We start from the raw sequence: 246,604 nt of genomic DNA, 5'->3' as shown, positions 1-246,604 counted from the left end.
GTGTGAAATATTCAGGGAGAAATGTGAAATTCCCTCATCTGAAAGTCATGTACCACATCTTACAGCTTGGCATGAGGCATAGGAATGTTCCTGGCTCTACCTGCTTTGAAGAGCAAACAAAGGAAAGCTGCAAGCACCACAGTGTCTGGTCTTGGCAGATGCTTTGGAGACCAGCCCATTTTCATGGAAATTAGGTTGTTGCTATTAGTTTATTTTTTTTGTCCGGACCTGAGTGGTTCCTCTGAGTGATTCCTCGATCGCTTTTCCATTTTCATGAAGCAGTTTGTGAATCACATATGTGTAAAATGAAGGAGTTAGCAAATGTTGCTTCCCTTTGATGTATGGTAATCCTGGCTTCTCCTTCTTAACTGCTCCCTGGAATTTTCCATCTTAGCATGAATATTTCAATGAAAGGCAACAAAGGAACCCCCTCACTACCTTGTACTTGTCTAAAGACAACAGGAAGGTTGTGAAAGCTAAAATGAAAACAAAACTGGTTTGCAGCTCAATGGTTGTGTAACCCCCAAGTTAAGAAATGAGAGACCAAAGGGCTGAGAAAGAACATTCAGAGACAAACCCTTCAGGTGAAGGTTAACCAGTCCCTGCTCAGAGAGGTGTGCTGGACTCACTCCTTGGTACAGGTGTGACACTGTGACATTGTAGCAATCTCCTGTGCTGGAAAAGTGGCTTTAAACACAGACATGTTCCATTTGTCTCCATTTGGAGATGTAGCATCAGGATCAAGTGCACCACAACTCAGTTCAATGTTTACATATTTTCCCAACTTTTTCCCTTTATGCTGAATGGCGTTTTGTATCCTTGAGCTATTAGTCTGGTGGTTGGCATAACCCAAAATCTAACAATTTACCTGCCATCAATTGCTCCGGCTTTCTGGGCTCCTTTTTCCTTTTCCTTAACCTAATCTGTTCCTTGGAGCTGATGTAATTAAAATGGCACCACCCTCAGACTGTGGTCTGAGATGACAGATGCTCTTTGGATTTGCTTTTCTTTATACAAACACATTGTTAAGAGTGTCCTAAAGATTAACTTTTTCTTGCCTAAATAGATGCTGGGAATAACTTAGGGGTAGCAAAGCTGTTGCCTACTTTATCCTTCAGTTTGAAAAGAAAGGTATAATATTATTCCAAATTTTTTCATATCTGTAGAAGTGAATTTGAATGAGAAGTCTTCTCTGTTTCCACTTTTTCAGTCTCATTGGTGGTGTGGTGAGAGAACATCTTCCTACAGGATTTCCCTGGTACATTCAGTTCTCTGGATGTGCATTTGAATTTGTGAGATGTCCTCTCTTTCTCTATGACTCCATTTAACCACTGGGAAAAGACAGTTACTGGGTTGGAGAATGCTAGAATGATGTTGTTTACTAGAGGAAACAACCATCATAACAGCCACAGGCATCTCTATCCCTTTGCTGGTTTCAGAGAAATTGGGAAGGAAGGAATATTCCAGAAGATTTCTTGGGCTGAATCAACATCGTGTTTCCAACATGCAATGTCAGTGTCACTCTTGGGGCAGACCCTGGCTTATGAGCAGCACTAAGATCTCAAAATAAGGCCCCAATCCAGCAAATATTTAGAGCTGTCCTTAGGCTTTTATTTGCAAAGTCTTTGCTCTGACATTGTGAGGCACCTGTGAATGTAGCAGACTGCTAGACAGGGAAGTGTTGCTTGGACCTAGAATGGTGTGTGGTTGAAAGCAGAACAGATTGGGAAATCTGAAAATTCAGAGGACCAAGGGAGTGTGTTCTCAGCAGAGCTTCTCACAGAATCTTCCACCACTCCCCCATGGTACCAGCTTATTAAAGAGACCTGAAAAAAAAAAATTCCTAGTTCTTGCCAGCCTGGGTGACTCCTATCAGAGCTATGACAGGTTTATTCCATTTGCAAGTCAGAACAAGTTTCTCCTCTCTTTTGAAGGTACATAATTATCAAGATCATCCTTATTGCTACACCCGTTACCATTGCCTGTAATCTTTGAGTGTTTACACTTTCCTGGCACAGTCCTGATAGGCAAAACAAAGCTTGCATGTGTGATAAGTTTAGTGTAAGAGACTCTTCTCATTAGTCCTGGAAGCCATGAATCAGAGTGATTAAGTGATTTGTCCAAAGCTCAAAGCAGATTTAGTGTTTCTGCACTGCAGTCCTATTAAATCATGAATGTTATCAAATTTGCAATATTACCCAAAAATACTAAGTCCTAATCTTGTAAATGTGGTCTGTTTCTGTTTATACTGGAGGCCTCAGACCTTAACCATTTGTTTCTTCCTTTTTAAAAAAAGAAGTCCTAGTAACTTGAAATTATGGTAGTTTAAATTTTCTTCATACAGAAAAACTGTTGTTTGGTAACAGAAAAGTGCCTAAAATTTTATCTGTTTCCCTCAGTTATTGTCCTTGCTTGGCTAGCTGGGGTAACAGTGAGTGAGCTGCGAGTGAGAGTGCTGGAGAGCTGCTGTGAGAAACTCAGCAGAGGTGAAGACAAATGGTCCAGCAAGAGGATGGAGAATTGGTCCCTGGTGACTCCAGTTCTGGTCCTTGCCTTTGCACATCTGTGTGACTGGCAGGTGAGAGAGAGGCAGATCTTTGAATATGCCAGGAAGCTGTTCAGGATGAGCCTCTGAGCTCTTGGCTTCAAAGTCAGGTCATGCCTTGGAGGAGCTGCTCCTGTTGGGGGAGCACAGAACTGACTGGCCCTCAGTGCTGGCCCTTGGTGACCAAGGCTCTCACCCCTCCTGAACGAGGCTGTTAGAGCTCCTGCCGTGGCTCCAGAGGTTTTCTGGGGAGCAGAACCATCTCAATGTGTAGACCAGGGGGAAGGAGAAAAGGCTGCTCAGGGAGGTGGCTGACACCATCATGGTTGGGAGGACTTTGCTTGGAGCTTCTGCTGTCAGCTGCCTGTGAGATAAGTGTGATTTTTTGCACCACTCCTGCTCTGAAACTCCCCCACAGCTGCAGGGACAGACGCGTGTCTCCTTTGCCACAGGGCCCAGGATGATGCAAAGAGATCTCACCTTCAATGCCTCAGTGCACAGCAGTGCTGCTGGAAGGAGGAAGCATGAACAAGATGAAACTACTCCTGCACCTTTTGGCCTCCCTGCTCGCTTTCTTTGCTTTTCTGGCCATCTTAATCCTCTTCAGAAACTTTATTCTCCAGGAAATAGGTTTTTTTTGCAGGCATTCTCCTGTGAATGCCCCTGCACTTCTGATGGCAAGAGGAATGAGTTCCTCCCCTTTCTAGGAAAGCCTCTTCAGTAGATTCACATTTCAACTTGCCTTCATGAGGCTGCTTGGTGACAAGTGGCACCTTATCCTGCTCTGAGGCTCCCCACCCAAAGTTTTATGCAAATTGTATGTAAACTTACTCTCACCATGAGTGGTAACCATGAGATAGGTCGTGCTTGAATGCCATGTTTTTCGTGGCTGTCCTGGGGCTCACCAGTGCCTAGTGTCCTAGAGGGGTCCCCTGAGGTGTGCACCCAACCTGGAAAATCCCCAGGGGGTAGGGAATGTAGGAGCAGTGGTGACTCATGAAACTTCCTGGCTTCCAGCTTACACTCCCCAAGTCCTCCTGCTGCAGCATCCAGCCCTCCCATGTGGCAGTGGAGTTGTGCTGCCACATCAGCATTATTGTGACTTTTCAGAAAGGAGCTGCCTGCACCCACAGGGAAACGAACCCACAGCAGCCACTCAGTGCAAAGAGCTCTGTATGTGGCTGCTGTTCCAGGCAGAAGTGGCCTGGCTCCCAAAATGAGAATGTGGGGTGCCTGGGTGAGCAGTGCCAGAGAATCCCACAGTCCCTTCCCTCTGGTGCTGGCAGGTGGTGCTGGCCAAGCCCAGCCTGCACCCAGAGCTGACACAGCCAGGGCCACAGCTTCCCACAGGTGCCAAGGTGTTGAAAGCACACATGGACTTGGCCATGCACTATGGACTGAGCTCCCACTGCGTGCACACGGTGCCAGATCCCACTTCCTCTGTGCTCTTTCAGTATTAGCAAGTCAGAGCCTGTGTCTGATGGGTCAGGGACAGGGAAGTCTGATAAGGGCCTTTAGCTCTGGGTACATCTGGTGGGGTCTGCTCCCTTTCTGTGGCTCCTCCTGGGTGGTATTCTGGTATTTTCTTCTTTCTTTCTTTTTTTTCCTCTCTTAAAAGGGAGTTGTACCTACAAACAGTAAGCACCCCTAGGATTACCTCTCTCTTTGCTTTCCCCATGTTTGTATTACCGTGCTGGAGGAGGAGACTGGGGTGTCACCCAGACACATGACTTTTGGGAATGAAGAGTGGTTGGCTGTGATTTGTAGCCTGAGCCCTAAATAATAACACCTGAATCCGTGCTTCATTTGCACCTAGTGGCTTACACAGAGAGATCTGTGCAGGCTTACTTTTGTCTTGCTTTTTCATCCCAGCTTTGGTGCAGCTTTCACATCACTGCATGTAATTACACCAGCACAGAGGGGCTGGAGGGTTTGAAGGGCTGAGGAAGGTTGGCTTTTCCAGTTCCTGTTACAGAGGCAGTAACTTCTGCTATGAGTGAGGGAACAGGCAATTCTCCAGTCACTGTGCATAGCCAGGGTGTCAGGCCACAGGCAGAAGAAAGAAGCAGCTGTGTCAGCTCCCCAGGTATTTGGGGACCTCTGCTCTGGTGCCACCAAAAAAATCACAGGTATTTCTCATGCACTACCCTGAGAAAACCTGGACTGTTTGCACCACCATTTTCTGGAATGGGTTTACATGCCATGCATTCAAACTTTAGTTTGCTTTGTCTCAACTTCCCTGTGCAGGCAATCCCTAAGTAACCACGTTGGCCAAAATTACTTGCCCACTTGAATTTGGATAAGTACATGCTTTCCCAGCTGGCTCATTGTTCTGCTGCTAAATATTGCTCAGATACCCTAGCCACGCCAAGCCCGATTTTTATCTGTGGATTCTGCAAGGCAAGCTGTGCAATGCAAATTATTCCAGTTTATTTGCAGGTCTGTACTGAGGAGGAGATCTCTGGAGCTTGATCCTTCTGTTTCCCAGTGAGTCATTATTGTTATGGAGGTTGTATTGCCACACCACTGTGAGATATGAAACGCTGGGGTTTTGCAGGTCACTTGTCTTTTGTAAAAGAACACAGGGTCACAAAATCTCTGTGTGTGCCTAGCAGGAAACCAGCATTCCAGTGGTGATCACATTGCTACTTGTATGCAAACCATTCTTCCAAAATCTCACCCAAAATCTCTCTCTAGGCAAAGGCGGGGTCCCCTCAAGGCTTCACAGTGCTCAAGTGCTTAAGGAAGGAACTCTGAGTGCAGACAGGGACTGTTAGCATAGCAAAGTCTAAGGACAGGCAGCAGCTTTCTGCAGGCCCTTCTGTCTTAGGGAGCACTTTAAACCTTTGCTTTCACTTAATAACCACAACAACCAAGAAAAGCTGGGGGAATCTTTTGATAATTACATGTTCATTTCATAGTGTGCACATAAATCTGCTTGAAAATTTTATTAATTCTTGCAGTTACATTCCAGTTGCTCTGGTTAGGCGTCCTTTCTAGACAGAGGAGAGAACTTTATCAGCTGCCTCTATGTGAGAGAGTTTGTGGCTTCCTAACACGGAACAAGGCAAGAAGAGGTTAAAAACTCTTCCCCCACATAGTACTCAGCTATCTCTCTGCAGTCAGGCTGGGTGGATTAGCTGCTGTGCCAGGAAAGAATGATGATCCTCCTGCACCCACTCGCCTGTGGGGAGGGCTGACCCAGAAGGGAGCTGTGAGAGGGTGGGGAGTGCTCAGTGAGAGGAGGCACCTCTGCCTTGGGAGCAAATTAGAGCATGTTTGATCACCCAGTGGATCTAGGACATCCCCACCAGCTCAGTTCTGCCTGAGAGGTCTTATGGATTAAATGCATGTCTGCATCCAGAGATCTGAGTGCTTATGGCTGCCTCTTGCTTGCAGTGAGTTTACTCTGAGCTAATACACACTGTCACAGTGACATCTGGGCCTGTTTTGTCACAGGCTTGGGTTTTTGCAAGGAAAGCCCTGAGTTTGCCCTGTTTGCCCCTGCCTTGTGCAGCCTGCCCTGTGCACAGCTGCTGCCGTGGGGATGATGTGGGCACTGATAGGGCACAGCAGGATGTGTGTGGTGCCACAGCTGCAGTGAGCTGGCAGGACAATGGACACAGGTTTGGAGTTTGCCATGGATAATCCATTGCATTGAGTGAGGGGTTTTCAGACTGTTCTGGAGATGCAAACCAGGCCCTTTAAGTGATTTCAGCAGAATGTGGGCCAAGATTTGACTTTAAGTACCTTTCCTTGTATTTAAAACTAGTTTAAAAAACATGCTGGCGATAAACAGAAAAATGTTGCTCACTTTAGCAAATGAAAGAATACAGACTCTTCTATTTTCTCTATTTTTGTGCTTTATTTGACAGTGGTTTTTGACTGACTTCCAGCAAGGCAATAGTGAACCTGACTAGTATTTGTCACCTCCTATGAGCTAAATATAATTTGGATTTTATTTACCTCATAGTATTTCTTTAACAAGATGTGTAACTCATTCTCTGATGTGAGTTTTTCCTCGAAAAAAGAACTCCCCACATTGCTGTCCTGTAAAATCTTTCTGTCTTCTTGCCACATTTAGATCTATATATATCCCTGGTACACAGAGGAGATATCAGCTTGGGAATTGGCACACCAAGGGAAAATAAATGAATTTACAGTAAGGCCTGGTTATTGTTTTTAAAGACCTATTGAAAGGAGAAGACTGTTCTTAATTTTCTCTCATAATCTCATTTCAAGATGTTTAGCTCATAAAGTTCTGTCAGAACCTGGGGCCTGGCCTTTTATCTTTGCTCTCCAGTTGAAAGCCTGGAGGACACTCTGGTTTTTCACTCCTGCCTGTGGTCACGAGGAGAAGCTGTAGCCAATACGGGACAGGATCCTGTGGGCCACCAATTCCTTGACCAGAAGTGAAAAGAGCTCTTAATCCTGCCTTGTTTGCTTTGCACACCACACCCCTGCTTATTGCCTACAATCTAAATTACAGAGGCGGCCAAACTTGCTTCCTGTTCCAAACAATGGCCCTGGCTGACACATCCCCTGTAGTGCACGGAGCAAAGTGCTGGAATGGCCTGGGCTTGGTGGGCTGGGGCTGTGGGCACAGCTGGGCCCTGCAGAAGGGTCACCACCTGCACCCCAGACAGGATGGGGAAAAATTTAGGGGCTGCAGAAAAATGTAGGGGCTGCTGTAGTGTGCTCTGGAAAGAAATTACTTCATGGAAGATAAAGAGGAAAGATGACTGGAAATATGGGGAAAACTTCCTGGAAAGAACAAGTGTGAACAAGATTGTCAAAGGCTTATGAATTTAGTAGGAACTTATGAATTTAGTAGGACTTCCTCTTATGAATTTAGTAGGAACTCCTATTATTAATTTAGTAGGAATTTATTTTGCAAGTGTCCCAGTGTCTCAAGGTCTGAGTCATGCTTTTCTCTGTAAGAAAGATATTATTTTGTTGCAGATAATATTTTAATTTGGTTGTTTTCGTTTGAAGGCTCATACATGGGAATGTAAGTTCTAATTTCCTCAGTTTGTTTTACCTCTTCTAGGTAATGTATGCAACAATCAGAGCTGATGCTACTCATGTTTAACAGCACTATAGGAAGAGTTGTGCTGTGTGGGAGGCCCTCTGCAAACAAAAGATATATAGAAAACTTCCCAGTTATTTCTCAGGAACTGTACTGGATCACAGCCAGATGTCATGGAGAACATAGGTAACAATCCCAGCATTGTCACGTACAGAAATGTTGTGTTCACAGTGTCTGCCTGACAAAGGCCACTCCAAGGTGGCATGGGCACGTTGCTGTCCTCTGAATACCTGGCTACCAATGCTGAAACCTTCTGATTCTGACATTCTGGTATATCATGATGGTATCTGTGGTCTTGGGTGTGTAACAGCTTCCAAAACAGGAATTACCTTCCTCTTGTTTGAAACAGAGAATGTCACAGTGCGTGGACAGGGCCACTGCTGCTTCCCTGTGTTTTCCCATGTGAGGTGCTGCTGGTTCAGTTGTTTACACTGCAGCTGAACTGGGAGAATAGTGAATAGTGCAGAGAAGGGCTGGTGAGTCAGGCCATGATTAAGTGCAGGAAAACAAGCTGTGTGTGCAAAGTGATCTGGGCACCGGAGCTGGAAAATCCATCCGACCCTTCGTGCTGCTGGTTTGAGGATACTCGTGTTATGAAAGTGTTCCTGGGCCATTATTCAGACTTATTTTTCAGGGGATGTTGGCATGTTGGGAAACTTTGCATTTACTTCCATTTTGATGTTCTTTTGTTCTGCATTCTGACTCAGAATAATACTTTTCCCTGTGAGCAGGAATTACAGCTGGAACCAGGGTACAGGACACCAGATACCTTAATCTGGTATCTTAGAAATCTGCCTTACTGATAGCAGTTAGAAATCATTTTCCTGTCTGTACCCACAGTTTCTCAGGGAATCCTGGGCATATCTTGTGAAGGTTCTCTCTCCCTGCTTTTATCCTTGCTGTGGGATCAGATGACGTCTGGCTCCATTGCTTTCTGAGCCTTTGGATAATTTAGTCTTTCCATTTCTCTTCCAGCATGATCTATACGATCCTCCCCTGAGACATTTTAATGTCTGGAATGAACTCCCCCATCTCCTCCAGAGAAGACTGAGGCAGATGATTAACTGTAGCCAAATCTGCCCCTGTTTCTCTCTGAATTATCCCTTACTGTCTCCTCCTTCCTTCCCTTGATTTTAACGAACAACCTCATGAAACATCTGACTTCTTGTTTTTTCTAGGGAAAAATTTTAAACAAAACCACATTCAGACACACAGACACACACACACAAGGCAGACAATGAATGCTCAGAGACAACCAGCAGCATGCTCACAGAGGCAGGCTTATATACAGATACAATGACGTAAATCAACACCCAGAAGCATTTATTAAATTACCCAGATATATACACAGAGGGACAGGCAGATGGGTTAAGGCTGTGTTTTTATTGGTGGATAAATGAAAACATCACTTTAATGCCCACAGGAGAGTATTTTGGAAAAGCAGTGGCAGCAGCAGCAGATTTTAAAGGTGATAATATCTCTTTATTCACTCTTGCAGACTAATTGGCTTGTCCTAGGAAAGGTCAACTACTGCTGCATAGCAAGTGTGAGCCCATTCATAATCAAAAATCACTGTGAAAACAGCATAGCAGTCAATCCCAAAATCATCCCCTGTTTCCAAGCAAGGAATGGTTCCTGGAACTTGCATCCCTAAACTCCCACTTTTAATTGTTCTGGACAGCCATGACTTCCTTTTCTCTTGCTCAAAGATATGAGAGCAAACTGAATCCCTGTGTACAGTCACGGGAAGGATTACTCCCAGAACCCAGAACCCAGCTTCACAGCTCTTAATGTATTAAATGCACTTTTCCCTGAATTCCCATCATTCTCCAGGTATGGAGCATTAGCTCCCACACCCAGTTAAGGAGGCATTTTAGCCATAGATGTAAGTTAACTGAAACTGCTGCATGGATTAAAGTGGACAAATATCTCTCTTTTCAGGTCCACATGCAGGATTTCTCATTAAACACTACTGCTGAGCTAACTGTAATTTCCTGAGATAACCTTGAACCAAGGGATTCACCTGTGTCTTCATTATGGTTGCAGTGAGGTGTAAGTTATTTACTGTGAGGCCTCTAAACATGACAACTCAGCCCCATCATCCCTGCTTACACCTTCCTACCCCTGTGCCAGTCCTGCTAACTTCACCCAACATTTTCTGTGGTTCTTGTTTCTCTGTTTAATTCAGATAGTGTTTAGGACTGTCATGATCTTTGCTCTTGACTGCAGGACAAACAAGAGGCCAAACCCCAGCTGCCTGCACTCACAAACAAGGCCTGGAACACACAGAATGCCTTTATTCTCCTGCTGTTGATAATGATAACCCAACCCTGCTCCACACAGCCCACGTTGCATCCACTCCCTTTGCTCCCATCACCTGTGTGGCTGTGGTAAACAGATGTAAATTGATATCTGCCCTGGTGCAATTTGCTGGTGGAGTTAACCAATCCACAAGATGTTTTGCAGCAACAGCTGTACCACCCCTAATGCTCTCAAGGTCTTAGCAGAGGCTCAAGAGCTGGTGCTGGATAGCTGCTGTTTTCCTGCAATGTCTCATTCTGCATTTTTATCTTAAAGCTTTCTATAGCATTAGTGAAGAGCTTAATCCAAATGTACTCTTTTCAGCTTATCTTTTTCATGTTCTGAAAAAATAGCCGTATATACTGGAAGAAATTTATATATCATAGAAAACACCTCCATTATGCAATGTGGTAGTAGCTCAGAAACTCTGATTTTAATGGTCAGCTTCAGCCTTGGGCACTATTAAAGTTACAGGCATAATTTTTTTCTTTTTTAATGATTTTTTCTTTGCTTATGATGTGTGATACATTCCTTCTATGCATATGGTACAGTGTGTCTATTACTGACCACCTGTTCTTTTCAGAGAATTCTCCTGATTTATCACCTTCTTGCTCTGTTGCATTTCATCTGGGGACTGTCCTAAGCAAATGACTTTATTTTTCTATTTTCTGTTGCCTTTTGTAAGGCCATCAAGGATATTATACTTGCAAGAAATAATCTATGCTCTGCTGATGGGCAGGTAAAAATGACAAGGTAAGTAATGACAAAGTGTTCCTTTAGCTGTATCTGTGAGTCTATAACCATGAAAGATAACCACATGAAATTGATGCACCTCCCTGTCCTTTGTATCTGTTTGCTTACACTTCTTAGCCCAGGGTCTGTGTTAGATGTATTTACAATGTTCTTAGAACAACAAAGCCTCAGCACTGGTTGATGTGCATTATCATCAGATGGGAGGTGACTTTATAGCCCAGCTCATATTAAGGTAAGGAAAGCACTGTGGAAAGGTAGGAGAGTTTCAGCTGCCTTTTGTGTAACATTGTTTTGAAGGGATTGTAACACACAAATTTCATTATAAAAGCATCAATGAAGGATGTTTTGTCTTCTCTTTCTATGGCACCTCTTCACTGGAGAACCTGTGATATTAATCCTGCTAATACTTGATGCTTTTTCCCTATTCTGCTTTTTTTCCTCCCCTTGGTCTTTAAAAAAATAATCCAAGCCTTTCAGCAGTTCATCCACTTCTAATTTCACTTCCCCATTTATTGCTTCAGTGAGAGAAGATACACTTCCCTAATCTGGGGACTACTTTTTTCTTTCTTAGCTGTTCTTCCTCTGTTTTGGGGAAACTTCACTTTATTGTGACAAGCTCAGAGCTCTGCATCATACCCCATACTTCCCTTTGACTTTTTATGCTTGGTTGTCTTACAGTGATGTTTTATGTGTGTCAAGAGCTAATAGAGCATTTTGAACTGATTAGCACCTGCAGCTTGGAATGACTAGTAGGGTGTAATCTATTGATGAAATAGGAAATGTTAGCTGGAGGTGGGAACAGTAATGCAGTGTAATGGAAATGGTGACTTTTCACTGCATCCTGCCAAATGATAATTTTTTATACACATCCTGATGGCAGTAAGCATGAGAGTAAATGGAGATGGCAGCCTGATGAGAGCTCACCTTTTCCAGGGATTTTTTTCATGCCTGGGCATGTGGGTGGCCCTGGAGGAAGGCCATAAGGAAGTTTAGAACTGCTGTAAGTTGGAAGGGTGAAGGTGAAGGATACCTTAGCTGTACTGTCTGTTTGGGAGAAGCAAAGCAAGAAAAGAAATTTCAGGCTCTTTCCTCTCTGTATCTTCTGCTTTATCTCTTTTCTACTGACTAATTGGTTTTATTTGCCTCTTTATTTCTATTTGTCCAATTCAGATTTAGATCTGATATTGTAAGAGTTGGGACTTCCTCTTTCCACTTAAATTAATCCCTTTACCACAGAAACTCTGTTAATTCTGCTTCATTTCAGATACATTTAACCTGCTTTGTATAGTGCTTCATCCCACTAAATCAGATCTGGGAAAAGTCAGACTGGAGTGCTGCTCAGATCAGCAGATGGCAGGCTCCTTCTAGCAATTGGTACCACCAGCTTCATCCTACATCCCCCTACTTCAGAGCATCTGATGATGACAGGCAGAAAAAAAAGTAATTCTGCATCATGCACTCAAGAGTGTGCTTTATGTCAGTGAGGAATCACAGATATATTTGTCCCCAGGGTCTGCACTGCTCACAGTCAGCCCTGTGCTGTAATGTGCATCCACTGGGAAAGCAAGAACCCAGAGACTGAGTAATTTGGAGAAGAGTAGAAATGTGAATGCCAGAGATGTCAGAGAATTGCAAGCTCACAGCAGAGTCTGATTTCCCACTTACTACTCCTCTGTGAGGTGTCTTTCAGAATTACTGTTAGTCTCAGGAGTGGGTAAGGAGAAATTTGGGAAAAAGAAAGAGCTCCTTGCAAATGTAATCTTTATTTTATGCACCTGTGATCAATGGTGCCCTAATCAAGGCCTTCCTTTGCTCAGGGGCAGCTACTTCTTGCAGGGTGGGTTCCTTTAATCTTTATCTATTTAGGTTTAAATGTCGGTCACCCCTTTTGGGAAGCAATTCAGTTGCCCAGAGTTTTATGACTTACTGAATCCTCTTAACACCATCACACTGATTAATTTAAACACACTTCAAATGCAGGACTTCTGGCATTACTGAGACTTCATCTCTTTGATGTTTTAGGTGTTTGCTTGAATGTGTTGTATTCTCCAGTTTCTCTAAAGAGTGGCTTAAAAGTATTTTTTAACAATACAGCATTGTTATGAAAATGAGCTGACTAGTGAGTCCATAGCAGGAATTTGCTCTGAGTCAACAGTGGCAATTTGCAAGCATTGACTAATGAATTCCATAATCCAGGCAGCACCTCTGTGAATAAGGGAAGAAAGCTCCATTATCTCTAATATGCATCAAGGATCCAAACATGAGAGGAGCAGCTGCTGTGTAAGAGTCTAAACGGATATTGAATACAATTTGGGAATTCCTGCTCCTTGTTGCTCTGCTTGGAAAAGCCATAATCTCACATCTTTGAACGACAACTCCCAGGGATGTGCTCAGCAAACAAGGGAAGTGGGTTTTTTTGGTTACAGAAAGCATGACTGTGGTAGGCCCTTACAGCCTCTGACAGAAAATTTCAGTGAGAGACAGTAAAAGGAGATTTCTCTTCTCTTCCCTCTTTGAGAAAAGAGTTTGCCAAGTCATGTATTAATGTTGCAACAATGTCAAAGCAACCAGGAGTAATTAATAGTGTAGTAAGAGATTATGATTCCTTTTTCTTATTTTCTCTTTTAGAACATGCAACAAATCTGCAGAGCCCCTGTGGGGACAGTGGTCAGCACATCCCCTGTTGAGGTATCTAATTGTGTGTATCTGGCCCTTGCCACAGCTGCTCTGTCACAGCTTGACAGGTATCCACTGCATGGGTTTACACTCACACAAGGTGACTTTAGTAAAAATCTTTTTCCTGCAAAGGTTTTGGCATCTCAAGTGTTTTTTCATGAGTGTTCCAAGCCCCTCACCACTGAAACCTGTGCTAGTGGCACTGAGCACTTGACACAAATTGCTGCTTTCTTTTCCTTCAGAATATCACATTTCTTTTGTTTCTAAGGCATGGTTGTAGGTGGGTGTTACTAAGCTGAAGAAGGTATTTCAGGAGACTGCTTCTGGGTTAGCAACCAGAAATGACCTGTGCAGAACACCTGATGGAATTGAGTGTAGATCTCCAAAAGACCAAATGCTGGAAATGCATAAAAAGTAGCATTTTTTTCCTAAGACTAGAATCCCAGGTATTTGCAAATGATTGTGCTAAAGCTCTTTCCTGGCTTTACAGACATACAACTGAGCAGAAGAATATTCTGAATAATATATGTCACAACTGAAATGGTTTTGGAAAAGGGGGAAAAAAAGTCTGTTGCTGACCCAGAAGCCTTATTGCTCTAACCTGGTAGGTTTAGCTCCAGTGGGTGTATCCATGGTGGATATCCCAGGTTTCCAGGCTACAGTGTCTTTCAGGAAGCCATGCTTCTGTTTACAAAGCCTATTATGAAATGGCAGTGAATAATAAAAAGAGGGCAAGATACAAAGAAGTGCAAATGAAAGGGCAGAGTCCAGGAGTAGAGTACAGAACTGGCAGGTGGGTCTGAATTGCCCTTCTGTCAATCTCCTGTCTTCTGGAGAAAATCTTTACCTCTGCCACTTCCTTGCCAGCCCCACGTTTTAGTTTTGGTCCAATTGCCCTGATATTTCTGCAGAGTAGAACAAATCTCTCTCTATCTCCTTCCCTATTTAAATTTGATCTGTACCTAGAGGCCCTGACTTAAAGTAGCTTCTACTTGGTAGTAGTATCAAAAATAATGAATAAACTATTCAATTTTCACTTTCAGAGGTTGTGTTTCCCTTGTAGCAGAGAAATGAAGTATTTCATAGAAAACCTCACAAATTCTTGAATTATTCAAAACTGGTATCATGCCCAGAAGCACCTTATGAGTAGCTAGAAGTATATTTTCACTGATATGCTTTTTATTGTGAATTATTTGCTCAGTGTTTATTATTTAAATGAATGATTGTCTCATAATCACAAGAAATTTCTGGTTTGATTTGCACATTTGGGGGGAAAAAAAACCCACACAGCAATTCCCCAAACACCACCTTGAAATACTGCCAAGCATGTATACCTGAGATGTCTGTTGTGCTGCATGGAGCCAGAAGAGGAAGTCTGGAAGAACAAAAAAGCCAGGATTGCAACTGATCCAACTTCTGTTTGCTATAATTGATAGGAGAGATGAGGAAGGGTGTTAATTTTAACGTGCTCAGCCCTGGGTCACACACTGGCTATTTATTGCAGGTTGGATGGCTGATGTGCATTTTGGTGAGCTGGGCAGCCAGCAGCCTGTTTCAATTTCACCTGTCTAGACAGGGTTTTGGGTTGCCCTGTTCTGGCAGGCAATGTGAGATTTCGTGCCTTGATCTTATCGTGCTGTGCTGAGTTTACTTCAGAGAGAAGAACACCTGCAGCCTGAGAGTGGGGACTCAGGGGGAGCTGCAAATGCACACCATTTGGATCTCAGTCCTTGAGATCCAGGTGTTTCTAGGAGTGGCTTTTGCAGTGTCTCACTTGGGTTTCAGCACTTTGGAATGGTGGATTTCCAGACTTGGATCCTTTCAGGTAACTCGTGGGTCGATCGCTACAGACCAGCCTTTATTTTTCGCTGCTTTCTGTGGAACACAAGTGGAAAACAACTGCTCTAATTTGCCAGGAAATTCACTTAAGGACACCAGACTCTTACATAACGTCCTCCCGTTGTTGAGCAGCTCTCAGAGAGGACAACTGTGGTAGATTCAAAGCAGTGGTTTGAGCAGGTGGCTCATTTGCACAGACTCTCACTGGAATAGTCCCACTGGTTTTATTTCTGAGTGAGGTGCTGGTGCAGGTGAGTGGATGAGAACAGTCCTACTATCAACATGATTATCATTTGTACCAGAACAGTGCCTGGGGTCAAACAAGAACAGGTCTCCCTTGTACCAGGCACCCTATGAACTCCTGGAAACAGACAGTTCCTGCACTGAAAACTTGCATCTAAACAAAGCTGTCCTTTTCTACTTTGGTTGCAAGTATTTTTTATTACGGTTTTTATGGCATCCATATTTATAGGTATGAGTAGATCTGGGTTGGTTTCAGGGTAAATGCCTGTGTCATTCACCCTTGCAGTATATGGTGTACAAAGCTCTGTGGGAACTGCCTGTGATGTTTGCTGCACAATGACCAGTCACTTTGTTTAAGTTCAGGAGGTAGGTGGTTACCAGGACTATGAGATACTGATAATTTGAACCTCTATAAAAGAGATTTTTGTCTTCCTGTTGGTTGTATTATTTATGCCATTAAATGAGTAGCTTTCTTCTAACCTTTGCCAAGTTGCATAATTCTGCATTGTTTTATCAACTGGTACTTGGGAGTACTCTGGATACTTCCTTGCTTTTTATAAATAATTTTGATGCTGACATGCAACAAAAGCCTCCCTCAAATTTGCTAGTAATTGATAGGTTAAAAAACCTTCCTTTCTGAAAGTGTTTAGGCAGCAATTCTCCTGTTAGATGCAAGCCTATTTCAACAGAACAGCGCTGTAACAACACACGTGATGGACACACTCGCTGTAATTGTGGTCCAGCCAGTCATGCATTGTCTTTGACAGCAGCCACTACAAAAGGTTTTATGGCAAAGGCTCCCAAGCCCTTCCAGTAGCAGCTTGCCTGTCCAACAGATAATCCGTGTGTGACTCGTGATGCAAATGGATCAGATGAAAGAGTTTTCTCTGGGGTGGGCTGGTGACACTGCCCGCAACTGCTGGCACCTCTCTTGGCATGGTGACCTATCTGAGAGCTATTGCACGGGGACATGCCACTAGACACAAAGTCAGGGCACACACACACTGGAAAAATCGTCTCACTGCAGAACAAACCCTCTCTCAACCTCCCTCAGTCAGAAGTGAGCTTATGCTTTTCAGTATTTCAAGTATAAAGGTTTATACTTTCTCTGAATATGTTGTAAGCACGATCTAAAACAGCCCTGTAAATTCCTTCTATGTTCTGGACCTTGGTAATACTCATTGTGAGGGGTCCTGCAGTTCAATGGCATCTCCATGTGTTAGATAAAATGTATTTTTTTTAATTGGTCCCAACCTGGTTGTGCAAATGAGGATATTGGAAACAAGATCTGAGTTCTACCACTGAGAAAAAAAGCAAGAACCGATGGTATCATTTCTCTGGGCACAGCATCCATATTGCACACAGCAACCCTCAGCTGTTAAGCCGTTTAGAGGGCTTAGAAGGGAGTTGATTTTTTCAGTGCCTTTTTTTTTCTTTTTGAATATAGGATTGTGCTGCTTTGCCGATGATCAGAGGACACTCCACACCCGCTCAGCACAGAGAAGGTGCTGCTCTCCCCGGGCTTCCCAGGGCTGCTGCACTGGGGAACGCAGCCGTTCCCAGTTTCCCCACAAAGGCAGAGGAAAGGGAATGTCACTGCCAGCAGCCTGGCACGGGCTTCCTTGGCCGTTCTCTGCAGGGGTTGTACAAGAGCTTAACGCTGGAGTGAGGATGCTCAAAACTCACCCTGCGATGATTTGTCACCCTCAAGGAGAGGTGGAGACAACCCCTGCGCCCTGCCCGGCTCCTGCCTGCGGGAAAGGGACACGAACCGCAGAGTCTCCCCCTTCCCGCAGCTTCCACCGGGGCTTCCCCTCAGGATGGAGGGGCCTGGGGTGCCCGCACATCTCCAGCCCTGCCCAGCCTCATGCCCCGCGCTAGGCGAGGTTTAGCTTGGACCTCAGGAGGGATTTCTTCACAAAAAGGGTGACTGGGCATCGGAACGGGCTGCCCAGGGAGCTGCTGGCACCACCGTCCCTGGAGGTGTTCAAGGAAAAGACAGGACACGGCACTCGGTGCCGCGGTGGGGCTGACGAGGCGGCGTTCGCTCGCAGGTCGGAGCCGATGATCTCAGAGGTCTTTTCCAGCCCGAACGATCCCGCGGCTCCGTGAGGGGCGCGGCGCTTCCCGCGCACCTCCCGCGGCCGCCGCTGCCCGGAGCGGCTCCGCGGCCATTGACGTCAGGCAGGGCGGCACGTGACGGCGGCGGGGCCAATCGCGGCGCGCGGAGCCGCTCCGGCAGAGGGGCTGTGTCGGCAGCGCCCGCCGCTCCCGCCGCCTCCTCCTCCTCCTCCTCCTGCCGCGGCGGCGGCGGCGCGCGTGGGGACCCGCACACACAGACACGCACACACAGAGGCAGGCACGCTCACACTCACTCACACCCGCTCCCACGGGCGCGCACACACACACACACACACACATACATACATACATGCACGCGCGCCGCCGCACGCTCCCGCGCACACGCCCCGGGGGAAAGGAAGGAGCCGCTGCCGGACGCCCCGCAGCTCCCATCGCCGCTGCCACCGCCGCCGCCGTCAGGAGCCCCCCGCGCCGCCACCGCCGCCACCACCGCCGGCTTTTGTCCGCCGCCCCCGCGGGAGCCGACCCTCCGCTCGGCCGGCGCCCGCCCGGCAGCATGGACGCGGCGCTGTGACCCGCCGGGGGCGGATTGGGAAGTTTGAATAAGGATTTTATCGCTTCCCTTTCCCCCTTCTCGCCTCGGTGCGGCTCAGTCCCTACCCCCATCTTCCCCGACAGATTTTGTTGTTTTGTTTTTATTTTTTTTTCTTCAGCGTGCATTTTTTTTTTCCATCTACCGCGTGGGGTTGGATTTTTTTTTTTGGTTATAGTTTTTATTTTGAATTTTATTTTCTTTGGTCGTACCCGTCTCTACCCGCCGTAGCGACCGTTCCCCGCGGGCGGCCGAGCGCCACCCCCGACCCGGCCCGCGGGGCTGCCATGGATCGCACCGGCGGCTCCGGCGGGGGCAGCGACCGCAGGCAGCCCGAGGAGAGCAAGCCGCTGCTGGGCGAGATGTCCGCTCCCGAGGGGAATAAAATGGGTGCCGCGCCGTGCCGGAGAGCCCTGCTCCACTGCAACGGCATGAGGTACAAGCTGCTGCAGGAGGGGGACATCCAGGTGTGTGTCATCCGGCACCCCCGGACGTTTCTCAGCAAGATCCTCACCTCCAAGTTCCTGCGGCGGTGGGAGCCGCACCACTTGACCCTGGCGGACAACAGCGTCGCCTCGGCCACGGTAAGAGCCCGCCCGGCTCCGGCGGCCCCGCCGCGGGGCATCCGCGGGGCCCGGGGGATGCCCGAGCCCTCAGTCCCCGGGCGGCCGGGCCGGGCTGGAACCGCCGGTGGGCGAGGGGGGGATCGGCCCCACTGGGTTCCGGAATGCCGGCAAAAATCCTGAAAGGATTTTTTTTTTCTCCTTGTTCGTAAGCCTGTGGATGTTTATTTTTGCAGTTTCGGTGTTGGGGTTTTTTTTGTTATTATTTTCAGAGCAAGGCTACTATTGCTGTTATTATTGTTGTTGAATTTTTTTTTTTGCTTTATTGAAAAAAAAAATTCCTTCCCTCTCAACACGACCCCGACATACAGTCACCATTCCGAGCCCTTTGTATCCGAAACCAAAGTGGGCAGATACCTGCTGGCACCTTGGCCAAGTTAGAGGTGAGGGAGGTGGAGGATGCTTTAAATTCGAGAGCCGAGGCTCGGGTTGTGCGCGGACTTTGCTGTGGTTCAGGCCTGCTCTGGGGGCTCTGCTTTGGCGGTCACATAACCTGCCCGGATACAGGCAATGTGATTGGAAAATATGGAGATTCCTTCAGGGTTTTTCTTCCTGCTGGAAAATGATGCAAGAGAAAAAAATGCGAGGTGGTGATATCAGCCTTACAGAAGATGTACTATAGACGGATACAGTCTTGAAAAATATGATTTATATTTTCATATCCGACTTAAAATTTAATGGCCAATGGTATTTGAATATTTGTGGAGTATATAGAGTGATTACACAGATTTTATCTAATAAGCGATTAGCAAAATATATTTTACACTGATCTTTAATCAGCCGGCACTTGGATTCTGTCTTTTTTTGATTTATATGTAAATGTCTCATTTTTCTCAATGGCTTCATTCTGGCCTTCCTATAGGGCACTGATACGAGAGAGTGGATTGGCTTTTGTGTAGATTTTTGTTAATGGTGAATTTCAATGGATTTCATCCAGCCTGTGCTGTGCTCGGAGGTTGGGTTTTTTCACACCTTGGTACACAGACAGAGTGTGTGTAAATGTCTCTTCTGCATCATGCTCTGCTCTGAAGTATTCAGAGCAGGTTTTCAGTGGGAGCTACTTTAACCTTCAGGTAGGCCAGCTGCCTGTTCTCACAGAGCTCTCCTTTGTGCCACAATGACATCTCTGCTTGCTCTTTCCACCGGGCTCTCGAGGATGTTTCAAAGGGAATATTTTCTTTCTTTGATAGAACTGCTGCTTAAAGGGAGCAGTGAGATTTGGTCGAGCGCTGTTGGAGAAAGCTCCTGAGAGACACAAGCACGAGGAGTTTTTGCAGTTCTTCATTGTGTTGAGATACCATCATTGTGGAGGGGGAGTTGAATATTAGTGGAGATGAGGCATTTTCCTGGCAGTATCCATAGCTGATTATTTCCAAGCCGAGGAGGAGGATAGGGGTAGAGAGAGGCATGATCACGCTTCAGATGTTGTTCTCTGCAATGTGGCAATACCAGGCATGAAGTTGTGTTTTTACAGGACACGTCAAACTCTGCTCGCTGGCAAAGCTGTCACCAGAGAAACCATCTCTGAAAAGATTTCTGAAGTCCTGTGGGGCTGTGCTTTAATTAATGTTGAGGTGTTCTCATTCCTAATTATTTTATGTGTATAAATAGCAAGAAGATACCAAAGCATTGTGCGTAGCATTGCAGGCTCCATTTTGTTGAGCAGTGTTCTTCGTGCTTGGTCTTGTGCCTTATCATTTTTTCCCAGTGCTAACTCACCCTACAAATAGGGTTGATCACAGAAATACCTGTGCTTTATTGTTTCAAGTAGTGTCTTTGGTTTCCAGGGGGTAATTAGGGCACAAGGATAAGATCTGCATTCACTTGTTGCCTGACTATGTGGGTAGGTTTAGCAGGTATCTTTCAGACCTTGGTTCTGTGATACACCTACATTTAATCTTTTTCATTTCGAGCTGGAAATGCATGATTTAAGCAAAATCTCTGGTAGTTTAACACCCACCCCCTACAGAAATGGGGTATAGGCACAGTGCCAAAACCTCCTCAAACTGGAGGTAGATATTTGAATGCAACTAATTTGGTTTTCAAGAGCTGCAGAAAAATATCCATTCTGCCCATTGAGAGTGGCCGTTGGGAGCACTCAACAGCTTTGATAACAAGGTCATTTTTACACATGGGGCTTTCGACAGGCAGGATGCTTTATGAGCAGCCAGTAATTAACCTTCACATCATCCCTTTGCAAATCCTCTGGCATGACGAGTTTTACTGCATTCTGTATAACACGAATAAAATTGAACAGGAAAATAACATCACTTTGTTTTGCATTTGAAAGCAAAAGTTGTAATGACAGCTAAATCCAGATCTGGCAAATTACGTCCCTGAGTACAGAGGATAAGTTATTTGTTGATTCTAGGCACTTTTATGTCCTTTTTATTGTCACTTGAAACATACATTAGAATTAAATTCTCCCCACAAGCTCTTACTTGTCAGTCCCTGGGCTGCAATATAGAAGTTAGCATTAGTTTGTGTATGGATTATTCATCTACAGTTTATTCCATGAATAGACATGGTATGTGCCCATATATATAAGTCTGAATAATGAGACTCAACCTACTTTTTTTTGAGAGATAACCAGTTTTATTGTTTATTTAGCTACAATTTTTGTGCTGACAAGATAGTTTTTGGTAGCAAAAGTGCTATGCAAGAATGCAACTGTTAGGCCATCTTACTTTAGCAAAAGTGACTGGAAAAAAATAATGTTCTCTATAAAGTGCATTTTTTGACATGATGACAAGTGACTGTTTCAATTATAATAAGTCCGTGTTAATAAAATAATGATAATAAAATAAGTGTATTCTGAATTGGCATATACACCCAGTTAACAAATGCAGAAAGGTATTAATTGTGGGCAGTCCCATAACTGTAGGTGTTAGGACTTCATCTGATGTGTGTGTGTTTCCGTTGTTTGTGTCATGTTTTCATTTCTCAAAGAATTGCTTAAATATAGCACAGTGTCACCATTACAGTTTCACTCGCATCATGTCCAGGGTTTCATTCTGGTTAAAGGTTTTTTGGAGAAAGTGAATACAGATCTGTAGCTTCTTTTCTGTTATGTTTTGTTACTGTAAATGCTAAAGTCCCAGTAGGAAATTTTGACACTTAAAAACTTTGTTTGTCAGACAGCAGCTTGCCTGGGGATGAATTTGACTTTCTCCCCCATGGGAGGAATAATGTTTATTTTATAAACACCTACCAAACTCAAGTGTAGCACCCTTACTAATTTTTTTTTTTTCACCAGTGAGATCTGTCCTTGCACAGCTTGAGGGGCAGTGATAGTAAAAACAAATACAGAAACAAAGTGAAATGTAATATTTCTTACTTTTTTTCTCTTTTGGGAGGGGCAGGGTGGGGTCAGGAGTAACCTTTTCTTCAGGAGAAATGTACAATTTGATTTTCAGTAGTTTAAACATAGGTGTCATGACTGTTGTGTCTCTTTCATGTCCCTTTCATTCTTTCTCTCGCACCGGTGGGTTGTGGATGTTGAGGGCAGTGAGTTTTAAAGTCCTGGGCTGCAGGCAGGACTTGTGATACACATGTATGTGCAGCAGACAAGGGAAGAATAAATACGTGATTCATTGTCTCTGCCTAGGGATGACCTCTCTAATTCCCATCTGGGAAGATAAGGCTTTATTGAAACCATGAGGTTACTCATTAATATCCCTCAAGGAGGTGGAAACTTTGGCTTTTCTTGCCCATTTCACATTTCTCGGTTTTGCCTTGGCAGGTGGGTTGGGTGTAATGTAAATGTTTTGTTCAAAGCTGGTGGCAATCCTGAAAAGACTTGAGTTTCTTTTAAACATTTTGCTGTACAGACATGATGTGTGAGGACAATGGTTTATTGACAGGCTGGCTAATTGTAAATGCATTTGAAACAAGAATGTAAGTGGATTAGGGAACTGCATTTGTGTTTTCTTCTAGAGACAAGAACATACCCAGTTAATATTAAATGAGGCAGGGCAGAATGATCTGTTTCAAAGAGGAGAAGTGGAGTAGAAAATTGTCTTCTAATTGTTTTTTAAAATTCAACAATTCTGCTACTGCATTTGTTTCAGCATGCTATTACATGTCTTTCCTTCCTTATTTTGGTAAAGATAGAGCAAAAATTCCTATCAAGCTGGACTCATTGTTTACTTTAGCACAGATTCCCATTAGTTAGAAAAACACACTTTTAAAAATTAAATTTCCCTTTAAAAACAATTAGCTCAAGTGGGAAGTATTATGCAGAGCTCAAAAGTTTCAAAACAATCTCACAAGAAAAATTTTTTAAAGCTTTCCTGAAAAAGGAATATTGTGGTATTATCCAGATTGCAAGTAGAATTAATATGAATTTATAATAATAATGATAAACAATTCAGTAAACCAAGTGCTGTCTTCAAGTCCTGCACTATTGATGAGGCTCTGCAAATGTGACCAGATTGGTGTGTCTGCCATCATTGCATGTATAAATAATATGTATAAATAACAAATTTTAGATTTTTTTAATTTGTTGTAATAATCGAAGGATAAATTAATATTTATGTTGAATATTTTTTATGGTTTACTGTTGCAGATGATGCCTTTCATTTCATGAGAAGTGGTGGCTATACGTTTTGGGTGTACATATATTTGCTTGTTCTGGGTTGCTGCTGTCTCCCAGGTATTTGGCTCAGGTGTATCAGAAAGAGCACTGAGTGCCATAATTTGCATAAAAGCCATGACAATTTAGAATTCTCTGCAAATTGAGAACAAATTGCTCCATGTTATCTGTACTGATGAAATTGAGATTCTCTTTCACAAGTGAAGGCAGGCATGTGCCTGCATTTAACAAACCCCAAATTTTTCTGAAGACCTAGTGATTTAATGGAATATTGCTTTGCTGTGACAAACTTATTTTATGCTGTATTAGTTAGCAGTTCGACATATGAAAACCTAAAATGATATTTCTTTAAAGTTGTTTAATGCCTATCAAACATACCTTTGCATATGTAGTTCCTGCAGTGGTTAAAAAGCATATTTATAAGTCAGTAGTGTTAAGGTATGTGTTTATGTGTCACAGAGCATATATAAAATATGAAAACAGAAGCTATATTCATTGACAGAGTGAGAGCTCTCAGGGCTATTAGTGTTAGCACCCAGCCAGTAAATTTTACATGTTCAGGAACATAAATAAAAAGGATACTCAGAAATACTTGTGCCTCATTTTTCCTTTTGGCTGGGGAGTAAAGCTGTGGTGCTAGTAACTAGGTGGTGGTAATAGTCCCCATGGGAGAGGCTCTAAATTGCCTCTGCTCCTCACTGGGACCTGATCCTGCAGCAAAGCAGGGCCTGCAGGAGCTCACATCCCTCACAGGGCTGGGCCTTTCTGGAGCTCTGAATAATATTGTATATTTTTTGGTAGTGGAACATTATAACTGTGGTTATAGTAGTGATGGGAGGAGTCTGCTGGATCCTCCACGGTGGGGTGAAGCCCTCCTAGGAAGGGATGTGCTGCCCAGAGAGGCTGGGGTGCCCCTGTGTCCCTGGCAGTGTGCAAGGCCGGCTTGGACAGGGCTTGGGACAACCTGGACTTGTGGAAATTGTCCCTGCCCGTGGCAGGGCATGGAACAAGGGCATCCTTAAAGGTCCCTTCCAGCCCAAACCACTTCACGGTTCTGTGAAGCTCAACAAGAATGTTTGGTTTTCAGAGGTGAGAGGTTGAGTCCCATCTGCATCGATGTTCCAGTGTGCAAGGTTGGGTTTGCTTTGTTAGCAGCTGTGGGAGAACAGGCTGAAGGTCTCACCAAAATCATTCACAGGACTGTGTGCACTGAGGGGCCTTTTGGAGGAAAAAGCTGTTAGATTTAGTACATAGAAAGGAGTGATTGTTGGGGAACTGTTCAATTTATTGCATATAATTTGTTGATACTTTTGAAGTTCCTAGGTAACAGATGAGTTTAACATGATACAATATCCTTCTATGTTAATAAGTATGGCTAACCTAATAGGGTTTTAGTCATCTCCTCATATAGGATTTATGAGAAAAGAGACCTACCTCAAATAGTTCAAGCCTTTTGGAGTCTTTAGAAGTAATTAGATTGTGGCTTGCCTGGGTAGATTGTGGCTTGTCTATCGGTGTTTTGAGCAGTGCTAGTTGCATCATTTTGGTTCTGTGTGTTCTCAGGTAACATAGTGCTTGATTCCACAAACAGCCAGGTGTTGGAAGATGATTGATACTTCAGCATGTATAATCCATCCAGAGAGCTTGTGCATGTATGTGCACTCAATAAAATAACTTTTTTTGCACCGTCTGCCAATGCAGTGTCATTGGCAGCAGCGCTGGCTGAGTCAGCCCTGGCCTGTGCCGTTCATTTCTCCATCTGTGCCATACCCTGTCAATCCATCCTTGGTAAATGCTTAACAGTTTGCAGGGTCAGGTTGAGAAAAATCTCTGTGAGCTGGCTGGGGAGCGTTCTCTCTGTCTGAACCTTTTGCAGGTTTGTTGTCTGCCTTTTCACTGGATCAGGCAGGTGATGTGTTTCAGTGCACAGCCCGCCAGACTGCTGAGGAAGAAGAGAGCGGGAAACATGGCAGGCTGGAATCTGTGCCAAAAAAAATGTATTATTAAATCATTGCGTAAAATTTTCCTGTTTTGCACAATATGTAAGAATGCAGGGACAACACCAGGAAAGGGAAAAGACAATTGAAAAGCATGCGTTATAACTGATCACGTCAGTGGTGAATGAAGTTTTAGCTCTTGTGGTTGTGGAGGAAAACACGAAGTCAGAACCAGATGCTAAGTTTAAAGGCCTTTACTTCATAGGCTTAAAAATCAGGAGCATTTAACAATACTCTCTAGGTTTTGGAAGAGGGGGACTCATGTTCCAGGATTTGTGGTGTTACCAGTGCTGCCATTTCCAGTACTTAAAGTGATTTGTTGACTTTGCCCCTTGGGCTGTCCCATGACTGATGGGACAGGGCCAATAGAATGGGAAGTACAAGCAGGTAACCTGCCAGGTGTCCAGGCCATGAGGGTATGGTGAACGCTGTGTTCTTCTACTTTAATCTGAGTTTTTAGTAAGCTTTTAAATAACATTAAGTATTTTTCCTTTTTTGAGAAACTTAATAAAAAGGCATATGTTTTTTCTGGATTTGAGCGCTTCTGCTAGATGTGTGCCATTACTAACTGAGCTTAAGAAACTCGTCAAGTTGCAATTACTTAAATCTGAACTGGAAGTACACTCAGTCACGTACATTCTTGGTCTCGCTCTGCTGAAATCAGGAGGGTAATTTGAGGAGAGGGATTACCATTCATTGCCTGTGCTGTGAATGGCAGGATGTGCTGTTCAGAGAGCCAGGAAGGTTCAGGGAGGGATCACGGTGCAGCTCACTCTTGGCTGCTGGCTGGGGGCATGGCTGACTCTCCTCTCAGCCTTGTCCAGCTCTCAGAGCCCCATTTTCTCCCCCTGCTTGGCAGATCTCAGGGTGCTGAGTGACCTGCAGTGGCTGGAATGGCTCTGCCATGAGCCAGAGGGTTGCTGGAAAATTCCCTCTTTATTCCTGGTTAGAACTGGTGTAGAAGCTGTTGCTCTGTCACCCATTTTATGCCAATGCTGTCCTGGTGGAAACTGAATTTGTGACATTCATCTATGGGGAAAACATCACTCAGAATCCTCCAGCCATCACTGCTGCTCTGTGCCAGCTCTGTCCTGTCTCCCTTCCTCAGACAATAGAGTTTTATTAAGGGAAAAATGCTGCTTGCTGCAAGTAGCTCTCTTTTCCCCCATTTGGTCTCAAACTTTGCTGAAGTGCTGCTGTGGTCTGTGGTTGTGGTTGGAGTTTGCAGGAGGGTGGATCCTCTGCAGGAGCAGCTGCTCCCAGTTCCTGGAAGGGGTAGGAAGATGGTGCTGCTGCCTCTGCTGTTACCTGCTGGATATTTGCACCTGTGGCCATTTTCACTTCTGAGGCCGTGGCAAAGTGAGAGGTTTAAAATGGAGCCAGGCTCTCCCATGTCTGCCCAGAATATCAGCTTGTTTCAGGGGTAAGAGTTCTTGCACTATTCAAAGTATGCTGCAGCTTCCCTAAAGTTTTATTCCTGTGCCTGAAGGATTGCGTGATTTTCTCAATGGAAGAAAAATTTTAAAGGAATAATTGCTTTCATTGATTAAAAGAGTAATTACCAGGACTTCAGAAAAGATGACTGAAAAATGGTTATCTAATGCTTCTTAAACTCCAGATCACTAATTTCTTGATATTAAGAATGGGAATGTTGAATGCTTGGCATTGTCACTAAAGAACTTTTCTTTGTTGGGTTTCTAGTGCTTAAAGAAAGGCTAAATAAAATGAAATACTTTTCTCCTTTTGAAAAATTTAAAGCTCAAACCTTATTAGCACACAGAAATGGATTTAGGTTTTGTAAGATTTTGTTTTCAAAGATGCCACATGAGGTACAGTAAGTGTTGCCTTAGAAGAAAGCTGAGATGAAGCTGAATCAGAGAGCTTTGTTCAGAATACATCATTGTATTCCCAAATACAATTATTTTACATTTATATTTTGCATAATGTCTTTCTTAGACCTAAAGAGAAACTGTATCAGCAGATCAGAATCAGAGATAGCATTTTTTTCTTAGAAATAAGTTCTACGTCTTTTGAAGTGTGTGAATGTCCATGCATATTTTATGGATGAGATTTCTGATGATGTAAACCTAAAGGTAAGGCAAGAATTGTGAAAACAAAAAAGTGGCCTCATTTTTGATTTATGTAGGGACAATTAACATCAACTGAGCAACATTAGGTAATTGCATTTGCAGTGAGACAGTTCTGACAATTTTTAAAAGAACACCTTTTTTTTCCCCTAAAGATACCCCATGGTGTGTTCCCTGCAGTACATTTCAAACAATACTGAGCAGGTATTTCTCAATGGTGAAGCTGTGATATTGCTTTTTTTGTTTCTTCCCAGTGTTTTGGCTGTTTGTTTTGACTATTTGAATATAAGTGTTTGGGATTGGCAGGTGTCTCTTACCATGGCTGGTTCCTGCTGTAGTGGGATTCTGTTGTACCACCAGAGTTTCTTGTTTGCTGTTGTAATAAAACTAGTGAGTATTGTGAGCAGTCTGGTTTTGCTGTCTGGAATAAAACTGAATGACTTTGTTATCCATTTCTAGGGAGGGGCATTATTACCAGTAGAGACTGCTTTAAAAAAAAGAGATTTTGAAACTTGCCAAGCAGATTCTAACTTTTTAATCAAAATACTAAGGGTGTGTTGGTTATTTTCATAAATACGAATGTGTGTTTGACCTGTGAACAAAAAAGAAGGAGGATTATTTTTGGCCTTTGAAACAGGGAGAAAATGGTCTTTGGATGACAGTATATCTTCATTCTAGTAATCTTTGGGTTTCAACCATCTCCAAGTGCTTTATGGTCAGTGTTTTTGTATGTGGGGAAAACAAAGAAATAAATGTAGATCTGACATGTTTGCCACTGTTAGTTCATGTTTACTTTGCAGTTTCTTAGTTGGTGTGTGCATCTGTGGTTCACTCTGGAGGCCCCTCAGGTTGGACACCAAGGACCAGCAGTGCCTTGCCCTAATACTCCTGATAAATCACTGGTGGGAGCTGGAGCAGAAATGATTTTCCTTTCCTTTGTCTGCTAGGCTGCATCTTCCCTCCTGATTTTGATGGCTATTAATTTTGTTAATGGTTGTAAATGTCATTAAAAATGAGTGGAAGCGTGGGAGAGTGAGTGACAGCAGAACGTGGCCCAGAGTGTCGCGCTCTTCTCGCTACCCTTCAATCTTCCTGCACAGAAAATACCTGCCAGGGAGCCAGGTGCCAATCAGTGCAAGTCTCTGCTTTCTGCAGCATGTGTGCTTTGTGTGTTCTCCTAATAGTCACTTCTGACAGCCTACCACTTTGCTCCTGCTACAGAGGCTGTTAAGACTGAATTCAGAAATAAAGAGGAAGTCAGGGAAACCTTGACTGCACTGAAATGTTCAGGATGAGAATGAGCTTGCAGAATTGTTAAAGAAAAGCAGGATGCTGTGATTCCTCTTTGTGGAAAGATTGGCAGTTCTCTCTCCCTTCTCAAACCTTGGATTTACTATACAGACTTCTTGATGTTGAGCTCATAAATTTAGGAATCCCTTGAGAAGATTATGACTGCAGAGGCATCTTAAAACACCGTGTTTCTCTCTGGTACAGCATGAGCTGTAAGAAGGTAGGAAACTGAAAGTAGAACTTTGTGTGGACTCTTAAATAGAGGATCTGTGTGAGATGATGCAGTTCTTCAGCTGTTTTTTCCTGGTGGCCCTGCAGTAGTTGTGGCTGGGGATGTGAGTGGTGTTTGCTGCTGCAGCTCCCAGGGGTGCTTGCACATTGAGAGGTTTCTGGGTGTCGCTGATGGGAGCGTGAGCCTGCCTGCCTCCAAAGGCTCTGGGGATGGCTCTGCTGTTGTGTCATCTGAGCACTTTGCTCAGTAACCTGGCTCTGAGAAAGAGGTGGGAGGAGGGGAACGAAACTGTGAAAGGCCCAGTGGTTCTTGAAGAACAGCATTTACTTTCTCAGCAGAGATTTCCATCTCCTTCCATGGACCGTGTGGAATGAGGTCTGGCTGTGTCCTTGTCTTGCTGCTCAGCAGTGAAATGCATGCCTGTAGTTTGGGTACCTGTTGATTCCTTGTGGAAGATTAATCATGTTCCATGGAGCAGTTGTGTTCCTTATCCACAGGAACGTGGAACAGAGAGGTTTATTTGGGTGTCTGGAGGAAGAGAAAACAACATCATGTCACAGATGTCATTCAGTCATCGTTTAAACCAGAAGACAATCTATGCAATTGCTGTAAACTTCTGCCTTTAGTAAACAGGTTAGAGTGGCACAATTATTGAATTTGAAAAGGAGCTTCAGCTTATTCTTTCAGTGCAGGAACACAGGTAATTCTTCAGATATTCCATACTAAAGGAATAGCCACTCCAGCTGTGTAATGAGGGCTTAAAGGAGTATTCCCTGTCATGTTTGGTATGAAATGCAGCCCCTGTATGGAAGGGAAGAGCACTGATGAAAGATATTATGCAAGTGTAAATTATGCAGCATTACTTTAGTTTTTCTCTCTGTTCCTTGTGTTTCTTTCAGATCCTCCAATTTTTTTCTTTCTTGTTTGTTTTGGTATTTTTGCTTTTCTTTTGTCAATGCTGACTTTTGAGGAAAGATTTTAAATTTTTAACTAAAAATTAGCCTGACATCCAGAGCCATGGAGCAGGCTCATCCTCTCCCAGAGGAGCAAATGGTTGGAGTGGAGTCTTGGCAGTGAAAATCCCATCTGCTTTGCAATCAAATAATGTGGACATTGAAGCAAGCATAAAACTTGTGTTGGCGCACAACTTTGTTACTGAAGGTGAAAGTAGAGACACGGTCAACGTCTTGTCTGAATGAAAACACATTTCCTAAGGTTGGGTAACTAATCTTTTGTGATTGCTGTGAATGAAACAGGAAATAAGGCTGGAAAAGCTTGAAATTAAATGAAATGTGCAGGACCAGACATGCACTTTGGTATTAAATATTGACATACCCCTTCCAGGTAACCACTTTGCCTTTGCAGCCCAGCATTTGCCCTGAAGACTGCAATGTCTTCTTTCTGTGGTGTTTATAGTGAAAAATTTATTGTCACTGGGTGCTGTTTCTAGTGGCTTCTTGACTAACACCAGTTATGCTTCTTTTGGTGTCTCTGCCTCCCTTGATATTAATCTCCTGATTTATTGTAAGTGATTTCAAATGTCCCTGGTGACTTGGGTTGACTAATGTACTTTAAATATGGTGAAATCATATCATCTGTTGTGGGAGTTGATTGTGGATCAGGCTGCTCCCTCGTGCAGACAGACAGCATGGGAAACCACCCAGCCCTTGGTGGTGCTTACCCAAAACCAGGAGCAGGTCCCTGATGCCCTGTGCCTGTGGGCTGGAGTGTAGGTTGGTCAGTTTTAAACCTGGGATGGGTTGGGATTGAGGCAGCACTAATTATCTGCATTATCTATGGTACTCTAGCATAGCCTGAGTGGGCTTGAAGGAGGGAGGGAAAGGAAGGATGTGATGGAAGGAAAGAATTAAAGCAGCTTAGGGGTAGGGGTTGGATGGATGTGTGTGCTCTCTGGGTTGGTGGCTGCAGTGTGCCTGTGACTGGAGCATTTTTGGCTCATCTCCAAGGGATGTTGTGCCCAGGGCAGCTTCTTCACACAGGCTGTGCCAGCCCACAGTGTGTGAGGCCTGAGCCTCTGTACCTTCCCCTTTGAGCAGAGCTGAAAAATGAAGGGAATGTTTACGTTTGGTGGCTTGTGTGTTTCCTAATGCCTCTTCATTTATCATGCCCACTTTAATTGAGATAAAGATGCAGTGCTGTGTGGCATTATCTGGGTTTAACGTCAGCCCTTCGGGAGGTTGTGTCTCTGCTTGTTAGATTTTCTTAGCAGGAATAAGAGAACAAACTTACCCTGTGCATCTTCTTGCTGTACAGTCTGTACCTGGAGATCTTCAGAGTGCTTCTGTCTTGAGACCTTTGTGTCTGATCTAAGGCTCTTGCTGTGCTCAGATTTCACGTTACCCGTTTTGTTATTTTGGAATTGTAAGAAAAACGTGTGCAAACAATGCTCTCTGTTTCCAAACACTGTGAAGTTTCCCCCCTTTGCTTCCTGTTTTTGTAGCCTGTTTGTGAAAAGACCTTGTCTGCTTTGCACTGGAGTTAGGATTAATGTGAATGCATTCTGCATCAGCTACTGTGTGTTCCAGCATGCAGGGGCCCGAGCTGCTCTTCAGCAAGCGTCATTACTCTTTATTTATGGGAAGAATAGATTAAAAAAGACTGGTGCATGTAAAAGTGAAAGCAGAGGCACTGTTAAATTGTGCAGTCATGAGCTTGTTATTTCCCTTCCCCCCAGTATGCAAGCCAGTTAGTAACCTAGTGATCTATACATGAGGCTTTAATTGGATATATGCCCAGAGTGCAGATTAATATGGAAAAGCTATAAAGGCATGGGTTCACAAACTTTATCTGACCACATGAGCACTGTCTGTGTGATCCCATGTGGAATGTGTGAGGGATTCTCAAAACAAAGAAATACCTCAATGTATTTGGGCAGATCTGTGTGTAAACCACGGGATACAAAGGTGATATCTCTGCCTTAAAGTCAATGGATGTTCATTAAATAGGACTTCTGCAGCCTTAGGTGGGGCTTAGGTGCCTCTGTGGTCTCTGTGTTACTTGACTGCTTAAATTTTAGTTTTGATAATTGCTGGAGGTTTCTCTTTACAATTGGATATAATCTTGGCTGCCTCTGGAGATAAGGGGGGGTGTGAATCTCTCTGTAGTGAAATAAAAACAAGCAGATGTCTGACTGCAGCTGGCTAGAGATAAATCATTTCATACAAACTTGCCTGGAGAATATGATTTTACTCTTCTATAAACCTACACTCTAGAGGGAAGGGAGAACCCCCATTAGTCAATGACACCCTCCTGGCCTAAAATTCCAGTGTTTCTAGTTTGCAAATCACATGAAACACAGACTACTAGCTGTATTCAGCAAAGGCTTTCTCAGTTTTGAAAACACTTGTAACACAGATTTTGTGTCTCTTCTGGGGATTTTTTTTTATTTTTAATTAAAATTGCAATATTCCTAAATGTGTAAAACCAGCCACAGTCATGTCCCTGTATTCTCCAAGCTAGTTTAATATTGGTAAAATCTCTTTTAAATTGGCATGGTATTGCTGTAAAGAGTTTGGTGGCTTGGGAGAGCCAATGAAGAGTTGCAGATGAAGCTGATCTTCCTGACCCATCATATCATGGGAAGCAGTAAGGCATTCCACCTATCTCAGAACTCTGTTTTTCCTCTTTACCCTCTTTTGCATGATTGTTTGGCACATTATTCAGTTGCTACCTGAAGGTGATGGGTGGAAATGTTACCTCCTGTAGCGTGAGCCCTAATCAACCTGACGAGTGGGGAGCTGGTGGTAAATATACCCCCATAGTTTCAGAAAATCTGGTAACCTTAATTAAAGTTCTGTGCAAGTAGTTTCAGTGTTTGAGTCCAGCCATTTGCCTGAGGAAGGCAGGGAATAGTCCTGAGCTCTCTGCCTGCAGCAAGAATGTGGGAATTGCAGTGACTCATTCCCAGGGACGCAGCGATGGGAATGAGGCACTGCTGTGGCTGCAGATAATTCCCTGGAAGTCTCCGTTGTGCAGAATGCATTAATTGAAGAGATTCATGAGCTGCTTAATGTCACATCACTTCATTTCCTCATCAGGGAACTGAAAGTCTCATCTGTGTAGGAAAAAACCCAGGATCTCTCTGGTTGTCAGTAAATCTTGACCTTTGTAGAAGGAGTTTGTTTGTGTTGTCCATCATATTTGCCCTGTTGCTGTGTAGCTCGAATTTTCTCTTGCCCTATTACCTATCAGCTGTGGGGACAAAGTCAGCTGTGTAAAAATGTGCATTTCTGAGTGCCCAGAAATGTGAGCAGTGGAGATGAGGAGGGAGCTGCTGGCCTATTCAGTGCAGTGCAGCAGAAGGATGGGTGGCTTTTGCTTGTAGCTGATCACCATCTGCAGCCATTGCATTGGCCACAGCAGCAGGGGCACATCTTTATATGTTTAATAGAGAGAGGGTGTATCATAGGATAGCCCTGCAGAGACCTGGAAATACAATGATTTTGTGTGGTCTGTTCTGGAATGGATGGGTGCTTGTCTCCTGCAGACAGTGATGTGTTCCCAGTGGGTACATCTGATGCCATGTGTGGGCAGCAGAACATAAACACTGCAGCCCACCATCTGCAGATTTAAACTGGAGAAGAGAATGTGCTACACTTAGTCTTGCTGTGTGTGATAGATATCACACAGAATCAGCTGTACTGTGATTCTGGTTTTGCCCAGAATCTGTTTTTCTGATTTTTTTTTGCCCCGTGCCTGTTTTTCTGACTCTTGCCCACTGCAGGCTTAGGTGAGAGCTAGCACAGAGTGGGTCCTGTGGTATTTACCATAGTTTATCATGTGACCTCTTAGGCTGTGCTTCAGACTGAGTTTTCATTAGTTTTATGGCATGGCAAACACTGCACAGAAAAATAGAGTTTGCCACTTACATAGCTACTTGTTAAAAAGAAAGGATGCACTTTTCTTTTGACTAGAAATTAGCCAAAATCAAGAGTACTGCATCTTGGTTGGATTTTTAAATCTTAAGGTTGTATCTTATATCTTTTGATTTGATCGTTGGCCAAGCAGAGCTGGTCAGTGAAAGGAAATGCCCATTTCTGTGGCATTTTGTGCTACTGCTATCTAGGGTTTTGGTAGTATCAGTGAGACCTTAGGGCTGGACTTAAACACTTTCTGTCTCTCTACCATCCAGTTCCACCAGGAGCTCACAGTGGTTTCATTGCATGACTCGAGCTCACACCTACCATGAACAGCCATAACCTGATAGCTGTGCTGTTCATCTGTGCCAGGTACCTTTTATATCCACTAATCACTGAGTTTTCATTCATCTGTGCCTTTGGGAACATTTCAGTACTTTGCCTGGCAGTGTATCTCTGCTCTGAATTGTGTGTGGAAAAATGTCTGCAGCAAATTAAACAAGATGACTTGTGAGTAAAAGATCAAGTCAAAACACTGCAGAGATGAAAATCATTGAGTTGATGAGTACAGTCTATCTGTGACTGGGAAACCTTGAATGATGCCAAGAGGAAGGATTGACCATAGTAGACAAAGTTGCACTTGAGGTTTCTATGACCCAAAAAAAGAAAAATCAGTCTCTTTATTCCTGTAATTTATTATTTCTGTGATCACATAGCTCTAGGTGTTGCAAACAGGTGGAGTCTTAGCAGAAGCCACAAAAGGTTCCCTATCTCAACAAAGTCCAGCCGGAGACTGAATCTCAAAAAATTAAGGTGGAGTGAAGGAGAGAAAAAAAAAAGAAATAATTTTTTTGGCATTATATTTGTGGCTTGGCATGTCTAGATCCTGGGAGCCCATTCCATTGTTTTTACTCATAGCATCTTTCTCTCTTGTTGGGAATCACTGAGAGTGATTTGGCGTCTGTGCCATACTAGTAAAAACAATCCTGACTACTTACAATTAATGAATTGTGTAAGCTGCCAGTGAGAGATTTGAGGGGATGCAATAACAACCATAAAGACAATATGAATTCTACATGACAGCATATATCAGAGAAAGTGCTGCTTTATTGTTCTGACACTGAGTTGGTTTAGTGTGTGGACTTCTAAATAAGTTTTGCTTTAAGAAAGTGTATCAGCAGCTTGAGCTGAAGCCTGTGTCTAGGATGGCTTAGTGTTAAAGCAAAAAGCCATATTGAGGTCCAGCAAGGGAAAAGAGCATATTTTTCAAATGGTGAAGCTTGTTCTTCCAGGAGAGAAAATGGTACTTCTAATTTTTCTTATCAAGAGTTAACCCAAAGCAAGATATTTAAACAAAACAAACTTACTGGACTCATTATTAAAGAGGTGATTTTTTGGGGTGGAAACATTTTTACAGGCTTTTAGGTCCTTCTTTGAACTGTGTCTTTAGAATTTATATGTATGTCTAGCTCAGCTGAGAACTGATAGGACAGTACTTCCTTTGCTTTGATTCTTTTATTCTTTGAGCATTCCTCCTCACATGGAAATCTTACAAAATGCTTCTGTTTCCCTATGGAAGGAGGCCCAGTTTAGGGGAGGGTTGGTGTTCTGGGCAGCATGTCCAAGATAGCTATAGGTGCTAGAGGAAAAGAAAGCAGCCTCAGGAACAATAGGATTTTAAAAAGATGTTTAATTTGTGCCAAGCTAGTGGTATTTTGGTGGGGTTTTTTTTCTTTTTTTTTGGGTTGTCATAGAAATGTGCCAGCCCGTGTCTCTCACAGATGAGCTCACTAAATGAATGGCTGTGCAGGATGAGTCTGGTTTCAATGAAGATGTTTATACTTGAAGAACACAGATGGACTTAAACCACAGCCCAGAATCTAAACACCCCTGAGCTCCTGGGGGAGGGGAGCGATAGGAAATGAAATCTGGATTTTATAGCTCAGGCCTGCATCTGTCCTCCTTGATTTGGCTTTATGAGTTATTATGGGGAAGTAGGAGAAGAATATTATCTGCAGCAAAAAGGGTTTGTTTGTTGTTGGATGATGGGGGAAGATGATTTTGTATTTGGTCCAACTCCATTGGGTTGGAAGGACTTTTCTGCCTTGGTGTTGTTGCATGACCATCACAGCTGGGGTTAATTGGTAGCAGAGATGTTACTCTAAAGTAAAATCTTTAGCAGGTATTTGTTTCTGGTCTTTCTGTACTCCTGTTCTTTCTGTGCTCCTGTACTTTGTCTTTTGAAATGAAATGTTTTGAATGAGAGCTGACAATTCTGTCTCCTGTACTGCATGTGAAATGCTGTGGTACGGGTTTGGTGGGAGTTTAGAAGTTGGTACAAAGGATAGGAGCAACATCAGAGCCATGAAATACCAAAGAATTTACAGATGACACAACTGATAGTCTTCAGTGAGGTGTGTCATTGAGCACTGAACAAATGGGGTGCAGTCATCAGAGTGTGTTGTGCTGAATGGGGCAGTTTTCAGTGGGCAAAAATATCCTTTGCAGGATTTAGTCTCTGAATTGTTTGCTTTGCTTACAAGCATAATTCAGTGAATTCTTTTCACTTCCAAGAAGCCCATTAATTCTTTACTTTCATCTGCATTTGGCACTGTCAGAATGCCTCAGAGGAGCTTGGGTGTAAATGACAATAGCTACAGTATCTCCAGGGTTTTCAGGTATCCCAGTGATTTGTTTATCTGCCTGTCTTGCTTCCCTTGCTTTTCTATTCCTGGAGCTGGGCTGCCGGAAATGATGCACAGTGCTGAATGCAGAATAGTCCTTGCTCTGCCAAGGCATGTACTTGGAAGAATGGGATACCATGTCCTGTTAATTGGTAAAAATAATCAAGAGTATGGAATAAATGAAGTGTTGGCTGATTTAAAAAAAAAAATAAAATTAAAGTGTATCCCTGACAAGTGGTAGGTACTATGTTTTTAGATGAAATCCACCCTTACCAGAAGTTTTCACTATTGGAGAATAATTTAAGGACCTGCCACTCAAACCTGCTTGAGTAATAGTTGGGCCTCAGCTTTGGTCACAGTCCTGAATTCAGCTGTGCACACTGTTCTCTTGGTACTCTGGTTTTGCTTGTTATTTGCTCATAACTGTCCTGCTTGAACTTGCATTGGAAGACAGGTTAGGCTAGAATTACCTTGCCTTTTAAGGAGAATTATTTTTTAAGCTAAAATGGATTCTTCACATGCTACAAGCTTTGGGAAATGCCATTTCTGTGCAGAGAAATTCCTTTTCTGCCAGCCTGAGCCGTGTTTTGTGAGATCTTAAAAGGTCTCAGGATTGTTAAAGACCTTGGTCTGTCAAAAGTCATTCTCAGAGAGGGAAAAGGGAAAAAGGGACTCTGCAGAGAGTGCACATTGTGTGCTGTGGACCCCAGCACCTCACTGGCGTTGCTGTCAGGCAGCTCCACTTGGGGAAAGCTGCAGGTGAGCAAAGTGTTGAATAAAAGCAAAATAGTTGATTTACCTGGCGTTGGGGCTGCAGTGTGGGGGCTCCTGTGCTCCTCCATCCACCAGGCAAAGGGCTGGGGAGCCCTGCCTGCTCCCACTCAGAGATTTATTTCAAGGCTTAATCAATTAGGCAGCATCAATCGGAATTTTGGAGACAAATCCATTTATAAAACCACTTGGCTTTCTGATAAAGCTCTGTGAATAATTTGTGCTGTATTTCTCCTACTACCAAACACTGACAATAGCTGTTTCTTTTCCCAAATGCATCTCCTTCCATTCATTTTTGTAAGGGCCTTCCTGGAAAGGGAGTGCACAACTGATTACATTGCATTTAAGGAACTATGAAGTGATCAGCATGACTGCTGCCAAATACGTGGAATTAAGATGGAAACAATTAAATGACCATTGTAAAATATTTTTTCCAGTTACATCCCAGAACCCAGACCACAAGAAGATTTTTGGGTAATGCCACTGTTTTCAGTGTGCCTTGGACAGGCTAAAACAGTGTCAAAGCAGAAATATTAAATAATCAGAGAGGCTGTGTTTTTATAGGATGCATTTGCTGTCCTACTTGCGTGAGAAGTTTGCAGTGATGCAATAATATTGAAAATTATCACTTTCACTGTAGGAGCATTGATGCACTGCTATTGGGAATTACTGCTTTCACTGCAGGAGTGTTCATTTTTCTTCTGAGGTCATTAAAATAATCTTGTTTTTACTTTTGTAATTGGCCTATTTTGCTCTTCTTGGGGGAGGGGAGGCTTTGGGCTTTTGTTGGTGTTGTTTGGGTTTTTTTTCCCTTTTAATTTGAAACACAGTTTTAACATTTGAATTGTTTGAAACAAAAACAAGAGTAGTCCCAACATGAGCAGTGAATATTTTTAAAGGACTTTATGGCTGTAAGTTTCTAACACAGTCCAGATGTCTCCTATCTCTGCTCTTTCCGTAGCATTTTCTGGCACGGTGTCATTGGGTTTTGAGCTTGGTCCAAGCTGTGTGCCAAGTCCTGAAATAAAGTAAATCAGTGAGTTGTTCTTGGACGTTTCTCCTTAATCCAAACCAACCCAAATCAAACTTCAGCTCTGACCTCAGGACTGCACATTCAAATATTTTCCTTTGCCTCCTCAGTTTCAAAGTAGCAAAAGCAGGAGATTACCACTTTGCAGTATTTAAACAGAGGCTTGTGTGACATCCGTGCAGCTGAAGCAACTGCTTTCCTTGGGCCCTGGTGCCTGTTAAAACACCAGGGATGTTCTCCAGCACTGGGATTCTTCTCTGGGATTCCTTTTGTTGGGTCAGGATGCACTCTGGAGCAGGATTTATTTGGTAGCAACCAAAGGAAATATTCCATGGGGCTCTTCTGCAAATACATCTGCCTAGATGTCTTGGAGAAATTATTGATAGGACAAACCTGGTAGTCCCAAAAACAGCGTCAGGACTAAGTTTTGGGATAAAGGACTTTTGTCTTTCTTTGTGCAAGCACTGGTCTCCTTTGTCTTGAAGCACTCCATTGGAGCTGGACCCCTGTCACTGGATGGGCAACCCTCCTCTTGTCATTGGGCATTCTGATGGCACCACAGCTTAGGTGGGGAGAAAAGTATTATCAAGGTGGTGTTATTTTTAACAAGATTTTATTTGCTGGACCAAGGGAGATTCAATGGTATGTGACACAAATTCTTTGCAGAATATCAGTGGGTTTGAGACCTGCTGGTTGAATTTTTTTCTGACTGGCCAAGTTCAGATAAGTTTAATTAAACTGTATCTGTTGTCCAACCCTTCTTTAGACCAACTTCTACAGAAATTGATATGAAGCTTTCCTTTGGCTTATCGGGCTTTGCAGTGGGCCCTTGAAATGTGTGGTCTGGGTGTTCTGGTGTAGGTGATCGTCCTTGGCACAGACAGTGACCACAGCAGGTGGGATGCCTGAGTCTGGAGGCATTTCAGGCAGTGCTGCCTTTCAGAGGGGAATGGGAGTTTTCAGTGTGCTCTGTGTTGGCCTCAGTTCAGGTTTTTGGGATCCCCACCGCAGTTGTATGTACATATTTGCCTGCTCAGGGAGTACTTTTCTGTAGAGTAAAAGAAAGCTCCTATTTAAACTAGGGGGTAGCATATTGCCTGTTATCAAGGCTGGTAATCAGTTTTGTTTCCCTCTGGTCTTTTAGCCAGTGTGTGTCTTTCTGTCTGGATTCTATATAAACATGAAATGGGGTAACTAATGGATCCTGCCTTGGGGCCAGAGAGCAGAAAATTTACCTTTCAGAAATAGCCAAAACATGAAGCCATGTGCATAAAATTAACTTCAGTTTTCATATTGAATTCTCTCACTTGAGCTGGTTGTTTACCAGCACATTCATGTGCTCTGGTAGCAGTGGGACATGCAATTACCAAGTTGTTATGCAGCAGTGAATACCAGGGGCATCAAGTAAATGAGTTCTTTTGCAGAGAAATGCCATTAAATAAAGATTTCAGCCCTTGTCTTGTAACTCTTTCATTGCTTAACAGAGCTTTGGTGTACAGATGACTGATGCCTCCTGTCAGAGGCCGTGTTTGTGGGTGTTCAGGGATGTTTTGCTCTCTGTGTGGAACACCAGGCAAGGACTGAGCGGTCACCCTGAGCTCCCCTTGCTTGTGCTCTGGCCAGGGCTCTTTCCCCCAAGCCTGGACCTGGTCTGAGCTCCATGGCAGAGTCTCCCAGCTCTGTCTGTTGGCTCCTTGCACAAGGGCTGCACCTGGTTGTTGTATAGAGTGACCTTTCCATCAGGGCTGACCTGCTGAGCTCACTGGCATGGGTTCAGAAAACCCATTTCTGACTCACTCTGGTCTTCTGCTGCTGAATTGTTGTAAAATCTCACCCTTAAACATTGAGGTCTCCACCATACACCCCACATCAGAAACCACCTGGATGTAACAAACTAGATTCCCTTCTTTGTAGTGTCAGGAAGGACCTAAAGCTGCTGTCTGCCCTAGAGGAGCTGGGAGTGAGTTTGCCAGGGCAGGAGGTATTTGTTAGGCTGTGGGAGGTTTTCTTTCTATCAGTGCTACTCAGAGCTTGTCACTGGAAACAGTTCAGCCGAGATGCTGGGAGAAAGGCTGCAGTGGGCACAGCCTCCCTGTGTGTGTTTGCAGATAGATAAAAACTGCTCAGGAGATCTTATGGCTTTCACAAAGGGATGATTTGAGATAAAGCTCTGTCAGGGAGCTATGATAAAGGAACTGAAGCTGAAAATGAAAGAGCTGTTGGGTGATAAGAGGAAACTCCTGTGTTTTGAAAGCTGGACTTCAGCTAGATAAAAATCTTAAAAGTCCTATGCAGATCAGCAGAGTATTGGTCTTGCCCAGGTTTTGCTTAATTTTCTGTCAGCCACCCAGCCTGGAGGAAGCAGTTTTCATGCTTCCCTGGCAGCAAGATTTTTTGAATGTGGGAAACCTGATAGTGTGTCTGCTTAACTACCAGACTTTGGCCTGGTGCCCTTTCTGGTTTCCTTATGGAGTAAGTGCAGTGATGGGAAGAATGTGCTTCTTACACATGTAGTCATCGTGGTGATAGTAAACTGTGACACCGATACCCCGTTAGCCTGCCCTGCCTGCAGAGCCACTGCCACGGGCTGGGGTCACTGGCAGCATAGCAGCAGCTCTGCTGTGGGTTTGGAGTGCAAAACAGAAACTGGAAGTGAAATTTTTATTTTTTTTGGTCTGGTTTGGTTTTTGAGAAACCGTAGAGGTTTGTTCTAAACTGTGAAACGAACGCACGTTAAATCGAATTTGCTCCGTTGAGACTTCAGCAGTGACTGCTAACGTGCAAACAGAAAGTCTTCAATGTGTGCTAGCAGCAGTTTTCTCAAATTAGTCCATTTTAGCTGTACTTAATATGGCCAGGGTCCCATATTGAGTACATAAAATAAAAATATTTAAATAAAAAATAAAATATTTGCTTGGGTGTTTAAAAAGCTCTGCTACAACCATATGAATATCTCTGAGTAGATACAAAAAGACCTTTGTGAATTTTGGCTGATTCTCCTTACAATTTTACATTTGCAAAGTGGCTTTAGTATCATTTTGTGTGATGTTCAGGTCAGTGGAAGGGAATTTAAGTAATGCAAGCAGGAACAGCCACCCTGCAGGAAGCCCCAGCCTGGATGTGACTGATGGCTTGCTGAATTGGATGTGTAAAGCTTGCCAAACAAAAGCAACATGTTTTGAATTATAAAAATGTAAACTGAAAATATTAAGGCAATTAATTTGTCCTGCAGACAAAAGGCTCCTAAGATTATGAGAAAATAGTGTTATTAGTTTATTTGAATTGTAGTGTTTGCATTTTGTTTGTTTTTATTTGGGGTATGTGTTTAGAAAATCAGCTTGCTGAGGATGTTGCTCATTTCAGACTTGGCTTTCTGGCAGTCCCGAGTGGAAATGAAACTGTAGGTGTCGCGCACATTAAAAATGAATTTAAGATCCTGGGAAATCAACAGCCAGGGCTTGTAGATCTTGATGCTGCAAAATCCTGCATACCCTGAAATGCTGCTGGGAGTGGAGTGCTCTGCAGTGGGCAGGGTGGGAGCCAAAAAGCAATCAGGGCAGGTAGATGTGCACTAGGAGGTGATGTGGCAAACACTCATTCCGTCATGTCAGAGTGTCTGTGGTGGGAAATGCTCACAGGATCCGTAGGAGCTGGTGCTGAGCTGCAGCCACACAACTGCAGTGCAGGAGCTGGATAAAATCCTAATTAAAGTGGGGGATGTTTGGATTGGCCACAGTGGCCTTTGGATTAAACTGTAAGACTTTAGGACTTGTACTTGGTGTGAAAGTGATGTGTACTGAGGAGCATGATTTCTAACAGTTGTTATTACTGGAGAGGGCTTTGTTTTTCTGCTGGGAAGTGTAATTTACAAGGAAGAATATTTCTGGAGTATTTTAGAAGCTTTGTATATATTACATGTCAAATGGCACATTGTTTATTGGTAGGGGGTCACACAAAGGGGCATTTCCTAGCACTCATTGTGACTGTCTGGTACAGTTCTGCCACTCCTTGAGTTACCTGTCGTGGACTGTGATCCCAGTGAAGCTGATAAACCATGATGTGGTTTCTCATTATACACTTTTTAATTGGTCAGTATTATCTGTGTATCTTTGGTGGGGAAGTGGAGCCATGTACTGTTATCCAAAACCAAATCCAAAGTCTCTGTCAGATGAAGAAGAACTTCAGAAGTTCAAGTTAAACAAAGAAACTGAATGAATATTAAAAAAAAATGTTTTGAATACAGATATTTCTAACCCTGATACCACTTTCTCTTAAAACAGCAAGCCAGTTGTTATTACAGACACTTTTGGCAATTTAAGGTTTTTCAAATCAAATTGTGTTCAAGTCATACAAAGATTTAAAGAGAAAAGTAACTGATGAGCTGTTCTTAAAGGCATATTCCCTTATGGAAGTGCTCAAGAAATTGGACACCCCCTACATCATTAGGGTTTTTTGAGAAATAATGTTTCTAATACTTGGTGACAGGTTTATATCTTTAGATCCTTGTACAAACATGGAATAAAGCATTTAACTATGTGCTACTGGAAAATAAGGTTTAATGTTCAACTGTAGTGCCTCATTCAGATTTTTCTCTTTTCAGTTTCATTCACCGAGAAATTTCTAATGAAAGGATATTTCTTAAGTTATGAGTGAAGGTGGTTTTGGTCCCCTGTCTGTGTCTTACATGTCATTATTAATCTGTTTTCCCAGTCACATGTAAATGGATAATAAAGGCCAGGAAACCAGGTCAGCATCAGTCCGCATCTCTATTTCCAATGCTGCTAAAACACCTCACTTGTCAGACCTGTGTTTTACTATTTTCTTGTTGCTGCTTGTTTGTAGTGTCTCTATCTTTGAAGGTCAGAGGATTTTAGAAAGCAGGTTTTCAGCTTGTCTGATGAATATGTTGTTAATTTCCATATGGTACCAGACAAGTGTCTCTTCCATTTCATAAGCATTGTTATTGGCAATTTCCTAAAGAGTTGCATTGGTGGGTTTCCATTTCTGCAGGGGAATGACTTGGAAACTCCCTAGTTACAGCTATGGAAAAATTAATAGTGCACCTTCCAATGTCATAGTGAGGCTAAGAAAGCAAGATTTACCTGAAATTACCTGGTTAGGAAGGACCTCCACTGAGAATGAAAACAGAGTAATTCTGGTTGGAAAAGTTCCTTTAACTCATGGGATGAATGTGATGTCAGGTGTGATGTTTTCTCCATTTCACTGAGCCAGATTTTTGTTCTCTTTCTCTGGGTTTTTACAAACAGCAGCAGAGGAGTGAAAATACTGGGACTGGAACCTTCTGAAAACGAATGCATTTTTTCCTCACTAAGAGTTTTACTGCACATGAGGAACTGGCTCTGACCAGAACTGCAGACATTCATTGGTGCTGTATTATTTAAAGAATTGAGGGCATTCATTCTCTTTCACCCTGAGCAGGCTTTTGCTGTACTTGTGGTCATCCTGACCAAATCCTTGTGTCTTTATTTGTGTAGGTTTTTTACTGTATTAGGCCAGCAGCATTCAACAAACAATGTTAACTTTATGTAGCTGTTAAGTACACTGACCTTTAGTATTGGTTTGCACAAGCCATGCACAATGAGAGTCCCACTGAAATACCACGGCTGATTTAAGCAAATTGCTGTCCTGCAATCAAAATATGACATTTCTATTACTGAACAAACGCCTCATCAGCAAGAGCACTGCTATTTCCCACAGCTTGTTCTCTCTTTCTGTCTTTTGATGCTCTTTCAGTCTTGGTTTCCTCACCTGAAAAACAGAAATAAAAGTTGTGTCCTGGGGAGTAACCAGGTTAATATTTGCTGAGCGTGTTGGAGCTCATGGTCCCATGATACGCTGTGCGGGGTCAACGTGACTATTGCTAAATCACACTCCAGTCAGAATTACAGTCATTAATAGCTCTGAGTCTGGGGAAAGAGTCACTGCAAATACTCCAACAGCTACTTTAACTGTTTCCTTTTAAGCAAACAAAACCTCTTGACGTTTCTGCTGAGCAAGTCATAATGGCTTAACTTATTAAAATGCTGCAGAGTGTCTTGTTCCTCACTGGCCACAGTAGCCTTTTTTCTTCTCACTGAACCAACTGATTAGGGAAATTCCACCAAAAATGATGGCAGTTCTTCAGCTCAGTGGATTTAGAGAATGGCTTTCTTGCTGTTACTCAAGTTTGTGTCCTGGGAACGTGCAAGCTACAGCAGTTCAGCAGCAAGAGAAAAGGGGAACCCAGAACCACTGACGCACTTCTCTAATTCTACTTCCCATTCTCAGTGTCTTGGCTTTGGGTTTTCAGCACATGAATCAGCTTTGTGGAGGGGAATGCCTTGTTTTAACAAAAGTTTAACACTCTATTTCCCAGTGGGTTGTTGCAGATATCCTTTGAGGGATCAGGAGCAGGGAGAAGCTGCTTTCTGGGTATATTCAGGCAGTTATTCTGGGGGCTCACAGTTTCACCATGACAAATACTGTAGAAAAACTTGGGGTTCTTTTGGCTTCCAGACCTCCCTGTGCAATATGCATTGAGATGAAGAGTGTGACTACATGTACATTAACATTTTGCAAGGTGAGTGAAAGAAATGGGAGGGGGAATCCACAAGATTCAAAGAGTTCTTGGCTATAAAATTAACATGAAATAACTTTTTAAATACCTTGGATTTGCCATCTGTAAAATGAAAGTAATATCCCTATGCTTAATCTCCTCATAAATAGTGATCAAATAGCAGAAAAAGCACAACCATCACCAGAAAGAAATAGTAGAGCAAAATAAAGTTGGAGAAGATATTAAACTTTTTCTCAGGTATGAACTGGTTAGAAAATCTATAAATTCTTTCATTTGTTTCATTTACAAAACAGAAAGTGTTTTCATAGAGGAGTGAAAATATTGCAAATCAAAATCACTAGGAGAGAGAGCAGAAATGTTCTATATAGTTAAGAAATACTCTCATATAGTTAAAATCTGTGAGAAAGTGTGGGATTATGTTCTCCTCTGTGGACAGCTAAGGAAAGGGCACTGGTTGCCAGCTTGAATGTATATTTGTATGAGTGTGTGCTTGCAGATGTTACAGATGTCAGGAGAGGGAAGTGGGGTTATTCCTTTCATATAACTCATTTTGTGGGTCTTGGCTTTGTGCTTTTTGAAGTCTTGTGAGATATGTGCAAGGTGAAAGGTTTATTAGTCAGAAGATTCAGGAAGTAGATTGAAACTGAAAGATTACCAGTAACCTCATTCACAGCCATCTCTTTCCCACTGACTTAAAAACAAAAAAAACAAGAAGAAAAATCCCCCATCAACCACACCTCCTACTTAGTGTTCTCTGGGATGGACTGCAGTGGGCAGCTCTGTTGAGTTTTGCTTTTGCTCTCAACTGGAGCTGGGATGTTGCTCAGGCCTTTAATTAGAAGGGCACCTCTCCAGATTCAAACTGGGACTAAGATGAGCTTGGAACAGAGGGGTGAATTTTATCTCATTAATCTCAGTAGCTGACCATAACCAGGCCCAAATACATTATTTCTAGGAGCAGTGCTGCCTTCTTTTTAATCCTTTTTCTCTTATTTTGTCCTGTTGTGAGTATTCTGCCTCAATAGGCAAATAAAAACAAGCAGCAACATCAAATGGGGAGTTGCTGGTACTGAGCTGAACATTTACAGCTGAGGCTGGGTTTCTCTCACATGTTGTCAAGGGTTGAAAACTGGGGATTTCATGGTTGGTTTTAAGCCTGTTACACTATACTGTAAACAGAATTATATCCCCCCAAAATTGCCACCCAGTCCCATCACTCTCTCACCTGCTTGATTTGTGCAGCCACGTATTTTGATTAAGCATGTGATCAATCTGCAGATCTTCTATAAAATAATTTTATTTACTGTATGGTTAATTTTTAGCTCTTGGTTCTCAGTTTAAATTGGCAAATTTATGCATCTCATATTCCCTTGTGAATGGGTGGGAGTTGAGGGTGCTCAGCCCTTACAGGAAGCCCTTGGCATTTTGCAGGATTAGACCACAAAGTGCTGTGCTGCTTAGCACAGTGAGTATATTTAGAATCACCCTGAGATATTTCTGGGTGGAAGATTATTTGGGGAAAACTGGGGGAGTTCCTGCTTTTCTGGTGCAGAAAAAAAAATTTAAATAATCCTCATAACTCCAGGCTGTGAAGGTTTTGTTTTAGCAGTGTGCCTGTGATGGGCGTAGCCTGAGAGGGAAGAAATGGTGTTTATCTAAGATGGGAGGCAGTGAATGACAGGACAAAGGTTAGGTGTGTGTTGAAAAGGCTGGGCACTGATTTCCTAAAGATGTTTTTTCCAAGCTGTAGGTATCAGGGAGGAGAGACCTCCCTCTACACAGTTGGAAATGTTTTGATCAAAAATCAGTGAAAAAGATATGTCAGTCTCACTCTTAATCTCCTATGCAGAGATGATAATGCTGTCATCTCTCTCATATTTCTCTGGAAAAAGGTGATGTTGAAGTCTGGCTCAGTGACTTTGCATGGACTTCACCCCATATTTAAGATAATTGCTGCAATACATTTCTGCCTGAGAATAAATTGATTTCTGAATGGCATAATTATTTCTTCACTGCTTACCAAACTGGTCTCTCCAGGCAGTTTGTTTAAAGATCAGATTCTTTACGCTCATGGGGGCACTGCAGGAAGGTTTGTTAATGGAGTGACAAACAATTTTTAAAAATCCCAGATCATGAAACAGATCCTGGTAGCTGCTTGACTGTCAGGTTTAATTAAGCTTCATATTCCCTTAATTTTTAGGAATAATGCATGGTATTAAATGGTAACTTCAGAGGGTTTAAGGTGTCTTTAGAAGTTGTGTCCTCAGCATGGAAAAGTGATGCTTCATTCTTGCAGAAAGCCCCAGTATCCCATGCCCAGTCCCTGCATGTTTCCTTTCAGGCTCGGATAAAAACAAAAGCAAGGGAGAAGCAAGAAGTGGATCTGCTGACAGCTATGACAGAGATCAAATTCCAAACCAGGCCATGGGATTCCTGAGAAGGGGCTACTTGAACAGAACTCTCCTTTGATTAATTGGAGATAGGGTGACACCTTGGACGTCAGAACTGTATTTGAGCTTGGAATCAGATGCAGAGGGTCAAAGAGATGAGATGCTCAAGGGCTGAAATGTGATCCCTGCTGCTTCCCTCCCTCCTTTCTCCCCTTCCTGGCTGTGGTACAAATCTGCCCGTCCTGCTCGTGTGGCTTCCTTGTACGTTCACTCTGCTGACCATGAGTTCAGGAGCTTGCAGCTGAATTTTGGTGCCTTTTCTGCACTGCATGGTCTTCTCTAGCACTGGCAGCCTGGAAATCAAACATTTTAATAACATTGCAGCCCTCTTGGTTCAGGCTTTGGAAACTTCCACCCATTGCCCAACTAGCCTCTGAAAATTTGCTTATTTTGCCTCAAGCATGTTTCTCAACAAGGACAATATTTTTTCAGTGGTTAATCACTTTTCTTTATCTTCTTTGATAGTAGCTCTTCTACTTGTGGGGTTTTGTTTTGTTTTTTGTTTTTTTTTAACAAGTGCAGATATTAAAAATACAACAAAGCAAGGTCTTGAAACTCAAGATTTACTATCTTCAGTGCCTTGTTGGTGGATGCTGTGAAGAAATGCAAGGACATAGCCTAGAATATATGTAAAACTAGCTCAAAAATACAGATTTCCTCAGCAGCAGAGCAATGTCTGATGGATTTTCTCCTGGGCAGATCTCAGGAATGTTGATAGGGGCACTGTGAGATGATGACAGTGCTTTGGCAGGTGTTTTCCCCATGGCTTCTGGGTGGGCTCCTTTTTGAGTGCAGTTTTTGCAAGTTCAAATTAGTAATATCTAAAACATCCTATAGAATTTCTCATAGGCAAACATTGGAAGGCTGGCTGTGGGGGAGCATAAATTACTACATGGTATGTTTTGGAGCAGTGTCCTGGGAGTCTTGGCTATGTTTTTGTTAACAGAATTATAAATACAGTTCTGCCCTAAACTTTGTCAAAATGCTGAGAAGTGATTTATTGAAGTGAATTAGTGCTGCTCCCATTAAATGAGGGGTGCTTGCAGTACATACCAGTGTCCCTGCTTTTAAAGCTTTTTTTTCTTATTTGAGGTGATCCTGCATTAAAAGCTGTCAAAGAGGAACCACCTCTTTGGAAAAAAGAGGCAAGTGGTGTTTGTGTTCTGGCCAGAAGGGCTCTCTGTGGTAGTGCTGTCTTTACCAAAGAAATAATTATGTGAAAACACATGCTAAGAATAACATGGTTGAGGCATTTGATTTACTATCTGAGCATAGTGACCAAAGTTTGAACCCAACATGCAACCGAGAGGCCATTTAAAACAATTATGTACTTTAAATGGGGAGACATAAAAGGCAGCAGAAGTGTAACTTTGCTTGTAGTTTACCTGTGGCCAAAGACCTTTTCACCTCTGTGTGTGCTGTAAATGAGGGATCTCCCACAGGCTTCTCCCAGCCAGTGCCAATCTCTGAAAGCCTGTTCCAAGCCCCCAGGGTTTATCTGCCAGCCTTCATTTCGGTGGGGTTTGACTGAGCAGCAGAGGGATCCGTCCTGCCCCTTGTGTGATGCTCAGCTCCTGCTGCTGCTGTTCTCAGATGTGTCACAGATGGCCAGAGCCCTGGCAGGAGGCTCTGTCTGTGTGTATTCACCATCTCTTCTCGATTATTAACTCTAAAAGCCTGTTTGTTCTTATAGTTTTCACTGGTGATGCCAAACAATAGAAAGTTTTCTGGTCCTGGACTTAGCTGGTTTTCTTTTGCTCTTTTTTTTCCTTTCTTTTCCTTCATGGCTTTTCAGACTGGCCTTAGCATAAGCCTTGAGTGGATGCTCTTTTTGTGGCTTTTTGGATCATTTTTTGTAAAAATGAGCAGAACTGCAGAGTTACCATGGAAGCCATGCAAATGGGATTTTTGGAGCACAAGTCAAAATGACAGGGAGACAGGACTTTTTAAAAATAAAAACCTCTTTTTAGCTGCTCTTGTTTGTTTTAAACACATGTTTTTGTTTACATATATGGTCTCCATAAATAATCCATTTTTGTATGTTCTGTACACTGAACAATCTTATTTTACAGACAATTGAAAGAAATCTAACATTCATTACATGTTTTTTTTGGACTGTTGGGAACATCTCAAAACTGGAGTAGTTTCATAATCCCTCAGCCTCCCACAAAATTATTTTGCTAAAACTTTGGCTCTCTCTAATGTGTGGTGTTCAGGTTTGGCAGCACAGTGGTGCTTTTGTTGCAGATTAAAGTGAGGCAGACCTGCATGCTGGAAATAAGTAATTCAGTTTTCCTGGAGCCTTTGAGATTTTCATACAATCCTGGATAGGGTCACTTGTTTTCAGTGCAGTAAATGAGAATGTTTCAGCAGTTTCTGTTTGTATTCCCTGTATCACAGGGTGAGCCCCACTGTGGTGCAGAACACCAAGGTGCCTCTGCCAGGATTTTTGCAGGCAGTGGGGAAGGTGATGCTGTGCTCAGTTCAAGGGTTGCAGTGAGGTTTCTAAATCCCTTGTAATGGTCAGTCTGATACAATGACCTCCCTAGTGTTTCACTGTTATTTTAATCCTGCTGCTTCTTCCCACTTCATATTTTGGCACCATTGAGCCCAGCTTTTGTCCAGCTGCTCACACTCCCTCCCAGGCCTTGTCTGAATGCACATTCTTTGGTTTTAGGTATTGTATTTATGGTAAGCCATGAGAAAAGTGTGAAGGATGGTGGTGCTGGTGGAAGAATGTACTGCCCTTTTCTTCCCTTCATCTTGGAACAGCAATAGACCTTGAGTGGGTGTCCTCCCTTAATTAGGTGAGGTGTTGTGGTAATTGCACCATTTAGATGTATCCCAGATGAAAATATCACATCACCCAATTTAGAACAGGTCAGGAAACAATATGATGCTGACATTGCATTTTTTCCGCTTGAGTTTTGACGTTGGCTGTTTCCTTCTAGAAGAATCCGTGTCCTGGGATAAGGTTGTTTGTGTCACATAAATAACTGTGTTTCAACTTCTTGGGCAGTTCTCTGATCAGAATAGAAGATAGTCCAGATTATTCCTATTTTACTGGAAAAGCCACACTAACTTCCCATCTCTGTAGGATACAGTTATAATTAGTAAACCAGCCTGTGAACTGAAAACACAGTAGGGTTCTTTTTGTTCATGAGAATTGAACACAAACCTGTTCAATCCTTTTCAGACATGCTGTATTCCTGTATTGTATTGATTTCTGACCAGGTTTTACCTGACATCTCAGAATATGATGCATTGCTATTGGTCTGCATGAAAACTTGACAGGAGGTTGAAAAACAAATGAGCAGCGTTGTCTGGACCCCCATCCCATGTACTGTCTCAGATTTGATTCTCTACCACCCAAATCCTGACTTCTGCATGGGTCTGGCACTCACTGAATTGGGTGGTTTCCTCTTGAATTAGCCTTTTGTACGAGTGATGCTCATACAGGATAGAATTGGATCCCAAAAAGCTCCAACCTTGGTGATTGCTTTTAACTCCAGCTGTGCTCCTCAGGCTCTGAGGGGTCTGGTACAGACACACATGTTCATTATTTCCTGTTTGATTTCATTTTAGATGAACCAGGATTGGGGTATGATTCCAATAAAAAGCTGTGCCAGAGGGGTGAAGGAGGGGCTCTTGAGGTGCACAAGGAAATATCAAGTCCTCAGGACGTAAGAAGAATTACTCACAGTTCCTCAGAAATCGGCAGCAACTCTGTTCACATTTCTTATTAATCAACATTAAGTTAATCAGTTATTAATTCTTCTTGATCATGAAACCTTTGAGTGGGTGTTTACTTTTGTCCCTTGCAGTTGATCTCTAAGGACATAAGTCATGTTTGCATGTCTTATGGTAATAGCTGTGTGTGGCTGAGTGATAGGCCAGGAATTTCTGATTTACAGCTGACCCCGTGCGTAGTTGTCAGAACGGTATTTATTTTCCCTTTCCACCTTTATTTCATCTCCTGTAAAGCAGTATTAATCTTTAACTCTTTGCACAATAGATTATGGAAGTATTACTCACCCCGTGTTGTTGCACTGGGCTTGTCTTCAGTGCAAGAGTCACTAAAATGAGCACACACGTGGAGAGAGGAGTGACTGTGCTGTGAGACATCAGGAGCCATGAGAGGGAACTGCCTGAGCAGAGGCTGCTTCAGCAGGAAGTGGTTGAGGAGTTATTCTGGTGTTACAGGGTGAAGATGAAACCTGAGTTATGGTTTGAGCTCACAAATGCGATAAGGAAAAGTTTTTACAGGTGGAACCTGTAGCATTACTTGTTTTTACTCCACAGAAACTGGCTTGTTCCTGTGTCCAAAAAAGAGACCTTACCTAAAATGTAACAATGCAGTCAGCTGGAATTTCAGGGAGGAAAAGCTAATTAAAAACAGCAACAACAAAAAAGCACCAATTAATAATGCCTTGTATTAAATCCTGACCAATCCTGGTCAGTATTGACATATTCATTTGAAATCTGCCACATCAAACACCAAGCCCCATGCTGGGAGTGGAAATATAAAATCAAAATGATCCTTTTCCAAGAGCTGTCTAAACTCCTTCAGTAGCTGTGGCCTGTTCTTTGAATCTGTGGTACATACACAGTTTCCAGGTTTGTCTCTGGATGGGGTTACTGTAGTTCTGGCCTTGAAAATAATTTTGGAACAGAAGGAGGAGTAAGGACCTTACAGCTGGAGTGTGGTAAAAGTCACTTCAGAGTTGAAAGCTTGCTTTTTGGGCCTTGGTTTTTATTGCCTAGTTCTTTTTTGAATTTTTTTTATTCTAATGCAGTTTATGGGATTTTGTAGTGGAACTATCCTACATGGTATTTCCTTCTCCCAGAAGAGCTGTGAATTGCTGGAGGCTGGAAAATTATTGCAGGGGAAATCAGTGTGTTTGTGTTTGTTTTTCTGAGATGCTTTGCTAGAGGTGCACTGATGGACAGTGCTGGACATTTGAGCTCACCAGTAGGAGTTTCTTTTATTCCCTCTCTGCCAGAGGGCAATTCTAGCAGTGTGGATGCTGGGAAAAATGTCATATAAAAAAAAGGTATTTAGTTTGGTTAGGGTATTCTGATAGACTGAGAGAGGCTGAGTCTGGAGTCTGTGCACGAGGACATTTCTACATGACTAAGTTATTGCAAGGTAAGCAGCAGAGAGAAAGTACAGTTAATTAGTTCCTCCTGTATGATCTCATTTGTACACTGTTAAGAACTTTATAAAAGGTAGGAAATGGGACAGAGCAAAGCTTGGACCAGAAGCTCCATGTTTAAACTTTAAAAACCTGGCTTTACAGCTGTGCAGGGCTTGCTTTTGTTCTTTTCATCCCTGTCTGGTTGAGGGCAACCTACATTGTGTTTGTTTGCTTTTCTTTTTATCTTGTTTTATTTATATTTATTTGGAACACTAAAATGTTGCCACAGAATAGTTTAAAAATGAAAAGTGGGATGGTTTGCGGTGAAAATAATATTACTTGTGCCTCTGAGTTAAATTTCTTGGTTAAGCCAAAATTCTCCTGCAGGATAAGAACAAGAAACAAACAAACAAACAAATCCTTGGTTAAGTGCTGTGGTTGTACAGGAAGGAGAAAGGAGAATTACAGGGAGGTACTGGCTCATAACTCAAAATTCACTTGTAACTTGGAGATTTTTCTGCTAGTAAAACAGTGGCCAAGCTTTTGATCCAGATGGAGTCCTGACAGTAATTACTTGTACGTGTGCTGCAGTCATGGCTGCTGCTCTCACAGCTATTCTTGAAGAGACTTGGGTGGTTTTGTGTTAGATATCCCTTCCTGCTCCCTCTGCTTTCTAGGCACAGCACAACACTATTTTGTGGGAGTATTGATCTCTGCTGGCATTGATACTGCCTGTCTGGTGTATCTCAGAACCCAGTAAAGTTGGGGTTTATTTTTGTGCTTCTTTCAGAATTTTTTTTCTTTTTCTTATTTTAGCTTTATTTTAGCTTCCCCTCTAACTACCCAGAAAATGTTAAAAAAATCAAGTGAATGAACTGATTTCACAGGAAAAAAAAGAGTGTGTTCTCACATCTTTGTAGCTCAGGCTGCATCTGATGCAGGTTTTTCTCTCTGGAAATACCTCTTATTCTCATGAGCACCTTTTGGTGAGAGGTGACTGTGCTGTGACCAGGTGACAAAGCCTGGCCTGCTGCTGGGTGTATTTTATAGGGAGCTGTGTGCCTGGAAGTTAAATACTGCACACTTGTATCACCTCTGTCCTGTTATGAATATGTCCCCAGGTATTTGTGCCATCTAAAAATTCAAATAGCGCATCAGATAATCACGGTTCCGCAGCAGTTATCTCTATTCTTGGAGGACTTAGATCAGAGGCCAAAGAACAAAGTGGTGATGGAGGTTCAAATATCACTTCTGGGGTGCAAGACTGAGTCCAGACGGGACTGAGGATGTCAGCTGGATTTTCTGTGGGCAGGGGCTGTGCTGTGGTGAAATAGGGCGGTGACCTCATCGTGACGCCTTTCACCTGCCCATATCTGCTCAAGTTCACCTTTGAAACAAGTCACCAGTCTGAATTGTGTTGTGACAGACCAGAGTGCAAACAGGCTTTGTCAGTCTGTGTTCCACAGGGATGCCAGGCTCCTCCTGGCCAAAGTGATTGTTTAACAGCTTCTCTCTGATTTTGTCACAACGTGGCACAGGTCGAACACAGCAGAGTTAATAAGTAGTTCAGCAGCTGAGGAGACCTGAAGAAGCATCCATGTGACAAGTGTGGCAAGTGTTTCAGATGCCCTCTGTGCCCAGTGATACCAGCAGAGCTTGTCCTAATGGAGAGGGTATCGGGATCTTGCTTTAGACTGAGTGGGTGAATATTTGGGCCAGGAGCTGCTAAGCTCAAAGGTGGAGATGCAGCACTGCCAGCCAGAGAAAGTGAAAGAAGAGCAGTAGTTAGGAAAAAAAAATATTCCAGAAACAGAGTTGAGAGCTCTTCCCTTTCCTCCCTCTTTCTTGCCATCAGAGAAGAAACGTGGAGGAGTTCATGCAACCATGGGGCAAAATGCACTTTGAAAAACCTGTCACTAATTTTAAAAGTATTTAATTTAATGCTGTGCTGAGTAATGTGCTGAAATTGACCCGTTTTGATTGGAACCACAAAATACCAGAGTTATAGGTGGACCTGTAAAAAACTGGTTGTGTTGTAGATGTTCAAGTGATGCCAAACTGTATTGCCACTGAAATTGGTTGTGGAAGTTCCTTTAAATTTCATTGATCATCCTGACACATAAAATTTTATGAGGGTATCGGAACTGCCACACTCCATGCAGTTTCCCATATTCTGCTTGTGCTCTGCCTTCCTGTAACGCACCCTTCAGCTTGTGGCCTGCAAGGTCTTTTACCACCTTGAACTCAAAACACGATATTTGAGTTAATTTTACAGCTGAGGTTAAAATACACAGAACTCTGCATTCATTGCCAGTTTATCTTGATAATCATAAACAGTAAAATGTGTGCAAATGTGTGCCCTCTGACAGCTCTTTATATGTATGTCTGAGGTTTATGCCTGTAAGTGCTGCCACTGAAATCAGGCACATCCTTTTTAATAACTTGGGTTCTCATTGCTTTGGGTTGATTTGCCCAGCATGACCACTGGAATGTTTTATTCTTTGGCTTCTTTACATTGTAGGCTTGTAGTGGATATCAGATTTCTGATATTTGGGTACTGTGGAGACAGAACTTTCTTCTATTACAACATATTTAGTCTTTTATTGTTGGATATAAAAATGTGAAACTGATAATTGCAGTAGCAATTGATCTTACAGTTCAAATTTAAAATAAGAGATCTTGAAAATACTCCTAATCTCTCCCTCTTCCTATATATCTTTCTTTTGGGAAGATATTTTTAAGTATCATATCTGATTTATGCTGTGGAGAGGTTACTTGTTTTAAATCTGTTCACTGAACTGAGTTTATGGAGTTATGTGCCAGCAGAAATTGAAACTCTGGTTTACTGCTGCTGTGGTATTTGCAGCTAATTGAATTGTGGATAGTAAGAAATGAGTAGCTCAGCTTGACTTCTTGGCACTGCAGAATTTTTACCCTGGTTAGTAATTTTGAAGACTTGCTTTCAAACAATGGTTGAATGGGCGCCTTCACAAAATTGTGTGGGTAGTGATGTCAGAAAAATTTACCAGCTGCATGTTACCCAAAAGCCTAAAATCTTCTGCCTGAGAAATGTGAGGAGAATGAGAATGAGAACTGATCTATGGGCTTTGTAAGAATGCCAGTTAGCAGAAACTGAAGGAAATACTCACTTGACTTCTTGCTAACAAAAAGCTAATGGTAGAAAATGGAGTGACTAGATTGATTTTTAATAGTTCCATAAATCTTGACCAGTGCATTATATTCCATGAAAGAGATATTTGAAATTATTTGCCTTGCCATAATGTTCTATAAATTTGAGTAAGTATACTAGCAGTTAGTTAACACAAATAAAATAGATGATATAAGAGTCTGGTCTAAAAGTAAAAGCATTGCCAGAGGAAAAAGAGAAGAATAAGGAAAAATTGCAGGTAAATATATTTAAAGGCACTAGGAGCTATTATCTTCAAACTTCATTAACTGCTTCCTTTTTTCCCCTATTTAGAAGTATGTTACCTGAAGGGTAATTTGTTTCATGCTCATCTAACATTAATGTTATTAATTTTTAATTAATCTAACAGTGGCATTGTCCATCTGTCAGTGCAAACCTAATCTGTTAAACAGATAAAATCAACATGTCTACAAGTTCATTGTAGGTTGGCAGGCAATGGTTGCATGTGTGCATTCAGGGCTCTCTATTAAATAATGCAAAGACTTTATACAAATACACAAGTGCAGGGGCTTTTGAAACAAAATGTGGTAATACAGAACAACTGATAAAGTGTCCTAACTTGTGGTTCTAGTGTGCTAAAGCTGGTGATCTTCTTGGCCAAAAGCTGAAGTTGTTCTCCCACAAACATCCTTTTTTTTGGTGAAGTGAAGCCCTTGGGACATGCTGATGAAGAACACTGCAGAATGCTTGATGTTTCTCAAATTTGGCCTCTATTTTGACATCCTTATTTGGAAACCTCATCTCCTCCATGTGCACCACCCCCAAATTTGGATCACAAAAGGCATTTTGAATGGAAACAATTGCTGGATGTGCTTTGCTTTCACACTCTTTAAATTTGGCTGGGTGGTTGTGAACAGAGCAGCGAGTGTGTGTGTGTGTGGGAACACTGAGCAGCTTATGGAAATGTTACTTGTGCTGCTAGGGGCTGAGAGCTGCTCTCTGTTAAGAGACAAGTAAGACAAGTGTTTCAAAACTCTTCCAGTTTCCTGTTTGGATGCTAGAATGTGCTTTTCAGCAACAGTTAAGTTTAACACTGTGTTTTTGGTTTGGACAGAGATAAGCATCGGCAATAGGAGGAGAGCAGCTCCCTTGGCTGCACTTGAAACAGTGTCTGAATGTCCTTTATGAAATTCCAGATACTGTGCCTGCTTTGTGCACAGGTACCTGACTGGTGGGAGCCAGAGCAGTGCTGTCTCTAAAAAGTGGGCAGGTGTGGGCTTGGATTCCTCTGGGATTTTTAGTTTTGCAATAAGCTGCTCCAGCAGCAGTTTTAAGCAGGCTCTTACATCTACACTGCTCCAGATTTGAACTGGGTTGACTAACCCAACAGTATTTCATTAGACTTTACTCATCTTTTATCACTTGAGTACCACAGGTCCTGTGTTTTCAGCTCTTGCTGGTTTGGAGAGGACAAAGCACTGAATCTGGTCGCTGCTGCTTGAAATTGTTTCCCAGCCAGGCCTGACCATAGAGGAAAACAGCTGCTTTTCCACATTGTGCGTGGAGGTTTTTGGCTGGAATCTCTGATCTTAGAGGTCTTTTCCAACCTAAATGGTTCTGTGATTCTGTACTCTGATTTCAGCTTTAGCTGCCTTTTCATCATCCACCTAAGCAAAGCTCTTCACAGCTGTGCAGGGGAGCACACTGCCAATGCTGAATCAAGTTTTAGGAAAGAAAATGTGTGTTTCAGGGCATTTCTGAGCTGCTGGAAAAGGCCATTGCTGCACTGACAAGGGCTGTCAGCTGGGAAGTTGTCTCTGTAAGGCAGAGCTGGCTGGAGCTATCACACCTCCTGTCCTGCCTTTCCCACCCCCACACCATCCTTGCTTGGGTGGTCCAGCTGTGTACAGGCAGCCTGGGGAGAGAGGTGCAGAAATTCATCAGTGCTGGGAAAAACGAGGAGGGGGGATTGGTTTTGGCCTGGATCAGTTCCCTGATCACCTTCACCTTCCAGGGCTGCAAATGGATGAAGTAGCCCAGCTGAGGGGCAGTGGTAAAGCAAAAATGGGGTAGGTCACAGCTTTGCCCAAGAGAATGAGTCCATTTTCACTGACTGTAGGTTAAATAAAGAACTTCAAGAGTCAGAGGTTTATTTTATGTTGTGCTGGCTCACATAAGCTATAGGAAGGGACCTTACCACATTCATTTTCCAAGCACCAAATTCTCTTTAAAAAATAAACCTGATTTGATAGCCCAGTGAATCTCAGTGCTAAGATTTTTGGCAGGGATGGGGGCCTTTGATTACCTCATGTTCATCCAGTTCTGGCTGCATTAGGACAAATTCATCTGTATGAACTTCATTATAGGTGCATGTTCTTGCCACACTGTTCCTGTAAAGATTATAGATTAACTAGAGTTCTTTGATAACTACAGTTTATTATTGGGAATTTTTAGAACTAAAGCTTTGCTTGAATTCTCTTCTTTAAAAAAAAAAAAAAAAAAAAAGAAAAAAAGTTTAACCAAGGATGACTGGAAAATGAAACAGGGGGTTTCTGCTCCTTGCTCTGTCACTTCTCCATTGGTCCTCAAATAGCAAGGACAGATGTAGAACTGCCAAACCACCTACCAGTCCGCTCCAGAAAGACAGGACTCTTCAATTGCATGCTGAAACACCAGCTACATTAAAATGCTCATCTCCTCCCAGCTGCTGGGAAAGGTGTGGTGCAATCTGTGTGCGTGTGAGAAGGCTTCTTGGGTTTTTTTTTTCCCCCTTCATCAGGTAATATATTAAATTTTGAAGGCAACACTGCAATTAGAGAAGATTAAGTTGTTGATGTCAGATCTGCTTTCAGGGTTGCTGTTCTGTCAAGCTTTGAGTTATGAAAGTAAAATGTAAAGGTGGGTCTGTGACCTTGCATCCCAGGGAACATCTCCCTGAGCTCATGTCAGGATAAGGGTTTTTCTCTCTGGTGGAGTGGAGAAAAACAGATTTTGGCAGACTCTGTAGCTGCAAGTTGTAATGATAGTTGTAGATTCACCCTAAAATACCCTACACAATGCCCAGGACCACGTGCCATGTTGTATTAGCGTTTTAGATTAAAAAGGTAAAATTTTGGTTTTTAAATCTGAATTTTTCTTAACAGGGTTATTGCCAGACACTGCTTACCAGCTCTACTTCTTTGAAAAAGTGAAATGTACTTGCAGTTTCTGGAATGATGATAACTGTTACAGAGCTCAGGAGGAGTTGCTTCCTACCATTCTTTGGAAACTAATTGCTAATTGTTGCAATCTCCAGTGAGAGTACCTAAACTGAGGTCAGCAAAGTTTCACTAATATCTGGGTCTGACACAAAAAATACCAGATTTGAGCTCACTGACTTGTTAACATGGATGCTGCATTGCCTTTCCAAGCCTGATGCCATGTGTACAACACAAGGGTTTTTACCATATGCAGATAAATGATTGGCCACTAAAAGCACATTGAGAAAGGAGAACTATTTTTTGTTGTTGTTGCCTTTCCTCCAATGGCTGTTCTGAGCCATTTGGGAAGAACTGGCAGATATTTACAGGGTTTAGGCCCCAAATATTCCTCATCAGCCAATCTAAATGTCTGCAGTCATGTGGAAGGGGAATGTGTGGTGGATCTCTCCCTGGCTGAGTGTCTGTGATGAGGCAATATTACAAAGTTTATTCCACAGAGAAGTGCTTTTATTTATTTTCCAGAAGGGCTTTGCTGAGGGGAAATGGTTTGCCTGGTGGCAGCAGACCTGTGCTGGTAGGAGACCTTGCAGGGGAACATCCAGAGAAAGACAGCTCAATTTATCTGGCTCTCTCACCGTCTTTCACTGAGCTGAGAAATTGGCATCTGGATTATTTGCTTTCAGTGCCAGCGCTGGCTGCCAGGAACTGCTGCCTGGCTGGGTAGGGCTCTCTGATGAGTGGAAAACCAAAGGAGCACAGAAGAGCTGTTAATTACTGCAGATAGACAAATGGGCTCCTGAAGGGCCACCCATGGCCCAGGCACACCAGTAAAATGTGAGCACTTTACTGTGTCTTTGGCCTGATCTAGGTGCACAAACAAACCTTTTGGGCTTTTTTGACACAGGAGTGTACGTGTCTGATTGTGCCACCCATCTACAAGAGTGGCCAGAAAGGGAATTAAGGGAACTGCAGGCCTGTCAGCCTGACCTTGGTGCTGGGGAAGCTCATGGAGCAGCACATCCCCAGTGCCATCACCCAGCAGGCACAGGACAGCAGGTGAATGAAGCTAAATCCACGTGGGGCAGGTCACTAGTGGTGTTCTCCAGGGCTCTCTGGTGGTTAGGCCAGGTCTCTTTGGTATTTTTATCCATCACCTGGTTGGGGGAATCAAATGCACCCTCAGTAAGCTGGACAGGTGGTGGTCAGTCACCCAGGTAACCAGTGATAGGACAGGAGGAAATGGCTTCAAGTTGTGCCAGGGGAGCTTTGGGTTTGAAATTAGGAAAGATTTCTTTGACTGAAAGGGTTGTCAAGCACTGGAACACACTGCCTAGGGAAAAGGTGAAGCCATCATTTCTGGAGGAATTTAAATGATGTGTTGATGTGGCAGCTGATGACACGGCTTAGTGGTGGCATTGGCAGTGCTGGGTTAATGGGTTTACTCAATGATCTTGAAGGTCTTTGCCAACTTAAATGATTCTATGATTCTGTCTTCTGAGAACTCTGGGAACCTTTTCCTGGAAATAGGAACAAAAAAATTTGTTTTCTGTATTCCAGTGCGTGCTGGACTATAGATGTATTCATAGTCCTTTCAGCACTGTCTGAAGTTTCAGTTTTTGAGAGAGTGAGAGCGGTAAAGAGAACAGACTTGATGTGAATGCTGCAATGTGGTGTGGCATTCTGACATTCTCATAAAATGGTTTTTGATAAAAGTCCAGGCTGATGAAGGTCACAACCTGCGTAATAGATCTCCCAGCAAACTCCTGTCCTGGGACTGTTCAGCTCCTCAGTCAGCCTCGCTCAAAATGCTGCATTGCTCCCAGTCCAGTCCCCTCCTCCTGCTCCATGGCACACACCATTAACCTCTTCAGGGCAGATGGAGAGGAATTTGGCCATTGCACTGTGTGCCCATGTCTAGGGGAGGTCCTTGGATTGGCACAAAGATTATACATAACCACCATAACCTCTCTTTTGGTGTGTGGAATATGTTTGACTCCAGCAAATGCTGGTGTGAATGATGTGCAAAGCGCCAAGCAAGGAGTAGGGAAGATGGAAGGGCATTAACAGAAATGCGTGATGTTCTCTACAGTTGCCAAAGACGTAATTTGCTCAAGTTTATCAGGAAATTTGGGGAGTGTAACTTCTGTTGGTCATTAAAATAAAGTGTTAGTGTTTTTGACGTAGGCATGTTTTCCAGTAAATGTAATGGTAAAGTACATTTGCCATGCGAGAAAAAATACTTCATGATAGTTAGGGGCGTACTGAATTGAGTCCTTTGAAGTACAGCAAATTGTCATGACATGTCAGTACAAAATTAGAGTTATTTAATAGTTTATTTTCACATAACTCTCCAGTGGTGAGTTTCGTTAATAATACTTTGTATGCCTCTGATTCAAAAGAATGTCCATATATAAACCATTTCCACTAAATTTTATCCAGTTCTGTGCATTGACTCTGGGTGAAGTATAATAGAAGTAAATTTGGGGAAGAATTACTCACTGTTTCCCAAACACCTGGGGTGTGTGGCCTTTATTATGACGTGCTTTACCAGTACAGCAGTTGGGTGGAGGCTGTAATAATTTTACTGTTTGGTGTGGAACTTGAACATCTAGTAGTTTCTAACCATATTTGACTAAGAGTAATCTGTGCTTTTATGATTGCAAAGATGCAAATCGTGAAGAAAATCCTTTCTTTTTTCAGAATCCTTTGTGTACATATATTTGTGCATATATATATATGAGTATATGTATGCATGAGTACTTGGCCTGTGTAAATAGGAGAGAAAATTGCTTGCTGAGGTCTAATCTTATATTCCTGATGTAAATATTCTCGTATGCTCTGTTCCCTCATTGTTTTTCTAACAGCTGCCATCCTCTGAAAAGAGAGCACTGGAGCATGAAGGGAGCTGGGAGGAGGGGGGGATCTCCCATGCTGTGTGCAAATGTACCATAATTGTTTATGTTCATTTTTGGTTTGGTTGGGAACGCAAATCTTGTAACTCCTCACATCTGTTTTGGGCATTTTCATCCAAGGATGTGACAAAACTTTAATGAATAGCTCCTTTTACAGTTAAGTTTTAATGGCCTGGTTTAATTGAGGGGAAACTGATACTCTGGAAGATAAGCACTGGAAGCCACAGGCGGGTTGGGTGACTCCAGGGCTGGGTTAAGGTACTTAGGAGCTGTTCTCAGAGGAGCCACTGTGACGGGGATTTCAGGAGTCTGAATCCTACATGGCTGGGTTGTGTTGACTGAACTAAGCATGAATGTCTGGTCACCAAGAAGTGGGAAATCCCAGAAATGTTTGACTGCAAGAAACTTGGTCATATCTCAAGTATTTGTTAGATCTAAGTGGAACGTGGCTCTGTGCATTAAGTACAGATGAGTCTATTGCTTTCTTTTTGACTCTTTGTTTTGCAAGATTGAATGAGCAAGGCACTCAGTTCAACTGGCTGTTACCATGAAGTAGCTTCCTTATTCTTCTCTACTTCCCTTTTACCCTCTTTTCTTCTTTTACGGGCTGAAAGGTTTTCTGACCAAAGTTGATTTTGGAGTTGTGATGACATTTTGGTTAATTGCAGGCCTTAGAGATTGATATCCTGAAATGTCTCATCTGTCACACTTGTTGCTCATTTGATTGCTCTTTGTCAACATCTTGCTGTTCCTATGACACCTAGAATGCGAACTCGTTTATGTTTTGCACAGAAAAGTTAGTAAACATTTTGCTAGAGGCTGACAGCAAGGACAACAACACTTAATCTCCAATCAACAACTTTTACCACAGGTTGGGCAGGAAGCAACACCCATGCTGTGCATTTACTGCCTGGCCCTCAGAGCAGGCACGTGGCTGTTTCCAATCACACAGCAATCGATTTTTGTTGGAGGCAGCAGCTGTGCATGAGAGGGAACCCTGAGGTGTCTCTTCCTCCTGGTCTGTGTCTCTCTGCCTTTGTTTGCTCACTGGCAGTGCTGACCTTCAGATCATTTCTCTCATCTTGGCGCTGACTTCTTGAGCCAGCAGCGATTGCTAACACAAGCATCCCAAAAATATAGAGCTAGATGGAAAAATGCATCACCCATGTCTCAGGCCAGAATTTTTGCTGGGAGAATTGGTGATTTTTTAGGGAATCAGTGGGATTTGGTGGCTCACCTGCCCATCTCTGTTCAAGGCACGCTGCAGTGCCTGTTTTCATCAGTGAAGTGAAAGACTCCTTGATGAGTCTTCTCTTTAGGTTTCTATTTATTTATTTAATTTATCTTCGCTCTGGTGCTCCTCTCTGCAGGTACTTCGTACTTTTAAAAACAGAAGCAAACATGCTGTGTTAGCTACAGCAGATAAAGCAACTGTGTAAATACACAGTGACCACACTTTGGAGCCCCTTTGTTGGAACAGCCACTTTATGAGTGATTCCACTGTTCCTCAGCAACCAGCCTTGGTGCAGGAGTTCTGCTTTTCAGTTCTGCATATGGGCTCACCCTTTTCTTTCTGACTCAGCTGGAGGAGAAAATGTGTCTGTCATCTGATTTTTTTTCTCCTTTCTCAGACAAAAGGATTTCTTTGGGATAACCTTATCGGTGATAGATATTTGTAGATCAGAATTGCACAAAAGGCAAGTGCCTATCTTTGTTGTGTTCACCACTGAACATGCTAATTCAGATGTGTGTGGGGATGGTCAGCTGGTTCCTCACTGCAGCTGTAGGCTCACATGCTGGTGCTTCCCAGTTTTGCAGTTTTGCCTTTCACACTTGCCTTTATGGTACAGCAGTAAAGGTCTGGCAGAGACAGGAGTCCTGGGTGTAGGCTCTGCTGCGAGGATTTGCATGAATTCAAGAAGCCTTTTACTGATATATCCTTTTCCTTGAATTAAAATCAGTGTTCAGGACATCAGGTAGCTTTCTTAAGTTACGACTCAGGGTGTGACCACAGGATTCCTGCAGCCTTCCCTGACATCCCTCCTGATGCCGTGCCTCTCTCCAGGCCCTCCAGTTGCTGGCGTCAATGGCAGCAGATCAAGGTTTCCCTCACCTTGCCCTGAGTCAAGAGGGAGGCATTGAGAGAGCCCTGGTTTGGCTGTGTGTGAAGCAGAGAACCACTTTTATTGCCTGCTGGCTCCTGGGACCAAGCCACAGCGGGCTGCACCACAGGCTCCAGCGCTCAGGGAAGCTGCTGGGACAGCGCAGGCCTCTTGATGTTGGAGCTCCTCAGAGGAGCTGGTCTGGTGTGGTGCTTCCAGCAGCCTGGTGCCCTTTCATCTCCTCCACAAGGAATGTGGAAGTGCACCGCAGTTGCACACATGATAATGTGTGGGTTAGCCTTGTTTGCAAGAGCTGCAAATTTTTTGTTGTTCTTTCTCATATAAATGCTAGCAGATGTAAGCAGCGGTCTCCTTGAAAGACTGTCATGAGGAAGGGAGCCTTTGCATTTACAACCCATCTAAATATATAAATTGAAATAAACATTTTAACAAGAGACAGGCCATAAACAGTCTTGGGAGAGTGCTCTGTCCTTTAAAGACTGAGCTTTTTTATTTTCCCCATTTTATTCTCTGACAGATGCCAAATGCACAAAAGGAGGATTTCAGTGATGGCATGTGGAGCTGGTGTATATGATTGCTTCTCAAACAGGTTGTTTCTCATTTCCCCAGTGCCAGCTCTTTGGGGAAAACTTTGTTCTGTCATTTTCATTTTAATGTTTTTTTGAAATAGGGAGCAAAACCAGAGTGGCATGCAATCTTAGTTGCAAAACTTTTTGTGGAACACTTGTTACAAAGGATGTGATTCATTTACTAGTAGGTAAGAGTGAGGGATTTATATTCTCCCATTTATATACTTAGAGATACCTAGGGCATACACAGGCTGACAGATGCAGCAACCTCTAGCAGACCTGAGCCTTCTGCTAAGGCCACTGTATCCTGTTGTGTCCCAAATGGCACTGGACATCTGGGCTCTTGGGGACAAAACATTTTGGGAAGAGCTCTTGCAGCACCTTGGGAACCTGTGGGCAAGCCATTTTTTTAACCTTCTTAATGATTTGGTCTGTAAGAAGAGATGATTTGTGTCATGCCTTAGTTTTCCTGAAGAAAAGTGGGGATGGTACCATAACCCATTAGAGTTGCTACCAGGAACATTTGTGTGGATCAGAAGCAAAACAGGCCTTTTCAGTTTCTTCTAGATTTATATACTCTTTGTCCTTCCAGTGAGGGGAAATTAGGTTTGATTTGATTGTTTAAAGTGGTTGGCAGGATTTGCACCTCGTTGCAAATCATAAAATAAATTCCCTTGTGGTTATGTTGCTGCTTCTTACTTAAATGGTCTCTGCGGCCATTTAACCAATAAATTCCAGTAACAGCTGACATGTTTGAGATAGAGGAGAAAAAAAACACCCCTTAATATTTAGGACTCCAACAGAGACTTTGCCTTTTCATTTTGAGTTTATCATCTTCGTGCAATTGGAGGTCATCCAGACTACCATAACCCTTTGGGTAGAAGGAAACATGATGCACTTACCTGTGTCCTTTTCCTACATTTTCTTCACATTGCCAGTCTATAAAATGTCCCTTATCTGTATTTCTCTGTGTAACAGACATGATAAAAGAGCTCTGGCTGGGTGTTGCTTCACAGTTTGGTGTGTGTATTTCACCCAGTAAATCCAACCTACTGGAATTAATAATTTCTGAGAGGATTCACTGAGATTTACTTACCTTCTTTGTGTTTTAAATTGTTGTCTAGAAACATAGTTTGTACTACGCCTCAAGTACTACGACCAGCTTTACAAAAAGATAGTAACATCAGTTTCTGCTCCATTTGTTGTGTCCTGTCCTTCTGGAATCTGGGGAGCTGGGGGGGAGGAACAGATGGGGAGACCATCTCTTCTGCAGAAGCGTGGGTGAAGGAACATTTGCCTCTGTGAGCGGCCACATTTCTTGGCCACTTCCTGAGCGGGAGCTGCCAATCCCTGTTTTACCTCCAAGGAGCAACCGGAGCCCTCAGGAAACACACCAGCTCCCTGTGTGCAAAGGTATGCCAGAAGGGGAGACCTCAGCTGAGCTGAGTCAAACATCAGACCTCCCCAGCCACGCACTGCTTCCCTCATTCCTCTCCCCTCTTGCAGGAAACCAAGGCTGCCTCTGTTTATCCGCACCCTCATCACACAGTCAGAGAGCCCTGGGCTTCAGTTTCCACTTCAAAGGCGGCGCTGGCTGCTGTGTTGGAGATGGAGCCTGATAATTTTGGTTGTGAGTGGCTGGTATGTTCCTCCGGCTGGAATTCCGGCTGGCAGCCCTGCCATGAGCTCATCCCAGGGCACAGGGCTGGAAAAAAGGGCTCCTTGCAGTGCTCTGCCCTTGTGGTGAGACCACCTCTAAGAGATCCCGTGCCAGTCATTTCTGGCTCTCTCCACACATGCCCTTTGAAAAGGTGCTGGCTGCTGCCAGCTGTGATGGTGGTTTTTGTGCTGTGTCTGCTAGGAATTGGAATCAGGGAAACCTGTGGGGTTTGTAAGGAGAGAAAAGAAAAGAATATATGTGTGTTGCATTGCACTGCACGCCATGGAAAGCCAATAGATTGTGTATATCTTTCAAGAGAAAGCATTTGGCCTGGTCCAACTGGTACGTGCAACCATATTTTTAGATGTACAGCAAGGTAGCACTGGAAGAAACCAACTTGGGATTTGGGTTTTAGGTGCTGTGTGCAGTGGCTTGTGCAATAGTACAGCTACTCAGAGGATCTCTTGAAGTGTAACTGTGCTTGCTCATTCAGTGGTCAGAGTACAGGAAGTTCATGTTGGTGTGTGGTGTGTTTTTTTTTTTAAAGGTTTTGGTAAAGTAATAGATACATCATAGGAAATGACGTGGCTTCTAGCTAATCCCAGGATTTGTCCTCTGCTTTCTTCTAAAATGCAGCATTTACTTTAAAAAGCTGTTATGCAGCTATATAAACCAAAGTGCACACGTGTGTCTTACATTTTGGAATCAAACCCACCCTGTCTTATTTTGAACCTTTGAGAAAAGCGATTAGAGTTTTAATTACACTTTCCAGCCATGTAAATTGCAGAGTTAATTGTGTACATCAGCATTGTCTGACCTAGTTCTGCTACCCTGCCTTTCATCTGTGGATCTCCAAGTGCCTTGCAAAGAAAATTCCTTCATATGAGGAGATGGGGAACCTGGGACACAGAGGAACAAAGCAGAGACCCAGCCTGACAGTGACTGAGCCCCAGGGGGAAGCAAGGGTTTCTGAGTCTCAGTGGGCTGAGTAGTCCTTACCTTTTGTACAAGTGCCCACCATTGCTGAATTCTTGCCTGCCCTTGCTCTTCATGCTGTGAAACTGCAAACCCATCTTTTTCTAGAAGATTTGTCTTGCATTTCTTATCCTAACTGAATGGATGTTGGATGTTGTTTCCTTCTAAGCCATTCAGATTTTGTTACAATATGTAGTTCTGGAGATTGCTATTGCATGTAAATTAGGTTTGTGTTTTCTGTTGAGTTTTGTATTTCCTTTGATGCTGTGACACCTCCCATTTTCTCTAGGGCTGGCAGTAGTATAGTAGGGAAACACAGAGCAGTCATGTTGCCTTTCATTTTTGGCCTTTTTTTCCCGAAATTGATTGGTGAAATAGTGGCTTGCTGACACACAGATCTGTGACGTAGGTAAATAATCCCACATATGGTTAGCCAAGGCTTTGCCTGTCTGAGTGGAGGGCGGTTATTATTATTTTGCAATGTGTAAGCTGATCTTTTCTCTGAAATTGAAATCTAAAGGTAGCTTTCTGATAGGGATCAGTGGCAGTTGCACATTGCTCTGAAATGTATCAGTTTTAGCCCTGATGAAAGATGTTTGCTTATCTGCTTCCAGAATCAGATGTTTCTGTTTATCTACAGAGCTGGAGTATCAACAATACAGACTCCCACTACTACACACCCCATCCCTTGCTCGCTGGGGACAGCCTCCGAGGTCAGAGGTGCTTCAGCACTCCTGACCCAATTTTTCCTTTGGCCTCCATTCTGACTTTGCTCGTGTCACTCCATGCCAAGCATGGTTGTGCTAGACAGTGGTTTTTACCAGGCTTTTTCCTGCAGAAGCAAACAGAAAGCAAAGCTTTCTATTTGCTGTGTTCCAAGATTTTGGAATAAAGAAATTAAGTGGGATAGACAACGAGATTTGGAGGCTGAATGACGTTGCTTTCCTTCTGTTCGTTGATAACCAGCTGTCCCTTTGCAAAGCCCCAGTGCCGTGTTCACAACGAGAGCTTTCGTATCAGGAGCAGGAGTGTGAGTGCTGTCCCCTGGCCTAGGGGACATGTTCCTCCTGAATTGGTCCACGTGATGTAAATCACAGGGATACATCCTGCATGCTCTTGCTGTGTGAAGCACCCACAGTCAGTATTGACGGGCACGCTGGTGCTTGGGATGTGCATCTTCTGTGATCCCGGGGTGTTGCCTGTGCTTTGTCAAAAGCTGGCACCAGTACAATTTATGGACTGATTGAGCTAAATGAGCTATTAACATTGTTTCAACTTAAAACTGGTCAAAACAAGGGGTTCTGCTTGCTGGCATAAGCAGGCTACAGGCCCATTGGTAGTAGTGGTGGGCAGGGTGTGTGTGTGAGCCGGTTGCGCTGTGTTCAGGGTAGTGCTGGTATCTGCACTTTACTACCCTGGCTGTGCTGTGACAGCATCCCAGGAGCCTCTGATTTATTAGGAAAAGGTTCTCTTTGCTGGTAAGGAGACAATGTTAGTTAAGAATCTTGAGCTTGGTTGTGCCTGCAAGGATGTGGAAGTCACAGGCTGAATGGTTGCTTTGTAAAACTGGCACGTAGTGTAAGCTTGTACCAAACCACGTTGTGAGCGGTGCTGTCCTTGCTTTTGCCAAGCTAATTTAGGCAGTTTGAGAAAATAAGCTCAGCTGTTGTGTGCTACTTTGTGATAAGGCATCTTATGTGTGAGATGATTTTAGTTTGACAGATTCTTCAAGTTTGGGGCCGTGCCTTTTTTGCTACTCTACAGAAAATGAAGTGAAGCAGCTAGTTCTCTGTGGTAGCAAATGGGTTTGGGTAATTCAGGTTTTTTTTTACATATTTGGCTTCCTTTGGGCAAAAATAAAAGAAACTGATGACAGAGGGCAGATTCTGAGTACGAAATATTTCAAAATGAGCTAAACAAGAAATTCTGCAGGTAGACAGTGATACATTACCAGGCTTAAGGCATGGCCTAAAGGAAGGTGCATGAAACCTAAAAACCTTCAAGAGCCTTAAAGGTCAAAGCAGCCTGTTGAAATCATCAGAACAGATTTCTGGAAGCTGGGGCAAAGTTGCTGGAAGGGCAGTAACATGCTGGTCAGCTTAGGAGCTGATGAGCTCCTCTCCCTCATTGTGCAATTAAAGCAGTTCTGATTTTTCAGATGGGATTGCTTGGAAGCTCTGCCTGCCTCCCTGGGATGAGTTGAGCTGCAGATGTCAGTGAGATGACAGAAGGCTCCTGGAGTCCCCCTTGCTGAGCCCTGGTCAGGGAGCACCATTGGAGCACGCAGGGTCAGCCTTCATCTCCCTGCAGGGCTGGCCAAAACCAGGCTTTTAACACCAAACCTGCGCTCAGGGCTTGCTCCCTGCAGGTTTTTCTCTGCTTTCTCCAGGAATAAGGAGCAGAAAGTCCAGTTGCTGACGTCTTTGAGCTTCTGCTGAAGCAATTAGGGAGTGCTGGTGGCAGAGTGCAGCTCGGGAAGGCCGTGTGAGGGAGGAAGCTCTGGGCTTGAGAGTGGTTTCATAATCTTGGGGGGGAAGGCAGAGCGCGTCACTGCGGACAAACGGCTTCAAGAGTGGCACATCAGAGCCCTGATACAGAGCAGTAAATACAGCTCTCCCTGCACTCCTGGCTGCTCTGCTGGCCCAGCAGCTGATACTGCTGGAATGTGGAGAGTTGGTGGGTGTGTGAAAAGTGCAGATTTCTCCCTGGAGGGGGACTTGCTCTGAGTGGTGGCCAGAGTTGTGAGGCTGGGCTGTGACAGCTCTCTCCTCTCTGGGATGCTTTCTCTGGATCCTTGGCACCTGAGCTTGCTGAGAAAGGCAAAAGCTGAATGAACACAGTCAGCTGCTGTTAACACCCCAAACACAGAGGGTCTCTTGTCCCCAACCAGAGCATCAACCATATAAGCATCATTTGTTGTCCAGGCTTTGTCTGATGTTCGGTGAATAATGATAAAACTCATCTTGCCTGCAGGAAGAGATGGATTGCAGCCATCAGAAAAATAGAGGAATAGAAATATATTTCCATTCAGAAATATATATGAATTATCTGACTTCTTTTTTTTATCCCCCTCAATCTAAGAATTAGGGGAAAAGCAGTTCTTTTTGATGACACATTGTTATGTATTTGGTTATCTCATATGGTCTCTTTTTGGTTATGTGTTCCTTATCTAAGCTTTTTTCTTTGTAGTTTGGAGTCTCCAACATATATGTGTTGTAAGAGCTCACAGTCCAAAAATTAACATCATGCTGCCTGCTGTCATTGCTTTTGTGACAGCACAAAAAGCTGAGGAATAACATGAATGAAAGCTAGTGAATCAAAGTGGCAAAGACAAGATACTACTCCTAAGAATTATTTGTGTCATGTGTAAAAAATAATTTTTCTCTCAGGCTGAAAAGGAGAAATAGATGTTAGAAATCAGAAAAAAAAAAAGCGCTTTTATTTAACAAAAATAAAGCTACTGTTTAAGTGTTAGTTTTAAATGGGAAGCAAAGCATGAAACCACAGGCAATTTGTGTGTGTGCAGTGTTGCAAAAGACACAAAAGAGACTGCCAAGCACAGCAAACCCAAATTTGAGGGGCGAGTGTTCAGAAAGGGTGTCCAGAAATGCACAGCAAAATCTGACAGGAATGCTGTGCTTTTCTCCTTGTTCTTTTTAAGCATGCAGAGAATGGATGTTAAGCTCCCCTTGTGTGTATTTAAGGTCACTGTCTCTAACTCACACCCTTGTGTGCAGGCACATGCTGGGTAGGAGCGGAAGCATTTGCTGGAACACATTCAGAGAGCCCAGATCCTGACTGGGTGTTGCTGAAATTTCCATGCTGATTTTTAAATAGTTTCTCATCTGCACAAATCAAGTTCTGTCGTTACTTGTCTTTTGACATTGTAGACATCAAACTTCAAAGGCTTTCTTTGACTGCCAGGTAAAATATTGGCATCCTCTAATTTCTAATAGTCGCTAAAATGAAAGAGTGTTACAGGTTCTGAGCTGGAAGGAGTAAGTTTTGATTGTGTTAGAATACAACTGGAATGAGAAATCTCATTTGTTCTTTGAGACTAATTTACAAAGAATTTGGGTAGAGCAGGAAGACTTGAGTTTTCTGTTTTCAGTATTGAAATAGGAACCTGATTCTGCAGACACATAATTTGTTATTCTGCATTATAGAAACACATTGTTTTCACAAAAGGGAATTAAACCCCTGAGAAATAAACCATTTTCAATTCTGCTCCTTCTCACCATATGGTGGTTTTACTCTTCAGTTTCTGTGAATGAGTTATGCACAAATTATAAAGTGCAGTGTTGTAGAATGAGAGTACAAAGACCTGCCATTATGTTTGCCAGATCAGTGCTTTCAGTTTTTCAGTGTTCTTGCCCTATTCAGAAATTTAAGGCTTATATTTGAACATTGGCTGTAGAAAGTTGTCCTAGATTTCCTTCTTCCTGTAGCAGAGATATTGTTGCATGTTGTGGATGAGCTCTTGCCAGCATCTGAGAAGATGTAATTTCTGATCAGTCTCACTGGATTTGCAAATTTACTGTTCTGTTAGTGGAGATTTTGCTAGAAATTAAAAGAACGAGATAGCAATTTTTCTATTTGACTGGGGGAGTTTGTGCTTTTTCAACCTCTGCTTTTACCATTTCTGATGGATGGTGGTAAACTCATCTCTAAATACTGTTTTAGATAAACAGTAGTGAAAGAAGAGACTTGTAAAAACTGACAGGTTCACATAGTAAGGTTCCATATTTGGTGAGAGCAGCAGAGTGACTGTGTCCCCTCAGCTGTGATTGCCATTAGCTCTGGGTTCCTGGTGCATTATACAGCACCAATTAATGCTAAAGCAAACTAAACAAAAAAAACCAAAAAAAAAAAAAAAAAAAAAAAAAAAACCAAAAAAAAACCAGGCAAAAAACCTTCTAAGGAAAACATGTAATATTTCTATAGGGTATTTTTAACTGTTTATTGGAGACTTTAGCATGGAGTTAGTTTTGTCTCAGGTGCTGCAGTGAACCTGGGTTCTAGGGAGAGAGCAGGACTCCTGTTAACAGTGGGAGAGATGACTGCTGCTGTCTGCCAGTTCTGCAATCCCCATTTTAAATTCTGCTAAAACCCACTTGATGTCAACACTTTGGGATCCTGCATTCCCAAAGCTTTTTCTGTTAGAACCAAAACAGGAGCATGGAGGAACCTGTGCCTGGCTGACTCTGAATGTTAGCACAATGTGCACGAGCCTGGCCACATGAACAAGTTAGATCAGAAGTGCAGTTTTTGCCACATGGATGTCTGTTTTCTGGGCAGTGAACTGTCTGGGTTTGGCTCTGGTGTCATGCTGAAATGCCAGAACTGGAATACAGAAACCAGGACACCTGATTTGAGTCTTAGCATTTGATTCACTGAGAGCTGGATTTTCCTGGGCTTCATTTCATTGCTCATTGGAATTGGAGAAGCCAAGACTCAGATTTATCAAATTCTTGGGTTTCATGTATGTTTTTAATGATATCCCCAGAGCATTTTGGGGCCATTCAGAAGAAAAAGGAAGATATGCAGGAGTGTGTACTTCCTATTTTCCATAATGCAGTTGCATATACTACATTTACTTTAGTATTTACATAACTCAGAGGGACATGTTTTAGCCTCTTGAATTCTGTCTGCAGTCTGAATTCACACCTTTGATGCTTTCCTTTGTGGAGAGCATTAGACTTGGTTATAGGTCAATACAAAACTGTCATAGAGCATCACCTGAATCATCTCCATCCTCAGCCTGGTTCAGTCTCAGCCTTCTTAAAGACATGCTGATGGTTCAGCTGCTGATTTCTGTCTCCAGATAATGTCAGTCCATACTAATGAATGTCATTAATTGATTAAAATGGTTTATGAGATGACTGAGATTTCAAGGAGTCCAAACCTCAAGTATAATGGCAGAGGAGCTGCTGATCATCTGTGACAGGGCTGGAGTAATTTCTGGGAATGGTCTGATAACTTGCATCCAAGATTCCTGTAGAACTGTCATTTTGAAGGCATTTTAATTAGATGTTGTGGAGAGCAATTGTGTGATGTGGATTATTAGGGAGAAAAGTAAATTCCATAAAGCTTTGGTCACCGTGGGTTTTCTTTTTTTCCCTGAACCTTCAGCACCTGTGGACTGCAGATGCTCAGGGCAGGTTTGAATGCTGGAAACTGGACCAATAGGATCAAGGGTTGTATTCATCCTGCTAGTGAAATGGATGAATTTTTGCACCTGTGTATATGCCTTAAACATTTTTTGGCACCACAAGTGTCATCTTCATCTCTTCTCATCCAACATTTTAATGGTCTGCCACGGCTCTTTATGCTTTTGTAATGTTGATGGATAGTTCTCATAACGTGCCTTGTCAATAGCTCTGTTTATTTGTCGTGGCAGAGTTGCAAGCCTGTGCTACTTCATTCTCAGCAAGGACAATACAGTTGCCATTCTTCTTTGTTCTAGGATGATTTTTTCCTGCTAGGAAAACTGAATGGGTGCAGCATTAGTCAGGGACCGTAGTTTTTAACGCCTGAGAAGAAACATTGTGATTGTCTAGCCTGACGTCTTCAAAACCTCATCCAGCAAGTTTGGCATTGACTTGTAATTTGCAGCTCACAAGCTTTTCATTCTGTTCATGAATGTGTGAGGGAACAAATGACAAGTTTAGGGGTTGAGTCTCAGTTCTTTACTCATGTGATAAAGGTTGTTGCAGCCACTGGTTGCTTGTTGAAGTACCTGGGCTTCTAAATTGAGTTCACCAACAGTTTTCCTAATGATTTGCCCAAGGTGCTTGTAGTTACTGAAGGACAGAGTTATATTTCCTTTTCTTCACCTGAGTAAAACCTGGTGCAGCTACTGAAATAACCAGTTTGAGTCCTCATGATGAAGCCTTGTTCTTGAAAGTACCAGGACTTGTATTCATCCTGAAGAGAGTTTTCTCTCCGCAATGTGGTTGATTCCTGTGTGCATCTGCAGCTGTATTTTTAGAGCTGGATGTAATATTTCTAGAGACAATAATATACTTAATCTAGTGCTAGATTACTGCCAGGATTAGATGTGGAGGGCTGTGTTTTTAGAAGTGCTGTTAGAATTCAGTGGTATCTACAGTTTCCAGCTCCATGTCACAGCCTCACAAATGAACAATATACTGGAAAGAAATGGAAACAATTTCATTAAAATATTAATAAAAATAAAAGAATAGGGAGGCTGATGACTAGGTATACCTTCCTGGTGAGCAGGCATGTAGAGACAGTGAGCTTAGATGAGATAAAAAAGCAAATGGGAGACAAGAATTTCAGAGGTGTGGTTTATCTGGCACTGGGGTTGTGGCTGAGCTGGTAATGCTCTGATATGCACCAGATACACTCACAGGCAGTTCCACCTTTGAAAATAAGATTGTCCTTCTTCATGCCTAATCCTTGCATCACAGGAATGGCTCCAAATGTACAGTAAAACCTTTGATCTGTGCTTCGAGAGTGGTGCTGGCAGAAAATCATGAGGATTGGCTGCGGAGGCGTTGGGATGTGGGTCAGACTGAAACTTTCTATCGGCACTTTGGATCTGAGTCTGACTTTTTTTGGTTTTTTTGCTTTCCAAAGAGCAAGATTTGAGGTTAAGTTTCTGAACTGAAATCTGAAGCAGAGAAGCATTTTCCTCAGTTGTTCTCTGAAATTTTGAGTTGAATTTAGGGATCCAAAATCTTGAAAATGTTGAAGTGTTTGGAAATAACCTGCAGTGCTGTTTACAGTGTTGAATTTGGTTTTGGTTTCTGTTTTATTAATTTACAGTAAGACCTGGTAATTTGTTGCAAGAAAACAAGAACAGAATCTGATTTGATATTCAAAGATCTGTATTTTAAAATTATATATTTTACAGAAACAGAAAGCAAAAAGGTCGTTTTTAGCAGGATGCAGGATACAGAAAAAACCAGGTTATTTTGCAAGCTTTGTATTTCCTTTCCAATAATAATACTTCCCTAAAATGACTTGATAACATCTAGTTAAAGCTTGCAGAGCACTTGGGCCTTTTTCAGAGGTTAAACACGGATGCTGTGCCTTATTTTAGGAGGCTTTATATTTATTTGACCTGTTTCTTTGTCTCTGGGGAAATTAATAAACAAATCTCTATATAAAGCATTATTCCGTAAAAAATACCTGGAAAGGTGTAAGTCGGAAAATGATGCTAGTTATTATTGATTTTTAGCCCTTCATACTCATTCTGCTCAGGTTAATTGCTGGTAAGCCACATTTTTCAACATGATAGTGCCATGAGAGGCTGTTAGTGCTGTAGGAACATGTAGCCAAGGCAATTCCAAGGTCAGTGTTAGGACTGTGAGCCGTGCAGCAGTTGTGTCATACAGTGACGTGGTGGCATTTGTGGATTTTAATTACATAGTGCAGGGCAGGAGCACTTATCCCCTTTTTCCATTCCTGCTTTGAGTAAAGCTGATGCAAGCAGCAGTGGGCAAAATGCAGGATGTGTGTTCAGGTGTAGAGTTCAAACATGCATCTAATTTGGAAGCTTTTGTATTCTGCTGAAACCAAAATTTCACCAAGGGGAAGCAAGTCATGTTTTCATCAGTGTTTAGAGTGCACATCCCAACACTCACTGGTGGCTGGGATGGATTGAATTCAGATTTACCATGAAATGCTAATGTGCTTCGGTAGTATTGGCTTCCTGTTAGAAAATCTGTGGCCAGTTTAATTTTGGGCAAGCAGTTCATTGATGACATTGAGATTTCCTTGGTGGAAATTTCCTAGGCTCATAGTAGGAACTGTTCATTGAGGTCAAAGCCATGGACAAGTGCACTTTCTTCCCTGACTGGAAAACTCAGTCTTACAAACCTGTGTTTGCAATATTGAAGGTTTTACAGAAATGAGGTATTTCCTTTAGAGACGGTAAATAAATTAATACAGAAATCCTGATAGAAGACAAGGGTGTTGCTGCAGAATTATGCACAGACCTGACAATGCAATTGAGCTTGAAAACCAAAACATTGTTGCCAAAGGTGGGAGTGAAACTTGCAGCCTTTGTGCTGACACAACCTGAAAGTTCAGCTTGTCTTAAAGGCTGGAGTTATTTAAAATCAGATTTTTCATGTGAAACTGGAAGGGGCTGGGAGGGGAAATCACCCTAATCTAGTATGCAAAATGCTGGTTTGGGAGGGTGTTTTTCACTGAATGTGTCACTCTCAAGTGCATAAGCCATCTCTGTGTTGATTGATTGTGTGCTATACAATTTTTCCCACCAGCATTGTGGCTTCTATATGGTCTGGGAATATAAGCAAGGCCAAGCAGACAGGCACAGGAACTCCAGAAAGCTGATTTTTCCTGCAGCCTGGGCATCACTTGTATTTATTTTCACCTTCAGGTGTGCATCACTAGCCGCTGGCTGGGCAGGTAACTGGGTTTTTCCAAAATTCCATCCCCCAGAGATGGATGTGGATGGTCTGGTGTGCTGTGGGAGCCCCTGGCCGGTCTCAGGCAGTACCAGGGAGGGCAGGTGCATCTGTTTCGTTGCCCACCAGTGGGCCCTGTGTCAGAGCCTGCAGAGGAAACAACTGAGTGTGTCTTGTTGAGGGCTGAATCATCCTGTTGGAACAGAAAATGCTGTTGGAGGACTGAGGTGGCTTAGTTTTCCAAAACACACTGAGACAGACGAGCAGTGCACGATGCATTAGCTCCTGATAAACAGGGCTTCTCTGGAAGGCATCTCTTCAAAGCTGTGTGCTCTGGGATCCCTGGGGGAACTATTGCAGTTCCTCGGAATTCTTCTCCAGCCTTTCAGGAGCCACCCTGATGAAAGGGCTTGCCAGTTTCATAGTGCCTAATTGTAGGGCTGTTCTCTGTTCTGCTTTTCAAAGTGTGTCTCTGGAGATGATGATAAGGACACCTTTCTTGAAAAAGGAGCTTGCTAGACTATTAAATGTTGTATTGAAACAAAAAGTCTGCTAGTTGGGTATGCCAGTTTCATACCACTTCATTCTCCATGAGCACAATGCCTTTGTGATTTTAGCTACAAATTTAATTACTTTTTTTCTTAAACCGAAGTGTCGCTTTGCTTTGCATAGTATCCTTTGCATTGTATCTTTTTGCACAGTAAGAGAACTTAAAAAAGGTAATTTAGGTTCTAGCTAGTGTTTTGTGTCCTCTCCATTATGCATTTCCCAGTCGACTGACACTTTTCTCCAGTATTTACTCTGGTATTTCACTGCAGTTGCCCTCTCCTTCTGCAGTCCCTCACTTTCTCCCTTCCTCAGAGGATTTGCACATACTTCAGCCAGCTCTGTTTGAACAGCAGCACTCCCCGCAGTACAAACAGCCAGTCAGATGTTAAACAATGAGGGAGAGCAGCCCTGGAGGAGGTACCGGGTGGTTCCAGGCTCTGCAGGAGGGAAGGAAAGGGCACTTTTCCATTCCTGTCCTTCTCTAGTGCTGAGAGACACAGAAACAGGGGAAATCACTGCTGCAGACATGAGGGATGAATATCACTTGAAATTAAATAGACCTGTCCAAGTTATTGTGGGAGGTAAGACAGGGCAGACAAAGCACTGTCACTTTAAGCACGTTTTCCCACCTCCTCCTGTAGCAGAAGGTGATTCCAAATGGCTCTGACTCATCCCCAGGAGGTGCCTGTTGTTTTTTTTCCCTAATAACAGTGTGAGTTTAGTGAGACTGTCATTAGCAGGATATCTATAGCTTTTTTGAAGGCTTTGCTGCATGTCCTTTCTCTTCTCTATGTACAGCACAGAGCTGTGTTAATATTTTTCCTGGGAACTCAAGACCTGCTCATATTTTCTCCAAAAACTATGAGATAAGAGCATTCCCTATGGGGAATTCAGAAGATTAGCTGGGTTACTGCACTCCTTGTTCTGTACTTGTTCATCAAATTGAGATTGGATGTGGTTTCCTGGGAATTGCAGGGTTAAGGGTGCATTGAAAAGAAAAGGGAAAATTTGTTAATGGAAATTGTTTGATTATTGCAGTGTCTAAGGGATTCACTGTTCTACAGGTAGAAGGCATGGGCATGATAAGTTATGTTGGAGAATGCTTCTTGAAAAACAGAACTTAATGTATATTTTATTTATGCTGTGTTTAATTTTGCAACAATTTATTTTCTTGTAAATAAAGTGTAGTAAGAAATGAGCCGGTACGAGCATTGAGTGGTGAGAAGTGTCAATATTGTAGAGTCCATGATTCAGACTCTGTGTTTCTAATGGGACCTGAGATCCTGGATAGCTCAGCTTCTTACAAATTCAGTAATTTACACTTGAATGGCCTTTCGGGTTCAGTTCATATTCCCAGGTGACAGAGGTGAATGTGTTGCTTCCCTCACAGCTGCCTTCAGCCTTTCTGCTTTGTAAAGCCCAGAAATTTTCCATGGGAGGAGCAGATCCTTGCACAGCGGATGTGACCCCACTGATAACAAATGTGGTTTCCTTCTTCACCTTTTGTTGACCCAACAGAGATAGTGAACAGCAGGCTTTGGGGATCTGCAAACCAGAAGTAAAAACCACTGCAAGTGCAAGGATGATCTGCAATAGGAACAGTACCTAAACCAGTTCTGAAGAACCAGCTGCACAGAGATCTCCTGTTCACAGCACACACCAGCTTCCAGTTACTCAACAGACTGATTATCCAGGTGCCACCTTTGTGTCTGCAAGCAGCTAATGACCTTTCACTCCCAGCTCTCAGAGCTGCCCCTGCTTAAAGCAGTCATTAAAGGGTGGCATTTTAATCCAGCATGCATTGTGTCTGCTTGGTCTGAAATCCTTACGTGGAACCCTCTCTTCTCTCTGATTTAGCAGCACTCGATGCATTTCATGGAGTGTGACACAGCTGATTTGTGGAAAAGAGAATTGGTAATAGGGAGCAGCCTTGAACAAGGATGTGGTTTTGTTTTCTGTTAAATCATGGTTGCTATAGTGACCCAAGATCTATTTAGCTCTCTGTAGGTATATCATATTCTGGGCAAAAGTTAGGGATATTTCAATATTCCTCTAACAACTGTCTTACAGAAGTAGGTGTGTGTGTAGTCTTTCTGAAAGAAGTCCCAGGATCTCTTACTGCTGCTCCTGTGAGTACCTGCTGTATTTTGGCTGGTGGTGTCCCTTCTTGGCTGAAGTAATTTCAAGGAAGTTGGATAAATAACTTACCCATCTTGTCAAGGTTGGGGAGTGTTTCTTCCCAAAGGAGAGCTTCATGGACTGCAGTGATAAATGCAAAAATATGGAGGACATGAACCCTGCTAAGGAGTGGTCATTCTTATGAATCTGTGACCCAGTTTTGGAGGAGGAGGATGTTTTTGAAGCTGATTCACTTGGTTGGAGTCATGAAGTCTGAGTTCTTCTCCCACATCTCTTGGGCTTCTCATGTTCCCTCAGGTGAGATCAAGAGCATGGTGCAGCTACAACCTCAACTGAGATTTTCTTCTTCTCAGCTGGAAAGTGGGGATAGTAATTCTGCTCTCTGAGTTCTTCACATTCCCTGGGAGGTGCTGAAGTCTTGAGTGCACGCGTGGAGAGCTGCTGCTCCAAGCAGAGATGCTCCACCTGGCAGGGCAGTCAGGCCAGTGGCTGTGAAAGTCTCATTGTGTCTGGCACGCTGTGTCAAACACAACTCCTCCCTTTCCTCATTTCTGGCCTGGGACCAATTCCTGCCCCTTGGCAATGGTTTGGCAGATTTGGGCACTATCTCAGTGGTAAGCTGTGGTCACCTGGCAGCGTGTCCTCATCCCTATCAGCAGAGGTCTGAAAGCAGGAGACAAGGTTTCTTTGATCAACTTCACCTTAGAGCTTTTTGGGCATCAGCATGGCAACCAATTTAACATTCAGTGAAGTCTCAGGAGGAATTCCTTTTGTCTTTTCAAGCTGGCCAGAGAGAAAGGGTTGATTTCTTACAGGCTGCTTAGACAAGGTCATATTGATAATGGGCCTCTTTGGAAAGTCTTCAAGATATATCTTATTTTACTCCCAGGAATTCAAATCAGTGAACCTTCAGAAGTGCTTCTTCACCTGGGTTTGACAGTAAAATAGAAGAATGTCCTTGTTAAAAAAAAAAAATCTATGTGAATTTCAGCTAAATAATATATTTTTCCTTCTTACTTGACTCCTCTGTCATGGTACATATTCCATTATATGACCTGAATTTCCCTTTTTCTTAATAATGAACTTCTGTGCTTTTAACTTGCTTCAGATCTGAATTAATTTGAAACTCTTCCCACTGCTGGTGTCTGCTGCACAGGTTTTACATATTTTAAGCTCATGTGTCCTAATATTGAGAGCAGTTTTTTCTTGTCAGCTCTTTGATGGACAGTTTTGGTCTGTCCCTTTGCTAAAGCTCCACAGAACTGATATTTCAGCCCCACTGCTGACTGGGAGGGATTACTTTTTCTGCACAGTGTGGGGTAAGCTGTTTCTTACTGGCAGCTCTTATATTTTTATCAGTTTTGTAAGGTTAATTAATGCAACAGCCTCCAGTCTTGGTTGTGTTAAATATTTAGAGGAAGGAAGAGATTTATGCACATTTTTGCTGCTGAGCTAGATTTGGTTGAACTTCTGTTGGATTTCTGAGTAAAGATTCCCAGCTTGGATAAATCAGTGAAGTTCCAGTGATTTATTTTGGATGACCAGCTCTGTGGAGGATCTGGTCTCCCTCAATGAAATCTTGTCACTGCACCTGAGCTGCTTTGCCCTGGGAATATGACAGTTGCTGCTGTGTTTTTGTGTAGAGAATGTGGGATATATTTCTGCTGTCTTTTACCACTGTGTAGCTGTAAAGAAAGGCAGGTGTGTGTGTGCATTTATACACACAGAGACATGCATGGCTGTTTATACACAGAATTGTGCTGGAAAACCCCCTCCCACTTTTTCCTATCATCACCACTGAACTAATACACCCTCAGCTTTGACTCTGAAGATTTGGGTCGCAGTGTCTCAATATATTTCCATTTACCAAAAAATTTCAAACCCAACCAACCAAACCCTCACCAAGCATCAATACCCAACGTGGAGATACTTAGGGACAGTGCAACTCCAAGCAGAAATAATTTAGATTTCCCAGTGGGAGACCCCATGGAGTCTTGGATTGAGCACCCATCTCACTACAAAGAGCAGGTGGAATCTTTTCTTGTGGTCCAACACATAAAATCACCTACTTACCTGGAGGAGTGGGGAGGGAATGGCTATAATGGGCAGGCTGGGGGACCACAAAGTCTGCTGGATTAGATGAGAATGTTGTTCCAAGAAAGCTCAGAAATACATTTGTGTAGTTTTGAGGCAGAGTTGGGTGTCTTCTTGCTGTTAGTCTTTTTGTCTGTTTTGTTATCAGGTTAATCTCCATGAGATTAACATTGACTCGCTCAAGTCAATGACAAGTGAGCGTGGCAGTAAATTCTTCCATGTCAAGAAAAAGACAAATTGTACTGTACTGCATATTGTGGTATAGTACTGCTAATTGCTGAATTTGATAAATGTCTCCTGATAGGTTCTGTAGTTAATGAGCAAAGATGTTAATTGCCCTTATCTGAAATATCTGTAGTTGCAGGGACTTTCTGTGGAGCCATGGATGTCTTCTAACAGAGATTTATTTCGAATCAGCCATTGTTTTCAGCAGTTTCAGAGTCCATTACCCTTCAGTATCAACTGAATAGTCTCCACCTCCATCAAAGTTTTGAGAGCTCTTCCTGTGTGTTATTTAGCAGGTCTGAATCTTATTTGGGTATGAAAAACTTACATGTGGCACAGCATGCTCAGCATCCTGGGCTGCAGCAGGAGCATGGCTCATTCTCAAGAGCAGCCAAGAGAGAAATAAGCACCTGACAGCAGAAGAGAGAGGGTCTGGAACAGCCCCATTTCCCCCCCACCATCTGGAGAATTTAATTGGGAAAATCATTCTCCCTTGTTGTTGTGTTGGTGGGAGTTGTCAGACTAAGTATGTTTTAGTGCAAATAACCATCTCTATTTGTAGAATTCATCTTTTCTGGGTGCCTTCTTTAGAAAATATGCAGCTGAAGATTTAGTGCATTATTATATGAGTAAGTGCATACAAGCCTCATATTAACAATGGACGTCATGTTTATTCTTTCCCTTTTAGAATTTCCCATGGAAACAAGTGGGCAGATTTTTGCATTATTGAGTAGTTTGCTGCTGCTGACTTTTCCCAGAAACACAAGAGAAAACCAGGCTTACGCAGGAACCTACATGTTCTTCCAGTTTTGGGAGCACTGGATTCCCCTAAGATTTGATTTGTAGTAGGTTTTGGTGTGTGCCTATTCTGGTGCAGAGTTTCAGAGCTGTATGATTAATAAATCTTTGTGGAATTGAAAAAAGACCAAGTTAAAACATACCTGATTTCCCAGCAGAGAAGTTGCATATTTTGTTAGGGGCTAAAGGTTACTGGGAAGAGAAGAATGTTTCCTTATGAGGTTTTTGTTTGTTGTAAGAAATTGCATTTTCATTTATTAATCTCTTACAGTTTTTCAGAACATATTCAACAGCAAACAGCCAGAAGTTCAAACTGTAACTGTAAATCTGTAAGCTGACATGTGTAGATTCTCTGGCCAAACTTTCTTAAGCCAGGATTAATTTTGTAGAGTGAAATAGAAAAGTCCATTATCTTGCTTCGTTTCACAGATATCAGACTTTGCCAGGAAATATAAATCTCCTTTCAAAAATGACAACTATAAAAATAAGAATTAATGTTTTCTTAAATAAAGGCATTTTCAACTGAGCTTGACATACTGCTGTTCAAGATGCTGTGGCTTTAGACTGTCTGATACCAATAATTAAACTGAGGTATTCAGGTCCTCAGCTCCCCCTTCCAAATGATGTGCTGCCCCTAAGTTATGTTAACATACTATTTTCTGTTTCATGTTAGAAATGGGGCTGAAGGAGCTCAGAAGTAATCTGGCACAAGCTGGATGGGTTCCCTGATCTGCCTGACGCCACAGCCAGACAAATATTTGTACGGGCAGAGGCAGAGACAAAGTGGGTGGATGGAGGTGGGAATGCTGCTTAAGACTGGTATTCATGCCAGATGCTTCTCAGTGGTGACCCACTGAAGATCTAGCTCATTATTGGTGTTTTCAAACCTCTGAATCCACATTTCTGGCCTGGTGTGTTGTTGTGATTTGACTTTCCCATGGAGAGACCCGGGGTGAGGATGCAGTTCTGGGGGGTGGGTGCAGGCGTGAGAATGTGCAGCCCTGGCACTGCTCATTTATCAACCACAATGATTCACTGTGATTGACGTTCACGTACCTGAATGTCAGAATAACCTGTGTTTTAAGAGAAACCAGTGACTCAGGCTGTGGTTTTACCTCAGACCACTTCCTGATAAATGGCTGAACTGTGCTTAGTCTTGAGAAAACACTGCTGAGGAGCACAGCTCTGTGCTTGTATCTGTTTAGGAGCTGGCCCTGTGTGTGGAGAGATGAGGGAAAGGACCCCTTTGTGTGGGACTGACCTTCCCCTTGTGGGTGCCGTGGTCTCTGTGAGGAGCACCACAGCTCTGTGAGCTCAGCTCTGTTTTGGGGCTTCCTCAGGGCCTTTCTGCCCAGCACTGATGTTGGAGTATGGTCCTCAGTGTTGGACAGCAAAATTTTAAGGGGCTTTATACAGTGATAAATTACTGTGCTTTAGACTCTCTCTTTTGTGAAATAGAGGTGAAGCTGCCTATAACTTGTGCTTTCAGAACTGAAAATATTTCATTTCTTAAAAGATTGTGTTTTAGTGAAATCAGAAGCAATGCATGTGATGATGCTTCCAGGGATTGAAGTATATTTAGGCTAATAATTTTTTTAGTAAGATAGCAAACAACTGTATGTGTGTTGTGTGGCTAGATGAAAGGTGTGGACATGGGATCATGTGAATGCTGCATAAAGTGCCTCATTGGCTTTCATTTAGACTGATTGATTGACCATTTTATGGTTTAGGTAGTCTTCCCATCCCTGCCAAACTGCAGAACTCTGCTCCTCCATTCTCCTAAAGGAGAAGGACTGTCCTGTGAGAAGAGATCTATGCCTGGGATGAAATCCTTGTGTATGGCTACAGAGCTGTGCTTCAACTGGCTCAGTTGTCTTTAACGCTGTTTAAGTGGATGATTTAAGGTATAGGAGGAACTTCTCTTGGAAACAGCTTCTGTGAGAATTCCTCCAATCCTCTTTGAAGTTAATAGAGGGTATTAAGGCCAGTCAGCACCTTCTTAAAAGAGAAATTTAAATTCCTTTGATTCATTTCATTTTTATTTGCATTAACTGCTTCTGGACCTCTCCCTTCTCCAGTCTTTCAGAGCATGTTTTTGATAACTTTGCCCCCTGAGCATACTAGATTTTATGTTGCCTGTTTTGATATTTTTCCCTGAGTGTTGTAATGCTGATTACCAGAGGATCTTGGGCCTTTGGCTTCCTGTGAGAACGAGATAATTACTCTCCAGTAGGCAACTCATGACGTACAGTATCAGTATTAAGCCACTGGGATTCCAGTCACCAGTGTAGAACAATATTGTGGGTAAATGAATAAGCAGAAGTTTATCATACTTCCTGCATAACAAGGTTTTCGTTAAAGAGACAGTGAAAATTGTTTTCACCCAGGGCTGGTGCAGAGTGAGCGCTGCAGCAACAACCGTTAGGGAGAGAGATATTGAGGTTGGGTTCTGTGGCTGGCTGGGTTTTTCTTGCTGAAAAGACAGCTGAATTCTTGTGGCAGCAAAGGTGGGTGACAGGGCTGTCACTGCATTTCTGGTGGATGACGTTCATGGGCTTAGAAACATGTATGAAATGTAGAACTCCAAAGGACGGTTTCCAGATGCACCACCTACTTAACTTATGGAAGAAAGTTGTACCAATTAGAAGTAGAGACGTTCCAAATGCAATTTGCTTATTTCACACTCGCCCCCAGGAATCCTGTGTTGTGATTTTTAGGAGCTGGCCTTGTTTGACCCTGAAATAGATGTGGTTGCCTCCCTTGCCTTCGTTATTTCAAGACTGTCAGTTAAAAATAACTTATGCATTGGGCACAGTGGGAGTGAGTTTGAGAAGTTGAAGTTATATGTAAATCAGAAATAGTGAGAAAATAATTCATAAATGTAATGAGCTCTATTCTCTTGAAAGACACGGTCAAGTCTATGGTTTATCCATGAGGTGGGATTAATTATTTTTGTATGAAACTGGTTTCTCTGCCACAGCAGTACTGATCAGTTCACTTATGCTGTAGCACAGCAAAGTAAATGATGCCTTTGGAGGACCTCTGTTAAATATTCAATTACTTTAAAAATGACTTGCATAAAGTACAGAGTATGTATGCTTACTCAATAGATACACAGCTATAGCACTGTGTATTTACTTAGTTTAAGATATAATTTCATGTAGGCTTGCATAGATAGATTTATATTTCATCTTATCTCAGAGATAATTGTACTTCTGTAATGCCTAAGAATTAAAGGGATACTAAGAAGTACTTTCATGTTTAAGTTTGTCTTCCTGCAACTACCAGTTTGTATTGTACATTTAAGTGCAAAATGCAGTTACTTACTTGTGTTTTAGTTGTGACTTTCATTTTAAACTGGACATCAGCACTCTCTTCAGGAAACCACTGCTTATCTGTAGGCCAAGATGAGAATGTTGGTTGCTTTGCTTTTGCTTGAGTCTGAAACTTGAGGGCTGCATCTTTGGAGCCCCAAGAACCACTGTCAAGTGAAGGAATCTGGATCTTGGTGATGCGGTTGATCAGAATTGCAGCTGGGAAATGTGTGGAATAAAGCAACCTTGCAATGGGACAGTGCTGATCTGTCTGTGTGACTGAGGTGCTTCTGCATGGACAGACCCTTCATAGCTGAGTTCAACCTGCAATTAGGTGCCATTGATTTTTGGGTCCAGGACAGGTTGACATTTGTGTATTTCACTGGCCTGGTTTTGTTTTTATGTGGGTGATCTTAACACTTGAATGAGTTGGAGGAAGGTGGCTGGATGGGTCTCTCTTGAATGACCTGGGAAGGAAGTTTGCTTTTCAGTTTGATTTTGCAGATATTTTCAACACCAAGCGTAATTTTCATAGTGCTGTTCTTACTTGGAAATTGTGAAACTTGTGATGGCTAAATAAACATTTTTTTTTTCCCTTCTCCTTTTGTTTTCTTGCAGCCAACTGGGTACATGGAAAACTCCATTTCCTACAGTGCTATTGAAGATGTTCAACTGCTCTCCTGGGAGAATGCCCCTAAGTACTGTTTACAGCTCACAATCCCGGGGGGTACTGTCCTACTGCAGGTACATAAACATAAAAGTACAACTTCATTTCTCTCTTGCTCTGAACCTCCTTCAACTTCTTTCTGTTTCCTCTGCATGAAATCTTAATTAGATGGACTCAGAAAAGGCAGAGAACTTGCTGCTGTCAAATTATCTAACCACCAGAAAATTTGCTCAGGGTGATAGCTCTGAAGCTCTTTGTGGGTGTTCAACAGTCAGAATGGAAATTTTGGGCCATAGTGATTAAACCTTCTTGCTGAATTTGTGCAGCAAAGTGGTGCTCTGTGTAAAGGCACATTGATATGGGCCTGGAATGATTGTATTTTTACATACAGTCCTATTCCTGCATGAAAAAAGTTGAGTTTCATCCTTGAATTAATATAGGAAACCCAGAATTGCACTGGAACTAAAAGATACCTATTAAAAAAAATTCAATCATCACTGAAATATTTCAGTATATTTGTATGGATGTCTATATATGCTGGTTCTCTGAAGTGTTGTTTTCAAAAAGAAGACACTGTGTTTACATTATTCCAGATTTCTTCATCCACTTGAGGCTTTATAGGCCCCCTTAGGTCACTGCAAGTTTTTAGTGACAGAAAAGCACTCCACAGCACTGAGCTTTGGAAATACTCTGGAGTAAGTAGGAAAAGCTGCATTGCCCCCAAAGAGCTTTGAAAGGTCATTACTTAAAAATACCAAACTGGCTTCAGCTTAACTCTTGCATGGTTCTCTCTCATGTTGCTGTACATTGTTTTGTGAAGATAGTTTATCTGTTACCCTTTGGATTTTACTTTTTCAGTGGATTATACAGCCATGACTGTGGTGTATGTGTATTTCATCCAGGTGGGAAGACAAGCCATGATTTCCCAACAGCTAAATTAGGGCCCTCAATATTGTTAAAATCTTCCTTGCCTAATGCATTAGTGGAATTAATTAGACAGAAAGTTGTCTAAATTTCTCAAGTTGGATGATTTTCTCATGATAATTTTAATTCTGCTTTTTCCATTAATTTCCCTAGTGGTGCTAGCATTTAAGTTTATATCTATTTCAACAGATGAAATAGTTGCACCTGCCTTTCCAAATTCTGTTTCCAAGTCTTTATTCTGTAGTTTATGGCAGCTGCCTTTTTGGGTCTGTACAAGATAAAACTTGAACCCACAGCTTCTTGCTGAGTGGAAAGGAAACTGGTAGGGGTAGACAGGCTGTAATCTGGAGCAGCCTGACATTTGTTTCTTAAAAAAGAGAAAAACAACAAACCAAACACATAAATAATTGTGTTTGTGAAACAGCAACATCTTAGCATGGATACTTTGGTATTTTCTTCAGAAAGATTGGTGTCTTTATCTAACTTCATAGGAACTCATAAAGAAGTAGACTGAGCTGGACTTCTGTTTATTGCTGCCTGGCTGAGCACTCTGGATCAGATTACATTATAACTATGGGAATTTCAGCATAATTTGAAATACAAACTTTAAAAAATGTTTTTAATATGACTTGGTCCTTGGTCGTATCTTGATTCATCAGACGTGGTCAGATTGGAGGGAGTATAAAATTAGATTTCCCTTATACAGTTGTAATGTGTATTCACAAATCCAAAACAGTTCTCAAAGTTATGTTTAGTCTGCTGAAGAAATCAAGTTGAAAGAGCTGGATTTATGAAGCAGTTGAGATTTTCTAGTGTATGTAACAAAGAGTGGAGGTACCCAAAAGACATTCCAGCTGAGGAGCTGAGAAAGCAGCCCTGGCAGAGCTCAGTTATTTCCAGATTTGTGAGATACCTCAATACATCTCTGGGAAATTGTGACTTCCAGCTTTTTATGAAATCATTCTGCTCTGCTGATCTGAGCAGCAGCATGCTCTGATGTAATGCCCAGCTCTAGGATCAGGAAGTGTATGATAGTGGAACAAGTCAAACTAGTCCAAAACGTGTTCCCAGTACTGTCTCTTCTGAAGTACACTATTGGTGAAATCTGTATATTTATTTTTTTTCCAAAGCCTTCAAATAAAGTATGTGTGTGTACATATGTAAAAATGTCTAAATGAACTGTTTTGACTACACCGAATTTATTTCATAATTCTGATTAATATAAATTTTATATCTTGATCTATGTTTTTGCAAAGGCTGCATTGTAAATTCTTTAAAACCATAATAAATAATTTTTTATAAATATAAGGCTAAAAGGAAGGACACCACAGGAAAGCAAGGCAGTACTGTCATAACTGAAATAAATAATTAAATTTTAGATTCTATATATTAAAATATTAATATAAATTTTAATTTCTACATTAAAATTATAATATAAATTTTAATGTTAATATAAATTTTATATTTTGATCTATGTTTTTGCACATGCTGCATTGTAAATTCTTTAAAACCATGAGATATTATTGACATGATCTGACATAAAATGAAGCAGTTCAGTAAATCATAGGCTTTCTCAATTTTTCATTTTTGAGAAGAATTTAAAATTCCAGTTTCTGCTTAACTGAAGGCAGTGTGGATTTATGAAAGGCTGGTCCTGCCTGACCAAGCTGACCTCCTGGTGTGACAAGGTGACCTGCTTAGTTGGTGAGGGAGAGGCTGTGAGGTTTAGATTGGCTATTAGGAAAAAATTCTTCACCCAAAGTGTTCTCAGGGCGCAGGCTGCCCAGGGAAGCGAGTGAGTCACCATCTCTGGGGGCATTTAAAAGATGTAGATGTGGCACCTGGGAACATGGCTTGGTGATGAGCTTGGCAGTGCTGGATTTGATCTTGGAGGTATTTTCTAACCCAAACAGTTCTGTGTGAGATGCCACAGGAGAGCCCCTGTCCATGTTCAAGTTTTCATCCCCTCTGTCTGCTGTCACCAGGGTCTATTTCTGGCTTATTAGTGCACGGTAATGAGTCAGAGAGGGAAGAGTGCCATTACCTTTCCTTACATCATCCCAAGCCCTCCCATGGCAACACTGACCCATCCCAAGCTATTTTAGCCCATGAAATCTGACAGGCAGTGCCGGAGGTGATGCAGCTCCCCGTGGGAAATCAGATCACCAGAACAGGACGTGGCTACCTGCCTTTCAGAGGAGGACCTGCTCTCAGGCAGCAGGCAGCCTAATCCAGGCTGGGTTCATTCACATCTAAAAGTCATTTTTGTGTGTGGAGCCCTTCCCACTCAGTGTTTGTTGAATAAGCGCAGCTATCTGAGCGTTTCACTGCCTGGCATTTGGGGATTCCCGTTGTCCCGTGTGGGCAGTCAGGTTTCTGGGGATCATGGGCTCTCAGTTTTCTAGACATGCTCAGGGCTTGTGTTTTCTTCCCCCCTGCCAAATGATGGGATCCCTGGTTCTTTCCATGAGCAGCAGTCAAAATCTCAGATTTTTTTTTCTTCCCTGCAGTTGGAGGGAAGGTGTTGCTGAAGCTGGCTCATTAGGCCACGAGCTCTTCAGGCCAGGAAATAGGAGCTAAATTTAACTTTTGATGAAGTGTGAGCTCTTTAGTATCAGGAATAGCAGGGCCTCCTTGAGGTGGGCTGGGCTCCTGCTCTTCTGCTTTCCCTTTGTAAAGCACAAGGTGTAGAGGATGATTATGAGGAGGATGCTACCCTTGATAGTGAAATAAGTGGGAGAACCTTTTGAAAGATATTGAAAAAAAAACCTTACAGTAAAATTTCATGAGCTGCTGAGCACCAAATGTAGGGAGAGTCCCAGGAAAAAAGGCTTTGGTATTTCAGTCACAACAGTACTGCCTTGCTTTCCTGTGCTGTCCTTTCTTTCAGCCTTAAAGCACCACTTCCACCCCTGTTGCTCGTGTTGTTTTATTCATTTCTTGGCAATCGAGTGCAGTCAGAAGGAAAAACAAACAGAGCAGGAAGCCTTGACAAGCACAACAGTCACACGTTCAGCTCGGTGCTTGACCACGCTGTTTGTGCCAGGGAGTCCCCATGGTAAATGTTTCCATTGGGTTTTCAGTAATATTTTATTTTAGTCTCCTTGGAGAACCTGCCTTTTGTTTTAAGTGCCAGTCCAGCCAATGCTATCAGTGTGGAAAGGTCATATAAGGACCAAACCCAGCAGAGGCAGGGAATGTTTTAAGGAGGAAAAGGGCATTTCTAGCAATTCCCAGCAAGTCTGTCTGTACCCTGGGTTGAGGCAGGTTTCCCTTGCAGCTTTGCCCAAGTCAGAGGTGGAACAGTGGGGTTTGCATCAGCAATGTGAAGGTTTTGTACAGCTGTGTGGGATTTGGCTCCCTGCAGCCCTGGGACACTCCTCTGTTCTGGCTGACAATAAATGGGGGCAGAGAAGCCAGTGGTGTTTTATGAGTCCCAGTAATGAATATCAGCACAGCAAAACCCCCATCCTGCTGACCAGAAAGCAAGTGAGGGAGAGAGAGAATCACAGAATAAACTCAGAAGGAATCAAAGCCAAAATCTGGGTCATCAAATCCCATTTATTGCCACATCCATTCAGATGGCAAAATCCCCTAAAAGCACGTGTGTGAAGGATGCTGTTGCAAGGAGAAACTCAGGAACAGTTTGCTACATGGACAAGCCTGTTCTTGTACTCCTTTGAATAACACACATGCCAGTAGCAAAGGATGTTCTAGTGGTAATTTACTGCTCAAGGAATGGCAGAGATCGTCACCATAATTTTTAGAGTGCTCTGTTTCTTGCAGAGTTTCAGGTGTTTGTTTGTCAATAACACACAGTCCTATTTAGTCTCCTCCTTGCCTGGGTACAAATTATTGCGGGGCTGCAACACTGGCGTGAAGCAAATTTTCAGTTTCCTGTTTTTGTGAGCAGAAAGGAAAACATGCCTTTAAAACATTCGTTGTTTTTTAATAATAAACTTGTATTCCTACTCACTGACTAAGAAATGAAGTAGTTGGGGTGCAGAGCAAATGCTTCCTTTTTCAGCAGAGGCATAAATTCACTCATGTTGACCAGAGCTTTGCATATGCAGGCATTTAATCTCTTGCACAGTTTTTCTCCTGTGATCTTTCTTTTTGAAACAGGAGACTTTAATCCTATGAGTAAAGTTTGTACTACAGCGGATCCCAAGTGGATTTTCCTCTCTGATTGAACCTTTACACCCCAAAAATAAGAATATAAAATCCTTCAGAACACAGTTCCAGGATCAGTTAATCTTAAAAAAAATACTGCCAACAGTAGATGTTCTTAAAGTAGATATTCTTCTTCCCCATTGGAATAATAAATAAGCTTCAAGTAGTTTAATCTTCTTGCACCTTTTAAGTTTTACTCCCACATTTTCCTGTTTTCTAAAGTATTTTTCTACTATGTTGTGGTTGTACAAAAACAATGTGAGATCTTGACTGTACAGGAAGCTCAGTTACCATGTGTCACCCCTATCCTGTTAAAGCCACTGCATTTGAGAACAAAGTTATTTGCAGAATTGGGGCCTAAACATACTAAACACACAAGAGGCCTAAACTATTGTTTTGCATACCTCTGTATGTAGAACTGTATTGAAGTACAGTGAAGAATTATAGAATCTTCATTGTACTTCAGTCCTGTCTCATTTACTGTTTGTGACAACAGCAGGCAAAACATTTCCAGCTGAATTTTAAGTAGGAAAGGTAGATGTTGAAAGAGTGAGGTAGAATTGGACTCACTGCAAGGACAAGGCTGAAAGTAAAAAAGCAACTTTCCTTGTGTGGTCAGAATGCCTAAGGAAAGCCTGGTTTGAAGTATTTTCTGTCTCATTTTCTCCTTTTTATTGTACCCTAGAGCTGAACAAATATAGTAAACTATGCCCTTAGTTGCATGTAAGGGCAGTAAACTATGCAGTAAAAAACTGGAGGTGTCAGTTCCCAGCAAGTGATGACTTCAGTGCAGAAAGCCTTGGTTCTGTCCATGCACATCAGATAAACTGTGAATGTCTGTGTGCAGCCCCATAAAGGAATTGTGGTTCCCTCCACTGCTTTACACTTTGGTGCATTTTGTCAGAAATGTTGCTCACAATAACCCAAATGCTCGAGCCAGTGAGTGCTTGCAGAGCTGCCTGGGCAGCCGAGCACCCACAAGAGCCTGGTGGCTCTTTTTGCATCCTTGCTATGAACTGTCTGTTCCTTTGGTGAGAAAGAAATGCTCCCTGTGGTGCCTGCTCAGTGTGAGCCTGCAGGGAGGAGGTCCTGCAGGAGGGAGGACTGAGGGATGCTGTGCAAGGGGGGATCTTTGTTTTCCTGTGCAGGAGATGCAGCGTTTCCTGCACGCTGCTGTGGTTTTGCTGGGGTCGGGTGGCCGGAAGGGTGCAGGGCAGGATTAGTCCCTGCAGCCTGTGAGAGAGGGGGATTCTGATGTCAGCATCCCTCAGGATAAGGGGGTTGGGGTGTAGAGCATTCAGTGTGTGCTGAGCGTGGTGTAAAGACACTGCTGGAATGGCCCTTGGCCTTCCAGGCTTCTCTTACCTCTGAGTCCTGATCACTAGCACAAGTGGGGGCATTCTCTACAGGTTTGTTTTTCTGTTTTCTGTTCACTTTGTCTTCTTTGTCTTGATTTTCCTGGGAAGTGGTCCTTAATAACAGCCTGAGCTCTGAGTGTTTGGAGGGTTCAGACTCCTAACCTAGAGCCAGGTCCCAGTTTGCTTGGTCACTTCTCTACAATAACTAACTCTGTGTACACAGTGCTTGGCCCCACACTTGGAACTTGGTCACTTTGCTAATTTTACTTCTAAAATGCTTTTTGTATATTGCTGCCATAGAGTTGTACAAGTCTTTGCCAATTTTAGTTTTGTGTCTTGCAGCATTCTTCATTTCTTTTCTCCCCCTGTATTTGGAGTCCAGTTGTGCCTCCTGCTCTGCAGGATGCTGTTGTCCTCACTAATAGTTCAGGCTCCAGTCACTTCCAGAATCCATCTACACATGATATTCTCTAATTATTTGCAGTGGTCTTACATTCTGTACTTCTGACATCATTGAAGTAGGAGAATAATTAACAAATCTCAATTTAGGGCTTCAGCATTTGTTCTTACTTTCAGACCAGGGACTGAATCAGGTTGATATTTTGCCTGTTTGAGTGAAGTACTTCCTTCCCCTAGAATAATTTTGATTATATTGATTTAAATAACAATATCTTAGTTTGTATAGTTCCTGTAAACTCAGTCTTATTGGTACAATTGCTAAGTATGCATGAAGCCTACAAAAACCTTCAGTTTTACTTATTCTTTAGAGGGCTTTGATGCTAGAACTTGGAAAGGAGTTTTTTTGTTCTCCTGCATGAGCCAGTTGTCTCCTTGAAAAAAGGTTCAGTTTGAAATTAAATTTTTCAGATAAGTCTGTTGAGGTTTTAGAGCATTCTCTCTGGGCACAGATAAGAAATATCTAAGTATATTTCCATCATGTCTTTTTAATTATGTTAAAAACATTCTTATGCCTTTTGGTGGCAAATTGGTTTTGACCTTTTCATTGTATTAAAATATAGTATAAAGTTTATTGAAATGAAATTTTATTTTATAACATACAGGTTAAAAGTCTGTCTTGTGTTATAATGCCCACATATACATAAAATACAGTATAAATAACAGAGAATCATTAAATATTGTCTGACTGAAATATCCTGAAGATCTGCACTCCAAATGTTTTTACAGTTTTTCATTGCATGCAAAAAGAAGAAAATAGAAAAGGAAGCTTTTTAATTGCATTTGTAGCAATTTCATATTCTGGTATGTCAGCATTCTTCTTGAAATTGAAGGTTTTTGATAAATTCTGTGGTCAGCCAAGATGATTTATAATATATTTATTCCTGCTTTATTGCCTCAACATCTACTGGAGGAGCAATTGATTCTCATTAAGATATAAATAATATGTAATACATATATAAAAGGATATTACTCCATTTAATTCAGAGTAATCAGTCCAAATTTGTGTCACTGAACCATCATTAGCTGACCTTGAGATTAAACACATTTTTTGGTAACCATACAGCATTTTAACTTCTGGTATTCCTGCCATTATCAGTGAACTGAATGAGTGTTGGGAGATTAAATACATTCTGTAGTGTGGATTTTGAATACTTACCTGAAATGTGTTGGGGAGTGAAACTTGATAAGTGATGCTCTAATTTGCAAGAAGTATGTGCTTTTTGACTGGCAAAGAACCTCACCTTTTTTTTTTTTTTTAACATGGATTTACAGGCTAACCTGTAATTTTCAGTGTTTTTGTAAAACATTTTGAAACCTGGGTAAAAATTGCCCATAGGCAGCGTTAAGGGGGAGCTGGAAAAGCCAAAGGGCATCTCTGCCCACTCAAATATTTCAGACTTATGTCACCTTGTTAAGGCATGCATATTTACGTCACTCTACATGCCTTTATATTTTTTGATACCAAGCCTTTTGACCTTTGGGAGTGTTGAACTGTTCCTCCATTGGCTACGACCTGGCTTCACACTGGGAATTTCTGGCAGCTGTGCTGAATATGGCCAAAAATGGGTGATGGCTGGGAGTGATGATTGCAACATTTCTGCTCTTGCTGCAAACAGTCTGTGCGTGTATCTGCACGTCTGTGTGTGCTGGGCTTTTCACTGGTTTAATATCACTGAAAGAGCTAAGACATTATTTGAATTGCGTTGGGGCCAATGAGGACAGGAGCAGGACAAGAAAAGAAATCAGAGTATGGAAAATCCCAACCCTCCTATTAAAATGTCAGCCCATCTTCCTCCTCTCCTTCCAGTGGTTAATGGCAGAGACAAATACACCCTGACATTGAAGATCTGACCCACACCTGATTGAATTCACAGAGGATTTTCCACAATTTTTAAGCTGGACAACATTTCATAGGGGCTTAATATTTTGTAAGGTTTTGGTTCAGTATTCTATAATGCAGCAAGGTCTTTGTATCACTGCTTTCTGTGAAAATAAACTGGTTATAATAAAAAGTACCTGTGTGACCTGAAGCACTGGTAGAAACTAATGATTCTGTCTGTAACTTTTCTTTATTGCAGGCTGCAAACAGTTACCTGAGGGATCAGTGGTTCCATTCTTTGCAGTGGAAGGTAAGTTCTGTACTTCATCTTCTTCATTCTCTGCCTCCAAGATTAGTTTTTAGAATTCCCTGTTTGTTCATTGTCAAAGCCTTGAATGGATAAAGTCTCTTCTTGCAGAAACCCTAGATCAGAACATGTCTGCAGTTTTAACATGTCTGTGTGGCTAATGAAGTGGACAAATTAACTTGTTACACAACCCAGCTTTATCAACATGTGACTGGCTTCAAAAAGTAGATAGGCAGTTAATTCACATTTCAACAGAACAGAGATGGGATGGTTTTAGTTTTGTACTGTGAAATGTGATATGCTATAGTGAGTACACCTCATCTTATCCTCTGGACTCTTGGGATATTTTGAGGGTTTTTGTTTGGTTGGTTTTGATTTTTCTGAGAAGCTAGGGAGAAAAAGTGTTTTTAGAGTTGTTTATTGTATGTGTAACATCAATCAGTGATGCATCAGTCTGTGTTTATACTTCAGGATGATTTGGAATTAAAGGCAGTTTCCATTTCAGAGACCTCAGGCCCTTTCTCATTTTCAGTGGAACAATGGACTGATTGCCCTGAGTAGGGACAGTGGATCACAGTGACAGCATTCTCTCTCCAAAGCAGCACATTCCTCATCAAAAACCACAGCTGCTGACCTTTGGATGGAATCTGTGTGGATCTTTGATGCAGTTAGAAATGAGGTTTGGCCAGATGCTGAGGTTGGTTGTCCTCCCTTGCCTTGCAGTGGGAAACACAAGCAGCAGTTTTCAGCTCAGGACTTGTCTTCAGCAGGGTTTCAGTGGAGTCAGCCAAGCTGGCTGTGCAGCTTATCAAGATTTCAGCCTGCTGACAGCAACCACATGGAAAAATATACGGAAGTCCCTCCCACCAAACTGGTTTTGTTGTAGGTGTATTTGATAGTTGCAAAATAGTTGTGTGGCAAAAGTACAGTGTTGGTGTGCTTTGTGTGGCCATCAGTGTCTGGCAGAATCGTGTTCCAGGCTCTTATCAGCAGAAGCCAAGTGTTGAGATCTCCTTTCCCAGACCACTGGCAAATTCTCCAGGCTGTCACCCCGATTGCCCAAATGAGAGTGGGGCAGCAGTGCTGATAGCAGAAGGCTGGGTTGTGCTGCAGCACTTTATTTTGGCCTCCTGACAGTATCATTAACACAATACCCAGCCAGCCTTGATTTCTTTGCAACTCCTGGGGATAACAAAGCACTTAAAGCATGCAGAGGCATTATCTCCATGTGGGCATTATTTTCTCTCCTGCTTTGGCAGGCAGGGATGATCAGAGAAAGCATGGTTGGAAATGATGATGGAATTTCTTTTTCCCCTCACCCCCAGGCAGGATGGTTGTGGTACCAAAGTGCTGGTGGCTCATACCCACTTTGTTCCTGCAGTGAGGAGAGAATTGGGGTTGGAGGTGCAACTCTGGAAAACACCAAGTAAGATGTGGTGAAGATACATCATGGCCCTACCATTCAATCCACCAAATAAATTTAAAAAAAAAAAAAAAAAACAAAAAAAAAAAAAACAAAAAGGAAAAGAAAGAAAGCAAGCCAGGCTAGACAGAGTGACCTTGCTTACATGCCTTTCAGTCATGGAGAAGGAGCTTTGCTCTGTGGGAGTTGTTTTTAAAGGAGCATTTCTTAAACTTTCCAGTGCTTCTGACCCAAGCCTCTCATTTTGGGAAACTCTGAGTAATTTAACTTGGTGCAAAGTAGAATTTATTTTTGCTTCCCTGTTTCCCTCCCCACCCCCATTAAATTTGTTTCTGAAAAACAAGTGAAACATTATCTTGATTTGAAAGCCCTTTCCTTTACCAAGAATAGCAAATAGTGTTTTCCCATAAGAACAGTGACAGGGTTTAGTCACTGCCCAGGTACTTGGCACTAAGAAATTCCTCTTTGCTAAAATGGAGGTAATTTAGGTTTTGTTTTTTTGTTGCTTAATAGTTCGGAGGAAGAGCACCTGGTAGCTCTCTGCTCTTTGGCAGGCTTAAGTGAGATCCCAATGGGCTGGAGAACCAGGACAAGCTGTCAGTGTAGGAGGGGAGTGAGGGAGTGCAGTTGTGTGTCTGCTTTAGTGAAGTTTATCACTTTACTGGCACTGGAGCCTATGACTTTAAGAGCCAGGTGCCAAGGTTCATCTCACTCCATAATTTGTATGGTTTGATGATTAAGCAGGTAGTGAGGGAACCCACAAAAAACAGGAAACCTGTACTTCTGCAGTGGGGCATTTACACAAAGCACCAGGTGGCAGAGAGATCACCACAGCTGTATTATAATTGGGTGGTTGTGCTGATGAATGATATATTTGTCCAGTGGTCTTGCAAATAATGGGTCAAAACATTTCTGTGGGATGTAGAACACAGATGGAAAGTGGTGCAGATAGCTGTAACAGTTGTTCAGGGGAAAACATTCAACAGAGATGATCTTGCTATTGTTTGTACTTGTGTGGTGGGAGCATTTAGGGAGCCCAGCTGAGCCCCAGTGTACTTGGCACTAGATTTAAGTTTAATTTTCTCCTGCCCTGCCCAAACAAGGCTGGAGGAATCCACTGTACAAACAGCAAACTGATATTCTGAGAATTTCCAGCAGTGGGGAATTGCCCTCTCTTAAATTACAGCTATGGGAGCAGATTCATATTCTGTCAGTGTCCTTTTGACTCTTTTTCCTCTGCTTGAAGCCTTGGGAATCAGATGCTGCATGTACCCTGAGCTGCATGGGAAATGGGTAGGAACAGTGGATAGCTGTGTCTCAAATATCTGGGGAAGCTCTTTAGGTTCAGGCACACACTTTGGTTTTGTAGGAAGGTGCTAAGGTCTGTGAGAGAGCTTTGATGTGGTGCAGTTTTAAGGTTTAACATGCTGTGGGAATTCAATTTGCCATCCGGCACCCTGGAAATTATTTTTGTTGTAGAGACAAACACAGAAATAAAAATCAAGAATAATTTCTTCCTGCGACCCAGAGAATAATAAAAGAGATGGTACAGATTAACAGAAATAAAAGAGAACCAAACATGTAATTATCCATGCTTTAGATCCAGCTCCAAGGGGTTTTATGTGTCATCCAGCTAACTAGCTGTCAAGATGCTTACAGAGCTTTTTAGTTGTGTCTTTTTCCTTGAATATTGAAGTCAGCAGGGTGTAGGGACAGCACAAGTGTTCCTTATGTGGTCATCTTCTCTTTGGGTTTTCCATTTCAAACCCTCCCACTAAGGGTTACTCATAATTCCTCATTTAATCTGGATATCAGTGAGTATCACAACTCCTAAAGGATTATTGGCCACCTCAGCCTATATTTAGAAATCTTGATTTCCTTCAGCTTGTGGCTAAGCCAAACCATCTTTTTCCAGAGAATAAACAGAACATGTTAACAGCTCTCCAGCTTCTCAAACATAAATCATTAATCCATTGTGTAAGGAAAGTTCCTCTCAACCAAGGAGGTTGGATTGAAACCATGATACATAATCTTTGGTATGTGGAAGCTGATAAGTCATAACAGCATATCAATAAAGATAACAACACTTTCTGTGGGTGTACAAAAGAGAATAACACATGCAGTTCATTGCCCTGGCTGCATCCAGGGCAGATACAATGGTAACCAACCACTTCTGCAGGGGATGATGGATACAGCTGAACTTGGCTTTGAGAGATACTGGGAATAGTACTTTTGGGGACCACACAAATAAGCAAATACATATTCTTGGTATTTTCCAGCCAGCATCCATCTACTTAGTTGCTTGTTTATGTGTTGCTCTCTTTGCAATTTGTGTGCATTTGTAGTGCTGAGCCCTGAGAGGTCCCATCCTCTGTGGAAAACCTGTAGCCCCATTACACCCCATGCTGAAAGTATTAATCATTAAAAGGTACACTTGACTAATTCAGTACCGTGTTGCATTTCAGTTAGAAAGACATCAATGAGGTTTTTGTCCCCAGGAATACAGGTATAGATTTATATTTTTAGTGGGAATTCACCTAAGCTCATGCAGAGCATGTTGCATTTTTTATTGTGCTTGATAGTGAGCCCTGAACACTGCCCTCATTGTGGGGTGAGTTGCTCGTGTTTTCTGGTCAGCTGGGTGATGCAGCAGTCAAACATGTCAGTTGACAGCCTTTGGGGGAATGTCCTGAATTGACACAGCACTGAAAGAACAGAGCCAGGTCTGCAGGAAGGCATGGAGCATGACTCAAACTGAGCTCTGTGTGCTTCTGACCTGGATCCTTCAGAAAGGCTTGCCTGCACCTTGTCTTTCCCAGTGATGCTTTTTAGCAGTGCCCATGTGTCCCCTAATGAGCGCTGCTGCTGGGTCAGGGAGTTTACACATCTCTTAGCAAGGACAGTGCAAATGTGTTAATTGTGGGATTGTTTGGGTTGGAAGGGACCTTTGAACATCATCTGGTCCTCTCTCCACCCACGCCACGCTTGTCCTCTGGCAGTGCAGGGTTTGTTTGGGGTGGTAGGAGGCTGCAGAGAGCCTGTGGAGCCCCAGCCCAGGCACATGAACCCAGCAGTGCTGGGCTGGGGGCAGCAGCCCCTTCCCCATCCTGTTCATACAGCCCAGCACACCCCTGACCTGCAGTCACATTACCTTTTGTTTTAAAATCCGTTTTCAACCCAGACTCCATGTTTTGAATCCCATGAATTAGGAAACTGGAACAATGTTGTCATTTGGGATTTGCAGACGTTTTGCATTGAGTATTAAAACGAGCGATGTTGGCCTTCGTTCAGAAACTTTAATTTTGGATTAATACTTCCCCTGTTCTCACAGGGATTGTTCTATCTGTGTCTTCAGGAAACAGATACTTCCATGCACAGGCAGCCCTTTAAATTGCAAAGGGATTGACTGTCAAATAAAGTCATGGTATGCTCTCTGGTCTTTACTATGACCATGTTATGAATTTCTTGTTAATTAGTATTTTTTATGCAATAGCCATGGGTGACTATCAGTTTTTGTATCAAATGGTGAACGTTCAGAGTTGAGTTACTCTTCTTTGAAATTTAAAACTGCAAAATAATAAGTTAAGAGCAACTGTTCTTGAAAGTGTGGTAAAGCCTTGCTTGTGTAAAGCACCTTTACGGCTTTGTCACCATGGCAATGATTAAAAATAGTGCTGACACAGGAGTGGGGGTTATATAGAATTTCAGTGATGACATTAAAGAAATTTACAGCCTTAAATCTCAGTAAATCTTGCCTTAAAACTGTGAGATCTGGGAAAAAATCACATTGGATATCGTTAAAAGGCCAGTGTGTTTAGTGACCTAATTTATGATCTGAGAGAGGAAGATTTGGTACCCTGTGACAATTCCGTAGCCCTGTGCTTGACTGCATAGTGAAAATTCTATTTGAAGAGCTCAGCAGTTCTTTGGAGTGGTAGTTCTGGACTTCTGGCCTCTCCTTGGTGGTTACTCAGCTCACAAAACCATAAATCTCCTGGCTGTTTCTTTGCTTTCTTTAAGTGAAACTCTGAGCTATTTTCACAGAACAGAGAAGTTTACATTTTTTTTTACTTTGAGGTAAAACAATAAATAATTATGATACAATTAGGCCAACAATGGCTATATTTTTCCTTTTGTGTCTATGTGCAAGTCAATAATAGAATGATAGGAACCAAAGATGTGGAATTAGGTTTTGCCTTTCACAGCCCCAGGGTTTTGGGAGCATTGTGGGCTTTGTGACAAACTGGTTTTGGACAAGCAGGTTTATTGCTTGGACAGATAAAAGGCAGCCCACAAGTTTTTGGCTGATAGTTGTTCTCTTCCTCTGAAATGCTTGGGTACCAGTTATGGGAGACCATGAACAGTTTTTTAAGATATCCTGAACAGTTTTTAAGATATCCTGCCTTTCCTCTGCATCGTGGTGCTGTTGTAGGCCAGAGTTTGTAGGGAACAGATGTGGGGTCCAGGGGGTGTGTAAATGGATCTGCCAAGAAGTGAGACTGGTACCAATTGGAGCTTTCTGGTGAACATAGTGAGACCATTTTTCAGTTTTTGGTTACTCTTCTCACGATGGATGTTTGCTGTCATGGTTTGTTCTTTTCTACATGAAAGGTAACATGAAATGCAGCTGTGTGTGCCTGCTGTTCATCTGGTGATTGAAAAGACCACCCTGTTTCTTATCTGAACAACCTCATTGCAAATTCAGGAACAACATAATGGAAATCTTGTCGTACTTAACAGCCTTTTATTTCCATAACATTTATTTTTTGTAGTTAAGTTGAGGGGGGATGTCTTTTTGTCTTCTTTTTTGCTTTCTTTTTGGCTTGAGATATCTTCATGAGCACATGAAGTCTGTTGCCTCTCTCATTTTCCAGCACAAGTTTGACAGTCTCAGGCCATCTGTTATCAGAAGTCACTTGAAAATTCTTGGCCTTGTTTTCTGTTTCTGGGATCTCATTTTGCTGGAGGTAGCTGTGCTGCCATAGCAGAAAGGCACAGATCTCACTTGGGAGGTGGAAACGAAGAGATGAAAAACAGACAAGATGTTGACAGAAAGGTTTTTTTTCCCTATTCATTTTATGAAATGCTGGTAATGTTTTAAGAACTGGAACAGGTGGAGTGGCTAGATTTTATTTTTTTTAAGCTTCACTGGGAGAATACCTCACTCTTTCTGGGGACCACTGGAGCAGGTTCCTCCCTGAAGGAACATCTGCAGCAGTGGCAGCTGAGCACGGGCTGTGCTCTGTGTTGGCCTCACATGAATCACTTCAAATCTGGGAGCTGCATGTCCATGTCAGCACAGCACTTTGTCCAGCCCAAGGAGGCTCTCAGCAGCACTGGGATGCCAGCCTGGAGCTGAGCTGCTGCTCTGAGCTGCCCTGCCCTCATCCAGCCACAGGCACACGAGATTTGTGCACCCCTAGCTGCCTCCTGGATTGCCAAAATGGCCTTTTTTAAGGAGAAAGAACTCAAGCCAGTTCATGGCCTGGTGGTGAAATTTGAGTAGAAACTAGATAGTTATTTTCTATCTTGCTTTAGCTAAGTCAGGACCAGTGCTAAATTTTCCCCTCTAGACTTGGATGCTATCCTATTCAAACTAATATTAGGTCTGAAGATAGAGGGGTGTCAAAAACAGCTGAATAAACAGGTCAGCTTGTTATTGTGTGCTTAGGTCTCAGCTCTGAAGAGGAGCAGATACAATTGCTGGAATATGTTGTTTCTCAGGAATGCTGAGCTGCTGGCCAAGAGGGAGCCTCGGGTTTAGTGCTGGTGAATTGCTCCTCTGCATTATTCCAGGGCTGACCTTATGACTAATTCTTTGCAATTCAGGATTTTGAGGTCACGGTGACCAAGAATTTCACCAAATTACAACTTCTTATCTATGGATGCCATAATATAGAGCTGCACCAAAATTATTCTCTTGTTCAGGTTTCTGGCTGCAGAAAAATCTGGTTTTAGGAGATCTCTTGTGGAGACAGGACAAGACTGGTAGGCTTTCCCAGGAGTGTAATTATCCTCCTTGCGTGATGCATTGGGTGTGAAAACCTAACTCTGGGAGATGACACATGCTAAGTGCCTTGTTAAGCTGCTGCCATGGGGCCCAGTTCTGCTTTCTGGCTCTTCTGAGAACTCTTGGTGTCACAAGACCTCCATGACCCTGAAGGAGCAAAGGGGATCTAGGTGTTGTTTTAAATTTCTCTTTCATTTCCTGCACAGTTTTGTCCTTACATTATAGTATACATAATGTATTAGGGGATTATAAAACTGCTGCTAATACCCAAAGAAAACTGTAAAGCAGTGTATTGCAAGTGTCACAGCCTGTATCATCTACCCTAGCTCTTGCTGTTAGCCTCATGTTCGTTTTGTCTGTCTCAGCTCCTTGTCTTTTTTCCTAGAACACTGATGGTTTTAAAATTAGGGGGAAAAAAGTATCCAAAAGCCAGTATATCTTTCCTTCCCCTCTCTTTATTCAGAAGCCATTGAATTGCAGCTATTCCCCATCTCCTGGTTTCTGGTGCTCTTTGCTGTCTTATTTAAGATGGGAATACTGGATTAAGGGAGATCCATCAAGGGCAGCAGGATGTTGTGAGTGATTCTGAGCATGAGGTGGGCAGTGGTTCTGGGAGCACCCCAGTGATCTCCGTTCTCAGCAAGGATGTGACTCTTGGGATCAGAAAACTGTGAGTCTTCGTTCAGTCTTGCACATCACACAGCACTTGTGCCAAGGAGAAGGAAAACGAAGACATTGCAGAGATCCAGGGGCGTTTTGGTATGCTGAAGAGTTGCAGGAGGTTTGGGGATTTGTGCTGAGGTAGCACAATAGAATGCAATATGAAAACATGGAACAAAGTGATGGGAATGTTTCAGATGCAAGTGCTGCTCTGAAATTGGGCATCTCCCTGTGAGAAACTGGAAAATTCAGTGCTCCAAAGCCCATAAAGAAATACCCTGCTTTTCTGAAGTCCCTTTTAAGATGCTTGCAAACATCTCATCAGCATCCAGTCCCTGCTCTCCCTAAGGCTCTGCAGCAGCTTTCTGACACAAACATGTTCCTCGAGCCGTGCACATCTCTCTTGCTGACGACATTGATGATGCAGGTGCACAAGAGAGAAGCCAATTTCAAAGCCATTTATGGTGTTGAGGGGCTGGAAAATCAGCAAAATAATACATTTGCCAAGGAGGAGAAAGTGAAACAGGTGGGTAAACGTCCATTTGGAAGGTTTTGCTGACTGGTGAGAGGGGAGGAGAGCAGAAAAAGCTGAGGGTGTCCACTGCCAGCAGTAGAGAGTAATAAGGAAAAGGGATGACGTGGCTTTTTAATACATTTTGCATATCTGGGAAGAAATAATTGCTTTGTGTACTACTTGGTGCTACCTCAGCTTACTGGAATTTCCCAGAAAATGAAAGGGGGATAGATTATCTTCCTGAGGTTATCTTTTGTTAGCAGTTACTACAATGTGTAGCGATAGTAGCTGCTTACTCGCAGTTGGAGGTGGTTTCTCAGGTGGCCAGTCCTTCCCATCAGGGCTCTCACATGCCTGAGATTTCTGGCATGTGCTGAGCAGCCTTGCAGGTGAGGCCACCACGTCCTGTTTTGCAGGGGATCTCCAGCTCTCTCATGCCCGAGTGGGATCTGAAGGGTGCAGTGCCAGAGCAGGGGGGCTCTGCACAGCAGGTATGCCTGGCTCTGCTCCATGGTGGCCTTGTGCACAGCTCTGTGCTTTGCCAGACCTGGTCAAAGTGCAGTGATGATAAGATTGTGCCTGCTCCTTTTTTTTTTTTTTTTCCCTACCCAGTATCTTTTCTCTGCAGTGGCCAAGTCATTTATTCCCACCATAGGCTGAGAGCTGGTGGATGCCAAGGCTCCACAGACACAGCCAGGATGTGCAGAATATAAAGGGCATGAAGATTAAAGGAATTAGGAACCTGGATCAGGGTGTCAGAGGCATTTTATAATGTAGTCAGTAACTGTGGGTCTCTGCACAGAAAAGCACACAGCAAGGACCACACCTAGATGGCATTTATTGTCACAGTGCCTTGTGGCATCTGTGCTCTGTTTGCTGCGTGTCAAAATCCACAGTAACACCGTGTCTGCTGTGCTTTAGTTATTACATACTACCTTTTTGTCCCTGTGCACTCAATGCAGTTAGTCCACTGAAGGCTTCAGAAAGTGTGGAGTGTGTATGGTACACACTTTTTTCTAGTAGTCTGCTTTAATTTTTTTTTAATTTTTATTTGAATTGGACATTATTTTTCTGACTCTGGGTCATGCTGCAGATACAGGAGCAGGTCAGACTCACACCTCTGGATGTCAGAACACTGAGATCCTGATGTGCAGACAGTGGCCATGTGGGGCATTTGCTGCTCTGGAGAAAAGGGCCAGAGCTGCTGCAGGGAGCAGTGAGTCCTGCTAGAGGAGGAGGCAGCTGTGTCTGAGCATGTTTGAAACCTCCCTCTGCTGATGAGTCAGAGGCTGTTCAAGTCCTGTAGCTCGAGCAGGGTGTCTGGCTCCTGCCCTGTTGAGTGAGGCAGGCCAGCAAACTCTCTATGAACATTTTTCTCACTCATTCTGCAGAAGATAGTCGAGTAACTCAGGAGGGTTTGTAAACTTCCTCCTCACCAGCCTGCAGTTAGGGCAAACCTTTCCTGTATGTCTGGGACAATTGTGTTGATAAACTGTTTGGAAGTTTGTTCTCCTGCCCAAGATAAGGAAGAAAAAATGTTGTGTGATTTCTGCATAGTGAAAAAAACCGAACCAAAACACCCAAATGCTCATGGGCAAGATATTTTAGAATATTTCTTCATTTGGGGAGATGTCACATGGAATTTTCAACCCAAGATACCAGTGCTTTTTGCAAGCAGGGAGTGGCTTGTGCTTCTGCTGGAGTATCTGCAGTCATAGTGAAATTCCGCATAGCCAAAGCAACATTAAAAACAAACCCCAACTTGGCTCTGCTACGAAAAACATGGAACAGCAGTTGCTGTGTGCAGGATGAAAGCTGATGTTTTGCCAACCTGAAGTGTAAAGCTGGTGCTGGAACTGGGGCCTGAAGAATGGGAACGTTTGCCAAAAGGAAATGGAAGCAGGGATGGAGGGTTTCGGGGAATGCATCAGCGCCACCCATGCCAAAAAACATCTCCCCTGTGGACAGGTCTGATTACAGGAGAAACCACATTAGCCCAGGCAAAGTGCAGCTGGAGCCACCGCTGGCTTTTTGCGTTTTCTGGCTGGGTTTAGGGCACCTCAGAGGCAGGAATGAGGTAGGGCTGGGTTTGACTCCACCAGCTCTGTTCTGCATCTTAGAGAGACTCGAGGGCTGTGCAGGGATTCAAGGGAGGACAAGGCAGCAGCAGAAACAAAGCCCAGTTGCTTTGCTTGGTAGTGGGGAGGTCTGCCAAGGATGACCTCTTCCCTAGAAGGAAGCCACAATTTTTGAGTTTCTTTCAGTTTTTGGAGATACACACACTGCGTTTGCATGCAGGTTTATCTTCAGTGTAGCTCATGAATTTCATGATTTCATTTTTCTTCCTTTCCCTTGGGTAAAATATCCTTCCTGTTCCATCCTCTCATCCCCTATTGTTACTGAAGGATCTCTTTGCAGCAGTGTTGAGCACATCAGAGAGCAGAAGCCCAGAAGGATGGGCAGTCAGTTGACAGCTGTGTGCAAAGGAGGAGGATGGATATATATATATGTAGATAAGATATATAATATGCTTTGGGAGCAAGTTCTTCAGTGCATTAGTGTTGCAGCTGCCCAGTGTCATGCTGAGAGGTGACTGAGGAGCTGCCCTGTCACCCCCCTGTGTCCTGTGTCCACTTTGCACTTCTGGTTCCAGCAGGAATGCGTTCTGTGTCTGTCGCACGCCTTTAAAATTGTGTTTATTTCAGCATTCCTTTCCTTTGCAGTGGTGCTGTGCCAGTGGTACCTGAGCAAAGGACAAACCCTGTGCCTGGGGGAAGGGTCTGTGTGGTTGTTCCAGCTCGTGCATCAGTAACAGCTGAACCCACGTCAGCTTGCTGAACCCATTGAACTCTGGCTCTGGGAGATGTTGATGGATGGAGCTGACCTGGGCCTTGGGGGTTCTGGGAACAGATCTGACCTGAGCCTTGGGGGTTCTGGCAGCTCTGGAACAGATCTGACCTGAGCCCTGGAGGGTTCTTCTTGCCTGGCTTAGTGAGATCTGGAGACACTGATGAAAAAACCAGGTGAATCAGGGTAGACTGAAAAATGTGGTGGTAAGATGGGGAAGCAGAGCAAGAGGGTATCAGCATCCAAGCTGCCGCAGGCACAGGGCCTGCCAGTGGTGTTTCACCTTGGGGCACCAGGATCCAGCAATTGCCTTGGAGGCCTGAGGGTCAGAACACTTCAGTTCTGCGCTGTTCCTGGCTCGCCATATGACATCAAGGAAATCACCTTGGTTTTCGTGCTCTTTCTCTCCTTCTTGCTTTTAATCATGTAGACTGTGAGCTGCTCAGGGCAGAGAATGTCACTGGGTGAATTTACTCAGGTCACAGATTCACAGGTGCCAGTCTCAGTGTAATAAATAATGGTGATTTTACCAAGATCTTTTCTATGTGAGTTGGTGAAAAACAAAGTGTTATTTAGACTTTACTGAGTGAGAATCAGAAGAGCTTATCCTATAATATTTCCCTCCATTTCTCTGGCCTGTGGCAAGGAATTTTTGGGGAACTGAGCCTTGACCAAGGCAATTGCATTCAGAGAAGCAACTGAAGCAGAGAACTTGATGCACTTCAGCATTTTGCACCAGGTAGAATGAAATATGTAAAAAATGCTGTGACCTGAAAACATGGTGGCGAGCAAAAGTTTGCTGCTGCTGTTTCACAGCATATCTTTATTTTAGAGAGCAGCACATCTTTCTGTACAGAACTTTCAGAAGGTCAGGAAGAGTTTGATTACTGCAGCATGAGCAGTTTGAAGTCCCTGATTTAGAAAAGTTTCCATAATCTCATCCCAGTCCTTTGGCTGGATTGAGACTTTCTATGACTTAGTCCTTTCAGGTAAGTTTCTTTTTTTTTTTAATATTGGTAGATGTTGCAGGCAGGAACATAGTTCCAAAAGCTTTCAGTGGATTCAACTGGTGATTTAAGTCCATCTCTGACTTTCAGAGAAAATTCTATTTGCAGAAACTTAATGTTAGGTATTTTTCAGAATACTGTGAAGTGATACCTGCTAATATTAAAAGCAGAATATGGGTGTGGCCAACTTTAGGGATGCCATGCCCTCTTTGATTGCATGAAGATAATGAGTTAAAGGTCATACTAGCAGGTGATGCTGCAGAATACATGGTGCACCTGGGCTTTGTAGGATAGGCCAACATGTGTGTTGGACATCGCCAGCAGCTCTTCCTGTTCCTTGTTTGAACAAAATGTTCTGCTGCAGCGGAGAAAACCTTTCCAGAGTCTGCTCTCGGTGTTGTTTTTATCTTTGCAGATTTGCATCTAGCAGGAGGCACCTCCATTTTACATAAGCACTGTCAACATCCAGTGTAACACTAGCCCGTGTCACCGTCCCCGCAATGAGCTGGGGGGACCTTTGTGCGGGAGCCTGACCTTTTCCCTCTTGCTGGAGCTGCTCTCGTTGCTCAGCAAGAAATAAACAATTGCTGGCACCCACAGCCCTCCAGGGCAGTGCCCGTTCCTGCAGGAGCTGCAGCCTTGTCCTGTTCCTGCAGGAGCCCCAGCCTGTCCCATCCTGCAGGAGCCCCAGCCTGTCCCATCCTGCAGGAGCCCCAGCCTGTCCCATCCTGCAGGAGCTCCATCCTGTCCCATCCTGCAGGAGCTCCATCCTGTCCCATCCTGCAGGAGCCCCATCCTGTCCCATCCTGCAGGAGCTCCATCCTGTCCCATCCTGCAGGAGCTGCAGCCTTGTCCTGTTCCTGCAGGAGCCCCAGCCTGTCCCATCCTGCAGGAGCTGCAGCCTGTCCCATCCTGCAGGAGCCCCATCCTGTCCCATCCTGCAGGAGCCCCATCCTGTCCCGTTCCTGCAGGAGCCCCAGCCTGTCCCATTCCTCAGCAGATCCAGCCTGTCCCATCCTGCAGCAGATCCAGCCTGTCCCATCCTGCAGCAGATCCAACCTGTCCCATCCTGCAGGAGCCCCAGCCTGTCCCATCCTGCAGGAGATCCAGCCTGTCCCATCCTGCAGGAGCTGCGTCCTGTCCCATCCTGCAGGAGCCCCAGCCTGTCCCATCCTGCAGGAGCCCCAGCCTGTCCCATCCTGCAGGAGCCCCAACCTGTCCCATCCTGCTGAAGCCCTATCCTGTCCCATCCTGCTGGAGCCTCCCTGCTAAGGACTCAAGTGATCCTTTTCAGGCTGCATGTGGTCAAAAAGGGGAAGAGAGCTAGAATTTAGCAGGCTCTTCAGCATTAGGGATGGCCATTAATTTTCTTTATGTAATGAAATAGTATTTGCTGATGGGAAGACAGGTTCCCGAGAGTACAGAACGTTCTCTGGCTGGCAGTGGCAAAGCAAGGATGAAATTTTGTCATCAAAAAGGCTAACTTCATTTTTCCCTTTTTGGATCAGGTGTGGTCACTGCTTTAAGATGTTCCTAACATGAAAGGTCTTGCTAGGGCTGAACAAGGCAAATGTTCCATGCTGGCTGATTTTGTGCATTAGAGTCCATTTTTCTTAGCTGTTGACTACATCAGTATTATCATTCTTGCCCAAGAAAGTGGTGTATGAGCAAGGGCTACAAGATGAGGCTATTATAGGATAGAAAAATATAGGAAGACCTTACTTAAAAAAGCTGAGAGTTTCCTAGGCTCTCTTGAAGTTTCTGTTCACAGCAGTGTTCAAAGGCTTTTGATCACTGATGGCAAAAATTACTGCTTATAGATTTTTGTCACATTTCCTAGCTTAATAACTCTAGAAAAGTAATTTTTCATACATGGACTTCAGTTCCTTCCTCCTGTAAAAGAGGATTGAGACTTAGGTCTTGGAGTTTCTGCAAGACTTAATTAATTAGAGTGATTTGGGAATGAAGGATGCCCTGTCAGTGTCACTTATTCTCCTCATTCTGCTTCTTCTGGGTACTTAATAAATTCAGTGGTTTTGCATTTAAAGTCAGCATGGCAAGATTTTCGAGTGACACTGGCTGTGTGGCTCTGGCTGGTCAGTAACTAGGAGGGTCAAATTCCAAGTTGGCATATCTTATTTTCACTCACATAAATTTTCACAGGAGCTTTTAGTGAAATCCCCCTAGAAACTGGATTCCTACCCTGGTATTTTTTTTCCAGGCTATTAATGATAAATGTTGTGTGAATTTTTTTCAGCAACTTGGAGGCATCTTTTACAGCTACATCCAGGAGGAGTGAACCCCTGGACTGACATCCTTGTTCTCCATGTGGGTCTTTAGCAGGCAGCTTTGTTTTTCAGCTTGTGAGTGATTGTTGCTCCCTGCTCTGGAGCCAGCACAGGTAGAATGGAGCAGATGGCTCAGTGTTGCCTAAGTGCTTGCTGAGACACAGCAAATTGCTTCTGTAACCCACTGATAGGTTTCAGGCTTTAATTGAGGCTTTCAGCAAGGCGCTCAACAGTGAAAAGCATTCTGCTGAGAAAAACAGCACTGTAACCATGGCCAAAGGTTCAGGACAGCAGAGTTCAACCCTCCTGGGGATGGCTCCTCTATTTATTTATTTATTTGCTGCTGCTTTCCCACCATCATTCAAGACTCCTGTAATGCTGTTTGCAGGCTGCAGCTCAGCCTGTCAGTGCCACTCAGTCCTTTGTGCTGGAAACGTGCAGCACACACTGATAGGCTTGGATTCTGTGCTTGCAGCAGGCTTGGTGTGTCTGCAGGGGTGGCTGCCCCCTGATGCTCCCCTTGAGTCCCTGCCTGCCCTGAGCAGGAGCTTTGGCTGGTCCTCCCTGCATGGCAGTGGGTAAAGCTCCTGCTGTCCTCCTTCTGATGCACGTCAGCACCATCAGCATTCTGACTTTTAATGGACATCTCTGAAGGGGAAAGAAAACCTCCCTTCCTCCTCCCTCGCTCCAAGCAAGGCTGGATTTGACAGCAAAAGAAGGATATTTGTGGTGGAGTCGTCTGAGCAGCGTCCTGTTGGGCAAGAGCTCCCTTCAGCAGCTTCCCCTTGGGCTGGAGGAGCTGCTCTAAAATGAGTTGTAACTCACCCAAAAAGGGGCAGCCCAGAGAGGCAGGGATGCAAGAACCCAGTGGTCTAACTCTCACCCTCCCCCTGTCCCCGTGTTTTGTCAGCTTCTAATTCTGATTTGACTTCTTCATAGTACAGGGCCAAGAAATAGGTTTCAGCATTGGAAATTGTATCTCTTGAGCCAGCTTGGTTTAGTGTCCTCAATTAATCAGAAAGGAGTAGTTTCCAGTTTAGAAACTATCTAATTAGTCAGAAAGGAGTTGTTTCCAGTTAAAAAACCATCTGAGTGACTTTAAATTTAGTGCTGGAGTGGGTCTAACAAAAAGACCCTAAATAAAGGCACTACATGAATAAGAGAAATTAAATTCTATGGTTGAAGTTTCCTAAAGAGTCCAAGAAATCTGTGATCTAGAAGTAGTGCTGGTAGCTTAAAATCACTGTTGGATTCTCTCTGTCCCAAGGAGCTCAGAAGAACAAAGACTTTTGTGCAGTTTTGAAATCCCAGCCACATTTGATAATGTCTGCAGCATGTTTTTATGTTCCTTCAGCTTTTCAGTGGCTTAAAATGCACTGGAAGTGTGAACTAGACTGCCAATGTGCTTTTGTACTTGGCATGAATTTAATTAAAAAGATAATTGGATTGCTTTATCAGCCTTGACATGTCAGCCTAGTGCCACTCTCCTCTCCCCCTCTAACAGTGCTGACAAACCCAGTGCCTATGAAATCTGCATTTTTCTGCATTGTTCTCCTCTCCTGTGTTTCAGGTGGGGTTCAGAGGTGCCTGTTGGCTGCAGAGCAGTAGATCTGCTCCAGGCTGGGAAGGAAGTGGCTGATAAGCAGAGAGCTCAGGTGGTTCCTGCTGGGGCTGCCCTGGGCCAGCACGGGGGAAATGCCAGGAGCCACAGAGCTCCACAGCCAAGCAAAGCACACGGGCCCTGTGCAGAGTGTTACGCTCATGTACAGCCCAAAACGTGCAGCTGGAATCTGCCAAGCTGCACAACATGGGCAGTTTATGTGATTTTCATGGAAATGCTGATGAGGAATGTAAGATCCGTTTTTAGTGCAAAACTCTGATGTTTTCATGTAAACATGAGTGCCCAGCCAGTGCTGTTAAATAAACCTGAGCCTGTGTCCAGACTTCTCAACATCCCAGGCTCCTGCAGAGAGGGGAGTGGAAGGGAGTGTGAACTAAACACAAGTTGGGGCCCTGGCAGTTGCTGTCCCTCAGTGCACAGCTCCTTCCCTGCCTCTGGCACTGCCTCCACTCTTTGGACCCCCTCCTGGCTCTCATGTGCCCCTCATGTTGTTTTCAGACGTGATGTTTGAACCCTCATCATCATTTCCTTGAACTTGCAGAGTGCCACCAAGCCACCTCTGGGAATTTGGGTGGGTGGGTGGGCTTTCTCTAAAGATTGCTTTTCATAATATCAAGCAGCCTCTGTTCCATAGTTTGTGGTCACGTGGCTGCTGAGGTGTGAGAGTTGTCCTCTCTTATCCAGCTGGTCTGTGGATGGGGCAGTTGATGAAATAGCTTGGACATGGTCAGGGGCAGGCAGGGAACTGGAGCACATGGGATTAGACAATCAGGATGCTGTTCTTGAGGGTGGAAATGCTGTTGTGTGGAAGATTTGGAGACTTACAGGTTGACTTCTCTTACAGCTGGAAGGTGCCATCATGACTTTTCAGGCTTCTTCAAGACTGTCTATGAGATTTTTTTTTTTTTTTTGGTTTGGTAAAGTTGAAATGAATTCTGAATATGAATTCACATTCAGAATGAAGGATCTAGAAGTGTGATGTTTTGATGGCCTCTCTCTCTCTCCCCCCTTGCTCTTAAAAAGAACTTAAGCTTTAGAAACCATTCAATAGCAAGTATCTGTTGTTAGCCTGAGGAAGGTGTTTGTGAGAGGAGATGATGAAAAGAAAGAGGCTCTGGAGTTAAAAAACTCATTTTGAAATGAAAAGAATTATGGTTTCTCATTGCTTCCACAGAAGAAACTGGTTTAGGCATAAAAGGTTTTATTTTTCATTTAAATATTTCAAGTACAGTGTTTCAGCCACCAGAAAAGGCAAAACTCGGCATACAAAGCAGCTCCATGGGCAGTGGGAAGCACAGCTGCATTCAGGGTGTTTATGGTGGTGTCAGTGTGGCCTCTGACGTGTCTTGCAGAAGAAGATTTACAAGTACAAGAAGGTGCTGAGCAACCCCAGCCGCTGGGAGGTGGTGCTGAAGGAGATCCGGACGCTGGTGGACATGGCCCTGACGTCCCCGCTGCAGGACGACTCCATCCACCAGGCACCCCTGGAGATCGTCTCCAAGCTGCTCTCAGAGGTACCTCAGCAGGGCTCCTGCTGCTCTCGCATGAGAGACAAACAGTTAAAAGTTTGGGGGTGGGTTTTACTTTAACTTGGGCTGTCAAAATTCTGCCGGCGAGTCTGCTCGTGACTTCTGCTCACTTGAGTGGAGTTTGCACTTGCTGGGGAGAGGGAAAATTTGACCCATCTTACGTGGATTTCTGGAAACAAAACAAGCCCCATTTATCTTGTGTTTGTTGGTTTGGTTTTTGTGGTTGGTTGGTTTTTTGTTTCTTTGGTTTTTTAATTATCTACGGTAAATTTACATGGGTTTAACTCATGCCCTAAATCAGCGGTAAAGCTCCCTTTGACTTCTGTTCCATTGGCGTTGCTTCCCTGACCAATAATTTTTGTATCAATATATATACGCGCACCAATAAATGAATTGTGCAGCTATTTTATTTTTATTAATTCTGATAAAGAAAAGTGTATTTCTTCAGAGTTATCGATCTTCCTCCTATAACATCTGTTTCAAATATTTCACTTTTCATGGACAGGAATTGTAATGCCAAGCAGGCTTTTCTTGTCTTAGTTCCATGTGATAGCAGAAGGATTTGATATAAGAAAAAAAATCCCCTATTGTTTTTTTTTGCAGTAATCAAAAATCTTAGCAACTCACACCATTGTAACCTCTGGATGGATCATGCTGCTGGAAAAGAGCAAACTCTTCTGCATAGGTGGTAGCATAGGTGACTTCCAGTCAATTTATTGGCTTTTCCTGGTACTGTGTTCAAAGAAGGAATTTTGGGAAAACTGGCCACAAAAAAACCCCACCACAACAATCCTTTTAATAATTTTTGTAAAGACATAGAGCTTGTCCTAAGAAAACATTTTAAAGGAATGTATTGCTGGCTTTACTTTCTCAACTGATTGAGACCTCTGGCATCCTGGTGTTTGTGCTGAGCTGAAGGAGAAATGAGGGCTTGCTCCAGTCCTCACAGCAGGCACTGCACCACCTCCTTTAGGAGAATGATTTTAATGCCATGACTTTTATTCAGGAAATAAGCAATTGAGCCTTTCTTCTTGTGTCTGGTGGTAGCTGAGGACTGTGTGTGCTGATGTAACAGCTCAAGGGTGCTCTTGGCTCACTCATCTTTCTTCTATTCAACTCTTTCAGAACAACAACTTAACCACTCAAGACCACGAGAGCATTATTGTGGTGAGTACCTTTCTGTCAAAAGCTGAGGACAAATCTGTATTGTTTGATAACAGTTCTCTCAGTGCCTGTCTCTGCCCCAGTGAAGTAGGGCAAATGTGAAAGCCTTTCCACCAGTGCTGCTGAGCTTAGGCAGGAATGAAAACCATTTGTCTATTTTTTGTGTGGCTTTGTCATTTCTCTATTCTTATTTCATAGACGAATGACAATAAAGCTTTCTCATCAGCCTGTGTGAGAGAGCACAGCAGGCTGAGTGTTAACAGTCTCTCCAAATGGCCTCCTTAGGAGGCTACACAGCAATACCCATATCTGTATCTGTACTTTAAATAGTCCAACCCCATCATTTCCAGATGTGCCCTATAAAACCCTTAGGCTGAGTAGTTTCCTGAGGGGCTAATGCTACCATATACAGAATGTCTCCATTGCTGAGGGTATGTGAGCAAGGGATTGCTCTTGTGTCATTCCAGTTTAACTCCCTGCTAACTTATTTTCAAAAATATCCTCTTCAACTTTTTTTCTTTTTTGTAGGTCACATTTATTTAGCTGTAGAAATAAGTGAATCAAATGCAGCTCTGTTGCTTGTGAAACAAAGTATTAGAGAGGTGGAACTTGGTTCCTCATCACTGTGATTTAATTTAATTTTCTGGCAATTTCCAGGAGATTTTCACAGTAATCTAATCTAGAGCCTCCCCACCACCTGACTGTATCACATCTCTGTGACTCTTTCTGCAAAATGACAAGGTGGCAGGTAGCTGCTAGTAGGTGTTAATTGTGTTTAACTGCTGTTTAAGGTACCCTTCTAGCTGGAATCAAACAATGACATAAATCCCTGATGTAGCATTTACTTTTCTTTGCTGTAACTTTCATTTAACTCCAGTGCCAAGGGTAGTTCAGGCACCCAGTTACAACTAGGGGAATGATTTTAAAATAAAATATGAGAGGTGGCCCTGCTGTGAGCAGGGAAGGTGAGCCTGGTGGCCTCCAAAGGTCCTTTCAGCTCTGTTCTGGGTGATGGCTTCTCCAGCCCAGGTCCTGCCCTCGTGTAGGTTTGATTCCAAGCCATTAAGGAGCTGGCAGTTCCTGGGCATTCAGAGCTCACTGCCATTACCCAGATAACCCGGGCTATTCCTGGAAAGAATTGCTAATAGTGTGTGTTTATGCAGCATGTGGAAAGTACACAGTGCTTGGCCGTGCAGATGGGACCAGCTTTCCTTGTCTGGATGGTGCTGGGGCAGATCAATATCCCAATATCCCAGCCAATCCCCTCCTGCTCAGGATGGGACACACGTGTCACCACGGCTGGGCAACGTGGCACAGCACAAGGTGGCACAGCACAAGGTGGCACAGCACGTGGCTGCTTCTGGCAATTAACTCATGAGGAAAACCCTGGAAAGGTCCTGTCAGTCTGCCACACTGACCACAGAGGCAGAGCCATGACCTCTGCCTGTCTCTGTTGTTGTTATCCTGAAGCAAACAATCCCAAAGATGGGTTCAGGAAAGATCTTGAGCTCAGGTGTTGGATGGGGAGCAAGGATGTTCTGAGCTCTCCCAGCTGGATGGAGTGCTCTCTATCAATGCCCTGTGGCTGGGCCACCAGCAGAGGAGGAGTGACCAGTTGCAGAGGGATGGCACAGGATGATGAGTATCATAATTCTGACATGTAACCAAACAGAGCTTTGCAGTTTGCTTGGGTTTTGTTGTTAAAATTCACACTGATCTTGACCTCTATGAAAACACAGCTGCTGCAAGACTCGCAGGGCTGAGTAAGGAGATGAGAGGGAGAGCAAAAACCAAAGCAAAGCCTTAGTAAAGCCCCAGGTGCCATCCAGATAAAATATCTGGTGTTCAGTTGCTTAATACAGAATGTCCTGGCTGCTGTGTTTAGTGTTTTACGTGGGAATGGGTACTGGGAATCCCTGTAACTGAAGAGTGGAAAGGCCTGAAGGCACCACCACATAGAATATGTTATTCTGGTACCATTTTCTAGTTTACAAAGGAAGCAACAGCAGCATAAGTTCATTACCCCCTCAGTGGCAAGTATGACCTCCAGTGTGTTTACCCAGCATAAGCACATTGGTTTGTGCAGCAACAGAGGAATGCTTGATTTTGATAAATAGGTTCTTCCCAGGTAAGAGCAGTGCTAAGTTGCTTTTAGTGAGCTCTTTCTCACAAAAAATGTGCTTGAACTCATTCACAAAGGATATGTGTGTGTGGTGGTGTTCAGTTTTTTCTTTTAGGGAGATGTTCTAGCTGAAAAAGTGAGCCAGATTCATCCTTGCTTTATTACATCCTAAAGCAAAAAGGTCTGTTCCTGTTTCCATTTAAACCATTATAAATAGTGCACTCCATTGCCTGTTTTACATATTTACACTGATGTAGTTAAAAGCAGAGTTTTCCTGAGGATTCATAGCAGAGGTATGCTTGAGCTTACTTATAAAATAAACACATGGCCCACCTCTAATTTCTCTTTTTGATGCTTTTGTCCTTTTCTAAAGTGAGATTTTATGCCCCCAAGAAAAATACTTCCCTGCAATATGCTTTCTTCAGTTGCTACCTTGAAATTTAATTTTTCTCCTTTTTCTCCCTTTCTTTTTAAAGGCAATTGCACCTTTGCTGGAAAACAACCATCCTCCTCCTGACCTCTGTGAATTCTTCTGCAAGGTATCAGAACAGCTTTGCTTTCTCAAATCTCATAGTTGTATATGACTGCTGTTCTTTGAGTGGGGAGTTGTTTTTTTTCTGTAACTTCTTACCTCCTGCCCAGATTGAGTTGAGTTTTTGGTCAGCAGGCAAAGATACTGAAATGGTGAACAGCACCATTATGATAAATACCATCATATGCTTAGTATATCAGAGTGTTTTGTCCTGATACTGTGTGAGAGTTAAAATTTTGAGACTCCCACACCTCAGTCTGGGTACAAGAGATGTATCCTACTGCATGCTGTGTTGAGCTAATGCAGAAATCACTGCAGCCACTGTGTTCAGGTGTGTGTAACTCAGCCCTTATGGGTAATGGCAGTGGGAAGGTCATAAGGACTCATCCTCTTCTCTGGTAAATCCATGCTTGCTCTGCATTTTGTATTCTTTATCCATAAACTTCAGGGTACTTTGGATTGCAGACCTTGTGGATTTAAAAATACTGCTGTTCCTCAAGGCCTGTTTGAGTCTCAGTTTTGAGTCTGCTTAAATTTGCTTGCTGATGACTGGGTATGGATTTGTCAAACGTTCTGGGTGCTGCTTGTAATTCCCATCCAGAGTTATTCATCAGCTGCTTCTTCCTACAGAAACTGAGTCTTGCATTTTTATAAGCACTCTTAGGTCATCAGTAGCCTCAGACCTGATGCATTTTTATTCCTGATTTGGGATTTTTCGATTCTTTGATGTTTCTCAGAGATGGGCACCCAAGTGTCTGTAAATGTGTGCAATAGTTGAAGGAAGGGAAACAGGTTATGAACTTCCCAGAACAGAAGTGGACAGGGTACTGAGAAGGAGAATTTAGCTTCAAAATCAGCCCTGTCTTGAGCAGGGGGTTGGACCAGATGACTTTCAGAAGTCTTTCCCAACCTAAATTACTCTGACTGATACATGATGATTATATATTTCATCCTGTGATGGGAGAGTGGGTTGTTGGTACCTCCCAAGATCCACCACAGGTTTTCAGGCTGGATCCCAGAGAAAGGAGGTTTGTGGCATTACAGTGCCTGTGTGGTCATATCTTCCTACCCCCAGCCTCTTTCCTTTTAAAACTGTTGGCAATAAGACCCCAAAATGGTGCATTGCAGTGACTTTTGGGAATAATGGGGGAAAAGGAAGGGAATTTGCAGTTTGTGAGCTCCCATGGGAATCTTCTACTGGGTGCCAGCAAATCCATAGGAACGAGCAGCGTTATGGGTGCCTTAATCTCAGGAAAGATTAATTTAGCCCTTGAATTTTGCTAATGTTGGGGTAATCCGTGCCTGGGGTGTGGAGCCAGGGCGTGCCCATCTCCAGGGCTCCTGCAGCTCACAGGAACAGCTCACCTGTTGCTCCTTGCAGCACTGCCGAGAGCGCCCGCGGTCCATGGTGGTGATCGAGGTGTTCACCCCGGTGGTGCAGAGGATCCTCAAACACAACATGGTGAGTGCTCAGGGGGGCTCCAGCAGTCTGGGCAGGTTTTCCTGCCACACCTTCTGTGATCCTCTGCCTGTCATGCCTGTTGTATCTAAATGTGCCCCCCAAAGTGTGAGTGCTGTGTGTAATTGTGTGTCACTTCATCAGTGCAGAGCTAATAAGCTTTCAGTGGGATCCTCAAAAGCATCTGAGCAAAGCCGTGCTTTGAGGGATGTTTCTTTTGGCAGCATATGCAGCTCCAGCTCTTTCCCACCTGGCCCTTGGCTCCTTATTTATTCCCTGCATGCCATCTTTGCAGTTAAAACAGTTTAAAATCAAATAAAGAACAAAAGCAGAATGAGGACTTTGTTCATTTTGAGCTGAGCCCTCAACACTTTTTCTGTAAGACACCACCAGCCCTCTTGGTTTCCATTTTTCTTTAGGCCGTGTCCAGCAAGTTCTTACTTTGGTTTCCTGAATATCCTTATACTTTTCTACTCCTTTTCTACTGCTGTTCTTCCTTCTCATTACAGGATTTAGGTGCTCTATCATTTTATGACTGTTCTTACCCAGACTTTCTCTCTTCTCATTGCTGATCAATTCCTTGTCAGTATTTGAAATAAATGCCCTGCTTTGCTTTCCACCCTGTAGACCAGATTCCCCTCCCCCAAACTCTGAAAATGTTCTTACATGATCCATATTCCTTTCCTAATAGAGGTATTAGTATCTGGGTTATTTATCAGCTCTCCAGCTTTTGTGGCGTATTAAGTTTCCTGCCAATATTTTTAAGTTACATGAAGAAATCTTTCTTCACAATGCAGTGGCAAAGAATAACAAATAAGTAAAATAAAATATTTAAGGCAGTTGGTTTGGCTGTGATCTCAAGGATGAACCTCTGTAACTTCATAATCAACTTCTTTTCACTAACATATAACTTTAGAGACCATCTGTTATCATGCTGTGATTAGCATGAACCAGTAGAAAACAGTTCATATTTCTTATTTTTCCAATCATATTATTTATCTCCCGGAGTTTACAGAACTAGGTAGAGAGCCCAAGATGGCAAAAAGGTCATATTCCTGGCTCTGTGCCAGCACTATGCAGACATGTAAACATTTTTGAATATTCTGTAGTGTTCAGTGAAATATTCTGTAAATGTTATTCTTGGATTCCAGACTGATTTTTTTAAAGCATCCAGAGCTCTTGAGGGGTCTCAAATAAAATCTAAATGCATAGTGTAATGCTTGTATTTGGTTACCTTCAGAGAATTGGGTATATTTACCATACTTAACATTTGCAGATTGAAAATCAACATGTCTGCACCGCAGTGTGTAGTTGGAGAATTTATGGTGTCAGGTATTAATTGGAGTGGATTTGGGCACTTTACCACTCTCTGGGGACTTCTGTACTGAATAGTGCTTTAGAGAATGTGTGTGTGTGTGCACATAAATGAAGTTACTCTTCAGGGGGACACTAAACTCCATCCCCTGAGGAGGCCCCGTGCAGTCCCTGGGGCAGAGACTGAGCTGGCTCTTCCCACCTTTGCCTCCAGTTTCTTCTGTGGCCTTTGAAAATTCCCAACAAGTTTTGCTCCACAGTTTTCTACCTATAAAATGGGGAAAGAGTGTCTCGTTTATCTTTGATTTTAAGATCTCGAAAGAACCAGGATAGGTTTTTGTTTTGGTGATAATACTGGAGGAGTGGAGACAGTTGTGTGCTGAGTTATTTGAGGAGTGCTCAGCAGCCTCCCAAACCTTTGGGTTTCATCTGTTTGTAGGCTCAGCCAAAATGTTTGAATATAAACCCTTCTTTCTTTTTTTATTTTTTTTTTTTGAGCAAACAGTATTGGTGGTGTGTGTTGTTCTGTGCTTGGTATGTGATAGGGCATTATATTAAATTTTATTTTAGAGATCAGCAATGACATCCTCTTTATGATCTCCTGGACTTTGATTCCAGCTTCAGTCAGGACACATGGACAGGCTGAAAACTTTCATAAGCAAATTGCAATTGCAAAAGCTGTCTTGCAAGGCATGTTCATGAAATTAATCAAATGTTCTATGAAGCACACATGATCTCCTGCCCTTGGTTCAGGTTGCCAGAAGGAGCTGTTAAAAGTTTAATGATGCTAATTGTAATGATGTGGAATTGCCCACAGTCCCTTTGCTGGGTGAGGTTACCAGGCAGCCTTTCAGTACCAGCAGTGACATTTAGGGCTTGAAGGAGACATTGTTCAGTCTGAGCTTGTTTTCAAGTTTTTGGTCAAAAACTTACCAGGTGTTAATGCAGGCTGTGCTATAGAAGTGCCTGAAACCAAAATGAGTTAGCAGAAGGTTTCTGTGCTGGGAGTTTATCATCCCTTTTACAGACCACCACTAGTTCATTACCATTTATGGCATTTCTTTAACATTTCAGCTGCCATGTATTTTTTCCAGCATAGCATCCACAGGCAGCTGGTGGAGGAATAGCTGGGAGTGCTTGTTTGTCCTCAGTGGACCTTGTTCCCCACTTGGAAATTCAGCTCTGTAGTTCTGCAACACCTGTGTAATAAGGTTACACCTGTGTAAATGTGAGGAAATGTGCTGTGGAATAACACTCTCCAGACAGCAGAATTTACTCATTTCACATCTAAAAATAGCAGGTGATGTGAGGAGATGCAGGATTTCAGCTAGCAGGTGCCTCTCTGACTGCAGGATTTAAAGAAAGTGACTCTTGAGCTCACCTGTCAAATTCACAGCGTAGCTGGAGTAAAATCTGTGGAGGAAAAACTGATCTCTGGTTTTGTACTTGATTGCATATTGATAGCATGTCAAAATGATTTTTTCTAAAACCAGAATAGATACTCATGCCAGACATGGAAATATAATATTTTTTGGGTTTTATTTCTAAAAATCTGCAGTTAGGAGTGGAAGCAAAAGCGCCAAACAAAAAATGTATTTCAAAATCAAAATACTATGTGAAAAGTGCAGAAGAAATGTAAGTATAGGTGAGGTTTTTGAATTTTTAATTGTTTGTTTCATTATATAGACCTTTGTTTTCAAAGTGGGTATAAAGAGAAGAAAAGATTGGAAACGCTGTCATTATTAGTGGGACGAACATTATTTCAGTGTGCAGAGATGCTTTTCTCCTGAAGCTTGTCAGCATAATAGCAGTGTGAATTCAGTTGTTTGAGCTGGTTTCTTTTGCAAACCCACAGTTTTGATGTACATTCACCATCTTCACTGAGTCTCTCCTTCTTGGGCAGGATTTTGGGAAGTGCCCTCGGTTGCGGCTCTTTACTCAGGAGTACATTCTGTCTTTGAATGAGCTGAATGCTGGAATGGAGGTGGTGAAGAAGTTTATTCACAGGTTAGTTACATTTAATTTATGGTGTATTTCCAATCCTGTGTCCATGCTTTGGTGTGTTACTTCTGCCAACCCTCGCTGTTAACAGTAGCTGGTGCTTTTTGGTACTGGCAAACAGCAAATCAAAGCAAATTAATCAAGTCCATCCAGCAGTGTTGCTGAAGTCACTTTTTCAAAATACTAGTTCTCAGATAGGTCTGGGATTTTCTGCCTACTTCCACACTGCATGTATTCTTCATATACATTTAGATTCAAAGCCTCTGTAGAATGATTCAAATTAACTTTCAAGCTTATGCTTACTCAAGTGTGAGATTTTGGGAGGACTTTAAAGATACCACATAAATTAAATTGAATCATCAACCCTTGTTCATAAGTAGGGCCATTGGATCTAGAGGGTTAAAGTATCTCTCTGTTATAGCCCTTCTGAAGATCCCCCAAGGATGCCTGTCCAGGTCTGTCACCTCATTCTGTCTGACTGCTTTTGCCCACAGAAACCTTCCTTGCAATGAGATCATTCTTGTTTTTTCTTTTCCAGCATGCATGGTCCAACAGGACAATGCCCACATCCCAGGGTCCTGCCAAATCTTGTAGCTGTCTGCTTAGCTGCCATTTATTCCTGTTACGAGGAATTCATCAACAGGTCAGTGTGAATCCCCAGCCAGCCACGTGTTCTTCACAAACGGGATCAGTGTGAGATGGGTGTGCTGGAAAACCTGAGAGAAGCTGAACCTTCCTTCCCTGGTACTCACCAAGGGGTGAGACCTTGAATTAGGGGCTGTGTGTAAATCCCTGTGTATCTGCAGCTTTGAACTCGAGCTGGTTTCACAACTGTCTTGGTTATTGTGGAAAATCTGATTCCTCACACGCCGCAGTTCTTGACACACGAGCCAGTTTCCAGTAGACACTGAGGGTTCCCCTCTGCTAGGTTTCCTGTTTGTTTATGCCTATCTGACTTTCCTCATGGTAGAGCACGGACAGGGGCTGCTCAGTGTCCAACACAAATTCCAGACACGAGGGCTGCAGACAAATGTCTGGGCATGTACTATAGCCAGAGACATACTTGGGCATGGATTCTGTTACAGCTTTGCACAACTTGGACAGGAAAGTTCACCTTTAGACTAAACTGGTCTGTCAATTAGAGTAATGGAAAGCTCAAGTCTTTGTCAAATAGGGGCTGCAGAACAGTCTTATTGGAGCCTTTTAATGTTTTTAATTGATTTCAGTAATCCGATTGCACAGAGGAAAGCCATCCGCTGGGCTGGGGTGAAATGTAGTGGGAAATTGCAAAAAATTGTGGCTTCTCAGTGTTGCACTCTCTCTCCTGCTCCCTGCTGGTTTGTCTGCCTACTGAAATGATTTGTTTCTTTGTGAAATCCAGTCGGGACAACTCGCCAAGCCTGAAGGAAATTCGGAACGGCTGCCAGCAGCAGTGCGACCGAAAGCCCAACCTCCCCCTGCGCCTTCTCCACACGAGCCCTGACCTGGTCTCTCAGGAGGCCACCCTGACTGAATCCCGCCTCAAACCAGTCATTGTCACCTCCAACGAGATCCACGTGGAGGTGGAGCGCAACAACACGGCCAACCAGAAGATGACGGCCGGCGTTGGCAACGACAGCGAGCCCAACCTCATCGACTGCCTGATGGTCAGCCCCACCTGCAGCACCATCAGCATCGAGCTGAGCCCCCAGGCTGACAGGATCCTGGGCTGCTACGTGGAGATCCTCAAGATGCTGTGAGTGACTGTTCTGAGCAGCTTTTACAACAGTGTCATCCTAACAATGCTGAGGGGGGGCTTTTCCCACAGGCCTGTTGTCTTCAACATCTGTGGTGAGCCAGCACGTGGTTGTAAATCTTAACTCCAGCTCTGGAGAGTCCAGCCTTTGAAAGAGGCATCTGGCACTGCCAAGATGTTCTAAAAATAGCAGTAGGAAGATGGAAATGGAAAGCTTATTTGTACATTGAGCCTCAGGCATTTTACAGAAGACGGGATGTTGGTGCCAGTGGTTTCTGTTTTTGTTCTTGCCCACCAAAAATAAATAAAGAAAACCCATTTGTCTCCTCCAGGGCTCTTGGGATTGCCTGAGACAGAGCTAGAAAAGGCAGGTCTGTGGTAGGTTCAGTGCTTGTGCAGTGATAGGCAGCACCATTGCCCTGACTTTAGCAGGAGTTGGATATTGTCATTGTTTTTCACTTAAAAATTCTCCTTTCTTGTGCTTGTAGAAGTTTTATGACTTATTCAGATTTGCTTTTGTTAGAGTAGAGTTTCTCTCCAGTTGATTTGGTACAGTGGACCTGTATTAGTTCCTAGGTCTTCAAATAGTCTTTCCACCACAAAATGGTGGCAGGGTGGTTCCTGGCAGGCAAATCTCCTGAATATCTTAAACAGGAATACAAAGGAAAATGTTCTTCAGGAAAAGCTTGGTTTTCTCTGGATGAATGAATGAAAAGGAATAACAGAAAAGGTGGACTGCAGAATGGGAGCTTGTAATAGAAGTGCAGTAAAACAACTTTGTTGACTTTGACAGCTAGCTCTGATACTGAGTTGCAGTATGTTTTGTGGCAAACTGTTAAACTTCTACATTAATTATTTTTAAACAGTGTAAGGCCTAATGAAGTCATAGTTGAACTTTCTAGAATCCAAGACATGGTTGAAATCTGGGCTCTGCTGTAAACCATGAGCATGTGCCTACACTGCAGACAATTGCACATCTGGGTGTACACTCCCAAGGAATAACATGAAGTCAAACTGCTGTGGTGGAGGATTTCGTGAAGGTTTTTGTCACACATTTTCATTTTTTTCCAAAATACATGGTAGAAATTTGCAGCATCACTCTTCCACTCACTACACAGCTGACTTGCAATTACTTAAACACTCATTCAAAACTGAGGACAGGACAAGTGAATACCAGATACTGTTCCCATTAGATTCTTGAGCAGGAAGTTGCTTTGAAGGCTAATTATTTATATTTTTTTCCCCCCGTGGCCTAGGTTCTTCTGCCTTTAAAAATGATTGCATTAAAAAAAGCACAGCATCTGAGTTTGCTTCATCTGGGGGCTTTTGAGTGTGCACTCACCCAGGTGCTCCATCAAACACGTCGTGTATTTATTCCTGTCCCCTTGACTCTCCCTGTTTTCCATAAACACTGAGCACTCTCCCAGTCCTGATGCTGGTTTGGATGCTGACTCACTAAGCATTGACGGTTTTGGTTTCATCATGCAGCTGACACACACTTATAAACAAATTCACAAATGGGCATGTTCTTCCTCACAGTCTCTCCACTTTTAAACATTTGATGTGCCAGCTCCCAATTCCCATTGAATTTGCTAAGCAATGAACTCGTTTCACTCCATACCTTAAAATAATCTATTTTTTGAGTGCATTTCCTGTCTTTTTAAAAATCAAGTTGTTCAACAGCAGCAGTGAAAATGGGATTGTGTTACTGTTAGAGGTGTTGTAGGTGTGGGGCAGCTTTGGGCCCTTCTTCTGCCTGTACAGCAGGGATTCTGAGAGGTGAAACCCAGAGGATGTGCACAGTGAGGGACCAGTGGTAACACAAAACTGGTCCAACTCTCCTCAGAGTGCCCTGCCAGAGCCCACACCCTGCTTGGGAAATCACAGCCTGTGAGAATACAGGGCAGCTCCTAAGGCAGAGCTCTGGCTGTAGCTCCCCTCGTTGGAGTTCCCTTCCATTCCTGTTCATCCCCTGATTTTTTTGGGTGCCTGGAAGCAGCAATGCAGAATCTGCTTGCTCCTCATTCTGCCACTGGCTCACTGGGAGGTCTCAGATAAGTCACTTTTAGGTGCCTCATTTTCCTTATTTGTAAAATACAAGTAAAGATTTTCAATGTTGTTTTTTTTTAAATGCTGAAACCAGTGATGGAAAAGCATTTTAAAAGGACTTGTAGTTATTACCAAAAATAGAAGATAATGCTGTTGTGATGCTGATTACTTTCATGCTCTGACTCTTCCTGAACAAAGGGTTTCTGTTGCATGAAATACTATTACTGTACTTTGAAAATCTGAGAATATGAAGAAAGAGAGTTGAAGAACATGCCAGTAGGAAGAAAACATTAATTATAAAACAACTGCTATCCAGGAGCTGAACTCTCAGCGGGCTTTCAGTAAAATAATGTTCTTATTAGTAACAATGGTAAGCCAAACATAAATAAGTTGCTTAGCATTGAGTTTGATTGTTCTTTTAGGTGTCTGACTCAGTATCATCATCAAAACAGGAGAGTCACCAGCGATGATATCTTTTTTACATAATTAACTTAGGGCAGCAGGGAGTAATTTATTTAAGCAAATTTTAATTATTGGAAGTCTAGCAAATAAGAATTCTCAACAGTAGCTTCAACAGAGGACATTTTATTGTTCACCTGACTCTTGCACAGTGCTTGCATTTTGGGGGAAACCCTCACTTCTAATATTGATGAAGATGTGATTTAACAATCACTGTAATGCTTCACTTTTTGCACAGAAAGCTGAAAGGGCAGTTTAGAAAGTTCGTCTGTGGGGCTCTTACAGCACCTAGAACATCTTTGACCTTTTTTCTGATGTAGTTGAGTAACAAAACACAACTGTTGCGTACTAAAGGAAAATAGAAAATTGTGATTTTGAAGATGCTGGCAGATGACCCAAAGTCTGGGCAGATTTTAAAGGAGACACAGTCTCTAGGGTAACATAGTGTTTTGGTCCTGCACTCAAAAGTGGATCAGACTTCTGTGCCAATATTCTGTAACTCATTCTAGACTCTGATAGTGTTACTGACACCAGCCAGTGCCTCCTTAGTGCTACAAGTCTTGAACTGGTGTGTAGAAAATTCACTAAATTAACTGAAAAATTTCTGTTCATCATATTAAATTAGAGGCTTTGATGATGGCTCAGCATTGCCCAGCTCCTATTTGCATGTAAATGTTCCCATGCATTTGGAAATGTCTTGTACAGCCAGACATGTGCTTGAACAGGACAACCATGGTTAAAGAAAGTTGCAGAAGAAGGGGCTGTGTGTCCACTCCTTGGGCTGGAGAACTTTAAAGTTTTCTTTCACCTGAAGAATCCCACTGGGTACAGGGGATGGGGACACATTTAAACTGTCTGCAGTGAAATCTAGGTCAATTGGTTGTGGGAACAGGCCCCTCTTGGGGAGCTCTGTTGGTGTTGTATCATAAACTGTTACCCTTTGTCTGTGTTGTTTTTTGTTTCCATGGCTCCTTCAGTGGCAAGGGTCCATCCAGATGTCCAGACACTTGTACCCCTCTCTGGGGCCAGTGTCACAACCTCTTTTGGGCAACCTTGTGTTGCTGTTTCCTGATGCTTCCATGCCAGCTGTGAGCAGTGCAGCCCATTTCTGTTCTCAGCAGTCAGGGCAGAACCTTTCTAGGGTCTTTCAATGGTGCTGAGTTTTCTTCTTTTGAAAAAGCCAAACAAGCCCATCTCAAAAGAAGGCTGAGCATGAAAAGGCACCTCAGTGTTTTGCAGATAGCAGGTTTGTGCCTTGTATTGACAAGGGGTCTGATGAGGCTTTTTCTCAGCCTGCCCTGACACCCTGAGCTAAACCTGATGTTGTACAATTCAGGGAACTGAACCTAGAGCCAGGGAAAGAAGGGATCATGTCTAGGGTATGGTCATATTATCTGATGACAGAGGTTACCTTTTCAATCTGCTCAGTGTGGAGAACAAGCTGCTTCCAAGTAGTTGCTCTTGTCTCTTCACTACCCCCAAACCCCAAGGACTTGGGGCTTGCAGTGTCTCAGAGATGAGAGCCACAGCTTTCCAAACACGAGCACCCACTGGAGCTTCCCCTGGCTGCTCTGCATTCCCCAATAGGTCAGTGGCATGCTCTGAATATCCCAAGTGGATTATCCTGTGTCATGTTTATCGAGGTTGCCCCGGGCTGCTCGTGTGTTTTGGATTGTTTGTGCCGCACATGACGCGCGGGCAGGTTTTCATTTTGGTGAAAGGTGATCCCGGGCAAGGAAAATGTATTATGTTGGCAGGCCAGGAGCGATGATGGCCCAGAGGCAAAGCCACTGCAGTGGGGGATTATTTCATTAATATGGTTGTTGTGTGCCCTGGGCAGTGCCCTGGGACAGGGTCAGGGTGAGGGAGGCTGTGTGCAGGGGCAGGTGATGGCTCTGCTCTGTCACCTGGGCGCCCCCAGGTTGGGCTGCAGCCTGGCTGCTCACCTGGAGCTGCAAATCTGCAAAAATCAGAGCCAGGGAGCCATTCTCTCCCTTTTATCAGGCCAGTCCTGGGATTTGAGCTGTGTGATGAGTGTTGAGCCCTGCGCCCTTGGGAGAGCTGGGAAGGGAGTTTGTCCCAGGCTGTCCCAGGATCTCCCTTCTCCTGGCCCAGCCTCTTTGTCTGGCTCATTGCAGTGGTTGTTCACTGCAGCCAGAACGAATCCATCTCCCTTTCTTTCCCTGCTTCAAACACTTGTGTTGGAGCTTTGAATGGATTGAAAAAAAAAAGAAAAAGCAACTGTCTGAAATGAAAGAAGAGTGCAGATGAGATGAGCACAGACAGAAGGAAAATGTTTTTGAAAAGGGAATAGGTGGGAGGAGGAGAAACACTGTAGGCTTTTAATAAGTAGTTTAGTTTTATTCTTGTGCTGTGTTTGTTTCATGTTTCCTAGCTCACATTGAAGGGATTACAGGCTGTGCAGATTTCATGTTCAGGTCCCACTCATGCGACCAAATTTTATATATTTCAATAGGAGATGATTTCCTTCCTTCCTTTCTTTCTTCCTTCTCCTCCTGGGGAAGCAGACTGATTTCATTTCACTGCCCTGTCACAGACCTGCCCTGCTCCCCAGCTTTGAGAAAAGCCAGTGACACTGTCCCATTCTGTCTGCAGTTTCATTCCAAAACAATTTTTTTCTTACTCTTACTCCTTTGAAGCTCAGCCATGAAAAATTGATTGGTTCATATTATTAGTAATCACAGCTCTCCAGATTGCTCAAGAAGCAGCTTCAGTGGTGTAACACTTAGCCTGAGATGTCACAGGAGCTAAGCCTCAAAGTGGCTCTCAGCTGTTAACTTTCTGTTAGAAAAGATTTGTAGGTGCTGTATCTCATGTGATTTGAAGCACCTTTAACACCTCTGGATTTTCTAACTCAGCTTTTTGACTTCTGAGTCTCCCCTGCTCAAAAAAAATCTACTTTTAGCACTGCTTGTATCTACCAATAAAAATGTGTTGTTTTTAGAATAAAATCAGCTAGGAGTTTCTAAAGGGTGTGCATATTTAAATAACACAAAATGTCTGAACTGTGTTCTCACACCTGACAAACGTGGTGAGACCTGTGGCACTTCTCAGGGCTGCAGCTATAGAAAGGTGACATCAGCTCTCTCCTACAGAGACCTGGTGTTTTAACAAGAGACTTTGAGCTGAACCTGAACACAGGCCAGAGTTCTGTGTCACCGACCCATTCAATGTGTCTGTGGGTCAGAAACAAAGAACAATCTTGTAGATTCATAGCTTTAATTAATCAAAGCTTTGTTGAAAGAACCCAGAAAACTCATCTTAGAGATGCTGTGTCAGAGGTTTCCTTGCATTATTTCAGTTTATGTGACAAGCCCCATCCTCAGGTGTGTCATGATATTCACTTTACACTGACTAAATGGAAAAACAACCCCTGTAATGAAGTCCTGCTTCATGTCTTGCTGTTCTGAGACATTAAACAGAGTTGATCATCTTCCTTATTTGTTCAGTGGCTAAGCAGGTGAGGGACTTTTTGTCTCTGGAAAGAACCTGATGAATAGGGGATCACAAAGGGCTCTTGCTGCCACTGACTCACACTCACTTCAGGTTTGTGAGACACCCCTTGTCTCAGAGCTGGCCCTACTTTAGACCTGAGAACAGAATTTTTCAGGGAGGAGAAAATTAGGTTCAGTGGCTTCCAGCACAACTAGCATGGGCACGAGGTTTCTTTTTTGGATTACTGTATCTTCACATGTGCTCTTCTGGTTTTTAATGCACTAAACCACTTTCAGTGGTCCTCATGGGTTGGTTGCTTGCATGACATAGCACACATTTAACCTGAGCTCACGCTGCTCTTGGGCAAGTGATAACTGCTTCCCTGGTTGGTTTTTACATCATAATTCTCCGTTCAGGTAAAGCTTCTCTGCATGTTGCTTCTTAAGAGTACCTTGCTCATGCATTTAAATTTTCTTTTTTTTTTTTTTGTGAACACATCTTTGTGGATTGTCCAACATCATGTGTGTTATTAGTTTATGGACATTTCTGGTTTATGTGGTTCAAAAGATGGATGAGACTTTTGGAAATGCACCCATCTTCAGTTTCTCTGAGCCAGAAGTTTCCCTTTGCAAAACTGCATTCTTTTGGAACAGTTCCTGTGCATATGTTGTCTGTCTGTAATGCTATCAGTAGATACTGTCCATTTGAGAACATTACACCTCGTTCCTTCCCAAAGACACGCCACACTTTTGTGCCAAGTTTCCAGTAAGCTGCAGCCAATACTCTGGTTTTTAACACTGAAATCCCAAAGGTAGCAGCACTAAGAGGAGGTGGCAGGCTCTTCTGGGTTGTTTCTACAGATATCCCCAGGTGTTTCTGCCCTTGTGAGATTCACTTGTGTGTGTACTCATTGTTACCAATGGCACTGAGAGCCAGGGCCTGAGCTTTGTGTCAGAAATGGATTTGGGGCTTTCTTGGGCTTATGTCTTATAGCAAAGAAAATTTCCAGTTAAATGTAGAGGAGAGCTTTAAATAGCAGTGGCCTGGTAATTGCTCTACCAACTTAGATGAAAGTATTACTTAGTGATTAAATATCAACAGGTTTCATAAACAGCAAATGTCTTTAAGTTGATATAAAGAAGGCCTCTCTGGAGGTCACTGTAAATACCAGATTTATTGTGCCTCAATGGAGAATGTGCTGGAAATGGAAAGGGAAATGTCACTGTACATTTTGAGAGTGCTTCAGTAAACCAGAAAGGTTATTGGTGCCCACAGTAAAAAGCTTTTAACTCCTTGAACTAACTGTTGGCAAACCATACTTAAAACCTGGTGACGTTAACATTAACAAAATGTTCCTTTTGCAGGTCAGACTATGATGACTGGAGACCAGCCCTGGCCAGCTTGCTTCAGCCTATCCCATTTCCCAAGGAGTGAGTTTGCACTGTTTTAGTATTTACTGCCTTGTTCTTGTTACTGCTTTTTTGTGGTGAAATATGCGTCAAGTGAAAAGGGGTGGCAGCAGGAGCTTTGTGCCTCTAGCATTGATTTAGAAACTGAAGCTGATTTTGGCTGATGCAGAGGGATGTGAAGACCTCCCCACGTTCAGCTTCCTTCCCCATTTCTCTCAGATGATCCTGAACAGAAATCTGGTTAACTAGAGCCAGGCAGACAGGAAGGGAGGAAAGCTGGTGAGGAGGAGAGCAGAGTGAGAGATTCAGTGGGGGAGGAAGCTTCGCTGGCGTCACAGACTCCTGTCATTTGGATTTTGCATTCAATGAAGGAGCTGCCCTACAGATCAGCCCAGCTCCCCTGGTAACCTATTAATGAGCAGTGGTGTTTATAAAGTGCAGACCTCCATGGACAAAAATTACAACCTGTAATTGTACAATTTGCTGGCTTATCACATCCCCTGATGACCTGATGTCTTGAATCACAGAGGTCTAATCCTCCATGCCAGGTTACCTGGGCTACAGTGAGAGCTTGGAGATGGGTAACAGAGACATCATTACCTAAGTCTAACCTGAGTCTTGGGGGAGCTGTAAACCATACCATGATCCAAGGCACTTCACAAAATGGCCATTAATTGCTTTACTGATGTATGATGCTAATTAGCTGCGACCATAGCCTAATTGCCTTGCAATTAAGGAATACACCTGGCTCTTGGAGGTAGGCAAAACCCTGTAATTATATAATGGTACTGTAAGTCTTTTACTTTCTTCTGACCCAAAGCTCCCACTGATATTAGTCAGAGCCTTGTCTAAGACAGACTCAAGAAAAGCTACAAGTTTTGTTCCAAGTAATTTTCCCCTCTAGGTTAATGAAAGAGGCTTTATCTGATTTTTTGAAACTTTTTTTTTTGTCTTATTTGCTGCAGTTGCTTAGCAAGTCCTTTTATTATCTGGAAAGAACTGAAAAGTGCTTGTTTGGTTTTTTTGGGGTCTTTTTTTCCTCCCCTTCTCCTTTCTCTCAGATGCTCATACTCTTCTGTTTTCCATTTCAGGGCTCTTGCACATGAGAAATTCACAAAGTAAGTTTCTGGGGCTCCTTTGTTTTATTGAATAAATTCTTGTATTAGTCAATAATAGCAGTGATGCATTATTCAGTATTGTGTCTGTAATGGCTTTTATCTGTGAAGGGCTGTAGGCATGTTCTGTTAGCAATAAAAAGTTCTCTTTGTAATTTATTGTGCTAGCAGGAGCCCAAGGACTAAAGCCACTGGGTGCTGATAGGAGTTTGTCAGTGCACATCTCAGAAACATTTTCTAGGCTATTGTGAGCAGACCCTGTCCTTGGTAATAACTTTTAGGCATCATATTTCCTTTCTGTGGAAGGAGTTCAACTTGTTTCTCTCTAAATTGCATTAATATATATCATTTTAGGTGTTGTTCAAGAGAAAAGTGATACTTGTGCAAATACTGCAACCAGCAACTGCTTATTCTTGTCCTTCTCACTCTTATTTTTTCCAGGGAGCTGAAATATGTGATTCAGAGATTTGCAGAGGACCCGAGGCAAGAAGTGAGTTTGTTGGCAGTTTACACAGAGCATTAGCTGGAGGGATTGCAACTGCACTTGTTCAGATCTCTCCTTAAGTAGCTTGTTCCAAAACACAGTGTGGTTTTACTCTGCCTAGGTCTCTGAGCAGTAGTGGCCTCTCAGGGTGGTTTATGTGTAAGGTTTATGTGTTGTCACCTCCTTGTCTGGCCTCAGTTGATGTCCTTGTTCTAAACTGCAACCAGAAAGATTTTTCTGTGGGATTAATCAGAGCTTTTCATCTTCTGTACAAAAAAAAAAAAAGGAAGCAAAATCCATGGGTCCACACAGCTTACAAAAGAAGAGATTTTGTGTAGCTGTGTTTCAGCTCTGTTGTGTGCAAATGCCTGCAATTCTCATGAATTGGCAGCAGGAAGGGGGTGGGAGTGTTGCTGCAGCCTCGTGGTGCCTCAGAGCTGCACTCAGAGCCTGCTCAGCATCATCAGCTTTGGCTGAGTCACAGGGAACCTCTCATCCACGGTGATTCTTGCTTTTGGCACGAAGGCAGGAAAGCTCCCTCCAACTGTGGGTGAAGCTGTATCATCACTGCCCAGGACTCCTCATTTCCATGGGTTTAGCTCTTGTGAGCAGTAGTTACCCTTGCCAGAAGAGACCTAGAATGGCACCAGGATTTCATCTGTCTCCAGAGTTCTGTGCCCAAAGGAAAGAATTTACCTCCCCCCCCACACACACCTCTCAAAAATTGAAATGAAACATCTGTTTCTTCAAGTGAAGGGGGGGAAAAAAAGAAAAGGAAAAATAAAGCTTAATTATGACTTCTCTATTAAATTGTGGGACTAAATATAGTAATCTCTACAGTGGGCCAAATTTAGACTAATGGTTGCTCACTGGTGCCAGTTTTCCAGTGCAGCTTCCGTGCTCTGTATCCCTGTTGAGTTTTCCCTGTGGATTTCCTTCACCCTGACTCTGGTTGAATTTTATTAGAGCAGGAGTAACAAGAATTGTTAATTATTGGAATGAGCAAGGCATCAGCCACCACATTTGGTATGCAGATCACATCGGATGTATAGACACATGCTGGGAGGACAGGGGGAAAATGACAGAAGCTGGGAAATCTGTGGGGTTTTTCTGTTTGGATTTTTGGTGATGTTTTTTTCCAAGTGAAAGGAGCTGTTCTAGATTAGAGCCATTTTGTGTTTGATTTGTGTAAAGGGCCATGCAATAAGGGATGGTGCAGCTTCCTTCTTGGTTATACTGAAAAAATGGATTCTGAGAGGGGAAACTGGCCTGCAGCTCTGCAGATTGGAATATTAACCATGGGATTTCCAGCAGTCCCTGGTTCTGCAGTTCCTTTTGGCCCAGTGTGGGGGATGCTGGTGGTTATTGGCAGGAGCTGTAACCTTCCCAATGTGTTCACTTCTTGGCAGGTGCACTCGTGTTTGCTGAGTGTGAGGGCTGGCAAGGACGGCTGGTTCCAGCTCTACAGCCCTGGGGGAGTGGCCTGTGATGATGATGGAGAGCTCTTTGCCAGCATGGTAGGTGTCTGCAGCGATGGGAGTTTACAAACTTTGCAATAAGTAACTAATGTCTAGTCAGCAGTAACAGGATTTACTTGTTTTTGTCAAAAAATAAATTATCAAAATCACTATTTTGTTAACCGTGAGTGTTCCAGAAATTCCAGATCTTTCTGCCACCAAATCCATTGACCTCCCTTGCAGTTACAGTTTGGTTATTAGCACATTACAGTTCTCGTTTTGAACCTTGGCATGTTTTCTCACTGATAATGTAATACACAAACCATGCTTGTGCATGTGTATGTATTTCTGTACTTATAAATATCTGTCTGTATAAAAAACTCTCTCAGGGAACATGAAAAACTGGGAGACAGACTGTTCTGTACATCCACACCTATAGTTTACATTTGTAGGCTACCCTGGAATTTAAAACCAACAGTTACATTCGTTTAATCAAGGGATGGATGGATAGATATAAAAAGGTGTTACCAGTGTCTCTACATTGTTGTGAAGAGGTGTAATTAGAAACCAGCATTCCATTTCCAGCAGTTATTTCTTTTGTAACTCTGCGAAGGGCTAGACAGAAAATAACAGGTTTTAATCAGTGATGTGATTTAAGCACATCACTGTCTTCCTGTGCAGCCTGGGTCAAGCCACTCTCTGTATGAATTCTCCATACACCAAGTAAGATGGAAATTATATTACTGCCTTTTCCTGGTAAGGGGGAAAACATTTGTTGAAGTTGGCTTTGTGAAGTGACTTTCTGCACTTTGTGCATCCCCCACATGCTGAACATTTTGGGACATACAGAACATCAGTGTCTGTCTATACCCTGAAATTCAGATGGATCAGTTACCTCTGAAACTGATAATGGAACAAGAGTGTTTACAAAAGGTTTCACCCCTCTTCACTGTTCATCTGTCTTTTATCTTTGAAAAGAAAATTTCTTCAGAACTGTATCATTTCTCCTGAGAGCCATTCAGGATATTTATGAGCATCAGGAGATGGCGTGCATGAGAAAGCACAATGCTAACACACATTAATATGCAGCACTCTGTGCCCTTTGCAAGGATGTTGATAAATACTTAAAGAGCTGCTAACGACTAACCATAAAGCTGGAAAAACACCCTGTTCTGAGATGCACCTAATGTTACTTTACTGTCAGTGTCAGTATTTTCCATTTCTCAAGAAAACCTCTAAAAACACTTAATGAAAACTGCATGAAATGAAATCTCTTTTGGCTTGGAGGTTCACATTTGTAAAGGCCACCTGAGCTGATGGATGCTTAAGGAAAAAAAGATTTTCTGTTTTTCTAAAGAGCTTGCTGATAATGAAGCCATGATTCACATAGAATTGACCTCATCATGGCATGGTTGTGGTATTTTAGCAGTATTGAACATAGTGCAGGCAATGCCATGAGCCAGGGGGGCCACAGAATGCATTTACAAGGTTATTGTAGGGTAGTGCTGATGTTGAGTCCACATAATGGAGCTCTTCCTGCCTAGGCTGTTGGAATATGCAAATTCACATGTAGTGCTCTGCAGCAAATGGTGAATCAGCCATCTGGGTTATGAAATAAGACTTTCTTCTATGAGCCCAGCATTTAATCTCTAAGGGATTTTCATTGGAAATAATATGACCAACTTATTTTCTGAGAAGAGACATATTTGATTTGTACAAGTGGCTTTGCGTTTCCGCCATAGGCGTTACTATGTGATATCACATGGTGCTTTCTGGAGCTTTCAGAGAGTTTGCACAGCAGTTTTGTCAGCTCAAGGACTCGAAGGAGTGCCACTCAGGGCATGTTCTCAGCAGTCCTTTCCTTTCAGGGAAAACCGAGCAAAAGAGAAAGCAGGATAAGAGCATGAAAACTCATGAAGTCATCTCTGACTTAGTGCTCAGGACTGCTGGATTTTCTTAAAGCAGCCCTTCCTTCCTTCCCCAGTCAGGTCCTGTTTGTCCTGAACAGGTGAATTTGTCTGTCAGCAGCCCTTTTCCAGGGCCAGCAGATTGCCAGCAGCCCTGCCTTTTACCTAGACACCCATCCCACAGAGCCCCCGCTCCCCAGCCGGCATTTCCAGAGAAACCCAAGCGCAAACAGATGGAGAGCAAAACCCCCGGTGCTTCCCCCGGGGCTGGGGTCATCGGGTTACTGGGAATGGGGGCAATTGCACAGCTGCTCTGATGGTTCTGGGCAGCCTCTGTCAGGCTGTCAGCTGGGCTCCTTTATGGAGTAAAACTTCCCACTCCCTCAGATCTCATGGACATCACCTTCTCTGAAAAGTCACTTCTATTCAGCAGCAAAGCTGTTGAGACTCTGCAACCCTGACTGTAAAGATTCCTTTAGGTTTATTGCAAATATTTAACACTTTTTGACTGCTTAACAATATTCCTTCCAGAGGTATATGTGTTTCTTAGGCCTACACCCCTAATTTTACCTCTGTTTCTTGCATAGGTTCATATTTTAATGGGATCCTGTTATAAAACAAAGAAATTCCTGCTTTCACTGGCTGAAAATAAATTGGGACCTTGCATGCTGCTGGCTTTGAGGGGTAACCAGACGATGGTAGAGGTAAGCCCTAAAAATGTGTGGTCATGAGCAGTGTTCAAGTTCCCAGTGCCTTTCCCAGAACTGGCTCTAGCAGGGGTCAGGTTTGTGTTTTGTCAAACACCAATGGCTGGTTGTTGTTCTCTGAATTAAGGGGAACAGAATATTGTTGTTCTGTAGATATGAGTGTGAATTAAATGGAAGGTGGGTGCATGAATTTTTGGAGAAAGAGGTTGTTTGCTGTAATGCAGCTGCAGAGGTTAGGATGGGAAATAAATGGCCATGGTGCTGTAGGCTGTGGTGAGAGATCACAATTCACAACCACAAGGCTTTTCCATGATGAAATGCCTGATTCTTGTCTTGCCACCTGCAAAATGAGCAGTGCACAGGAAGTCCCTTTATAAAACCTTATTTGCTTGCATTAATACACTTTTTTATGCTTATGATTTGTTATTTTTGTTGTTCTAATAGTTTATATATATATTTCTGGGCTTCATAAGAGGAGTTTCTTGATAAATGTCATTATCAACAGAAAGAGAGTGGATAAAAAGATGGAAAGAGTTAGTTTTTCATTGACTTAGATTTTTGCATGCTAATTTAATCCAGTAAATAAAGGAGCATGCCGCATGCATTTGAATGTAATGTTGCTGGAATTTTTTTTTCTTCATTAAAAATAATTGAAATTGTGGAGGGAATAAAAGCTTTGCATTTTAATTGCAATGGCGTGATACTTAGCTGAAAAGGAAAAGCAGTGTGGAGAGACAGCTTGTGTCCTAAATCTTGTGACCCACTGGGCTCATCCCTTGTGATCTGCCTTGGTCCTGGCAGTCTCTAGCCCAGGGTGAGCTGGGGGTGTTCCCAGTGAGGTGGGGATGTCCTGGCCACAGCAGAGAGCTCCCAGCAGCTTCTCTTGGAGCCTCTGTGCCCTTCACCCATCCTGCCTCGTGGGCTGGGTGCAACTCAAACATGTTCTGCTTGCACAGAAACCCCAGCACTTAGGGATGGAAAATCCCTAAGGTTGGTGTGCAGTGTCCCAGCTCTGCCAATGCCCAGCCCAGCCCCTGGACCTGGGAAATGCTGGATGGATTGTACCTGTTCTGGAGAGGGCTGTGGCATGGAGCCATCTCACAGCTCTGAGGCAAATAATTGCATGTCTCAGAAGGAATGAGCACTAATGGGGAGCAGGATAGACAGGCTGGCTTTTGGAGGTTACACTTCATTCTTTACAAATAAAAAATTAATTTTGTGTGTTAGAAGTGGCACAAATATTGCTATGATATCCTCACATCTAACCTCCTTATTGCATGCTCTGAAAACTTAGCCAGGAATTTAAACTGCCATGCCCAGTGTAATTGGGATATTTGAAAGAAATTGAATGAAAGCCCCTGCACTGACCACTCTCCTTTTGTTCTGCTGCTAGATTTTGTGTTTGATGCTGGAATACAACATCATTGACCACTCTCCTTTTGTTCTGTTGCTAGATTTTGTGTTTGATGCTGGAATACAACATCATTGACAATAATGACACCCAGCTCCAGATCATCTCCACCCTGGAAAGCACAGACGTGGGAAAGAGAATGTATGAACAGCTGTGTGAGAGGCAGAGGGAGTTAAAGGAGCTGGTATGTCACCCTGCACACATTGCCATAGCACACTGGGCTCTGTGCTCTCCACAAATGGAGGTACAAAAGAAAGACAAGCAGGGTGTGAAATTCCCAGTTAACAACAGGATGGGAGCAGTCCCCAGAGGATTTCACTGTGAATATATATACTGTGTGATATTTACTGACGTGACTAATCCCATACTATGTTTATGAATGATATCCAATAACCTGCTTAGGATCCCTGTGAAGGAATAAAGGTGAAACCCTGCTGTCTCAAGATCTTACAAGTCAGCTTGTCAAATTCTGCCACCTTTTGACATATGAGTAGCAAATGGTTCTGGTGCTGGCCAGCATTTCTGAATGCTCTGGCATTCACAGCATTTCACTGAGATGGTCTTTAGGTCTAGTTCTCAGAGCTAGAGCCCACAGAAAAAGATTCTTCCTGGTTTTAAAGAGAGGCCCTACAGATTTAAAATGGGCCTGCTCGCATGAGCACTTTTTCACCTAGGCAAACATACCCACAAACTTCCTCTTCCCTCTTGCACATTTATATTTGTCTTTAACCCCTTCTCCCAGCCCGAAAAGTAGATGCTTTTTTTTGAAGTCAAGCAAATTATTTTATCAGCTGGGCCATCTTAAACCCTTTGCTCACTTTGCCCTGCATTTTAAAGCTGTTTCCTTTAAAGTGAAAGTAGCCAAATGCTGGCAGGCTGAAGCAGACAAAGGGCATGAAGACCCACTCAGCTGTGGTTAGTGGATGTCCCCAGGGACACAAGAGGCTCACTCAGGGCAGGGGAAGCAGGGATGAGGTGGAAGGGCTGGCAGGATGCTTTGAAATGGGAGCAGGGTTAGCATTAGTGAGGAGCTTGCTGTACTTCAGTGAGTCTGAAATGCAGAATGGCAGCTTGTTTGACCAAAATATCTTCTCTTTTACAGCAAAGAAAAGGTGGCCCCACAAGGTTAACACTGCCATCCAAGTCCACAGTAAGTTAATCATGTCAATAGAAAAACACCTTTGTCTTTCCATATTTAAACACTTGATTTATGTTTGCCATGTGGCACAGTGGTTTTGGGCAGTTAGTGGGGAGCCATTGCACTTGCTCTGTCAACACAACTGGAGTTTACACAACTAGGGCACATTTCTGCTCTTGGGTCTGTGCAGCAGTTTCCAGCACCAGCAGCAGGCTGTCACATTTATAGTGCTGCTCACATTTGGAATGGCAGCTCTGGGGACAGAGTTTTGCATTACAAAGGCAAACTTCACAATGTCCAGTTCTGGCTTTTAGTCATGGAAGTCTCAAAGAGACCCAGCACTATTGCATTTAAGCCTGGTGGAAACCCAGACTAACTTCACTGAGGCCAGGTAATGGTTCTGAGCACGGGTGGGACCTGGACCTCGTGGTTAAACCTTCATGATGTTTAAAAACCCATCTTCAGCATTTGCTCTGACACTGAGGCCTTTGTGTCTCACAAGGATACACACGCAAAGGACATTTTTGTCCTAATGTTTGGACAGATTTTTCCCAGGGTGTGTGAAGCAACGCTGCCACAAGAGCCCAGCTGCTTGCCAAACAAACAGAAACTGCTCTGTGTGGTTCTCTGTTACTGTAAACAAGTGGAGCAGTTGTGCAACTCGCTCTGGTTACCGGTATCGGTGACACTTCAGGCTGGGCACCCACAGCCTCCCTCACCAATCCCTGTCCTCTTCCAGGACGCAGACCTGGCCCGCCTGCTGAGCTCGGGCTCTTTTGGCAATCTGGAAAACCTCAGCCTGGCCTTCACCAATGTGACAAGTGCTTGTGCTGAGCACCTCATCAAACTGCCTTCGCTCAAGCAGCTGAACCTGTGGTCAACTCAGGTGAGTGCTCTGCAGCTGAGGCTCAGGGCAGGAACCAGTGCTGACTAATTCTGAAATTCCACACTACGTCAGCACAAGAAGAGTGTGTGTAGAGGCTTGCTTAGATGACTTTGTCCTCCTGCTATTTTTACAGGGCCTTCCTGTGGTTTAGCTCATCTTGGCAGCTGATTTTTTTTCTCTTCATCACTTTTTTTTCTCAGATTTTTAATTTTTGCTTTATTTTTAATTATAAAGTGTTGCTGCTGTCTTGGGTTCCATTGGAACAAATGGAATGTCCATTGGAACAAAATGGAATGTTCCATTTTGGCATGGTTGCTACTGTGTGCTGAGTAGAACCTGTGCTGCTGTTCATGTGGGAAATGCTTCTGCTTTCACCCAGTTAGGATGAAAAAATGATGCTGCAGCTCACATGGTCAAGCAAAGCACAGTCTGCAGTTTAGGCAGTGAATTGCTTGAAAGCTGATCAACCCAATAGCAACAAAAAGAAACTCAGATAATGAATAAGTAGAAGGAAATTATAATGAGAATGTGATTATTTTCTAAGCAAAAAAAAAACCCCAAGTTAACTGAACAAATTACTCAGCTGTTGACTGAAGGAACTTCTAAAATTAAATTTTTTCTTCTATGTTTCCCTGCTGGTTTTGCTCTCTGAGGTTCTCCACTGAATAGGTTTTCCCCATTTTCTGTTAGCACCTATTTATAGTGCTCACTGAAAATGCAATTATTGTCAGTGCAACCACAGAAAGCAGCATTTTTTTACCGAAATGTCATGTAAATATTTTGTTTTGTTTTCTTAACTACTTTGTATCCCAGAAATATCCCTTTTCTTTTTTTATGGGGAATATGAAGTAGAAACTGATTGCTTGCTTGTTTTAACTGTTTGTATGTCCTCCAGATTTGTCTTAACAATGTAACTTTTCCATCTGAGAAATTTTGATGCTTTTTGTTCAAAATTAGTTTGATTTTACTGAACAAAGAGCCTGCTTTTTGTGAAGGTTTTTTTTTATTAAAAAGGAAAAGAAAAGGGTTTAGATTCCATTTTATTTTGCGATATCCTGGTTTCCATTAATCTAGAAACAGCAGAAACCAAGTGGGTCAATAGAACAATTACCAATCAATAGTGCATTGTTCTTGAGACCAAAATAGCTAATTAATACCACTTGCACTGTGCTTTTTTTTGTGTGATGTGGTTGGGAACTGGCTGAGGCTGCCATAACCATCGTGTATAGCCTGGGTGGGAGCCCACTCATACAAAGTCCAGGCTTCAAAGGCACCAGTCTAATTAAGAGATGGCCTGTGGTTAAGTGCACACAAGTCACTGCATTTCTCTGTTCCCTGCCTGCGAGACAGAGATCACAGAATCACATAATGGGAATAATGAGGTTGGAAAAGACCTCTAAGATCATCAAGCCCAACCTATGCTTTAACACCTCAGACTATAGCACCAAGTGTCATGTCCAGGCTTTTTTAAACACATCCAGAGATGGTGATTCTACCACCTCCCTGGGAAGAGCATTCCAGTACTTCATTATTCTTTTGGTGAAAAATTTCTTCCTAATATCCAACCTATACCTTCCCTGACATAGCTGGAGACTGTGTCCTCTGGTTCTGTCAGAGACTGACCCCACCTGTCTGCAACCTCCCTTCAGGAAGGTGTGGAGAGCAATAAGGTCACCTTTAAGCCTCCTCTACTCCAGGCTAAACAGCCCCAGCTCCTTCAAATGTTCCTCACAGGGCTTGTGTTCCAAGCCCCTCACCAGCCTTGTTGTAGATAAAACTCTTTGCTTTCTCTGCTGTCATTGGCGATGGCAGTGAGCGATGGAGGGCTTGGCCAAGCTCCATTTCCACAGCCCTGTTTGCACTGAGGTTCTTGCAGAGGGGTGGGTGCCTCAGTTCATGCTTGACCCAGCTGTGTCTGTACCCCAGTTCATGCCTGACCCAGCTGTGTTTGTGCCCCAGTTCATGCCTGACCCAGCTGTGTCTGTGCCCCAGTTCATGCCTGACCCAGCTGTGTTTGTGCCCCAGTTCATGCCTGACCCAGCTGTGTTTGTGCCCCGCAGTTCGGCGACGCGGGGCTGCGGCTCCTGTCCGAGCACCTCACCATGCTGCAAGTGCTCAACCTGTGTGAGACCCCCGTGACGGACGCTGGGCTGCTGGCACTGAGCTGTGAGTGACAAAGGGGGGCTCTGTGGGACACTTGGGTGGCTTCTGAGGAGCTCATGTGGGTTTGGGCAGGGAGTGGATCTCTCAGTGCTACAGCGCTGCTTCTGCAGGGGTTTAGGACAGGCTGTGGCTGTGTTTGGGTTTGGTCTCCCCTCCTCACTGCCCAGTCCTGCAGCTGTCCAGCTGTGGGATGGTGACCTGAGCCTGATGGCACTGGGTGGCCTCGTGTGGGCTTCGTCCTCCTGAGCTACTCTAGAACCTCTAGATACTCTAAAACTTGGCTCTGACTTCACTGATGGCTCCTGTCCCCATCTCACATGGTCACCTGCTGCCCAGGGAATTTCCAGATTTCTTCCTATGGGTATCCCCTGTGGGTGGGACCTGCCTTTGTTCTGCAGGAGGTGAAGATTGCAAAGCCACCTGGCAGCTTCTCTGTGCAACAGGTTCCCTACTCCTCCTGGCACTTTTTGTTCCTTTGTTTTTGGGGCAGTGAAACTCTGCCTGTTCTTGGTTTAAACAAGGCAAGGCAGAGTGAGGCATGCAGGATTCCCTGAGCACTGAGAGGAGCTCAGTGTGCTGGAGTGAACCTCCCTCCTGCTCCCAGCAGTGCATTACAAACCTCTCTGCTGGGTTTGGAGGGCTGCTTTAACAGGCTTGATCCTACGCAGACGTGCCAGACAGGCCAGTAGTTATGGCTCATCTTAGGAAACTATTCTGCTAAGTACTGGAGCCTAAAATGGGAATGGGGGGAGGAGAGGGAGGACTGCCAGATCAGCATGGCCCCTGTGAGCACCACGCAGAGCACTGAGAACGGGCACTACTCAGAATAATGTGCAGGAAACAGATTATGAGAAGTTGACTGAACTCCTTTGAAGTCAGCAGTCTTAAGCGTATGCTTAATGGCCCTTCCTAAATAGGGACTTTTTCCTGGATGAGGGCCCAAACAGCTGTTTATCCATTTGTATTTCTATATTTTATGCTATTCAGCTTTTTCCTGGGAGTGCTGCACATAGTCATGTCTTGTTTATGCTTTGGCCTACTGCAAGCATGATATTTTAAGAAAATGCAGCATGATCATAAATATATGTGTGTTTTCTGTTTCAGCCATGAAGAGCCTGTGTAGTTTAAATATGAACAGCACCAAACTTTCAGCGGATACCTATGAAGATCTCAAGGTATTTGTGAATTGCACCTTTAAAGATGAGAAGGGTCTGTAGCAAGAGATGTAGGGAGAAGTGACCCTGTGGCGTGGGTAGCATGAAAGGTATCTGAAGAGGGTGAAGTGGGTTATTTTGTGGATATAGTGGATAATGAAAGCAGCATTGTGAGGTTGCTGGTTTCACTGGACCCAGGAAACATTTAATATACTGAATGGAGAAGTATGAGATAGAATCAGCAGCTCAATCTTTTCGCCCGTGCTATCAACAGTAAAGGCTTTATCAGTAAAAGTTTCATAAATTGATTGTTTCTGATGAGGATACAGAGATGGGTGCAATCTAGTGCACACCATATCCTGTACTATTAACAGGACCAAAAGTAACTTGGGTGAACAGTATTGTCAAGCTTTGATTTGGAAAGCAAAGTGAGAACTGAAAGCATCAAGGAAGATGCAAATTTATCTTGACACCTCTAGGACTGGAAATGGGCTCTGAGCAGAAATGTCTGCACAGATGCCCAGTTCTGAAATTTGACATGTAATGTCTGGTTTTACTGTGAGTTTATAACCACTTAGGCAAAGTGGTGTAAAGAACCAGGATGTAGCCCCGGGTGGTTTCAAAGCTGAAATGTGTTGTCTTTCATGACTTCACGTGGACTTTGCTTTCATTCTGATGGTGTGTGAGCTGCATCTCCCAAAATCTTTCCTTAGAGACCCAAGGACTCAAGATGAAACTTGACATTTGCTTGTCTTAGATGTTGAAACAGATTGGGCCACGTTTACTTAAAAGGCCACAACCTTGGGTTGAGTTTGGAACTTGAAGCAAGTCCTGTAACTGCTCTGCTTTCAAAATTCACTGCAAACATCTATCTTTGGTTCTGGCTGTGGAGCCAGGGCTCCCCCAGGGACTCAGCTGCAATGCTGCTTGCATGGAGTTTTCAAGATCAAGTTTTTAAAACTTGTGTACAATTGTATATGCAAAGAAGTCCTTGGAATTAACAGCTGGCTTGCAGATGGGTTCACACAATGGAGCTTGTATCAGGCCCCAAGCATTTACAAACAATCAAGGTCAATGCTGTATTTGGCCCAGGGCTCTGAAATTGCATCCATGAAAGGCTCCCCTGGTCCCACCCCTGCTTCTGAGCCCCTTTGCCACTCACTTCTTACTGAAACTCACATTTTCCTAACTGGTTCCCTCTGCTCTGGTATGGCATTAATAGTCCTTAGCAGCCACAAAAGAAAGTGACTTGCCAGGGCAAACAGCAAAACTGCCTGTGAGCAAAGTCCTGATGATTGCAGAGAATTCAGAAAGCTGAGAAAACAGGCAGGCATCACTTCTTCCCCTTTCACCTCTTTCATTGAAATTTATCTTGGTGGCCATTATTTTAGGTCTTTGTGTGTGTTCAAAGGTTATAGTTTCTCTCCCTGGGGCACATGGTTGTAGGTTTGTTAAGAGCAGCTCAGACTTCAAAGAACCTATTTTTGATACAGATCTTTCCTTCTTCTCACGTTGGTCTGCCAGAGCATTTGGGGCACAAGCCAGCGATGACATTTCCTCTCAGCTCCATCCCCCAGCCCACTAAACACGCTTGCACACACACAGACACCCACATATGTACCAGGCAGGCTGAACCAGACAATAAATAAACACCCACTACTGAAGTCATTATTGCCTAACTGAAAAATTATTTGCTGGCAGTGTCTGTAGGATTATGAATAGCTCTTATCAAAATACGCGCGCACATAAATCAAGGAGTGAGGTAATAATGACTCCTAGAAACTTCCAAGTCCTCAATTATGCCCTGGCCTAATTAAATGTGTTTATTTGTTTTGAGAGAATTAGCCATGCAGTTATGGTCAGGGAATATGGAAAGGGGATCAGTGAGTAGGAACAAACAACTGATCCCTGTCTGCCTCATGTGGGGTGATCCAGGAATTATATGGCCAAAAGCAGTGGAGTTGTGGAAGGGAGACCACAAAGACACCAAAAGTTGCTAATGTTCCCTGAGTGGTGTTAGTACATGGAGGGTAAAATCAGCAGTGTGGAGGCTGAAGGAAGAACTTGTCTCTCTCTGCTGCAGTTTGAGTGCAGCAAACTTTCATGGCGAAAGTTGGACAGACACGTTTTGCTAAGCATTTGCATTAAAAAATGAAGATGGAGGTCTGATCTGGACCTGGTGGCTGGTGCAGGGGTTTTAGAGCAGGTGGGACTTCGTTCCATGTGTCTGTAAGGGCTGGGCATCCTGTTCCTTTGCCACACCCACATCCAGCTCACTGCTGAGCTCAGCACTGGGCCCAGGGTGTCACGCCTCTTTCTGCAGTTGGTGGTTGACAGATCAACCCTCCCAGTTTGCTGGGAGGTGCTTTGTCCCTTTAGCCCTCCTCCAGATTTGGATATGACCTCTGAATTGAGTACGTTCAGGGATTGTTTCCACACAGGAGCTCCCAGGGCAGGGAGCTGTGTCTGCCCTTTACCTCTCCTGGGCTGCCTGTCATCCTCACCAGCAGTGGGGCTCTGCTTTCCTAGCCAAGAGGAGGAGGTGCTTTCATCCTCTTTTGGGAGCCCACATTGAAAACACAAGTACAATATTCAGAGCTGCACAGGTCCCAGGCTTGCTGTCACACAAAAAGCCACAGGACACGAGGTTTTTCACAATCATCACCAACAACAGTGAGGCAAGGTGCTCTCCTTCCCCAGGAAGTTCCTTCTGCCCTCCCTTCTCTATTCCTCCTCCAGATTTGGATACCACTGCTCTGTTGGATAAGCACAGGGAATGATCCCACACAAGAGATTTGACAGGAACTGTTTACCTGAGGCCTGAACTCGTTGTTAATTCTGACCTTTCCTCCCTCACAGGCTAAACTCCCCAACCTAAAGGAGGTGGACGTCCGCTACACCGAAGCCTGGTGAACTCTCCCTGCCTCCCACTCTTCTCTTTTGCTTCTTGTGAGAAGGAAGAGATTTTTAAAACAGACAGATTAAAACAAACCTGAAAATAACTTTTGGCCAATTCCTGTAGAGCAGTGAGTCTGGGGACTTGGTGGCAGGAGTTGTGGTTGTGGGGTAGCAGAGTGGAGTTGTGTGTTTTGGGAGGATGGGGCAAGCCTGGACCCCACTGGATTCTTTCAGCTTTGTGATTTCAGAATCAACATAATTTAAATTGAAAAGGAAGGAAACAAACAAACAAAAAAAAGAACTTTGTAGCAGCAAGAGGATTATAAAGAGGAAAAAAACACCTTTGTGGATTTTATTTGCCTTTGTGTTTATGCCGTGTGGAGAAAAAAAATATATTCCTTTGTCCTTACTTACCTGGGTTTCCTTGGCTGGCACCCAGCCAGCCAGAACTCCTGTTTCACCAGTTTTGCTCCAGAAAATCAAACTTCAAAAATCTCAAGAGAAGAAAACCAAAACCAATATGATTTTCACCTCCCCTCATGTCCTTGCAGTTGTTATGCAAAGTAATTTTGTTGTACATAAGATTTACATAATGCACCTATTTAAGAAAATGGTTCACAAATAACAGGTCTGGGACCTGTCTTTTATTTATGAATTGTTAATTCTTTTACCCTTTTTTTGCGTATAGTACTGTATAAACTAGTTTGCTGTCTTGTTGTTATTATTATTTTTTTTTAAGGAAATGTCCTCCTTGAAGAATTGCCTTTTAGTAATGCAAACTGTATTATACTCCCTCTTTGTCAACATTCATCGCGTTGTCTTTTTGATTTCAAAATGCCTCAAATGTTATCAAATAGGAAGGAAAATCTTTATCAAGGGGGGTGTGGTTGTTGGGGAAGGGGGTGCAGGGATTAATAAAAGTCACAATTCCTTCCAAAGTCTGAAAATTTTCTTTAGTCTTTTAAGCCATGCCAGGTTTAAACACGGGAGATGGGGACAAGGCGTTTCTTTTGCCAATGGGGTGTTTGCAAACTGTAGATTTTACAAGTGGCCTCCGTTGTTTTCTGTTTACGTCCGATATTTCAAAATGAGGAAAAAAAGCTCTCCCTCCACTTTGTGCATCAGCTTTTTCTGGTTTGTTTTTTTTTTCCCCCTCCCCTCATTCCCTCCCCTGTCCTGTGCCCCCCTCCCTGCCCTGTTCTGTGCACGCATTGTTCTGCATGTTCCTCTGGGGAGACTGAGGAAATCGCGGTGTTGCTGATCCGATAGCTCTGACCTGTCTGTAAATGTGACTGCTACATTTTTCAAATTCCACAGTTGCTTAGAAGATGATTTTTTAAAAATTGTGGTTTCTTTTATAACTATGCTGTTGACTTTTTTTTTCATAATGAGCCTTCATTGTACAGAGCTGCTTATTTAAAAAAAATCAAACAAAAACAAAACAAAAAAGTTTTTTCCTCTGTTTAACACTTTTATTTTATTCTTCAGCACCTCAAGGTTTCACATACAGCCAATGTAATTTTTTATATAAATATATATATATATTTAATCTTATTCAATGGAAAGCCAAGCTTTTTTGTTCAGGTTTTTTTGTTGTTTTCTTTTTTTTAAGTTTGTTGCTATGTAGACAACCCCATCCCAAATGATGTTGTTTTTCTCTTTTTTTTTCTTTTTTTTAAAATAATGAAACAGAAATTGAGTCTTAACTCATGTAGTGTGTCAGGTTTTTTTCCCCCCTTCAAATCCCAAACTGTATGAAGATGCAGTCTGGGAAGGAAGAAGAAGAAGAAGAAAAAAAAAAAAGGAAGAAAAAATACGCCAACATTTTCCTTAGCACTGTTGCTTTTACCAATGGTTTACTACTACTGTTCTGTAGCTGTGTACAAAGAGATGTGAAATAATTTCAGGCAAAAATAAACTGTAAGTGAATATCTTTTAGCTGCGTGCTTTGTGTTTTCTTGGAAGGAGCCTTTGGCTGGCCGGTGATGTGGGGATGCTCTGGGAGGTGCAGGCTCCAGAGCAGGGGACCCGCAGGCAGCCAGGGTGTTTGCCACCCCTCCCCAGGCTCCAGGAACCACCATGGAGGAGAAGGAGAACAGCTGAGCTCTGCATGTTCTGTTTTGCATCCCTCCCCAAGCCTGTTTTGTGCACTGTCCCCAGTCCTTGGAAGGCTTAAGGGGTCCTTGCAGTGGCCATCAAAAGAGCTGCACTGGTGAGGGGAGTTCTTGCACTGTCGCCTGATGTAGGCAACGAGGGAAGCACTGGGGCATCTCCAGGCTCGAGAGGGGTTTTTGTACATTAAGGTGTGTTTTAGGGCTGCCTCCAAAAGCAGGGATGTGCTGTGTTTGTGTTCTCCTGCTGTCCTGGATGAAGCCCTGCAGGGTGTGGGCTGGATGCCAGCAGGAGACCCAGCTGGAGCTCCACATCTCTGCCTCCATTGTCTGCACAGCTACTGAGCTTCAGCTTTCAAACAAATGGGCCCCACTTGAAACCAATTCCTGCAGGTGTTCTGAGAGCTGCCCTTATCACCTGTGTTACCTGGCTCCTGTACTCTCACTTTTATCTGTATTTCTGTTCTGTTCCACAAAAGAGACTTCAGGACATGGAGAAACACAAGGGTTTGTACCATGCTTCCAGCCAAGCTAAGAAGTGCTCACAGGATGGCCCTTGATAAAGAGAATAACCTGTCTTATTTTTTTTTCCTTCACTGAAATCAGACAGCTGTATCTGAGTCTGTTGGGCTTTTTGGGTGTTTCCCCATGAGCAGGCACCACTGCATATGGGCTGTCCTGCCCTGGCAGCAGCAAGGACTTCACAAAACCTTTCTGGACCCAGAAGAGCCAGAAATATTCCTGGGATGTTGTGTGAGGGACTGAAAAACGGCCCAAGGAAGGAGATATTTTAGGCCTTGGTGAGATGAAGGCAAATGTTAGATGCAGCTTCTCTTCCTGCTGTGGACAGTGACCCATCCCTGAGCTCCCCAGGCTCTGCCTTTGGGGGAAGTGGTGACAATCTTTGGGTTCTGCAGCCTCACCTGGACTATCAGCCCTGGAGAAGCCACAGAGCTTTGCTGAGATGCTACGTGGGTGACCTGGAGTGAGCAGGGAATGGGAGTGTGTGAGATCCCCCTTCAGCACCTGCCCTGCTCCTGCTTTCTGCTCAGCCTGCAAGAAACTCCTCCTTTGTGCTTCCTCCCTGCTCCTGACCCCTGAAACAGCAGGATCTCCCCCTGCCATGGCAGCAGACTGAACAAAGTGAGATTGGAGGTGGTGAGAGTGGAGTTAAGTGAAATGGGGCTTGGCTGGAGTCACCGCTGTGCCAGGGCAGCTGCCCAGGGTCTCAGGCCTGTGGCAGTGACAGAGCAGCCTGGTGAGGCTGTCCCAGGATTGTGTCTGAGTGAGGATTCTCTGTTGGTTACAGAAGGTGAGGATTAGACGTGCTGTAATAGAGATGCTGTGTCAGAGCTTGCACTCTGCATTTCCTGAGCTTTTTGCAGCAGAGCACTGGGCCTCGTGGCTGGCTGCTGGTTTCCCTGGATAATGATGCCTTTCTGCCTGTGCCCAGCTGCTGTTTGCTGATAATGGAGCTGTTCAGAAGCTGCCTGGTTCCATCTGGGAGGTGCCTGCAGCCCTCCTTCCTGGGGACTGGGAATGCCAGGGGCTGGTCTGACCCACAGCTCTCGCCTTTCAACCTGAACTCGTGCAGCAGCTCTGATGCAAGTCCAAAGAGCACAAAGCCTCAGTACTGCTGAGTTTTGGGAGCAATTTTCTCCTGTCCTCATTAAAAGCCTGTGGTTGTCCTGCCTTCCTACTGCTGCTTCCACTGCTCACAGCTACCTTTTGAGTTTCAGAAGCCCAAACACAGAGATGGATCTCACAAAGTACCTTTGCCTCCGGTTTCCTGGCTGTGTGGGCTCAGCTTATTTGTTGCTCAGAGAGTGAAATAGATACCTAAAATCTTCAGAATTCAGCATGGATTTGCTTGTAGGGGAGTGCTGAAACAGCTGCTGAAGCTTTGTCTGGTGGGATTTTTACCAGGTAAGAGCTTGGGATGTCTTGTTCATGGGATCTAGGTTATCCACAAGTGCCATCCCTGGTGACCTGAGGCTCCTTGCCCAGTACTGGCTGAGGGATCTCATGGGAGGTGTAGGAGATGGTGGCACTGGGCAGGTGTGGGGGATCTGCAGTGTCCCTGGGGATGATCTGCACATTCCTCAGGGTCCTGATCTCCTGTCCCCAGAGCGGGTGGGCCTTGTCCTGGGGCTGTGGCCTGGCCTGGTCCCCAAGGCCTGGAGAGGCTCCGTCTCTGAGGCCTCCAGCACCGAGCACAAGAAGTGTCTCTGACACTCCTGATGCTTCCCAGAGAGCATCAAGCCTCTGTTCAGGTAAAGTTCTTTTGGGAATAAAGTGGGGGGCTCTGGACTGGCAATCCTTAAATGCAGCATAGGAATCAAATAGTAATGAGGTAAAAGCAAAGCAGGGATGCCAGCTCCACCCAGCCCTGCTGGCTCTGGAAAACAGCAGCAGCTGGGCCTGTTCCCTTCTTTGGGATTTCCACTGCCCTGCTGGCTGGGAGCAGCAGTACCCTCCTCTCTCATGTGTACAAGGGTTTTTAATCCTTGAAACTTTACAAGCATCTGTAAGCAGTAGGGCAGTAAGTGCTGCTGAGGGCAGTGCTGACCTCTCCCAGCCCCTGTAACACAGAGCAGCTGTGCCCATTAGAACACATCACTCACTAATAGTGCTGCCTCTTGAATTTGTAATGAGTTTTTCCAACTAAATGGAGTACATATATCAAAATATTTCTTTTAAGTAGAGGTTACAATGCATTTTTTTTCCATTTTCATTTCTGTTGACAGGGAAAAGCTTAAGTGAGTATTTGAGATTAGCCATTTTTATTAATAACAGATCTTGGAATATCCTTTTTGCCAATAACATCAAACATGCTGGTATTTTTCCTGCTAGCCTGATATCTGCTTTTTTTTTTCCCCAGGTAATCTCGCTTTCATGTTTTTCACCAGCCAGCTAGAACAAGTACTGTAATACCTTTCTAATGTTCCAGTGGGCCCTATCAGATTTAAAATACATACATATCCAAACCTCACAGACCTGCTGGCCATGGATGAACCTTGTTATGTAAATATCTTTTTCCTACTAATCTCTACAAAGATCCAAGCAGAGCTCTGTGTAGAACAGAGCTCCCAGTTTGTGTTCAGACCATTAAATTGGTCTCAGCACCTAAATCCACCAGTTTGCTTTGCAGATCTGGCAGTTGATATAGTAACCAGTTTCTTGTTAATTTTTCTTCCAGCTGGGATAGGATATCAAGCATTAATCCTTTAATTCTTATGCAGCATACATTTGAAGTTGAGTTGTTCACAGTAGATACTGAGATACTTTTAAATCATAGCAGGCTCTCCCACCCAGAATCTCCCATTTTTAAATAAGCCTTTGCTATGAAATCCTTGCCTTTGCATTAAATTATGAAAACGTCCTTTTAAAAAGTGAACTTTGCTTTGAATATGTGGTCAGAGACCCACTGACTGTCTCACTTTAATAGAAGCCTTGCTGCTTTCTTTGGTATTGCTGTACCTCCTTCTATAGAAATACTGAAACCATGGCTTAGGGACACTTTTCTTTCTATATTTTACCTATTATGATGGCATTAAGGATAATTAATGTTAGTGACTCATTTGCCAGGTGCTTTATGATCTTGGGGCTGGGTTTGTTATTTACTGCTGCAGAGGGGCAGAGTGTGATCCCTGAAGGTTGCAAAAACATATTCATCAAGAACACTTCAAATTTCAGTTTGGGCCATAATGTTAGAAACACACAATCTGTGGTTGATTGTTGTTTATGAAAGAGAAAAGGTATTGTAAACCTGTCTGTTGACCAGGGTTTTATGTTCTCTGACTCTGTTTTACCAGCTGTCTCCCTTCCATGTAGCTCTCTCCAGGCCTGACAAATGGGATGAGCAGTGGCAGGGCTGGGGGAGCATCCCTGTGCCTGGATGGGGCCCATCAATATCCCCTTCATGGTAAGGAAAAGAGATTCTGCTCTGCACAATGGCCTAGGGTAGGAGCAGGATTTGTCCATTATAGTAACAAAAAAAAAATCAGAACTTTATAAAAACCCCAGCTACAGCTGGAACAAACCTTCCTGTGACTCGGGGGAAGGGCTGTGTGAGGGGCAGCAGGGACAGCTGAGCTCAGACACAGCATTGCTCCTGCCCTCACTGAGGTGAAATTCTTGTTTCAACATTGCAGTGAACTTGGTAGAGAGTATTTTTGGCTGGAACAGTCTGACCCAGACTTCTGCAACAGTCCACTATTAACTGATAAGTTAAAGGAGGCTCTGGAGGAATTGTGGATGTGGCTAACGGGATGAAATCCATCCCTGGAATGGAGGCTGGCAGGGGGCTGGGTCCTCTTGCTCAAGCTGGTAAAGATGCCAGGTTCTGCTCCTTCACAACTCTTTTCTTCTGAAAATGTGCTGGGTGTCATTGTCACAGGGATTTTTGGTCTAGAGCTCGGGGGAACCTCCCTGAGCCCTGAGGGCAAAGCTGCACTGCGTGGCCATGGGATGCTCACACAGGATCCCATGGTTCATGAAACGTGGAATTCCCTCTTTTGGGGGTCTGTCTGGCTTCTCCTGACAGGAGAGTGAGTGGTGGTGGCTCTGCCTTAGTGCCTGTGACAGTGAGATTTTGTTCTTGCACAGTGAGAGCTGCAGGACCCCAGAGTGCCAAGTGCCCGGGTCACCTCCTTCATATTTGAGAGCTTCCAAGTGACCTTTCTTGGAAATGCAGCTGATTTATGAGGACAGGGAAAATGGGCAGTGCACAGAGGGCAGAGCACGGTCCTGATGGGTGTTTCCAAAATGCAGCCCCATCCCACTGCTAGCAGTGAGGGGCTCCCCAATACCCCCAAATGACATGAGGAGGGTCTGGGCTAGAGGACATCCCTGGATGTTTTGTCAGGCCCAGCACCAGGGTCATCTCCTGTGAGAAACTCTCAAATAAATAAATAAAAACCCCAAAGCAGGGGGGGAAGAAAAGCAGAAAAAAGTTGCAGCGAAGGTTGAGGCTGCTGCAGAGCTGATGACATCAATGTTTCCATGGTGACAAAATCTTCACTTAGGTATGGTGAGTGCCCTGAGCTTGCGGCTGCCAAGGAAACCCGCCCGAGCTCCAGCACAGCCACTGCGGTCCCGGGCCTTCCTCCCCCTCCTCCTCCTTCTCCTCCTGCTCTTCTCCCTGCCCTGCTGTCCAGGGGCTCTGACTGCACCCTGCTCCCTGTCCCATGTGGAAGTTAGTTGGTGCAATTGTCCATTTTTGCCCCCACTGCTGTGCCAGCTCATCATGGGGATGATGAGGGAGAGCTGCCATCAGCAGGGACATGGTGGCTCTGTGACATTGCCACACCACAAGCCACCTGCTGTCCATTGATGGGCTCCAATGTCTTCATGGTGGCCAAACAGAGCTCTTGGCTTCCTGCAGCTCTTTGCTTTGGGTTTTGGGGTCTGGTTTGGGGTGACACCGTGCTCAGGGAGCCCAGCCTGGTGTGGGCCCCCTCCCTTTCCTGGGACATGGTGTGGTGTGGCCTCAAGGCAGCCAGTGGCTGGAGGGGTGACTGTGGAGGAGCAGGTGGGTGGGATATTTTACATTCCTCCATGCCTTAAAATGCAGCATGAAACAAACCCATCTGTGGCCACTCCTTTGCTGGGAGGGTGTCCCAGCACAGCCTGAGTTGGGTCTGGGTAATTTTTTTTCCTATGATTCAGGTTAAAATCCTTTGAGTACCCACAGCGTCACAGACCACCCCCAAGGAGAATTAGGGAAATTGATGACATGACAACAGTGTTTATCCTCCCCCACCATCACGTTTTCCCTCCTCTTCGTTAGTACAAATGGGAAGCTTCTCCTGAAGTTTGGTTATTCTCTAGAAATGCACTGAATTCAGACAAGAGCAGTCATTAGTCACCAGGGTGAACCCAGGGCTAACAAGCAGTGAGTAAAGTGATGGAAAATAATTGGCAAGAGGTTTGGGTCTGAATGAAGTCCTGATTTTAGTGCTGTTCTCAGCTGAAGCCATGCCATCGTTGGCCAATTGTGAGCACCCTTACCAGAGCTCCCACAGCAGCCCTGACAGCCCCAAAGGACCCCACAGGCCTCTCCACATGGTGGCAGCCAGGTTGGTGGCTGAGGGCTCTGTCCTGCTGTGAATTCATTTCCAGTGAAAAAGTATAACCAAATCCCACGAAACCTGATGGAAAATGTTCTTTTCTAGCACATTTTAAGGCAGTGATTAAACAGCAGTCTGGGAATCTTTGTTTGGTTTTGTGCTTTTAAAGATATTGAGTAGAGGCCTAAAGGCTCCAGTGATGGATTGTGTCACATGATGCCACTGCATCACTCCATGTGTGACCATGGCCAGCCCTGTGCCACCCCACCAGGACTGTGTCCTTGCCTGTCTGCACTCTGAGGTACAGCCCTGGCTTTGATTTTAGAAGCTGGGGGTTTAGGTCTTGGTCAAGCTGTTGTTATTTCAGGAAAAGAAAACAAAAAAAAAGCAGCAATGTGTCTAAAAGAGAAACATCTGGCATGCGAGACACTGCTGGCGCTCAGGCTGCAGGGTCTGTGATCCATCAGGCTCCGAGCCACGCCGTGCCTGAGCCCAGCCAGCTGCTGGGAAGGGAAGGAAAGGAAGGGAAAAGCAGAGCTGCCAAATCCCAATGGCACGAGGCAGCCAGCCTGGTGCTCCCAACCAGGGCACTGAGGCGGCAGTAGAGCAGGTGACCAGGGGTTACAGATAACCAGGGGTTATCTCCTCATGCCACTTTTATTCTGGGGGAAAAAGGCACAATTTACCAGGAGGCAGAACTGTGGTCCAAGGAAAGCCCAACCTGCTGCTTGAGCCTTTAAAGGAAGTCCAACAGTTTTGCAGTAAAATGGCTTAATTAAATCCCACAGCTGTGCTAGGAGTAAAGGTGATTAACTAAAAGCAAATCTCTTGAGAAAATGAAGGCTTTTTTTGAATTTTGAAAATAATTATCAATTTATTGATATCCCTTCAAAATAATTATGAATTTTACACAGTACCAGACCTCCACTATCCGATTTCTGGTCACAGAAAGAGAGAGGAGTGTAGTCAAAGGGAAATGACTCACAGCTGCCTGTGGTTGAAATTAATGAGATATTTATCTGGAAATGTTCTTGTCAGTGGCTTTTCCTTGTATTTTCAATCAGGACAACAGCATGGAAAACATCACTGAGACAGTGGTGTCCTCACTGTGGTGGATGCAGGGACAGGAGGATCAGCTCTGGTAAGTGAAGAATCAGAGGAGTGATGGGGTGTAAGGCCAAAAAACCCTGTCTGAATGTTCCAGCTGACTTGCTGCAGTAAGCAGCCCACGATAACCCCACACATGGTATTTAATGAGGACAGAAGGGAGAAAGGAGATGATGGGGAAAACCTGAAATCAGATTTAAGACCTTGGGATGGGACTTGTTCTTTTTAAAAAAATTTTTCTTGCCCATCACTAGAAAGCCCTTTCACATCCTGCATCATCTTTCCTGTAAGCAGCAAGCAGCTTTTCCAGGAGATTTAAATAGATGTGCAAGAGAAATCCTTCCCCTGCCTGCGCCTGGGGTTACCCCGCGCGTCATCTTCCCGGAGAGGAGCAGCAGTGGCCCTGTGAGCAGGGAGCTGAGTTTTCTGCAATCCTTCAAAGCCCTGCTCTGCCAACCAGATTATTGATCAAGAGGAAACGTCGGCGTTTCAGAAGCTTCCCCAAAAAGGCACGGAGCCTACTCGGCTCCTGTGCGTCACTGGGGATTTTTTTATCCGCGGATTTTCCGGCGCGTTTAACACAGCCGGGTCGTCCAGGAGGGACCCTGGCAGAATCTCCCTGCTGAGTGAGTCACACTCGCACATCATGGGAATATGGGTTGACTTCAACATACTGCACTTTTCAACTCTGATTCATGCCACCCCAGGAGAGTAAATAAGGCAACTCCACACACATCGCGGCCGTGACGAGCTGCCTTCCCACTGAAAAGGTGTCAGGACGAATGACACTGCCAGGGAATGGTGTCACCTATAGCTTAGCCAGCAATTTCCCAAATAGGACAAAATGTCTCTTTGCATGTACACCCCAAGTCCCCCTGCAGCCTGGGGTACCTGCCCTCTTTCATGTTGCAGGTCTTTACTAAACCAAAGGTGCTGTGCTAAGTCCAGCGAGTTTTTGGCAGGTTTGCTAAAGCCTGGGGACATTTATTAGCGATGTGGGGTTGTCACTTTCCAGGCAGATCATTTCTCTGCAGTTCACTTCAGAAGGATGGCTCAAAAAAGCAGAGAGCCTCACTTGGCTGGATGATTCCCAAATCCAGGGTAAGCCAGGTCACTGCTGCAGAAGGCGTTACGAGATGTGTTTAGCACCATAGAGACAAAAATCAGGAGCATATTTTTTTTAACAAGATCTAAATGAATTATGTATCTGAAATCAGTTGTTTGGGGAAAAACTCCAACTGTCATTACTGGTACCTGAATGGTGGTGAGTCACCAAATTACATCCTTGGGTTAGGGAAACAGGGATCTGAATAAGTGAATGTCTAGTAGCCTGTTAAGCCAGTGAAGCAATCCAGCTAAAGCAACTCCTGTACCAGTCAGATAATTTCTTCAGTACATTTGCACTCCAATCCTGGCTTGCAGCTTTGCAGGAAAGCCCAAGGAAAATGCCCAGGTACTCCTTACAGCTCCTGTAATGTTCAGGCTCTGCAGAGAGCAGCAGCCCCTGGGTCAGCTCTGGCAGCTCCCGCCAGCACATGGCTCTGCAAACCCGGTGACTCAGCAGGAATATCTTGGCAGAAATCATCAAAAGAAGGAAGCCTTAGCCGTCTCCTGATAGCAGATTGTGGATTTGTGCTTTTTATTTAGCCTGATCTGTTATTGAGACTGTGTAGCTATTGGTCTGTGCCTGGAGGGAGCTGGATTACAGGTGATTTTTCTGATTGCAGGTTGCTGATGTGAAGAAGTGAATGTGTTCTTAGGCAGGTTAGCCAAATGGAGGGGCAGAAGCTATTGAATAAGCATTAAGTGAATTGGGGGCTTAATTCCCAGCGAATGCCAGCTCCTCCAGTTCTTTTCTCCCTTAGGCTTTAATAAAAATCTGTCTTATCCTGAAACCTGCAAGAGAAATATCCCCAGCAGCACAATTAGTGCATGCTATGCCACCTCTTACAGTGCTGTAATATTGTCTTTCTTTCAAAGTAAATAAAGAAAGAAAGAACCCCCCTCATTTGATTACATGTTCTGTTCTTTCCTCCAGCCTTGTCAACGTGAAGCACAGGGATTGCCTAATCTGCTCTCATTATTTAATTATGTGACTGCACTGGCTTCTGGCCCTAACCCATCACGACTGGCACTGCATTCCTGCCCAGCCTGCAGGCACTGCCAGCTCTGGTGGCTATGGGAAGTGTGTCCTCACATTCTCTGCCTATTGGGAGTGTGAGGGGGCAGCCAGCACAGGGCAAGGACATGGCTTGGGTCCAGCTGAAGAGTGAAGCACTGGGTCCCCAGCATCCGGGCCTGTAGTCCCCAGGGGACATCAGCCAAGCCCTTGAGGAGGAGGCAAGTGGAGGCACTGGGTGTCCACACCCTTCCTGGCATGCCCACTCCCCGGGAGTGCCAGTGGGATGTGTGTGGTGGCATTGTCCCCGTGCTCCCAGGATTCCTGCTGGTCCCAGGGTGTGCCAGGGCTCAGTGCAGCTGCAGGGCAGTGCCAGCTCCTGGTGGGAGCTGAGCCCCAGCCCTGGCACAAGCCCTCCTCTGGCCATCCAATCTCTCCTGCCCTCAGGGGACGTCTGCAGCCTGCTTATGTCTGGGGGTGGTGTCTTAATCCAGCTACTTAAAAAGCCCAGTGAAAAAGTCCTTCTGCTAAAATGCTGTTGTAGGAAGGGCAGAGGAGCCCAGCTGCATGGCTCAACAGCATGGATGAGAGTTGAGCTTCAGTGATGTTATACTAGATGAATTTATCCTCTCACCCTTAGTCAAAATGTCTGCATACCTGGTCTCTAAATCACTGTTTTCATTGTCTTGTTATTTATCTCTCTCCCTCACAGAGCTATTAAAATCCTGGGATTAAGAACATAAAATGTGTCTGCAAGACAGAGTCCGTGCCCTCTGCTGTTGGCAGTTTCCCCACGTGAGGCCCTCAGCAGTGTAGCTGTGTGGGCCAGAGAAAGAAATGAGGAGAATTTGGTCCCCCCAGCTTGAGCCTTGAGGCACATGGTGCTTTTCTTCCTCTGCCACTTGCAGGGAAATGAGTCACCGTCAGGATGGCATCTTCTTCGTGAGGTTGGTGCAGCTCTGAGATGGACCCTGGCTGAGTGATGGAGGTTTGATGGCAGCTAAGGAGGTGAGAAAGAGCCACTTCTGTCACTAGCTTTGCACGAGCACTTTGGCTCTTTACAGTTCTCATTAGGTGAGCAGCTGCAGAGGCACAGGGTGATGGATTTTCCACTGTCAGTCCCCTTTGCCTGTGTCTGAGCAGCTTTGCCTTGGGGCATGGACCTTGTGAGGCTCCTGCACTGAGGCCAAATTCTTCCAGCACCAGGATGGTAACACATATGTGGGATATCTATGGAAAAAAAAATATTTCAATGAAATTTGGTGCTAGTGTTTCTTAGGCTTTGAGCATCCCCACCTAAATTCACAGGGTGCTGAAGGATGAGGTGCTTATTTTCCTCTGTTCTCATTTAATTTTGTTTCCTTTGTTTGGTCCCCATCATAGCAGCACTTGGGCCCAGGCCCAGCACTTAGCAGCAGTAGCACAGGAATTGATTTCAGCAGAAGCAGACAATTTCCTAAATTATTAATGTTAATAGTGGACAAACCACAGGACACAAGCAAAAATATACAGAACAAAGAGCTGGAGAAAAGCAAGAGGATGGCAGCCGGAATCATCAGGGTGATGAGAGACAGAGCAGGGATAGACAGAGATATGTCCTGCATAACTGAGACCAAAATGGAGCACACACAGAGGAGGTTTTGGGAAAATCCAAAAGCAAAGCAGTGCACCCCTTGGAGAGATTCCCAATTGCTATGGATACATGCAATGTTATTATCAGGGTTTTATAACAAGCAGCTCACACGCAGAAATTTCTCCATAATGAAATATCAGTGCCCCATACCTGTATTAGAAACATGCTGCGGTGTAGAGGAGACCCCTGTGCTGTCCCCATCCTGTGCCCTGCCTCAGGGGTGGTCCCTGAGGTTGCCCAGTGCCTATGGCACAGGGGAGCTCGCTGCCAGCCTGCCTGGCGTGCCCTAGTTGTGTTTCTCAGAACCCCTCCGTGTTTTCAGCTGATTTGCTTTGACATCAGCAGCCGGCAAGAAGTTCTCTGTGTCGGGGTGCGTGGGAGTGCTATGTGACACCTTAATCATGCTAAACAGGAACACACATTCAGATTTCCTCGGCATTTCAAAGAAATGTGATTTCCTTTGTGCTGCAAAGAAAGAGTCGACTTGATTGCGACTCTCTGTGGAGATCAGCTCTGGTGCCTGTGAATTAGGGTGCCAGGATCTCATTCTGGGAAAAAAAGGGAGATAAAACCACCAGGCTTTTGAGCTGCAGCGATTAGGTTTAAGTTTCTTGCTAGTAACTGGGGTTAATTTTGAGGAGACCTGTTTAATTTAATTGGCCAATATATCAAGAAATCAGATTTTGTTAAAAAATTAAAATTTGCATACAGTGAAAGTACCATATCATACTGAAATATCATACTGAATCCCAACTTTGGAAACAGTTATTAGTCGTTTAGCACAGGCATGGGAAACTAATGCAAAGTCCAAATGAGTGATTCACTTGTTAACTTATTTCTCCTCTCTGTATGAGTGACAAAATGCTTAAAATCTCAGTGAAGACTCAACTAGGGATGAATATAAATGAGTACAGATATAAGTGAGCATTTGCTGACCCAGATGAAATGAAATAATTGTAGGGAGGAATCATGAGACACCTGCTAGCACAGGGCCCAGTGAAGAGTGATGGTGGTGTAGGGTGGGATTTCATAGCTGGTGTTATTTGTGCTATCTGGCAAGGCCTTTGGGAAAGCTGGATGTGCTGGTGTGTTCATTCTGCTGACAGCCTCACTTGCTCAGCTTTGCTCATCTGGATCCACAGGACTGCTTGGATGCTCAACATGAAAATGCTTTTCATTTTTTGTGATTTAGCAGATAACCTTAAAAACAGCACATTTGGTAAACTACCACTCATGCTAATAAGCAAAACTCCTGTTGGATCTGATAAATGAATTTGAATGATTATGCTCAATTTAGCAAAGCACTGTGCTCCTGCTGGATATGTTCCCAAAGCATGGGACTGAAATGTCGTACTGCCCAGGAGCCCCTGCCAGGGGCACTGAGGTTTGCCATGGCATTCACCACACACGTGGTAATTGTTGCTACCCAAATGTTTCAGTTTTCAGTACCAAATCAACTGTTGCCTAACCCTATTCACATAGCGTGCAAAAAAAGTAGGTCACTCGAGGCAGCAGGTATTGCTGGGCTTGGAAATCCACTTCTGTACGTTCACAGTTCAGCAGCTCCTCTAGAGGAGGGATCACATCTACTGTCACCAGCTCCTACCGAGCTGCTGCCTCAAAAGAGCAGTGACGTGCATTCCTCTCCCCAGTGTAATGTCAGGGTGCTTTTCCTTTCACAGGTGGGCTGCTCTGAGACAGGGAATGTCCCCTCCCATCTTCAGTGGCAATGATCTTCCTGTTTGAATTGAGAGCTAATGATAATCTCCCCTTGCTCTCTGAATCGGGGTCTGGATTTCTGGTCTCAGACTAAAAAATGATGTCTCTGCTCAAGGGGAAGCTGGAAGGAGGATGAATTTCTCTTCCCATGCTTTGGTCTCCTGTTCCTCTATGATTCTGCAAAAGCCAGGAGCTGCTCAGGATCAGGATAAGCCCTGCCCCCTGTGGCTGCCAGGGGCTGCTGGGCTGCACGGTGCTGTCCCCATGGAGTGGCCCAGGAGCTGGCTGCTGGAGGAGCAGCCCTGCCCTGGAAAACAGGACAGAACAGAGTGGCAGAAGCAGGGTGGGCTTGTCCTGTGAGCCTCCAAAGAGGAGTTCAGCATTGGATTGACAACACTGGATGTTTGTCCACGATGAGCTGCTCTTTCCCACGGTGCTCAGGCATTCTCCTCAGGGGGATTAGGGCAGTTTGCATGATCAGTTCTTGGCACCCAACCCCTAATAGTTTGTGTTCTGAATCCTGCCTGCTGGCCTGGGGTTACCTGCCCTGGTCATCTGCAGCAAAGCAGACCCAGGCAGGACCTTTCTGCAGCTCCCTCACTGCATTGTCACAGAGTCCCACACCCAAACGGGTTTCTCTCATCTCGTGCTCTTGCTTGTATTTAAGTCTCCACATTTTGTGCCTGGCTGGCTGGAGGCAGACCTGTGATGGCACTTGGAAACAGCAAAGGGTTCTAAGTCCCTCCGTTACAACACATCCACTTGCAACGTGGTACGGGTTGGGTTGGAAGGCAGCCACTGCTCCTTCTCCCTGGGTGGAGCAAGGGGCTCTCGCCATCCATTTGTCAAATCAATGTTGTTTCAGAGCTGGGGTTAAGCAGTCACATAGAATTACCTGTGTAAAAATACAGTGCAGGAATGTTAGCTAAGCTCCACTTAGATCACTGCAGATGTGTTATTTTGGGACACATTCATACTGTGCAGTCCTTATTCAGACGAAACTGCAATTGACGTAATTTTTTCCATAATGTTGCTTTTATTTGAAATCATATCTATACATCTTGTACAAATCAAACTAATAATAAGCATTTCCATGTCAGACTCTACTTATGGATTCATTTTGGAATTTAGTTTATAGACATGATTTGACTTCAGTGGGATTTATGTCCCTAAAAGGACTGCAGCAACAGGGGACAAATGCTAGAAAGTGGCTTTTTGTCTATAATTCAACATATTTGTTTGTGGAACCCTGAACAGTGTTCTAATCTTCCATCTGAAAACTGCCTTGTCACCTCTTGATTTACAGTATTTTCCTTTGCCTTGCCTCTCTGCAACTCAGTATTTCTTACAAGGCAGATATTGTCAAATCTCTTTCTTGAAACATATAATAACCACCTTTTGTATTGAACAGGCATATAAATTACTCAGCTTATATGACAGAACAGAAAATAAAGAGTTGAGTATCTGGCAGAGATGCTGAAGAGTGATGTTATTATAACCTTATTGTGAAGGATTTGCCAGCAGAAAGTTACATATCTGTGAGGTAATCAACGACAATATTCCCTTTATTACAGCAAATACCAGAAAAGATTATTGTAGGATGAATTTCCAGATAAATCACTACTCTCTTTTTGGGATGTTCAGTAGCCATTCTTGTGTAGCACAGATGGGATTCAGAGCTTAAATAGACCCCAGGCAAAGAAAGCCACATTATCACAGGGGTTGCCTATCAGTGTTACAGATGTATTACTCAGATCTTCTTGGGAATTTTCCCAAGATGTTTGTTTTTCAGTGGGAAATAGTGTTCCTGCAGAATTAATATCTCACAGATTTTCCAATTTTCCTTCATGAAAATTACACCAGGAATGGAACAGCTATTTCAATGTGGAATTTGGTCCAGATGAAACCAAATCACAGTGCTTGGCTTGGAGCAGTTTCAAACAACCATCCATCCTTGCCTGAGCTGCTGACAGACCTATGGGATTTGTGTTTGGATGCTTTGTCCCTCCAGCTCCTGCAAACAGGCTTGGCACATCTTGTGGCTGAAGAAGGGCATCCACCCTGGCAGCCACCACAGCCCTGAGCAAAGAGGTGCAAGGAAGCAGAATGTACTCTTGTAGGAAAAGATGAAGATTTTGGTTGACAGGGGAAAAGATTATCAGGTCTAGAGGCAGCTTAGAGAAAAGCATCTGTATCAGCCTCTCCATGCCCTGCCTGTGACTCAAACTGCTTGGCCCTCTTTAAGCCTGTGAACCGAGCAAGGGTAATCAGGACAGGTGCAAGGGTAATCAGGACAGCCCAACACAGACACGGAGAAGCCCAAAGCATTGTCTCACCAGCTCCGTCCTTGGTGCCTGACTGTATCCCTATTAACCAGGGCATGGTGGGAATGGCCAGCCCTCCCCTAAACATCACCTGCAGCACCCGATCAATAACGAGCAGCATTACCGTCAGCGCTTTCTGCTTGATTTATCGCTGCTTGGAAACATCAGCTGACTTTGGATGGAGCCTTAGCATCAACCTGGCTGAAGTGGAAGAATAAAGAGCTAAAAGCCCTTGGTCGCCGTTTATTCGCGGCTGGGATTTGGTGCACGGCTCCATCTCTTGGCGACTGCACGGCAGCGCTGGGGTTTGTCCCCGCAGGGTGGGAATGGCAGCGTTTCCTTCGCTGAGTGTCACCAAATCAAACAGGCTTTGATTTGGAAATCAGTCAGGTGCAGCCGCAATCTCGGTGTTGATTTTTTTGTGCTTAAGGGGTGAAAGTCGCTCACGGGCTTTGGCTGCTCTCTATCCTTTCCCCTCTCTGCACTGTAGGTGGACTAGCTTCCTGATAACCTTGGAGTTATCAGGAACATCCTGGAATCAGCTTGGAAAAGCCCTCTAAGATCCTCGAGTCCAAACATTAGCCCAGCACTGCCAAGCCCACCACTGCAGCACGTCCCCAAGAGCCGCATCCGCACGTCTTGTAAATGCCCCCAGGGATGGTGAGTCCATCGCAAAAGTTTAAAAGTGTTATCACCTCAAGAGAGACTTATTTATCGTCTGATTCTCCGGACACAGGTTCCTCTCAGGCTCCGCAGCCCGTGGGATGTCCGGGATGGATGGCAGTGTCCCTGTGTTTGCAGGCAGGGGCCGGGACGCTCGGGGACCGCTCCCGTCCCGCAATCTCTGCTGCCCTCGCATGGCGCCTCTAGGAAAGGAAACGAGCCGGGTTTGGGCACATTGGGGTTTGGAGAGGACGTGTGCCATCAGTGACCGCCACCGCGGGCTCGCAGGCACTTTGGCAGGTGCTGATGGTCACGACCCTTTCCGCAGTAATAACACTGAAAACTGATCGTCGCTGGACTTTGTCACATTCAAAGCCGTGTTCAATAATAAACCTGAGCTTCTCTAGGAATGGTCTTGAAATACAGACCTAACAAGCCAAGCCATCAATCTGCATGAGTCCAGGCAGGGAGTCCTTGTCTGCTCTTTGGTAAGTGGTTTCTTTCTTTATGTCATTTTGTTCTTCACTAATGCTCTCCATCCAAGGTTATCAGGAAGCTAATCAGCTAGACTTCCCAAGAACAAATCATTACCTGGCAAAATACTACTCATCCTGAAGACCAAACACAGCCTCGAGCCCTGCCTCGAATAGGTATTAAAGAAGGGTGTTCCAACCTGATGGTAAGAATAAAAATTTCATTTGCATTAGGGTCTTACTGCAGTTACTAGTAAAAATTCTATTTTATACAGTATCAAATTATAGCTCTAGCTGTCAAGAAAGTCTGAATAGACTCTGCTCCTCAGCTCTGAGAAACTCTGGTGCTCTGAGTTTCTCATAGTACCATTTCTAGCTATAAATTTGTAGACCTTTGCTTTCATTTTTTTTAAGCTTAATTTTAATACAAGACTGTTCTTACTGTTCACTCCCAGTGGGTAAATCCCATGGTGATATCTGCAGTGTTTTGCACACCTGTGTGCCTGCTCTTGTGGCAGTTACCAACCCCAAGTAAGCTCATTGTACAAGGGGCAGTAACTACAGCATGCAAAGGACTGAACGTGCTGTCCCATGGGATGTGTGCCACATGCAAATATGGGTCACATGTGCAAGAGCAGATTTGAGAAGATAAGCTGCTAAACTGGCCTATCTCTGGGAGAAAGTCAGGCTGGCAGACTGAAACAGCTGAGCTAACAGCTAAACTGATCTTTAATCCATCTTTGCTGTAAATTATCTAGAAAGAGATCACCAGGCACTAAGTAGCCTGTGTGGATGAGGTAAATGATAAAACCTGAGAAAAATCATTGGGAAACTGGGAAAGTAATAATTTTGAAACATCAAAACTATTGGAACTGTATAATTGTATCCAGTGCAAGGCATATCCTTGTTGGTGTGTCTGGAGGTGACTTTAGATTTAGTTGCTCACTTATGAGTCCCCTTTGAAAGAGACCAGGAGAAAAGACCCAGTGGGTGTGTAGTATGAAGAAGCACTTAAGAGCTAAGCCAGAAACTTGTACAATTTCACTGAGCAACATTTCTCCTAAATGAATCCTGAGCAGAAATTCTGCGAGTACTGGATGTGGGCAGTGAGTGGCATCGTGGTATCACAGAAGCAGCAGCAGAGCAACAAACTAAGAGGATTAGATGCAGCAGAGGAACAGATAACAGGCTGAGGAGGGGTAATTTTCAGGATGGGGATCCCACCTGTGTTTAGTGCTCTGTTCATATGCCCACACATGATAAGTTTTATACACTGCAGCTTATGGAAATGAATACCATTGTCCAGTGAATCTTGTGCTGCTCCTTCATCTCTGCAGGAAAGCAGGCACCTCTGCTCTCTCCCTGTGGACTGATGTGCCTTCTGCAGGGCTTGTAGAAATGCAGTGCACAAGGTCCTAGTGAAGGAAACACCTGGTACCTTTGGACTCACTGAGCCATTACTAGTTTGCCATTAAAAGGGAGGATGGCATAAATGGTCCCAGAAGAATGCACACAAACCCTGGTATGAATAACAAAGCAAGTGCCAGAGTAGCATGGATGATGGGAAAAGAGAATTTTAGGAATCTGAACCATGCAAAGATGCTTGTTGGTGTTCCTGGGTCACTGGCTTGGAACCACAGCAGCCAGGAGCTCCTGGAAGGTTTGCTGAGGGCTCCAGGTGGGAGGAGTGGAATTGGAACTGGAGCAAGTTCCTGACTGAAACCCAGTCTACATACCACACCCTTCTAGCTTGAGGAAGTGTAGTAGAAGGGATATATAAATGTAATGTGACATATATAAATAGGAATATTACTTTGCCAGTTTCTTTCTGTGTTATATGCTCAGTGGCAGCACCTATAAGTCATCAATTCTGCTATGTTATCTGTAAGTACAGGCTGGGGCCAGTATTGTTTTAAAATTCAGTTTATCCTATTAATTCCAAACCTCAGTGCTGTAATATTGACTTTCTTTTTATTCATAATCCTTTGCCTTTGGGAAAGGAGTATAGAAGGTGTTAAAGTTGTCATCAACAACTAATGCTATAAAATATATTTCTTTTTTGCCAACATGATTGTATCATATCGTAGCTGAAAAAATAGAGATATGAATAAATATGGTTGGCATATTGGCCTCAGAATTACAAATTGTTTTTTCAGTGCTACACTCATGCACATTTAGTTTTTAAGTATAGCAAGATAACTTCTGATAGCACAGATTCCATCTGGAGTAAAACAATAGCAATGTTATTTGTAATAATGCTGCACTGGTGGTGGAGCCTTGTTGATAAATAGTGTACCACAAATACTGCATTACAAACACTGCCACCTGTATTCCTGATCCAAAATCCCAGCAAAGTGAAGGATTCTCCTGCCCATTTTGCAGCTGGGGAAGGTGAGGCACAGAGTGACTTGCCTGAAAAAGTTGCAGGGCTGGGGAGAGCAGAGTGTGGCTGCAATCCCACAGGAACTGTGTCCTGCCATGCCAACCCTGGGCTGGGCAGAGCAGCTGCTGCCATGCAGGGACTCTGGGGAGGATTGGGAAGCTCCCATTGCAATGAGGTGTTCTGATCCCTTGAAAAAACTCAGTGTTTTGGAGTGCTGCTGCTCTCTCGGGATGCCTGTGCAGTGCTTTCTGCACAAAGTTGTCCCTGTCCCCTTTGTGACATCAACCTCCACCGTATTTACAGTCCAAACAACCTGAGTGCAAATGAGGAAGGAAAACAAGCAGCCAGCTGCTTTCCATTGAGTTCATGGGTTTCTCCTGGATACTTTGCAAGAGTTTTGTTTAGCCCAGCTCCGGTTTCTGCCCGCAGTGATGTGAACAAGCAGAGGAGCCAGATCCGCTCTGGTGTCAGCGCAGGTGGCCCAGCTGTGGTCACACAGCAGCAGCAGCTCAGGTGGGGGGTTTGAGATGTGACCTGGTGCTACAAAACCACAGCACAGCCTCGGTGATGTCCCTTGGTTTGTTATTCTGCTCTTTGTTCTCAAGGGCCTGCAACAAGCCCTAAAGAGTAAAGAGGATCTGTTTGCTGAGTTCGGGATTTTAGGGTATCTTTTTGAACAAATTGTTGCAAATTAGCTGCTAAAAATGTGTCTGCCATTTCTTTAAAAAGGCATTTCCTGTAAAATCAGCTGGGATTGTTACTCTGCTCTCTTCTCATCTGCACTAACCCAGCACTTTGGTACAAGAAGTATGGCCATTTCTTCCTTGTTTTTTTCTCAACTAAAACATACCCAGAAAGACTGCTGGTTTCCTTCAGTCAGAGGGAAGACTAATTAAAAACCATATTTATTATGATGGCAGGACCAGCCTACCCCTCAAACATTCATCTTTCCTTTTAACAGTAAAAATAAAAAGGAGATAGTGTTGAACCAATGTGGTGCAGGGACTCCACACACACTGAGGAGCAACTGCAGCTTTTTTTTATCTTCAGCTGATCCAAATTTTTCTGCAGAGCCTGATTTTTGACAGAGTGATTAAAAACATTTTTGATCAAGCCTGGGAAGGCAGCAAATTTGTTCTCAGCACACACATAAATAATGCCATGTCTGAAGGTCTAAAAAATATCTATAAAACATATGTCAGCAAGAAATAGCATTTCCAAGGCAGCTCTGCTCTCAACTTTTCCGTTGGAATATTGAAACAGAGATTATTAGTGTGAATTTTTAAATAATCATGGAGGTTTTAGAAAAACATGTGCTTGGTGATTCTTTTCCTGTTTGCAAAATGTTTTTTTTTCTTTTAAGTGAATAATTAACAAATTTCTTACTCTATTTTTTTTGTCACATCAACTTAATATAGAGAGATATATCTTAATGTATTTAAAGTTGTTCATAGACGTCTTGGCACAACAGATTTTTCCTTCTCTCTTTGTCAACACAAGAATCAGTTCTTTGCTGGCTGGTTGGATTTTTCATTAACGAATTTCAAAACACACAGTGCTTTGCTTAATTACAGAGTGTCTATTTTCAGCTTCCTCATCAGAAGGTAGATGTAACTGTGTAACATGCAGATTGAATTCCAGGTATTTCAGCCAATTATGCTGTTCAAGGACTACTCTTGTGAGCTTCTGAGTGGTTCTGTTGCATTAATTTTCCATGCCCTTTTACTGCAGTAAAGATTATCAGCTTGTTTACTGCTAATAAGTAACAACGACGAAAGGCCAAATTAAAAGCAGTTTTGTAACTTAAAGAGACATATCTCCAGTTGATCCTCTATTTTCCATTACCTTCAACATTCACAGTGTTAATTTTGGATTTGTGTTTTCAGATTTTTCTTATCTCCATGGGCAGAGGTGGCAAGAGGCAGATGAGGACAGCAGGAGCAGGGACTGCCTTTTTCCACAGCAAGTGCTGGATGAAGACGTGTGTGAAGCTTCAGCTTGAAACCAATTATGCCTCAGCTCTTCTCTGGTGGGAATCGAGTTAAGAATAACCTCTCATTGTCTTCCTGTCCTCCTTCTGCTATTATCTGTGCTGCAATCCAAAGGAGCACTGGTTTTAGCTGTTTAGCATTTCTGTAATAACTGCAGCCACAGATGCAAAGTATTCCACTTAAAGTGGTATTCTTCAGAGTGAAACATGATGTTGATGCCTCAGCTAGCTGTAGGTGAACTCAAAGTTTGCATTTTTTAGCCAAAAAAAGTATTCTTGCATGCTTTTTCTGTCTGAGAGAACCACAAAACAAAAATGCCTGTCTTTTAAATTCTCAGCCCCACACTTCCTGACTGACCCAATATGAACCACTGCTGCTCTGCACACATTATTTCCTCTCTTTGAAAAACAAAAGAAAAAATTAGCCACAGTCTGGCAATACCTTGCATTTCCATTGACCTTATGTCTCATCTTTTGGGGGCAGCAAGCTGCTCTTGACATGAAGGGAGCTAAAAGCAGAGCAGGGCAGAGGCGGACATGGGGTTGGAGACATCTCCTCCTCCAGCCCTTTCTCATTCTGCTGACTGATCTCCTCCCTGACATCAAAGCACCTCACCAGTGTCCACTGTCATAGGAGGCTGGAAATATTTTGTTATATTCTTTCTGCAGTATCAAGGATGTTTTTTGCTTTCTTTTTTGTCTGGCAATTTTCTTAGCAAAACCTCCTGCTGCAGCACTGCTGCTATTGCACTGCCCGCTGCTAAACCTGGCTGTTGTCACGCTGCAAAAATCATCAAAAAGCAACTTTAGCTCTTGTCTTTGCTGTGTGACTGAGGCTTTCCTGCCACAGCAGTGGCCAAGGTCTTCTCAGCCCACTGAAGATGTCTGTCACCAAGTCAGCAGCTCTGTGTGCTCCCTCCATCTGTGCTGCCAGAGCAGGGGAAAGCTGCTGACTGGCACGCACTGGGAGCAGGATTTTCTTTCTCTTCCTTAGAGGTCCTATAAGAAGACTCTTCTCCAGTTATATTTCTGCATGGCTTTTTATTTTTAGTTTTCTGTATTTTCTTTTTCATCAAAGAGTGTCATGTTTTGTTTTGTTTTCATAAAATGTCTCAAAAATGAACTCTGTTTTGCCATATTCAAACTCTGCTTTGATAGAAATATTTGTATTGCATTTCAATCTGTCAAAATAGTATTTATTTCTAAATAGATTTATCTACAGATCTCATAATAAATTCTGATTATTATTTGCATATAAATAAATTGAAAAACGGTATTATTCATCTTCAACGTATTCGCTATTTTTAAAATAAAAAAATGACTGTCAATTATCAGTTGTTAACAAACTGAACCTTCTCCTAATCTATTTCCTTCCAGGGTAACAAACCAGGAGTTCTTTTCTGGTCTAGCTTTTAAATCCTAAGTTCCATACTTAAACAATTTTTTCCAGACAGCACATGGGTAAACACAAGCTGAATATTTGCATATATATTATAAATGCATATCTCAAAACAGATGTGAATTTTTTCAGTTCTCAGGGTTTTGATTTTTTTTTCCTAAGAATTAAAGATATTTGACATTTTCCTAAAAGCTCAATGAGCAGAATCGCTGAGACTCAGTGTTTGTAAAAAAAGTAATTTATAAACCCCTTGGATGCAGGAAAAACTTTAAACAGAAAGAAAGGGCATCCCAAAAGGTTAGAAACGCGAAGGCAAATAATTTGAAATTTGCCTAAGACAATCAGAAACTGTTAGAATTGTTGATCTCAGGTGGGGGCATCGTTAACACATAGCCAGGCTATTAATGCACGATGCAAGTGAGTGTGAAAAGGGCTCAGCCCAATCGGGGGCTGTAAGAGGGGAGAGTTCTGCTGGCTGGGAGGGATATGGTTCAGAATTAGTGTTACACTTCTTTCTTAGAACTTTTTTTGCTTTTATTTTTTCCCCCCTGCTAGCAGCAGCCATAACAAAACCTGTCCTTGCAAAGAAGTGTGTGTCATCAAAGGTGACAACTTTTTTTTCTCTTAAATTTTAAATTAGCTAAAAGGCTCAGGCTGTTGAGAACTTGATTGGAGATTTTGTATGCTTAAGGGTTCTTAACAGTGTGCTTTTACCCAGGTGGAGTCAGAGTACAAAGAGGAAGAAACCTCGGTTTGACACCGCCTCACTAATCTCAGCAGTGTATCGCTCATTATTCTGCACGGGATTAAAGGTAACTCTGTATTGCTGCCTTTGAGGCTCAGCAGGGCAGTTATCCTTTGCAAAAATGGGGTTAAATAATTCCCCGTGTGTGGCAGAAAGGTTCTGGAGAGAACACAGGTGGGTTTAAATTACCTGGCACAGCCTTCAGTGTTCCAGCCTTTGTCTTCTCTCCTGTAAAATATTCTGTAGCTTAGTTCCAGCATAAAAGGACTTAATCATAAAGGAAATTTAAAAAGCTTTTTTTTTTTTTTTTTTTTTTAAAGAGAGGGTGGTATTTAAAAATTACTAGTCCTGTTTAAGGAGAAAAGAGGAAACAATTTTTGTATGTGTGTGTGACACTTTTACAATCATTACAAGCACACGCAAGTCCTGGATGCTCAGCTGAAGTTAACCAAGACATTTTAAATTGGAGATCAGGCCAAATAAGCACTTTTAAATTCACTTTGCTGGGTTCTTTATTCTAGACATTGTCCCCTGTTAAATGAAGAGCATGTTAGAAATTTTCCATGGAAAGAAAGTTGCTTGTTTTTTTGTTGTTTTTTCTCTGTAGTATTCAAATCTTGTGTCTATTTTTAAAGTATTTCATAGTGTGTCTAAGTTCAGATTTTCAGTCAAATGTTAGCGATCGAGAGGTGTTGTAGCTAGTGTTTACAAACATATTGTGTAGTTTCTGAATTTTGCACAAATATAATCTGTTTGGAGATGTGAAAGGATTATTTTTTAATGTAATAAGTGAAACAATGGGATTCTACCTATATTCATTTTTATACACCCACACACACATATATATTTGAGATCAGAAGCCATATGGGGTTGTTGATATCTGCCTGCATTTCTGAAAAACGGTCCTTTGCTCTTCTAAACTGAGGCTCTTCGGGAGCTACAAAGGTAAATTTGCTGCCCATGATACTCAGGAGTCTCTTAGCAAAAATCATGATTGTAGATCACCCCATACCAGCTCCCACCTTGATCTGTTGGCAAACAGGATCTCTTACACTGCATGCTGAAAAGATGCTTATCACAAAAAGTGGAACAGAAGGTTTTGACCCCTTAACATGACTCACTCAGTTATGACTACAGTGCAGAAAGATAACAGCAGTTGCAGGAGTGATTTGCATTCTATACAAATATGCTGATCCTGGAGATATAACCAGATGGATGCTTTTCCAAGGCACAGGCATCTGGAAGGCATATCCCTGTAGAGCCTCTCTCATTCTATCCCTGTTCAGAAATTATCACTCAAGGATATCATTAATTTTTCAATCATGTTTTGATTTTAGCGACATTTTGACACAGATTTTTACATGACTACATGCTTATCTGCATTAGGACCAGCCTGCTCTCACCATCCCCAGAGAATTCTTGTGCTTGATTAACTAGAGGGCTCTTCTATACTTTTCTGATGTAGCATGTGTCAGATTAAAGCTGATCTATGCATGAGTGAGCACAGATGCAAGGAACTTCTCCTCCCTTCCTGTGTGCCCTGAGGGAAGGCCTTGCACAATAATAAATCCCTGCAATCAGCCATGTAGAAAGTAGAGAAAAACCTGGCCTATCTCAGTTTTATGATCCCAGAAAAGCTTCTACTAGCAGTAGCAATGTTAAGAGGAGTTCAGCAGAATGAGAGGAAAAAGGAAAATGCCCTTGGTGGTGTTCTGCTCACACTGAATCCTGCCTGGGATGAGCTCAGAGCCACGGCTGAAGGCTGAGTTCAGCCCTGCTCCTTGTGCCCAGCCTGCCTGAAGATCCCTTTCCTAAACCTCTCCGGGCTCACAGGGATAATGGGTGAGAGCAGGAGGCTGAAGCAGATGGTAACAGAGCCTTTTCTCTCCCCAACTCACCCGTGGTTCTGCTCTGCAGTGGGAAAGAATTGAAAGGCTGAAAGTTACCTAGGGGGGAGAGCTGGACTGTTTCTTGCTGAGTTACGACTCGCTTAATTCAAAACTATTGTCAAATGCTGTTTTTTTTCCAGTCCTTCCCACTCAAAAGCACATTACTTTTATGAAATATTTTAATGTAATTGGCTTAAAAAGCACAGGAGAAAATTTTCTGTGGTTCCCTGCAGAGTCTTCTGCAGTTTTCCTTTTTTGCTGAGGCCTTGTAACATTGGTATCAACTGGCTGTTGATAGTAGTGGTAATGAGCTGCTGGCATTTTATCACTGTGGATGTAGTGACTGTAATATTTAACTCTTCATCTGAAGGTGGGTTGCAGGCCCTTCAAACATACTGGTGTTTTCTGTGGTCAAAGCTGGCTCAAGATGCTGAGTAAATAACTTGTTAGTGTGTGTCTAAAAAACTGCATTTTGACATTTATTTCAAATATTTTCACATGTATTTTTAAAAAGGTTTTTATTGAGCATCCCAAACCACACAACAGAGTTTTCACTTGACTGAAACTTTTGAAAGTATAATACTGATAAATGAAAAGGTTTCTTCTGGCACAACGAGCTTTGCTATGAGGAAATGCCATTCCAAAGTCAGGACATTAGGATAAAACCTGGAAGCAATGTTCTGCCCAAGGCCTGTAACTGCTGTGAGATCTTTGGCAAACCTCCTCACCCTCTGGGCCTGATGCCTTTGAAAATGTAATAGAATGATTTCCATTATTCTTTTTAAAAATTTAGACATCTAAAAATGCAAATTGTTACAGAAATTGTAAGGGACAGCACTGTATTTTGTGTATGAGGCCAGTGGCAGTAACTCCACAAAAGATTTTTAAAATGCAGATCTTGCAAATAACAAGAGGCAGGGTGACTGAACTGAGGAGCAGCTCAACTTTTGAGGACTCAGATAAATATTTCAGCAGGCACCAGGCCAGCCACTTACAAGTACAACCTCCCTTCCTTCATGTCAGCTTTCCTGCTAGTGACCTTAGTAGTTTACTTTAAGTCAATATTTACTTTAAATATTATGATTAAGTGACAATAATTTACCAAGATTAAAATGCAACTCTGATAAGAATTGAGCCAAGTACACAGTAGAACACTTTCTACAAGAGATTCTCTTCAAGGAGCCTGAGCTCTGTTATGCTGAGAAAATGTGCTGGGAGTGTTGACCTGTCAAGCTGTGATGGTGTTGAAGGTGGATCTGTAAAATCCACTACTTGAATTGTGCTGCTACAGCTGGACACTGCTTTCAAAGGTCAGTTTCATGCTACAAAGGCCCTTTGAGCCACTAAAGATGATCACTAAAACCTGATCAAGGCTTCCCAGAGTAGCTGAAGCTATTGCCATGGGGAGCTGGGGTGGCACAGGACTGCTCTGCCAGTGACAACAGTCACATCCTTCCCCTCCTCCCTCAGGGCTGCAGCAGTTGTTACTACCTCAACTCTGAGTATGTGAGTTCTCTTGACAGGTTTAAAATCAGCTTGAGTCCTGCAGATGAAAACTTCATAAAGGCAAACCTTGAAAATTAAATTTTCTTTATGAAACATCTGGTTATAGTTTTGCAACTCTAACCAGAAAATCTAGCTGAGCTAACATTCATCCTGCTAAGGAGTGCAGAGGTTGTGGTGGTTAGTAATTCCTTTGGCTACAAAATGTCTGTGACAGTCTCTAAAATATTTGTTCCTCCTGCCTAATCACTCTTTAACATTTCCTAAAATTGATGGGGTAAAGGTTTTCAACGTCTGTCTTCTGTACAAAAGGTGTTTTTCCTCCGTATCTCCTGAGAGGAAGTGGCACCAGTTTTGTGACCATTATTTATTATATCCACGAGGCTGCCTAGCCAGTCCTGTGCTTCTCTTTCATGGCTTGCTTTATTCTTCAGGGGAAGCAATCAACACTTCATTACCAAATATAAGACAGGGTTGAACTTTTCAATGCTGTAATTAAGAGAGTGTCAGCATGAACACTATAAATTCCTTTTCTGAGGGATTTATGACCAAAATGTAAAACTATACTCCAGATGAAAAACTTGCCTTTCAGATCTTATACTATAAATTGTGATATTTTAACAATTCAAGGGGTATTTAAATTTTTTAAGAAGGAAGTTAAAATGAAAAGAAAAAAGAATAAAGGAAGGAAGATTTTATTCTAGTGGTTAACCTTCTTCTTTTTAAACACACAGACTTTGTGGGGGCAGATTCTTCAACTCAGAGACCTAATTTTCCCCCACCTGTCCTCAGCATATATTTTCCTCAGAGAAAAAAGCTCTACGGGTTTTTTTTTTCCCTACAAAAAAGGACTGTAGATGTCACCTGGTGGTTATCTCTGACTATGAAATCCATAATCCTTACAGGTAATTATGTTGTCTGCCTGGAAGTTCTCACTTTTGAGGTTTGGTTGTTGGATGGCAGAGTTGCTGATTCTGACAATAACTCAAATCTGTTGGGATTGTGAGGAAGTCTAAGTACTCTTATTTCAGGTCTAGTGAATGTGCTGAGTAACAGCTGGTGTTTCTAAGAGTTACTCTTTTATTGGTTTGGTTTTAAGGATTGCTTACTCCATCTGAGATTTTGTTACATCCAGCAATTTTCAGGATTCACTGTTATGATCCCCACTGCAGCTATGATTCTCTTCAAGATACATATTTTCTCTGGCTATATAACAACTCTTCAGCTTTAAGAGCATTTTCTCAGGTAAGTCTAAGGTCATGCAAGAAATGTTGGGAATGGGTAGGTTTTATTTGTCCTTCCAAAACACCAATGAGGCACAACCACAAGTATGTCCAGACCAAAGTTTTCCTTTGCAGCACTGTTTTAACTACTGCAGCACAGCTCAAAATACCATCAAGATGAGCAGCTCTGTGCCTGTGTGGCTTCTGGGCTGTTCAAGGGTGGTTCCTGTGCTGAAGCTGTGCCATATGACTGGTGAGGAGGCTGTTGGTACCTGGCCAAGTGAAGCAGAACCAGGAGGGGCTGCTGGGGCTGCTATTTGCTGAAACTTGGATTCATTCTCTTGGAAGACTCCTGGATCTGACATTAAGTGAATACTGCCATCTCCTGCTTGTAAAATGCCCAGGATCACCTGCACCCTTCAGCTCTCTGAGGTGTGAATGGATGTTTGGGTATTAGTTTCTGCAGCTGAGGAAATTGGCTGCTTGGCTCTTGCTTTTTGCCACTGTTCATATAATTTCAAAGGCAGCTTCAACATGAAACATTGAAGACTTTAAAGATGAAGACTAAAAATAATGTATGGCAGAGACACCATGGTGTGATTAATAACTATTCTGCTATTCTTATTAATTTACTACCACAGCTCCTGTTAGATGTTGTTATGGGAATTTGTAGTGGAGTCACACTTTATAAACAGACTTCTGGAAAAATGTGAAAAGTCTTCACAGAATAGCAAACAGTGATAAGATTGCAATGATCATCTTTTTGTTTTGCATTTAAAATGAACCACACCTTTCCCAGGTATTGGCTTTCAGGCTTTTCTTCCTTTTGTGGTGGCATATTTTGAATGTGTTCTTCAGTTCTTTTCTGATAGGTCATACTTATTTGAAACCCTTTGGTACTTTTGAGTGTGATAAAGGCTTGTTAGTTTGCTTTTGGGAAGAGTTACCCAAATTGCTCCTACAGAAGAGCTGGACACAATTGATGTTTTCTTCTCCTCTTGTGTAGCTAGGGAGTATTTTTGGTGGCATTTGGTGCAGAACCTCATTGCAGTATCATTTTGTTTCAGTACTTTCTGCACATATAGGGTGAAAGTATAAATTAATGTTTGATTACTGTTAAATTATTTATAATGATGACTAAAATTATGGAAAACTATTTTTCCTCTCAATAGAGTAGATTAGTCTGTTAAAAGACCTGTGCTTTTCACTTCGTTGTGCCAGCCACCAGTATTGGAAGGAGGGGAGATGAAGAATTACCTCTGTGAAACTTAAGGTCTGTGTTTGGGAATTAGCATTTGGAATACAGGACCTGCCACTGTAACATGGCACAGCCCTTGCAGAAATGGCCAAGATCTTCCCTGGAAATGCTGTGGCATCCCGAGTTTTGGTTTCTGAGCACTTATTTTGGTGTCTGCTGAACTGGCATGACTTGTTCCCTGTGATGACCTTGTCATCCTGCCTTTGGGGGTAGGAGTTTTCCCCAGATTTATCAAATTGGTCTCGGGCAAGACCAATGCATTAAGTCGAATGGTTGAACCACGGCTTGACCTGCAAGCAGGATGTCTTCCTACCACTATTCTTCTGAATACCAATCTGGGAAATACTTTCAGCATTGCCACTCTGAAACTGACGTGTGACACAACTGTAGCGGAGCACTTTGTGTCAAAAACTTGACAAGATAATTCCAGCGACAGTGAAGCCGTACAGCCTTTTCTTAAGGCTCAACCACCCTTCTCAGACGGGCAGAACATCAGCTCGGAGCGGCGGGACAGCCTGCCCTGGCAGGGGGACACCTGGGGGACACCCCCTGCCCTGGCAGGGAGACACCGCGCCTCAGGGGCGGCTGTGGGCACGGGGCCTTGCGGGGACAGGGGCTCGCCTCGACAGCAGCCCCGGCACGGGGCGAGGAATCCCGAGGAATTCCGGCCCCGCTTCGACGCTGAGGAGGACGCGGGAAGCCGCGGGGCTGAGGGCAGGGCCGGCGCCCCGGGGCTGAGGGCAGCCCGCGCCACGAGCGCCCGGGGTGGCCGCGGGGTCAGGCCGGGTGGCGCCGCCTCTTCCCGGTGACGGCAGAAGCGGAGCCCCGAGAGGCGCCGCGGGAGCAGCGGGACGGCAGCGCCGGCACTGCCCCTGCCCCGCCGCCGCACGGAGCCCCCGCCGCCGCCGCCGCGCAGGTGAGGGCGGCCCGGCGGAGCAGCAGCAGGTGCCGCGGGGCTGGGGCGGGGCGGCCCCGCCGGGAGGGAGGCTCCGGGGAGGGCAGGCGGGCGATGCGCGGGGTCCGTGCCGCGGAGGGTGAGGGACGGTCCTGCCAGAGCGCGGCGGGCACTTGGGCTGGAGCGGACTAGGGAGTCTGGGGGCTCCCTGAGGTGGCCCTGCCGCCCCGCACCTTGTGTCCGGCCGGGCCCCGCCGCAGCCCAGGCTGGCGGAGAAGAAGGAAGGAAACCTCGGCAGTGTGGCAGTGCCTGACAACAGCCCGGCCGTGCGCGGCCCTGCCCGAGCTCAGGGCCCGGCTTGCCCCGGCAGGTGGGCACCGTCATGAGGCGGTTCCGCTCCCCTGCTCGTCCTGCAGGCTCTGCGGGCAGCAGCTGCATCCCAAGGGCCGTGCATCGATTGTTATTAATTATTACTGCTGTGGTGCTGCTCTGCTGTCACTGGTGCGGATCCATCCGGCGAAGTGATGTCCTCGATCCAAAGGCAGAGCTCCGGGCAGGGGATGCAACAAACTTTTTGCAATGCCCAGAGCACATGGGAAAATTTAGAAATTGACCAGAGACTTAGAAATTGACCAGAGACAAACTTTGGACTGCACTTCTTGGTTAACTCTGTGTCATGTCGGTGAAATTATAACAGACTATGGATCCATTAGTGGTTATCTGAGCTCTTCTTTGCTAGCTGGTGTGTTTTGAGCTTGCCTTTTCTAGTTTTTCCTCTCTGTGTTATCATGAAGAGAGTTACAGGCTATACACCAGTTTTCTGCTAAGAAGGGTTTGTTTGTTAAAGTCTGAAGTAAAACTATGTGGACAGGATAGATTAAATACAATTTGGATTTTTTTTTTTAATGTCCATGTTCACTTGGTTACTTGCAGTGTGTCTTTTAGACTTTTTAGTCCAGATCAGTCAGTCTTTTCAATTGAAACCTATCAGAACAGGTCTTACACAAACAGTAATAAGTGATCCAAGTTTTTTTGCTTATGGTACAGGGCACCTTCAAACTTTAGCTCCTGTAATTCCTACAGTCAGAAGGAAAGAGTCATGTCTGTGTCCAAGCTGGAGCTTGTAGCATGTTTTGATGATTATTAACTCACTTGCTGAGTCCTGTAAGTGGTGCTGGATCTTTTCAGCTGAGGCTTAAGTAACTTTTCAGCAGAGGATCAGTGATGCTTCTGTTACACACAGCACCTTGTAGTTCACACTCTGCTGGGTTGGAGGCATGCAGGTAATGGGCTGATGGAGGTCATCACAGAATCCTGCTGCATGAATGGGTAGAAAGATTGTTAATTCAAGTTGTTGTGCAGTGATGGGTGTCAGGAAGGCTGGGGGGCACCTGTGTAAGACAATTCCTGATGTTTGAAGGTCTTATCCAAGGACTTCTGTTAGTTCTTTTACTATCAGGCAGCTTTCTGTGATGTTACTCTGAAAGTGGAACAGGTAGCCAGAACAGTCTAGGAGTGGTCAGTTAGGTTGATCAAATATTGCAATATTCTTTCCACCTTAAGTCAAAAACTTGACTCGTGACTTAGGAGTTAAGTTAGATTCAATCCACTGTTCTCTCTGGTTTCGGGAGAAAGAGCTCCTTTAAAAGGGGAAGTACAGTATATTATATTCAACAGAAACTGCTTAAGAAGCCACCTCTGAGAGGCAGTTCCTTTGTACTAAGGGAGTTATCTCTCAAAAAACCTACTGCATTGCCCTTTATTAAATAGCTGCATTTAGAAACTTCTTGTCTTGTTTTCCTACATCATATTTCATTTAACAGCTATACCTTGTACTGTAAAAGGCAGAGCTGATGTGCTTTTTATCATCTCTTGAAAAACTATACTAATTTAAAAGTTCAGTGTTTTGTTATTCAGTGTGGTGTTGCACAAGTGCTTAATGCTTGTCCCAGATCACAGCTTATTTGTTTTATTCTGATTCGTAATGAAAAGAGCAAAGTGAGAAGACTGGGTTTCTATTTTTTTAATTAGAAAATAGACGTTGTTCAAAGATTTTTATTTAATTGTTTATATTTCCCTCCTTTCATTTCTTATTTTAACAAATCATTGTAGCAAGATGACCATGGCTGTCTTTTTAGGTGCAGGCTTGTCATAATTTAAATGATTATCTGATTATCTTCAGGTAGTCTAAGAGAACCAGTTACATTATGGCTAAAAGAAAATAATAAATTTTTGCTTACAGTACTTCAAAGTTGTTCACTCCCTCCCAGCTGTAGAATTGGGATACATACATTTTTTCAGTAGTATAAGGAAAGAATACTCCATTTTTTTTATTACTGTAACAAGGCAATATGAAACACTAAATGATGTCTATGTTTTGCAAACCATGTGCTCTACATCCTGCTGTAGAGCACTTCAAGCTCACGGTTGGCAGTGTAGAGGTAAGAAGGGACTCTTGTGGCTTCTCTGTTAACTTGCAAAAAAAAAAAAAAAAGTGTTTATTGAAGTGGTAGAATTCAAAAAGGGATTGGAAAGATTGCACCGGGCAGCTTCAGAGTCAGGGAGATGGCTCCTGAAGCAGCTGAGACGCGGTGGTGAAAGGCCATTGAGTGCTGTAAGGAGAGGGAGCAGCAAAGGCAGTCAGGAGACAGCGACACGCGGGGTGAGGGGGCGAGCGCCGGCAGAAGCCTCGAAGGGGAAGCGAGAAGTGCCACGGTCGAATTAGCCATGAACACGGAAACTGAAACTGCTTGTGATGGAGAGCAGTGGCCTGAGCAGAGAGGAAGAGAAGCAGAGGGGAGCCGTGGCTGGTGCTGCATGCACAGAGCTGCTTCAAACCTGTCCTGCTCGGGGATCGGGCTAAGGGGATGGCTGGGAGCTGTGTGACAGCAGCCCCTGCAGCTCGTGTGACAGCGCTGCTCGTTCATGGGTGACAGAGCAGCTTGCAGACCATCCTGTTGCTAAATAATATCACTTAAGAGTAATCAGGATTGTAATTAGCTGTTTGGTGCAGTGATGTGGGAGACCAGAGATCTGCTCTGTACACATCCCCCTTTTGGCTGTTCTGTGCCAAGATGTGTCCCAAGTGTATGCACACAAATATCTGCCACCAACATGTGGGTAAGAAAAGGCAGATTGTGTAGGAGAAACAGAGCCATGAAGTTTTAAAAGTGCAAAAACCGATGTTTAGACGTTGCCAGCACTTAGTGTTTGCATTACTCATGTTTTCCCTTCACTCCAGTTCTCAAAAGGACAGTTACCTGCTTTACATTCTCATGAAGGTCTCATCTAATTCTATCAGAGTGCAAGAATTGACACGAGCTGATGCTGCTGGACCTGCCCTCTGTGAGGCTGTTTGTACCTCCTTGCAGGATAAACCAGCAAGGGTTAATGTTGGCCATGTACCTGCCTTGCATTGGCATGGGCAGGACTCTGTGTTAGGAATCTAACTGCATAAATGTGATCTTTAAAGAAATGAAAATGCTGTTTTAAATATTGAATTTTCTCCCTTTTTGTCCTTATATTTTCTCTCTTCAGGACACTGAAGACCATAAAAGTTTGATTAAAAAGAAAAAATGCCCAGAAAGACTATAGACTATGGAGTGATGCCTGAGTATGAGAAAAGCCAGATCAAAAGGACCTTGGAACTGGGAACTGTTATGACAATATTCAGTCTTAAGAAGAGCAGCCCAGAAAGGAGGACTATTCAGGTCATAATGGAAACCAGGCAGGTGGCATGGAGCAAGACAGCTGACAAGATTGAAGGTTTCTGTGAGTATTTGCAATGTGCACTTGAATTTGGAGTTACTAATAAATTGATGTACTTGTCAAATATTAATTTAACACACCTTTTATTAACATTATGAAGATTTTGGCTGAAAGAGCTTGGTAATTTGCTGAGAATATTTTGAATTGTTGTAATGTAGACAAAGAATCTTCTACAGCTCATTTTTTGGGTATCTAACATTACTTAAATATGATTAACATGCTTTTATCCTTAGCCTTGTTCTTTAAGTTTTAGTCTTTGAATATCATGGTGTTTGTGTTCTCTGAATTGACAGACTGTTTTCCATCATTATGTCTTATAAATTCAAGTGAGTTATTATTCTTTACCACTACTCTCAAAAAAAAAAAAAAAAAAAAAGAAAGAAAGAACCAACCAAATATCTTCAAATACAAGGAAACTGAATTAATTCACACTTTGGTATTCTTGGGCAATTTGCTGTCTGAGGATGGAAGTCATTATTTAGGACCATTATTGCATTATTGGAAAGTACCAATGGCTTAGGAGGATGAAGGTGTGAGACATGAGGTGGTTTCAAGGCCCTGATTTGGTATTGTCTCTTTAGTTGATATTGGAACTGACTAAACCCATTATTTATAACAAGGTCAGGAAATAGAAGGGGAGTGTAAGGCTAGATAGGGCTGCAAAAACTAGAATAGAAGAATAAAGTGAGACTAATCCTCTGTTCTTACGAACACAACTGGTGCCAGGAAAGCTCAGCCTGGGCTTTCTGTGATTTGTGCAGCTCAGGGTGGTGCAATGTAATTACAGTACTTGCATAGGACTGTATGGTAATTTTTAACATTATTGTGAGCATGATTTCACTTTACAGCTGCTAAGTAGTGTTTGTCCTCAATAAAGGAATTGAATAGTTTGTCTGAAATACCAGAATCATTTATTGGTCTGTGGAGGTGTGGATTTTTAGAAGGTTTTGGTTTTTTTGGTGAATACACGGTAAGTTAAAAGTCCATTGGTCTGTAAGGTTGCAAAGACAGGCACTGAGAATTTGCATGATTTTGAGATTGTCTGAGCAGTTTCTCTTCATGCTCTTGATTTAAAAGTATTAAATCTCTGCTACTGTTTCCATTGATTCCTGTCTCATTCCTTGTGGAGACTGGACCTGCAACTGGAAATCTGATATAGTGGAAGTAAAAGAAGGGTTGTCTGGGAGGATGTTTTTATCATTGGTGGTGAAAATATGATCACATTCAGTGTTCTGGGGAAAAGCAAACAGGGCTGGACACCCAATTAACAGGTACTCTGGATCATAGTTTTTCATTGCCCCAATTTCTTATGTGACAAATGAGGGTAATTATCCTCTCTATAATGATGTGTGTGAATGCAAGTACAAGTGTATTGCTGGTACCATGCCAAAAAAGAAGTCCTGGGAGGGCACGTAGAATTCAGTTATGAGAGTAGTGCTTGAATATTGTTTAGCAAATAAAGCCTGGGGTTTACACACAGAACAATAAGATTAAAACAGAGCAGAAAATGACCACTCAGTGAGGGAAGGAGACCTCAGAGTCCTCTGGCCAAACCAATCTCTGACCGTGTGTTGAGGTTTTGCCGTAGCCATTTGTACAGAGGGGACAAATTTAAAGCTGAGCAGACTCTGCATTCCAGATGTTGGGGTCAACTTTTTCTGTCTTGTAATCACCTTTTATCAAAGCTTTCTGTGGCTGGTGTGTGTGTAATAATAAATAATAAATTAATTAGTTTGGTCCATGCATGGATTTTAATGCTTTTGAAAGAAGGTGAATATTGTAGTTTGACTCTTAAACCTGGGTGATCCTGCAGGGGAATGACTTGTTTCCAGATCCAGGCTAGAACAGGGAATATTGCTCGAGATCCGTGACTTACCCAAAAGCCATCTGCCTCTCCACAAAAATTGTAGTGCTCTAGCAGTTTCTTAAATTGAGCAACACTTCAGTGACGTGTGTAACGCCAGGAAGTTTAGGTCTGAAAATATGGCCTAGTCTAAAGCACAGATATGTAAAATGTTGTTTTATTGGCTTAAAAATCAACGAATCCGCCCCAACAAGCTGTATTTTGCAGGTATTGTTCCAGAATATGATATGAACAGTTGTTCCAACTCACCATGAACCATATCTGGTCTACTAGAAATGAAAGTCACTGCAGATTTAGCTTGCTGACAGTGTTTTTGCTGAAGAGGAAGGAAGTATTTTATTTAGTTAGTTAGTTATTTGTGTGTTGCTGTTGCTTCTTTTGACTGAGACTCAGGCTTTCTTTTTGCTTGAAAAGTGGAAAAATGATGGATTTGAAGCTTTGCTATTTGAGAATTGAATGGAGTAGCCTCTTGAATATGAATGTATATGCTGGTAGACTGTATTGACTTTGTGATAAATAAAACCCATGTTTTTGTTTCTTGACTTTTTTTTTGAAGTAGTTTAGGGCAGAGAATTATCATCTCAGCTATTATAATATATTCATATAATAAGGCTGTACAAAATCTAATATTCATGATATGATCTTAATGGTTGCTGTTTGCATGTGTGTCAGTCCAAAACCAATTAATATTCAGTATGAGTGGGAAAGTTAAGATGGTTTCCTGTTCCATGTGTGCTATTTTAACTCAAGTTTGGCAACTGCTCTTTACAGAAGGCAGAAAACTCAATGTTAGCATCTGCTATGGGTTTGTGTTTCTAAATCAGAGAGTGAGGAGAGTTCTTTAACTTTGGGGACAAAAATAGGCTGCTAATAGATAGCAAAGACAGAGTCCTGTGTTGTGTTGTGAATTCTGGATGTCATAGTGCTGATTTTCTTGCTGATGGACTGTAAATGTTTGAAGAACACTCAAATTCCTCTAAGCCAGAGTTGATTATAATTATTACAATGACCTTTTCCAAGTTTGGTTAATATTGTTTTGGAAATGATTTAAGTTAAGCCTCACAATAACAAAAAGGCAGCTACTCTTATTCTGGAATAAATTGACCAGAGCAGGGGAGAGATGTAGGATTAGCTATGCTTATATAAATATTTACACAGCCCCATGGGCCCAAATGTGGCACTACTGTGTATTTTAAATTGCATTGCTCATAAAAGGCCCCTTGTGTTGAAAACCTGCCAGCATATCTGTTTAGAATAGAGTGAAAGAGTTGCTAAAATTAAGGATATTTCCTGCTCAGTGCAGATGTGTTTCTCTGGATGAGAAACTTCAGAAAACTCTTCCTAGATCCAGGCCTTTGGTGTGGTAAGAAGTGAGGATTTACAAAGGCTAGGAAATCTGGTTTAAACAATCCTTGTCTTCATTGTGTGGTTCAGATCACACAGTGTCCAAGTACTGGAGCTTTTACATTGACCTTTTGAGAGACTTGAGTTGCCATATACAAAAGGAATTTCTAACAGAAAGGAACTGGGGAGAAACCTCTGTATTTTCCCCTAAATGCAAGAACACAGGTTGGTTGTGTCCTTTAGAGAAGGATATGCTATTTCAACAGTAGATCAAGAGGCACTGTATTTCTGACTGTGCACGACAAAAATTTGAGGTAACATTTTCACAGCCCAATATTAAGCAGTTAAATTCCAAGGTTAGTCTCACTTGTGTACCCAGACAGGCATTTGAGAGGATTAACTTATTTTTGCATGAGAGAAGAAAAGTTTGGTTTCCTTGTACAGAGGGATTTGATTTGCTTGTTTAATTTGTAATGGACCCTTTTCCTGCAGAAGTTAATCCCTGCATTCTGGGTGGGTGACTGTGGAGCTGCCAGCATGGTCTGTTGCCGTGCCTTGCCTCTGATGGGTCTGCTGTGTATTTTTATTGTGTGTGTAACCTTTACAGCTGTCTGTGGGTCTGGATGGGTCACACACACCCCAGGGTGGTTCTGCCCACCTCAGAGTGTCCCTGGGGGCGTTGTCCCCCCCGGGACAGCAGTGACAGGCAGAGGGGAAGGGAGAGGTGGCCAAGGCAGGGCAGGGTTTGCCCTCAGCCTGCTGAGACACCTGGGCTTTGCTGTCTGAGAGCGCATTCCAAACTCCCAAATTGTGGTACAGCATTTATATGCACATGAATGAATGAATGAAGCCCCAAAGTTAGGATATTTAAGCTTTTGTAGAGCAAGCAGGTGGTGAGGTGTAAATCTCCAGGAAGCTGATCCATTATGGGTATTCCATTCTTTCTCAGATGCAAAGTGCTTTCAGGACAATTATTAAGGGAAAGCTCTGGGTGACTAGAGTTGGATTAGTCACTGGAAAATGTGTGAGTTTCTGCATATTCTTCCAAGAATCCCTTGAGTGAAGGGATGATTCACAGCCAGGAGAATTTATACTCTCAGAAATCTGTGGTGCCATCCTTGAATGTGCAAGTGTGTGATTCTCTGTAATACAAGCATGCTCATTTCAAGGAACATTCTATTTGAGGACTGAAGATGATTTCTCTGTTTTTGAATACTTAGGATTTTTTTTAATATGAAGAGGTGACCTGCTTTTGTAAAATTATATAAACCATATTTTAATCCCTTATTTTTTAGAAAAGAAAGATAACCTTTTCATGTTTTTTTCATGTTCTTTATTTATTGCAAAAGATTCCATAATAAAAATATCTAGTGACAATTTAGTTGTGCAAGCTCATAACAAGAAATAGGTTTAAAGCATCAGAGGGCCATAGTTAGAAAAAGTTATATATCAGCTGTGAAACTGCTCTTTCTGTATGTAGAGTGAGAGGTCAGGGTGTAGATAAGGTGGGAAGAGAAATGTTAGTATTAATTTATTCTGAAAACTTTCTCAGAGGATGAAGTAGCTGGACTGGGGAGTGGCAGAGATGCAGGCATCATGTCAATGTAATTGCAGAATTATGAAGCAGGGGAATAAAGGCTGTGCTTAAATTGAAGCTTTTGATGCTTGTGACACACCACAGTACAACAATAGCAGCCATTTCTATTTTCTGCAGCCCAGACCTTTATTAATGCAATAATACTATCTTGTGTCTTTTTTCCATTTATATCAGAAACCCGTGTTTGACAATGCATAACATGTTATTTTAGAATTAAAGTGAACTGCTCTTTTCACGTTGTCTCACTGCTCTAGCTTTATGTGTAATAATATTTTTCCAGAATTTGTAGAAAAAAAAATGACCATTTTAAAATAAATTTGCCATCTCAAAGTCATTTAGCATTACCAATTTTTCATTTAAACTAAGAAAAGTGTTATCAAATGTTAAGTTCACTTGAGATTTTCTTCCCTGCTGAAAAGGGGAGATTTTACAGAATTTGTCCTCTAGAACATGATTAAAAAACCCAGACATAAAATGAGCTTGAATTTTCATGTTTCACAGGTAAAGGGAGTATGAAAACTAAAATCAGACTTAGTAAATTCATGTTAAAAGTAGAATTAGAACCTGTGGGAGCTGCTCTGCTTTTTCTCAATCTGTAAGATTGTCCTGTGCTTTCAGACTTTGTTACACTGCTAAGCAGGAATCGCTAATTTCTGCCAAATGTTGCACCTGGATATTTAATGATCAAAGCTCATTATAGGAGCTGAGCATCTGTAATAGAGTCATGTAGATACCAGCACCAGGTCAGGCCACATTCAGCTGACAGGGTGAGGGGAAAAGCAGGGATCTGGAGTTTAATTTAATGGCAACCTTCTGTGTGTTGCCATAGGCAGCGCTGTTCTACCTAACAAGGGTTTTTTATCTTGGTTTTATTTTGTGAATTTTACCCAGCAGCATCTTTGCCTTGAAATTAAATTTTGATAATGTTGGTTTTAAAATCTTTGCTAAAATGACTGCCAAAGAGAGCACATTTTTATGCTGTGCATCCTTTTGGCTGTCAGATACATTGGGGAACTTCAAAAACTTAACACATAAGAGTGTATTCATGCATGTGGCTCACGTTCTTAAACATTGATTGTTTTCTATGTGTTAAACAGCTGAGTCGTTTATTTAGTAGAATTGTTATTATCAATGTAAATTTCTTCTGTGGTGGAAAGCCTTTTTTTTCCCCATTGGAGGAGATGGTATAAACATTTACAGATCTGTACCTGTCTGGGAGAAGTGATGAGCATCTATATATTCTGGTGAGGAGTATGAAATGAGCGCTTAATTTGGCTTGAATACTGGACTTGATCTTGCTGATTTCTAGTAGGGACCTTTGTTTTCCTTACTGCTAGCAGAATTTTTGTCTGAATTTCCTTACTGTTTCAGACTTAAAGTAATAAATAAACTTAACTCAGATTTAAAACCCCGAGTCTCTATTTGGTCATTGGCTTTCTGTATTCTGCATACTGTTAAAGAACAATATGTCATTGCAAAGTTAATTCACTACTGGCTCTTTTTGGAGTAGCTTCACAAAGGAGCATTAAAATTTACCTTTTTTTGGTGTGTTTTGAAATGGCTGTATTTCAGTTGTTAGCCAGGGGATCTTTGTGTAAGTCTTCAGCTGAGTACATGGAGCTTGGTTTCTGTGGTCAAATGAAAAAATGAACATGTGTAGCCTCTAGCTCCTTTCAAATAATGTCTTCCCTTTAGCAGCTCAGTTCTGCAATGTCTGATGCTAACTTACAACAACCAGACTTCCTGTCATGGCCAGCCAGCAAAACAGGGATGGAATGAACTGCGCAGACCTCAGCACCCCTAAGGTGTTGATGGAAGTGAGTGTCAGATGTAGGTACTCCATCCTTTTCCCAAAGTCAGGCTTATATGCCAACATCTTTGTTTTGTTTTGTTGCATGGAGCAGAATGTAAACTTTTATGAGCACATATATAAATGTTACTCTATTCTTATGTCATTTTGTGGAGATACCCTTTAATTTTTAATATGAAAACAGTAGCCAGGTGTACAGCCCCTTGAATTTAGAGCTCAGACTGGGAAGCACTGTAACATGGTGCTGTACTAAACAATCCAGTGAGAAGTTATGAATTTAGCAGTAATTTGTTGTTACTGTTCATGCCAGCTCTGTGTGCCCTGATTACGTAAAACGCTGTGGGTTTAAAAGGTGCACTTCTCTAAACCTGGTGTCAGTCACTCAGCTAAATCCCCAGAGGACCCCTGGAAAGGTACTCATGGGTGCTTTCTCAAGGTGCACCACACTGTCTCTCAGGTTTCATCCTTGTAACTGTGTTCTCAGTAGTTTTGTGGCTGATCTAATGACTTCCTTGGGCTGCTGAATGTCTCAGTAAACTTCTCTGTTTATATGAGCTGAATTACTGTCCCTGCCACATCTGGGCTGCCATGCTGCAGGACATTTCTGCTTTCTTGTGACTTTGTCCTCCAAGAGAAGCCTCACCTTGTTCCCTCTAGAGTGACAGACAATTTGTGTTTCATTGCTGCTCTGAATAAAAAGAGGCTGTTAAAACACACCTTGGGTAGTTAATATTTAATGCTGCAGAAGTGAGAGCAGAGCCATTGTCCTCACTAACCACCATGAAGTACATTTGCAAAAGGCTACTAAAGGCTTTCTTCATTCACTGGGCACTCATTTGCACATAGCCTCTGTTGCAGTGGGCAGTTTCTCACTTTCTAAAATGAAATCTACTTTGGAATATTTTGTAATGCAAATTTTTGGAAAAAAATATCTGGTTCTGAGTGCAGAATATTACTATACATATATACACATGAAAATGCAATTGTATTCATAGAGAGAATGGCCAGCTCATGTCTTGGTGCACACACCTTGGGTGATGAGAGTCTCTTATTTTCTTCTTCAAAACATTACTAGTAGTTTCCCTTAAGTCTTCTTGAGACTTACTGAAATAATGCTCACAGCATGATTTCTGACTCTGTAAGCCTACTCTGAAACTCTCTGTAGGCTTTTGCTTTTCCTTCATTAAGTACATGACTGAGTTTTGAGCTGAGCACCATTTGTGGCCACAGACACTGAAGGACTCCTGGGGTATCTGGGCTTTTAAATCAGGAATGTTATCTTACAGAACTCTGTAGTCCTTAATGGCAGATTCAGGTAAACTTTTACACTGTTACTGTAGACTTTTCTATCAAGGGTACCTTGATGGGTTGACAGCTTCTAAAATTTTTTGACCCATGCATTTACATGCAAGCAGCCTGATGGTCCAGGCTAACATCACCTGACTTCACCAAAGGTGTTCTTGCAAACTCTCCTTCTTCCAGTGAACGTAGATGGACACTTGCAGCTCACAGAAGGTGCTCTGCTGGTGGCACTGGTTTTCAGCAGGGTCTGTTCCCCAGCCCACCTGTCTGTCCAGGTGCTGGATGGTTCTGTTCCCACCCAGAGGTGGCTGGTGGATGACCATTGTGGCAGACAGAGCCAGAACTTCGCTCTTTTAATAGAAGTGCAGCATAGTGTTGTGTATAACAATGGAATGGTTTTTTTCCACAGTTCTCTTGACATTAGTTTTCTACTTTTGGTTATCTTGTATCATGTCTTCCCTCGACTTGCACAGCACCTGCTGTGGTGAAATGCAGATTCTGTTTTACCATCTACCTCCAAGTTTGACTGCAGGAAATGTAACAGGAATTTGTACCTGCAAGTGTGTGACTGAACATGATCGCTGCTGCTGCTGGGTTATTTGAATGGAGATCAGTGGAGATGCTGAGGATCAAAAGTTTATTGTTAAGTTCATGGCAGTCAAGAGCTCTGTCAGGTGCCCTGGAAGGCACTGAGCAATTCATCTGTGCAGTATTGGGAAAGTATCAATGTAGTAGTGTAAGGATCCATTGGATTCACTGATTTGCCAAACACAGCAGCAGGAGCTGAAGTTTGGCAGCCTCAGGCTCTGAACTGCCTCGAATGCACATCCAGATCAGAACCTGAGACAGTGTGATAATTGAAGGTGCCTTGGAGTCTGGTCTCCTTAAGAGCCTCTTGAGGGAGTTGCCAGAATCAATCCGTGACTGATGAGGCTGCTAAGGAGATCCCTTCAACCTGGGGAAATAGTCACATAAAGGGATGGATGAACTGGAAGCTAATTGTGGGTTTTAGAGTGGCACTAGACTTTTATAAACTGGCTGGCTGGGGACTGGCTGTGCTGGGGTAGTGCTCTCCTTGTCTTGCTGGATGTGAGTCAATTTCTCTACTTTGATTCATGTTTCCTTAGGAAATATTTTAATCTTCTTTCACCTTTTTTGTGGAAATTGCACCTGCTAGTGTATTGGATTTGGTTTGACTGTGCAAGGTGTATCTGTCCTGGTCTGTGCTTTTTTTGGATATATCAGGCCCCGGGAATACGTGTCTGTGAAGCCAGGGCAGGATATGGCTCTGCAGTTTGCATGTGGGATTGAGAGGGAGGAAAGCTCCAGTACTCCAAGGCAGTACAAAGATAGTGTCTGAAGTGTTGTGCCTGCAGTTCTGGCATAGGTATGAAATTACATTTTAATTGTTCAGTGACAGATTGTGCTGTTAAAAAAGTTCACAGTGACTGCGTAACAACTACGTTGGTACAGTTGATTTACTAATCTGAGTCTGAAACATGCTGCAGCTTTTCCTGGCCTGCTCCTTTCTTGGTATAGTTGGAATCAGCCATTCTGGAGCTCCTGGGCATCCTGTGAAGGACACAGAGCTTAGTGCAAGACCAGAATTAATGCTTGGTGTTCATATTTCTCTTTTTTCCCTTTGATCATTGGCTTTTCTTTCAATAATGTAGAGTAATACATCCTAACCAACACTATGAAATGTCATTAAAAGTCATACATGTATTTTCGATTAATTTTTTGAAACTATAATGTGCATTACATCTTTATTTCTGTAAAAATCTAAAGAATGTTTAACAAAACTTGTGTTTTGTACCTGTTTTATTTATTTTCTAAGGAAACGTAATGATATCTTGCCCAAATTTTGTAGTATATATAGAATATGTTGCCTGAAAATAATAGGGATGCTAAATTTTGAATTTAAGTTTTTTAATATAAATATTTATTTCTCCTCTCTTTCACTCAGTTTTGTTCTCTTGCTGAACCATTCCTCTATTTACTGAATGTTTAGCAATTAGGATATAGCGAAACCTTTTCTGAAAAACCATTTGCAGAAGCAGTAACATGTCTGTGCATACAGAAATCCTTGTGCCACTCTGTATATACACATAGGTTCATGCAGGAGAAGGGGACGGTGGGGTTGGAAGGCTGTAGTGCAAGGAGAAGGACTGTAGAGAGTGTGTAACTGAGGGGAGACATTGGGTAAGTTTGTGTGTTTATTTCAGAGGTCAGTGTGAGGTAAGAGACCCTGGAAATGACAACAGCAATGCAGGTTGTGAAATCGCTTTTATCACTGCTTCTAGTTTGTACTTTGAGAGGGCCTATTGTTGTGTTGTTCATGTATGTGGATTTAAAGGACTTTGAAAGGAAAGGTATGATTCACTTTGAAGTTAAAACAGTGTTTTTCAGCAGGGATTTGTTGGGTGAAGGGAAAGCAGAGGAGGTGGCTGGGGTTGCCAATGATTGGAATGAGGCAGCCTGGTGTGCAGTCCCGTGCCATTACTGCAGCCATGCAGCCTCCTGCCCTCTCCATCTGGGTATTTCTGTCTCTGCATTCTCATTCTTCTCTGTTGATATTAATGTAAATTCATGGTGTAAGATCAGCTTTTTTAGATGGTGACATTTAGGATGGTAATTTGGATACATCTTTAGGGATCCAATTGAGACTCTGAATGGTAAAGGGATCAGAATCATCATTAGGAGCTTTTGGTTCCTGGTCATTTATAGGCACAGTGTGAATTTATTTTAGAAGTTTGCATCTAAATTTAGGGGTCTTCACCAATCAGACATGCAGATCTTAGGAGATATTTTTGTGGTTTGAGAGGGAGGCTGAGACATTAAAACCTCTACCTTGAGAATAATGATTCTTGGAAAAAATCACGTAAGAAAGATGCTTGTATCCTATAATTAGTTCAGGTTAACCTTTGAGGTCTGATTTTCACAGTAAAAGTTGTTTAATGACTGTGAGAAAGGAGTGTCTGGTAGAAGTTTAGCCTAGGATACTTTGCAGAGAAGTTCCAAGATGAATTAATGTTTTGTTATCAGGATTTTGTTGATAAACTTCCTTGCTTGTCTGTCCATGCTGGTATCATAGAAATGCAGCATTACACAGGTGGAAGCTTTGCTATTGTTCTGCTCACCTGTGTCTGGCAGCAGAGCTGCTGTTTCATTATGTTCTTAAAGGTCTCCTGTTACTGATGAGGTGCTCATTTAAAACAGGGGGTTTATATTGTGGCATTCTTAAATGCAGGGACAGAAACCCTCAGCTGTTTTCCTTGGATCTTGCTAGGTCTGATAAACACATTTTGAGAGGAGCCATGAAATGTTTTTCTTCACACTTTGTCCTGTAGCTCGTAAGTCAAGACTGTCCAGAAGTGGAAAGAGCTGTTTATTTCTCTGGTCCACAGGCAGAGCAAAACCACTTCCTCAGTTTTCTAATAAGTATCTTATCTTGAGAGCACACATATTTCTATTTCAGTGCTGTCTCCCTCCTGTTCTGCAGGCCCTGTAGCAAGGGTTTGAAAACAGGGAGCTGACTTGGGGGAGCGTGTGCCTGTGCAGGGTTCCCATTCTGCTGTGCTCCAGCATGCCTGTGTTCTCTGGAGAGCTGAGAGGTGAAAGTGACACAACAGGTTATGTTAAATAACACAGATCGCTCTGCAGCTGGCCATCAGAAAACTCACAAACATTTTAATTATTAAGCTTGATTTTCTCTTTATATTCCTACTTCAAATATTTTCCTTGAAAGTACCAGTGACTGTACTAGCTGACAAGGTTAGCTATGTAAGATTTATGTGGATGGTTTAGGTGGGTAAGGTAGAATTGTATATTTTCTTTTTTGTTTATGAACAGTTTTCATGGCAATTGGGCAATTACTTGATTAGAGTTAATGCCATTTGTTAAATCACTTTTTCTGTGACCCAAAGGGCCATGTGTATGCACCTTGTCCATGGAAAATCAGTGACAGTGAAGTAATAAAAATATGACAGGTTATTTTTCTTCTTCTGGTCCTTTTCTACTATTGTCTGTTACCATTTATTTGTGGATTTATGGATTGAAAGCTGGCACAATTTGCATTTCTTGTCCAATACAGATCTACATTTTTACATATATAGCTATTTTATATGTGTGTGCATACTTTGAGTTATACATCCTTCCATTTCAGGCTCTGCAGTTGTACTGACTGAATGTTGTTTCCTTTCAGTGGATCTGATGGAAATAAAAGAAATTCGCCCAGGAAAGAATTCAAAGGACTTTGAACGTTGCAAAGCAAGGCACAGAGAAGAACACTGCTTTACTGTTTTTTATGGAACCCAGTTTGTCCTCAACACCTTAAGTTTAGCAGGTACTTTTATCTTTTTTCTTTCTTCTTTAAGGTTACTGATTGAACAAGTCAAACACATTGATGGAACAGGAATGCACAGAATACTGTGGTTTTAACTTCTGCAGTTCAGGAGTGCACCAGATGCTTAAAATCTGGAGCCAGACCTTTTACTCAGCCCTTCTTGTCTGTGACCTGCTGCACTTGGAATGTTTCACTTCCCAGTGGTGCGTCATGCAAGTGTCATTTCTGATTTTTCTAGCAAGGTAAAATAACTCCAGTAAGGTTTTCAGCACTGATGGCAGAGGTAACGTTGCCCTCTTTAAGGACAGCTATTCAGTGTGGCCAGAATATTGTCCTAACACTTTTGGTCTGGCCAAAATGATTTTGGATGTAGTAGCCATAAACAGCTGTATCACAGAAATATTCCTATCACCTATGGGCAATTGGAGACTAATTTGGAAAAATGAAGTTTTAGTCTGGGCTATTTGTGTGCATGTCACCTAATAATACTAAACCTCTTCTAAATAAGTACTAGGAGACCATAAATAAAATTGGAAAGTGATAAATTTAAATTAAGAGATCTTGTGAAACAAAGGGAATTTGTACCCTGTATCTATAGAAAGGGTTGGAACACTTTTTATTACAGGCAACATTATCCAGGGTTACAAACCTAAAGATTTTGAAATGAAAGAGACCAAAGATTTTACAGTAGAGGCTGAATACAATTTCTAACTAGTGGAATTTACTAAGAGATTTATTTTCTAAAAGGTTTGTAGTGGGTCCTTGGTCTAGAACCATACAGACGATTTATTTGGAGTTGTAGTTCTCTCTGTCCTGAGCATGAACATGCTTCTCCATTTAAATCTTTAACTTAATTGCAAAATCTTAATGTGACAAAAGGGGAGTGCTTTGTAAGTATTTAAATACTGACAGCTTTTGTTTTTAATTATTTATGGGATGAATTTCTTATTTTGCAGTACTAGATTGCAAGTACTAGAATTGCAATACTAGATTGCAGTACTAGAATACAAGTTGTTTGCAGTCAGATGCTTTTGAAATGAAAGACTAATCCTTTCTTAGAGGTTTTTAAATAAGTTTTACCATTGTTGACTGAAGTCTGTGAAAATTGTGAGTAAATGGCTGTGCTTACGTGCAGCTGTGCCAGGGAGTTCAGCTTGATTTCCTCTGACAGCCCCTCCAGTCCCTCCCCATGGCAGTTCTCAAACCAGGCCTCTGCCAATGCTTTGAAAACACTTGGTACCATGAGCTGTTGCTGTAATGCTGAGCTGCAGAACAACATAACTTTCAGTTCAGGGGGAAATCCTTTTCCTTGCTGAAGGGCTTTGTGGTGGTTCCTTAAAACAATATAAAAGAATTGTTCCTTGAGGGGAATGGTGGCTGTCATAAGGGGCAGAATTGTCTTGGGAGAAGAATTGGTTTGGCAGTGGTGGTGGGTGTTCTTTCCAAAATTGTAACTAATTGAAAAACATTTCAATGGGGAGCTGAGGCTGGGCTCCAGCTTCATCCTTGGGGTATAAAGCATTGTTTGCAAGTATGTTTAAATAAAATGTAATCTTCACATTTTGAGAAACTTGTTTGCTTTGAAAGCTGATAAAAGATTTCAGCTCCTGAGTGAAAATAATTTTTCAGAGCTGGTTTAATTGAAGAATGCCTTCATGCAATTTCAGAGCCAGCCTGCTAAATCAAATGGACTTTGCCCAGCTGAGGGCTGTAACAATCACATCTCATGCGAGGTTATTGCAGCTTAGCTGGTATTTCCTAGGGAAAGCTGTGCCCAGCAAGCAGTTCCTCATCTTCCTTCTGTTGGGCTGAAGAATTACCAAATGCAATCATGATAAATGATGAGGACTCTTCTGGTTTGGGAATTGGAAAGGCAATCTAAATTTTAAACAAAACAAAGCAGTGATATACTAATTTGCAGGGCAGGGAGGAAGATGTGCCTGGCTTCTAGCTAGGCCACATAAGGAATTTTAGACCTTTTTTTGACTTGTATTAAAATGTGTTATATACACGACACCAATTTTGTACATTGCTCCCTTACTGTTTGTCTTGCCAAAATTTAGTCTGGAACAATCTGTGTTGAAAGGCATGGTTAAGATAAATAGAAGGTGATTATGTCAAAAGCCAGTATATTGTAATTTTGTTGTAGGTTGCTGGGAATATAATGAACCAGCCTTATTCCACAGCAGCACTGAGTTCTTTTGTCTGTGTCCTTCAAGTTGCTCTGATCTGGGTTCTGGGCTTTTGCCACTTTGGAGACAGAAGACAAGAGAATGAATTTTGCTTGTGTTACCACAGGAGCTCAGCAGTAGTTTTATAGTGTTTTTGCTGAAGTATTGAAACTTTCCTCCTCTGATAAAAGCCTTCTAAAAGGAAGTATTTTTTGTCAGAGCTTACCTAACCCCAATTTATGCTGTTTTTTATTAGCTTTATTAGTAGCAACATGAAGCTATGCAATGAGATTTATCAAAGAGGAAGGTTATCAGCAACTTTGTGTACTAGGGTTTATCTAAACAAGTTATGTCTTGGTTTTGTGTTGATTTTGCTTTGATGTTTACCATAGCATATAACTTTTTTCAGCTGACTCTAAAGATGATACTGATAAATGGTTGTGTGGCTTGAATATCTTGTATCAAGAGGTCATGAGTGCTCCCACACCTGCAATCACAGAGAGGTATGTGGGCATATTTTCACTTCCTGAGACTGGGAATTGAAAGAGGAAAATCTGAATGAAATTTTTAAGGTTCAGCAACTGGTGCTTGCCAATTACACTAAGAACACTTTCCAGTTAGTGTAGGACACTGAAACCTCATATGGAAATTCTCAATGTCTGTTTTGCTACATAGGTGCTCTGGAGTCACATTCTGCTTCATACAGTAATGTGAACTTGCCATTCACCTTGTTCTGTGCACCCAAAACAAAATCTCTTCATGAGGTCACAAGAGCAGCTGGTGTTTGTGTGTTGGCTTCTTGGAAAATTCAAAAATCAGCCATATGAAGGTGAAACTGCACCTTTGTCCTTTGGAGCATGTTGTGTGTGAAACTGCTCAGGCTCGGATTGCCAGTTCTGTGGACAAGGTTTCAGAATTTCAGTATTTTCAGTAATGTCTCCATACCCCATTGCTTTCCATCACTGCTGTTAGTGAGGAAATGCTCTGCCCTTGCTTGCTCCCTGACCAAACTGTGCCCTTGACACTGGTGTTGTCAAACAAGAACAATTCCTGTTGAGGCTCAAGATCAGCTTAGCAGTGCAGTCATCTTTTAGATAAAAATTGCATATGTATTTATTTACTATTGGTGCAACTAAAAATATTTTACTGTGCATCTAAAACTGACATGCACTGTAATGAGGATTTTCTTTAAAATTCCTTAAAACCCTCTCCCTTCCCTCTAGTTTTTAATTTTTATGCATCTAACAGATATTTGAGCCAACAGCTCAAAGATAAATCTGGCAGAAATCATTGACTGCATGGAGTTACTCCAGTTTAGATTAGCTGAAGTTTTGGCTCACTTTATCCTCTTACTTTTTTACAGCTTCTGGTTACTCATTCTTTTCTGTTCTGCCCACCCTTCCCCTTCCTGTGTTGTTTATGTGACTGTAAAATGCAGCAAAGTACATGTTTACAAATGTGGTAAAAAAAACTGGCTGGATCCTTGAATGCTGCACTGGTAATGTTTTTGCTTTGCTAAAAGAGATGAATCATAAGACCTTTAAGTATTTCTATTGAGTTTTGTCTATAGATTTTGAAATTTCATTGGCTGTATATTCTTTATAATTCTATGATTCTTTTTTCTCCCTCTTCTACAAGCTGGCTGAGAAAGCAGATCTATTCTGTTGATCAAACTAGAAAAAATAGGTAAGAAATTCTGTCTTTTTTCAGACTTTCAGTGACTTTTTGTTGCAGATTCTAACATGGAATGAAAAGAAATAAAGAATTCATTGTCCAAAATGTGGAGTATGAGATCTCTGAAAATGGCATTTGCCTTTGCTTTAGCAACTTGAGTTTTGCCTTTTGCTAAATACAATGTGTTCATAGCATTCCCTCAGGTTTATGTACATGGTATAACGAGGAAACAAATGATGACAGCTAAGTATTTTAAATTTTAGCCTAGAATTACTTTGCCAGAATGAGCAAGGTGTTATTTTAGGGATTCAGTTTGGCTGGCAACTGCCTGGCCATGGGCATGTCTCTGCCTTGTATTTGGATGGACCAAAGCCAAACAATCACCTCTGACCTGGTGCTTCTCAAGAACCCAGGGGCTCTAGCTCCCAGTGTGATGTGTGGCTTCATGTGTTTGGGTTTCAGTAGCTCCTTTCAGGTCCATCTGTGATGTGGCTTTGTAGCTTTTACACACAAAGGAGACATTTTAAAAAATGAATTCAGCTGCACACCTCTCCTTAGAGTTGCCAGAAATTGTGTGGCACTGAGAAGAATGTTAACTTTTCCTCCCTTCTGTGTTATCGTTTCACTGTTTTTTCTCTTTGTCTGGAACATGCATTTTATTATTAAGTACAAATCAGTGTAGAAAAGCTCATGCTTTCCCTGTTGTGTACAGCTTTTCCCAAAAGCAAACTGCAGTGAGGTGTTTCACCGTGTGGCTGAGGCTGTGGTATTGCAGGAAATCACACCTTAGTGCAGACAGCCTGTGGCACAGTGCAGGCTGAGCTGAGACCCCATTTCACAGCTGTGTTTCCCCAGCTGGCCACAGTCCCATCCTCTACTGGACATTGACTTTACCCCCGATGCATTTTCAGAACTAACCCTGCAATGGGGGTGTGCTGTTGGGTTCACAAAGCAAAAGCAAATGTTAGGATGGAGCAGCTGGGGCTGACAGTAGGTGTCTGCTGAAGAGGTTTCATTTGTTGCTTTAGGATTGTTTTATTGCTACAAGGCAGCTTGGTTGGGATCAAGAAGACTTGCGCTTCTCTTCCTAGATGATTCATGCTTTTAGAAAAATTCAGGATAGGAGTTTGGACTGAGGTCTGTTGTGTTCAGAGCTGTGGTTTTTAGGAAGGTTAATTGTAAGGCTACCAGGCAAGTCCTGTTCCGCAGGTTGATCTTTTTCCAGTGGTAATGAAGTCCCAGCTCTTTGTTTTCTCTTGCCCTAGTTTGGCCAGAGGAAATGGCTTGTGCTTGGTGTTTAGTGTACAAATGGAGTGCTCCTTCTTGCTCCTAATAGTGGTTTTTTCCCAGAGTCTGGCGACAAGGCGGAAAGCCAGGAATTTCCTGAGTTCTAATCTGGCTTGGGCATGGAATTTGGCTTAGTTCCTTCTTGCTTTGCCTCTTTCCCTCTTGCACAATGGAGATGAGAATATCACAGGGTAGCTGCTGGAATGGACAATGTGGAATGGAACTGTTACTTTCATCTGCGTGCTGATTGGTTTTGTTGCTTTCAAGCAACTCTGTTCTGACCTTGTGTTTGCAGAGGTTTAATGGCTCCTGAATTGTCCTGTAGGCCAAGGCAGAGTCCCTCAGTCTTGTTTTGTTGGATGTTGTTGGCATTGCTTTAATATTTTGTGGGCTTTACAGGTCTTGTACCTGTGCTGCCTTGCTGTTATCCAGAAAACTTTTGTTTTTGAAGTGTTACTGGGATATCATTGGGCATTCTGAAACTCTGTGAAAAGAACTAGCAGGTCTGTGTAAATGGAACTGGAAGGGAAGACTTGGTTGGGAGAGAAGAATGAGATCATGTTCAGATGTTGCACAAGGGAAGAGTCTTGCTGCTGCAAATCAGCGTTACCAGACTGAATAACATCCAGAGAAAAAGGTTAAAATGGTATTGAAAATTGGGGTTTTTTATTCTCTGTTTGTGCTCATCTGTTCAGTACAGCCTTTGCTTGATGTTTTCTGTGCCTGTAATCCAATTTCAGTGAAAGAAAGGCTGGAGTTCATCTGACCATGTATAAACATCTACATTTGAGCTGATTATCTAGATCTGATTATTGCTGAGACAGAGATACATATCTATGAAACATAGTTATTTTAATTCCAAATTACTTGAAATGCCTGTTTCTCCATGTCTACTTGCTTCCATGTAGCTGTTAAGTATATATAAGTTTACAGGTATGTGAGATGAACTCCACGCAAAATGTTTCAATAGTCACATTTTTGTGTTGATAAAAATATATGAGTAGCTGTCTAGACACAGCACATTGTGGTGATTTTGCTGTCCTTTTTTTTTTCCTCTTTTTCCCCCAGTATCAGTCTTAGAGAGCTGAAAACTGTCCTTCCCCAAGTAAACTTCAAAGTGAGCAGCATGAAGTACTTGAAGGATAAATTTGCGGTAATTACCTGATTACTCAAATGTGTTTGGTAGTATCTGATAAGTGTTGATGTTTCTTTTTAGGACACTTCCTTTTTTTTTGATTTATATCATGTACAGTGATTAATCTGTCAGCTTGGCTTTGCCTGTATCTGAGGGTATAAGAAAATACAGATATAAATGTTCCTTCTTTTCATTGTGTGGTCCCCAAAGCCAACATTGGCTTTTGAGCTCCAGTACTGAGCAAGTACATAGAAAAGTATTTTTTCTTTTTTCTACATGAATTTAATAATAATTTTTTTTCAATATTATTAACTAATAACCTCTTCTCTCCAACTAATGCCAATATTAATAACTTTTGAAGGTCATTCCGTTCCTACAGGAACCTTGAATATCCCCACCCTTTCCTGCTTTCCAATTCTCCACCCTTAAAGCAGACATTCTTGCTTCTGCTGGCCCAGCTCACAATGACTAAATGATGCTCTTCTTCTCTCTTGGTTATGGAAGTGGAGTGAGGGTGCAAAATGCAAGGCCAAAGATGGGGGCTAGGAACACCATGTCATAAACCAACATCTGTTTTCTTGTTTGTATTCTTAAAAACATAAATAAATTTAAAAATTCAAGTTGGAGTAGAACAGAGAATGCCAACTGGAGTAAGAGTAACTTGTTCATTGTGCAAGGGGCAGTTCAAGGAATTCTAAATTCACTGTGTGCTACTTTCTGTTGTAGGAAATAGGTGCTCACAAGGAAGAGCTTACTTTTGAACAATTTCATTTGTTCTACAAGAAAATCATGTTTGAACAACAGAAATTGGTAAGCTTTTAATAAATTGTCTTCATGCTGTTCAACTGCTGCATCAGAGTAGTCAGAGCTGGTTATCTTTTTGTTTGTTACTGATTTTCTTTTTTCCTTGTTCTTGTACCAGAAAAAGAATGAGTGCTGTACTTGATGTGTAGATAACAATCACTGTTAGCAATTGGCCTAAGGAGATGAACAAGTCATTCATGATGCTTCTTGGGTGTTGGTAGTAAAGACAGGCACAGACACTGGTGGGTTTTTAGGAGGAACTAATTTTGTGAGTTTGTTCAGGATGCTTTCGTGAGTTTGTTCAGAATGTCTTTTCATTAGGTTTGGCTGGTATTTTTTACTGGTAGGAGCAATTCCATATTCCAGATTAGCAGCAGCAAGTCCATTAGAGGACATGCATGAGACAGTCCTTGGGAGGCATAAATGCTGTGGAATTACATTTTAGCTAATTCAAGTGGGCAACTGCCTGACTGTTTCCTTGTATTTGCTGTACAGATTCATGAAGCTGGTGGAAACTGCATACTTTTAGTGACTCTGAAAGTTAGGAACCCTTTAAAACTGTGTGAAAACACATAATTTGAAATTACTTGCATGAATGTCTTTCTTCACTATGTGCTTATTGTGGATTCAACTTTAATTTTGCAGATGCTAAAGTAGAAGCTTAGATAGTCAAAGTCAATGCTGATTTTCTGGCAATACAGCTTGTGCTGTTTAAAAGTGATGCTGAAATCATGGTGAAGTGATAAAACCCCTAGATTAACTGGCAGGATTTTAGTTTTGGCCATGAAAGTCCTGTTAATTAGCCTGAGCAGAAAGCTGAAGAGTAAAACACACAGCAAGGAGCCTCTCTGACTTCTTTAAGCTCCTGTTATTGCCCTGTGTGAATCATTGCAAAGAAATTTCTCAATTTGCTTACAAGTGCTTTGGGTCACTTGATAAGTTTCCTGAAATCTCTAACGATGCTGTGCCAAGCTAGAAACAATTTAGGTTTTATATTCACTTGAATAAATGTGATGAATGATACTTAATTCCAGTTTTTCTGTGGTATCAAACAGTAAAAGCTCCCCAGAAATTTGACTGCTTGTGCTTTGTCAAAGCAAGTATTTTGTATGAGAATTGTGTTCACATTGAAAGGCCTGAAGTGCAGTTGCCAGCCTTGGCAGTATGGTTTTTCTTATGTATTTAATTAAAAATGTGTCTTGCCAACTTGTGTGCAACTGCTCTAGAGCAGATAGGCATTTATTTCCCCTTTCCAAACCAATGGACATTATTAGGTGGACTTAGATAGAAAATTGGATATTCTTTATGTTTTTTCCCTTTTTTTATGTTTTGTTTGTTTTTTGTTTGTTTTAAGATTCTTGATGAATTCAAAAAGGATTCCTCTGTTTTCATTCTTGGGTGAGACTTTTCATTTCTATTATTTTTCCACATTTTCATATGGTTGTAGTGTTGCAGGATTGTTTTTATATTACCTCACTTTTTTTAAATTTTATTTTTTGTTCTAATATTTTAGTAAGTCAAAAGAAATCATGAATGTTTTTGCATTCAGAAAGGTGAACTTATGTTGCAAGTAAGCCCTGGTGATTGCTTTTTACTTTCTGCCTACAAAAATGGTATGGACTGAAGTTGCCTGTCCTCTGATTTTATAAAGAGCTGAACAGAGCTATAGAAGGACAATTTGATGCAGAAAGTTTTGCTTCAGTCTGGAGAGTGGTGTGGTGCACAGGCTTTGCCTAGAGCTGAGCTGAATGCTGATAGTAATGGTTTCTGCATCTTCCACTTGATGGACTTGAAAGTTTAAGTAAGATGTGTACAGCATGAGGAAGGTGCCAGGCACTGCTGACCCATTGATTGTGGATTAAACTGGTTTATCTTAGTTTTGAATATGACACTAACAGATTAAGGAAGTAACTGTAAAATTTGCTCTGAGTATACTGAGTATTTCCTTAACTCTGGGTCATGTAATAATTAAACTGTGAGGCTGCTTAAAAGCACAGATTTGTAAGCACCTTCCTGGTACCAGGTGCTGCTGTTTTTGTGACTTACAGAAGGCACATCAGTGAGATCACTTTTCCTTGGTGCAGCTGCACCTTGCCCCGTTTTTCAGAAGATTTAGGTCTATCACAGTAGTTCATCTAAATATTACAAAGAAGGAATTACTTGTGAAGTGTGGCTCTGTGATAATTTAAAAGAAGCTTTTGCCTGTACCTCAACTAAACTTACCAAAACCCTGGTCAAGTTAATGCAGCTCATTTGCTACAAAGCAATGGCTACAGATTTGGTGCTTTTCCCAATGAATCCCTCTCAAAAGTACATCAGGAATCCAGGAGGCTCAAAATAAGTAATTGGATGATAAAAGCCTCCTCTAAATCCCATTGAAATTACAAAAAGTCTCTTGCTGGTGGCAGCACCTTTATACTGTAAATCTAAGATACAAACCCATGTAATCTTCTGCTGTAACATCTGATTAACCTCTCTTATTTCTTTAGCTTCATTTTCCCTTTCTTTTTTTTAAAGAAATACTGACCGTCCAGATGCTTCAGCAGTTCACCTCCACGACTTCCAGAGATTCCTGCTACACGAGCAGCAGGTGGGAAGGTTACAGAAATACTGAACTCTTTTTCTTGGGGCTGTATCACAGAATTCTGTGCTCATTAAAAAGAAATGTGAGGAGTCATAGAATATGATTGATGCCACTGTAATACTGGGCCTTGGAAAGATTTCTCCTTCTCCATTAAAGTCCACAAGAACTATTATTTTTCATCTATATAAAGCTTCTGAAGGTGCACCAGAGGACAAGAGGGAGGACAAAGTAAATAAGGTTTTAACAAGCCTCCATTTAGTCATGTAGATAAACAGACAAGGTTAGAAATAAATGCTGCTTGCAGTCAGAGATGAATGCCTGGTCTGGTCCCTGCTGTCACCAGAGGAGCACTGGGGTGATGCCTTGGCCGTGGCCCCATTTTTGCAGCTCTCACATTGCTGCCTGCCTGCATTGCAGTCAGAGGTAATTTCCTATTGAATGGAGCCAGTTAGATGTCCCGTGCCAGCAAGCAGATAAGGATAAAGGCAGGGATTGGAAATGTGTCTTCGTGGATTCCTGTAATGTTATTTAGCACAGACTCCATGTGAAAAAATGGTGCAGTATTTGGTAGGCACTGCTGAGCTCCAGGTTTGCAAAAGTGATTGAAAAGTGAGACCTACACTTCCTGTGTAAGCTTGCTACTTTCTTTTTCTCCCAATTTCACTGTTTTCAAAGGATGTTTTCTAAGGCACTGTTATTTAAGGCACTTAGAAATGAAAGAGATTATAGTTAAGGCATGTCCAAGGAGGCCAGCTTTTTTCCCTGTCAATGCACATATGTACTTAGATAGTGTGTCTCTCTCTGTAGATCTCTCTGTTCCTTGTTTGATTTTTGTACTGAATAACACCACTTCTAAAGTTTTTTTTTTTTACTGTATTGCAATTATCTGAAGGAATCTTGGGCACAGGATCTCAGTAAAGTCCGAGAACGAATGACAAAGTTTATTGATGACACTATGAGAGAAACTGCTGAACCTTTCCTCTTTGTTGATGAGGTGAGATAATGGTGCTTTGTAGTAGTTCTCATAGACTTCTTTCACAGAATTTTCACTGGGTGCCAGGACTTGTAGTCCCCTCTTGCTGCATTGCTGGGTTTCTTTAATTCTCATAGGGTAAAAATGTTTAAATTCAGTCTCTTTGTATTGTAGTTCCTCGCTTACCTATTTGCAAAAGAAAACAGTATTTGGGATGAGAAATATGATTCAATAGATGTGCAGGACATGAATAATCCTTTGTCCCACTACTGGATTTCCTCCTCTCATAACACGTAAGTTACCAGAAGTCCCATTGTCTATCCCAGTTCAAAAAATGTAGCAATGTGAGAGAGACAGTAAATTATGCCAGAAATGTGCTGTGTGGATGTGTGAAACCTTCCTACAATGTGGTCTAAATGTGACAAATGGAGTTTCTGTGACTCTTTTTTCCCCTTCTCATAAGATCTTAGAGGTTTTGAGATATAACTCAGGTTCCAGAAAATGCAAGTCCTGTGGATTAAACTGGTTTATCTTAGTTTTGAATATGACACTAGTAATATTCAGTCCTGGTAAAAAATATAAAGTATTGAGTTGAAACTGTTCTGAAAGCCTCTCTGCTTTCAAGAATTTAAGTTACTGAAGGGGCTTCCTTTTTTTCCAAGCACCAACAGTCTCACTGAGCTCACGTCAAAATTCATTAATTGTACAGAGTATGTGACGATGAGTTTGTACTGTCTTCAAATGAAGGGGATTTGCTCATCTGGCACTGTAGTGGAAAACAAGGTGTAAAGAGAGGGAGGAGAGATGAACAAATAAAATAATGCAGGGAATGCAATAAAGTGGATATAGATATAGCATGCAGGTGTATTTTGAAGTATAAGGGGTGATATTACTCTAAATACCTCCCACATGCTCATGCATGAGCATAATGAGGTTTAGGTGGGTTTCAAAGCTCATGATTTGCTCTCCAGAAGGATGTCAGGTTGGTTGCTATTTAGATTGAGCCTTTAACCTGCTATAGTTTGGTCTGTTCAAAAACCTGAGAGCATCAGGTTCAGCGAAGTCTGTTTCTTCCATCAGAATTAGAAAAACCAAAACAAATCAACATACATTGTCCATAAGAGGAGGCAAAATATCACCCAGTGGGTGAGTGAGAACTGGTTGAAATTGGCTGCCTCTCTTTTTTAACATTTCCTTTTGCTCCTTAGGTACCTGACAGGAGACCAGCTTCGCAGTGAATCCTCCACAGAAGCTTACATCAGGTGCCTCAGGATGGGATGTCGATGTATTGAGTGTGAGTAAAGAGCTTGTGGAGTGGTTTGTAACATTTGGTCTGTACAAGTAGTTTCCCCTGTTTACCAAGAAAGAAAAAAGAACTGAAATCAAGAACTGTTTGCTTTCTGAATTTGAAGTTAGTCATATAAAAATCACTGATTCCTAAATTGTTTTTCTTATTTCTCACCAATGCCTTGTTCACTTCCTCTGATTCTTGTTCCCAGGCAGTTTTAAGAGAGTCTTCCTAAATCTCCTCTCACTTTACACCAAAAATTAAATCCTGAATCCATATGAAAGCTTAGGATTTAAGCTGGAGTACTTGTATAGTTTATTTACCTTCATTGTAATACAGACAAGCCTAAGGCACAGAGATTTTTGTGATGTTGTGCCTTTTGTCATCCTGTTTAACTTGCTTGTAAATCAGTTAATGTCTTTGTTCTCCAGCAATTGTGTATGTGTCTGCAGCACTGTACTTATTGTGTTCCTTATTGAGAATTTTCACTTCAATTTCATGTTGTTTATTTGACTAATGCAAAATGTATCTCAAATTAGAGTTTCAGGGTTGAAATAAACAAAAGACAGAAGCTCTCAGCTTGTCACTTGTTGGAATGTATTTATTCCTGGAAAATTACTGTAAACTAGTAGATTGACACTATAGTTGCCTGAATCTCTTATTTCCAGATTTCCACACAATTATGCTTTGGGAACATTTTGTAATGTATTTTATTTGTCTTGCTCTTACTTAAGTAAACTCAGTTTCCTCTGTGAGAGAATAAATTCATCTGATGGGATATTTTATTAGAATATTAAGGTCTATGAATCAGTATATAGAACACTGAAGTTTTGGATGTATTCTTCTTACCAGAGTAATTTCAGGAGCTACCAGGTCTCTTACTTTTCCCACTGCTTGTGTTTCCTAGTGGATTGCTGGGATGGTCCTGATGGGAAACCCATCATTTACCATGGATGGACACGGACAACAAAAATCAAATTCGATGATGTAGTGCAGGCAATCAAAGACCATGCCTTTGTTACATCTGAGTAAGCTTTATTTTCCTTCAGCCTGTTTTCATGTGCTTAGACCTTTCTGAACTGAATTTCACTGTAATCTAGAGCAAAAAGTAATCACAGAGTAATGGATTCCAATAGCCTTCATTATTGCCACATGTGGGTGTTTAATAGATGCTGTTTTGAGGAAGAGTTCCAGAGCGTAACCATTTGTTGCTAAGGAAGATAGTGAATACCCTAAAGTATAGTGTTTCCAGCTCCTTTTTTGGGTCTTCTTTTATTAAGTTGCAAGTGAAACTTCAAATGCTTAATAGTCTGTCTTAAATCTTACAAAAAAATAAACAAAATGGTACAATTGACAAAGAATAGTCTGTCACATGGTGTTTCTGTTATAGGGAAGGTCTTAGCTGAGAAGATACAGAACTCAGAGCATGTCCCCTGAACTGGTAACCTCAGTTTAGATCTGCATCTCTGCCCTTCTTCAACTTGTGCTGAGATGTCCTTAACCTGAAAAATATTACCCAATAATTGGGGAAGAAATCAAGCTGTCAGTGTCCTGTTTTTCCATGTTACCACTTGGACACAGAGATGCAATATTTTCCCATGTGCCTCAGTGTCTGCAAAGGAACTTTGTGTTAGTGACAAGCATAACATGGGATGCATTAGTGTTAGTGACAACCATGCATGGGATGGTTTCAGACTCTTCTCAGAGTACATGTGAAGGAAAACAGACATGATTTTGAGGAGAGGTGAAGCAAATTTTCACATTATGGTGCTTTAGCAGTGAATCTGTGCCCAAAGAGCTTGGAGGGAATCTTTCTCCTTGCAGATATTAAAATCTTGGCTGGATAAAGTTCTGAACAACCTGATCTAACCTAGGAATTGGGCCTTCCCAAAGAAGGGGTTTGGGTTAGGTGGGCCTTCACAGGTCCCTTCTGACCTTGGCAACTCCATGATTGCACATCTGTTATTATTTTTTGTGTCTATATCTTCCTTTTGTCTTCTTGTTTCCTTTAAATATTTTTCACTCATCTGGGGGCTGAGGGAGGGTGTTGCCTTCCTTGCCTTGCCAGCTGTAGCAAAAAGAAATTGTCTTCACCTTGGTTTTGTCCACCAAAGATACCCAGTGATTCTGTCGATTGAAGAGCACTGCAGTGTGGAGCAGCAGCGACACATGGCCAAAGTGTTCAAGGAGGTGTTTGGGGATCAGCTTTTGATGAAGCCTGTTGAAGCCAGTGCAGATCAGCTCCCATCACCAACCCAGCTGAAAGAAAAAATCATCATCAAGGTAGGCTTGCTTTGTGTGCTGGGAGAGAAAATAGGAGAATAAGAGCAGGAGCCTGAAATACTGTTGCTGACTTCACAGATTAGTTTCAAGAAACCCCTTGCTTGAAGTGTTTACTGGTTACATTTGCCAATAATGTACAGTGTTCTGTAAAACTCTGTATTAACGTGCTTCCTCTTGGTTTCCTTTGCAGTAAGTGTTGGCAGTTCAAGTGCCAGATCAAACGTTAGCTCTTTTCTAAAGGTCTTCTACCTCCTGAAATGTCATTGCTAAATTTCAGTGAGGGTTCGCTGTTGCAGATGTTTCATCACACACGTTTTACACCATGTGGCCTGCTTAAAAATGATAGAAGTATGTTCTTAAATAGGAAGATAGGTCAGTATTACTTTTTTTTTTTTTCAAAGACTGCCCTTCATTCAAGTGAAACCCAAACTCTTGCGGCTGCACACTGAAGTTGTAAAGATTTCACAAATTGATGAGTGTTTGCTAAGTCAGTGTGATTTAAATATGCAGTTTAGGGAGCCACTTGTGAAACACAGAGGCACTGCTCTGAGAGGGCAGTCCCCGTCAGTGTAGGACCTTGTGGGTAGTGCAGGTGTTTTATGAGCTCTGTTGTGCAACAACAACACAAGCAAAAGATTTCTCAGATTGAAACTGTGGTAGAACTTTTCAAACGGCAAAATTTGGTGAACAATCTCAGGGCTGCTTGCGATCTCTATAGTAAAACAATAATTACTTTTGTCTGTGCTTCTGTTTTCTTGCTCTTGTAACAGCATTGGATCCTATGTATTAGACATCTGAATGGAAGAAATAAGGGTAGATAGGTGTAAGAATATGCTCCTGAATGTAAGATTGGAAAAACCAGAACCCCACTATAAGGTGGAAAACTTCTGTGCTTAAGTTTTTGGGGATTTTTTTTGTTCTCTCCAGACTGTCTGTTGTTTCCGTGCAGAGCAGAGAGGGGACTTGCAATGGGCACATGATTAATAATAATGTGACAGATCTGATTTAAAGGGAATTGCAAACTATTATGAGTGTGCACAAGAGAACATCCATATCACTCTGTGCTGTCTAAAAGAGCATTGACAAGTCTTTAAATAGATCAGCACCTGCCAGTGAGCTGGTTGTGTTGTTTGGCTTTTGTTTGGAAAATGTTGTCAGTAAACAGTCAGAGGCAACACCTACTTCACTGGCCTGTGAGATTATTCAGATAGGCCTGTCAAAATGAAATCAGCCAAGAGTAGGCTGTGCAGAACTGAACATGGTTGAGGTCTGATATGAGATGATTAATTCCATCATTAACTGCAGTTAAGTAATTGATGTTGCCTGTGGCCCGTTGAGACACTTTTGTGAACTCTCTAAAGAAAGTAGAACTTGACCCCTTTTTTCACAAGAGATTTCCCGTGTACTAATTTTTCTCATAAAAGGGTGAATTCCTCATTCATTTTAATTCCTTAGCTTTTCCTTTTGTTTTGAGTTTTGTTCCTTATGTGCTACTTTCTGCAGAAGGATTCCTGTTTATCCTTATTTCTTGGTATGTGTCACTTCATGTTTTCTGTTCTCCAAAGAATGGGGAGATCTTATCAAACTACTTGTTTCTTCATTGCTTCAGTGATACCTCTGCTAGTTTTTTTAACTTTTATTAATGGGATCTAAATTTTAAAGAAACAAGTTCAGCCCTGTTATTCCTTGTGGAACAGCTGCTGTTATGATAATGACAGAAGGTGGGTGTGCAATAGAGAGAGATACTTCCAGTAACTCTGAATGTGCTGAAAGACTACGACTGATTTTATGTGTGATTATCTCTGAGTGTGTGAATGTTTATTTTTTTTCTCTGTTTTTTAAGCACAAAAAACTGGGGCCAAAGGGAGACATTGATGTGAACTTGGAAGAAAAGAAAGAAGAAAAGAAGCAACAAGGAGAACTTTACATGTGGGACACAATAGAACAGGTATTATTTCTATGACATCTGCTACAGGTTGTTGATCAGTTCTGTAATACTGAAAATTTACATGAATTTCCTTAATATTTCTGTAAGTAATATTGTCAGTTGAACAAGTATGGATGAGGGGAAGACAGTCTTTTTTTTTTTGTGTTGCACCCTGTTTTGAGATGGTGGTTGAGAGTGATTAGTGAGTTTCCCTCTGTTAATGGTTTTAACTTTTAACTCCCAACTTTCAGAAATGGACTCGGCACTACTGCGCTATTGCCGATGAAAAGCTTTCATTCAGTGATGATATAGAACAGAGTGCTGATGAAGATTCATCCAAGGTGATGGCTGTGTTTTATTGTTTAAGCATGTTCTTTTTATTATTTGAGATTATTTCAATGTCTACAGATGTCTATTTTTTATCCTGATGAAATTTTAGAGATTCTGTATTAGATAACAAGTGTGGGGATAAAAAAACTATAAAAGGGTCTTTGCCAAGGTCAACTCTAGTTAACCTTATTTTTAACAAAATAACTTTTTCCCTTGGTTAGTGAAGGACTTGCAAGGAGAAGTACAAGAACAATGAAATATAACTTCAGTACTTCTGTGCTAATGCTGATGTTTGCACTAAGTCTTTTAAGTATTACTGCTATTCTCAAACTAAGCAGAGTGAACTCATGTGTATTGTGTTATTAATGTGTTACTTGGCTGCTGTGGATGGTAAAGCAGGCTAATTATAAAGGTGATTGGCTGGAGAGTTCAGGCCTAGGGAGAACTGAAATCCTCAAATAGTAGATGGTTATGTATAACCAATGACAAGTACTTAGTTTCAAAGTCATAGAACTAGAAATGTGCTATAAAAAATTCTTATTTTCTGGTCTAGGAGGTGAAACGAACTGAACTGCACTTAAAAGAGAAATGGTTCCATGGGAAAATGAAAGGGGGGAGAACAACTGCTGAGAAACTGCTCCAGGAATATTGTGCTGAAATGGGTGGCAAGGATGGGACATTCCTGGTTAGGGAAAGTGAAGCTTTCCCTGATGACTACACCTTGTCGTTCTGGTACGGTCATTGTCATACAGATTTAATGGGGGATTTGTTTGTCTGGGTTTGGTGTTTTCTTTTTTCTTCTGGTTGGAACGTTATAAGGAATAGTGTCAGATGGATTTCTGAGCCAGAGAGCTGTCAGACCAAATTTTGCAGAATAAATTTATGCCAGATTTTAAACTACTGTCAGTTGAAAATTACTGTTTTTTGTCTTGTAACCTCTCTTGTCAGAATGTTTGTTGTTTGTTACTTTGGCTGTTTTATGAGGTGACACAGCTTTCTTGCCTCTTCACAAGCTCCTCAAGTAGTTGACCAGGAATGGGTGGGGAAATGCTTCGAAAAAAGAAAATCTGTTACAAACCCTGTATTTCCCTTATGCCCCCTCTGCTCCTTCAGGAGGTCAGGCAGAGTCCAGCACTGCCGGATCCGTTCCACCAGTGATGGGGACGCTGTGAAATATTACCTGACAGACAACCTGACCTTTGACAGCATCTATGATCTCATCCAACACTACAAGGAGGCCCACCTGCGGTGTGCTGAGTTCGAGCTGCGCCTCACCGATGCTGTGCCCAACCCCAGCCCTCACGAGACCAAAGAGTACGTATGGAAGCCAAGCACTGCTCTCATGTCACTGTCCTTGCCTTGATTTAGGTGGGAATTTTGCATAGAAAATTCCCCTGGATTCAGGAGCACTTCAGTGTTGCTTGTCCGTGGAAGTTTGAGTAATAGGCTTCCTGAAAGATGCTGAGGGATCGCAATGACTTTGTGAGAACCTGGTACAACAAAGAGTGGTGACTGGGAAAGCAAATTTCCTAGCAGCAAGTGGAAGATCAGTGAGAACTGTAATGCTGTGGAAATATGCCAATTCTTCCTTTGTCTGTGCAGTGTTTTACAACACCCAGTGGGTTGGGTTGGATGTTCAGTAGTTGGCTGTGGTTTGGCAACTAAGTGGTCATGGCCTGTGCCATCTGGAAGCTCTGTTCCTGGGGCAGGGAGCCCAAACAGCTACATTTGCCTAACCCCACCTCCACCTCACCCTGTCAGAGCTGGCTAGGCTGACTTCACCCCGTGTGATAGGAACTAAGCATGGTGTTTACTTCCAGCTGGTAATTGTCTGCCACAGATCCTGGGCAGAGCTTGCTCTTGTTTTTTGGCAGAACATTGTTATCGCTGCCCTTTGTTTTGTTTTCTGTGCAGTGGGCAAAAGTAAATATTTGCATGTAAAATACTAATCAGTGACTTTAAAATTCCTTTTTTTTTTGTCCCCCTGGGATCTGGGAGTCACTGACCACCCATAGATTACTTTGGTGGCCAGTGACTTGGGAAAGAGAATTTAAAGGTTAGACTTTCCTGCCTTTCTGCATAAGCTGGAGATATATTGCCATTATATGTGGCCACAGCTTCACTGAAGGCACATTGGATCCAAGACAGGTCCATCCCTATGGTGAAAGATAAAATCAAGCTCTGAATAAAAAATACAAATCCCTGGTGTCTTTCTTTTGTCTGTGTTTAGGCATTATCTTAAATCTACTATGTCAAAATGGAATAAATACTGAAAACCGAATGGCAGACTAAAAGCAGGATGCAGTGCCTTTGTTTCAGGAACAAATGCAGATTTATGTTTTATTATTTCAGACAGACAAGGTGTTCTGATATATTCTTGATGCTTTCATCCAAAATAAACTGCTGTCTTACAATGTTTTGTAATAAACTGCTGTCATAGGTGCCAAGGTGGGGAAAATCTAATGCATAATTTTTCTTAGAATGTTTGAAACTCTGTTGTTAATAATGCTGTCTGTTATTTTCCAAAAATGACATTTGACAAGCCTTGTAATGCTTTGCCCATTGTGGTTTTTCACTGCTGCAGTTGGTACTATAACAACTTGAGTCGGGGTGAGGCAGAAGACATGCTCATGCGAATTCCTCGCGATGGAGCCTTTCTCATTAGAAAGAGAGATGAACCTGATTCTTTTGCCATGACTTTCAGGTAAGAAAAGACAGGTAGGACTACCTTGCCTAGCAGCCCAACAATACTCTGGTTTTTCTTAAAAAAAAAAAAAGAAGATATTTTCTTCCTTTCAAATTTTGAATGATTAGTGTGGTTGATTTGTGCAGCAGGTCCATGTATGAGAGTATGTGCAAGAGTTAATTTGTGACTGGCCTGAACCTTTATGCTTTTATAAACATTGTTTGAGCACCAGCTGTCCTGTTCTTCCCATACAGAACTATGGGTGGCCCTTCTTTCATTCCCTGACACTCCTTGCTAAAGAGTGTTATTTTAAAGTTTTGTTCAAAACTACAGTGCAGATGCAGGTTCATCAATGATTCTATGTCCTTATCCCCTAGAAATCCTGACCTGTCATAAAACTGAAATGTCAAAGTGAAATTGTTGGCTCCTCTTGCCAGGGGAAATAGTTTTGAACAGTTTTGTGGTTCTTGAAAAAGCATTAATGAAATATATAGAACTGTGATGTTCTGCATCAGGCCTTCAGATCAAATTATGTTTCTCTGAAAATGCATAGTTTAGCAAAATATAAAGTTGCTTACTTGCATGCGTTATTGTGTATTGAATATTGTCCAAAATTCTCCCATCTCCTGTTTACTATGGGGTGAAATTTTCTGCTGTTACCAAGGTGGACATTGAAGTAACAGGAGCTGCAGCATCTCAATAAAACCATTTCACACCAGGGAAAACAAGGAGTACCAAAACTTCAACAGCTTGAAAAGGGTATAGGGTCGTTTTGGATGGGATGGTTGTCAATGGATGGTTTTACTGCAAACACAAACCTTGCGTTCAAGCACAAGAAATTTGTTTTCTTTAAAAACTGATTTCCATAACTATTAAAATAATTAAATAGCCATAATAATTGAATAAAGGAAGCTTTGTTAGAGACAGCTGTGCCCTTGTTCTGCAGGGCAGAGGGGAAGGTGAAGCATTTCCGAATCCAGCAGGAGGGGCGGCACTTCGTGCTGGGCACCTCGGCCTACTTTGAGAGCTTGGTGGAGCTGGTGACCTACTACGAGAAGCACCCGCTGTACAGGAAGATGAAACTGCGCTACCCCGTGACAGAGGAGCTGCTGGAGCGCTACAGCACGGTACTGGGATGGACTGGGATGGACTGGGCTGGGCTCTGGTTCTGGTACGGGATCTCTGCAGGATGTTAAGCAGGTCACTTTCTATGAAATTGAGATGGCTATACTGACTTCTCTCACAAAGGTGTGAAGAACCACTTCATCTTTGATGATTATTTGATTAGAGAAGCCCCACTGTGTACTGGGGGTCGTTGCACTACTAAAATTGTTTTTTGGTAATAGCCTTGCCTACAGTTGGCCCTGAATTCTATGGCTGAAGTGGGCACTGATTTTAAAATGATCATGCAGATGCCAATTGCTAAGTGCTTCAGAAAAAATGAAATACTCTGCTGTGCCTCTCACTCTGGACATTTCAGGGATGGTGTCCCACTGCCTTCTGTGGTAAAAGGTACCTCTGAAAGCTCACTGTGAGATAAGCATGAGGAAATCTCCCCAGGAGACTTGTCTCTAGCCATTGACTAAACAAGGAGCCTGGATAATTAACTGAGGATAAAGGGCTGTTTTCTGGATGGATGTGTTTCATTTTGAGGGAGTTTTGCTTTGGAAAGCCTGAGGTGCTGTCTTCACTTTTCAAGTATATGTCTTTTTGAAGCTGCAGGAAACTACATCTGGCAGATCTGCAGAAATCAAAACTGGAGGATTTTGTTTTTTCTGGGGAGACTAAAAGAGACTAAAAAGATTTTAGACCTCAGGATTTTTTATGATGTTGCCTATAGCAAAGGTTCTGTATCTTAGGGCTGGGTTCTGATGGAATCACAAGGAGAGGATGAAATGAAAAAAACGACTCTGTATATTGTTGTAGAGTCATCTAATAATGAAACCAGTGCTGGTACTGAAGTACTGTTACACAGAAATCATAAGTGCACATAGAAGAGCACTCACAAAAAAAAATCTTTTGACTGATTAAAAGATACCTTTATGAGGTATTTCTGTTTCACTAGGTTTTACTCAGTTCATTAAACTGAGGCATAGACAGATTAAATAACATACTCATCTTCAGTTATGTTCAACTGTAGAAGTGAGCAAAACAGAGATGACTGGCTTCCCTCCTCTTCTGTTGGCCTGTGTGCTGTCAGAAAGGTGGTTTCAGAAAGAAATGTTCACTAAACATGAAGTACTTTTATAACTTCTTGATTCCTGAAACTTGATTACTTTTTCTTCCTTGTTTTTAGGAAAAAGATATTAATTCCCTCTATGAAGTCAAGATGTATGTGGAGCCCAGTGAAATCACCCCCACAGTGGTATGCTTTAAGAGATATGTTCACACTTACTGTAGACCTCTGAAAATGAGACTTGTTGGTTTCCTGTTGGCAGAAATAAAAAGAATTGAAGGCATCAGGCTGCTTGGTTTAGGGGGGGACTGGACAACAGAAATTGAAAGGGTGTGACTTTTTTCAAGCTTCTTGTTAAAATTTGTACCCACACATTTTCTTGTGGGCAAATCCTGTAGAGATTCACTCAGTCTGGGAATTTGGGCACTTTCTGCTCTTGAGTCTGTGGAGATGATTTGGTTTGTGGGTCTCCAAATTAAATACCTGTGAGAGGGTTTAATTTGAGAAGGCCACATCTTCAAGGAAAGAAAGTACAACATGAAAATTTGTGTTTGTGGGTGTCTGTGTACTCTTGTTCCATTAGCAAAGATCTTCTGCATGCACAAATAAGTGCAGAGTTTATTCACATGCTTTCTATAAAAATTTGGTGCCTTTGGTCTATTAATGAATTATTAGAATTTTTATAGTTTATATTCTGTTTTAAAAACAAGTGTCCCAGCAAACATTACTTGTTTGTAATTCTTGCAGTGCCTGCCTACTTGCAAATTCTCATGAGAATCACCTGCTTGTAAATTTTGTGACTAATTCTTTTTAGTAATTTTTGCTGGTGAATTTGCATCGCTGCTGAAGCATTTGGGTAGGAGTAAATTCAAGATGAAGGTTTAACTCATCCTGGTGAAACTTTGTCTTCCCAAAGGAAGTGTGATCAGCAGGATTGCTGATGGGGTTTTGAAGTGGAGGTTTTGTAGGCACCTAAGCCTGAAAACTCCAATGTGTTATAAAAATAGAGGATTTATATTTCACTTTGGGTTTTTAAAAATTTTTGGGTTTATGTTTTCTACCTTAATTATGTTGCAGCACCTAAGAAAGATTTTATTTTTTCTTTTTCTTTTTTTTTTCCAAGCTGATACTTGTATAGTACCAAAGTAGCATCACTTACTTCCACCAATAGATGTCACTCAGGAACTTCAGTATTTTGTTTTCTAAGCTTCATAACAACAACAAAAAAAATCCAATCTGCCCTATTTTTTTTTGTTTTAAGATTGCATTATTGATTATTTTCTGACCTGTCCCCTCAGATGACCCCTTTGCTCTGTTTCTCTTAAAGCCTCAGAGAACAGTGAAAGCCTTGTATGACTACAGAGCCAAAAGGAGTGATGAATTGAGCTTCTCTCGAGGAGCTTTAATTCATAATGTCACAAAGGAAACTGGAGGCTGGTAAGGACAAAGATTCCTCCTGGGAGGACTTCTGGTGACTTTCTAGATGGAGGAAAAAATGAGCTTTGAGTAATAGTTTTTAAAAACTGCCTGTTGTCTGATTGCTGCTTATTAACTGTGCCCTTACAAATCTTTATGCCAGTATATTAAAAAAAAACCCAACCCAAACCCAAAATCCCCTCATCTTCAATTCTTTTTCATGTCTTTTTCATTTTTCTATCCCACAGCAATAACCTCAACCTGCAGAACCTCCATAGTGTGGTATACCCCCTATTTTTCCCATAATACCTCCATCCTTCCTGAACATTTGTGTTCTGGGAAGTCATTGCAATCATTGCTCTTCTTCTGTCCTTGCTCTGCTAAGCATTTCTCAAACCCACCCTTTTTAGTGCTCTGTACAGTCTCCTTTCATAACAGGTTTTCTTTTTTAGCTGGCTTGTAAATTGCTTGGAAAGCTTGGGAATCTAATGTTTCCCTGTAGTTTCTACAGGGTAATCAACCACATAATAGTGTTTTTAGTACTGGTGGGGGAAAAAGCCTCTTAAGTCATTAATTGCAGTTTACAGTAACTGTAATCCCTCTGAAATCATCTGTTACTACAGTTAATGATTGCTTTGTTAGAGCTCTTAGCTACTTCATCATTTATATTTTTGGTGATAGACAGCTAGACCATCTAGTGTGGGGTATTAATGACCAATTTCTTGGGGATTATTGCTTCATTAATAGCCTTTTGAAGCACTTAAACTTTTTTTTTCCATTCTCTCTACCTGTCTGTTTAAATTCAGGTGGAAGGGGGATTATGGAGAAAAAGTCCAACATTATTTTCCATCTAATTATGTTGAAGATCTGTCATCTGATAACTCTGCTGAGCTTGAAAATCAGGTGAGGGTAATGGTTTGCTGCATTTCCTTGGCTACCTGCTGAAGTGAAAGTCTGGTTTATACACTCACAATTCCATGTGCTGTGTTTGAGGGAGCAGAGTAGAGGGATGAATGCATTCTTCATTGTTCTCTGCTGCTGAATATTTTTGTCAGGACATCCCTTGCTGAAAGCTATTTAAGGAGATAGAATATCTTGAGTTGGAAGGGACCCCCACATATCTATGAATTTATGATAGCTGAATTGGTGAGGCTTTAGGAGATTCTGGTTGTTTCCTGCTAATAAAAATCATGAACAGTTTAGATTTTTTATAGTATAGACTAAAAAATATCATGCCTGAAACTTAACTAGTTTTCCTCTATAATCACTGTCTTAATATTTACAAATAAGAAAATTATATGTCCAAACACACCTTGAGTGGTTTTACTCTCCATAATCAAGTTTTTATGCATAAACCAATCCTGTTTGTCAAAATAATCTAAAAAAGTTTGGTCCCCTGTCTTGGAAAAAGAGCTCTTGAACAAAAGAAAACAGAACTGAACAGTAATAAGTTTTGACATCTTTGGATTTCAAAAATAAAACATTGAATTCTTATGTTCTTCTGAAGCACTTCCAATGATTTTCCAGAAGTCTTTGGAGAAAACCACAAGTATTACATTTCTTCCCTCCTGGTTATTGTAACCTTAAGCAGAGTTGAAAAAGCAGCAGTTATGTCAGGACAGGAGCTACTACAAAGTAGTCTTGTTTTGACTTCTCTCACTGAAGAGATCCTTGTGTGTTTTTTGGATATGAAAACAGGCTTTCAAACATTACAGTGAGCATGCTGTCAGTAAAGCTGAGATTAGATTTAATGGTGCACATTTATTATTTGTTAATGTCCTGTGTGTGTTCACTCAAGAGATTTAGGGTCAGATTTAACTCATGTTTTTCAGATCATTGAGGACAACCCACTGGGCTCTCTGTGTCGTGGCATCCTGGTGCTCAATACATACAATGTTGGTGTGTATTTTCTGATGCTTATATATGGACTTCTCACCTTTATTAAGTAGACTCTTTTATCTTAAGCAGGAGAGATTTTTAAAAAAACAAACCCTCAAATACCTACTTGTATTAATATAGCCAGCAGAATTAATATGTTGAAACTTGGTAATACTAAATGCTGCAATAAATCAACTATGACACCTTAGAAAAAGAGCTGTTGGATTTCAGTATAAATTTCTTGCTATGGTATTACCTAACAGTGAAAATGCCACAAGGAAAACACAAAAAGCCTTTTGTCTTCATTCTGGAACCTAAGAATCCAGAAGATCCATGTGTTGAGTTTGCAACTGATAAAGTAGAAGAACTCTTTGAATGGTACCAAAGTATCCGTGAGATCACCTGGAAAACAGCAGAAGAGGTATTGCTGCAAATTCATCTGTTGTTGTTGTTTTAATAATGTGCTGTTATAAATTTGCAATAGCTTTTGTCTTTAGCTGCCCTACACTGCTAAATGTTGCTCTCACATGGTCCTTCACCCTCTTGCATATTGCTGTTGTCTGCTCATTTTATTGATGCTGTGCATCTTGTTCCATAACCTCTCTGGGGAATAGTACATGAATTAGCATTTTATGTAAATTGATGTTAACAGGAGTTTTCCAGCAGAGTACTGCATTGCACGCTGCCCCTCAGTGAAGTGTGCTTGCTAGGCCAGAGTGGATACCACTACCATTTTCCATCTGGTCACACTGGTTCATCCCAGTGTTGAGCAGAAGCTCTGATACCAGACTGTTCTTTTCAGAGCTGTGAATCCACCAGTGAGGGTGTGTGAAATCTGAGCTGCCATTCCCTAAGCTCTTCTTGTCCTCTTTGCTAACTCTGTTTTCCAGTGAATGCAGTGGCACTGATAGAGGATTGCTTGGCTAATACTTTATTTGTAACTAATTACCACATTCTGGATTTCCCAATTCTTCAATAGTAGTATTTCCTAATACTTGCCTAGAGATTCAAGGATTCTGCCTAAGTTTAGCTTCTATGTCCCTCTACTGCCATTGAAAGATATTCTTCAGGACTTGCTGTTCCTGTTCTGATGCACTAATTTGCCTCCCTGTAATCTTTTCTAGTATTTAAGAAGTCTTTGTCTTAACCAAAAAATCCTTACTTTGGCTGTGCTTAAGGATACTCTTTTTTGTTGCTTTTATTCATCTTATATTAAGTGGGTGATATGGTTGATAGAAAATGTGTTTCAGTGTTTCAGGCTCGTGGTGTTTATCTGTCATGTGGAGTGGAAGTGCTCTGAGGGCTGTCCTGATCCTATTTATAGCAGACAAGTTGATATCTCAAGCAGAGGACTGTAAATCCAGCAAGGGGAGAAGCAACAGGAGCTGTTGACCTATTGTTGGGGGAGGAGAGATACAGTTCTTGTGCCAGGCTTTCATTTAGAAGTAAAAATGAGAAAAAGAGAAACACGACCTAAAAGAAGTGCCTCCAAATTGAATGTTTTTTATGCTACAACAATGGCTCTTCAGGAGCCTGGCAGCTTTTTCTCTCTCCGTACAGTTGGAGAAGTATTAAACAGTCTGTGTTCAAAGATGCTTTAAAACCCATTTCTGTCAGTTGGGAGGCTTTTCTCACAGCGTGGCCTCCACAAAGTTCACATGGCAGACTGACTGCTGCAAGGGGAGGGGATGAAGATGAGGAAAGGCCCCTGTTGCCAGTACAGTTAAGAGGCTGAATTTTGGGGAAGGAAAAAGTACAGTGAGTTAAGACTGTGCTGCAATGTGATACAGGGGGATTTTTAAATGAGTTTGGTTTTGGACAATGTCTGTTGTGCACAAAAGATAAAACTAAGCTTCATGTCTCTTGTAATCCCTGCTCAGTACTGACACTTGCCATGCTCCCTGGGGTGGCTGTTCCTTGCTCTCCTGCTTGGTTATCTCTAGAGGGTTCTGGCTAGAAATGAGCCCATGCCACCAAAAAGTGATCTTTTGCTGCTTTGGTTACTGTTGAGCAATGTCTGGGAACTGTGGTGGATCACTAAGTACAATGAGGTTTGTACCGTTTTTTCCCAAGGTTATTTCCAAGTCTAAAGACTGTATTCCTCTTTCTTTTTTCTTTTACTTCAATTTATAATCTCTGGTTCAGTGAGATATTGTGGAAACCTGTGGCTCCCTGGTTCTGATTTTCATTCATTTTATGTTTGTCGTGTTGGGGGAATTATTTTGGAAGGCTTCCTGACTGCTGCTGCTTCATGATCTTTGGTGCCAAAGCTAGTCACTGTTCAGTATGGGACTCCTCTAACATGTTTTATCCTGTAGCTGCTTCTTGTGCCTGAAAAGCCTCCAGCCCAAATGTCTCCACTCAGGACACGTCCTGCTGCTTTTAGCAGCTCCCAGTCTCTGCTGGCAGGGAACACTGCTCAGCTCCCACAGAGCAGGTGCTTGCAAACGTGGAAGTAGAGAGAGCAGGTTTGGTTCTGGGGATTTAACAAGCTTGCACATGATTTTCCGTACAGAACATGATGGGTTTGGTGCACAAATAGAAAACGACACAGGAATGATGCTCAGAGAGTTTGAATTTCACTGTTTGGGAGTTACTAACAAGACTCAAGTTCTGCCAAGGATTATAAATAGATACAGAAACACTTTACTACCCTTTGCATTTTTTCTGCATACATTTGCATTTATATGAGGTATAGGGTTAAGAATGTAACTAAAATTGAGTTGAGTAGAGCCACATTAAAAGAAAAAAATACGTTGCCAGGATTTCAGGCATGACTGATCAGGGAAGAACTGAAACCCTTGCTTACAAAACAACACCTTTGTCCCCACCAAAAAAAACCCTATAAGAACATCCCCAACTAAACCTCAGCATTTGGTTATTACCTGTTCTCTGAGCTGGGTCTGAAAGTGCATTACATCTGTGCAAGTGTCTAAGGTATCAGATAGGAATCTGGGCACCAAAGAAGGCTTTCATTAGAGTGCACCCTGGAGCTACTGTGCCATAATACTCAGTGTTCCTAGAATCTAAACTTTGTTATGTTTTCCAGGAGAACAGGAGGAAATACTGGGAAAAGAATCAGTTAATTGCCATTGAATTATCTGATCTAGTAATCTACTGCAAGCCAACGAGCAAAACCAAGGACAATTTAGGTATTGCCTTTAATACTACATTTGATTTTTACCCTTTCTACTATCTTTACAGATGTCAGTTGGGATTTTAGGTCTGAAGATAAAATCTGTCCTACTGGAAAACAAAGCTCTGCTTCACCCAGGCAGTTTTCAATAGCACTTTGAAATTGTACACCAGGGAACTTGGTGCTGCTCATCTATCACAAAAGAGCTGTCACAAATTTTAATTAGTTAACTAGAGACACCCTCTCAGATGTATATTCCATGGGGAAGCTCACTAGTTATATGTCAATTGACTTTTTTGAGATTAAAAACTCTGGCTGAACACTTGTGATTTGTTTGTAAAAAACCTTCATAAATAGGTTTACTGTGCATTTGTTAATTTTACTGTAAGAACACGTTTGCCAGGACTAAGCTGTTGGAATGATGTATGGCTTCATAACATAACTGGGCCTGTGTAAGTGCAGCTGTGGATTCTGACACTGAAATATGTACTTTTAATTCCAGTTTTTTGTCATTGCTGCTGGAGAAGCCAGTAAATGTGCCCTTTTTCTTTAAGTTTCTTTGTAAATGTTTTTAATAAGCTGTCACTGCATTTAAGACATTATAATTATAGTTATTTTTTGAGGCATTGGCTGACCCTGGCTCACCCTTTTTTCTCCCCATTTAGACCCAGGAAAAGATGTCTCATTTAAATATGTGTTATAGTGATCAGAAGTACATTATTAGCAATGATGAGATGAGAACATGACTGCAGGCTCTTATCTGTCCTTCTGTAAAGCATGTGGCAGGAAGGCAATTTCAACTTTCAGGCTTGATTTTCAACCATTTTGCCTGAAAACAGTGCCAATTATTGCATTAAAGGACAAGGCAAAGCAAAGTAAAACAAAGTCTTGTTGAAAATACAGTATAAATGTCAACTTCTTTCTTCCTTTGGTAACCACTCTTCTCCCTCCTACCCCTGTGTAGACAATCCTGATTTCAGAGAAATCCGTTCTTTTGTGGAAACCAAGGCAGAGAGCATTGTGAAGCAAAAGCCACTGGAGCTGTTGAAGTACAACCTGAAGGGGCTGACTCGTGTCTACCCCAAAGGACAGAGGGTTGACTCATCCAACTATGACCCATTTCGCCTCTGGCTTTGTGGCTCCCAGATGGTGGCTCTGAACTTCCAAACTCCAGGTAATTGTCCCTTTGAAAAAGAATCGAATCCACCTTCTGTTTCACTGTAAATGAGCCCCTTTATGGCCCTTCTGCCCTTCTAATCACCATCCTAATTATGTGAACTTCTCTGCAAGAAGCTGAAGAAGTTTGAAATTTGTTTTTTCATGTGTGGGTTGCCATCCAGAGCTGGGCCCCAGAAATAGATCTCCAAAAGCCCTGTCTCTGAGCCCAACTGCCCCCAAGCCCTAAAAGATTTATTTCACTTTCATCTCTTGGTAGGAAGCAAGCAGATATATTTAAAGTGAGTTTCAGAAGAATGAATACAGCCACAGGGAAGGCTGTATTCCACTTCATGGTGAGGGCCAGCTAGTTTGTGATACACTGGTAGGAATCTAACTGGGGATGGAGATGGGGTTTTTTGGGATTAGAATTGGTGAAAAATGTTCCTTCAGTTACTGAAGGAACAGAGTCGCCCACCTTTCCAGTTCTTTCTGATTAAGTGGTGACCAGAAAGAATTGCAGAGAGGAGCCATTAATCTGGCATTTCCTTAGCTTTATTCCAGGGTATCTTGTGCTGTGACTGTTTAACTCTCTCCCCAGATAAATACATGCAGTTGAACCATGCCTTGTTTTCCCTGAATGGACGCACTGGCTACGTGCTGCAGCCAGAGAGCATGAGAAATGAGGACTATGACCCGATGCCAAATGACTCCAAGAGGAAATTGCAGATGATTATGACAGTTAGGGTAAATCTCTTTTGTAAATTATATTTTTTACAAGTCATAAATCTCTATAAAACTAAAAATAAAGCTATTATGTTTCAGAGCAAGATCTGACAGGTTGTCAAAATACTGTTTTTAAATGTCAGTGTGTGTGAGAATAAAACTAACTTCACTGGTTCCTGAAAAGAAATACATGTCTTTATCATGCTAATGAAGAACATGCTATAGGACTGAAAACACAATCCTGGGATGATTTTGTGTAATTGCTAATAAATATATCAAATTAACTAACTTGAATTTCCAATCAAATGAGTTCTTAGTAGAAAGGTCCTATTGGAGATTGATTGGCAGCAGACGAACTAGTTCAAGGATTTTGAGTGTGAAAGAAAGATAGTTATAATGAAATATAGAAACTAAACAGAAAACCTAATAAGCTGATCCCCCACTTCATATTTAATACTCTATGACTTAATCTGAATGTCATTCTCATTTTTCTTTAAGAGATGAGTTTACGATTGGAAAATGTTGCCATCTTGACTGGGTGCCAAACAGGGCTGAACTTGTTTCTGTTTTCAGTTGCTATGCAGTAAGACAGGTTCTTTAAAAGTATTTTTTCTGAGAAAGAAGAAACACATTAATTACTCTTCACTACAGTTTAAAGATGAGGTAAACAGGGCCTGTGAATGCAAAGCAGAAATGTCTTGAAATGGGTATGTAATAAACACAGAAGGAAGATAACAGAACTTGTGCTCCGGGCTTGGCCTGGAGCTGCACACTGTGTGTAATGAATGTCACCTACATTGTCTTTTTTTTCCTTACAATGAAAATCATTGAGTTACCCAGACTACTGGAGAGATTGTTATTGTTGGCACAGATAATACATGCAAACATATTCAAGAGAGAGAATGTGTGCTTTTCCATGTTCTGGATTTTCCCCACCTCTAGTTCTGTAGGCTACCTTCTGTTAGCAAAAATGATGCCAAGTTTCCTTTGGAGGTGGTTCTAATTTACAGTTGATTTGCAGGTTTTGGGTGCTCGTCATCTCCCTAAACTTGGTAGAAGCATTGCCTGTCCCTTTGTCGAGGTTGAAATTTGTGGGGCTGAATATGACAACAGCAAATTCAAGACAACAGTTGTGAGTGAGTATCTGTGGGTTTCTGTGTTGCAGGGAAATGGTTCTACTTCTAGGGTACTTAAACAAAGTGAGCAGAGGATGAACATTGCAGGGGGAGTAACTTAACTGTAGCTCTAGACTGATGAGTCACAAACTCTTGTTCTTTTTCTTATCATGGGGCCAGTTAATTTGAGAAACTTCAATGTATATCAAATTTAGAAAAAAACAGTACTATTGCAGTTTGGGGAAAAAAAAAGACCCATTCTGTTATGTTGTTGCACATGCATAAGTTTGTGTCTTTGCATATTTAAAAAAAATACTGTCTTGGGAGTGCCTCCAACAGTGCTAGTCAGTTCCCAAAAGTCTGGCCCAAATGGGGAGTTACTACTGTGAGCTCCAGACTGTGTTTATTTAAACTGAGGTTCTGAGACTGGCACCCCCATGGAGGCAGCTTGGGTGTCTAAGGCTGTAAAATATTTTAACTTGAAATGCATTAGAAGTTTGATCAAAGCTTAGTCCTGGGGAGTTCTGGATAAGGAATGTGTTTGTGTGTGCATGAACTTAAGTGTGCTGAAATGGGGCAATATTTCAGCCACTTCATATTTCACCATTTCATGCTTATGGATGCAACACTGTTCCTGTGGTAAAAAACAGGCTCTGGTTATGATTATCCAAACCAGTGACACCAGTGGAAAATAACCACAGCATCAGGAGCAGAATGTGCATTGTGGCTCCTCAGTACTTCAGAGAAGATTATTATTTAAACTTTCTGTGAGAAGTGACCACGAGTTTAGAAAGCAAACTTTCTGGCTGTGTCACATAAACCAAATCTTGGTGTTCTGTGCATAACTACAAAAATTGGACCAAGGTACATGAGTCTTCCTAGAGCTTTTCCTGCTTTCTCTTGGATATGGAACATGAGGCTTATGAATGTGAGAAATTAATTAGCTTTTTCTTCTCTTTACAAATACATGTCCTAGGAGGTTTTATATGTTTGAATACAAATAATAGCTTTTCTTCATGGATTTTCATCCCTGCCAAGTTTCCTCCCTCTCCCACCACCAAGTAAACAAATACAAACTTTCTGAAGCAAGGTTACAACGTGAGACAGATGGCAGATAGGATTTTTGGGTTTCTATATCCCTAGAAAACTTCCTGGGATACACACTCATATGTGAATGAAGTGAAATTATTGCTTCATACTGCAAATGTTTCCTTTTCATTACAGATGACAATGGCCTTAATCCAATTTGGGCACCTTATGCAGAGCAAGTGAGATTTGAGATTTACGACCCAAATCTGGCGTTCCTGCGCTTTGTTGTTTATGAGGAGGATATGTTCAGTGATCCCAACTTCTTAGCACATGCCACTTTTCCCATCAAAGGAATCAAATCAGGTGAGATCAGCAGCTATAATGAGGTGTTGTTGAGCATTACTGAGCTGTGCCTTCCTCTCTGATGCCAGACTCCCTCCTGCCTGGATGAAGCTCCTTCCTCTGGCTTTACTTTTCAAGAGCATCTGAAATCAGGTGTTTCTCAATTTTGCCAGTCTTGCCTTTTGCTTCTCTGCAATTGCCATAGTAGAGTCTGCTCTCAGAGGAGCATTTGAGCACTGAAGAATGTTCAAAGTGTGCACCATTTCTATGACTGCGAATTTCCCCTTGATGGATTCTGTAATTGCCCTTTGTTTTCCTTCCCCTGCCCCAGGTTTTAGGTCAGTTCCTCTCAAGAATGGCTACAGTGAAGATATAGAGCTGGCCTCGCTGCTGGTGCACTGTGAGATGCAACAAGTTCTGGTGAGAAGCTCTGGGGTTTGTTGTGTGCACTCAGGGTGTCTGTTTTCAGTTCTTTGTGGGAGCCAGGAACTGGGGATTCAGTTTTCTGTTCTGTGTCTGATGTGCTGTTGTCAAGCATTTCTTCTGCAGGTACTGGGGAACACAAATAGCACAAATTGAGTTACTCTCCCTCTGGGTGGACAGATTACACGGTTGTTAAAAGAAATAACACACAAACAAAGCCTCATTACCTCCAATAGTTTTTGCTGTAACAGCATGGTCGTTGTCTTTCCTTGTTAACTGACTGATGCCATGCAAAGCTAGCTAAAATCAGCTTTGGCTTCATAGATTAATCTTTTTGTTTTTAAAGGTCCTACATAAAAAGAAATCACTTCAGCAATAGAAGATAGTAATTTCTCTCAGTATTTCATTAAAATAAACAACCCATCAAGTAGAAGACTTATCTGGTTCTTAAAGAACTGCTAATCTTCTCCTTTTAAGCCTCTCTAAACACCTACTTGAAATAGTAGTATTTTAAAACACATGGGGGAAAAATAATGATGCTCATGAATCCAGGCATTAAAGCAGCTGATCTGTGAAGAGTATTTGTTGGTGTTCCAAGGGTGCTGCTGTATATGTTGATTTGTAGGATATTTTTCAGACTCTTTCTCAATAATATATTACATAACTTAAATACACTTGTGATATGATGAAAGTTTAAAGATGCTTCTGGGAAGTGGCTATTTCAGGGTGCTTTCCAGCACCCTTCTGATTCAGAGAAAAAGAAATTTCAAGTTCTTATTTTTAGTCTGTCAAACCATTCAGGCCCACGCTGCACTTCACACTAGTGACATTATTTTCCTGATTGAAACATCAGCTTCTGTGAACTCTAAGTCATTATGTCTCTGGAGGGACTTGTACCTGCAGTTGCATACACTGAACTGGAAATTTCTGAATTCAGTCACATTGTTCTTCCCAGAGGAGTGGAAGCCTTTTTCAAACATTCTTTGTGGAGGTTTTTATGAAGCCCCCTTATAACACCTGGTGTAAAATGACAGTGTGTGCAATGACAGTGTTTGAAAGCTGTGGTAGGTTCTCTAAGTTCCTTCTGTGGGCCAGCCAAGGGATCTGAGAGCAGGAGAGGATCAGAAGCTGAGACCAGGGATGTGTGTGTGTGAAGAGGAGACCTGTATCCTTTCAAGATAACATTTAAATTGCTCATATTTCAGTGACTCAAGTCTCATAGGGGAGGCCTGGTAAACTGCTGGTCCTGGGCTTGATCCCTTAGAGAAAACTGCCAAAGTCACCATTGCCTAATGCTGAGCATGGACATCACTTGTGGATACATTGCAAACCCCTCCTGCTGTGGTTTCTCTTCAGGAATCCAGATCATTATTGCCTGGGGCAGGAGCAGCTCTCAAATGTTGTTCATAGCAGCAGTCTGTCCCCCAATCTGTCAGCACTGACTCCTTTGACAGTAGCACATTTCACACTCTAGAATCCCCTTCTGCTTGTCAAGCCAAATGAAGATGCAGCTCAGCTTGGTGTTTTTACAATGCCTCGTGGCAATGCAGTGCAGGACAACTTCCAAAAACTTCCTTTTGTTTGGCAGCCTGCAACAAGCCCAGACTCACCACAGTTGTCAACTCTAGAACTTTTGCCAGGTCATTCAAGAAGCATCAGAAAACATCAAGGCTGCCTCTGTTCCTCTGCTTCTTTTTAAGAAGTGATGGCCTTCCATAAAATAATGACGTTTAATAACAGGCCTTCCATAAATAATGCCATTTAATAATATCTGTTTATATACAGAGCCCATCTGCATGTGCTTGGAGATGAAATACAGAATTGTAATGAGGAATTACAGATGGCTGTGAAGTTTATCAGGAATAGTAAAGCAAAAACATTTTAGACATAAATATACACATTTGTGAATTATTATGTGGGGCCTTAGTTGCTGTACAACTTAAACATATTTTTTGACGTTGTAGGAATCATACTATACTGAGGTGGTTGTTGCACTTAGAGGCATGTCTTATTTGCTTGAAAATTGATTTACTTCCTTCAGAAAGTGCATTTACTTCTTCAGCTTTGTCTGACTACAATCAGCCTCAATGCTATATATGTTCTTGACTTAAAGATTGAAGTGGACATCTTAAAATACAGTTTAAGCTGTACCTTTGTGGATACATTTATCTACCAGAAATAACAGTGGTACATATTCATCTTGATGATTACACCTGCAAATTGGTAATTAACAATCTCCATTTCTTTTGTGATTTGGGAATACAAAGTTTCCTACCCCTTTACAAACAAAAATTAAATAAATTACTCTTTAAGTCTTAATCAGGAGCATAGCTCCTAGGCTGTTTCAGTTGCTTCAACCCATGCCTGCAGAGGAATGTGTTTCAGGAGGAAAAAAGGTTTAGGAAGGGATCTTGCTGCTGTAACTGAAACCTCTTGGGTATGTTGCTAAGCTATCAATTTTCCTAGATCTGTACTGAATGCAGAAAGAGGCATTCTTATTAGTATGCTGCCTCTGAAAATGTTTGGATTTATTACATTTATTGATTGCATGTCATTTCTTGTAGAAGGAGTATCTTGTTTTGCTGCTGATGTGAAAATTAAGACTTCAGTCCTGCCAGTTCTTTTCCCTACTAGTAACTCTATAAAGAGGCAGCTTTTGCATCCAAAGTTTTGAAGTATTAAAATAATTTTGAGTCCTAAAGGGAATAATGATGATTGCTTATGGTTGTAGAATATTTTGAGACCTTCTTCTGTGGGCCACAATAGAAACTCAGACCTACTCAGTTCCTTTGCAAGTACTGAATTGCCATAGTCACATAAAAATACAGGATCTGTCCTTCTTTCTTGGTACATCTGAGTATTTGCTGCTGTAAGGGGTCCTATTTACCAGTCAGTATTTTGACCTTTAGTCTACATTTCAATAGAAAATCCCCAGGATTGTCACTTTGTCACATGATAGGCAAATATGATGGAAGAGCCAAAACCTAAACATTTTAAAGTGTATTTTTAATATTATTATAATCTGATAAGCCATCATGATGCACTATTTTCTGTTATTTCCTCAACAGACTAATAAGGAAAGATATTCCAATAGAAGTGTTTAAATACACAAATTTTGTGATCTGTGCTAGAATGTCCCTGATGCCCCTGTCAGAGGGTATGGCTGCTCTTACTGTGGGGCTGAGGGTTTTTTAGTGCTTTCTAAGTTTGTTTCCAGAAACACTCCAGAAACATCCAATCAAACTAATTTTATAAAATGTTCTCTGCAGTTATTAAAATGTGGTTAGGAAAACAAAATAATCCCCCAAACTCTGCTGGTTCTGTCTCATTTTGGGAACAATTTTTACAAAATCTCTTTGATTTCCAATGTTCCTTTGAAGGAAAGTGAAGAGGAGCTTTATTCCTCCTGTCGGCAGCTTCGGAAGCGCCAGGAGGAGCTGAACACCCAGCTGTTCCTCTATGACAGCCACATGAACCTGAGGAACCCCAACAGGGATGCAATTCTGAAAGAATTCAACGTCAATGAGCACAAACTACAGATTTATCAAGAGACTTGCAACCGCAGGTGGGTTGATGATCATTTTCCTTTCCAAGGCAGTTCTGTCTAGACAGGATTTACTGTAAGAAACCTCAGCCATACCAAAGGGAGCATCTACAGAGTGGTGAGGGTAGAATGAGCTCATCTGGAATGAGAAAGGGCTGTAGAGAAGCCAGGCTGGGCCTCAAGCCACTAGAGGCCAGCAGAAGCTGAGGAATGTGTGCAGAGGAATCTCAGTGGCAGTGATCACAGTGACACTTGTAATCCTGGCAGGTTTTATATCCCTCTCTGCTGCTCTCTGGGAGGAAAGCCTGGAAGTATATACAGACAAATAAATAAACCTCTTCACTCTTGCTACACTATCAGAGTTATGTCCCTGGAAATGTCATGCACATATGAGATATGTGGGAACAGATACACAAACCACAAAAGATAAAACCAGTATTGAGTTGTAACAGCACAGCATTGTCAGTTCAGTGTCAGTGCATTATCCAGAGCTTAGGGGAAGGTTCCTTCTCCTTTGCTGTCACCTTTGGCTGGGTGTGAGGGAGATAGAGGGAGGCTTCATGTAGCAAGGGGAAGTTTTGAGTGGATCTCAAGACTTTAAATATTCTTGCTCTTTTTTGTGTGTGCTGAACAGCTGTGTGAATCACTTATTTACTCCCATTTATTGAGGGAAAAATTGCAGTACTCATTGCTGATACATAACTTGCCACTGGTATCCAAGTACATTGAATTTGGTAGACTGTTTTCCTCTGAGAAATTCCTATTAGGCTTGACTTTTTCCTTTTCTTTTCCCTTAAGATTAAAGGAGAAGAAAGTCAGTAACAGCAAATTCTACTCTTAGAGCCCATCATTCTTTGATGTGTGCTTTATGGTGCAATTCAGGAAGAGATGAATTTATCCTGGTCGTCCAACTCAGTGACGGTCTCATCAGACAGAATGACTGGAAGAAGAGAAGGAAGAGGAAATATGGATTTCCTTTATAATTTTTCTCCTAAGTAAAACTGTTTTAATACCTAATAATTTATATTCTGTACAAAGCATACCCTCTGTGCAGGCCAGAACTTCTGTGTATTCAAGGTTTTTAAAACTTGAGGATGTGTAGTTGGATGGACCTCACTTCTCACTATCAATACCTGAAGTACAAATCATCTCCTGCATGTGTGTACAAGGCACAGTGTCACAGATAAGACAGTCACAGCTATTTGCATGCATGGGATCACACCACTTCAACAACCTGGCTCCTCAAGATTAACTAGTAGTGAGCTTTTAATTTATTAAATGCTGTAAAAGCACTTCTACACCAGCATTGTCATGTCATGTATGTTACAATCCTCAAGACAGCAGATTGTGTTGCTGATACTGTACAAAATATTTTGGGCAGCTATTATCTCTTATTAAAAATTTTCTGTTACATTTTTGAGAACAAGATAATATGTTAATTTTGTTGAAAGAAAGTACCCTCTGTTACTGTAGTTGTGTTTTTCTTGTTGAACTCTCTTTAAAGGTTCAAGAAAGGAGCAATGTGTGAACCTCTATTCATAGCCCCTGTGAACTTCTGTTCACAGCCTTGAGGCACTGGAAGGAAGTAAGAGATATCTATTTGTTTGCAGAAAGGGAAGGTATTTAAAATTCTGAGGAGCACTTACTTTTGTACAGTATCATTTCTGCAAATCCTTTCAGCTGCTAATGTGCTTAGAAATGAATTTTTAAATGAACTGTCAATTTTTAATCTTGCAATCCTACATAGACGATAGTCGAATGATAGTGTTCTGTAAATGTAGACTGTTTTCCCAAAATGTAACTAATCCAAGAATGATAGTGTGCACAAATATAGAGGTACATCCTTCTGGTGCCTTTAATCAAATCAAGAACATGAAGCTGCAGATGAGAATACTTGTTAGATTAGCAAGTGTATTTTCCTGCCAGAGCAGAACTAAAGGCCTTCGATGGAATATTTAACAGCAGTTGTCATCATTTGTGTATGTGTTGATCCTTTGTGCTAGTGCTGTATTGTTACCATCAAATTTCTGTTTGTTGTATCTCTACATGGGATGAGTTTTGCTATCTATATTCCCAATTTCAGTGTTCAAGTATGTGCAGAGGAGTTCAGTTTTTGGAGTGACTGCCTGAGGCATAAAATGCTGCTTCCACAGAGCTGTACTTCTGATCACAGAGGACTTGCACAGATTTGGGATTCATGGCCTGATGCAGCTGCCTCAGCAATTTTCAGTTTCTCTTGCTCCCCATGCTGTGAGTTCTGTTGTTTCAAGAGGCTCTTAATTGATGCCATTGTGCATTCACAGATGATGGTTTGAGGAACCCCCTTGAGGCTTTAGCTATTCTGTAAAGACAGTCTTGTCTCAGAGATGAAAGTGTTATAATAGTGTATCCCACAATGGGGGTGGCTTCTGTAAATTTTTTATTATAAAGAAATTAATTACTAATCACCCAACTGAAAACAGAGAAAAGTTAAAGGCAATTCTCTCCTTTTCATCCTCCTTCCTGAAATCAGTACCCAGCTGTGATTGACCTGTTCAGGGATTAGATGGGTGTAAACCCTGCTCAAAGAAAAAAAAAATCAACATCAACTGTGGATTTGGGAGGTGGAGCTATAACCTAGACTGCTGTATAGAGCTGGTTTTATCTTCATTATCCAGGTGTGGATTGTTCTGCCTGTCAGAATTCTTTTTAAGCTCAGTTCTAGAGCAGACCCAACCAAACTGTCCATTTGTCCTGGCTTCCTCCACTGGGGTGCATATTCCTGACACAGCACAGCCACTGTGTGATGGACACAGGAGCAAGTCCCTCACGCTGCTCTTGTGCAAATATTTAAGAATTAGCTCATTTTGTAGTCCTTTGGAAAGTGCTGTGCACATTCTCCACTCATGCACAATGTCAGGGGTTATAAGAGCCACTCCATCAGTGTTTATGCAAATGCATTTTGTTTTACAGTAAAACTTTCCCTCAGAATATGATGTTACACTGAATGAAAATACTGCAGTGAGTCTTCTGCTGACTTGCAAGTGGTGGGCAAGGCTGTTTTCTAACTCTTCTCTTGGTTTTGCACTCTGTGTTTTATCTCCAAGACCTCACCTCTCAGTTCTTCCTTGGGGCAGGCTCTGAGGCAGCTTTATCACAGTTGCAGCAGTTTGAGTATGAAAGTAGGTTTGAAAGTGTGTGCGAATTTTTTTAATCCAGGAGGGAAAACATTTATACATTTTTGAAGTTAACAATTGTTAAATTGTTATATTCTTACAGAAACTGTTTTAAATCATTGAAATAACTTATTTTAATAAAAAATTGTTGATATCTCATGTTGATGTGAATGGTGCCAGGTGCTTCTTTGTTTAAGCTTTGTTTTGTTGAATTTCATTACTTTTGACAGTAATTTGAAGCAGTGAGTTCTTAGTGAAGAGCGATCTGGTGTGGTATGGTGTGCTCTGCTAGAGGTTGGAAGAAGGGCATTTCTGTGTTTTTAAGATGAACTGACTTAGAGATTGTTTCAGTAGACATGGTTATCATGGCACTTCCTCTGGCCCCAAACACACGAGGCAGAAGGAAAAGGTCAAAGATCGAGTTTAACTTGTGACTCCAAGCCAACCTTTTTCAGTGAGAGACAGATACAAACTCCAGCTCTAGTGAGAGTCACATTTGTATGAGCTTGAACAGTAACATCTGAGCAAGGCAAAGATTAAATTTGTGGTAATTTGGAAGAACAGTAATATTGATGTTTACAAAAAATATTTATCAGAACGCGTTCTGCCTGTGAGATTGCTGGGAGAACTGCTGCTGGGTGGCTGCACTGTCTTTATGTGGTGATTTTTTTAATTGTTGGGAGTCTTGGGAACAAATTTTTTCTCATCTTTTGATCCAAATTACAGGCTTGTTGAACATGAATCCATATGAGGTGTTTGCAGCCTAATTCTTCAGGAAGGTCATTAAATCAGACAAAGAGTCTTTATCACCTTAGTGAGTATTGATATGCATGAGTTCTGGAGTCCAAAACATTACTACATTTAGGTGTTTTGTTGCCTATATTGCCACTTTTTGCTGCCCCAACAGATCTATATATTTCTCTGTTGAAAGCATTTTGTTAGTTTTGCAGTTCTTTAGCCTCAGAGAAGGTGTGAGCTGGGTACCAGCCATTATGTTTGAATTCTCCAAACCAGTTGGAAAAATCTGAATTGGTGTGGAAGCTGAAGTGCAGTGGTTGAGATCTGCTACAGTCATGTGTCAGCATTTTAACTGCAGTCCAACTAGCTGGCTTTGTTCCAGACTGAAATTCCCTTTATAGCATGAGAAATAGAAGTTAAATATAATGAAAATTAACCTTCAGAATCAGTTCAGAGATTAATTTATCTTCTGATCCATAACAGCATTTATAAACATGCTCAGCTATTAGTTTTAAAAGAATTTAAATTAAATTAAAAGCAGTTGAATTCATTGCTAGTCTACATTTTTAGCTGTTACTCCAGTAAAACAGGGCACTGTGAGCTTGACTAAAGTAAAGCAGTAGTTCCCCCAACACTTCTGTACTCCTGAAATACAGTTTAATACCCAGATTCTTTACAGTATCTGTAAATTATCAGCCTTCAGGACCCTTTTCTCTGAAGAGCACATAGTGAATTATTTAATAAGACACTGCACTTTGGAAAGTATGTGGAAATCAGTAATAAATAGAAACAAAGGAACATTTTGGTTGGGTCCCTTAGGAGAAGGACTTAGAAAAATCTGGTTTGATGGAGCATCTAAAATAAATATGTTTAAATACACATGATAAGTATAAGCTTTCATGTATATCTTGCAAATTTGTACCTTGAAATGCTGTGCCTGAGGTTAAGTAGCTGACCAAGTATTCTTAAACTATTCACTTTAAACATCAGCATCATCCTTTATAGTAAGGCACCTATCAATTGTTCAATAATTTTGAGGATTAGGAAAAATTGAATCTGAGCTATATTTTCATTCTGCTCTTCCACTTTTTAGGTGCATTTCTGGTAATTTAGTTTCAGGAAAACGGGTAAGATGAAAATTTGAAAAGAGACACAACACTTGAATTAATTACCCTAATTTACCCAGATATTCATGCATGAGGAATAATGATTAAAAAAACAGGAAAAAGGAGAGAGAATTGTTGTTGTAAAACACTTCAAATAGGGCAGCTGTGACTGTCTTTACAGGGGTGGAATTTTCAAGCAATTTTAAAGTATCTTTTTAAGCCACAGACTGCCTGTTTTCCTTTTGGAAAGAGTAAGTATATGCTTCATCTCTGCTGTGGTCAGCACTTTGGTTTTTTTTAATAGCTGGAGCTAATGGATGGGGAATTAATCAGTGCTCTGATGATGGCTCGGGGTGTGTCCCCACATTAATCCCGTGTGCTGGAGCACTCTTGGGCCACTGGGACAAAACAATTCCTCCTGCTCTGTTATCAGAGTTCTGGCCTTGACTCCAGGCAGATGAAAAGCTTCACGAGTTGAGCTCAGCTCCTGCAGGACTTCTGGTATTTGGGGTTTTGTGGGGCTGTTTTTGTCTTGTCAGGAGCTGCTGCTGCTGCTGTACCTCAAAGCTGACCAGGGCCTGAACCTCAGCTGGTACTGACAGTGTGGATTTAGGATTCTTGGCTTAAGGACCCTTCCATAGATGATTTTCATAACCCCACCATTGAGATAATTATAAATAGCAGTAGCTGAGTTTTGCTGAAAGATTACAAATAGCAGAGAAAATTCCTCTGAGGCACAGGAGTTCAGTTCCCTATGTTAAAACCATTTTTTTAAAAGACTTGACATGAAATACCAATGCTGTTTCTGTGCAACAGGCTTGTGCAATTTCTTCTACATTTTGGTTTTGTCTTCTGCTGGCATTAGAATTTTGTAATCTATTTCTGATAACACTGTGTCAAAGCCAGAGAACTTAAAGGGGGAAAGAACAAAGTGGTTTCCACTTGAAAAAACAGAGCTGTTGGAAAGAGAGCATCGGCCCAGTGCTTTCATGAGGTCATGGATGTCTTTTTTCTGTTTTATTAAAAAGAAGATTTTTTTCTTTCTGCAGATGATGTTGTATATTAATGACTCCTGGAGAGTGGCCCCTGTGCCATCAGTGCTCAGTTGGAGACACATAAGCTCTTTATAAGAGAGTGCAACACTCCTGCTACAGAAACAGCTTATTTGCTATTAGAGAGGGGAAAAAAAGTGAGTTCTCTCTTGAGCTGTCCCTCAAGCTAAGTATTAAATTTAGTTTCTTTCATGGTGTACTTACTGGTAGGAGAATGAGGGAGAAAAGTCAGATCTGAAGCATAAAAATACAAAAAGTTATCAATAGTGTGGGCTGGGTTTTGTTTTTAAGGTAAAATTATCAGGAAGAGAACAGTAAAAAAATGATGCTGTCTTTAGTCACCATGAGCTGTAAAAGTCTAAGCAGGGGTGGCTGTGGATTTCTAGCTTGGTTCCTCCCTTTAGGCCTCTTGTTTTCTGAGAATCCTTTAACAGTGCAATGGAACTGCTCTGCTTCTTGTTCTTTACTTCCCCATTTCGGTTGCAGCAGAGTTGAACAGAAGTATCTGGAAGTTACTCTTAATTTAAGATCAGTGTAGCTTCAGCTATTAAAATGGAAAGACTAAAGTCTAAAGAGAAGTTTTAAATTCTGTGAGGATTCTGCTTTTATCAAGGGGTACAGAAGCTGCAATGCTGATGAGTTAAGGGAAAACAACTTTGTGTTTAAAATTTGAGGGGAAGTTTCTCAGTTTATGTATTAAATTGGCAGATGGAAATGCATAGGACAGCTGTGACCTGTACTTTTAGTCTTATCTTCTAATCTTAAAATTCCACAAAATTATGAGTTTCCTTGTAGCGAGTGTTTATCTTCCTATCACAAAGCTGAAATTCTATTTAGATGGTGTCAGGTGTTAAAGAAATATTATTAAAGGCTAAAAGTGTTTTATAAATCGTGGAACGTGAACGCAATCGCTCAGCAAATGTCTTTGATGAATTATTTGTTTAACCATTCCATAATGCTGGGAAAAATCATAGGTTTTATTTATGAATGCACTTTCAGCTGGCTCATTCATTTTAAACAGGCATATTTTACTGTTAGAAAAATCTACAAATCTGTGGTGCTTCAAGCACTTTGTGGTAATTTAGATTAAGCATGGTGCATTTTCCAGAAATGTCATTAGATATCAGAGTTAACTCAGGAAAGTACACCAGAATGTATTCATGTAAAAACCTCATTTATTTATTGTCTAGAAGTTTATCAGTTAATCTTGGTGAGGCATATATACATCCAAGTTGAGAAGCAGAACTGGGGTTTGGAATGTGATCAAAGAATAAATTTATTCTCCTCTGGATCATGTAATACAAACTCTTTAGGAATAAAGGGCAGTGATCAGGAGTAAAATCCCATCAGGGAGGAAGAGTCAGCCTAAGGACATTTGTTCCGTTCACTGTATTGTGCTGTTGTACCTGAGAGTAAAATGCTGTTTGCAGTAATACTGAGCTTCATCTTGTTAGTGATCTGATCAATTTCACTTTGAAGAGAATGAATATATAAAAAATTGCACCTTTTTACTCAGTTCCATTCCTTGGGGATAAAGCTGTTATTTACCTCAATCACACAAGTATGTGTTTTTTAAAAAATCTTTTATTACATGTCTGTCAAAACCAAGAGTAAGCAGAGAACATAACTAAATTCTGTCCTCAGCATTTCATCTTTCAGAGTGAAAATGTTGCTGCTGATGGAAGCCAGGAGACCAGCACAGCAATCAGCAACACAAGCAGTCCTCCATCTCTAACCAGGTGCATCATGGTGTAATTTCTTGGCTTTGGTCCACATCCCTGGGCTCTAAACCACTCCACCACTTCATCCAAGTTGTACTGCTGGGGCTCATAGCCCAGCTCCTTCCTGGCCTTCTCCATGCTGAAGTAGTGTGTGACACCAGTTTTGTAAACCTCCGTGCGAGTGAGGAGGGGCTGGAAGTTATAGACGTGCCCCACAAGGAAATGAACTATTTCAGTAAGGAATGCAAAAAAATAGACAAGGGAGAGGGGAAGGCGCAAGGTTGGGAACTTGTAACCCAAACCTTCCACCAGTGGTCGGAAAAATTCAAAGTTATTGACAGGCCTGCCATCAGAAATGAAATAGGCCTGGCCTGCAGCAATGTGCTGCTTGCTGGCTCTGAGGGCCTCGGAGGCAAGGACGTGAGCCTGGACCAGGTTGTCCACGTGTACAAACTCCACCAGGCTCAGAGGGTCTCCATAGACGAATTTAAACAGTCCCCTTTCAATGTAGCTGACTATTCTTGGCAGGTGTCTCTGCTCCCCAGGCCCGTAGATCCCTGCTGGCCGCAGAGCACAGGTCCTCAGGACACCTCTCCCATCTCCCAGCTCAGCACCGTTTGCCTCCAGCACCTTCATTTCTGCTAAGGATTTCGTTCTGGAGTAGTGATCAGGGTGAAGGTGCAGAGGTAGGTAAGGCAGAGACTCATCCCCATTTTCTATAATCTGGCCCCCAAATATCACATTGTAGGTACTTGTATAAACCAGGCTGGGCACTCCCCTGCTCCTGCAGGCCTGGATGACATTTTCTGTTCCTTTCACATTGATGTCTTCTATAAGTTTTCGGTTCAGCTGCTCCCTGCCAGACATTCCATAGGAAGCGATATGGAACACGCAGATTACATCTCTGAGAGCTCCTTCCACTTCTGACAGGCAACAGATATCCCCCTGCATGAACTTCATTCCCTCTGGCATGGTTTGAAGGGGCTTCACCACATCAAAGAGGATCACATCCACTCCCTTTTGATATATGGCACAACCTAAACTGAAACATGACAGAAAACATGAGTTAGGATATGGCACCATGGTGCATGAAACATCTCACCTGGAAGGGGGAGAAGACTGTTAACTGTTTTTATGCTGATTATTTTTCTGGTGGGAGTCTTTTAAATGCTCAGCCCCCCACTACAGGGAATATTCAGCTGTGATAGTTTAGGTACTGAACTGATTTCTCACATTCCATCAATACTCGGAGAAAAAGGAGAAAAAGAAAAAAGAGGCAGAACTGCTGTAAATGAAAATTCTGAAGAGATCAGCAACAGCAATTTTCAAACGTGCAACTATTGCCAAATATTTTTTATAAAAAAAAGCTTTACTTATTTTATCTTACTGCTTTTGTGCCATCCCAGTTCTGGCAAAACAACAGGTTGGTCTTTGCCATTGTGTTTGAAATTTACAGAGGAGCAGGAGAGATGCTTCTAAGCTGCTATGAATGCTTTGCCACATGTCTACATTTTACTCCAAGTCACAGGTATTGACACAAAGTGTAACTCTGGTGTTTCTCTTCCCCTTTCCTACGTTTTTGTATGTCTATTGTGCTTTAAGGGTGTGAGAGTGGAGGGAAAAGCCAAGCAGAAGTCAGACAGGCATCTCCTGAGATTTTTTTTCCTTCCCCTGACTTGAAATTTACTTTATTTTCTGGTTCTGACTGTGATCTCTCTCCCTCTGTGAGCAGTTATAGTCTAGGGCTCAAAATAGGATTTTTTCTTTACATGGGCTGCAGCAAGGGAAAATGGATTCCACTGATATGTGCACCTTATTAACAACCCTAATCCTAAACCACCACTGTTCATGAAAGTAATATATTCTTGAGAGTTCAGCTGGAGTTGTTAACCTATAGAGCTAAGCATACGTGTAACTATTTGCAGGTCAAAAGAAAACAAGTGTGGGCTTGTCCTTCAGAGCGGGCTGACGGTGGTGATCCCGCCCCTCTACAGAGGTGAGCACACAGGTAAATAAATGTCTGCCGGGCAGCTGCTGCCGGACAATGGAAAAGGGATAACAGCTTTACTTACAGCCTCTGGAAACAGAGTGACTGAGGTTGTTTAAAACTGAGACCCCGGCTGAACCAGAAGATGGGAACACCTGGATCAGGTGTCTCAGGCCCACAGGTCTGCCTTTTACAGATGGATTTTGCTGCCTCCCCAGCAGCAATCTCTTATATTTATTCCTGTATGTAATAACTATTTAATGCACTAACCGGAAGCCAAAATAACCCCCTCCTCCAGTAATGAGGACTCTTTCCTTGGCAGCGTTTCCTTCTTCCATCCTCCTTCCTTTCGCACCGTGTGCTGGAACTGACCTACAAAATACACCGCAAACACACCCATAAAAACCAGTCCGCGTTTTACCATCGCCGCACATTCCCGTCCTTATTCACCGCTCTCGCTCACGCTTTAATTCCGGCCCTTCCCCGGGGAGCAGGAGGCGATTCAGGGCCGGGATGGCTCCCAAGGGAGGGACGCTGTTCCCGATGAGGGAGCGCCGTGCCAGCCCCGGGCCCCCCGTACCTGCGGCGCTGCCGGCCCGGCCCGTCCCTGCCGATTCCCGGGGCGGTGCCGATCCCGATCCCAGGAAATGGAGCCGGGCGGGGCGGGGGCGGCCCGAGATGGCGGCCAGAGCTGGGCCTGTGCTGGGCTCGCCAGCCGTGCTGGTGTGGATTTCTGTGCCGGGCCCGTGATGCTGCTGCCCTCCCCGCACAGCCTCTGAGATGGGGGGCTCGGTGGTGAAATGAGAGCCTGTCCCGGCCCGGTGTTTGTACCGCAACCCCCGGGATCGATCCGGGTCGGGGCAGCCGCTGGGATCGATCCGGGCTGGAGCAGCAGTGGGAGAAGAGCTCGGGGATGTTGGTGGCTGGGAGCTGCACCTGCTCCAGCCCTGATCCCTCATGCCTCGGCCCTGATCCCCCCATTCCCCGGCCGGAACCCCCCTTACCCTGGCCCTGATGCCCCCGTTCCCCGGCCCTGAAGTGGCTTCCCCGGGCTGATCCCCCCGTGTGGACGGCAGGGAAGGGGGCAATTCTGCCTCTCTGCCCCGCTCAGGTGAGACCCCACCTGCAGAGCTGCCTCCAGCTGGGAGAACTGGGATTGTTCATCCTGGAAAAGAGAAAAGTTGTGGTCTTCCAGTAGCTGAAGGGAGCTCAGAGGAAGGATGAGGCAAGACTGTTTGCAGTATATGTAGTGACAGGACAAAGGGGAATGGCTTCACGCTGAAAGAGTAGGGTTAGATCAGATATTAGGAAGAAATTCTTCCCTCTGAGGGTGGTGAGGCCCTGGCACAGGGTGCCCAGAAATGCTGTGGCTGCCCCATCCCTGGCCTTGGAGCAACCTGGTTTAGTGGAAGGTGTCCCTGCCCATGGAAATACATGATCCTCAACATCTCTTCCAACCCAAACCATCCTGAGATTCTCTCAGGAGATGCCTACAAGTGTCATCCCAGAGTGTGAAGCTCTGCAGAGGTCTGGGACACTTAAGAGGGGCTGAGGAGCCCTTGACTCTTGTCAGTTTGGGTGGACATGAGAGTTTCTGGACTTGCAGCCCTTCATGGGAAGGGCTGTCAAGCATTGGAATGGGCTGCCCAGGGGAGTGCTGGAGTCACCAGCCCTGGAGGTGTTCCAGAAATCACTGGACATGGCAGTGCTGTGGTTTAGTTGACGAGGTGGGGTTGGGTCAAAGGTTGGGCTTGAGTATCCTGGAGGTCTTTTCCAGCCTTAGTGAGTCTGTGATTCCCTGGTGCTGTGGAGGTACCACAGCTGAATGTCCAACCATGTGCCCTCACAGCATCTCCCTGTGTAAAGTGGCTGTCCCACTCCTGCTGTGTTTGTCATGAGCCTGGACCATGGAGCACTCTCACAGCAGTCTGCTGGGCCCTGTGCAGAGGTTGAGATGTTTTTGGCAGTGGGGAGACCCTGCCCAGCACTGCCTGGCTGCAGCAGAACTGCTCCTGAGCTCACATCAGCAGTCCCAGCTGTCTGTGAGAGAGAGCTGTAATAGGAAAACAATGAAGAATTACATGATCAAAGTCTGGTTTGTATTCCATTGTATTCCATTTTTCATTTGCAGAACTGAGCCACTTGGGGAATGCCAGAGAGTGGATTCAGTGTCAAAGCTACTTAAAACTCTGCAAAACTCCTTTCTGTTTTGCAAAACCTTGACAGAAGTAGATGCAGTAGGCTCTGTTGTATTTTTGATGGATGGCTGGCAAGAGTTAGAACTAAGCAGATTCTAAGAATTCTGCAAGTACTAAAATATTTTTTTCTTTAGGAATGATTTCTTGCTGGTGAACCTCTGGGACTCTTAAATAGAAATTTCAAGATGGAGCTGGTGCTGTACCTGGTTATACAGAGCTGCTGCACCTGTGGAGATGTGCAGAGTGTCTGGTATGGAGGGCATCCCTCAGTCACAGCTGATTTCTCTGTGTCCTGTCTATAGCAGGAGAGTGGATTTGAAACAGCCTTGAGGCATCCCTAAGATACCATCCAGACACATAATCAATGATGTGTTCACAGAGGTATAAGAATTCTAGCTCACAAGCAGAAAAATCCCTTACTTATTCCTAAATAAGTAAGGATTCTGTGTGGCTGCACATGCCTTCAGGATTTATGCATAATCTTGATGAAGGTTTTGAGAATATTTTCCCAAGTGTTTAATCACCTGCAAAGTCCAAAAGAACCCTGAACTTTCCCTGAGATCTGTGGACACAAAGATTTTTTACCTTTGAGGAGTCTTACTGAGATTAGGGCACTTGGTGGTTCTCCTTTGATCAAAGAAACGGTGTTTGAATGGAATACTGAAGGATCACAGAATATCTGAGGCTGGAAGGATATTGCCCTGTTGAACCCCTGCACAAAGCAGGTCCAGCCAGAGGGGTTCCATGGGTTTGTGTTGGCATTGAATACCTCCAAGGATGGAAACTCCATGTTCAGCCACTTTCTCCTCACAACTCCCAGGGCTTGGTGCTCTCAGAGCCGTGCCCTCACCCTCTGTGTTTGTGAGCAAATCCCTCTGTTTGAACAGGCAGCTGTTCACCTCAGGGTGACGTCTGCCCCCTGGACTTTGTGGTGTGTCCATCCAGGACAATTTGCAGGACTGAGACCCCTCTCTGTACTTTCTGCTTTATCTTGCCCTCTGTATGTCATCTACAGAGAGTGAATTGTGACAGGGTGTCTCAGAATTATGGATATTGTGACTAAAATAAGGCTGTGGTTTACATACTGCAAAGATATTGCTCTTAAGCCACTATCAGTTTTATTTCTCATCATAGTGAGCTGTCCTTTTTTGGCTTCAGAGAATAGTGAGGAAGATTCATTCCTTCAAAATGGTGACATCTGTGGAAGCTGTGGGTAAATATTGTCCTCCTTTGACATTGACACATCTGGTGTTAAGACATGACACTCTCAGATCTCAGTTTTGCACAACCCATTTATAACTGGTTTTTCATTTCCTGTGAGACTCTGCTTTTGCTAAGGTTTTATGGACTTTCTGAATGTATCATAAGTTCTGCTTTGCCATCAAATGAACAGACTTCCCGTTTTAGTTTATACATAATACTGAGATAGTGTCCTTCTTTAAAAAACCGTGTAAACCCTTCCCTTAAAAGATCCAGGCTTTTGGAGCATGCCTTGCATGTATCTTAGCATGCAGGGAATGAGACTTCTTGAAGAGATTGCATTGATACCTTGAATTGCATTTAGGGCAAAATGTGTCAGGATAGAAGGATTTTCAGTGTAACTGGGAATTATCTGCAGTGAACCTGAAATGGGCTGAAAAGGAGTCTTTAAATCAGCTAAATAAGCAGCTGCTGTAAACAGTGCAAGTTAGAAAGAATAAGCAATGAAATAATTAATTATTCTTTCATAGTATGTTAGTTCATCTGGTTCCCTTTGCAATTTAAAATACTTTGCTAGTAAAATTATTTTTGTCATCAAAATACAAAATGTGCCAGCAGTAGTATTTGAGGAAGCAAGGCAATATTTCATGTGGGAAAATAAACCTTAGCTTACTGTTTTCTTACTATTTGATTGATTTCTTTTAGGTATTACTTAATTGTGATTTTTTTTATTGAAGAATGCAATGAGAGAAGAGAACAAGATTTAAAACTAGGTAAAACCAACCATGCTTATGGCCTTATTAAAACATATAAAACCAATTGGTTAAAGTAGTACTGAAGAGGTGAAAACAGAACATACATTGTGAGGGAAATTAGAATTTAATATTCAAAATTAGATTTAAACTTTCACTCTAGATGAGACTGGAATATGTTTCAAAGGGGAAGGTGTTCTGGATAAAAATGCTGGTCTGAGTTTTCATCTTGGCTCTGGCAGAGGTTTCCTTAGTGACCTTCAGAGTATTGATTTGTGTTCTGTGACAAAGGTGTCATTGAACTTTCTCCCTGCCTGAGGTTATGGTTGTGCTGGTTTCATTTGTGTTTCTGATGCTCAGATGGGAGCTGCTGTAGAAATAAACCAGGAAATCAGATTTGTGGAGCTCCAAGAGCTCAGAGAAGTGTGCAAGTTACACCCTTTGAAAATGTCAGCGCTGACTTCTTAGGGCAGCTGTTGACTGTACAGTGTTGCTTGTGGAATGTCATACATCTGGTGATGTATGTGGAGATGACCATCCAAAGTGCTTCTAGTTGCTTTTTCCTGTGAGTTCCAGTAATGGAAAAACTATTTTTTCCACACTGAGAAAGGAAGATTTTAGGATTTTCTGCTGAGTGAACACCATTCACTGAATTGTTCATCCAAGCAGTTGCTTTATATCATTTTCCTAATCTAATTCTGCTTTAGGAGATATGACTTTATAAACATTTTAGTCCTGACTAGAAGGAGGTGCAGGGAGTAGTGGATTCCTTATCAAAGTGAGAATTCACAAAATGGAAAGAAGCCTCTACTTGACAGTCTTGTAAAGGGTCAGACTGTTTGCAGAGTATTTTGAGATCCTGGGATGAAGGAAGATTTTTATGTTTGTTATGTGATTCTTTCTGTACTGTCAAAAAAAAGAATTTCCATTTTACTAGAGTTTTGGGATCATCTTGAGAGTGGATGTGGATTTTGGGGTGCATGTTAACCTGTAGCTAAGAAGTTCCTTTCCGTCCATGTCCAGAAGCAAGATCCAGTGAATAACCATGGAGGGAGGAGGATGTGATGCTGTCCCTGCTCTCAGGGTTCTGTCCCTGCTCCTTTCCTCAAGCCAGCTCTGCTCAAGGCTGTGCAGGAGGGAACCTTCCATCCCCCCGTGCCCAGGAGCAGCTGGCAATGGGGTGTGGGAGGGTGCAGTCAGCTTCAGAAGGGACAAACTGCTCAAACTTTGGCTGTTTCACCCCAAAAGAACAGGTTGGGCAGAAATACCAAGCAGCTGCTGTTAAACCAACTACTTTAGATGTCTGAGTGATTCCTTTTGCAGTTCCATACTCAGATAACACCCATGCCCTGGGAGAGGGAGCTGTTGTAGCACTGACAGCGTTAATGTCACTGTTGAATTTGATGTCAGGGCTCAGTTCCAGTGAGGTGTTTCACACAAGATGTGCCCTGTGTGGTGTAAACAACAGGCTGGCACAGGGCACAATTCCTTCGCAGGGCACAACAATTTGGGCTCAGTAGTCATGTCTTGGCTAACTTGGATTTTCTGGGTGAGTTGCACTGTGGTCATCCTCACTGAGTTAGTTATGAAAAAAGTCATTACTGTAAAAGACAATGAAAATGCTTTGAATTCTCTTGGTGAAGATTCTTAGGGAACAAGCTTGATTCTGAGGTGTCCATTCAGCAGTAGGAAGTGATGCATACTTTCTGTGGAGCCATCAGAAATTAACTTCTTTTCCATTCTGTATTACTTTAAAAATGTAGATTATCCTATTTCCAAAAGTAGCAGTTATTTATCCTAAAGGGGAGGGAAGAAAGTTTGCATGTTTTGGGATAAGTGAATGATTGAGCACAGGGCTGTGTTCTCCCTTTTTACTTTGATGCCAAGTTGCTGTTTGTGGTCTCTGTGTCTCTTTGTGTACCCTGCAGGGCACATCAATAACCCAGTTCTTAGAATGAGTATTTATTAATCTTCATAACCTCCATGGAGCTGAACAGAGTCTGCAGGGACTCACCCACTGCTGAGCACTTCAGTCCAGGTGTCTGAAGTCAGTGTTTGCTCCTGTGATATTGATCTTAAGCTCCCTTAAGCCTCATGTGGTTTTTTAAGTGGTAATTTGACCTGATGTGTTACCTGATGTTCTGAGGTGTTGATGTCTGTTTGCATAACATATTGCACTGATTTTAATCCTTAGCAGTACAAGGTGATGCTATCCAGTGTAATTGAGCACCTTGGAAGTAAAAGCCAAATTTTAGCTCATCCTGTACCCTCATTAATAACCTCAGTATTGCACACAGGACTGCAAGGGCTCAAGGGTTGAGCCTCTTTGTACCTGAATGGAATATATACTTTACAAGTTAGTATGTTAAGAAATGTGTTATGGAAAGATTGTAAAATATTATTGCAAATACTCTCACAGATGTTTTTGCTCTCAGAGTAGGGGAGGACAGGTTTTGGAATGCAGTGCTGAGTGTCTTTGATTCTGTTACTTAAAGCAAGTCTTCTGCATTCTCAATAGGAGGCTATTTCAGAAGGTAATTATACACTTACATTTCAGTAATTGTCTGATTCAGTTTCAGGTGTGATTGATGTGCATCCAGGTGCCCTTATTTACCACACTAATAACAAGGAAAGGCTTCTTGTTGAAGTGATTTATAATTTAATTCAGCTATCCATGGCTTTACAGAAATCTTACCCTCCAGCAAAAGCAAGATGAGGTTGGTCTGTCATGAGTCGTTGACACTAATAATTGAACACCCAGTTGATGGTACTACTTTGATCTTTTGGAAGGATCTAAGGCATCTTTCAGCTTCACAGGCAGCTAATCATGTGCTGTAGATACCATATGTAGAGCAAACTCAAGGCAAAATGTGTT

At 42.6% G+C, this 246,604-nt stretch overlaps 3 protein-coding genes across 10 annotated transcripts; 2 read left to right on the top strand and 1 right to left on the bottom strand.

Moving 5' to 3' along the window:
• The first annotated feature begins 17,716 nt into the window (after nucleotides 1-17,716).
• CMIP (c-Maf inducing protein) lies at nucleotides 17,717-148,139 on the top strand. Its single transcript, XM_064723244.1, has 21 exons — nucleotides 17,717-18,704; nucleotides 86,196-86,321; nucleotides 95,237-95,287; nucleotides 113,007-113,168; nucleotides 114,309-114,350; nucleotides 116,946-117,008; nucleotides 118,383-118,463; nucleotides 121,678-121,781; nucleotides 122,314-122,418; nucleotides 123,157-123,510; nucleotides 130,839-130,904; nucleotides 131,975-132,001; nucleotides 132,440-132,488; nucleotides 133,892-133,999; nucleotides 136,434-136,550; nucleotides 138,008-138,148; nucleotides 139,067-139,114; nucleotides 139,842-139,988; nucleotides 142,049-142,154; nucleotides 143,256-143,326; nucleotides 146,165-148,139. Exons 1-21 carry the CDS (start codon nucleotides 18,408-18,410, stop codon nucleotides 146,216-146,218), a joined length of 2,319 nt encoding a protein of 772 aa, XP_064579314.1. The 5' UTR covers nucleotides 17,717-18,407; the 3' UTR covers nucleotides 146,219-148,139.
• A 22,530-nt stretch (nucleotides 148,140-170,669) lies between these two features.
• Nucleotides 170,670-233,010, top strand: PLCG2 (phospholipase C gamma 2). 6 transcript variants are annotated; one of them, XM_064723366.1, is made up of 35 exons: nucleotides 170,670-170,800; nucleotides 170,914-171,007; nucleotides 175,432-175,577; nucleotides 181,246-181,479; nucleotides 193,598-193,738; nucleotides 196,319-196,412; nucleotides 197,548-197,595; nucleotides 199,939-200,023; nucleotides 200,732-200,815; nucleotides 202,164-202,207; nucleotides 203,327-203,399; nucleotides 204,286-204,387; nucleotides 204,541-204,659; nucleotides 205,575-205,660; nucleotides 206,562-206,682; nucleotides 207,769-207,937; nucleotides 209,781-209,885; nucleotides 210,116-210,205; nucleotides 210,748-210,926; nucleotides 211,308-211,508; nucleotides 212,779-212,898; nucleotides 213,827-214,007; nucleotides 215,177-215,245; nucleotides 216,384-216,493; nucleotides 217,279-217,375; nucleotides 218,305-218,371; nucleotides 218,614-218,771; nucleotides 221,400-221,502; nucleotides 222,451-222,660; nucleotides 223,243-223,388; nucleotides 224,389-224,503; nucleotides 225,707-225,874; nucleotides 226,185-226,273; nucleotides 229,657-229,841; nucleotides 230,619-233,010. In XM_064723366.1, exons 4-35 carry the CDS (start codon nucleotides 181,284-181,286, stop codon nucleotides 230,659-230,661), a joined length of 3,798 nt encoding a protein of 1,265 aa, XP_064579436.1. In that variant the 5' UTR covers nucleotides 170,670-170,800; nucleotides 170,914-171,007; nucleotides 175,432-175,577; nucleotides 181,246-181,283; the 3' UTR covers nucleotides 230,662-233,010. The 6 variants fall into 6 exon arrangements, with proteins under 6 accessions (XP_064579436.1, XP_064579438.1, XP_064579437.1 ...); XM_064723367.1 differs by lacking the exons at nucleotides 170,670-170,800; nucleotides 170,914-171,007 and adding exons at nucleotides 171,057-171,114; nucleotides 175,067-175,237; XM_064723368.1 differs by lacking the exon at nucleotides 175,432-175,577.
• Nucleotides 233,011-237,032: 4,022 nt separating this feature from the next.
• Nucleotides 237,033-240,374, bottom strand: SDR42E1 (short chain dehydrogenase/reductase family 42E, member 1). Of its 3 annotated transcripts, none has more exons than XM_064723118.1 (3): nucleotides 240,160-240,374; nucleotides 239,850-239,951; nucleotides 237,033-238,634 (listed from the first exon to the last, which is right to left on the bottom strand). In XM_064723118.1, the coding sequence occupies exons 2-3, from the start codon at nucleotides 239,915-239,917 to the stop codon at nucleotides 237,527-237,529; spliced, it is 1,176 nt and encodes a 391-aa protein (XP_064579188.1). In that variant the 5' UTR covers nucleotides 239,918-239,951; nucleotides 240,160-240,374; the 3' UTR covers nucleotides 237,033-237,526. The 3 variants fall into 3 exon arrangements, with proteins under 3 accessions (XP_064579188.1, XP_064579189.1, XP_064579191.1); XM_064723119.1 differs by having other exon boundaries at nucleotides 240,043-240,176; XM_064723121.1 differs by lacking the exon at nucleotides 240,160-240,374 and adding an exon at nucleotides 240,030-240,130 and having other exon boundaries at nucleotides 237,059-238,634.
• Nucleotides 240,375-246,604: the final 6,230 nt, after the last annotated feature.

This window comes from Zonotrichia leucophrys, chromosome 11, assembly GCF_028769735.1.
Source record: "Zonotrichia leucophrys gambelii isolate GWCS_2022_RI chromosome 11, RI_Zleu_2.0, whole genome shotgun sequence".
NCBI lineage: Eukaryota > Metazoa > Chordata > Aves > Passeriformes > Passerellidae > Zonotrichia > Zonotrichia leucophrys.
Note: the sequence above shows the minus strand (reverse complement) of the source record. Positions and strands in the feature narration are given on the sequence as shown.

Coding starts and splice junctions, on each gene's coding strand:
- CMIP (XM_064723244.1), top strand. CDS start 18,408: ATGGATCGCACCGGCGGCTCCGGCGGGGGCAGCGACCGCAGGCAGCCC. Junction 114,351..116,945: donor ACCACGAGAGCATTATTGTG/GTGAGTACCTTT, acceptor TTCTTTTTAAAG/GCAATTGCACCTTTGCTGGA. Junction 121,782..122,313: donor GTGAAGAAGTTTATTCACAG/GTTAGTTACATT, acceptor TTTCTTTTCCAG/CATGCATGGTCCAACAGGAC.
- PLCG2 (XM_064723368.1), top strand. CDS start 181,284: ATGCCCAGAAAGACTATAGACTATGGAGTGATGCCTGAGTATGAGAAA. Junction 223,389..224,388: donor AGATGATTATGACAGTTAGG/GTAAATCTCTTT, acceptor GTTGATTTGCAG/GTTTTGGGTGCTCGTCATCT. Junction 229,842..230,618: donor CAAGAGACTTGCAACCGCAG/GTGGGTTGATGA, acceptor TTTTCCCTTAAG/ATTAAAGGAGAAGAAAGTCA.
- SDR42E1 (XM_064723118.1), bottom strand. CDS start 239,917: ATGGAAGAAGGAAACGCTGCCAAGGAAAGAGTCCTCATTACTGGAGGA. Junction 238,635..239,849: donor GGGGGTTATTTTGGCTTCCG/GTTAGTGCATTA, acceptor GTCATGTTTCAG/TTTAGGTTGTGCCATATATC.